Source organism: Marmota flaviventris, chromosome 11, assembly GCF_047511675.1.
Source record: "Marmota flaviventris isolate mMarFla1 chromosome 11, mMarFla1.hap1, whole genome shotgun sequence".
NCBI lineage: Eukaryota > Metazoa > Chordata > Mammalia > Rodentia > Sciuridae > Marmota > Marmota flaviventris.
Genome location: NC_092508.1, coordinates 50,239,216 through 50,527,573, shown reverse-complemented (window position 1 = coordinate 50,527,573; position 288,358 = coordinate 50,239,216). Strand labels below are relative to the sequence as shown.

At 34.5% G+C, this 288,358-nt stretch overlaps 4 protein-coding genes and 1 pseudogene across 4 annotated transcripts; 2 read left to right on the top strand and 3 right to left on the bottom strand.

Moving 5' to 3' along the window:
• Nucleotides 1-1,463: 1,463 nt before the first annotated feature.
• Nucleotides 1,464-30,253, bottom strand: Frzb (frizzled related protein). The gene is made up of 6 exons (XM_027943990.2): nucleotides 29,776-30,253; nucleotides 22,441-22,488; nucleotides 10,426-10,491; nucleotides 5,675-5,879; nucleotides 5,223-5,286; nucleotides 1,464-1,580 (listed from the first exon to the last, which is right to left on the bottom strand). Exons 1-6 carry the CDS (start codon nucleotides 30,251-30,253, stop codon nucleotides 1,464-1,466), a joined length of 978 nt encoding a protein of 325 aa, XP_027799791.1.
• A 54,904-nt stretch (nucleotides 30,254-85,157) lies between these two features.
• On the bottom strand, nucleotides 85,158-184,565 carry Nckap1 (NCK associated protein 1). Its single transcript, XM_027943958.2, has 31 exons — nucleotides 184,216-184,565; nucleotides 166,191-166,301; nucleotides 151,775-151,867; nucleotides 151,398-151,454; nucleotides 150,612-150,754; nucleotides 150,378-150,468; nucleotides 147,437-147,574; nucleotides 146,694-146,742; nucleotides 142,333-142,489; nucleotides 139,216-139,272; nucleotides 136,740-136,836; nucleotides 136,271-136,377; nucleotides 135,271-135,403; nucleotides 132,569-132,650; nucleotides 131,361-131,419; nucleotides 127,681-127,826; nucleotides 125,471-125,603; nucleotides 121,752-121,871; nucleotides 120,375-120,514; nucleotides 119,472-119,603; nucleotides 117,714-117,932; nucleotides 117,399-117,529; nucleotides 117,004-117,101; nucleotides 110,754-110,847; nucleotides 104,059-104,141; nucleotides 103,551-103,631; nucleotides 92,572-92,665; nucleotides 90,109-90,225; nucleotides 89,171-89,280; nucleotides 87,101-87,190; nucleotides 85,158-86,079 (listed from the first exon to the last, which is right to left on the bottom strand). Exons 1-31 carry the CDS (start codon nucleotides 184,321-184,323, stop codon nucleotides 85,963-85,965), a joined length of 3,387 nt encoding a protein of 1,128 aa, XP_027799759.1. The 5' UTR covers nucleotides 184,324-184,565; the 3' UTR covers nucleotides 85,158-85,962.
• A 28,646-nt stretch (nucleotides 184,566-213,211) lies between these two features.
• Dusp19 (dual specificity phosphatase 19) lies at nucleotides 213,212-229,579 on the top strand. The gene is made up of 4 exons (XM_027943989.2): nucleotides 213,212-213,618; nucleotides 218,609-218,655; nucleotides 222,118-222,270; nucleotides 229,172-229,579. The coding sequence occupies exons 1-4, from the start codon at nucleotides 213,393-213,395 to the stop codon at nucleotides 229,400-229,402; spliced, it is 657 nt and encodes a 218-aa protein (XP_027799790.1). The 5' UTR covers nucleotides 213,212-213,392; the 3' UTR covers nucleotides 229,403-229,579.
• Nucleotides 229,580-241,501: 11,922 nt separating this feature from the next.
• On the top strand, nucleotides 241,502-287,989 carry Nup35 (nucleoporin 35). The gene is made up of 9 exons (XM_027943992.2): nucleotides 241,502-241,588; nucleotides 244,935-245,105; nucleotides 248,262-248,389; nucleotides 258,661-258,721; nucleotides 281,294-281,435; nucleotides 283,929-283,998; nucleotides 284,736-284,864; nucleotides 285,892-286,056; nucleotides 287,341-287,989. Exons 1-9 carry the CDS (start codon nucleotides 241,549-241,551, stop codon nucleotides 287,416-287,418), a joined length of 984 nt encoding a protein of 327 aa, XP_027799793.1. The 5' UTR covers nucleotides 241,502-241,548; the 3' UTR covers nucleotides 287,419-287,989.
• Nucleotides 273,016-273,112, bottom strand: LOC114099638 (U6 spliceosomal RNA; annotated as a pseudogene).
• Nucleotides 287,990-288,358: the final 369 nt, after the last annotated feature.

The following is a 288,358-nucleotide window of genomic DNA, read 5'->3' as shown; positions in this document are numbered from 1 at the left end:
CTCTTTCTTTTGGGGTTAGAGAAGTTGTTGTTGGTTGGAGTCTATCAAAAATGGAAAGACAGCACCATTTGCTTCATAAGTTTTATTTTCAGCACACCATAGCTTAGAAATTTGGTTCTACTAATATCACACATGTAAACTGCAAGCAAAGAGACTTTCAAGTGATGGCACATGCTCTAAGGAACCCTGATGGAGGAAGTTAAAAACATCATTTGTTTCCCATGGTCCCTGGGGGTCTCACTGCAGCTTGGGTAATAAGAATGTAGACTTGGTTCCAATGTCAGAATAATCTTTCCTGACAACTATGATTCCTTTATTAAACATTTTCAATTGAGCATTAAACAGCACAAATCTAAATGATAATGTCAGGCCTGTACACAGTCCTATACTTTAGATCAGCTTGGGTATGTGAGTGCATAGACACACACATACACACAGATACACACACACCAAGAAAAAAAGATAAAGAAATTTTTGCACATTTCACTGCCCTGTAAACTACAGCATTTTATAGAGCAACATGCCTTTTTAAAGGAATATCCTGGTGTGCATGTGTACATACTTTCTTTTCCTGGTCAATACATTAAATCCAATTTATTATGAAAGAAGGGTGGGGACACTTCCACCAACGGGCTTATTTAGAAGGAAGCAAATTAAACAAAACTATGGTGATAACAAGCAGATGCCTAGTTATAATCCACTTCCCTAATGCTGATTAATATACTCATGAACAAATCAAATATATTGCCAAAAGAAGAATGCTACTATTAACGCCCCAATGGCTACTGGTTTCAATTGTGCTTCTTAATCAGGCAAAATGTTCTTTCCTTGGCTCCTGGCACTATTTTTTTTTTTTTTTTTTTTTGCTTCCTGCCAATCTTGGAAATAATTAATCTGTGTGTCATTTCCTCATAAATGCTTCCTGGTGCTTGATTGGTTTGCCTGTACTTGTGTGGCATTTGATTTCAAACTGCCATTTTACCTTTATAAACCTTTAGAACTTTCTAAGCATGAGGAAAATGCCCAAATGGCAGACAAAAATAAGACTATAATTAGATCAGAAGAGAATGTTTTAACCATATCTAGCTTTCTGCATATAGCAGAAATCTCTCCTTACAGCCAATTTTGTTTTTCCAATCTGGGTGCAGAACATGAAATTAACATCTGGGAACTCCAGCAAAGGGGCCCTAGTATCAACATGTTTAATTTATTGTTATTGCCCCCCAAAAAAGTTTTTTCGTGATTACTAAAATAGGAAATGTAATATATTTAAGGATCTAACCCCAAGCCATTAAAAAGGTGAGTGGGGGAGAAAAACAGAAAATAAAAGTAATACCAGTTACCACATTATTTTTGTAGTAAACAATAGAATGTGACGTGCAATAGTGCAATTTTCCTTTGCTAGCCCAGCAATGCGAGTCTCAATAGGAAGTCCACTGATGTTACTCTTCGTATTTCAGGATTTAGTTGCGAGCTTGCCGGGGGTTAGAGTTCCTGCCAGACTTCTGATTCTGAGTGGAATCACTAATGCTAGAGTCACTTTTACTCAGTCCAAGATGACGGAGCTTCATATCCCAGCGCTGTGAAATTTAAAAGCGAAAATAAGTCATATGCACCTATCACCAGGGTCACTATTTCTATGACTTTTAACAATGAGATAAGAATGCCAGGTCAGATCTCTAAAGCACTTTGCTACTTTCCCAAAAGTATAAAATCCATATCCCAGGGTAATAATGGAACTGTACTCTATGAACATAGTGCTCAGATTTTAAAAATAATAAAGTTGGGCATTGATAATATGTTTAATAATACTTTCATATCAAAGCTTAAAATTAAAATTTCCATATTTATAAATGGTGATGCAAATATCTACCAGTATCTGTGAGTATTTCTTGAGGTGACATACAAATGGAATATTTATATACAGAATTTGTAGGAGGGGTTATTTTTCATCTTCTTCTCTAAAGAAAACATAACAGTATAGACTTTTAAAACCTGTTTGAACTGGGCATGGTGGCACACATCTGTAATCCCAGTGACTCAGGAAGTTGAGACAGGAGGATCCCAAGTTCAAAGCCTGCCTCAGCAACTTAGGGATGCCCTAAATAATTTAGCAAGACCCTGCCTCAAAATAAGAAATAAAAAGGACTGGGAGTGGGGACTAGGATTGTGGCTTAGTGGTAGGGTGCTCACCTAGCAGATGCAAGGACGGGTTCGATCCTCAGCACCACATAAAAATAAATAAATAAAATAAAGGTATTGTGTCCAACTACAACTAAAAAATATATTTAAATAAAAAGGACTGGGAATGTTGTTCAGTGGTTAAGCAATCCTGGGTTTAATCCCTGGTACCAAAAATAAATAAATAAATAAAACCTGTTTGATGTGAGCAATTAAAAATATGGAGGGATGGTGTCTCTAAAATATTTTTCTAAACAATGTCTACCAACTGCAACAAATAAAACAGACAAGATCCTGCCCTTCTTTAATTTCTTTGGTCTGTTTTGTGGTTGTAGGGATTGAACTTGGTGTGCTCTATCACTGAAATACATCCCTAGCTCTTTTAATTATTTTTTATTTTGAGACAGTTGCCCAGGCTGGCCTTGAACTTGTGATCCCCTGGCTGCAGCCTCCCAAGTAACTGGGATTACTGTGAGTTATTGTGCTAGACTTCATTCTGTTTTATAAAGCAAGAATTGCAATGTTTTAATAACCACTTTCACATTTACTAACAGTGCCAAAAATGTTTACATATAATGCAAGAAATTAAATGGAAGTTATGTTTGAGAATGTAGGTGGTGAATAAGGACTACAGATATATTTCTCAAACTTTGATGAACACAGAAATCACCTCAGGATCTTGGGCTAGGGATGTAGCTCAGCAGTAGAGCTCTTGCCTAGCATGAGTGAGGACCTGAGTTCAATCCTCAGCATATACACACACACACACACACACACAAAACAAAACAAAAAAAAAGGTACATTCTTATTTAGTAGGTCTGGGATGGGGCTCAAGGTCATCATATCTAATACTCTCTGAGGTGATGCCTATGTTGCTGGTCTAAGGATCACACATTAAGTAGCAAGAAGCTAATGATCAGATGGCTCAAGTTCAAATCCTCACTCCCCCACTTACTTACAATGCAAAGTTTTTTTTTAATTTAATGAACCTCATTTCCATCATTTCTACACTGAAATTAATAATAGAACCTATTTATGATTGTTCTGAAAATTGACTAAAAATATCTAGTGATAGCACATACTAACTTAGCTATTACTATTTTTCTATTACTGAAAATAAGTCTTCTTTTCAGAATATTTTACTCCACTATCTTATAGTTTCCATATTTTAAAAAAAAAAATTCTGATCACAACTCCCCAAGGCAATCCAAATATCTTGATTTGAACAATCTGCTATAACAGAGACTTAGGTAAACCAATCATTTGGATGGAAAAAACCCTAAAAACTTCTTTTAAAAATACTTAATCCACCCACCTATAGAGAAGACATCAGCTGAAAAGGGCAACTTTGATTAAATAAAAAACTAATATCCTCCATAAGACTATTTTGTATAGTCTCAAGTTGACTGGTCAACTAAAATAGGGATCTCAACAATTCTGGTCAAAGAGACTTTCCACTCAAACACTTTGGCCCCTATTAAGTACATACAAATAAAAAATGGTTCAAGTTATTGGTTTACTTCTTCCATTAGTATGTTTAAATCCAGACTGTGAACATAAATGATCTCACAATAACTCTGTACTCACAGAGTTCCCCATGGCAAGCAAGGTAAACACATTGTCCCCTTACTAAGAGAAGGGACAGACAAGCCAGGAGTCCTATGGACAAGGGCAGCAGTGAGGCTCCTTACCCGCCCTGCAGCAGAGATGTTGAAAGCCCTTCCAACCAGTACAGGAATTTAGGACAAATTCCTGTTCTGCATTAGCAGGCAGAAAACCAAATTAAAAGGACAGGAAGAAATTCCAACATGCTGAAGAAGAGCCACTTCTTTAGTAAACACCAAACTAACTGAAGAGAGACATAAGCCTAGAATGGTGATAAGTCTGCACTTGGAGTGCACCTCTCTTTGACAAATATGTGGAGAAAAGGGAACTTAACCAGTGATAGTTTCTCCCTGCAAAAGAGTGCCCTCTACATTTTTTTGTAGGTCACTTAAATTCAAATGTGTCTGCTATGCCGAGTGCCAGATGTATAAGATCAACTGCCCAGGGGTGTTTAACTTACTCTGTAAACGTTTCCCAAGCCTTCAGACTTGCAGAAGGAAGAGGATGTATTATGTTTGGTACAATTCCCACCCCCCACCCCCACTCTAACACATATCCTTTGAGATTCTTTGACCCCCTATGTATCACCCCCCACATTCCTTTCTTTGAAACAGATCTGCTTAGTACAGTAAGAAGAAATGAAATCTTCTATAATGAAGTAATTTCCTACTTCATTTTTCTTTATACCAATACCAGAATCTAAGAATCCTTGGATTAAAAATAAAGCTACAGTACTGTTGAAAAGACCTACTTTGGTCAGGCAGGCAGATGATTCAGGCTAAACCTTGTGTATAGGAATTATTGTCTGTGCATTGGACAACTTTGGTATTTTCCTACCACCATTTATTTTCCCTTCTTACAGAACCATAATTTGTCCAAGGAAGCCTTACACCTAAAGGGGGAAAAAATCCTAGCCTCTCTTGCAGCTAGGAAATGGATATATATACTCACTTCTGACCAAAAGTCCTAAGAAAAAGTTGCTGAAGCTCTTGGAAATCCCTTTTTACCTCTCCTTTCTTTCTACCTGAAATGAAATGTGATGCTGGAGGCACAGAAACCATCTTGTAACCCCCAGATAACTGTGAGGATGAAAGCAGCACCCTAAAAACATGGCAAAGCATTAAGCAATCAGGTGCCTGGGGTCCTAATGATAATGTGGAGCCTCCCTACCAGAAATGAACTAAAGAAAGCTTGACTTACGAGTCGTTGTGGCAACTATAGTTTGATCTCTGATATACAGGGAGCTCATTCCTTAAATGAAAGAGATATTAAAGACAAGCTGGCAAACTCAGTTCTTAGAAATTATATGTACACACACACATTTTATATATTATATTTTAAAGTTTTAATATTCTCATGTGGTTGTGACAGGTGGCTGGTTTTCTACTTTTATTTTCTGTACACTGTAATACTTTGAACATGAAATATAGGCTTACCTTAACTTTTTTGCCAAGTCGATCCTTCCACTTCTCAGCTATAGAGCCTTCCACCAAAAGTAACCTGTGTTTTTTTTAAACAAGCAACCATTTTTGAAAAAGTAAAGCATGCTTTTAAAAAACATAAGGAATCTAGTGCCAAAAATGACTACATATGTTTATACTAGAATAGGAGAACCCAGTTTGAGGACAGTAATTGTTAACCTTTTGGGAGTCATGGTTAAAAACAAAACTAGGATTCCTGTCTCCAGAAGAAAAATGCCCACCCATAAATTGCATGCACAAACTTTGCTATCAAATATATGAAATTCAGGGATCCAGTTACAACCTTTCTGTAATATCCAAGAAGACAAAAAGTCCTAAGGTAAGGATGCCACAGTAAGGTCTCTAAAAAGAAACTCAGAGGGTAGGGTAAGCAAAGACATTATTCTGAACCCCAAGGTGTGAGTTACCTGGAGCGCTCCTCATCTTCATAGCCCATGATGATGTACTCCTCATTGACAGTAAGTGGAGGACACAGGCAGCCAGAGCTGGTGTGAAGGTTGATGGTGTCCCTTGGGATGTTCACCAGAGACGACTTGAGAACCTCCTTCACCTCCACCACTGCAGTCACATCATGGCACTTGGTCTTGACCTCTTTGACCTTAGCCCTGATGACTGTGATAGAGGACAACAAAGCTGATGTGCTGTTTCATAATACACAAGCGCCCTATTCAAAACAGACAATGAGGCTTCTTTCCAGCCAATTCTTATCCAATTGATGCTCAGAGTTTGGAGAGAGATTTTGCCTGAGCCTAGAGTGAGTGATAAACTAAATAACATGCCTACCCTCCAAGTGCTCAGCCCCATCCCCTTCTAATTTGTGTGTATGTGAATATTTGCATGTATTATGCATATGTGTGTGTTTCATTTTGAAAAATCCAATTAGATAATCAAAGGTTGAGTGAATAATCTGATACAATTTTCCCCAAAAGTTTAATTTTAGATATGCGTGTATACATATATGCAATCCCAAATGCTGCCAACAAGAATCTAAACTATATTAATTTCACCACATGTAAAGACCTCTATTCACCATGCTTTGCTTCTGCTGCAGGGCCTGTTAATAGGTTTCTCGTTGAGAGTCTTTTTAGTGTTATAAGCTGTCTTGTTTAATAGTGTTCCCAAATTCGTTCATCAATCTTTTCATCCTTTTATCTTAGGTCACTCTTCCTTTGTTTCAATGCATATTATCTTTTATGCTCCCCTTTAAGCATACTAAATTTTCTTCTTGAATAAAAAGTCATCATGGCTAGACCTTGTTTCCTGCATCTATCTGCTCAGAATTCAGATGCTCTAGTACTCCTCCCCATGGTGTATTGTGGGGTCCTTTCTAATATGCCAATTGCATCAATCTACCTCTCACAATAGAGGCACAGGCACTGGACCTCCACTTTCAAGAGTCAGCTTCCCTGCTCAATGTGAAGACAAATTGCCTTCAGATGTAAAATCAAAGTAGTTGACTTAGAACCTAGAAAGCACAGGAGCTGGGGATGAACCTCAGTGATAGAGCACTTGCCTAACATGTATGAGGCTCTGGATTATATCCCCAGCACCACTAAATAATAATAATAATAATAATAATAATAATAATAATAAGAAGAAGAAGAAGAAGAAGAAGAAGAAGAAGAAGAAGAAGAAGAAGAAGAAGAAGAAGAAGAAAGCACAGTTCTGCCAGTTTTCAGTAGTTCTCCTTTGAAAGAGCCAAATTCTTTAGATTCCTACTTCTGGTAAATAAGTTTTTTAACAAAAAGTTTTTTTAAAAAGGCAAGAAAAGTCAGGCACAGTGGCACATACTTATAATCCCAGCAACTCAGGAGGCTGAGGCAAGATGTTCACAAGTTCAAAGCCAGCCTCGACAACTTAGCAGGACCCTAAGTAACTTAGCAAGACCCTGTCTCAACATGAAAATAAAAAGTGGGCTGGGGATTTAGCTCAATGGTTAAGCACCTTTGGGTTCAATTCCTGGTACCAAAATAAATAAATAAAGCAAGAAATGGGTAAAAAATGTCAATTAGTAAGAGGTCAGTAGCATTTGCTCAGGGGTCCTCATTGCTCTACTTCAATGTCCACGGATGTTTTATAGTGGAGAACAGAATCTATCCAAATGAATATACATTTTGAAAGCTTCTTGGTCTGCAATCAATCTGCAAACTTCTTTCATCTGAGGACCTTCCCATGAGTTTTAAGTGCTCAAGACGATAAGGGATTGGAAAAAGTAATCCACACAGATATAAAGCCAGCTAATAAACCATTTCTCCATCAATGTTCCAACTCCATCACAAAAACTTAATATTCTACCAATATAGCCTACATCTGATAGAAATTAAGGTACTGAACAATTTCTAAAATACTTTAGAATGAAATCTTATTTCAACCTTCAGAGATTTAGTTGCCTCAGTATGAGAATTTAAAGCAAACAAAATAAAACTGCCTAACTGCCCCTGCCTGGTTTGATTTGCAAGTAACCTTTCTATTTGTGTCCTCTTGATTCTGAATTTTAACGGGAGATAAGATTGCCCTTTTTGAAATGTCGTTTGAGAGAATCAGACGATAAATTATTAACCCCAGCTCGCAGACATGTTTTTGTGTCCTGGCTTATACGAATGTGCTTCATAGCATCCATCAACCATTAGAGATTAGTGAACTGTGCAAATGTTCTCAAGCTAATGATTTATTTACCCAGTGTGTCTACTATTTTCATTAGAAATTTTTAGCACATGTACCCGCTCCAAAATAAATATCTCTCTACAAGACCTACTTTATTATTCAAGTAATTTTGTTAAAACTCAAAGAGTTTGTAACTGAATTAATCTGAATGAAGCAGCAGTTTTGTCTGAGTTACCAATTGCTCCTATGCCTATTTGGACAGAAGCAAATATACAAAATAAAAATCAACATATTTTGAAAGTAAAAATGTATTTCCTTTTCAGAGTTTTTCCTTCTATTCAATCATTGGAGCACCTGCCTTGCCCCTCAAATTTGTAAGTCTCAGACAAATGATAATCCTCACACTATGGACGGTCTGGTTATTGATTGATTCTGAAAAAAGTTATTTCCTCTTTTAAAATCACGATCCATATTCCATTTCATTTTATGACATTCATACAGCTACCTTGTCCAGAGTCTTCTCTTTCCAGGGATTTGTAACAACTAGTATTTTAACTTTTAACAAAGATAGTAGCATCAAACATTTCACACCAAGAAGTTGGATAAAGCAAAAAATTATAAGTAAAATGGAACTGACGATATTTCCCTGATATAAAATTATATTTTTATTTTTATTGTAACTATACTTAAACGTTCATATAGCATTTTTCAATTTTAAAAAGCTAGTCTAAAAATTAAGATCTCCCTTTTCCTTGAGGCTTTTCACATCGATTCACACAGGGAAGGTCTTCAGATAAGCAGTCAGGCATTCGACTTCTTAGATAAACATAACCTTCTAACCTTGGAAAGTGTCCATCACCAGCTAGGAAAAGCCATCCACTTAAGATGAGTAATAAACCAAAAAAGTAAAAATTGATTTCACTGAAGGAAACTTTCAGAAACTAAGTGCATTTATTTTAAAGAGATTTAACTAGACTGAGAATTTTCAGCTTTGTTCTTCTTAATACATAGTATTTCTGAAGATATCAAAGTTTACTTTAGAGTCTTACCCATTTCCCTCTTTCCAAGTTGCAAAAGTATAGAAGTAAATCTGCTCTATATATCCTATGTCCTTGAAAATAGAACACATAAACACAAGAAGACTCTCATTTTAAAAATAATGTTCATGTTAAGAGTCTGTTTAATTACCATGTTTACTCATTGACTTAGCATCAATAGTTGACTGCAGACAGATTAAGTAACTCGACCTTTATCAGTTTTACAGATACAGGCTGAGTGAGCATTCCTAATCCAAAAATCCCCAAAACTTTTTGAGCATCAATGCAACACTAGAAGTTCAAAAGTGCACACCTGACCTCGTGTGACAAGTCACAGTCAAAATGCAGGTACATTAAAAAATATATAAAATTACCTTTAGGCAGTGAATATAGGTATATATAAGATATAAATAAATTTTGTGTTTAGATTTGGGTCCCATTCCCAAGATATCTCATTAAACATATGCAAGTACTCTAAAATCTCAAAAAAAAAAAAAAAAAAACTATAACCTAAAATATTTCTAGTCCTAGGTATTTTGGATAAGGGATATTCTCAACCTGTTCTAAAAAAAAAAAAAAAAAAGAAAAACACAATGCCAAAGGAATTCGGTAAACATTAATTAGTCCCATATTTTATCAACTGGAAAACTCTAGTAATTTCTCCTTGTAAATATGTTGGTAATATTTATGACACCAAAGAACGTCAGTACAAAAATCACATTTAAAAATACCTTATGAGAACACAAAAATCCATTACGAATAATTGATGAAGGAAAAACTTAGGTGTACTAGTCATTGATAAAATGAGAACAGTATTATTTTTCATTTGGAGTTGAGAAAAACAAACAAGTGAGTATTTGGAAACCATCCAGCACAGTCCCTGATACAGAGACAAAAGGTTTCTTCAACCTTCAAAGTACTCAGATACATTTGTGTTGGTAGCTCTTTGATTGATATTAGTTTACCTGAATGTCACATTTTTAGGTCAAGCTAGATAACAAAACATAAAATTTACTGAATATCAACAACACCTAGTAAGTATTATTTCCAAGCGTTATTTCCACTGGTCTATCCCAGTGTTTTCCACGGGACAGACTGAAGAACCACGTTTGACCTTAACCCTTCCTGGTGCATCAAAGTGCTCTTCTGTTCACCCCTGTGGAGCACAACGGACGGCCCATGCAGCTCCAAACAGGAGCTAAGGATCCTCCTCTACTTCCCAGGTACAGAAAAACCCATCCATTTAAAAACTTCTGCAAGGTTCCAGCAACACTGCCTGATATGCTCAAAGTTGAGCATTTGTCAAGAACTTTGCCCATGTGAGACATTGGTTGAAGCAGGGAGACTATGTTCTTAAAGTTGTCCTTCTTAATTTGCTTTTAACCCTTTTTCTTTAAACCACTCTACTTATTTTCATGTGTGTAAGCATGCACACACACACCACACACACACACACACACACACACACACACAGACCTAGAAAGTAGCTTATGAGTCACCCATGAAGTTAGCCTTACCATAGTTGTAATTGTTCCGGAAATAGGTCTTCTGTGTAGCTCTAATAGGCTTACATTTGCAGCGTTCTGAAAAACACATTTTAATTATAAGCAAATGTTCCATATTAGTTTTATTTACTCATATTTTTTGGTAAGACTACATATGACTTCAGTGGTAAAAAGGTTCTTTGCAACTCTGTCTCTCTTTTTCCTGGAAATATGCACCTGTTACTTCTATCAATATAGCCTCTTATTCAATGTCTGTATATTCTTAAATTACCACTCTCTAACCAACTATCCAAATCCTGAGAAAACACTGTTCATCCCCATGCATGAGATAAGCAGGACCCAAATCCTGAAAAAGACATGTTCAATGCTTATGCAAGTAGAATGGATGCCCGCTGAGAGCAATTCTCTACATATACTCAGTTTGCTGGCCTATGCCTGTGGAATATTACCTGATGTTTATACATATTTTACAGATTACACACCACTCTTCCAAATATTACATCCCAGATCTGAAACCTACTTGGGAAGATAAGCAGGTATTGCTACAACCCAGTGAACTAAATGAGCCCTCACACAGGTAGAACAGATGCCATTACATGCAATAGTATCTTTACACTTTTTGGAGGAAATCACTATGTACATATTTTGAAAACAGAAATTCCATATTTTAAAAATATCTGGCACATAATTGCTTAAAGCATGACCCGAACACACTTTATGTTGGACAGATGAATATAAAAAAAAAGTTCTAATTATCTCAAAATGTTTTATCTTTAGATCATTTAACATCATGCAGAGTAGATTTTTATACATTTTATAGAAGAGATTACTTAGCTAAGAAATATACCCCATAAGCATGGTAAATTATTAGCAATAGCAACATAAAAATGGAAAGTAATACACAGACCTAGAAACATAAAAATGGAAAATAACACACAAAACTAGAAAGTATGAGTCACCATGAAGTTAGCCTTACCATAGCTGTAATTACCTCAGAAAATATTTGATTATATGTAGTTTTTTATAAATAGCACCACAGAGAAAGATCCATTAAAAATTAAATGCTATCAGTTTCCTCTATTTTAACACAGAAAAGGGGGAAAAAAGAACACATGAATCAGAGAAAAGTACCTAACAAAATAGTTTTGTTTAAAACGTGTTTTATGATCAGGTGTGGTGATGCACACCTATAATCCCAGTGACTCGGGAGCTGAGGCAGGAAGACTGCAAGTTCGAGGCCAACCTCAGCAATTTAGCAAGACCCTGTTTCAAAATAAAACATAAAAAGTTCTGTGGATATAGCTCAGGGGTAAAGCACCCCTGGGCTCGACCCCCAGTTCCAAAAATTAATTAATTATTTAATTCAATTTAATTTAATTTAAAAATTAAAAGTATGTATGTTAGCATGAGAACAATGAAAGGCTGACACTTTTGTTGACTGCTGGCTATTGTATTTTCTAATCCAAACAAATTTTATGTCCTTTGAATCTGTAAATAAGTGACAGCAGTCCCCAGAGGAGTAGCATGATTTCTGTCAGTTTCAAGTCCTAGAAATAAGTTTCTCCTCTAGAGACAGGTCACAGCAGCAACTAGTGTTCCTCCATAAGAGAATTGGGAATTTCTCAGTGTTACACAAGGCAACTTCCTGCCTTGTTCCATAGGGAATTTTTAATGCGAGATTTCTGTCATTAACAATCTCAGCTAAATAAACAACGGGTGATATCAGTGCTTGTTGCTATTTTGAGGAAGACTACTGCAAAAATAACTCTTATTAACAAACTGTTTATATTCCCATTTCAAAGAAAATGGAAGGCTATCTAGCTCTTAGCTTCTTATACAGTTGATTTATTTTATATAAAATGTTATGCTGTTATACATTTTTAAAGAGAGAGATCCTTAATGTTAGAATATTTCTGAAGAAATAAATGCTCTTGTCTTTGATTTATCCTCATACTGATATGAACTTTTATTTTAAAATAAATAAATAAATATCTATTAAATATAATATCTACAGGAGCTGGGGGTATAACTCAGTAACAGAGCACTTGCCTAACAAGTGCAAGGCCCTGAGTGCAATCCCCAGCACACAAAAATATGTTAATATAATAATAATAATAATAATAATACATGTAGATAAATTATCTACACATTTGTAATTCTTCAGAAATTTGCTGATATTCTAATAAAAAACATTTGAAAAAAATAGCAACTGTCACTGAATTGAATCTAATTTGATGTTACCCATATAACTTTGCTTAAAGCATAAACAAATGTATTCCATAAAACTTCCCAGGCAGATAAAGAATTTTAATTATATTATAATTAAATCTGACTTAATAAGATTTCAAGAAACTATGTATACAATTACATATACATAATTAGACTATTACCTAATAGCTGATGAGCTAAGCAATTTATTCTTGGGACCACAATTTGCTCATCTGCAAAGCACTTTTTACCCCAGCTGGTCTCTGAGGAAAAAGTGCCATAATGCATGTAGATATGCCCCAATTCCTAGCTATTGCTATAAGCAAACATCTGTCTAGTCAAAGGTAACTAATAACTCAATAAATTAACAGAGTAATGAGAAGTAGAATTTTATATTCATAAGCTTCACATGTGAAAGAACTTCCTTTCATTATTTATGCTTACTCAACACAAACATATTCATGAAAAGTGTATCTTAGTCAATGAATAGGAAACATTATCCCTCTTTTAATTTGTGTTTACAAACATCCATACTATTTACAAAAGCCTTAAAACTAGGAAATTGCAAAGTCATGGAAGGAGACATTGCATGAAATACTTATTATATTTTTTGTGCCCATCACCCTAAATCAAAGCAATGGTTTCTTTTTCTTTGCTACCAATAGATGATTTCCTGATAGTTGGACATTTTATTGGGCCCTAGCATCACTCTTGTCACTAGTTTAATTGCTTGTAGTCTTCCTCTGCCAGCTTCCCAATGGCATACAGTTTTCAAGTTTGGGTTTCTATACTGGCAAAATAAAATCTAATATTTACTGAACTTTGCACAAAACCATTAGACATGTTTTTCTTATGGTTCACTGTTGAAAAGAAACGCATATGAAGGAAATAAAGAGTCTGCCCCAGTGTTTTATCTAACAGAAAAAATATATATTTAAAAAGTTGAAGGAGCAGCTTTGATTAAAAAAAATTAGACCAAGTGAAGATAAAGATCTCCAAATTTGAGTAAAGTTTTAATATCAGCAGTTCATTTACCTGGAAGCCTTGAATTAAGCGCAATATCCTGAATCACGGGACAGTGTGCAGGGCTACATCCCAATAGCAGGCTATGATGGGCCATTGACCTGGGCAAGTGCTTCCTCACATTCCTGCACTCCTCTCATTCGATTCTTTCAGTCACTCTCCTAGAATTAATGCTCTGCTATTTCTCTATTACTGACCCTGAGGCCTGCTTATTATTCTAGTACAAACATGACTTTATTCCCCTAGTACAAACTTGAGAAGTTAACATGCCCTGCACCTCCTAGAACTTGGTTTGCAACTTGGGAAGCGCCCCCCAGCATCCTGCAGTGTGAGAGCAATGAGCAACTTCCCTCTCCAAAGTGAGTTTCTAATAATTAAATTATCAGTTCAGAGAGGAAAATGAACATATCCTTTATTTTTTAGTTTGATATATAATAGAGTTATTTATTGAAAAATGTATGAGAATAGTAGTATTTTTGACACAGTTTTATGAGCTCTAAGGAATTCCAAGTACCAGAAGAAATTATGAATTTTGATATTTCACTATTTAACACAAACTTGTTTGAGTTAGTGCTTAATTATAATATAATTTTCCAACAAGCCCTGACCTTTGTTTGGATTGAACTATTTGGGGTCTCATCCAAAGCTGTAAGACAATAATTAACTTCACCAGATTCCAAAAGTCCTATGATCTTTCATGTACCATGACTTCAGAAAACTATCTTTGAGTGAATATTTTTTTCTGATTTTTCTAAGAAATGATATGAAATCCGAACTAAAGATTTGTTTTCAAAAAGCAGGAGGTGGATACTATTCTATTTGTGTTAAATTTCCACTTTAACTCCCAAGACTAAACTTTCTAATCAGATCAGAGTTCAAGTAATATTAATTTGTGCCAAATACGCTGTATGTTTTATATCCTGACACCTGACTCCTGAGACCCACTTGTCCTCTCTCCCTCCTTTTTAAGAAACTTAGGGGCAGACAACAGAAAATTTTAAATGATACAGAAAATAATTTTTTTCATGATTTGAAGATCTATATCCTTAACTCTGACCTAGTTGAGATTCAGATTTATGGTTTTTACCTGGCTACAAGAAGTGTCTATGAGCATGTACATAGGTAATTTTAAACATCTATTAACATCATCAACCATGAAATTGTCTTTCCTCTACAGAAACATCCTCGAGCTGGGGCTGTAGCTCAGTGGCAGAGCACGTGCCTAGCATGTGTGGGGCACTGGGTTCGATCCTTGACACTGCATTTAAAAAATAATAATAATAAAGGCATGCTGTCCATCTACAACTATGAAAAAATAAAATATAAAAAGAAATGTCCTCTGACTCTGTCACCTTGAGATATTCAACATTCTGTAAATGTGAGATGGTAAAGAGAAAGAGCACTCACATTTGTTGAACCCTCTTAGTCAACTGCACATTCATTCATGCCCTCTACCAATATTGATTGGGGATCTGCTATATTCCAGACTCTATAATAGTCCTGTGGAACACCTTATGGGCAATGCAGACAATCCAGAAGAGGATACAAACATGGAACAAGTAATTACACACAAAACAACTTACTGTCATGGATGATATGTGCTATGAAGAAAAGTACAATGTATATATGTAATGAGAACAAATGACTTAACCTAAACTGGCTTCAGAGGAAATAATATTTAAGCTTAAAAAATGAGTTATATTCACCCAGGCAGGAAGTACGTCTTGATATATACATAAGATAGAGAAGGAAAAGCCAAAAAGGAGACTGAGGAGGAGCATCCAATGATGTGGGAGGAAACAAGGGAGGCTGTGGAGTCAGGAAAGCTGAAAAAAAGAGGGAGTTCTAAGGGAAAAGGAGGGCAGTCCTCCGTGTTAAATGACCCTCAAAGCTCAAATTAGTTCAGAAATAAAAGGGCCCATTGAGTTTAATTGGCAAGGAGATGACAGGATTCTCAGCAAAAGGGACAATAAAACTTTGAAAGCCAGGACACTTCATCCACTACATGAGAAAAAGGAGAGAGGGGCACCGATACTGACAGGGCTATAAATTTGTTGGTGGAGGATAAGAGAGTTTCTCCCAACAGCTCTTACCTTCTCATTGCAAGATGAAGTGAAGTCATCAGCCAGGAGGAATGTGAGACTGAGAAGCAGGAGGTGGTGATGTGAAGGGACAAAATATGAAGCAGTTATTAGGAAAGACCAGTTTTCCAGTAGATAGAATTACTGGGCAATGTTGGTTGTCAGTCACCCCAGATGAGTGATTTCCAGCAACTAGAGTTGGGAATTTGCCTGGTAAGTATAACAGAGGAAGAGAAGAAAGGGAGTTGATGGTGTTTTCAAGAGGATGATTATTACCATAGACAGTGAAATCTCAAGCAGACAGGAGGCCAGGAATTCAACAGATAATAAGTGGTTGTTGATGGATAGGTCGTCTTAATGGAGCTGGGAGAAAAATAGTAGTGATGGTATCAGAGTCAATGAGCTGGAATAAAAAGAGGTCGTAGGCAAAGAGTGGGATGCCTGAAATTAGGATTATGAAGTTAGCATAAGACTAAATGGAAAAGTTCAGGATGTTCTGCTAGACCTTAAATGGAGCATGAATTTACCAATTGGCCTCCTAGAAGGTTAGTTCCACCATCCTTCTAGAAAGAAGGAGATGAAAAACATCTCTAGATTATACCCCTAGGACCAATCACATTCTCTTGTCCCAGAATTAGAAGTCATCAATTGTACAGTTTATGGAAAACCAATAGGGGTTTGTTGCTCCTAGATATTAAAAAACAAAATACCAGAACCCTAGTGTCCTGATCACAATGAGGAAGTGGAGATGGGGAATAATACATTGCCATTTCTACAGAACAAGAAAACAAGAACTGTATTAAATCAGGAACAAGACTTAAAAGGCTAGAATTTAAAATGTCACATTGGCATTATGCTCAGAAAAGCCTGTATCATTATGCAATAAACATAATGAAGTTATGGACAGAACTAGATGGATGAATCTCAAGAACACTATAGTAAGCAAAAGAAGCCAATCAAAAAAGATGTATCATATTATTCTATTTACTTGAAGCTGAAAATCAGATAACACTAACCTATAGTAATAAAAATTAGAACTGTGCTTACCTAAAGTGGGCACAAGGAAATTTCAAAGGGCAATGTGTATGTTCTCTATCTTGTTCTGGGTCTATATATTTGTCAAAATTCATTGTAGCATACACTTGAGATTTATGCATTTTACAGTAAGTAAATTAAACCTTCATGAACACCATTAGTATAAAAATTCATATAAGATACTCCTTTCATTTTTCTATAAAATGAAGTGTGCCATGACTTAGCAGCCATTCATTACCTGTTTAAAATAATATTTATTTCCTAAACATCTACATAAGGCAAAAAATATCATATTAAATTTTATTTTGGATTAAAGCAGTATATGGAAAATGTGATGAAGTTGGCTGGCGAACCTGTTCAATATAATAAGGCTTTAAAAAGCATAAGTAACATTTGTTCAACTGAGCTATAAAAACAAACCTCAAATATTGTAATAAAGAACTCAATTCATAGTAATTTGCATTTTGTAAAAGAGAATTGCTTAAGATTGAAAGGACTACCGCTGTATTAATAAGAAAAGAAATTTTAATTTATTCCTTTAGGATTCACATTTTTTTTGGAAATTTTAAAATAAACTACCTAACATAAGGTTTCTATATCTAAGAGACATTCAGAATATTCAAAATATAGTAAGAATCAATGCAATTCTGATCGTTTTCCATTATGGCATCTAAAGTGTTGCATTTTGTGATATACTCTAAAGAGATCAATCAGCAAAAAGACAAAATGAGTTCCACAGCCTTTAGAATATCCTATGTCTAATCAAAACTAGGCACAGAAAAAGGAGGTAGAGGAAAATGAAGTGCCAGCCACCTGTCTACTCCTTCATTTCATGATCTTGGTATATAATGTGTCTGGTGCAAGCATTCATTACATTTTTGATGAATGGTAGAATAATGGACTGAAACAAAGCTATGAAACTTCAGAATCGGGGATCTATAAAATGACAGTGGCACATAATACATAAGAGAGCTGAATGAAGAAATTTTACTTATTTATTTATTTATTTATTTATTTATTTTGTACCGGGGATTGAACTCAGGGGCACTCGACCACTGAGCCACATCCCCAGCCCTATTTTGTATTTCATTTAGAGACAGGGTCTCACTGAGTTGCTTAGTGCCTCGCTTTTGCTGAGGCTGGCTTTGAACTCGAGATGCTCCTGCCTCAGTCTCCAGAGACACTGGGATTACAGGCATGCGCCACCATGCCCAGCAGGAAAAAATTTTTAATGAAAATCTTACTCTAGCTATTAAATATATTATATTTAAAGTACAAGTAGGATAGCTGGAGAGAAGTTTTTATTGGAGGAAAAATGTGGTATTCTACCTGGGAGTTTGATTCAGAACTACCTTCACAAAAGTGACAATGATCTGTGTAGCTGGATGAACTCTGATAGCAAAAAATCATCATGAGGAGAGAGGGAGAGAGGCCAAGCACAGGAGCCTCTGGATGTGCCCACAGATGTGGGGCTCTGGGAGAAGAACTGGGAAAGAGAGGACTGCTGAGGAAAGAGAATTGTTCACAAGTATCACTGGCTGCAAAGTCATGAAGAAAATCCTGCAGTTACAAGCTACTGTACTATTACAAAAATACTGTTTATCTATCCAAATTCTTTTCCAGTAAAGCACGGAAGCCACCCCAGGTTAATTTGACCTCTAGAATTAGTAAGCATTTGCAGAAGGGAACTCAGGGGTCAGTACAATCTGATTTTATGTTGGGAAACAGACTCAGAAAAATAATTTTGTCATGACTGGGTAGTTAATAAGTGTCAGAAATTAACTACATCTCCTCTAGAGAAATTTGTTCATTTTTAAATATAAACGCTCATAAATTGATTGTCATACCAAAAAATTCCTGGAGAAATTTTTTAAAAATTCTTTTAATAAGCATACCTTTTCATCAAATCATGTCAATGTCTGCCTAAATTTTCTGTGCTGCTTTGACAAAGAGACTCAAGGGGAATGAATTATTTTTTCCCCCATATTTCATGCCATACAAATAGAGAGGGTCTATTCCTTATTATGACAGCGAATTTACAACAGTAAAACCCTCACAAATTGGAAGCTGCTCACAGTCATTATCTCCAAAAGAAAAAAAAATTGTTAAGCTTTGAGGCAAAGAATAAATTAATTGGAGTGAAAGAATTTCTTTCCCAAATTCCAGACACAAACAGCTTGACACTTTGGAAAGAGGTCAGTATGTGGGTTACAGTGTTTTTGTGCCTTCTTCACTTCCTGCTTTATCATGATCCATCTCAGCTGTTACATTTCTCCAAAGTATAAAATTCTGTGTGTGAACAAATTATATTTTCTTTTCAGAAATATGTCTCTATTAGTGTTTTTTTACAAACAGAATGAGCTTTGGTTTTGCCTGTTGTTTGTTTTCCTCACCCCCATTATACCCGGGAACAGGAAAACAGTTTTAAAAACAGAACAGTAAACACTGAACCTAGGAACACTGCACTCATTCTAGGTAGTTTTACATGTTGTATTATTTTTATATATTGTTTATAGTGTTGCTAATGTCTTCTAACTTTCACAGTGTGATATAAAAAGTGGGTATTTGAAAAAATAATTCTTTAATACTTCATAAATTTGGCAAAAATTATAAATTTGTAAATTCAGAAATCTCAGTTAATCCTAAAAAAGAAAAACTCAAACAACTCAATGGCCAAGCATGTCATAATATGACTGCTAAAAACTAAAAACAAAGAAAAAATCTTTAAAGCAACTAGAGAAAACAGATGCATTACTTGCAGACGAACAATGATTCATTCATTGCCAGTTTCTCATAAGAAACATTGAAACCAGAAGTGAGCAGAATATTTTAAAGTGCGAAATGGATTGCCAGATCAGAATTCTACATCCAGTGAAAATATCCTTCAGAGGTAAAGGTGAGATGAAGTCATTTTCAGGTGAAGGAAAACAGAGAGCTTATTGCCACCAGAACGGTTCTAAAAGTACTAAGGGAAGTGCCTCAGACAGGAGAGAAAAGATACCAGAAAGAAGCCTGGAACATTGGGAAATAAGAGATAGTAAGCTCTTAAGTTGTTGAAAGTTTTTTTAATGGTCAAAAGAAAAATATAAGATATTATCTCCTGGGGATATATATTCCCATGCGATTTTATACATGAACACACTCCCAAGAGTGTGTGTGGAAGAGAAGAGGGAAATACATTGAAATAACCCCAAAGAAAGAATGAAATGGGAATGAAAAAGAAAACAAACAAATAGAAAACAAGTAAAATGATAGTCCTGAATACAAACATATTAATAATTACATTAGGTTAAGTGGTCAAATTACACCAATCAAAAGACAAAGACTAACAGAATGGACTAAAAAAAAAAAAAAAAAGAATCAACAACAAAAAAACACAATCCAACTATATGATGTCTACAAGAAATTTATTTTTAAAATAATGATAAAAATAAATTCATCAAAAAACAATGTGTAGGTATGTTAAAAGTAGAATGATAGAGAAACACATTGAAAACACTAATTAAAAGAAAGCTGGAGTATTTATATTATTATCAGACAAAAATAGGCTTTAAAGCAGAGACAATTATCAGAGGTGGGAGACACTACGTTTTAAAAATATTAATTCACCATAAGACATAAGAAATACTAAATATGTGCATACCAAATAACAGGACTTCAAAATACATGAAGCAAACCTGACAGAACTGAAAAGAAAATCAAAATGCACACAAAAATGTTTGAGATATAAATCTCTCTCAGTGATCAATAAATCTAGCAGACAGGAGACTAGCAATAAAAAAAGAATTAAACAAAGGTATTAATCAACTGAATGGAATTGACATTCAAAGAATATTTTACCAAACAGCAAAATACACTTTTTTCAAGTACACATTCACCAAGATAGATCACATCCTTATTCTTAGAATAAACTTTAAACAAATTTAGAAGAATCTAAATCATATAAAGTATGTTCTCTGACCATAATAGAATTTTAAAGTAACACAAAAAATTTTTTAAAGTAAAATGTATGTAACAGGAAGATCCCCAAATATTATTAAATTAACCAACACAATCCTAGATAATGCATGAGTCAGAGGAAGTCTCAAGGAATTATAAAACATTTTGAACTGAAGAAAAGTGAAAAAAACTATCAACATTTATAGGCTACAACTAATGCCATTCTTAGATACTTATAGCATTATACTATACTAGAAAAATAAAGAAGAAATGTGTCAAATAATATTAAATATAAGCTTCTACCTTAAAACCAAAGCAAGTAGAAGGAAAAAAATAGAAATCAATAAAACTGAAAATATAAAAACAGTAGAGAAAATGAAAAAACCAAAAGACAGTTCTTTGGATGCATAAAAATAATAACCACTCAAAATTTGATGTTTAGGGGCTGGGGATGTGGCTCAAGCGGTAACGCACTCGCCTGGCATGTGCGGGGCACTGGGTTCGATCCTCAGCACCACATAAAATAAAATAAAGATGTTGTGTCCACTGAAAACTGAAAAATAAATATTAAAATGTTCTCTCTCTCTTTAAAAAAATTTTTTTTGATGTTTAGAAAACTCAATTTAAAATGGGTAAAACAATTAAACAGACACTTCACCAGAAAAAAACAAAACAAAAAACAGATGTGGACAGAACACTAGCCCATGAAAAGATATTCAATATCATCAACCATTAGGGAATTGAAAGTTGAACACTGAGCTATATTACACACTTATTAAAATGGCTTACAATACTAAGTGCTAATGAGGATACAGAGTAACTGGAATCTTACAGTGCAAAATTTAACAGTCATTTTGGAAACAGTTGAGCAGTTTATTATTAAGTTAAACGTATACTTACCATATAACACAAATATCCTATACCTAGATATTTACCCTAAAGAAATGAAAATGTATACTCACACAAAAACCTATACAAGAATGCATATAGCAGCTCTATTAATGATTGCTAGGAGCTGGAAACATCTAAATACCCTTCAAGAAATGACTGGATAAACAAAATGGTAATACATCCAAGGTAATAAAATATTCCGCAATAAAATGGAATGGATTATTGAAACGTGGAACAAGATGAATGATTCTCAAAGGCATTAGGCTGAATGAAAAAATCCAATTTCAAAAAGTCACACAGTCTATCATACCATTTATATGACAAGCTCAAAAATACATTACCAAAATGATAGTGAATGTATCACTGATTGACAGTGGTTAGGGGAAAACCTAATTATACAGGGAGATTAAAAAAAGGAGTCTTGGACTGGGGTTGTGGCTTAGTGGAAGTGCACTTGCCTAGCATGTGTGAGGCACTGGGTTTGATTCTCAGCACTACATATAAATAAATTTAAAAAAAAAATAAAGTTCCATCAACAACTAAAAAATATTTTTTAAAAAATAAAATAAAGGAGTCTTTTAGGGAGTGATGGAGTTGTTTTGTATTCTGATTGTATTGTTGGTTCATGAATCTATACATTCATTAAAATTGCTGTATATCAAGTTCTATACCAAAAATTCAATTTTATTATATATTAATACTAAAAATAAAATTAATATAAATAATTTCTTTTTACTTTTAAAAACTGTTAAAATGTTAGGGCACAAACTTCTATAAATTTGAGTACTGAGATTACATCAAAGACTAGCTTGACCACAAATGAAACCCAGGAAGATCCTGATGTACTCACCGCTGCTTGCACCTCTACAGTTGCCATTACTAGAATCCATAGGAAAATCTGAAAGTGACAGAATAAAGAAAGAGCCATAACATATTTGTTATTACTTCAAGAATTCCTATATCAAAATCTAATTCAGTGGCAGGTTTGATTTACATAAAAGCCAGATTTTTTAAGGAAATGGAACCTTATTAGTGTTGTAAGGCTTGTTTTTTATTTGTGAATTGAATATGGATGAGATCTATTCCATGATGTGATTGAAAGGTGACACTCTTGAATCCTCAATTGTTTATAAAATTTCAGGATTCAGTGAGTAACTTGTGGTTGAACTTCACAAAGTTGTAAATGACGAGCATCCTATCACAATAAAGGCTTTGCAGACATTAGGCATTCACCAAACACTGTGATTTGATGACAAAAAGAATTGACACTATGCTGGCACACAGTGAACTCTTTAGTGCCTAAGGAAAACATTCAGAAAGTGTGCTAGGCATTTCTATTAACAGAAGACCAAATAATTATTCAGCAGAAAGGAAATCTACTGCCTAGGACCTGTTCAAAGCCAGTGCAATGTGACATTAGAAATTGCCATTAATTTTTTTATGATATCATAATCCTAAAAAATGGTAAAGATGAAGGTCTTTGAATTAAGATAAAGGTCTTCCGATTAATGATAAAGGTGTTCTAATTAAGAAAGCAGCCTCTGATGAATTCCACTGCCAGCAGAGCACCTGCTGAGAGATGTGTACCTAGCCATGGATTCTCACTGACACTGCAACTCACACCTACATACAAGAGAGTCACACCTGTGTTAACACGGTGCTACGTGAGTTCAATGCTTCTATTTATTCTAACAGAAAATAGCATTCTTTCTCTATCATTTTTCTTCATAGGTCACATCATAAATTAAACAAGGAAAGGTTTATACTATCTTTGGACAATGACAATCACAATTACAATTAATGACTTATTTTCTCAGGTTTAGTAATTATTAGCTGTTTTTTTGTTTCCTTTGATACTGGGGAGCTGGTTTTGTTTCTTTGTTTTTCTGGTGCTGGAGAATGAACCCAGGGCCTGTTATATGCTAAGCATATGCTCTACTGCTGAGCTCCATCTCCACCTCTCTGCTGGTATTTAAAAAGCTATATCCAAGAAAAGATAGAGGTCTGCAAATAAATTTAAATAGATAAACAGTCAACAAACACTAGTTCTAAAACATTTGGCTCAACTTGGGCATAAATTACTAACTTAATGACTTATTCTATTTAAACTTCATTCAGTAAATATATGCAAGTTTTAGGATAATGTGCTGATAGTTTTTCTACTCCTGAACAATAATGTGATAAAATAAATATGGTCTACATAAAAATAATCTTCATAAAAACTATTGTATAGATTAAAATGATATTGGTCCACACTTAAAATGGTTAGTGTTCAAAGATTTATATAAAAATGAAAAATAACTCTTTCCATGGAAAAAGAAAAATCTTTTGAAACAGTTGAGTCAAGGAGAATGTTTTTCTTCTTTCAGAGTCATAGTCACAATGAAATATTTCTACACTTTTAATTATACTTAGAGGGTATAATTAAAAAGTTGCCTAGCACATAAGAGGGCCTGGGTTCTAATCCCCCCCGTACCACAAATAAATAGATAGATAAATAAAAATGCTTATAAGTCAATTGTTAGAATTGTAAAGAGAAAACGAGCATTTTTCTGATCATAAATTTTAGACATTGCTTTTAGGAAGTTAAATTTAGGAAGTCTAGCATTAAAATTATCCTGAGTTAAAATAGTAGATTCTGTATCATTAGTAGATTTTATGGCCCATGGATTTCTAGTGGAGGTCACAGAGTTCTCCAGAGTGTCCTTAGGAACTGGAGAAGGTGGAGAGAGTTTTTCCAGATAAAGGATACAACTGCAAAAGTACTGAGGTAGGACACTACAGTGCTCTTCAGGAGCCCTGAACTCCTCTGGTATGGCTAAAGCAAAGAGTAGGATAAGCAGAGAGAAATGAAGCTGAAAGGGTCAGATCCTGAAGGCTATAGGTGGGCCAAAGGACTTCAAAAACACATTTTCATTTCAGAAAGATAAGTCCTGTTGGAATAGGGAGAAGGAATATGGGAGATAAGAGGGCCAATTACTATCCTATGGCCATAATCCACATGAGAAACGATGAGGTCGAAACTAAGAAAATGACATTAGAGAGGAAGGGAAGGAAATTGGACTCAGAGTAGATCCAACCACACTTAATACTCAATATATGTGGGGGATGAGGAAAAGAATAGAATCAAGGCTGATTTCCAAGCTAGACAACAAGGTGCAGTGGTACTCTCAATGATACTAGGAAAATTCTAGGAAAGAACCAATGTGGGAGGGTGAGGAAAGGATGAGTTCACTCTTCACTCTGATGCAAGCTGAGATGGAGGGACTCAGGTTTGAGGAGAGAACCTGAAATGTGTGTTCTGCTATCTCAACAAGGCAGCAAGGTGATAATCTCCTATGTGTTGACATCTGTTGTCCCCTGGGCTTTCTTCTCACAAGCCACATACAAATGGGCTTTCAAAATACAAAGAAAAAACTTTATTCCTTTAACTGCAACCTGATGGGTAAAAGCACAAGTTCTCTGTAAAGTTAGCAACTGCATTTCTTTTTTTAAAATATTTTTTAATTGTTGATGTACCTTTATTTTATTCATTTATTCATATGTAGTGCTGAAAATTGAACCCAGTGCCTCACACATGCTAGGCAAGTGCTCTACCACTAGGCTACAACTGAGAGAAAGTACAGTATAGGACATGCTCTGGCTTGAATCCTCTTTTTCTTAACAGCTAACCTAACTTGATAGGTCACTTGACTTCTCTATATACCTTGGCTTTATTTTCTGCAAAATGGGAGTAGTAGTTGTGAAAATTTAGGGAACATCGCCACTTAATTGCCACTCAATTAAGGATAGGGCCTAGAACATGTTAAGAGTTGCTGCTAATGATCCCTCTCTTGAGATGGTCCAACTTCTCCCAGTGATGATGTTGTGAAACATTTATAGTGTGCATTACCATTTACCAATCACTACACATAAATATTTCTATTCTTCTTCATAATCCCCAATCAATGATAATGCCAAGGGACTTGTTCAAAGTACAAAATGAATGGCAAATCTGAAATTCCAACTAAGTGGCTAAAACTCTAGATTGAAGAAATACAGCCAATTCTTAATTATTTAAAACTATATGTCCATATGGTTCCTCTTGCTCTCCTCTTTGTAGACACCTAGTAGAAAGAAAAATACCAAATATAATATAACATAGTCAATTTTGCTCTTTGAACAACTTTTTAAAATTTGTTGGGAAGGAGAGTGTTAAAAAGCCAATTATTAAAATATGATTTAGGAGGGCTGGGGATATAGCTCGCTCAGTTGGTAGAATGCTTGCCTCGCATGGACAAGGCCCTGGGTTCAATCCCCAGCACCACTATACACAGATACACACACACACACACACATGATTTAGGCACTATGTAACATTTCATATCACTGCTAATAGAAAGTTAACTCTAAATAAAACACATGCCGTAAAACTGAGATACTTTTCCACCCAGGGTGCCTTGGAATATTTCACATGATGAAGGATCTTTAGAATCATGATTTTTCTCTAGTCCTAATCTAAAATTTCCATTTCTCCTTTCCATTCCATTTTTCTCCTCATAGCCTTCCTTCTTGGTATTTGGTCCCTCAAATATTTGTAGACTAGAGCTAAAGAAAAGGCTGACTGTTCCTCAGAGAGTGGAGAAATGATTAAACAGCAGTTCCCGCATGCAAAAGCTGGCGCAGCTCTACCAGGCAAGAGGGACTGCAGAATGTGTTGAGCAAGAGCTAGGGGACAAATCAGCACTACACAGAATCCAGCAATAACTGAGGGCTGATTATAAAAACCTTGGCATGACCAACTGTAGGTACTGTAGAAAAAGCTGTGAAATATCATACCATAAATTTTCTTAAATACTTGATTTCTGAGATAAATTATAATTTACAGATACCCATCAGACTCATTCTTCTTTCTTGTTACTCCCAAAGGGATTTGCTCTTGAGCCTGAGGTCCATGTCCCTTTGTATAAAGTGAACTATTCACTTCATATACACAGAAGAAATAAGATCTTCTCCAGTTAGGTCCCAGTATAATGTTTGCTTGCTAGAGATAATTGTTAAAAGTCCTAGGCAATATCTGTGTTTACCAACATTAACATTTCAAAAACAATGAAAGAAAAAAATCAGTCAATTTGATATAACAGTGATAATAATAGAAAAATTGTAACAGCGGCAACAATTAGTTCTGGGCATACTATGTACCAACTACTGGCTCAATGCTTTACATGCTGTTTAAATCAATCTTCATCATTTTCTTTGGGTGTGGGCAAATTTTTTCCCCAACTATAGATAAGAAAACTAAATCAGAGAGGTCATATAATTTTCCTATAGCAACAGCAGATATGAGGCAGAGTTGATATACAATTCCTGGTTGGCCTGACTCTAAGCCCATATTCTTTACTCACTGTGCAATAGTAAAGATTTAACTAAACAGTGTACTAAACTAGCTGAATGGCTAAATTGAACTGAGTTCTCAAAGGATAAAAAGAAGTATATGCAGCCATACTCTACAACAAATATAAAATACTTAGAAAGAATAAACAATATGAATTTATTAGTAATGGCCAACATGTAATCTATTCCTTCTAAATTAAGTATGTTTGCCCTTAGTGTTTTGAAAGCAAAGAAGCATTATTTTATTTCAGTAAGGCTTTGCTTTGTAAAGTACCCTGAGATTATTTGTGGAGTCACAATATACTATGGGGGAACAGATCTCTATGACTGGCAGGATCTGAAAATCCTCAGTGTTAAAGGAATGTTAAAGGTGGTCCCACTGTATTCAGGGAGACCTCGTTTTTATATCTGACTGGATAGATTCTAGTCATAAGACACAGGGCTCTATTTATATCTGCAGGAAAAAAAATCTGCTTCTTGAACTATCATATCCCACTAAACCAAGGAGTATATTGCAATGTAGATAAAACCAGCCACATGTGGTGGTTCCTAAGTAATTCCAGGTGTCTGACAGTTTGACCCAATGTGGGGAATGTAATTTTCAACATACTGGCTCTGGAAGCTAGGGGACCCTTCAGGCTAGAATCTACCCCTCTACTCCCAGACTTTACTCCCCTTTAGCTTCCTCCTGCCACCACAGTCTTTGATTCACACTGAAGGTTGGGCAGAGAGAATATCATTACTAAAATATGATTCCAGCTATCACCTACCCCTATTTATTTTTCTAGTAAGCATGCTGACAGCAAAACTAATATTATGGAATTTTAAAGCAGCTCAGAAATCAGGTCCCCCAGACTGACAAATTGTTTCCATGCATGTCCTATTTGAGTGCTTCAATGAGGCAATTGTTCTACATTTGGTCCATGGTGATAGGTAACTCAAGGACATTTAATGAAATTGCTTCCCATCCATATTGACCATGCTTTTTGAGAGCCATTAACCTTGCCAAACCTCACTCCTTCCAGGTCCATCTCTAAGACAGCTTTTAGAGCAAGTCTTGTCCTTTAAGGAGAGGACACATGTCAATGTGAATCATTGCCACCTCATTCCTAGTCCTTGGCCTGAGGGGAGCGCCAGTATTTAACTGATTCTAAGTGCCTGGCAAACCACAGGTAGCAACTGCCCTGAGTTCTGCCAGAGTCTGTAGAGCCCCTAACTTTACTGAGTGTAAAGGCTCAAGGGTGCTCTTTTACCCCAAAGAGATTAAGAAATGTTTCTTCTGATTATTTTATACAACCAGTTCTTGGTTCTTGATTAACATTAGAATACAATATGTATATTCTAAGAGTGATAAACTAAGTAAGGTTCAATAAGTTCTTGAAATCTTTCTATTCAGTTTCAGTTTTTTACTGTTCATACAAGCATTTTCCATTCCCCTCTGACTTTATGTTAATGTGTATAGGAAGTAATTCTCTGAATCAGTTCCCTGATAACTAAGAACTACTAACCAAAAATGGACTGGGGACAATAAGCCCAAGCTGAGCAAGTTAAAAGACATAAGAAGGAAACGTTGATACCCATTGAACAAATGTGGATGGGACAACTGAGTCAACTAAAAACAAGGTTAATCTGGGGAGGATATAAAAGAGGACCATTAGTATGATAATTTTTTTTTCATTCCTAAAGCATATGAAGAGTAAAATTTGAGTTTTGGGTTAGCCAGAGGGAGTAATATTGAATTAGAATTAAATGGACCCTAATGTACGAGGCTTAGTTGGGGGACTTAGAGTTATGAAAGTCATAATTAGGCCAAAAACTAGTGAGAAACCAACTTGTGGTTATTCCATTAAATGGAGAAATACAATAAAGTTTTATGGTGGAGAAAGAGTGAAATGAATGTGTGGATGATGCACACACAAAGCATGAATAAGGTATTAAAGACAAACCATTTGCAGAGCATAAGAGCAGGATAAGAGGTGAAATTAAATAACATCACATGAGTATATGAAGATAACACTCTTAAAATATAACTCCTTTAATCCATATGCCATTTACAGAATAACTTGAAATCATGTGGGACTGTGAAAAAGAGTCCAGTAATTTCAGTCTGCCAACTCTATGGCTGGAGCAAGCCACAGAAGCTAATTAGCAGTGCATAGCAATGTTTCACAACTGTTTTAGTCTGGAATGGAATTACAATTCATCTCATTGAAGGAAGGGGAAATTTAAGGTGAAGGTAATTGCTCAAATTGGATTTTGAGCAAACACACACCACTAACATCTGCAGATTGGAGCAAGGTTACTGAAATTATCTTGTATTTTCAATGGTCAGATACAAATGAGGTTTTCTGTTTTCTCCATACAATCTTAATCAGCTAAAACACTAGACATAGAAATCTGATGACTGAGACTGCAAGAGAATCAGGCAAGAAAACTCAGTGATTATAAACAAACAAGTAAGAAAAGAGCATTAGTAAACAAAATGTGGCTGCTTCCACATGGAAAGAGTAGAAAATAAAGGGTCAGTGTGGAGCAGAAGTGTGATGAGAGTGGAATGAATAGTGCTTTAGAAAGACAAATAAAGCTATTAAAAGAGAGTGCAACAGTTTGGAAGAGTGATGAGGTGAAACTTGAAAAGAAGAATGGTGCTCACTAGGGGAGTGATTAAGGGAGAGATTAAAAGATCCAAAAAAAAAAAAAAAAAAAAAAAACCAAACAAACAACAACAACAAAAAAAAAACGGAGTTAGAAGATAAAGGGGAATAACAAGGAGTGTCAGGGCAGGGGCAGGGTGGGCATTGTCCAGACTCACCTGCTCCATCCGCTGTGACGATGGCCTCCGGAGAGATGCACACGCCCCGGTCGTACACCGGTAATTCCTCGCAGGCCAAGCTCTCCGGCCATGAGTGGCGGTACTTGATAAGGATGGGCTCACAGCCCTGCCTGGCCCTCTCGCACACAGACTTGCAGGGCTTGATGGGCTCATGCTGAAAGTCAATGGTGCAGATAGGTGCGTACATGGCGCAGAGGAAGAAGAGCAGATCTGGGCTGCAATGTGTGCCCAGCAGACCTTCGAATTGCTCGATGGCCAGTATGGCATTGGCCTGGGTGCTATGGTGCAGGTGATTGGGCATCTTGGTCATGTTCCAGGGCAGGGACTTGCACATGGGGATGCGGACGGGCTCACAGGCTGCTGCCCGAGCTCCGGGCACCTGGAGCAGACAGAATGCAGCCAGAGTGAGCAGCCCAGCTCGCAGCAGCAGCATCCTTCCTGGGCTGCCGCAGACCATGATCCCAGCAGAACGGGACAGGGAGCAGCACCACCGTGGACGCTGAGAGGTCCGCTCCGCCTTCTCCTCCTGTTGCCTGGAAGTGGACACAATGATCTGGGAGCTTCTCCTCCCCCGGCAATCTCACAGCTTCCTTGGATCAAATTCCCCCAATGGGGTCCAACGAGCTTCACCGAGCTCCGCTCCCGCCGCTTTGGCTGCTCTTTCCAAACGTCTAAGCCTTCGGGCGCAGCAGCATCTATTTATTCCTCTCCCTCTGGCAGAAGCATCAGAATTTGCACATCAATCAGATGAGAGGAACACAAGAGGAAGAAATAAAAAGTACATTCAGCTAAGGTAGTTGGAGCTTTGGGGTTTCGCGTCCGCTGGATACCAAAAAGGTGCCAGCAAGAAGCATTAAATTCTCTAAAGCGAGGATAAAAGACGGAGGACCGGGTAGGGAGGAAGGCGGAAAACAGGGGGAAACTAATGGGAGAGGAGGGTACAGTAGGAGTTTGCTACGTCCTGTAGTCTGAGAAAGATCAATTTTCGGTGTGCGCTGCGAAGAGCCTAGCCCCGAGGTCTGTGGCTGGGACCTACAGCTCTTCACTCTTCCACCTCCAAACCGGTGGGGGAGCTCCGCCCCCGGGGCAGTCCCAGCCTCCAATGCCTGCTCCTCTTCACTGGAAGGGAAAGGGTGTGCGGGGGAGAAGTCTCTGAGTTGCAGGAGATGGGGAGGGAAGTATTGCCAAGCGGTGAAGATGCAGTAACCCCAAGCAGTGCCCACTAGAGCCGGGCATCTCTTCCTCAGTCCAGCAATGGGAAGCCCCAAAGATGAGCCCCTGCCCCTGACTGAAGAGCCCACTCCAATTCCCCAGGGAGGAGTCCACTAATTTCCGCACCCCCACCGGGGTCCCTCACTCCCTGGAGTATTTCCTTTCAGCAAACTACAACGCAGCTTTTCTTCTAAGATCAGACCTGAGGAAGGAAGGCTTAAACAGTCACTGAATGTCCACATCGCAGAAAACAGCACCCCCCTCACCCACCTAGTGAGCAGCAACGAAGCTTTATCAACCCAGAGCTAAAGACCACAGAGGTCTGCGTTCCGAATAACTAAAGGAAATTGCCTTTCGTAAAGAGCAGAAATGCTGTGGGTGATGATAAGTAGATCACCAGGAGCAAAGAACCGGTGACTGTATTCTTCTTTATTTGCTCTGTAGAATTAGAACTTTAGAGTTTTGTTTTTTAGGAGTGAAAACTAACCTCTTCAAACAGTTTCTCTCTCTCTCTCTCTCTCTCTCTCTCTCTCTGTCTCTCTCTCTCTCCTTCCTTCCTTCCTTCCCTCCCTCCCTTCCTTCCCTGAAATAAAACAGCCTTTACTACCTAACTCTTACAACAATTTTGCCTAACACTTGAAAGAAATGTCTAGGAAAACTACTCCACATAGGTAATGACAGTAGTAATAACCCTTTCCATCCCATCCAGATGAGTTTTAATCCAGGAGGAGAAAATAGACAACAGATCTCTCCTGATCTGCTCCTAACACTAACAAGTCTCCTCTTTCCCTCCTTGTCCCACCACCCACTTCCTTTCAGCACATTCTACATGGAATGACCTGCGGAGACCCCGGCGCTGTGCCCTTTCAATGGGAAATCACAGAGCGAAAGGATTGCAGAATGTCAGAAAACACAGACTCCATTAAGAAAGGAAGGCAACAAAACCTAAAACAAAACAGGAAGTCACCTTTGCTCTGCATCATTGAAATATTTCTCTGCTTTAATTCATCCATTTCTGTCAATAACATGCATAGAAAATAAGTCCCCACTTCCCAGCACACAGTGAGATGTCAGTTTCCATTCCCCAGCACTGCCTTAACAGCACTGATAAAATGTCACTGCTAACTTTAGTTTATGGAATTTTTATCTCTAAAATGACCATTAACAGCAGTTTGTGACTGCAGTAAATGTGTTAAAAGGAAGTTTGTTCCACTTGAGAGGAAAACAACAACAACAGATAGTAGATAGGGAGTCATTTAGTTAATATAAAAAAGCTTTCCCTGGCCTACCATTATTGTCACATAAGAAAACAAGGTCAAATAATATAGATGAATTAGAGGGAAAAATGACTGAGCACATAAAATTTAGTGGAAAAAAACCCCAAAATTTAAAAAGTCAATATTAGAATATTTGGGAGTTAATCCAGATTTTTAAAAGTATGGCACTGATTTGTGATACATTAAAAAGAAGTAATGAGACATAAATATAATATTGCCAAATATGTTTTCCTGTTCATCTTAAAATTTACAGTGTAAGAAGAAATGAGCCCATTGTTTTAGTGGTTCTACCACTGTCTGAAATAAAGTCTGGTTTCCTTGCCCTGAGCAAAAGTCAACCCTCCCTTTTATCTAACATGTCCTTTGCAACTTTTCTTTAATCCAAGTTTGTCTTTATCAAAACCTAAAATAAACTACATTGTCTTCAGGTAGCTAAGTACCCTTTCTGAGTACTCTGAGTCTGTTCATTTTTCTCGTTGTTTCTCCTTGAATATTGTTCATGTTTACAAAAGCTTAATACCTGCCAATGTGTTACTTTGAAAAATTATCTTTCATTATTTTATCCAGATGTGCTCTGCCTTCCCTAAAGGGCATGTACAATTTTTGAAAGAAGACAATTCATCTTCTGTTTCTTTTGAAAAAGTCATTTTAAAAAATGAGGGATGATAGAATTTGAAATACAACATCATAAATATTTTTTAAATGTCTTATAGATATAATATACAATTGGGGATAATAGTTATACCTAAGTTTGAAAAGCACACTATATGATCTTGAAGGAAACACAAGTTAGATATGGCATGGAGTTTCCAGAAACAGATGACCTTCATCCCCAGAAGTGAGTGCCTTCAACAGGCCCCAATTTAGAGAAATTCAAGAGAACACTGAAACCTTGTACTTTGGAGAAATGGGTTGTAGGTAATTTGTTTCTCTTATGCTTTATTTTATATAACCAGAATTTAACTGATAGTGCACTGATCACTAAATAAAACTGCACCTGGACTACAGAAAAGACAGCCAACTGCTTTAGACTTCTCCTTATAACTACTGAAATTTTCAACTAGATAAATCTGCAGGTAATATGCAAGGGGCTAGAAAATTAGAGTTTTAAATTATATATTTCATGGGCAGAGCAATTAGTAGTCTTTTAGAACTCAGGTTTTGAAATTAAGGATGCAAATTAGACTTTTGAAAAAGATGGCAAGAGCAAATTATTGATGTACTAATACTGTGCTGCAAAAAAAAAAAAAAAAAAAATCTCCTGGATACCAGATTCCAAGACTCTGCAAAAGACTCCACAAGACATATCCATGTCTTTTCCAGGACTGAGTACTCCTAAATCTCTGAGAGCTGCAACATAAGGGCCCCTAGAACCTAGTTGGAACTATGGGTCAATTGGGGCTTTATAGAAGCTTAGGAAGTATACCCAGACCCAATCATGACCAGTCTTCTTAGACTGAGTCATGCCCATGGCCACTAGCATTTCATCTACATTCCTAACAAGGATTTCTGTGGCAATGTCTAGAAAAGATACTGCTAGGTGTTATTGAAATAGGCATACCATATTACCAAAATTTAAATTTGACTGATTTACGCTTCCCCTTCAAAATGTCAATATTTTATTTTGTGAATAATGTAAACCTTTAATGTTAAATAACTTAACATTTCTTCATCTGTTTAAGTAAACTTTAAACTTACCCTAAGATTTTGTTTTTTAAGACTGCCCACATCTTTCCTATAAGGAAATGTGCTAGACCAGAGGGTATAGCTCAGTGGTAGATCACATGTTTAGCATGCATGAGGCCTTGGGTTTGACCCTGAACATGGCGCGCGCACGCACACACACACACACACACACACACACACACACACTGTGTTTACAATATATATTTATTAGTTTTCAATTAAAAATAAAAAAATAAATGTGCTTATATTCCTATAAACTCTTCCTGTGCAGTAAAGATTCATGATTTTGATCTTCTTTTCTCTTTATCAGAAACAAAATTTCTAATAACGTAACCTAACAGCTAAACAACACTTGGGGGTGGGGAAAGGTCTAGATACCGCCATCATTTATTCAAAGTTTGTACGAATGGCCTCAATAACACTCACCATGCAATCATCTAGCCCTCTGACCTTAATGTACTTTCCTAATGGGTCACAGCCCCACTCTATCCCCATTGTAACAAAAGAATAGATCCAGCTTGAAAGAAGTTCCAGAAGGGGCCTTAATACCTTAATGATGGAATGAACCTCCACCAAATAGTTCACCCATGCCACTCCTCAGTCCCCTCTATATCTTAATTCAAAGAAAAAACTCAGAGATAAAAGAACCACTTACCCAAAGTCAGGAAGTCAGTCAATGGCAACTATATTGATTATTAAATTCAGGAGATTTTTTAAAATATTTATTTATTTTTAGTTTTAGGTGGACACAATATCTTTATTTTTATTATTTTTTTTTATGTTGTGCTGAGGATTGAACCCAGTGCCTCGTGCATTCCAGGCAAGTGCGCCACCATTTGAGCCACATCCCCAGCCCCAGGAGATTTTTTTTTAATCTAAGATTTTTTTCCTCAGTTTTGAAGAATAAAAGTTAATGGTGTTAGAAATGGATATTGAAAAATTTCTAGGATCAAAATGAGATGTTTCAAAATAAAATAGCCAATGTAAAGGGATTAAATTGTAATATGGATCTTCCCATTGCTAACAGAACCTTTTCTAGGAATAGCGTTAGTACTCTTATATCACCAATCAACTAATTGTCCCCATCTGTGAATCCTGACCAGCTGACCTTTTTGCTAACCCAAGAGTATTAATCATCCTATGCAGTGTTTTCCCCAGGGTCCTTCTAATTGAGGTCCTGATCCTCAAGGTGGCCCTCAACCATATCATTTCCCCAATCACTGGATAATAACTTCGCCTCTGAATAATACTCTTTTTCAATCTTTCTCTTCATTCTTCTATCACAAAGAACTGGATCATTATAATGAAGCTCAGGTCTGAAGAGTGGATTTCTCTCTGCGCTAACAACTTTAGTAACTGAGAATTTCCTAATCATAAGTCTCAAAAGGTGAATGCAGATATCTTGCCTCTCTCTTAAGGTATATTTAATCATATTTTACACTCATATTTTACAGATATATGACTGATGCATTATTATTATTATTATTATTATTATTATTATTACTATTATTATTATTAGGTACAGGGGACTGAAACAAGGGATGCTCTATCACTGAGCTATACCCCATAACCTTTTTATTTTTTGCATTTTTGAGATATATACATGCATGCCACACACATACATATTTTTGGCACTGGGGATTGAACCCAGAGGTGTTTTACTAAGAGCCACATCCCATCCCATTTTTAATTTATTTTATTCTGAGGTAGGATCTCACTAAGTTGCCCAGGCTGGTCTTGAACTTGTGATCCTCCTGTTTCAATCTCCTGAGTTGCTGGGATTATAGGCATTCACCACTACACTGGACATGAAATATTATTAAGTGAACACAAAAATAAATAATTTCTTGAGCCTAAAGTAAAAAGATCTAGTCAAGCCCCATAGTTACCACAACTTTATAATACACACAAATTTCTGGAATACATCAAGGGGAGAACTGTACTATTGCTTAAACCTACTTTTACTTATTTCTTTTATAAGAGATAGGTTCCAATACTCTTTAGAAAATTATAATCCATAATAAATGATATTTGCTTAGATCCCAGAGAAAGAACCAGGAAAGGGAGTCACATGGACAAATATCACTCATTCATTCTACCTGAGATGGGAAGGGAGATGGAGACAGAAAATTAGCCTGACAAATATAAAACCAGCCAAATTTTGAAAACAAACATGAGATTCATGCTAAGTACAGAATCTCTATAAATACTTATCTTCTGTCTTAACAGAGATTCACATTTTGACACTTCTTTAGTAAATGACAACAAAAATAATTAGAATCCCTTAAATATTTTGTAGGAGTAAAGAATATATTAGATTTCCTTTCTTTCCAGTTTTGAAACTAAAACATTTTTAATTTGTATGTAAAATACAATCGGCTTGTAGGAGTATAGATTTTTCTAGAAGAACTTGATGTAGAATGTCCATTAGAGTCTATTTATATGATTCTATTTTAATGTTTGTGGTTATGATGCTAACAGTAGTGACTGACGCATGACCATATAGCTATTCACGTCCAGAATGCTGTCGATAATAGGACCAAACAAACTGGACAGGATCTGGAGGAAACAATGAAATTTCTTCTGGGTAGTGGTGGAACATAATTTCTGCAGGCTTTAAAAATATTTTTATCCTGGAAAAGATAATTCATGCATTCCTTCATTCACTGAACACTGCTCACCTTCTAAAAACCAGACAATTTTAGGTTTTGGAAAAAATGCAATAAGCAAAGCAGAGTCTGGACCATCTTAAAACTTAAATTCTAATACGTTTTCTCTACAAGATGAAAAAAACTGTACAATGATTGGTCCTATGTCTTAATGGAGGGAAGACTAACTTACTAAGCTTTTATTTATATTGCAGCAAGAATATTTGAATGAATCCAAAGAATTTTCTAGTGTAGACCTTGGTAAAGCCTTAACTGAGTCCCTTAAAATTTTAGTTATAGGGGCTGGGGTTGTGGCTCAGCGGTAGAGCACTCACCTAGCATGTGCGACGTGCTGGGTTCGATCCTCAGCACCACATAACAATAAGTAAAATAAAGATATTTTAAAAATTAGTTATATAGAAAGAATAAACACCTTTTTTTTTCCTTTCCAAAGGGTTTAGATGACACGGCCCTACCCAGGCCACATACCTCCCTGTTTTCTTCAGACAGTATCTATACATAATGTGGAAAGTAAGGTTTCTAAAGAACTGGCAGGTGAAAAATGATTAACTTGGCATTCTTGATGGTGCATATAAACTGCTTTTGAAAAACTGTTTACATTTCACTGACGTATTTCAATGTTAGTGAACATTTATTTAGTGAACATTTATTTAGTCAGTCTTGGTAAGAGCCTAACTGTGTACATTTGAAGTAATGATTTGTCCTGCAGGTGACACATTTGATATTTCATTTCAACAAATTAGAGGTCCATGTTTTCATTTTATTTTTGTTTCTCCACCCACATCATCCATGGACATGCTTTTTTCAGAAAATTGCATTTCCTCCTCTAGGTATAAACAGTTTTAACTAGAAGTACGTGTAAGACCACAATTGCCAGGTTTGTGCAGGCCTCACAGAACTCTCTGTCACTCCGTGCCACATCAACAATTCAGTAGGGAGAGCCTAGTGTTAAAAATATCACGCACGGTGAAAAGATAGGCGGGGAACTTTGCAAAGCTTTACATCTGCTGTGCATTTTGTTTTCAAGCCTGTTTCTCTCTAAAGAATGTGGTCAAGCCCTAAAGTATTTAAGAAGAACCAAACAGAAAAACCATAAAATTGTAATGCTCAATTCATAGTAAGACTATGAAAAAGGCAATCAAGTAACTATAAAGAAAAGAGTTCAATCACATTTAGAGAAGAAATAATTATCCAAATAGCCCATTGATTGCTCCTAACTATTAGGACTTCTTGAGAAAACAAATTTCTAGGTTCTGTTGATAAATGAACTCATTCTGTTTTTTGTTGTTTTTGTTATTGTTGTTTAAGAAATATAATATTCCTTAGGTATTCATACATTTCAAGTTCTCAACCTAAATGCAAACATACTTTTTCTTTCCTAAATATAGAGAAATAAAATTTGTGTTGTTTCAGATCTAGATCTCAAAATATGTAAATCACATAGTTCCATTTGTAAATTATTGAAACTAATATTCCTATTATATTACTAACGTTATTAGATATGATTGCAATAAATTATTAGGAGAAAGTACAGAGAAAACTCATGACTTCCCCTGATCAATACAACATGAGGCCCCCAGGCAGGGAGAGAGAGATATAGAAAGAACAAAGAAAATAAAAGGAGGTGAAGGGTGGGGGGAAGACAGGAATTGGGGATGAACTTTATGCCAATGGGGGAATAAGAATATATTTCCATTCTTTCCTCATGACTAACAACATGGGAGGAGCCTGGGCAGAGGAGCAATTTTTCTGACCTGAGATTTTGAGTGTAGAAAGTTCTCTGGACTTTGCCTTCTCCTTTAGAATGCCAAGACTTCTCAGGTGCCTCATATGTTCATGTCTAGGAGTAGTCCAGCCTGCAGGGGAGGTCCACAGTGGTCCAGCACTCCCCTGCCTACATATTTAATTCTTATTAAGCCTGAGGTCAAAAGCTAGCAAAACCTGTTAGCCATATATCTACAGCCACAGTCTCCAATGAACTTATATTAGTAATGATATCCATCAGTTTGTCTGCTGTGACTTATTTTTCAATTAGTTTCTCATTCAGTTTGGTAGATTTGTTTATTGGGTTCTTTCAAGATTTCCGAGGAATCTAATTTTTTTTCCCATTGGCCTCAGGGACCACTGTATGACCCTAGAGTCTAGTTCCTCTATGACACAGATAGTAGTGAGACCTCTGTGCAGGGCCTCTTGCAATTTATCACCAGAAAGGATACAATTCCAAAAGGATAGGTGGATCCTAAAGTACTATTTTTTTCTCTTTCTTTCCTTCTTTCTTTTTCTCCCTCTCTCCCTCCCTGCCTCCCTCCCTCCTTCTCTTTTATTTTTTCCAGAACTGGCATTGAATCCATGAGCACTCTTCCCACTGAGCTACATTCCCAGCCTTTTCCTTTCTTTCTTTATTTTTTCTTTTTTTCTCCCTTTTCTTAAATTAAATGAAATTTAAAAATTTTTTTGACATGTGTCTTGTTAAATTGCCCAAGTTAGCCTAAAATTTGCAATTCTCCTGCCTCAACCTCTGGAGTTACTGGGATTACAGACATGTGCCACTGTGCCTGGCCCAACATGCTGTTCTTAACAATATTATTGATTATTTTTATCAATAGAATCACAAAGAATGAATAAGTCACAGAATGACAGAATATATACATTGTTTATAAGGGCTTCAACTCTCAAAATTTTTATTTTTCTCATATTTGCCATAACCCAATTTCCCCTTCAAATTGCATGTTCTTTGCCTGTCTATAAATAAAAATGCCCTGGAGATTAAACACTACATGAATATAAGATGGAACAGATGATGTGCTGGATAACCCCCTGCCCCCTAGAAAATCCAGGAAGGTGCTTTTGGAATACTGTATGTTTTTCATACAATATTGTTTTTCATAAGGCCAAAGTTGTGTTACATGCTTTATAATATGAGTATTCTTCAGGAACCTAATCTGTACTGTGGCTAATGCTATAAAATAGTATAATATTCTGCGGCAAGATCCATGGAAACTGCTAAGCTCCTGTGTGAATCTGCTTGTAATTCAATATGTGTCTTACCAGGTTATCATTTGCTGCCACCTAGACCCTCCTGCTTGCTTTATTTGCAACTCCCCACTGATAAAATTAATGAATTTGGATCATGTTCACATGGGCTTGTGAACCAGCATCAAATCAAGGCATAAATATGTTTCTCAATGACATGGTACGGTCACAAAATGGTGACACTTTCAAGAGTCAAATTTTTTATACATTTTCATTAATTAGTTTATAAAAGTTCTTTATTATATATATAATAAAGTTATATAGTTATTTGTTATATATAATAAAGTTTATTATATATATATATAATTAATTGTGTATATAATAAAGCTCTTTATTATATATATGATGAATCCTTAATTGATCTCTTGAAATTTCTTTTATTTAAAAACATATGTATTTATTAGACAAAAATAAAATAAAAATAAAAACTCCAAAGAAGATGGTCATTAGCATTAATGCATTTTAAAATCCTTTATTATTAGGAGGATTATTTGCTTGTCTAATTATTGACATTAGACTATTAGGTTAAATGTGTCCTTTAAATTTCATCTATTTTATGTTCTGTACTTATTCTTAGGTCAATGCTATATATGCATATTAAATCATTAAAAGACAGAAACAATTTACGCAATTTTATTACTGAATCAATATGCTCATAAAGACATTAGACTAATTAAGAACAAAAAGCTGAATTTTGTTGCATGGTTGTTTTGCTGGTAATGTTAGGGTTTTCCAAAACTATTTTCAATGATAATAGAAAATATTATGAAATATTTGTAGCTTAAATCACTCTATTTGATCAGAAGTATGTGTTAATTGCATCACTGATAATAATAAGTTAAAGAGGAAGGAGAAAAAAAGCAGGACATGGAGATATGTATAGAAACTACCTAAGGCAGGGAATCAGTTTGCAGTAGTAGCAGGGAGAAGAAAACAGCCTTCCCAGGCCCTTTCATCAGCTAAATATCAACTTGACCTCTATCCTTCCTCCTAGCTCTTGATGAGATGGTCCTGATTTGACAATTACATCACTATAAGATTCAAATTAGATTCCTAGTCTCATTAACATAGACTCTAGGAGAAAGAATAATGCAATCAACTCTAGCTAAGATGTGATGACCATGGCCTTCATCTATGTGGCACAGCTTGCCGAGAAGGAAGAAGGCTTTGCAACTGACTTTCGATTAAAACATGAGCAAAAGACCAATTCTTTAGTAAGGCATTCTATTCTAAGTAAAAAGGTCCAGCAACAAATTTCAAATCTAATTGACTGGTATAAAGTAAGCTAAGAAAAACTTTAAAGAATCAGGCTTTTCTTTGCAATTTGATACTTTTCTAATTTAAAATTGAAGACTATATAATAACTGATTCCCATGAAATATTGCCCAGAAACCCCAAAAATATTACATCGACTTTAAAATTCTCCTAGACTACCATTTTGTTTCAACAGGCATATGGAGCCACAAATTTAGTTTGTTTTGTGTATTTGATGATTTTTGATAAAAGTATGCTAGGCAGTGTTGTTTTTTCCCAAATATTAATATAAATATTAATCAAATGCCTAAACTCAAAACCTAATGACTACCAAAATTAAAGATTTCTTAGTGTAGGGGCTAGGGATATATCTCAGAGGCAGAGCAGTTGCCCAGCACACATAAGGCCCAGGGTTTGATTCTCCAGCACTGGAGGAAAGAGAGAGAGAGAGAGAGAGAGAGAGAGAGAGAGAGTGAGAGAGATAGATGATTCCTTAGTATGAAGTTTTGAAATGTTCTAGAAATTTCAACTTCTTCCTAAAAAAAGTGAGGGTTTTTTTTTAAACCAAATTTAATGTTGCTGTACTTACCCAACATGAAATGGATAATTTAGGGATTATATCCCTAAACATTAAGAAAACAAACAAATAAAAAATTTAGATAAATTATAGCAATAGTTTTGGAACTCATTCATTTCATTTTGGCTTTGTGGGGCAGCAAAGACATGAAGTAAACATTGAAATATGTGTAAACAGGGTTTATCTGTTTTATTAGAGCAATTATAACACTTCAGATACATTCTGATGTTCTACTTTTGCAAAGAAAATCTAATGTTTTTAACAGTGGAATAAAAAATGTCTTGACCAGAAAAGTCATAAAACTACCTATCCCAACAAATGCCTTATGCTTCTTTCCTGTCCAGTGCAAACCATCACTTGTTATTAGAATAAAATTATAAAACTAAATCACTTTAGCACTAGTCTTCTCTGTAAGCCACTTACTATCTGTGAGGATGAGCACATGGACAATTTCAGCCCCATGACTGATTGCAACCAGAACAGTTTGACCTTATTTAACAAAGTGTTTGGACATTCCTTTCTGCTCTGAGGCACACCGGTGCAAGGGAACAGCTAAATAAAGTTAAACCCACGCTTTGAGGTTATAAAGAGTGCATGTGATGAGACACACACTTAAATGACATTTTCCTGCCAGAAGGTGTTCCAATCATAGCATAACATGATGTAAGCACAAACCAAAGACCTCTGGAGAAGGCAAGAACCAAGTTCCATCCATCCTGTGTCCTCAGTATGGAATCTTTGAGTAACTACACATATTTATTGGATCCGGTGTGATATTTCTATACATGTATGCAATGTTTAACTAAATCAGAATGAGCAACATTTCCTTCTCTTTCTCATTTCTTTGTGTTTCTAGACTTTGAGGTTTTCTCTTCTAGATCTTCTTAAAATATATATTAGGTTATTGTGAACGATGGTATCCCAACTGTGCCATAGACCAGCAGAACTTGTTCCTTCTATTTAACTGCATTTTGGAATGAGGATTCCAGTTAGAATAGCTATTATCAAAAAAAACATAAAATAACAAATAGTGGGGAAGTTGTGGGGAAAAGGGAACTCTTACACACTGGTGGCAGATGTAAATTAATACACCCATTAATGGAGAACACTATGGAGGTTCCTCAAAAACTTAAAAATAAGCCAGGCAATGTGGTGCACAGCTATAATCCCAGCGATTTGGGAGGCTGAAGCAAGAGGATCACATGTCTGAGAACAGCCTGGGCAATTTAGCAAGACCCTGTCTCGAAATAAAAGGAACTGGGGTTGTAGTTCAGTGGTAGAATGCACCCACGTTCAACCCCCAGAATTGAAGAAAAAAAAAAAAGTTCTACCATATGATCCAGCTACCCCACTTCTGAGTGCACATATTCAAAGGAAATGAAATCAGCATACTGGACTGGAGATCCCTGCACTCCCAGGTTTGTTGCAGTACTATTCACAATAGCCAAGATATAGAATCAATCTAGGTGCTGACAGATGAATGGATAAAGAAAATGCGGTGAATATTCATAATGGGATATTATTCTGTCATTTAAAAATAATAAAATCCTGTCATCTGTGGTAAAGTGGATAGATGTGGAGGATATTATAAGTGAAATAAATCAGACACAGGAAGAGGGAGGCTGAGTAATGGGCAGCATGGGACCATATGTACTTGATGTTTGAAAATGTGGATTATGGGAATTAATCAATTAGTGAGTAAATGAAAAATTAAATAGAATATTTATCCTTTTTATTTTAGTGTTACAACTTTTCTTTAAGAATATTTCGAAGACTGGGGTTGTGGCTCAGTGGTAGAGCGCTTGCCAAGCACTTATGAGGCACTGGGTTTGATCCTCAGCACCGCATAAGAATAAAGAAGTTATTTTTAAAAAGACTATTTTGATATAAAATTTAAAATTTCACTTTTCCCTAGTGAGATTAAATTCAACTCCAGTGGGATGAAAGGAAAAAAGAAGTTAGACCTTGGAAGTAAGCCGCCATGCCCCTCATATCCAAAGCTTCATGGAGGTTCTGGAAGGTCAGGGGGGCTGCTCAATCATTATCTTCAGCATGAGAAGGTTCTCAGAGGTCTGGTGCCCAGCATTCTCCACACACATTTCTTGAAAGATGCACAAGAAGTGGGTTCTACCCTTTGAAGTTTTAGTAACAGCCCTTTGAGTTTAGGTCCCAGGACCACTAGACCCCTGACATTGTCCCACCACTTAGGCCATGCTTCCCTCCCTAACTACCATAGCTTCCCCTGGTCTTGGGCTGACCACTCCCCTCCACTGAGCCCACCATTCTTCTGTCCAAGGCAACAGGAGGTTGTTTCCCAATACATAGCCTCTGCTCCAACCACCTTGACACATAAGAATGAACTTCAGGACTCTTTCCTAGCCTTGGCTTCCTGCAGTGTCTATACCTCTTTAGTACTTTATCATTAATTAGATCAACCTGGGTAGATCTCTGATGCCTCACATCAAAGGAACATGTAATTTTTTTTTTTTTTTTTTTTTTGGTGTTAGAGGTTGAACCCAGGGATGCTTTGCCACTGAGCCACATTCCCAGATCTTCTTATTTTTTTAATTTCGGGACAGGGTCTCCCTAAGTTGCTTAGGACCTAAGTTGCTGAGGTTGGCCTTGAACTGAGATCCTCCTGACTCAGAGGATATTTTGTATGCCCCTCACCATTCTTCTCCCTACTCCTCCTTATTATTATTTTCCCCAGCACTGGGGATTAAACCCAGGGCATTGTACATGCCAGACAAGTGCTCTACCACCAAGCTACATTCCCAGCCTCTTTAAAATTAAAAAAAAAAACTTCTTCTTTTTTTTTTTTTAATTTAGAGACAAGTTCTCACTAAGTTGCTGAAGTCGTCCTCAAATTCACAACCCTCCTGCCTCAGGCCCCTAAGCAGCTGGGATTACAGGCACACACCTCCACATCCACCCAGCTGTCTCATTCTTTACAGTATACTGTTCTCATAGCAAATTATTAGTATTTGTAATCTAAATGAGAATTGATAATTCTCTATTCTGTAAAATCTGCTACAAGCCAGCATGCCGAGGTTGGCAGTGACTGGCATAAAATCTTTTGGGTGATGTGGCAATGCATCAGGAAACCATCCCCTTTTTATGGTAACATAAAAACAGATCTAGAAAACAAAGCTTAAAAAATTCCAAAATCTAAACACCTTCAGAAAAGAATATCCCATAACTTCCGTCAGCAAAGATTTAAGTCAGTTTCCTCAATTTACAATTTACGTATTCTGCCTTTCCTGGAATATTCTGATCATTACTAAGACTTCTGTGCATGCCCAAACCTGTGTCTTCCTTTTTTGCAACAGATCAGTGTTTCCCTGACTTATTTCTTGGTCACAAACTCAATTTCATCCACCATCTTTGAAGATAAGTATCCAAGTGATTTTCATCTAACATGTTATAAGGAGAATTTTTACAGGATAATTAAGAGAAACAACCTGGATAGCCAACATGGAGAGATTACAAAGTTGGAAAACTGCTCAGACTTGTACTCTTGAGATCTGCACCTCTGACTCACCTCTGGAATGGCCTCCTAGGATTTTAGTCTTCTGTTAGTCTGCTGTTGTCCCTCCCCATCATTAGAGAAGGCACCAATTCTCTGTGTAACCTTGAGCAAGGGTCTTACCCTTTGTCAGCCTGGATTTCCTCACCCCCAAATGTCAATAATAACAATACTTGACCTTCACGGATATTGTCAAGAATAAATAAGTTAATATGTATAAACCCTTAAAACAGTGGCTGGCACATAGTAAAGCATAACAAATGTTAGCTACTATTTTTATTTGTTCTTGAAAGCATTTCTTCCCATGCTAAAGAAAAATCCTACATTCCTTTGTCACATGGGCATGTGGCCTATCTAAGCATCCCAGGTTTCATGGTACCCAAAGCACAAGGCCTCTGCTCTACCCAGACACAACCTAAGCATTTCTCCCATATTACTTATATTTTCTCATCAAAGATATAATTGCCATCTTCCTCTGTAGAAGAGCTTCTTACCTCCTTTTGAAATCCAGAGAATCACCTACAGGTTTTCCCCATATAATAATAGTTCTGGTGGCTGTCAGTGAGGCAATTCTGACTTTGAATGAGACAGCTTGCCTGGTGGTACCCTTCTTTCCTGATAAGCCCATCATCATAGTTTCTACCTATGGTGTATAGAAGGATTTCCACATCTACATTAGAAATTTTCACCCCTGATTTTTCATTGTTTACTTCTTCTGAACTAGAAGGTGCAGGCAGATCCATGACCTATGCTCCATCTAAGTGGGGGTCAAGTTGGTTCTGGTTATCCACCTTGGCATGAGATTCTAGAAAAGCCCTGTTAACTCAGCCCTTTCAGTCACATGTTACCATTCTGGATGGAGAGAATTTTGCATCTGGTTTAAAATATGAAAAACACAAATTTATCTGTCTTTATGAAAATGATGAAAAGCAGAAGAGACGTTGAATCCATAGGTTCTAGCAATAGTGAAGATAGATCTTTGAGGGTTAAGAATTCTATAATGCCCTCTTTCATATGAAATGCCCTAAGCTGCAGTATGCTCAAGGATGGACATGTACAAGATTGTTTAGAATCCCCAATGTGCTGGGCATGGTGGTACACGCCTATAATCCCAGGGGCTGGGAAGGCTGAGACAGGACAAATTTAAGGCCAGCCTCAGTAAATTGATGAGACCCTGTCTCAAGATAAAAATTAAAAAGGGCTAGGGATGTAGCATCCCTGAGTTCAATTCCCAGCATTAATCATAATAATAATAAGCCAAATGTACCCAACCTTACAGAAAAATGGCTCAAGTAGACACAAGAAAGACAAAGAGCATGCCACCTCTGCCTCTGTGACACACAAGAACCCCTCCTGCTGTGCAGATGCACATTCCATGCACACACGCACACACACACACTGGCATGCCTTCCAGACCTCATACTCCCACAGTGGTCTCTTTGGCATTTGAATTGCTGCTTGCTGAACCTCAGTGAATCATTCCCAGAATGCCCTCCTTCCAGTGGAATAAATTGGACCAACTGGTGGTCTCCATGTAACTGTTTTCACTTCTTCCAACACACACACACACACACACACACACACACAATATATATATATATATATATATATATATATATATATATATATATATATATATATATATATATCTCTTCCTAGGAACTGAATATACTAATATTGTTCAATCTATTCAATTGTTTTTCTTCCAAACAAGTGATCTAACATAATTATTACTAGAACAACCTATTAGTGAAGAAGAATGAGAACAATTATTTTCCTGATAAAATAGATCAATTGTCCTAATAGTGGCAACTTTTTCAACTTAATAGGATAAAGTCAAGTGACCTTGATACAGCACAAATACATGTGCCATCACATGTACAATTTCTTATAACCCACCCCCCCTTCTCCATTGTCTCTTCTTGAGTTGTATCTGATTTTATTACCAGTTTTCATTTGAATCCACCAGAGTGTGGGATGTTTATTGGTCAGAACTCATTTGCTTCTGAGAGTCTCATAAGAAGAGACATGGCAAGTAAAGAACTCGACCACACAAACTACGATGGTGGAGAATGGAAGAGAATGAATCAGTTATTACTTATTGAATGCATTTACATGCAAGTATCTTTGCCAAAACAAAATGTATTACACACAGCCTTGTCACTAAGGAGTCTATGCTTTTGTAATAAAGATAAGGAGCATACTACTTGGCCAGCAAGCAAACTGGGTAGAAGCAAGCAGGGATAGAATGTCTGGGACACAGGGCTGAAAACTGAGCCCTATTCAGGATATGTGTATGCAACTTACTTTCTTAAATAAATTTACCAAATGAGCTTGAAATATATAAACAGTGGGACAACAAGATGTTTTTTCCTTAACAGCTGGCACCATAATTCTTGGAAAGGAAACTTTCTGTTTCGGAAATGTTTTTGTAAATGCCTCAGATGGATACCAGAGCTAAAGGTGTGTGGCAGAAGATAAAGAAAAGACAAGCAAGAGAGGAGGGCCAAGCCACCCAGTGACAGGCCAGAGAACAAAATGGCTAGCCGTTTCTTGCTAGGCATTGTTAAATGCTTTTCATGGTTTATCTCATTTAACCCTCACAACAACCCCATGAACTAAGTATTATTATTCAGTATCATTTTATAAAATACTTTCACCATGGCACTTTCAACATTGGAAATACAGGATATTTGATTTTTACACTGACATGTCTATGACATAAATCCTGCCATCTTCCTAAAACTCCTGTCAAATTTCCACATACAAATAAATGTCTTTTTACAAGTAAATTTTTGTATGTATGGAAATTAAACAAAAATTACTGAGTGACATGACAGGGCTGAAGTAGCACACTATCCCTTTTTGCTGATGACATGATTGTATATTTAGAAGACCCCCCCCCCAAAAAAAAAAAAAACTCCACCAGAAAACTTCTAGAACTCAGAAATGAATCAGCAAAGTAGCAAGATATAAAATTAACACCCATAAATTAATTGCATTCCTATACATCAGTGATGAATCAACTGAAAGAGAAATTAAGGAAAAGTATTCCATTCACAATAGCCTCAAAAAATAAAATATTTGGGAATTAATTTAACAAAAGAGGAGGAAGACCTCTACAATAAAAGCTAACGAACACTAAAGAAAGGAATTGAAGAAGACCTTAAAAGATGGAAAGATCTCCCACGTTCTTGGATAGGCAGGATTAATATTGTCAAAATGGCCATACTACCAAAAGTGATATACAGATTTAATGCAATTCCTATTAAGTTTCTGATGATGATCTTCATAGAAATAGAACAGCAGTCATGAAATTCATTTGGAAAAATAAGAGACTCAGAATAGCCAAAACAATCTTCAGCAAGAAAAGTGAAGCAGAAGGCATCACAATACCAGACCTTAAATTAGCTATAGTAACAAAACAGCATGATATTGGCACCAAAACAGACATGAAGATCAAAGGTACAGAATAGAAAACACAGAGACAAATCCACATACATACAGTTATCTCATACTAGACAAAAGTACTATAAACATACATTGGAGAAAAGATAGCCTCTTCAACAAATGGTACTGAGAAAACTAGAAGAAATACATGTGCAATAAAATGAAATTAGACCCCTATCTTTCACTCTGCACAAAACTCAACTTTAAGTGGATCAAAGAACTAGGCATTAGACCAGAGATCCTGCACCTGCTAGAAAGAAAAACAGGCCCAAATCTCCATCATGTTGGCTTAGGAACTGACTTCCTCAACAAAAAGTAAAATCAAGAATCAATAAATAGGATGGAACCAAACTAAAAAGCTTCTTCACAGCAAAGGAAACAATCAAGAACATAAAGAGAGAACCTGCATAATAGGATAAAATCTTTGTCACTTGTGCTTCAGATACAGCGCTAATCTCCAGGATATATAAAGAATTCAAAAAATGGGCTGGGGCTGGGACTCAGCAGTAGTGCACTTGCCTGGCATGTGTGAGGCACTGGGTTCGTTCCTCAGCACCACATATAAATAAATAAAATAAAGGTCTATCAACAACTAAAAAAAATAAAAATAAAAAAATAACTCAAAAAACTAACACAAAATAAAACAAATCAACAAATGGTAAAGGCATTGAATAGACACTTCAGAAGTAATAAAAATGGTGAACAAATATATGAAAAACTGTTCAACATCTCTAGCAATCAGAGAAATGGAAATTAAAACTACACTGAGATTTCTTCTCACTACAGTCAGATTGGCAATGATCAAGAATACAAATAACAGTAAACATTGGCACGGATGATTCACTCCTAGTAAGACTGCAAATTGGTACAACTACTCTGGAAAGTAGTATTGAGATTCCTCCAAAAACTTGGAATTGTATATACAGTTGTCCCACTCCACCGTATATACCCAAAGAACTTAAAAACAGTATACTAAAGTGATGCAGCCACATTAATGTTTAAGGCAGCTCAATTCATAATAGCTAAGCTATGGAACCAGCCCAGGTGCCCTTCAATGATGAATGCATAAAGAAAAAGTGGCATATATACACAATGGAATATTACTCAGTCATAAAGAAGAATGAAATTATGGTATTTGCCAGTAAATGGATGAAACTGGAGGCTATCATGCTAAGTGAAAAAAGCCAATCCCCAAAATCCAAAGGCCAAATGTTCTCTCTGATATATGGATTCTGATTCACAATAGGCAGGGGCAAGGAAGGAGTGGAGTTCACTAGATTGGACAGGGGAGAATGGGGGGAAGGCAGAGAGGATGAGAATGGGAAAAACAGTAGAATGAATAGGACATAACTTTCCTATATATGAATACATGACCAATGTAACTCCACATCATGTACAACCACAAGAATGGGATGTATGTATGATATGTCAAAATACATTCTACTGTTATGTATAACTAAAAAAAATTTTTAAAATCTCTTAACAAATATAATTTGGCAGATGTGAGAGACTGGAGCCATAGGTGATCCCAATCTTAAGCTCCTCAGGAATCCATAACATTGATTGGAAAGGCATTGAATTAGCACAGTTGGTAGAATGGTGTTTGACTTTTTTCTTTTTTTTTCTTTTCAGTATTAGGGATTGAACTGAAGGCCACATGCACACTATGCAAGCACTCCACCACTGAGCTATATCCCAGCCATTTTCATTTTTTTATTATGAGACAGAGTCTCACTACATTGCCAGGCTGGACTTAAACTTGCAATCTTCCTGCTTCAGCCTCCTTTGTCAGTAGCTAGGATCACAGCCTGTGCCTATGTGCCCCACCTGATACTTGACTCTTAAGGGTGAAAAGTAACCTCCAGTAACTCCTAGCAGAATCAACATACTTAATGGACTCCCAAATAATCTCCTATTACAGCATTATACTAAAAACAGCCTTTTTTCAGTATCATAAACTGTGTCAAGTGCTTAAGATATACTGTGTTATTTAATAATCACAAAAACAGTTGTAAGTCAGTAATAACAAAAAGCTGGTAAACAGTGGAGCTGCATATGAGTTCAGGGCTCTCAGACCCCTGACCCAGTTCATTCAATAGCACCCACTCTAGGGGCAGCATTCCCTTTCACCACCTAAAGCTGAAGGCCAACCTGAACTAAGGTTCCCCTCCATTATATATTTACCTGTTCATAGCAACATTTCACTGGAGATCAAGTGAGTCAATATAAGAAATCATAATTAGAAGTAGGTTCTTTCTCCCCCATTGGACCAGGATATGGAAATTTCCATGGGCCCAAACCAAAAGGAGAAGAGAAAAAAGAGCAAGTAAGTATTAAAATTTATATAAGAGAGAACATAAAAGAACATTTCACAGAGGAGAATGTTAAAGACAGTGAACAGAGAAAGTGCATATGGCAACAGGGGCAGACATAGCTTTGGGGTGAGGAGACCCTGGGAAGCTAACCACTACACAGACCAAACCTATCCTATCATAAATGCTCTCTTTACATACTGCATTTCCATATACCCTTGATATTCTACATCAGTCCAATGCATATTATTCCATTTCACAATAATTCCTGGAGCAAATCTATCTTTAAACCTGTAGCATTGGTATCACATAGTTTATATAGCAACCCCTTTTATGCTAGTGCCTCTTAGATGCAGACAGTTTGTTTTAAGAGGCTATTAAATACCACAGGTTAAGGGCTGGGGTTGTGACTCAGAGGAAAAGTGCTTGCCTAGCATGCATGAGGCACTGAGTTCAATTCCCAGCACCACATAAAAACTAAATAAAGGTGTTGTGTCCACAATTTAAAGCTATTTTTTTTCCAGTATTTTGTGTTTAGAAGAATCCATTTTGTAACTATTCTCAGAAATTTTAATCTACATTTTGATTAGTTAATTCTATTTTAAAGGATAGTTTGATGTTGAAGAATTTATTTTAGTTTCTTTGGGGGGGGGGACTACCGGGGAATGAATTCAGGGGCACTCGACGACTGAGCCGCATCCCCAGCCCTATTTTGAATTTTATTTAGAGACAGGGTCTCACTGAGTTGCTTAGTGCCTCCCTTTTGAGGAGACTGGCTTTGAACTTGCCATCCTCCTGCCTCAGCCTCCCGAGCCCCTGGGATTATAAACGTATACCACCGCACCCAGCCTTATTTCGGTTTCTTTTTACAAGTTTCTTCTAAAACCCATTTTCTCCTGGTAACAAGAAGTTGTCCTACACTAAACTCTCACATATTAGAATTTGTTTTGAAACCCTGAACTGATGAAATTCCTAAACAATGGGATAAAATTAACCATACCACCCTTAACTAAAATAACAGCTTTTTCTGATTATATAGTTAAGTGAAATGTTGGCGATATAGCTAAAGGAAAGAAACCTAATTGGGTAGTCTTCTGACCAAAGAGTCTATTCTTGTTCTTCACTCAACTAATCTTCGTTTCCTATTTCAGCCAAATATTGAGGATCCTACAATAAATCAAGCATAAACGACCCTTTTCACTCCCCTTCCTAATATAGAAGACATGGTTAAGTGCCTGTCTGTGGAGCACTTTGAACTCTTCAGATAAAAAACAGTCCATAAAAACTAAAAGCAACGTTTGGCATGAGGCGGGGAAGCAGGCCCGGTGACACCCTGCTGGAGGAGGTGGAAACAGGAACAGATTGTCTGGAGAACAAAGTGTCACTGACTGAGAAAAGCTTGCAGTCTTAACTCATGACTCCACTTCTGAGAAATTATCCTGATAAACGGCAGGGGTTTGGGATACAGTATATGGGCTACTATGCATTAAAGCATTAAAAATGACTAAACAGAGCACACAGTAGGAAAAGGAATGACATGAGAAAATGTTTGTAATTTGTTAAATTTTTTTAAAATCCATCAAGCCGTGGGTACTATATGATCTCATGTAAATACATGTGCATATAGCTACTGAGACAGATGAGAAAGGATATAGGTGTAGGAGTAGATGCAGATATAATTGTAGATATAAATGTAGATACAGACCTACATAGAACTCTATAGTATATGTATTAATACAATCACACACACATATGTATATGGTTAAATGTATAACATCCCATATAGCATGCTATCACATACAGATGTGGAAAGTAAACTTTAAAAAGACTGAATAATAAGATTTGGGATGATTTTAACATTTTTATTGTTTTGTTTTTCTGTATTTTTCCTGAATAAACATGGATTTTCCTCAATAAGATAAAATATAAAAACAAGTAATGCTTGTTTTTTTCCAATATACAAGTATTACTTTATTAGATGAAAAAAATCATTTAAGTGACTATCTCTAGGGGAGAAAAAATAACATATACAAACCAATTAGTAGACTATAGAAAAAAAGTAAATTATTATGGATATTTTTATGTGCTTATGCTTTTCAGTCCCCAATTTTACAAATGTGCCCTTTGGGTTTGTTGCAGGCAGAGCTGAATCTCCAGTGCCACAAGAGCTGATGATTACAGTCTTGGCCTGAAAATTACTTGGGGACAACTGCACTAGCCGCTTTGCTCTCCTAGGACTTCTTGAGGTGTATCTGACTTTTCACACCAATTCTAGGGCATGAAACCCCCCATCATCAGAAACATGATTGAAAAGTCACTTAAGAATGGTCACTTTAATGTATTCTTTTGGGAAACATCTTCAATTTTTCCAATTTTCAATGTAAACAGGAATCTAATTTTAGACAGTACCTTTATATGGCAAGCAAAATGGGATCCAGTGTATCAGGCCAAGGACTGGGTAGCACAGGGAACAGGAAAATTTGTTTTGGCATCCAATTGCTTCTTGCTTTATCCATCTGAGACTGTCTTCTCCGTTTAATAACAAAGAAGGAAATACGGTTGCCTCCTCTAGGGAATATCACCTTAGAGCTGAATGTTTCTGGTAAAATTGTCTCTGTAGAAAGTCAGCACTTACGTAAAATGTTTTAAAGAAATAAATATGGAAACTTTCTTTTTCAGCTCTTATGTAAAATGTTTTAAAGAAATAAATACGGAAACTTTCTTTTTCAGCTCTAGAAAAGTGGGATTCAACCAGATACATGATACAAGACATAGATGCTGTACCTGAAACATACAGACAGAAGCAATTACTGAGTCCTTGTTTTCCATTCTCACTCAAACCACATGAGTCTTTAGAAAACAGCACGTGGATTAGAAATGCATATAGCTGAGAATTTCAACATGAGGTCTCACTGAAGGAAATCCTTCTTTGTTCTTTAATTTTCTTGAATTTGGCTTATGGCCCAGAAAATAAGACTGTTTCTTCTTTCTGTTCTTTTTTAAAAGTTAGCTTTCTGGTGACTGTATTTAAAAGATAACTCTGATGACATTCTCTTGCATGGATTACAAAAGACAGAAGAGGGCATTATTTAGGGCAGTTGATGTCCCTCTCCTCTCCCTAATGTCCAACTCCATGGATTAGAGACTTCTTGAAAGACTGCTAAACTAATAAACCATATTTCTGGAAGATTTTCTAGTTTTTAGGTCACCAAACTTTTTTCTTTCCAAACTAATAAAATATAAAATGTCCTTGTTGTCTAATCTGCTCACTAGGACACCCTATTGCATATAACCTTTCACATACTCAGGGTCAGATGCCTCCTTTCTCTTCATTTCAATATCACAGTGATTAACTGCTACCTACAGTGCAGACACAAGCTACTATTACAAAGGGGGGTTAAATGCAAAAAAACAGGTTATTATTCAGCAGAGGCTATTTAGTAATACATAATTTACAATTTAATTTACTTATTTTCTCCCCAAAATTATGTGACTATTGCAAACACCATAAAACATATCCACTTACAGTAATAAAAGTGGGATTTATTGTACATTTCCTGTTTCCGCTGAATTCTTGTTATAGTTCCCACAGGTAGACAAAACACAAGAGAATTTTGATGTCCTTTAATAATTGCTTGAACTGAATTTAGACAGTAGAAAGGGAAGGGGAATAGTATTTTTCAGCTTGGGATATTTTATTGTTGCTTTACTTGTTTTTGCTCATTATTATTGTTACCCTCTGTATGTTGTGGAATCTCTGGTTTGTATTTCTGAGTTGACATTTAATTGTTTTGTCTTAAAAAAAATGACTGTGAGCTTTCTCAAGGAAAAAAATACCCAGCTCACTTGTTAAATTTTACATTATCTAAAACTATAACATCAAAGCTAGATCTCCCCCGTTAGGTTTTAGGCCATTTCCTTAGCAATGTACACTTGCTTCTTAAAAAATAACAAATAATAATAATAAAATCATTTTCCCAAGCACCTCGGCCTAAAGTTACAGCTGTATTTGGTTACACTTTGGATGGGAAATAGGCCGGTTGCTTTTCTTCTTGGCCTTCAAGCTTTGCTCCTGAATCCTTTCCACACACACAACTCTTATTTCAAAGCAAAGCCCCACCAGGAGACTGGAAGACAAGACTGTGAGAGAAGGAAGTTATGTTAATTTCCCACCCCCAAAGACATCAGTGAGTATTTTAAATACTTGGGGGGGGGGGTGTCAAAATAGAGGCTACAGCTAGATGGATTTCAAGTTTTGTTATTTTGAACAATTCTGCAGGCTCTCCCTCTTCCCCGATCACCAGTAACTTACTTAGTCAAAGAAACAGTAGAGCTGCTTAAGGAGCACATCCAGGCTCCATGTGGCAGCCTGGGCCATGCTAACTAATGATATTATCGGCTGCTGTTTCTGGCTGCAGTGCAGCTAGGATTTTATGTTTGGGGGGATCTGTGTCCCCGCAATTCACCCATGTATTTTCTCAAACTCTGGAAGAACATTGCCTCTTAAACATGAATGATTGCAGAAAAAGGAAACAGGGAACTCTAGAAAAAGAAGCAATCTTTTAAAATGTCTACACATTTGCAGATGATAAAATACAGACTCTGGCCTTTCTTAATTGGGAGTTATTAATGGAGAAAACTTTGAAGAAGAAAGGGTACACATTGAATGAAATCCAGTCCACGGCAAACATTTTTATTAAACAAACATTTTACACAGATCCTACAATTCAACAATTCTTAAGCTTTTCCACATCCCTGTTTCAAATATAATGAGCAACATGAATTTTTAAAATCTAATGAACAATATGGACTATTTCCCCCAGGAAAAATCACATGTATATAAATATAAAACTTAATCTCAAACTTGCTTAAAAGGAGATCTGACCCCTCATCCATGCCAGGTTAGCAGTCCTGGTTTCAATCCCAGGTTGAATATCAGTGGTCTGGGCTCCTTGCCACCCTGCCTCCAGCCTGTGTGTGTGAAAGGAGCACAGTCCTAAGTCAGGGACACAGGTCCTGGCAGTGCAATTACCAAGCAGCACTGTCAGAAATGTCTTGCACATCCCTTTGTGTTGACTCAAGAAAGTGTGAGAATGAAATTTTTGGAAGAAAAGAAGAAAAAAAAAAAAAAAAACATATGCTGGCTGGGAACCAAGAGTTCAGACAGATTTTAAAATTTGCTTCTCCTGTTTGTGTAACCTCTCCAGAGCCAGTTCTTGTGTAAAATGAAGGAATTGCCAGACTATGAAGGCTAAGGTTCCCTCTGGTCATAAATTATGTGAACAGATTAGCTATTCAGACCTTTGCCATGTTTCTCCAGCCTGGACCCAGTCTTTACCAATTGCCAGTTGTATTACAGGGCAAATGACTGGAACTTTCTGAACTCACTTTTTCACCTGTTTTCAGGTGGATCTAATTATAATGGATACAATTATATATAAATATATATGGATATAATTATAATGAATGGAAGGCAATTAGCAGAGTACTTGACAAAGTGTTTGAGGAATAACTATAATTTTTGTAAAAAGCCAAGTGTCTTCCCCTCCATTCTTATACCCCAAATAATAAGCAATGATTTAAAAGCAAAGAATAAAGTATCAAAGTTCTTGAAATGACATGAAAAGCTTATTAATCTTAGAAAACTGAGTACAGTTTGTCTACATAAATATTTAAAAGTTCTGTATGGCTACAACAATGTATAAAACCAGGCATGGCCAGGCGTGGTGGGGAACACCTATAATCCCAGCGACTCAGAAGGCTGAGACAGAAGGATCACAAGTTCAAAGCCAGCCTCAGCAAGTGAGGCGCTAAGCAACTCAGCGAGACCCTGTCTCTAAATAAAATATAAAATAGAGCTGGGGATGTGGCTCAGTAGTCAAGTGCTCCTGAGTTCAATACCTGGTCCCCCCCCAAAAACAAAAAAAGAGGCGTGGTGGTAAAATCCCCGTTACTCAGGTGGTTGAGGTAGAAGGAATGCAAGTTCAAGTCTGGCCTCAGCAACTTTGTTGAGAGCCACAGCCGAAGGGGCCCCAGCAAACTTCCAGCTGCCAGCAAACTTCCAGCTGCCGGCTGATGATTGGCTCACAGCGGCCCCAGCAACATCTAGCTGATTGGCTCCTCTGTGGTGATGCTCATTGGGCTGTTTCCCTGCCCTTTCAGACCACGGAGCTGCTCATTGGGGGACTTTTTTGGCTCCGCCCACGTGACCCAGCCAATCGGCCTCAAGAGCAGGAGGATTGTGGGAGGGAGAAAAGCTTGTATGGGAGAGAGAGGCTTGTGGAAAGCCGGTGGTGGCAGTTGAGGCTCTGAGGGTTTTTCCTGAGAGGCTGTTTTGTTTGGCGTGAGTGGTTCTAAAAATAAAGTTAGTTTCTTTTGACAAGTGGCTCCTGATTGTGCCCAGCCAGACTGCGGCACTTGGTGGCTCGCACGGGGAGCGACTGAGGGTAAGTGAAACTGCTCGCCCCTGAGGGCAGGGCGAGAGGATGAGTAGCCATTTTAAGATTCCTCTTTTATTTTGCTTCACTTTTGTTTTAAGTTGCCTGTCCCTGGAGATGAGTGAGACGGAAGAAAACCCGCTCACATCTGAGGAAAAACTATTTACGTCTGAGGAACAGATAGGGAGAAAGGACGGATGCACATGTCAGGAGGATAGAAAGGCTATAATGACTTTTTGTTGTTCCCTTTTTATTTCATTCTGTCTCGGTTTTGTTTGGCGTCATCTTGTTGGGTTGTATTATAGTAGAAATATGGGATCAGAAATTAGTAAAAAACAAACTGAAAGAGTGTTAAGTAAATTGTTAGAGGAAGGAGGCATCTCAGTAAAATCAAGAACAGTCAGGGCATACGTTGATACAATACAAAAATGTAGCCCATGGCTTTTTAAGGAGGAGTTGTTAAATATATCACAATGGAACCATCATGGTGAAGATTTAAAAAGAATAGAAAAGAACAGCCCAGGGACTCTGCCAGTTGGCACATTGCCATTGTGGACATTCGTATCTTGTTTGCTTAGTCCAAAGCCTTCAGTTCAGACAAAGGCAGAGGAAGGAGAAGACATATTGATTCAAGTAAAAGAGAAGGTCTCTCAAGTTAGTCAGACAGAGGAAAAGATTCAAGTAAAAGAGAAGGCCTTCAAGCTAGTCAGACAGAGAAAGAAAGTGTAAAACAGAAAAAGCGATCAGGGGGAAAGTTACAACAGGAGACTGCTACTAACACCTTTCTATCACCAGAGGGTGTAAGTGTCCAACCAACAGCACCACCTCTACAGGAGACTGCTACTAACACCTTTCTATCACCAGAGGACGTAAGTGTCCAACTAACAAGGCCACCTCCATATGCTGGGAGGTTCCCAACCCCCGCAGTTGATAGTTGGGATCCTGAGACAAGATCTCAAATATTAACATGCCCTGTATTTGAGGCAGGAGGGCAGCGATTTTACCATGTTTTAAATTTCAAAACAGTGAAGCAGCTAAAAGAGGCTGTATGGTCCTCAAGCACCCTTCACTGTAAGCATGGTCGAATCCATTAACAACTTGAACATGACGCCAGCAGATTGGGCTAATATGTGTAAAGCTATGCTAAATGAAGGACAATACCTGTTATGGAAGGTTGCCAATGAGGAATTTTGCAAGGAGACAGCTAGGCAAAATGCAGCAGCTGGTTATCCTCAGAGAAATCTAGATATGTTGTTAGGAAAGGGACCTTATGAGGATCAGCAGCAACAAATTGCATATGATCCTGGTGTATATGCACAAATTGCTGTAGATGCAATTAAGGCATGGAAGACTTTACAAGGACATGGAGGTTTACAAGGTCAATTATCTAAGGTAATACAAGGAGCTAATGAACCTTATGCTGAATTTGTAGATAGGCTTATTCAAACAGCTACCAGAGTTTTTGGGAATACAGAACAAGCAATGCCATTACTAAAACACCTGGCTTATGAGCAAGCGAATCGTTGGTGCAGAGATATCATTAGACCATGGAAACATGAAGATTTAAACACATATATTAAATTATGTAGAGACATTAATGAACAAGAGCAAGTCGTGGCAGCTGCAGTAAAACAGGCTTTAGATGCCAGAGACATTAATGAACAAGGGCAAATTGTGGCAGCTGCAGTAAAACAGGCTTTAGATGCCAGGCCAAGAACATGCTACAATTGTGAACAAACAGGACATTTTAAAAGGAATTGCCCCATTGGAGGAGGGTTTAACAAAACTAGGTATCAAAGGAGTAGAATACCAGGTATTTGCCAACGATGCCGTAGAGGGAGACATTGGGCTAATGAATGCTGCAGTCTGGCTGGGCACAATCAGGAGCCACTTGTCAAAAGAAACTAACTTTATTTTTAGAACCACTCACGCCAAACAAAACAGCCTCTCAGGAAAAACCCTCAGAGCCTCAACTGCCACCACCGGCTTTCCACAAGCCTCTCTCTCCCACACAAGCTTTTCTCCCTCCCACAATCCTCCTGCTCTTGAGGCCTATTGGCTGGGTCACGTGGGCGGAGCCAAAAAAGTCCCCCAATGAGCAGCTCCGTGGTCTGAAAGGGCAGGGAAACAGCCCAATGAGCATCACCGCAGAGGAGCCAATCAGCTAGATGTTGCTGGGGCCGCTGTGAGCCAATCATCAGCCGGCAGCTGGAAGTTTGCTGGCAGCTGGAAGTTTGCTGGGGCCCCTTCGGCTGTGGCTCTCAACACAACAAGACACTATCTCAAAAAAAAAAAAAAAATGAAAAGGCAGGGGATATAGTTCAGAGGTAGAGTACCACTAGGTTCAAACCCCAGTGCCACAAAAGTTTTAATTAAATTTTTAAAAATTAACATAAAAGTACAAAGACAAATGATAAATTAAGAAATTCCCAAATGTTTGATAGACAAAACTAATTTTGATGTAGACCTAAAATTCTTACAAATCAAATATAAAGGCGATGCTCAACCTCATTCAGTTCATCCATCAAACTGAAAGAGGTTAAAAAATTTGATAATATCCATTGCTGAGAAGTGGGGAAATAGTTTTCATACACTGTAGGTGGAGTATCAGTTGGTATATAGTATTAAATTAAAAATAATGAGTCCAAGACAGAATAAGAAAGAAAGCTGCCTACAGAACTTTGTTAACACACATATACAGACACATTTTTAATGTTCACATACATGCATATATGCACAGGGAAATGCCTGGCAAAACACACAAGAAAAATGATGGTGCTCACTTCTAGAGAGAATTTTTTATTCTGGTAAAATACATATGATATAAATTTGCCATTTAACTGTTTTTAAGTGTGCAGTTCTGTGATACTAAGTACATTTAGACTGCTAAGCAAACATTTCCACCCTCCATTTTTAGAACTTTTTCATGTTCTCCGACTGAAACTCTGTCCTCATTACTACTTCCCATTCCCTTTACAGACTCTCATGCCCCAGGTAACCACTATGAATTTGATTGCTCTAAAGACCTCATTTAAGAGAAATCATAAATATCTATCCTTTTGTGAATAGCTTATCATTATCATTTAGCATAATATCTTCCAGATTCATTTATGTTATCACATATATCAAAATTTCTTTCTTTTTTAAGATAAGTAATCATCCACTGTATGTGTATACATTTTGTTATCCATTCATCTGTTAATGGACACTTGGGTTTACTGTTTTGTTTTATTTAAGTGAACAATCACTTTTAAAGCCAAATTTTTCCTGGACACAGAGATCAGAGTGCAGAGCACCAAAATACAAATAATTTAATAGAAATAGAGAGTTTTCTGTGCTCCATTTTGAGTTTGATTTGCGGTGCTCAGAATGGAGCAAGGTATCTAACATGGGCTGAAGGTCAAAATAAGCATTGTGGGTAGTGCTAAGAAAACCTTTTCTGGAGTCCATTTCTAACAATTGATTTAACAAGCGTCAAACAGTTTTCTGGTGAAAAACCACAAATTCTGATGAATTTGGTGTTCAGACACGTGTAACCATGTCCACTCAATCAAATGGAGTGGGGGATTCAGAGAAAACCAAAACACAAAAGGAAATGACAGGATCCTATATTTGTCTACTTTGTATTAACTGTAACAAAACAGAGGTCCGAGAGCTTGGCACAAGCATCTGCTTGGCTTCTAGTGAGGGTCTCAAGGTAGATGACATTACATGGTAGCAATATATATGAGAGTAGTAAGTGGGCTCATATGGAAGACCATGTGTGCAAGAGAGACCAAGGGGAGGTGCCAGGCTCACTTGGCAATAATCCACTCTCACAATAACCAGTCACATTCCAGAGCAAGAATTCACTCCCTCAGGAAAACATTAACTGCTTAAAGGCTTCAATACTATACATTGGAGACCAATCCTCAACCTGAGCTTTGGAAGAGATAAACCATACTCAAACCAGAGTATGAACAAAAGAAAAAAATGTATTCTAAGGAGTTCAACAGCTGGACCCTAGAGTTGAAGAGAATTAGTGGTTTCTGTAAAGGTGTAGTAGCTGGTTCTTTAACCTGTCTACATTCAACTACCCCAGTGACCTGTAGGTGCTCTGAGTACAAACTCAAAGAGCTGCTTTACTAAACCATTCATTATTTGGGGACACAAATAAATCTGCTCATGAACAACCCTTTCCATTCCACCACCATCAGCTAAGTACCACCTATAGGAAGGGTGAAGTGTCCCTACCTCCCCATTACACAGGAGCCTGAGCAGCTGTCTCAGCATGGTGGTACAGGTCTGCAGCTCTGGAGGAGGGGCAAAGAGCTCAGAGCAGCCTACAGAAGATAGTTTTTAAGTAGGAAATCCAGAATGATTTGTAAGTTTGTGTTTCCAGGTCAATTCCAATTCTTTGGGAGGTAGAAGGAATATTTTTCAGAGGCTTGGAGGTCTGAGTGAGCATGGGGGAAATTCATGATTGTAACTCAGGTTTTTGGAGATCCAGTGATTCCCTTTCCACTTAAGGCAGCTTCCTCTCACTGATCCCACCATGCCAAGTACACATCTTTGATACAACACTATGATGGCATAACTTGTAAAAATGGGTCCAGTGGAGTGAACAGACTCTCATGCATTAAAAATGTGCAAGGACAGCCTATTTTACCAATATATGTGTTTATCTGTCACAATCCTCAAGGATGCAAAAACCAAAAACGGACAATTTAAGAAAAGGGAAATTTTCATGAAATAGTAACAATCATGTCACTGAATAGTCAAGAAAGTTAGCAACCCAGACTTGGACACTGGGCCACCAGAAGTAGTCAAATTAAGCCATAGAAATTGTCCAGAGAGGACTTCACTGTCACTCCCGAGAACATTATACAACACAGCTTGCCAGAGCTGGACAAGGGACCTCTGCTGCTCTTCGGAATAGGATGAGGCTACAACCTCCTCTGCCACAAACAAGGACTAGTTGTATCATTAGTCTCCAATTCACATCTCAAGTAGTGATGTGTGACTGAATTGGCCTGAGACACATGTCCTACAAAAGTGCAGGGGCAGCTTGGGAAGTGGATCCCTAGAGTAGCAGACTCTATACCTCACCAAGCTCGATGCAATGGAGAATTAAGTACATGGAGAGGGATAATTCATAGCCCAGCCTAAAATGTGTGAATAAAACAAAAATGGAAATAAACTATGGTTTTATTAACTTACATAGTTAATAGCTTTTATACACTGTTTTAGATAGACTACATGAAAAAATTGAAATATAAAATCTCAAGCCATGAAAATATGTTGATATTGTCATGTCAAACTTTAAGTATTTAGTCACTGAAGTTAGCAAATTCATCAGTTAGTTTTGCAATATCTTTTTTGTTGCCCTAAGCTATTTGAACCTTTACACTGAACAGCACCTGCTTTTTTACTTTGTGAAAAAATTCTGCAGTTGATATAACTTAAAAACAAAAAATAAAACAACAACAACAACAAAAACAAAAACAAAAAAAACAGTGTGGTGGCACACGCCTAATCCCAGCTACCTGGGAACTTGGGAGGCAGGAGGATCATACATTCAAGACTAGCCTGAGCAATTTAGAGAGACCCTGACTTGTAATAACAATTTAAAAGGAGATGAGGATATAGCTAAGAGGTAAAGTGCCTGAGTTCAATCTCCAGCATCTCAAAAACAACAACAAAAATCAATCAACCAAACAATTTTTTTAAAAAATCTACCATATTTTAGGAGAAACTGTCCTTATATTCTCTTACAACTATCTCAACAAATTTGAGATGGGTACAGTTTTTTCAGTTTTTTTCCCCAAATTCATTAGAAAGCGGTACCTGCATTGGTACCTTTTCTGATAGAACACTTGAGAATAATTTTTGCATTACTCATCCATTTTTCACAATGGACACTTCTTGTCTTTGAATAGAAACAATTCAGCAAATGGATTTAGGCTTTGAAAGTGTGTGTCCAACTAACTAGATGTGGTATTAATTACATCATTAAAAAATTCCTTTTACCTAAAAATGTTCAGAAGGTTCCTATTTCTCAGCCTATGAAAGGCTGAATAAGAAAATGCAGACCTTTTATATAACTTTGAATGTTAGCAAAAATTTGGGGAATTTTTGATAAAAGAAAAATTTGCTTTTTGCCTTTAAGGCAACATTGCCAATTATGTACTAATAAATTGGCTTCAGCAAAGACATTCTTATCCATTGCTAAAAATTGACCGAGTATAAACAGCTAGCTACTACAGTTCGACAGTTCTGTTTTTACCAGTGCCAAAAGGATTTCCAAAACCTTTCAGTTAAAAAGCCCCCAAAGATCAAAGAGGTTTCACTTGAGCCCTCTACAAGTCAATCAGATACAAGTGCCATCTTTTAGCACATAGTAATAATCCTGTTGTGCAGTTTTCTTTTCCTATAACCTGTAAAATGTAAAAATTACACATTCAGGTAAGACATTTTTCTCAACAGAAAGGAGAAAGTATGAATTAGGAAAAATACATTTATCAAGTTCAATGATCCACTGTGATAAGTTAATGTACTTTTTGTCTCATTTTGTAGAGAATTGAAATGCTTTGCTACTTATTCATAGTAAGGATAGAACTTAAATGTTAGATTGCAACTTGACAATATGATTTATTACTCTTTAGCCATTGGAATAAATATATGCTCCAACATTTATAGCTGTCACTTATTCTGTCAAGCATGCCTTGCACCAAATTAAAATTTGTGAACTAGGACAATATTGCGTGTGGAAGGCAGGGAAGAGAAAGGAAGTCCAACCATTGTTGAATTTTGGCTAAGTATAATTAATTTTGTTTGCTAATGATATCATACTAATTTTCTAATGCATTCACCTTTTAAGTGGCCATGATTACTGACACTGAAACTTTCACAAGCCCCTGTTCAATTTTGACACAAACATGTTGAATAATTGTTGTTTTACTGTCCATTATCATGCATCAAGTGATGAGTATCAACATCAGTGTCATGGTCATGATCAAATATGTAAAATAAATACTATAATAGAAGAAAGACCAATAGAATAGGGGAGGGAAGAGTGGAGGGAAAGGGGAAGTACTGGGGACTTAAATGAAGCAAATTACATTCCATGCTTGTCTAATCATGTCAAAATGAACCCCAATTCTATGTATAACTATAATGCAATAAAATTTTTTTAAAAAACAATTACACCATAACCATCTTTGAGGATGCTCCACATTTTATAAGTGCCACAATAATATGTTCTCTTCTGACTTCCTTTAGAACTTCAACCACTTAGAATGGCATAAGGGGTTTTATTATTAATTTGAAGATTCAAAAACAAGAAAATAAATCCCTTTCTAATAATCTAACTCTCTACAGAAAATATCCTGAGAGTTGAGAAAGACTAATGGCTAGACAGATGCTGTAGAATTTCATTGATTAGGGTATCTTTTGCATAATGTTGCAAGCAAGTAATGATTTTTTCTTAGTTATTATGGAGAGACACTTCTGGTGCCCAGAAGAAATTTTATGAAGGGTGTTAAAATCAAGACCAGAAGTGACCATTTAAGCTGGGAATCCAGCCAAAAGTGTGTCAAAGCACATGGTGAGCACCTCTACCTGGGAGTTCTCCCCAGAGTTAGGTACTCTCAAGGTCCTTCTCTCACCTAGGGAGACTCATTTTGAGGACTCACCTTCTGTGCACATTTTTAGAAAGCTCTTCTTCAAAAGGTAAAATAAGTTTGACATGAGGCAAAGCAGAATTTCTATAATAAGTTTTGTATAGGACGGCTTTGAGTTTTCTCAATACATATCAATTTCCCAACTATAGTTAAGATTTGTATGATCTATCCTTCAGACTGGAGGCATATTAGTTCATTTGCCAGTAGCTATTGGATCTGTGCTCTACACGACAGAAATAGCAGAACTCATTGGAGAGGTCATCAGCTGCTTCCTCTAGTCACTTCTGGGTGCTGTGACCTCCAGCAGCAGAGGCATTTGTTCTCCAAGGGTGTTCTGCTGTCTTGAAAGCCTATGAGTTTCTGTGGTCCTCACTGTGTGATCAGCTGCCAAAGGAATTGCCAGTGCAATCTTGAGAAGAGATGAGGAATTATACTGATAGGATAAAATTTCAAGGTTAACTAATCCCATGTGCCTGGAAAGATGAGATCATCAGACGAGCCTGAGTGCTGTCTGATGATTTTGCAAAGGGATTAGATTACTCTTAAGTGTCCAAAGCTCCTGCCTTTTTAAATGAAGACTTTGGTTAGAGGTGAGTCACCGGAACGAAAGGATCATTTCTTTATTTCAGGACAATAATCTAAGTAGTCGCTTTGTGATTTCTCTGTTGGTTCCCCATTCACTTATATTTCAGATTAAAAAAAATATTTCTATGCAGTGTAGAAACCTCCTTCCTCTCACTGGGGATTGAACCCAGAGGTTCAATCATTGAGAGCTATACCCCCAGTCCCTTTTATAATTTTTTTTTATACTGAGGATTAAACCCAGGGACATTTTTATCACAGTGTCACTGTGCTACATCCCCATCCATTTTTTAAAAATTTGTTTGTTTGTTTGTTTGTTTTAGTTGTAGATGGACCCAGTATCTTTTATTTATTTATTTATTTTACGTGGTGCTGAGGATTGAACCCAATGCCTCAAGCATGCAAGGCAAGCGCTCAACCACTAAGCTACAACCCCAGCCCCACATACTCATCTCTTTTTAAAAATATTTTGAGGCATGATCTTTTTAAATTGCTAAAGGTTCTATTAAATTGCTGAGGCTGGCCTAGCAAAGCTGCAGAGGCTAGCCTCAGACTTGCCTTCCTCCTGCCTCAGTCCCTCAAGTACCTGGGATTATAGGGAAATGCAACCATGCCTGGCTTGGAACACCTTTCTGGTGTATTGCTGATGCTTGCCATCATTATGCCTATTTATACAAGAGGCTCAGATTCTTCTCTCTTTCTCCCAATTCCCCAGACAATTGAATTATCTCATTGGAAGAAATCTCAGAAACAGCTTATTTGTACCATCATTAAGCTCCCTTTATTCTAGGTGCTGGAAACCTATACCTACCTTTAATTTATGATGCCCTATCCTCCACAAAAACAAAGAAATATAATCACTTGAATACTCATGTTTCCCAATTTACATATTCATTCCGTAACAATAACCCTAATCAACCTAATTTTTAATACTCTCCATGACTTTACCCCTATATCTAAAACTAATTTTACATAAAAGCATATATAAAGATATGAATATTTTTTGTATTTTGACTTATTTGTTCACTTATCAATGGGATACTTGCATACATATTAGTATGTATACATATATAATTTAACCCATTCATACCCAAATTAAAAAAGTATATTCATATGATGCACATTAAACCATTCCCTTTTTTAAAATATACATATGTAAATGTTTTCATACATATATTCATGCATACATTTGCATAAATATTCATGTTTCCTGATATACATATTCATTCCCTAATGCTAACCCTAACAACCCAAAGTTAGTACTAACCCTAACTTTACCCTATACTTAAGTCAGTTTTACATAAAGCATATGTAAAAATATGAATATTTATTTGTATTTTGATTATATATTCAAATGTCAATGAGATATTTATATATATATTAGTTTATATTTATATATATATAATTTATCCATGCATCTCCAAATTTTAAAAAAGTGTATTCATAAAACTCACATTAAATCCTCCCTATTTGAAAACATATATACTCATTTGTTTTCACACTTACTTTCACACATACATTATTTTGAGTATATGTTTACAGATATACATATGCATTCCCTTACCCTAAACTTACCCAAAATTTAATACTAACTCTGACCTTACCCCATACCTAAACCTAATTTTACATAAAAGCATATATACTAATATTAATATTCATATGTATTTGACATATATTCAATTATTGATGATATACTTCTATATATTAGTACATATTCATATATATATAATTTATCCATGCATGTCCAAAATTTTTAAAAAGTATTCATATGAATCACATTAAAACCTTCTATCCAAGGAGAGGAATAGCTGGGTCAATGGTGGTTCCATTCCCAGATTTCCAAGGAATCTCCATAGTGCTTTCCATATTGGCTGCACCAATTTGCAGTCCCACCAGCAATGTATGAGTGTACCTTTTTCCCCACATCTTCGCCTACACTTATTGTTGTTTGTCTTCATAGTAGCTGCCATTCTGACTGGAGTGAGGAATGATATCTTAGAGTAGTTTTGATTTGCATTTCTATGATTGCTAGAGATGATGAGCATTTTTTCATATATTGTTGATTGATTGTGTATCTTCTTCTGAGAAGTGTCTGTTCAGGTCCTTGACCCATTTGTTGATTGGGTTATTTGTTTTCTCAGTGCTTACCTTTTTGAGTTCTTTATATACTCTAGATATTAGTGCTCTATCTGATGTGTGAGGATTAAAGGTTTGCTTCCAGGATGTAGGCTCTTCACATATTGTTTCTTTTGCTGAGAAAAAACTTTTTAGTTTGATTCCATACCATTTATTGATTCTTGGTTTTAATTCTTGCATTATAGGAGTCTTTTTAAGGAAGTTGGGGCCTAATCCCACATGATGAAGATTAGGGCCTACTTTTTCTTCTATTAGATGCGGAGTAGGTCCTTGATCCATTTTGAGTTAAGACTTGTGCATGGGGAGAGATATAGGTTTAATTTCATTTTGTTGCATATGTATTTCCAGTTTTCCCAGCACCATTTATTGAAGATGCCATCTCTTCTCCAGTGCATGTTTTTGGCACCTTTGTCTAATATAAGATAATTGTAATTTTGTGGGTTAGTCTCTGTGTCCTTTATTCTGTACCATTGGTCTACCAGTCTGTTTTGGTGCCAATACCATGCCGTGTTTTTACTATTGCTCTGTAGTATAGTTTAAGGTCTGGTATAGCGATGCCACCTGCTTGGCTCTTCCTGCTAAGGATTTGTTTAGCTATTCTGGGTCTCTTATTTTTTCCAAATGAATTTCATGATTGCTTTCTCTATTTCTGTGAGGAATGCCATTGGGATTTTGATTGGAATTGCATTAAATCTGTATAGTGCTTGTGGTAGTTTGGTCATTTTGATAATATTAATTCTGTCTATCCAAGAGCAAGATATATCTTTCCATCTTCTAAGGTCTTCTTTGATTTCTCTCTTTAGGGTTCTGTAGTTTTCATTATACAGATCTTCACCTCTTTTGTTAAGTTGATTCCTAAGTATCTTTTTTTTTTTTTGAGGTTATTGTGAATGGGGTAATTTTCCTTATTTCCTTCTCAGAGGATTTGTCACTGATATACAGAAATGCCTTTGATTTATGGGTGTTGATTTTATATCCTGCTACTTTGCTGAATTCATTTACTAGTTCTAGAAGTTTTCTGGTAAGAGTTTTTTGAGTCTTCTAGGTATAGAATCACATAGTCAGCAAATAGTGCTAATTTAAGTTCTTCTTTTCCTATACATATCCCTTTGATTTCTTTCATCTAATTGCTCTTGCCAGTGTTTCAAGAACTATGTTGAATAGAAATGGTGAAAGAGGGCATCCCTGTTTTGTTCCAATTTTTAGAGGGAATGCCTTCAATTTTTCTCTGTTTATATTGATGTTGGCCTGAGGCTTAGCGTAGATAGCCTTTACAATGTTGAGATATGTTCCTGTTATCCCTAGTTTTTCTAGTGTTTTGAACATAAAGGAGTGCTGTATTTTGTGAAATGCTTTTTCTGTGTCTATTGAGGTGATCATATGATTCTTATCTTTAAGTCTGTTGATGTGATGAATTACATTTATTGATTTCCGTATGTTGCTTCCCTGGGATGAATTCCACTTGATCATGGTGCACAATCTTTTTGATATGTTTTTATATTCAATTTGCCAGAATTTTATTGAGAATTTTTGTATTTATGTTCATTAGGGATATTGGTCTGAAGTTTTCTTTCTTTGATGTGTCTTTGCATGATTTTGGAATCAGGGTGATATTGGCCTGATAGAATGAGTTTGGAATTACTGCCTCTTTCTCTATTTCCTGAAATAAATTGAAGAGTACTGGTATTAGTTCTTCTTTAAAGGTCTTGTAGAACTTGGCTGTGTATCCATTCAGTCCTGGGCTTTTCTAGGTTGGTAAGCTTTTGATGGCTTCTTCTATTTCCTCACTTGATATTGGTCTGTTTAAATTGTGTATATCTTCCTGACTCAATCTGGGCAAATCATATGACTTAAGAAATTTGTCGATGCCTTCAATGTCTTCTATTTTATTGGAGTATAAGATTTCAAAATAATTTCTAATTATCCTCTGTATTCTGTAGTGTCTGTTGTGATATTACCTTTTTCATCACGTATGCTGGTAATTTGAGTTCTCTCTTTCCTTCTCTTTATTAGCATGGCTAAGGGTCTGTCAATTTTATTTATTTTTCCAAAGAACCAACTTTTTGTTTTCTCAATTTTTTCAATTGTTTCGATTTCATTGATTTCAGCTCTAATTTTAATTATTTCTTGCCTTCTACTGCTTTTGCTGCTGGTTTGTTCTTCTTTTTCTAGGGCTTTGAGATGTAGTGTGAGGTCATTTATTTGTTGACTTTTTCTTCTTTTAAGGAATGAACTCCATGCAATGAATTTTCCTCTTAGTATTGCTTTTATAGTGTCCCAGAGATCTCGATATGTTGTGTCTATGTTCTCATTTATCTCTACGAATTTTTAATCTCCTCCTTGATGTCTTCTGTGACCCACTGTTCATTCAGTAGCATATTGTTTAGTCTCCAGGTGATGGAGAAATTTTTTTTATTTTGTCATTGATTTCCAGTTTCATTCCATTATGATCTGATACAATGCATGGTAGAATTTCTACTTTTTTGTATTTGCTAAGAGTTGCTTTGTGGCATAGTATATGGTCTACTTTAGAGAAGGATCCACGTGCTGTTGAGAGGAAAGTGTATCCATTTGATGCAGGTTGAAATATTCTATATATGTCAGTTAAGTCTAAGTTATTGATTATGTTATTGAGTTCTATAGTTTCTTTATTCAACTTTTGTTTGGAAGATCTATCCAGTGGTGAGAGAGGTATGTTAAAGTCACCCAAGATTATTGTGTTGTGATCAATTTGACTCTGGAACTTCAGAAGAGTTTGTTTGATGAACATAGCTGCACCATTGTTTGGGGCATATATATTTATGATTGTTATGTCTTGTTAGTGTATGGTTCCCTTGAGCAGTATGTAATGTTCATCTTTATCCCTTTTGATTAACCTTGGTTTGAAGTCTACTTTATTTGCTATGAGTATGGAAACCCCTGCTTGCTTCCACAGTCCATGTGAGTGGTGGTATGATTTTTCCCAACCTTTCACCTTCAGTCTGTGTATGTCTTTTCCTATTTGATGAGTCTCCTGAAGGCAGCATATTGTTGGATCTTTTTTTTTTTTAAAAGCCAATCTGCTAGCTTATGTCTTTTGATTGGTAAGTTTAAGCCATTACCATTTAGGGTTACTATTGAGACATGGTTTGTATTTCTATCCATATTTGTTTATTTTTGTTATTTTACTTGAATTGGTTTTCCTCTTTGATTAGTTTTTCCTTTAGTGTATTAACTCCCTCTGCTAATTTTCATTTCCTCTTCATGAAATATTTTGCCAAGGATGTTTTGTAGTGCCCGTTTTCTAGCTATAAATTCTTTTAACTTTTGTCTATCGTGGAAGATTTTTATTTCATCTTCAAATCTAAAGCTTAATTTTGCTGGATACAAGATTCTTGGTTGTACCCATTATCTTTCAGAGCTTGATATATGTTGTTCCAGGATCTTCTAGCTTTCAGGGTCTGTGTTGAAAAATCTTTCATTATCCTAATTGGTTTTCCCTTATATGTAATCTGATTCCTTTCTCTTGTGGCATTTAAAATTATCTCCTTATTCTGTATGTTGGGCATTTTCATTATAATGTGCCTTGGTGTGGGTCTGTTGTGATTTTGTACATTTGGCATCCTGTAGGCTCCTTGAATTTGGATTTCCAATTCATTCTTCATGTTTGGAAAGTTTTCTGATATTATTTCATCAAATAGATTGTTCATTCCTTTGGTTTGGACCTCTATGCCTTCCTCTATCCCAATAACTCTTAAATTTGGTCTTTTTATGCTATTCCATATTTCTTGAATATTCTGCTTGTGGTTTCTTACCATTTTTGCTCTGTGGTCTGTGTTCTTTTCAAGATCACTTATTTGATATTCATTGTCCGATGTCCTATCTTCTAAGTGGTCTACTCTGTTGGTGATGTTTTCATTTGAGTTTTTAATTTTGTTTATTATTTCTTTCATTTCAAGGATTTCTGTTTGGTCTTTTTGTAGAACCTCTATCTCCCTGTTGAGGTGATCTTTTGCTTCTTGGATTAGTTTATGGAGCTCATTGTGGAAGTGATCTTTCACTGCCTGTATTTGTTCACTTATATCTTCTTTGAGATCCCAAAGTATTTTAACCATGTATATCCTGAATTCTTTTTCTGTCATTTTTTCTGCTATAGCTGCCAATGCTTCTAATGATGTGTTGTCTTGATTTTTTTGTGGTACTTTCTTCCCTTGTCTTTTCAAATTGCTCATGTGTCTTCCTTTCTAGCTCTGTGGATCTGGTGTGTTATTGTTTTTACCCTATAGATTTTTAGTGCTCTTATAGGGTTCCAAGATCTCTCCTTTGTGGGGAAGAACAGTGTTAACAGATCCCAATATCAACAATACATGACCTATGAACAAATTGTTGTTATTAAGACATTTACAGTATAGTCTCAACGTCCAGAAATGTTGGATTCGATTATTATTTAAAATATAATCAGTAGTTTCATAAAAAGATTCATAGTTTCTTGCGGTGGACAATGAACTGGGGGTCAGGCATAGGATTAAATGTTGAGGGGAGAAGATGTGAGGGTATAGAGTTAATATATCTTAGGAAATGTGAAGGAGAAATCTAGTGAAGACGGTTAGTAGTAGGAAAATAGATAGGAGGTAATTTGGGGTAGATAATTACATGGAAAGACAGTAGAGTACATAAAACAAACAAACACATGTTTTTAGAAAAATACAGGATTTTAAAATAGTACAATTTGGAGGGTGAAGGAAGAAGAGAAGAAAAAGGGAAAGAAAAAAGAAAAAAGAGAAGAAAAAGAAAAAGGGGGGGCTTATGCAATTCCTCTATATTACATTATTCAGGTGACTCAGTCCTCAAAGTCCTATTTCATGCAAAGTTCTTGGTTTTACATATGTTGGGGATGTGAGGGCCCGAGTATAGAAGAGAAAGAGAAAAAAAGTACTCTTAGAGATTAGTTTCTTTCTCTTCTCATCCAGTAGGTGTCTCTGACCTCAGGATGGTATAGGTAACCAGACTGTGAAGACTGGACCTGATGTGGAGTGTCTGGAAGCAGGGAGTGCCACCCATCAGTCCCAGCAGGGAAATAGTGCCTCATGGGTCTTTTTTTGCCTGAAGATTTCCCAAATCCTGATCTCTATGTTATGCTCCAGACTTTAGTCCCCTTCCCTCTCTTATTTATCAGGTCCCAACTGCGGGACCTCTCACCCCCAGGCTCACACCAGGTAGGTGGCACCCTGTTCGCACTGCACTCCTGTCCAACTGAGAGTTGATCTTGCGTTGGGTGGTCACTGTGTCAAGTTAATGCCATTGGGGAGGGGAGAGGAATTGGAAATCAGGTACCTGCTCAAATGGTGATCCAATCTGATAGCCATGCCCACCACAAAATGGAGAGGAAGGTTTTCCAAGATGGAGTCGGTCTGCTTCCAGTGCCAGGGTATCTGGTGATGTGGGAGGAGCTGGGCAATGGCCTTGTGCTGTGAATAGGTAGCATCCAAGTGACCTGTGTGGGAGCAGAGTGCAGTTTGGAGTTCTGCAGAGGTGCGGATAGATGTTTCTGCTAAGCTGCATGTGAGCCGTTCCTGAGCTAGAACTGTGGGCTTTGGGTCGGGAGTCCAGAGACTTACTTGAGCCCAGAGGCTCTGATTTCTGCATGGGTGGTTGAAGTGCTGGTCGCACCAGTCGCAGCACTGGTGATTTCTGAGAAAATCCACTGGCCCCTGTAGATCCGATCTGGGAACTGCCCCCTCCTAATATGGTGAGAATGTTGAGCCAAGATAGCCATGGTCGGCTTTCAGCACCAGGGTGTCTGGTGAGGTTGGGGGAGCCGGGTGATGGCATTGTGCTGCGGGTAGATAACAGCTGAGTGACCTCCATGGGAGCAGAGCGAAGTCTTGATGGTCTGCAGATGTGTTGATAGGTGATTCTGCTAATCACCTATCAACACAGTCCACTACAAGTCTTGTGTGGACTGGAACTTTGGGCTTTGGGTGCTGCTCAAACGCCGGCATCCTACTCGAACACTGAGGCCCAGAGCCCTGCGTGGGGTCACAGTGCTGGTAATTTCTGCAGAGAGAAGCTGTATAGGGATCCTCAAAAACTCTCAGAGATGCAGTATTTCGACAAGGTGAGATCTGGATTACAGAGCAACACAGAATGCTGCTTCCCTCTGGTCTGCCATCTTGAAGTATGCTGAGAGCCACGGCTGAGTCTGTATGGCCCCTGGCATTTTGCCAACAGTATTGATTGACAGGCGAGGCATTACTATCCGCCTCTGCCGCAACTTTTGAGTTCTCGCACTATTTTGGAGTTCTCGTGGGGATTTCCGGGGATTCCCCGAGAGTTCCCATTGGTTGGGGAAGTGCAGGAGGAGGGATTTCCGGGAGAGATTTTTCTGGCTAGGGGTTCCTGGACAAGCCTCGTGGCGCGTTGGGGAGGATTCCCCGGGAGCTGTGTGAAGTGTTTTCCTGCAGTTTAAAAATAAAGTTTGTTCCTGCTTCAGTGGCTCCTGATTTGTGCCCAGCCAGACTGCGGCAGAAGTCCTTAATCTTTTCTTATGTAAATATTCATTCCCTATTTCTAACCCTAACCCTACAAACTACTTAATGCTATTCCTAAAATTACTCCTTTATTTAACTAAATATATATTTACATAAAAGTGTATTGAGTATTCATGAGTATTTTGACTTATGTGTACAATTATCAATGTTATATTTATACATATATTATTATACATTTATATACATGATTTATCCATGCATCCCCACATTAAAAAGAAGCATATTCATACAACACACTTTAAACAATTCTGTATTTCAAAACATAAATATTTATAAATGTTTTCATATAGGTTTTCAAGTGTACATTTTTATGAATATTCATGTTTCCCAATATACACATTCATTCCCGAGCACTAACGTCAACCATGCACAAAATTTAATATTAACTCTAAATTTAATAATTTAAATAACTAAATCAAATATAACATAAAAAGGATTAAAGCAATATGAATATTTATGTGTATTTGACATATTTAAATATCAGTTGTATATTTTCATATATTTGTATAGAGAATTCATACATGCATCCTCAAATTTAAAAAGTGTGCCTGCACAAGTCACTTCACACTATTCCCTATTTCAAAACATATATGTTTTCATACATACTTTCAGTCATACATTCTTATGAATATTCATGTTTCCCAATATACATATTCATTTCCTAACCATAGCCTCAACTAAAACCAAAATTTGTTACCAACCCTAAATTTAGTTTGATACTTAAAGCTAACATAACATAAAAGCATATACATTAATTTAATATTTATGTATATTTTGATTACATATTTAATTATCAATGGCATATTTGTATATGTCATTATATATTCATATGATTTACCCATACATCCCATGATTAGAAAAAAAATTATATTCATATGACTCACTTTAAACCCTTCCCTATTTCAAAACATATGTACTTATATATGTTTTCATACATATTTACAAATGTACATTCTTATGAATATTCCTGTTTCCCAATATACACATTCATTCCTTAATTCTAACCCTCTTCTAACCCAAAACTTAATATTAACCCTATCTGTACCTCTATAATTAACCTAATTAAACATAAAAGCATATATATTTATATGAATATTTATGTGTATTTTGGCTTATATATTTAATTATTAATGGTATATTTCTATATATATCATTATATATTTATATGTATCATTTATGCATGCATTTCCCCTCAAAAAATTGTGCATTCATATGACTCACTTTAAAACTTTCACTATTTCAAAACAAATATGTTTCATACATATTTGCAGGCATATATTCTTATGAATATTCATATTTGCCACTATACTTCCCAAATCCTAACCCTAACCCTAACCCAACCCAAAATTTAATAATAATCAACTCTAACCTTAATTCTAACCTAATCCTAATTTAACACAAAGCATATATATTAATATGAATATTTTTTAATATTTATTTTTTAGATGTAGTTGGACACAATATCTTTTATTTTATTTATTTATTTATTTTTATGTGGTGCTGAGGCTAGAACCCAGGGCCTCACATGTGCTAGATAAGTGCTCTACCGCTGAGCCACAATCCCAGTTCTGATTAGGGAATGACTATGTATGATGGGAAACATGAATGTTCATTAAAATGTACATCTAAATATATTATGAAAGTATGTTTTATTCATGCATTCCCAAATTAGAAGTATTGTATTCATATGTCTCACTTCACTCTTCCAGACTATGTCAAAATATATATACATGATATTTATGATTTCATACATATATTCAGATGTACATTTTTATGAACATTCATCTTTCCCATCATACATAGTCATTCCCTAATCATAACCATAATCCAACAAAAATTGTAATACTAACTCTAATATTACCCCATACCTAAACCTAATTTAACATTAAAGCATATATATTAATATGAATATTTATGTGTATCTGATACACATATTTAAATATCAATGGTATATTTTATATATTATATATTCATATATATGATTTATCCATGCATCCTCAAATTAGAAAAAATATATTTATAGGGCTCGCTTTAAATCCTTCCTTATTTCAAAACATATATATTTATATGTTTTTATACATATTTTTGCCTAAACTCTTATGAATATTTGTTTCCTGATGAACATATTATTTCCCTAAAACTATCCCTTAATTCACCTTTAATTTAATATTTAACCCTAACTCTATACCTAAACCTAATTTCACATAAAAGGATATGTCTTTATAAATATTTGTGTATTTTGACTTATGAGTTTAATTATCAGTGATATATTTGCATATATAATTATATATTTATATATATGGTTTCTCCATGCACTCCCAAATTTTAAAATGTGTATTCATATTACGTTAAACCCTTCCCAATTCAAACGATATATATGTTTTAGCATACTACAGGACACAGCCACATCAATGTTTACAGCAGCACAATTCACAATATCTAAACTGTGGAGCCAACCTAAATACCCTTCAGTGGATGAATGGATAAAAAAAGTTGTGGCATATATACACAATGGAATTTTACTCAGCATTAAAAGAGAATAAAACCATGGCATTTGCAGGTAAATGGATGGCGTTGGAAAAGATAATGCTAAGTGAAATTAGTCAATCCCCAACAAACAAATGCCAAATGTTTTCTCTGATATAAGGAGGCTGATTCATAGTGGGGTAGGGAGGGGGAGCATGGGAGGATTAGATGGATTCTAGATAGGGAAGAGAGGTAGGAGGGAAAGGGAGGAGGAAGGGGATTAGCAAGGTGGAATGTGATGGATATGATTATTCAAAATACATGTATGAAGACACGAATTGGGTGTCAATATACTTTATATATAAACAGAGATATGAAAAATTGTGGTATATATGTGTAATAAAAATTGTAATGCAAAAAAAGTACATGTATAAAGGCATGAATTGTTGTGAACATACTCTATATACAAAGATATGAAAAATTGTACTCTATATGTGTAATAAGAATTGTAATGCATTCCGCTGTCATGTATTAAAAAAATAATATCAATAAAACTAAAAAAATGTTTTTATATATATTTTGTGTATACATTCTTATGAATATTAATGTTTCTGATACACATATTCATTCCCTAACCCTAAACATAAAACTACACAAAATTTAATACTAACCCTATATTTACTCCAAGATTTAAACCCAATTTAACATAAAAGCATGTACATTAACATGAATATTTACATGTATATTGACTTAAATATTCAATTATCAGTGGTAACATTTGCATATGTATTATTATACATTCATTTATGTTTCATCCTTGCATTTCCATATTATAATAATTGTATTGATATGACTAACTTCACACCCTTCCCTATTTCAAAACATGTAATTTATGTTTTTATACATATTTTATATGTACATTCTTATGAATATTCATATTTCCCAATTACTTATTCATCCCCTAACCTTAACAGTACCCAATACAAAGTTTAATACTAACCCTAAACGTACCCCTTTAACTAAACATATTTAACATAAAAGCATGCATATTAATATGAGTATTTATGTATATTTGACATATATATTCAATTATCAATGATATGTTTGCATATATATCATTATATATTCATATGTTTATCCATGTGTCCCCAAATTACAAAAATTATATTTGTACAATTCACTTTAAACTCTTCTCTATTTCAAAACTTACATATTTATATGAATTTTCATGCCTATATTTTTATGAGTATTCATGTTTCCAAATATACACATTTATTCTCTAACCTAACCCTAACCCAACATAAAATTGAATATTAAATTTAACTTTCACTCTATACCTAAATCTAATTTAACATTAAAACACATATTAATTTGAATAGTCATGTATATTTTGACATATATTTAATTACCAATGATATTTTCATGTTATTATATACTCATGTTTGTAATTTATCCCATGCATCCCCAAATTTTCAAAGGTGTATTAACATGACTCACTTTAAACCCTTTCCTATTTCAAAACATATTTCTATAGATGTTCATATAAATTTTAATGTGTACATTCATATGAATATTAAATTTCTGATATACATTCATTCTCCAACCCTAAACCTATCCCTACACAAAATTTAATACCAATCCTAAATTTATTTCTCTACATAAACCTAATTTAACATAAGATCATATATATTAATGTAATATTTATGTGTATTTTTCCTTAAATATTCAATTCTCAATGGTATATTTGTATATATTATTACATATTCATATGTGTGATTTATCCATGCATCCACAAATTTAAAGAGTCTATTCATATGATTCACCTTAATCCCTTCTCTATTTCAAATCACATATATTTATATGTTTTTATAAGATTTTCATACATACATTCTCTTTTTTTTTTTTTTGTAGTTGTAGATGGACAGCATGCCTTTTGTATGTGTTCCTAGTCACTGATGTGATAGATGGTCACTCCGCTACCTCAGTTGTGGGAGGGAGAGATGCAGTGTCAAATCAACACCGACACTGGGAGCTGGGGTGAGAGAGCTGGCAGATGAGAAACCGGAGTCGACATTCAACAAACTCAGTGGATGTTCAGCAAGCTCAAGCTCATTTATTTTTGGAATGCATACAGCTGTTAGAGTTCAGAAAGGGCGTGCCCACCAATCACACATGAGCTCCTAACATCTATAAGCCAATCACCTTATGCTTAATGTAACCGCACTATGAGGAAGCACTAAATATTGCTGTCCTGATGGAAGGCAGCCTGGAAGGGTCTTTTAGGGTTAGGGTTTGGGAATAAATATGTATATTAGGAAACAAATATTCATAAGAATGTGTGCTAATATGTTTGAAAACGTATATGTTTTGAAATAACAAAGGGTTTATTCTGAAGTCACTTTTTTAACTTTGGGATGCATGGGTAAATTTTATATATGAATATTTAATAACATACAAATATACCTTGAATGATTGAATATCAATGTCAAAATACACATAAATATTCATATTATTATATATGCTATTATGGAAAATTATGTTTAGGTATAGGATGAGATAGGATTAGTATTAAATTTTGGGTAGGATTAGGGCTAGGGAATAATATGTATATCAAAAAATATGAATATTCATGAGAATATATACATGAAAATACGTATGAAACATGATTTGAAATAGGGAAGTGTTTAATGTAAATACAATGAAGTAACTTTTCTTAATTTGGGGATGCATTGATAAAGTATATATATGAATATATCATAATATATATACAAATATACTATTGATTATTGAATATCTGAGTCAAAATATACATATATTCATATTATTATACATGCTTTTATGTAAAATTATGTTTAGGTATAGAGGTAAGGTTAGGGTTAGTATTAAATTTGGGGTTGGGCTAGGGTTAGATTAGGGAATGAATATGTATATGGGGAAATTGCAACATAATGATTTGCCCATTCAAGGATTAGCTATTATCCTGAAATAAGCCTATCTTTTTTAACGGCAAAGTCAATCTTTCAATCAATTGCAAATAGAGAGCTCCTTACACTAATCAAATACTAGGAAAGTTATATGTTCCAAAGTGGGGTATCACTTCAGCAGCTAGATTAGCTTCACAGAATAGCCAAAATATCATTTTTGTTAACATAGAACACAATTATTTTGTGATTTTAAGACTTTTTAAGTGAGTGTTTTTCTTTTTCCCATTTTTGATACTGGGGCTTGAACCCAGGGATGCTTTATCACTGAGCTACATCCACAGTCCTTTTTATTTTTAGACAGGGTCTTGCTATGTTGCTAAGGCTGACCTCAAACTTGCGATCCTCCTGCCTTAGCCTTCTGAGTTGCTGGGATTACAGGAGTGTACCACCACACCTTGCCTAAAAGGAGTATTTTCAAAATTGTTAAATATGTAACATAACTATCTGTGGAATGAAGATTAACTAGGAAAGAATTTGAGTCAGTAGATTAAGTTGAAGAGGACCATAGAGAAAAAGAAAAGAAACAAAGAGGCAAATTACAACTAGGATGGATAGAAAGTGAGCATAGTGTCCTCACGTCCACTGTCATTTAACCAGGACATTTTCGGTGCTTAGATAAAGAGCATGCTACAGCAAGAAAAATATGGGCTAGAAATCCAACAGCCATAAATTTTAAATCTCAGCTCTGTCATTAAAAAATTTTGTGACACTGGACAATCTAATGTTTTGAGTCAGTTTCTTCATTTATGAAAACTGGGGAAAACTCCCACTGAGCAATTTGGTTGAGAAGATTAAATGAAGTAATGGGCATGCACCTGTCTAGTATTCAAAGTGGCATAACATAAACACTCGTTGCTACTTTCTACTCCCTCAGCTGTAGTTAAGTTAGTGTAAAGCAGCTTTAAATGCTATTAGACAGAAAAAAACATATGTGAGAGTTCTGAGACTATGTAGTAAGAACTCAGTTCTGGTACCAGATTTAATTCTTGGCCTCTGCAACTTCCTTGCAATGTGAGTTGTATAAAGGACTTTATCTTTTCTTAGCTTCTGTTTCCATATTAGTAGATGGGGCTACTCATCATATAGTATCAGAACTAAATGAACAATATTGAGAGGATTAAATTAGATAAAAAGCACACAGTGCAGTACACAGTGAGCTCTCAATAAATACTAGCCAGAATTTTTGGCTTAGACAAAACCCCTAGCATGATTCAAGGTCAAACTTTTCCCTCCTTACCATCACAAGTCCTGCCCACTGGACCTTGCATCAGACTGCACTCAAAAACTTGTATATTTTGGCTAAAGGTTAAGAATTAGGAATGAAGGGATGGTCAGCTTTAATGTGGGAAATTATGATTATCTGCTCCCCAGCTTCAGCCTTGGCAAAGTCTCAAACAACTACTTCACTGTACTTCCTGACATACAGCACTTGTGTGTAATCAATGACCACGTGATTAAAGGATATGGCTATACCTAATTGCTATAGTACTCTGGTTCATTATTAATAATTGATTAATAAAAACATTGTACATATAATGTGGAATGAAAATTGTTTTTATATGCTGAATTCTATCCAATCCGCTGGTGTAAATGTACCTTCAGAATGCAAGCCCTTCTTATACACTTGCTGAAGATTCTTTCTACTCAAGACAAAGACACTGAAATTGGTGTGTATACAGCTAAAGTTGATATGTAAATACAAATTCAGAAGCAATATTTTCATCTTGGGATTTGTATTTGCAACATTACTCTATTGCCACATTTCTAGAACCAAGATGTTAGTCCATTTGGGCTGCTGTAACAAATGTCTTAGACTGTTTTGCTTATAAACAAGAGTAATGTATTTCTCACAGTACTGAAATCTGAAAAGCTCAAGATCAGGTGCCAGCAAATTTGGTATTTGTCAAGGGCTTTTTGGCAAAGATGGCAACTTCTGTGTCCTCATATGGGGGAAGGGGCAAGGTAAGTCTCTGGAATCTCTTATGTAAGGTTAGCCCAGTTTATGAGAGTTACACATTCTGACATAATCACCTCCCAAAGGCCCATATCATTAATACCATCATAAGGTGATCAGGTTTCAACCTGTGAATTGAGGGTGGGGGGGAGACACAAAAATTCAGAGCATAACACATGGTTTAGGAACAATATTTTTTCCTCAACCACATGATGCAGTAAATACTAGAAAAAAAATACTAGAAATAAAAAGGGGAGATGCTTTTACTCTGGTCAATTACAAATGGAGGAAAAGCAAATTCTAATTTGGTAGCCTTCATCATGGGTCGCTCCTTACTCTCTACTCCATTCTTCAAAGTAACTATTTAATATCTTAAGTGAGTGATTTTATGAGTTTGGGGGGTAATTTAACTGCTGATAATGCTGAAAAACTAATGATTCTAAACTGTTAGATTTTTTTTTAAATGACCAATGTTCTAATAAAGTTAATTTTTTAAAAAAATCATTTATTCATGTATTCTAAAAGCTTATCCTATGATAAAGTTCTGTTTGGGCCTGGGCCAATATTAACTTCAAGACTCATGGAGTACTTGATAAATGTGTGTATTTAAGTGCACTGTGAATGTGACTCAGCCATATACCACAGGAGAGGAATGGTTATCAGCAAAGCCACACACCCTGTACAGCCCTGTCTCCAGGTCATCTGTCTGCCAGGTTCATGGACCTCATGTCAGAGGTTGACCAGGACATTACTATACCAGTAATTATGTCCATCTATCTCACTCCTCAATTAGGAGAAAGAAGATAGGGAGTGGGTTGCACATTTAGATGAAAAATAAGACATGGCCCTCTGTGGCTAGGTTCTAGACTTCAGATTTCCAATTTATCCCATTTTGTTATTTCCAGGCCAGAATAATAGGCTGAAAACTTGTCTTAAAAATGAAATATTCCAGAATTCAATATGCTTGATGTGTGGACTGTTAATAACAGTAATATGTATGGAAAGTTTGGCTCATCCAAGAATGGATAAAATATTAGGATACTTAAAGCAACTTTCCATTTTGAAAATTAACAAAGAGTCATAAATATTTAATTTTCCTTTCAGTTCAACAGCATCATAATCACCCCCCCCCAAAAAAAAGCATTTTTGTATTAAAGATTAAGACACGAAAGCTTTCAAACAAACCTTCTTCCCCAAAGACAGAGATCATGGCAAATCTTCACAAAAGAGGGGATTTTGTCTATTTAGAAATGCAGGCTAATGCCATCCAATGAATTGAGGGTTTATGCTGTCATTTCAAGTAACTATAAAGAAGTAATCAAAGAAAGATGTAAGGAGTTACTACTTTAAGGATTATTCACAAAAATCTTACAAATAGGTAGCTGAAATCTCACCTAAACAAGTCATTATAATAGAATGAACATGATTACACACTACATTAACTAGTAGGTAACAGTTCACTGGCAAAATTTCATCTTGGTTCAGAAGACCTCATAGTATACAACAGACTTTACCATTTTCAGATTAATGCCACAGCATATCAGTGATTCATACTCATTTATTTATTTTTTTATTAACCAACCAGAGTTAGACTGGATGTGAACTGATTAAACAAGCAAGGAAAGAAAGAAGGCTGACTGGGAAAGTAAAAGAGCTGGTCAGCCAAATGGGAGGCTAATAGAAAGTCCCTGACCACTCCTTGTGCCAGAGATATTAACAGGTACACTGTTCACTAACTTCTCATACATGTCAAGTTTGTGCTTGCCTTCTGGGCCTTTACCTACACTGCTCAGCCTCTGTCCAGTTCTGGTTCATGCTGATCCTTCATGTATTAGTTTAAGCATGTCCTCTTCAGGTCTTTCTGATGACACTTTCTACAGTAGTGCCCCCACAGATTCCCTTACTGCCTCCCAGCATATCATCATAGACACTTTGCTATCATCAGCAGAAGGCTGCTCCCTTTACTGTCCACCAGCACTAAAATGCAATTGGGAAAGGTGAAAAGGGAAACTATTTTGCTCACCATTATATCCAAGCATCTAAAACTATTTGCTAAATATTTATCATTTGCTTAGTGAATGAATGGAAAAGTGGTAAAAAGCAAGCAATTTGACTTCTCAGAAATTTCCTAAGGAAATAACAGGTCAAGTTCACCAAGATATAGATACAAGATACTTATAATAATGAAAAACAAGAAATTGTCTACATGTTCATCCAAATAAAAATTTTTAAATTAGTCATGGTATATATGAAGGCACTAAAAAGAATATCAAAAAATTTCTATTTTTGAGTGAAATAAGCAGATTACATACAGGTCAGTATTATGGTACGATCATATTACTGTAGAGAAAACAATGGAAAAAGTGTAAGTTTAAAGGAAAATAACAAAGGGTAAAACAAGACATGAAAAATAATAGTTACCAATTTATTTTTAACTTTTGCCTCCAAGTTGCCTTTGGGCCTCCAACCCCATGGGGGGTGGGGTAATCAAATAAAATATAAGTCATTAAGGATGTTTGTGTATATGAGAAAGAAATTTTGGAAAAGAGAAACTTCAGATGACTATGAAAGCATGATCTTTTCTTGTTATTAACAGTGGCAGAAAATGCCTATTTTGTAACCTTATTCTCTTGCAGATATTCCAAAGTACACATATTCAAATACCTATTTTACTTCTCAAGATAGCATTGCCAACAAAATTATTGCCTCTCTAATATTTTGAAGTCAACTGCATTAAATCTTAGCCTGACTACACAGTGAACAGTTGAGACTACTTTAAGTCTGAAACTATTTCTTTTTAAAATTTCTTTTCAAAAAATCCCATGGGAACTACTAACATTTTTCAACAGTGACAACCATTCCCTGCCTTAAATATAAACTGAATAAATTGTACAAAAAATCACAGTATGATAATCTTATGGCACAGTAATTTCATTCCACTCAGTTAGAAACATTCTGAGTTAACATCAGCTTTCTTTTATCTCCACACAAGCTACTAGTATATACACAGGAAGCTGTGAACAACAGCTCTTTATGATATCCAGACACAAAGATGTTGAGTAACAGCCTTTACAATGCCAATCAAAGAGCAAAACATCTGGTGAGTTTTCAAACTAAATGAGTTGCTTTGCTCTATGTGCCAACCACCAAGCAAAAGGCCCTTTATGTATTTCCCATTCATTATTCACTGATGTTACAGTTCTGAACAACATTCACACTAGTTCCATGATCATTCAATGTCCCCCTATTCTTTTAAATAACTCCATTTGTTAACAGATATAATTAGCGAGCTAATGGCACACAAATTTTCTTTTAGTTCTTCACTTTAAAATAATGTCATGTAATTTTATTTTCTAATTGAAATATTTTTTCCAATGGAATATTTTTCAAAACATTTAAACAAAGGGCTGGGTATGCAACTCAGAGGTAGAATGCTTTTCTAGCATGTGCAAGGCCCTATGTTCAATCCCTAGCAATGCAAACAAAACAAAAAAACGACTTTTAATAGCTGACTTGGTATCAAATGCTGTACTTCAGATTCTCCTAAGTTTACATTGGAACTTTCACATTGTGGGATAAATTTCCAAAGATCTTAATTAAAGAAATCATTCAAACTGTGATACAGTCTATTGTTTATTTTATGTTATGGCAGGTACACTTGAATTTCAAAAATTTAAAACATATAAAAAGTGGTTAGGGACTAACATTTGTATCAATAGTTGATAAATGTCTAAGATTGTTTATTATACAGCAGGATACAATGGTAGTGCTAATGCCAACAGGGCACCATGAAATTATTCTAAAATTATCACTAGGCTTTATACAAGCAACAACATATGCTGCTGTTCTAGAATTTTGGGACATGACCTGCTTCTAACACTAAGCAGTTCTTTAACATTTTCAATGTTATACAGTGTTAGAGTATTTAGTTTGGCAATTGTTTCAAAATAAAGTAGAAATGTATTCATAACATCACAGAAATGCACATCCAATTTTGTTTTCAATAAGAACATAGGTACAGATCAGAACTCTTCCCTATATGAAATAATTTACACACAGATGAATGCTATAATATCACTATCTAAAATAATCACTAAATACAATTTTTTTCAGAAATAAACAAGCAAAGGTTTTTTTTCCCATTATCAAATATCAAAAACATATAGATAATGTATGTCTTTCAAACAAATGATACTCTAAAATTATAGGAATAATTTCAGTGAATTCAGTAATGTGCAAACTAAATTAACCTACTGTAGTACAATTATATTAAGAAACCGATGATCAGAAAATACAACCGTATGAAAGCAGTTTATAATCCACAAAACTGTTTTTCAGGCCTTAAGGTAAAATAGTTCCACAGTTTACAGATAAAACCGAGGCAACAAAAATGCGTGCTTGTCTTGAATAAGTAGATATTTTACGCAGAAGATGTAACACTTTGTTTGTAGACAGCATGGTATGCATTTCTCAGCAACACATAAGGAAAACAAGATTCCAAAAGATCCATTGTTAGGAATGGTGATTCCTGTACAATCTGAAAAATTCCAAAAATGCAACAAAATTTAGGTTATTTGCAATAGGAACATTTACTGCTCTAATTAGAAATAAACACAAATTATTTTCCCTTTACTTTAAAATCTACAATGTAAATGTGTCATAGTGAATTCTATCAAAATGTTTTAAAATGCTAATTTCCAATGAAATCAATCAGTAGAAAAATATTGAGCATTTTCATTGTCTTCAACAGTATACTAGACATAAAAAAGAATATAAAAATATGGTCCATACCATTAAGTTTAACTAGAGACTCAAGACTAAATTAGAAATCAAAATCAAACCTAAGACCAACTATAATTAAGTGAGAAGCTATAAATATTAAGAGTTCAAAAGAGCAGAAAGATTAATGTATGCCCGAGTAAGATTACCTGGAAAGACTACCTGGAAAAAGATTTCAACTGTGGGGTATGTTAAGTCTTTAAGACAGACACAGAACTCTGCAGGTAAAGTAAATGACTCTTAAGTAAAGGAAGAGCCAGGCAGGAGAAACAAGCATAGCTGGATCAGAGACACTGCAAGGAAGGAACTGACAAGGCAGAGAGAATTATAGGAAACTATAGTAGATGGGCAAAATAGTCAGAATGGAGAAAAATCAGTAAACTGGAAGAGAACTGAAACTCATAAACTGGGAAAAAATAAGGCCCAAGTATTTCCCAACATGTTGAAAAGCCCTTCATAAAAGAATACCCTCTTAGTTAATGCTAACTTTGATTTTACTATTTTCTGATATTAGCTTAATGATAAAATGAGTGATGCCAGTCTTTTCAGCAATTTCTACAAAGTAATATGGCTTGGGTTGAGCGAATACAAGAAATGAAGACATTCAGATGGGGATTGAAATGGGGTAAATTAAATTCCATGCATACATGATTATGTAAAAATGAACCCAGCTATTACATACTATAATCCACCAATAAAAGCAAAACATAATAATTCAGCACCAAGAAAAAGACATTCAAATGACTTTCATTATTAATGAAAATTAAAATAAAACTTACCATATCTAACAGTAAATAAACAGATTCCCTGTTTCTTGTTGTAGTTTTATCTGTTTCCTGGCCAATTTTCAGTAGACTGGAGGATGCAAGCTTAAAAGTACATGTACATATTGAGTTTTTAACAAAATGTTCATCAGTTACTAATTTATTTTCAGTATGCTTCACCTTCCAACACATTTCAATCATTCAGTACTACATATAAAGTAATGATAAACTTAGATATCTTCATTCAAGCAATAATTTAGAGAGCTATTAAGGTATAAATGTAATCAAATATTCTTACTGATCTTGAAAACACACTTTTCAAAATGATTCACATTATTTTCTCTCTTACCAGTACCTGTATTAAATATTCAGTGGTTTCTCTACCACCACCACCACCACCACCCCCACTCCTGGTTTCACTTTTCAGGGTCAGAAAATACGAACTGGAAAATTACAGAAATAAATGTTTCCTAAGTTTTAGATTCCATGCCATTCTAAGCAGTGTGATTAAATCTCATACCATACCCTTCCATACAGCCAGGGAGATGAATCATCCCTTTGTCCAGCATATCCAAACTGTATATACCACCTACCCAACAGCCATTCAGTTAACTGTCTTAGTTATCAGATTGACTGTGGCACTAATATAATGTTTGTGTTCCAATAACCCTTAATTTACTGTGTAATAGCCCCAAAGCACAATAGCAGTGATGCTCGCAGTTTGGATAGGCCAAAGAAAAGCAATTAACTGCTTCCTGTAAGTAAAAAGGTCAAAGCTGTCAACTTAGAGAAAGAAAAAAGTCATATGCTAAGACTGCTAAGATTTACAGTAAGAACAAATCTTCTATCTTAAAATTATGTAGGAAGAAGAAATTTGTGCTAGTTTGCTGTCACATCTCAAAATAGTAAGGTTATAGCCACACTACATATCAAGTGCTTGCTTAAGATGAGAAAGGCATTGAATTTGGGATAGAGGACACAAACAGAAAAGGTATTCCAAATTATGGCAACATGTGCAAGAAAGAACTAAAACTATATATAAAGACTTTTCAGCAAAGGATTCCCTAAAATGAATGTCTCCACGCCATTTATTCCAAATAAGGGATGATTGCAGAGATTCACAAACAGGTTTGGTTTGAAAACTATAATAATTACTGGAGAGGCTGCATTTGCTAAACTGCTGCTACATTTTCGGTAGAGTCAAAGATATTGATGAAGGAGAAAGGATACCTTCTCCAAGTCTTCAATTGTGACGAAACCAGGCTCTTCTAGAAGAAGATGCCAAATAGAATTTAAAGGACAGATTAACTCTGATACTATGTATCAACCCTGCAGGGACTATGATACAGCCAATCACACAAGGTACAGGGTGAAGAACCTAAGAGTTCTCAAAAATAAAAATCATCTACCCATGTTCTAACAACATAATCAGAAATAGTACAGGTACCAATTGCTTGTTTATGGAATGGTTCTTCCAATGCTTCATCTCAGAAGTGAAAAAATATGTGGAAGAGGAAGAACAGTTGGAATCCTAAAGTCTATTAACAGGTCTAGCACTCCAGAATCTGTCCACTATGAAAATGAAAAAGCAGAGGCTGTATTTTTACCTCCAAATACAATCTCTACATCAGTCCCTTGTCCATGCATTGTTCAATTTGTCAAGGCCACATACACCCACTTGGTATTTGACTGCGTTCAATCAGCAATTGATACAGATCTAATCTGGACATAATACAGTGGTGGGAATCATTCACTATTGCTAATGCACTAACGTTCATCAAAGTTGCAATGGATGAAAACCAGAAACTATATGAAGAACTTATGGAGTGACTGTTCCTTGATTTTAATGCCTTGTTTTCACATGTTCCTCCCTCCAAAATAAAACACCCAATAAACACTAAAAGGAAAACGTACTTTATATACTTGAGAAAAGAATGTGAAAATATGCCATTAAAGGGTGCTCAATAAAATGTCAGAGAAAGAGAGATAGAGAGAGACAGAGACAGAGAGAGAATTTACTCTATTACATCTCACACTTATAATTTTTAGTTTTCTTTATGAGTTTTGTTTTCTGATTATACATACCGCCAGAAATTCTTTAAGACGGTCTTCAATGCTTCCTTTGTGAATTGTAAATAAAGCTGCTGCGATCTGGTTGATGGCTTTAGCCAAGCAATGTATGTTGTTGCAGTGCCCTTTTAGAAAAGTACAAATAAGGTTATGTTGATCCCAAAATATCTGTGTAACCCTCAACTATCAAGAAATAGAAGGCAAGTCTTTGATGACTTCACAATCTCTATAAATAAATAATGATTAAAAGAGCTGGGGCACAAACTGATTTGTTCTCTTTTTACTTTCATAAAGACTAGTGTTTTTAAAAGTAATATATCACTGGGTGTGGTGGTGCACGCCTGTAATTCCAGCGACTTAGGAGGCTGAGATAGGAGGATTGCGAATTCAAAACTATCCTCAGTAACTTAGCAAGGCACTTGTAAATCAGTGAGACCCTGTCTCTAAATAAAATATAAAAAAGGGATGGGGATGTGGCTCAATGGTTAAGCACCCCTGAGTTCAATTCCCAGTGCCAAAAAAAAAAAAAAGGTAATATAGCAAGGTAACAAAAAATGTTCAGGTCTGTATTATATTAAACATACATACACTTTAAAAAAATCCTTAAAAGAAATCATGCATTGGCTTTATACTACTATCACTGAAACATAAGACGATAAGATCCTTTACAATCATTTTATCATTCAATCTTTAAAATAATCCTATGATCTAGATACTCTCTCACCATACTCTAACATGCACACGTTCAGCCATGTGTGAACTCACTTACATACATTTCAGATATCAGAAACTAGGGCTTCAAAAAAGAAATACACTACCCCACGTTACATAGCTAGTTAAGTGGCAGAACTTAAGTCATATAAAGGAGCATCAATTACCTGAAGAGAAAAATAGCTACTATACCAAAACCAATGATTTTTTTCATTGCCCAAACAATTTTAAACCATGATTACCTTCTATAGCAGGGCTGTACTGAGACATTACGTTACTAGCTAGTGTTGGCAAAGAAACTGCTACAAAGACCATGAGGAGGCAGGCAATTTTATATTCTTCTTCTGGACTAATGTTTTCTATTGGAGAAAAATTAAGAATAAAATCAAGCAATTTCTTCAAGATTAGTTAAGAGTTGATAATTTAAACTTTTTAAATGTAAAAATTTATATTTATTTAGATAATTATTTTAAAATTGACTATTTTACTAAAAAAAAATAAAGTATTTTAACAGAACTCTTTAAACCTGGTCACAATTTTGTTATAAAAAATACAGAAAAAATAGAAAGAAGACCAGTAAAGTAGAGGAAGGGGATAGGGAGCGAGGAAGGAACAGAAAGAGGAAGTAGTAGGAACTAAAAAGGAACAAATTATATTCTCTGAATGTATGATTATATCAAAATGAACCCCCAATATTACACTAATAATAAAAATATTTTAAAAATATTTATTACCACTGGCTCTTATCAGCTACTCAGGCATATACATATATATATATGTATATGCCTGAGTAGCTGATATTTTTACACAATATCTTTGTTTATTTTTATGTGGTGCTGGGGATCAGACCCAGGGTCTCACGCATGCAAGGCAAGCGCTCTACCACTGAGCTAAAGCCCCAGCCCTACTCAGGCATTATTTTGGGGGACTTTTAATGAAACAGTTAAGGCAAGATTTTATTTTTAAAATTTTATTTAGTTAGAATAACTGAATCCTAAAATCTCCCAAATGAAAACTGATGATAAATTACTATAATTCTATATAATATACTACAATTTAGAAAATTTACCTCATAAATTATTATAATCACCCCCAAAATCCTTGATTTTTCCTGAAGTAAATATGACTATGATTTGAAATTTACTATTTAAAAGATATATACATGGAGCTGAGGTTTGGCTCAATGGTAGAGCACTTGCCTAGCATGTGTGAGGCATGGGTTCGATTCTCAGTACCACATAAAAAAAAATAAAAATAAGGGCTCATCCACAACTAAAAAAAAGATATATATGGAAAGTAAACTGGATTTCTAGTCTCTACTTCAGAAGACAGAAGGAACCACCATGAATGAAGATATCTGTAACTACCTCAAATCTTTTAAGATAGTAACTTTCTATAAAATATTTATTGTAACATATACTCAAATTGTTGAGTTACATAGACATTTGGCCTCTTATCAGATACCTGAGAACTTCCAGGACCCTACTATTTACCATCACATATAATAAAGAATTGAACACAAGAAAAAAGCTACAATGTTTGCAAAAACTTGATTATTTAAAAAAATAGCTATAGCAAATCAAGTAATAATTACCCACATGATTATAATTAACATACTATATGAATGAAGAAACAAAAAAAATCATTAAATGAGAAAGGAACTGATAAACCTAACAAAACACCATACTACTACTGCCTCAAAGAGTTGGGGGAAAGCATTTCAGTACCAGAAACAGAAGAAATGCTATTTAAATTGTAGACAAATCCAGAGTCATCAGAGCTTCTGGGTACTACATATCAAAAGGCTTGCCTTAAAGTTATTTGAAATGTTTAACATTATTTAATGATGCACAAATTCTTTATGGTAAATAACTCTAGTCCAATTAAAATTGCACACCATTTTCTAGACACCAATTTTTTGCTATCAAATGGACCGACCGTCTCCCACCAGCATACAAAAACTGTTACCTTTTCTATCTTAAAAAAAAAAATCCTTCTCATGGGCTGAGGATACAGCTCAGAACTAGAACACTTGCTTAACATGTGGGAGGCCCTGAGTCTGATCCCCAGCAGCACGCGCACATGCAGCCTTCCATTGATTTTTCTCCTGTCTATAGCTACTATAATTTTATTTCCCTTTACAAAAAAACTATTTGAGTTGCTTTATACTTACTATAAAACAACTTATTCTAAATTCCTTTCCTCTTATTCATCATTAAGGGCTCTCTAGTTTGTCTTTTGCCCCTAAAACTCGATTGACATTGATCTTGTCAGCATAACTCTTTAACTCTACATAGTTAATCATTCTTTCTGGAAAGATGCTCTTCTCTAGTGTTCTTCAAATTCACTGATACTTTCTTCTCTGTTGGTTTTTTGGTGGCTCTTCCTCTTTTCCTGGAGCTCTGAAGGAAAGACTCAATTCACACTTTGATCCTCTCCACTGCTGCATATATATACACTAAGCCACTTTAGTAACCTCATCCAGTCCTATAGTTAAGAGATCATCTAAGTGAAAACTATGCTACTGTATAAACTCCATATGGCAGGGATCTTTTGTCTTTTTTTCTACTGATATAGTACCAACACCAAAAATTATAAATACAGTTTGAACATAAAGCAAATATTTGAATAAATGGATAACTATCACACCTAAATATCTATGTTGCCTGGATAATTTAAACTACATGTGTACTAATGCATTTTACCTGATTTTTGTGAGGACAGAGCTACAACCAAGGCAGGATCAATCTCACAAGGTAATCCAGCAGCTGATGATAATTCATACACATTCATTGCAACCTGACAAAAATACAAGAATTACAGAATAAGAAATATGTTAAGAAATTTCTGAGAGTTCACTCTAGTAAGAAAAAAATTTACTGTTCAAATCAGAGTCTGCTTATTAAGAATACAAGAGAATTTCTGAAACTTGGCATAAGCAGAAACTATAGCTATACCGTAATTAGCCTATACTGAACAATTGCTTTATTACTTTGATTCACTGCTGGCTATCACCTCCTCTGTTAGGCCAAACAAAACTTGTATATTTTCTGTGGCAAATTTCAGCAGAGTCATTCTAAAGTTACTATTTTTCTCAGAAGCATAATTATAAAATACTAAGTCAAAAGAGATATAAGGACTGGGAATGTGGCTCAAGTAGTAGCGTGCTCGCCTGGCATGCGATCCTCATGCTGGGTTCGATCTTCAGCACCACATAAAAATAAAGATGTTGTGTCCACCAAACACTAAAAACTAAATATTAAAAAATTCTCTCTCTCTCTCTTAAAAAAAAAAAAAGATATATAAAATATCAAGTCAAAAGTAATACTAGGGGGGCTGGGGTTGTGGCTTGGCGGTAGAGTGCTTGTCTAGCATGTGCGACCCTGGGTTCAATCCTCAGCACCACAAAAAAATAAATAAATAATAATAAAAAAAGTTCTGGGGATTAAAAAAAAAATAATACTAGGGGAGAGCCTGCCTGCTTTGCCACACCGAGATCCGTATATCCAGAGAGAGGCCCAGCTCATCCGCCACACTGCTGCACATAGAGACACCTACCCCAGCACATCATATGGAGAGTCACCCTGTGCTGGGATTCCTGATTCACCAAAGCGTGGGTCCACAGCCCAACATCAGGATACATAGAGGCTTGAGGCTGCCACCACCACGAAACTGGGATATCGCTACTTCTATCAAGGGACAACAATAAGGACCTGGTAAGATCCAAGGTCCCCGTGGATCTGGCTGCACCAGAGGTTTCTCTACTAGGAGTGCTAACAGTTATTCTATTGCTAAGGTAACAGGGAGTCTTGAATGGGGTTGCCTATTTCTTGTTTCTCCTACTAACAGCCAACTTCTCATGATTACCCTCTCACTAGTCAAATCATCTAATATCTCCATATTTTCACATTCTACCTCATAAACATCTCAGCCAAGCCCCCAGGCTCCCTTCTACCATTAGAAACTGTAAACCATTACACAAACCTATTGACTCTATGGTAGAAGATAATCGATCTCATCATTTCTGATGATAGTGACAAGACTATGAATGTAAAAATAAAAGCTAACTGATATATGGCTGCACATTGGGTACACTGAGTGCTATAATATTGATCTCCCCCTTAAAAATGAGGTATTGGTAACCTATAGGGACACTTTATAAGACAATAGGGCAAAAGCTGTCATAACTTGGATCTACACTGCAAGAGAGGAAAACACACAGACATCATGAAAAAACAAGGGAGGAAAGTGCTCCAAACAAACCAAGATACTACAACAATAGAATCCATAGATAGTGCAGTAGGTGAAATGTCAGCGAAGGAGTTCAGAATATACATAACTAAAATGATTTGGGAATTAAAGAACAACCTAAGTGAGCAGATACAGGCAAAAATTGAACATTCCAACAAAGAGATAAGAGAAAAATCAGGCGACCATTGATCACACCAACAAAGAGTTGCAAGAGATTACTTCAAGAAAGAACTAGAGATAATGAGGAAAAAAAAAAAAAAACAGAAATCCTTGAAATGAAAGAAACAATAAGCCAGTTAAAAAAACTCAACAGGTAGTACCACCAACAGACTAGATCACTTGGAAGACAGGACCTCAGACAAAGACAAAAGATACAATCTTGAAAATAAAGTTGTCCTCACAGTGAAGATGTTAAGAAACCATGAACAGAAAGAATATCAAAGAATTATGGGATACCATTAAAAGACCAAATCTCTTCACAATCTCTTCAATGAAATAATACCAGAAAATTTCCCAAGCATGAAGAATGAATTGGAAAATCAAATACAAGAGGCCTATAGGACACCAAATGTACAAAATTACAAGAGACATTATAATGAAATGCCTAGCATACAGAATAATGATAGAATTTTAAAGGCTGCAAGAGAGAAAAATCAGATTACCTATAAGGGAAGACCAATTTGGATCTCAGCAAAATTTCAACCCAGATTCTCAAAGCCATGAGACTGTGGAACAACTTATACCAAGCTCTAAAAGATAATGGATGCCAACCAAGAATCCTCTATCTAGCAAATTAAGCTTCAAATTTGACAATGAAATAAAAACCTTCCATGATGAACAAAAGCCAAAAGAATTTACAGCAAGAAAGCCTTCACAACAAAATATTCTTGGCAAAATATTCCACAAAGAGGAAATGAAAAACAACAATGAAAATTTGCAAAGGGAAGAACTACAATAATGGAAAAGCCAACCAAAGGAGAAACCAAGTCAAGCTAAATATCAAAAACTAAACAAAAGAACCAGTAATACAAATCATGTCTCAATAATAACCCTAATTGTTAATGACCTAAACTCACCAATCAAAAGACACAGGCTGGTAGATTGGATTAAAAAAAAAAAAAAAAAAAAAACAATATGCTGCCTTCAAGAGAACTCATTTCATAGGAAAAGATGCCCACAGACTGAAGGCAAAAGGTTGGGATAAAATATAATATTCACATGGTCTACGTAAACAAGCAGAGGTTTCCATCCTCATATCAAATAAAGTAGTCTTTGACCAAACTAAATCAAAAGAGATAAAGATGGACATTTCATACTGCTGAAGGGAACCATACATCAATAAGACATAACAGTTATAAATATATATGCCCCAAACAATGGAGCATCTACATTCATCAATAAAACTCTTTTCAAGTTCAAGAGTCAAATAGAGCATAGCACAATAATAACAAACCTCTTTCATCACTGGATAGATCATCCAAACAAAAGCTAAAGAAAGAAACTATAGAACTAAATAATATAATCAATAACTTAGACTTAACTGACCTATATATATTATCCATCAATGAGTGAATACAGTTTCTTCTCAGTAGCACATGGATCCTTCTCTAAAATAGACCATATATTATGCCACAAAGCAAATCTTAGTAAATACAAAAAAGTAGAGATACTACCCTGTATTCTATCAGACTACAACAGAATGAAATTAGAAATCAATGATAAAATAAAAAATAAAAGATACTCTAATACCTGGAGACTAAATAATATGAGAGTGAATGAACAATGGGTTGCAAAAGACATCAAGGAGGAGATTAAAAAATTCTTAGAGGTAAATGAGAACACTGATACAACATATCGTAATCTCTGGGACACTATGAAGGCAGTTCTAACAGGAAAGTTCATTGCAGGAAGTTCATTTCTTCAAAGAAGAAAAAGTAAACAAATAAATAATCTAACATTACATATCAAAGCCCTAGAAGAACAAATCAACTGCAAAAGCAGTAGAAGATGAAACAACTGAAAAAATTGACAATACAAAAAGTTGGTTCTTTGAAAAAATAAATAAAAATGATAAACCATTAGCCATGCTAATGAAGAGAAGGAGAGAGAAAACTGAAATTACTAACATCCATAATGAAAAAGGAAATATTATGACGGACACTACAGAAACACAGAAGATAATTAGAAATTATTTTAAAAAGTATACTCCAATAAAATAGAAAATATCGAAGGCATCAACAAATTTGATATGCCCAAACTAAATCAGAATGATATAGAGGACACCATCAGAAGCCTACCAACCAAGAAAAGTCCAGGACTGGATGGATACACAGCTGAGTTTTATAAGACCTTCAAAGAAGAACTTACACCAATACTTCTCAAACTATTTCATAAAATAGAAAAAGAGGGAACACTTCCAAACACATTCTATGAGGCTAATATCACCCTGATTCCAAAACCAGACAAAGAAACTTCAAAGAAAGAAAACTTCAGACCAATATCTCTAATAAATATAGATGCAAAAATTCTCAATAAAATTCTGGCAACTCGAATACAAAAACATATCAAAAAGATAGTGCCCCATGATCATTGGAGTTCATCCCAGGGATGCAAGGATGGTTTAACATATGGGAAATCAATAAATGTAATTCATCACATCAATAGACTCACAGATAAAAATCATATGATCATCTGAATAGATGCAGAGAAAGCATTCGACAAAATACAGCACCCATTCATGTTTAAAACAGTAGAAAAACTAGGGATATCAGGAACATACTTCAACATTATACAGGCTATCTATACTAAGCCCCAGGCCAACATCATTCTAAATGGAGAAAAATTGAAAGCATTCCCTCTAAAAACTGGAATAAGACAGGAATGCCCTCTTTCACCATGTCTACTTAAAATAGTACTTGAAACTCTAGCCAGAGCAATCAGACGACTCAAACTATCACTGTTTGCATACGACATAATTTATACCTAGAAGACCCAAAACATTCCACAAGAAATCACCTAGAATTAATAAATGAATTCAGCAAATAGCTAGATATAAAATCAATACCCATAAATCAAAGGCATTTCTGTATATCAGTGACAAATCCTCTGAAAGAGAAATGAGAAAAACCACATTTACAATAGCCTCAAAAATAAATAAATAAATAAATAAAATACTTGGGAATTAACTTAACAAAAGAGGTCAAAGACCTCTATAATGAAACTACAGCACACTAAAGAAAGAAATTAAAGAAGACCTTGGATGATTGAAAAAAATCTACCTTGTTCTTGGATAGGCAGAATTAATATTGTCAAAATGATCATACTTCCAAAAGCACTATACAGATTCAGTGCAATCCCAATCAAAATTCCAATGACATTGCTCATAGTAATAGAAAAAGCAATCATAAAATTCATTTGGAAAAATAAGAGACCCAGAATAGCCAAAGTAATCCTTAGCAAGAAGAGTGACGCTGGTGGCATTACTATTCTAGACCTTAAACTATACTACAGAGCAATAGTAACAAAAAAGCATGGTATTGGCACCAAAATAGACCTGTAGACCAATAGTACAAAATAGAGGATTCAGAAAAAATAAGTAAAATTTATTTACCGAACTACAGTTATCTTATATTAGGCAAAGGCGCCAAAAACACACATTGGAGAAAAGATAGCCTCTTCAATAAATGGTGCTGAGAAAACTGGAAATCCACATGTAACAAAATGAAATTAAACCTCTATCTCTCACCATGCACAAAACTCAACTCAAAATGGATCAAGGACTTAGGAATAAAACCAGAGATCCTGTGTCTATTAGAAGAAAAAGTAGGGCCAAATATCCAACACGTTAGATTAGGCTCGAACTTCCTTAATAAGACTCTTATAGTGCAAGAATTAAAACCAAGAATCAATAAATGGAATGGTTTCAAACTAAAAAGCTTCTTCTCAGCAAAAGAAACAATCAATGAGGTGAATAGAGAGCCTACAGAATGGGAGCAAATCTTTACCACAAACATATCAGATACAGCCTGATCTCTAGAATATATAAAGCACTCAAAAACCTTAACACCAAAAAACAAATAACCCAATCAATAAATGGGCCAAGGAACTGAACAGACACTTCTCAGAAGAGAATATACGAACAATGGACAAACATAGGAAAAATGTTCGATATCTATAGCAATTAGAGAAATGCAAATCAAAACTAAGATTTCATCTTACTCCAGTCAGAATGGCAGCTGTCAAGAATACAAACAACAGTAAGGGTTGGCGAGGATGTGGGGAAAAAGACACACTCATACATTTCTGGGTGGGACTGAAAATTGGTGCAGCCAATATAGAAAGCAGTATGGAAATTCCTTGGAAAACCTGGAATAGAACCTCCATTTGACCCATCTATCCCACTCCTCAGTTTTTACTCAAAGGATTTAAAAACAGCATACCAAAGGAACAGAGCCATGCCAATGTTTGTAACAACACAATTCACAATAGCTAAATTATGAAACCAATCTAGATGCCCTTCAGTAGATGAATGGATAAGGAAACTTTGGTACGTACACACACACACACACACACACACACACACAATGGAACATTACTCAGCATTAAAAGAGAATAAAGTCATGACATTTGCAGGTAAACAGATGGAGTTGGAGAACATAATGCTAAGTGATGTAAGCCAATCCCAAAAAACCAAAGGCCGAATGTTTTCTTTGATATGAGGATGCTGACTCATAATGGCGATGGTGGGGAGGGGAGCATGGGAGGAATGGAGAAACTTTAGATAGGGCAAAGGGGAGGGAGTGGAAGGCAGGGGATACCGGGGTAGGAATGATGATGGAATGAGTTAGACATCATTACCCTAAGTACATATATGAAGACATAAATGGTGTGAAAATACTTTGTGTACAGTCAGTGACTTGAAAAATTGTGCTAAATTACAGCCAATGATAAAAGACTATATGGTGTATGATTATACGAAACATTCCAAAAATGCAAATCTATAGACAGATTGCCTAGGGCTGGGGACTTCCTGGAAAAGTGGGGATTAACAGCCACTGGGTACTGAGGTTCTTTGTGGGATAATGAAAATGTTCAAAAATTGATCATAGTGACTGTTTTGCAATTTTGTTACTGTACTAAAAATCACTGAATTGTACACTATAAATGAGTAAATTTTTTAAGACAGACTTATCGTAAGTCAATAAAACTTAAAATATCTGGTTTTTCAAAACAGAAATTCTACTGAAAGCTTGCTGGAAACTTAAGATATTTATGACATGGTATAATATAAGTGGAAAAATACAAGGCAGAATAGAATATGTTCAACTGTACAATACATAAACAAAACATCCATTCCTTGATGACACTAAGAAAAAAATTCTTTATCATTGGAAAATGGCAAATGATTCAGGCCTTAAAAGACAGGATTTTAAAAGGCAGAAAAGGGCAGTATTTTCAAATAGAATACATTAAGAGGATAAAATGGATACATGTGACATGTATACAGATATAATTAACTTTCAGTATACATATGAAGAGAAAAGTAAATAAAGAGAAGAGCATACTAAAGGAAACAATTAGAAATGTGAAGACAGAACCCAAGGAATGGGAGAAAATCTTTGCTAGCTACTCTTCTAACAGAAGATGAATATCTAGAATATACATAGGGCTCAACAAACTTTACACCAAAAAAAGAAAAAAAATCAAATAACCCAATTAATAAATGGGCAAATGAATTAAACAGACACTTCTCAAAAGAAGAAATACAAATGGCCAACAAATACATGAAAAAATATGTTCAACATCATTAGCAATTAGAGAAATGTCAATAAAAACTACACTGAGATTTCACCTCACACCAGTCAGAATGGCAGCCATCAAGAATACAATAACAAATATGGGAAAGGATGTGGAGAAAAAGTCCTACACTATTGGTAGGACTGTAAATTAGTGCAACCTCTATGGTAATTAGTGTGGAGATTGTTCAAAAGACTAGGCATAGAACTACCATATGACCCAGCTATACCCCTTCTCAGTATCTACCCTGAAGAACTGAAGTCATCTTACTATAGTGATACATGCATACCCAAGTTTACAGCAACACAATTCACTACAGCAAAACTGTGGAACCAGTAGGTGTCCATCAGTGGATGAATGGATAAAGAAAATGTGGCATATATACACATAATGGAGTTTTATTCAACCGTAAAGAAAAATGAAATGATGACATTTGCAAGAAAATAGATGGAACTAGAGACCATCAAGTTAAGTGAAATAAGTCTAACCCAGAAGGTTAAGGGTCATGTTTTCTCTCATATGCAGAAGCTAGAGAGGTTGCTGAAAACAAAAGTGGGGGTAAATCTCCTAAAAATCAAAGGGAAGTTACAGAGGTAGCTTCAAACAAAGGTGGGGGTATATCTCCCCCAAATCAAAGGGAGATCAGTGGAGGAAAGGCACCAAGGGGTGGGAGGTGCAGAGAGTAGGGGAAAGCTGAGGCGTGATATTGGCCAAATTATATTGTTATATGGTGTGCATGTGTGAGTATGTAAAGCAAATGCCATCAACATATACAATTACAATGTACTAATAAAAAGAGGGAAAAAAATAAAGGGAAGAGAATTATGAAAAGGAAGGAACAAGAGGTGAAAGCATCAGAAAGGTTAAAAAGCACCAATTTGAGACTCAAGTGTCATACAGAAGAGTTTAGACATTATTATTTTTAGCCAGTGTTCTTCAAGATATGCAAAAATAACCTCTCCAATTGCTAGAGATGGTGAGCATTTTTTTCATGTATTTGTTGATTAATTGTATATCCTTCTCTGAGAAGTGTCTGTTCAGGTCCTTGGCCCATTTGTTGATTGGGTTATTTGTTTTCTTATTTAATTTTTTGAGTTCTTTGTATACTCTGGATATTAGGGCTCTATCTGAAGTGTAAGGAGTAAAAAATTGGTTCCCAGGATGTAGGCTCCCTATTTACCTCTTATTGTTTCTCTTGCTGAGAAAAAAAATTTTTAGTTTGAGTATGTCCCATTTGTTGATTCTTGATTTTAACTCTTGTGCTATAGGTGTCCTAAAAGGAATTTGGAGCCCGACCCCACGAGATGGAGATTAGAGCCAACATTTTCTTCTATCAGACGCAGAGTTTCTGGTTTGATCCCTAGCTCCTTGATCCATTTTTGTGCATGGCGAGAGAAAGGGATTCAGTTTCATTTTGTTGCATATGGATTTCCAGTTTTCCCAACACCATTTGTTGAAGATGATATCCTTTTTCCATTGCATGCTTTTAGCACCTTTGTCTAATATAAGGTAGTTGTAATTTTGTGGATTGGTCTGTGTCCTCTATTCTGTACCACTGGTCTACCCGGCTGTTTTGGTACCAGCACCATGCTGTTTTTGTTACTATTGCTCTGTAGTATAGTTTAAAGTCTGGTATCGCTATACCGCCTGATTCACACTTCCTGCTTAGAATTGCTTTTGCTATTCTGGGTCTTTTATTTTTTCAGATGAATTTCATGATTGCTTTTTCTATTTCTACAAGAAATGCTGTTGGGATTTTGATTGGCATTGCATTAAACCTATAGAGTACTTTTGGTAATAGCGCCATTTTGATGATGTTAGTTCTATCTATCCATGAACAGGGTATATCTTTCCATCTTCTAAGATCTTCTTCTATTTCTCTCTTTGGTAGGGTTCTGCAGTTTTCACTGTATAAGTCTTTCACCTCTTTTGTTAGGTTGATTCCCAAGTATCTTATTTTTTTTGAGGATATTGTGAATGGGGTGGTTGTCCTCATTTCCATTTCAGAGGATTTGTCGCTGATATACAGGAATGCCTTTGATTTATGCGTATTGATAATTACATGAAAAAAATGCTCACCATCTCTAGCAATCAGAGAAATGCAAATTAAAACCACTCTAAGATACCATCTCACTCCAGTAAGAATGGCAGCCATTATGAAGTCAAACAACAACAAGTGCTGGCGAGGATGTGGGGAAAAGGGTACACTTGTACATTGTTGGTGGGACTGCAAATTGGTGCAGCCAATCTGGAAAGCAGTATGGAGATTCCTTGGAAAGCTGGGAATGGAACCACCATTCGACCCAGCTATTCCCTTTCTCGGACTATTCCCCAAAGACCTAAAAAGAGCATACTATAGGGATTCAGCTACATCAATGTTCATAGCAGCACAATTCACAATAGCTAGAATGTGGAACGAACCTAGATGCCCGTCAATAGATGAATGGATAAAAAAAAAATGTGGCATTTATACACAATGGAGTATTACTCAGCACTAAAAAATGACAAAATCATGGCATTTGTAGGGAAATGGATGGCATTAGAGCAGATTATGCTAAGTAAAGCTAGCCAATCCCTAAAAAACAAATGCCAAATGTCTTCTTTGATATAAGGAGGGCAACTCAAAACAGAGCAGGGAGGAAGAGCATGAGAAGATTACCATTAAACAGGGACGAGAGGTGGGAGGGATGGGAAAGAAAAGGGGAATTGCATGGAAATGGAAGGAGACCCTCATTGTTATACAAAATTACATATAAGAGGATGTGAGGGGAAAGCAAAAAAAAAAGAGAGAGAAATGAATTACAGTAGATGGGGTAGAGAGAGAAGATGGGAGGGGAGGGGAGGGGAGGAGAGATAGGAAAGGCAGCAGAATACAACAGACACTAGTATGGCAGTATGTATAAATGTGGATGTATAACCAATGTGATCCTGCAATTTGTACACGTGGTAAGAATAAGAATTCATAACCCACTTGAATCAAATGTATGACATATGATATGTCAAGAGCACTGTAATGTTTTGAGCGACCAATAAAAAAAAAAACCTCTCCAGGAAACATGAAAGCTTAGAATACACACATATGAGAAGTACTGGTAAGTCATATATTAGATGTATAACCACTGGAAAATTGCTGAGATTAGATGAGTGGTTGGATTTCATGGCTCAATAAATTTCAAAACAAAAACTGTGGGCTCACATAAGGTTGCCAACCTCCTACCTCATATTTACTAATTAAAAAGAAGAAACTAAAATAACTTTTTATTACCACCTATAATTAACATCCTTTTATAAGATTTTTTAACATGTATTTTAAAAAACTGACTGAGTCTATTTAAAACATCTCATTTTATTGGGTTTTCTCATTCCACTTGAAGACCCTACACAAATGACCATCAGGACAAAGGACAGGTTTTTAACCAATTTTACATTGCTATGGATGATCAAAGATGACTAACTTTGAAAATGCCTAGGTAGTATTTTGCTGCTGAGAAGTTGAGGATGCAACTTCAAAGGCAAGTATGCTAACTCTAAAACAGAAACTTTTCAGAAGTTTAGAATTTATTACATTTTATTTCATATACAACTTGAATATTTCAGTTTAGAAACTGTAAAATCCAAACAGAAGTTATATTACTACCTTCATATCGGTCTCCCTTGGAATGTGATCCTTAAAATCTTCAATTGAACTTACAAGAAAAGGAATGTGGTAGGACAACACCTAGTCAGAACAACAAATAAGAACATAGAATTAGTTTTAAGTGGATATCTCTAAATTTATGAAATAGTTCCATTGCATTAATTCTCGTCTTCATAAAAATTATTTTCCATGTGACTTTTCTAAAGTACCAACATATATGGAAAGGAGTATGTTCAATGTTAAACTGGATATAATCAAAATGGAAAATGTTTTAATGAATCACAAAGTTGAAAGTATCATATAATAGCCAGACAAATTATATCCTAAAATTTTTAATACTAAAACAAAAGAAATGAGTTTAAATAACTTTCTATATAATTTATTTCCATAACTATGAAAACTGGAATTTTAATCATATCATTACCAGCTGTGAATTTAAAGAGTAACTTTCCGGAAAACCAAAAGGAATTATTTGGATACAGGGTATATACTTGTAATGGATTCTTACATCTCGAAGTGCTTCTTGTGCCAATGATCGGAAGGATAAAATTACACCAATTATTGTCATCCTCTTCAAGACGCTGTCAACAGCTAAATTTTAAGGATGGGGAGAAGAGAAGAAAAAAGTATGAATTTAATTCTTTCTTAACCTTAGAGAAAACTCTTTAAAGTCATAAAATTTCTATGATAAACGGCACAATTAATGGTAATTTGATTACAATAAATGATTAATAGGAAAAAGTATTGAGAGCTAATATTTAAATTTTGCAAACTTTCAATTAATTAGTTTATTATTTCAAATATATAGAAAGCACTGTCTTTTGCTATTGGTTAGAAGGGTCACCAGAATCTTCAATCTTCTATGTAGCCATTTATATAAAAAGGGTGGAGGTAGGAGTAAAGAACCGGTGACTAGGGGCGAAAGATGATGATCAGAGTACAAAGAAGTTAAGCCTCAAAAGACTGAGGAATTTTGAAAAATTAAATTCTTAAGCTGTTGTGGTCTTGAGTCAAGAAACAAAAAATGTCTACTGAAATCATAAGTCATTTTGGCAGGACCAGGTTGTTGAAGCCCATCAATGAATTTGATCACTTATATCTTGGTTAGGAAACAATATTCAGAAATTACATATACTAATATTCAAGCTAGGTTAACAAAATCAAGGGAGATTAGAATTGGAGGTGTCAATACAATTACATTTTATAAAACTAACAGATATTTACTATGAAGAGAAACACACACACAAACCCCATGTAAGTCAGTGTAGTATGAGATTGAAAATAGAATAATAATCTAGAACCTAATTACCAAAAAATCTAAATCGACTGCTAAGATGACTAACAAAATATGATCACATTTATGTGAGAGAAGAAAGATATATACACATATGTTTATTTGTATTTACATAACAAATTTCTGGAAGTAGTATACAGAAAACTGCTATCCATAGTTACTAGTTGAAGAGCAGGAATGGAGGGAAGTGTTGTTATGACTTTCTATTTTCTGTGTAGCTTGTTTAAATTCTGATCATAAGCATGTTTTATTAAACCACATAAACAGATATAATAAAATAAAATATGATGAAAATTTAAAAAATAGCAAAATGATGTAAGGCATAATGCTTTATGCATTCCATAAACAAGCATCAATCTTAGAGATCTTTTTATCGAGCTGCAGTACTTAAAAGAGTGCCCAATAACCAGACTAGTAGACAGATATTCAATGAAATGGTGATGCAAAACTGGGCATGGTGGCACATGCCTATAATTCCAGAGTCCTTGGGAGGCTAAGGTAGGAGAACCACAAGTTGAAGGACAGCCTGGGTAACTCAGGAAGACCTTGTCTCAAAACATAAACTGAAAAGGGCTGGAGGTGCTGGGATTGTGGCTCAGTGGTAGAGCACTCGTCTAGCACGTGTGAAGTACTGGGTTCGATTCTCAGCACCACATAAAAATAAATAAATTAAAAATAAAGGTATTGTATCCATCTACGACTACGAAAAAAATTTTTTTTTAATTCTATTAGAAAAAGTGGGAGGGCGGTTTGGTGATATAAGATAAAACTAGGAAATTGTTACTAACCAGAAAAGGAAAGAAATTAGGAGAGGGGGCATCCAAGTTGGTAAAAAAGGAGGCACAGGAAGATAAAGACATTGTAGGCCAAAACACAAAACAATAACAAAACCATAAAAAGGATAAATTGAGAATAAAGTGAAGAATTAGAATAAGTGTAATAATCTCATAAATACTTTTCAGAGGATGTTCTCCAAAATTTTACCAAACAAGGTTGTGAAAACAATATCCTACAACCTCCCCTTGAGTATTTAAATGCCTACTAAAAGTTCCAATAAACTTCACAGTATGAATTTAATTTATTGCTTAATGGACTATTTGCCTCCTTTAGTCTCCAAAATTTCCATTAACTTCCCAAGGAAGTATTGCTGGAACAGCAGCTTTGAGCCCTGAGCCAGGCAAGCCATGGGTAGTAGAGGAAAGAAAAGAAAAAGAATATTAAGTGTGAGGTTAATCCAAATAATGATTTCTGAATGCCATCCTAAGGAGTTTATACTGTCCTTTAAACGAGGAGGATGTTCAGGGTTTTTGAAACAGAGTTGGAAGGTGACCAAATTATACTGCTTTATTGTGTGTATGTATGAAAATGTAACAATGGATTCCACTATTATGTATAATTATAATGCACCAATCAAAATACAAAAAAGAAATAGTTATATGAAAATTTATGTTTAGAAATATGACTCTGAATTTGATAGGTAGAATGGGGAAAAATGGGTGCATACTAGGAAGGTATGACTAGAGTTCACAAAGATTATGAAGCTATAAATAGGAACCATAGGAATACAAAGCACCAGATTTGGGGCTTTACATTTAAGAGGTAGGATGTGCAGGAGGAATTACAAGTTCAAATACCTTTAGGCAGGTAACATAAAATAGTGAAGTAAACTGAGTGAAAGAGAATAGTGGCTGCAAAAGACTGAAAGAAACATTATAAACATTCTAAAGGGAGCAATTACTAATTAGCTACAGACTCGCCATGTGGAAAAGTACTGCCTAGGTTTTAAGGGAAGAAGCCAAGAGTCTGGATTATTATATGAAATTTTCTATTTTAAAAATAAAGTCCAAAGAAAAATGTTTTTAAAAATTTAATGAAGTATAAGGCCAAAGCATGTCTTTGGGTCAAATGTGACCCACCTGTTTACATATTCTGATCTACAAAATATAGCTATTGTGCTGGGTGTGTGGTGCATGCCTATAATTCCACGAACTCTGAAGGCTGAGGCAGGAGGATTTTAAGTTCGAGGCCAGCCTCAGCAAGATCCTATCTCAAAATAAGAAAAATAAAAAGGACTGGGCATATGGGGTCAGTGGTAAAGCAACCCAGGTTTAATCCCCAACACCAAAATAAACAAACAAAATCTATAGCTATTATATGTGGAATGTGAGGAGAGGAAGACAAAGAAGGAAAAAATGGTCAATAAAAAATATCAGGCTTTTCCTCTCCACCTATTTGTACCTCCCATAAGAGGGAAATACTCCACTATTGTAGAGATGTGAACTATCTGTGGGTCATATGGCTGAATGTGTCTAACTCAACATTTCTCAAAGTGACTTGTTAAAATACAGGTTCTGGGTCCCATCCCCACAGTTTTTAATTCAGTAGGTCTGGGGTGGGGCCCAATAATTTATATTCTAAATAAGTTCCCAGGTGGTGATGCTGCTTGCTGCTAATGGCCTAAGGATCAGACTTTGAGAAGCACTGATCAAACTATCATTTGTTATTTCAATGTCTATTGCTCAACAGAAAAAGTTAAGGCTGAGGATAAATATTTAAGACCCCCTGGTAAATACAACTGAAAAAAATTTTCCCAATAGGGTTGTACAGCAAGAATGGAAGAACAGGATATCACACACTGATAAAATGTAAAAGATGAGCCAGTGAAAATGAATAAGAAAGTGCAGAGATAAACATTTTGGCAAATGAAGAAAACAGAGTTTTCCAAATTTTATAGTCCACAATGGATATAAGTCAAGTCAAGAAGAGAATGATCAAGAAAGCAGAGAGGCATTAAAGTTTCAGTGAGCTAGACAAAAGAAGTTCAATAAGAGCAAAGGAATAGAGACCTGGAAAACATGGCTATGATCTGAGAACAGTTTCAAAGTTCAACACCTGTACCAGTGAAGTATGCTTAGGCAATAACAACTTCCAAATTACTACTAAAGAAAAGGTCTCTGGAGAAACTTGTAGATTTGTAGATGGTAGGAATAGGGCAAAAGTAAACGGAATGATTTTTAAAATGAAGAATTACACCACGTATAGTGGTGCATACCTACAACCTCAGTGGCTTGGGAGGCTGAGGCAGAAGGATCCCAAGTTCAAAGCCAGCTTCAGTCACTTAGTGAGGCCCTAAGCAACTTAGACCCTGTCTCGAAAAATAAAGTTGGAGGGGAGAAACTGAGGGTTTAGCCGTGGTAAAGCACTTGCCTAGCATAGGTGAGGTCCTCGGTTTGATCCTCAATACCACATTTAAAAAATAAAATAAAGGTTAAATTATTAAATAAAGAATAAATAAATATAAATAAAACAAATAAATAAATAAGGGGTGGGCTCAGTGGTTAAGCACCCTTGAGTTCAATCCCTGGTAGAAAGAAAAGAAAGAGAAGAAAAGAAAAGAAAGAAAGAAATGCTGAAGAAAATAATGGCCTGGGATTAAGGAGCTCCAATGAAATGTGTTAGAACAGAAAGTCCAAAATAGGGACATGATGAGATTCATTTCCTAAAAATAAAAAATTCAAGAATGCTTCTTGATTCAGAGCTACTTTTGTAAATCCTAATGCTTTATCTTTGTAAAAGAATGTGTTTGTTGATTATGAAATCAAATTTCTATGAAAATAACAGACTTCTGGATATGTGATGAAGGAAGCACAAGAAGGACAGCAAAAACTAAAGAGAGTATTTTCGAAACTGTTCAACTCAAGCGTAGTCTTCTCTACATAAGCCTCTCTTAAGTGAAGCTTTTCTTTTTCCAAATAACAAAAAGGCTTAATAAATTCTACTTAAAGACAAATTTAATGAATATAGGTGATAGAAAGTCAATGGTTTAGATTTTGGTTTGGACAAATCTAAAAGTCATAGAATCGCTGCTATTTATACACAGAATCCAAGTAAACAGAGTCTAGACAAAGCACTATGAATTGTATTTTGAAAACTTGCAAAATCTCCTTGGAACTTCAATGAATTTTTGTTTAAATTTCACAAGGAGGATGGTTAAGTAAACAAAGTATTTAACATTTCAGTTCATTATGTGTTTCTAACCAGAAGGTATAGTCAAAAGACTGCTTACTATTAGGAAAGTTATGTAGAGTTAAAAGCTAATAAAGGTGTCAACTGAGTATTAAAAATGAGAGGAATGTGGAAAAGAAAACCAATATGAATAAAGAACAAATAAAAAATATAAATAGATAGTAAAACAATGAACAATAAAAAAGAACATATGTAGAATTTTTTAAATTTTTCCTATTTCCTATTCATAATTCTCTTCCCTACGATATTGTCAAAAGTCAATCATTTCCTTTTCACTTTATTTTTAAAAATATAATAAACCTGCTATTTTTCCGTTTGATACAGTTCTATAAATTTTAATATGTATAAATTTGTTACCACCATCACTGCTATTAAAAACAGTTCCATTTTCCCCCAAAAACTCCCTCATTGCTTTTCCTTTATAGTCCTGACAACTACAGATCTGTTGCATAAGATAATCTTTAGTGTATTTAAACTTTGTGCTAATTCTTTTTTTTTAAATATTTTTTAGTTGTAAATGGATATTTTATTTGTTTGTTTGTTTGTTTGTGGTGCTGAAGATCGAACCCAGGGCCTCATACATGCCAGGCAAGTGCTCTACCACTGAGCCACAACTCCAGCCCCACTTTATGCTAATTCTTATTGAACAAGTTTTTATTTTTTAAAGCAAGATAAGTGATTCTCTAAAGCATTTAAAAGAAAAATATCAAATGGGAAAGTAAGTAAAATATATGCTTAGTTTTAATTTTCTTTAGATTATCATCATCAGCAGAAACAGCAGCATTAGTGCTGGAGACTGAACCCAGGACCTAGTGCATACACTCAGTGAATAATTTCCCCCTGCCTCCAGAATTATTTTTATTTGGGAAAAAAACCTTTCTCCAGTTTTCCTTAATATAAGGATTTTATTCAGGTTTTCAGGAGATTTATAATAAAGTGTGAATTTGAAAAATTTTAATTATAACCTTAAAGGTTCAAGTACTAAAAAGCTAAATAAAATTAATTCCAGTGTACCCAAATAGTTATCCAGATAAATACTCTTCAATAACATTCATCACTCTATGTCATTTCACACTGTACCTCTGACAATCAATGTCAAGAAGACATTTAAACAAAATTTTACAGGCTCAAGTTTTCATGCAATATAATACTATTTAGCAACCAAAACGAACAAATTATTCATTCACTTAACAGAGATGGATGAATCTCAAAAACATATGCTAGTGAAAGGAGCCAGATATAAAATTTAATTTATAATGATAGAAATCAGATTACTGGTTATCTGGGTTGGGGCCAGAGATAGGACAGACTACAAAAGGACAGGAGGCAACTTCCGAGGTAATGGAACTGTTCTGTATCTTGATTCTGACAATGGTTATATAGATGTATAAACTTGTCGATATCTACCACATTATTCACTTAACTATGTGTATTTTATTACATGTAAATTATATACCAATACAGTTGATTTTTAAAAAATCACAGACTTGGAAATTAATACTTTTAATCTAAACTAATGCAGACTTACTGTATTAAACTTAATAGGTTTAAGAGCTGCTATTTATACACAGAATCCAAGTAAACGGAGTCTAGACAATATCTGTTAAATAATTGATAATGACAATATCTGTTAAATAATTGATAATGACAATATCTGTTAAATAATTGATACATATTAAAAGTATGTTTAAAAAAAGTCTGAAACAGATAAGTCATATAGTAGTAAAAAGATCCTTTCACTATAAAAGTTTTCTAGTTCAGTTCATAAATTAGGGAGTACTTTTCATAATTTACTGCTTCATGTTAGAAATTTTGGCCAAAATTTAAATACTGAGTATAAAGATTTTTTTCAATGTTTATAAAAAGTATCATGAGTTACCCACACGACAATCTTTTAAAAAGTGCAGCCATCTGGTCTGGTTTGTCAAAGCTGGTCCTCATTTGTGTTAGCACATCAACATTCTCCACTACAAGTTTCTAAAAAAATAAGAATGAAAGAGCCTAGGTCAGGCACAGACCTCTTTGTGCTAATAAGATAAAAAGCATGCTTGCAAATTATAATCCATCAAGTAGAAAACACCATTCATGAACTCCAGATGCTCTATACTACACATTTTTGTTGTTTTAATAAAATAATCTTAAATTTATTTACATAGGATTAATGTTTTACTTCAGTTTGCAAATTCAAGATGAGTTCAGGAAAAAGCAACAAAGGTAAGCAGTAGAATAAAGAATCATTTTATGCTTAGGTACAGAACAGTATCAATAATAAAAAGTAGACACTAAAGTGAATACAGCAAGCAGTAAGTTCTAACTAAAACAAAAACTTTCTGAAATCAAAGCTGGTCAAAGTACGTCTTTAGACAATGAGTACGTGGCTGGATATATATAATAAGAAGGAGAATAACTTGTTAGCATATGATACCTTTTAATGACAATTATATTACAACAATATTTCCCAGCACAAATTATATACTTAAAATGTTTTATTATATATAAAGTGGAAATGCAATCTATCTACTTTTCTTTCAGGAACCACTGAGAAAAGGGAAGAGAAAATTTTAAAAAAAAGAAGCAATGGAAGAGTATAACTCATTATAGGATGTTTTTTTCTAAAAGCACTAGAAAAGCAATTGAGTTTAAAAATTAAAACTAAAACAAGGTCTGGGATTGTAGTTCAATGGTGGAGTGCTTGCCTAGCATGTGTGAGGCACTGGGTTCGATTCTCAGCACCACATATAAATAAATAAATAAAGGCCCATCAACAACTAAAAAAATTAATTTTTAAAAAAATTATAACTACAGCAATTAAATTAATTTCATTCTTGCAGAGAAAAGCCTGTACAACAATAAGCTGAGTTTCCAAAATAATGGGGGGAAAAGAGTAAGATATTCTACTCTTTGTTGCATTGTTATGTATACCAAATGCCTTTACAACTAGGTCTGACACTATCACACTTCCTTAGTTCGTTACAATTCCAAAGAATTTGATTCTATTTCTGATCTCTGTATCTCTATGAAGTTCTCATAAGTCAAAACTATCTTTACTTTTGGCGCTCTATAGTGAGTCTCAACCTTAATTACACATTACAATCACCTGTGGAGCTCTTTCCAAATATAAATACCCAGGCTTCATGCCACGATATTTCAATTCTGTGAAGTGGGAAAGATGTAGCAAGTATGTGGTTAGAGGGCTCTGATGGTTTTGCTATAAACAAAAGGTCAATGACAAGTGATTTAAGAGGCACATGAAAAACTACAGAAGAAAAAAAAAACCTATAAAAAATCATTTTTACTAAAACAATAGTATAAATTTTCTCATCAAATTAATTGCTAGTTTCAATTGCTATAGTGTTTGAAAAGATTGCTTACTTTCTCTGGGCTACTTTGATACTGTTCCTTCCATCCTGAAACTTGATTAAATACACACGCAATGGGCTGGGGATACAGCTTAGTGATAAAGCACAGGCCTAGAATGTGCAAGGTTCCCAAGATCATCTTAGATAGTGCTCATGCACTCTGAACTTAATGTTATATATTAGCAAATCAAAAATATCAAATTTAAAATATATCTTATTTTATATATGCAAAAGACTATAAATTATATAATAATATACATAAAGTTTCAGGATATTAATAAGATAAATATGCCTTTGAATCAATAAATTACAATGTATACTTAATAGTAAGAATAATTATAATCATTTATTAAGTTCCTGTATGAGACAGTGTATAAACAATTTTTGCATTTATTCTAAACCAAATGAAAGGTGCTACTCCAATTTGACAGCTGAGGAACCTCAGAGAAGCTGGAAAACTTACCCCAAATCATCAAGATATTAAATAAGGGAATTTGGAATTTGAATTCAGGTATGTCTGTTTTAAAATCCATGTTGCTGATCTCCAAAGAAATGGCCCTAATCTTTAGTGTGTGTTATGGTTTGGATGTGAGATGTCCCCCAAAAGCTCATGTGTAAAGAGTGCAAGGTTTAGAGGAGAAATGATTGGGTTATGAGAGCCATACCAATCCGTGAATTAATCTCTTTATGGGATTAACTGAGTAGCTGAGTGGTAATTAAAGACAGATAGGGAATGGCTAGAATAAGTGGGTCACTGGGGGCGTGCCTTTGGCATATAGATTTTGTATCTGGCGAGTGGAGTCTCTCACTTTGCTTCCTGATCTTCATGTGAGCCACTTCTCTCTGCTACTCTTACACCATGATGTTCAGCCTCACCTTGAGCCACAAGGAATGGAGCCAACCTCCTATGAACTAAGACGTCTAAAATCGTGAGCTCCTAAATAAACTTTTCCTTCTCTACAATTAATCTGGTTAGATCTTTTAGTCACAGCAGCAAAAAAAAAAAAAAAAAAAAAAAACTGACTAAAACAGTGCATATCAGAATGCTCTGATAGATTTATTAAAACACACTGTTAAGTCCCAATCCCACCATTTCTGACTCAGCAGGTATGAGACAGAGTTTTAAAAATTTGCATTTTTAACAAGCTCTAAGGTGATGCTGCTGGTGGTGGTCAGGGAACCATTAATCTAAAGTATTTGTGAAAGAAAAGGAAAAAAAAGACAGACCAACAAAAACCAATCTGCAATGTTCTCTCTTGAAAGTATAGTCTATGTACTTAGTATTTGCCACTTCTTCCTCAATTGCATCCTGAAATAGGGCTCTCTATGCATTTAAATTCAGCAATTAATTCTGATAACTAATACACTGAAAGCTGGGATTTAATAACAGGAACTACAAATGAAATGGTTTGGAACAAACTGAGGGAAACCAAATAAAACAAAGAGAGTTTTTTTAATTATTTATTTTAAATTTACGTGATAGTGTGTTAAAAACAAAGTATTAATTTTTTGGCATAATTTAAATTTAAATTTCCTATCCTTTGGATCCCATGAAGAATTGAAACTAATCAGTAAAATGCCAAAATAATTCTTTTCTCAAGACTAGAAGGAGAAATTGACTTAGTAAACACTGAAAAAGACTGGTTGTTCTTCCTCTAGAAAGGAACAAACACGTTTCACCACAAATCCATCCATACGATATTGACTAAGTTTGATACACAAATTATTCACAACCATACAATGTAAAAGAAGCTCTGCTTAGTTCTTTTTTTGCCACAAATTTACTCTTTCAAACAAAAGGTTTTCATCTAAAACAGGAACTAAAATAATTAAGGTCTTCTTTAGGATAAAAAGATACAGCCACATGATATTTAGTTTATGTCAGTTTGAATCAAATATATTTTTTAAAATAGAAATAAAAGCAAAGGGGGCTGGGATTGTGGCTCAGCGGTAGAGGGATCACCTAGCACGTACGAGGCCCTGGGTTCGATCCTAAGCACCACATAAAAATAAATAAATAAAGGTATTGTGTCCAAGGACAATTAAAAAATAAATATTTTTTTTAAAAAAAGAAAGAAAAGCAAAGGTATGACAGAATAATCTTATATAATTCCCCCAAAACATTTTGTGCAATAATTTCAAAAGACTTAAGTGCTCTTAGAGGCATGATAATGCTCTGCTGGGGAGACTGTGAAATATACTCTCTTCAAGGGACTATTTGACAATATCAAAAAATTTTTTAAAAGTGGATCATATCTTTTGATCCACTTTTAGAAATTTTTCCTATAGAAATGCTCAAACAAGTATGTGCACTCACTCTGTGGAAGTGCTGGTTAATTGCAGGGAATTCTATACATATTTCTAAAATTCTGCTCCTTTCAGAAGCCCATTAAAATGAGAGGAAAGAATTTAAAAACACATAAACCTACAATAACAAGAAAATGGTAGAGAAAACAAGGTCAAATGCAGACGTCAACAAATCTGGAAGTAAAAAAAAACTGCAGCAAAGAATAAGAAGAGGTAAGAAATTTGATTAGCAAGTTCCTATAGAACCCATACACTGTAATAGTTATTTCCTCACGTTGTAGGAAGGGATCTGAAATTGAAGGAAGCAACACAGAAAGGAAGGCTTAGGAAGGCTTGAGGCCAAAAATAAGAGGATTACTACAAGTTTCTGTTGGCAGTAGTTACTCTCCAAACTCCTCACCATCTTAAAGTCAACAAGCCCAGTGGTAAAGTGTCCCTGGGTTTAATCTCCAGTACCCAAAAAAAGACCCATATTACCCAAAGCTTTTTACAGAGCAACTTCTATCAAAATATCAATGACATTCTTCACAGAACTAGAAGAAACAAGACTGAAATTTGTATGGAACCACAGAAAACAAAACAAAAAACACTCAAATAAGCAAAGCAATCTCGAGCAAAAAGAGACAGTGATAAAATCTAACTAGAAAAATGCAGTAATTGGTAAGATTGTTTCATTTTCAAAAAGACCAGATCATTCACCTAGAAAAATAAAGCATATTTCTGTTTCAGATAAGTGCGGGTCAGGTAACTGCTGTGATCCTTCTTGGTACCAGAGGGTATAAAGCATGGTACTAGCATAAATTCTGGAATTAGACTAAGACTACATGGGTTCAAATTTGATTTCTCTATTAATCATATTAGCCTGGGTAAGTTACCTAGGCTAATTTCTAAAACAGGGAAAATGTCTGTTTTAAGGATTTAAGTTAACAATACATGTAAAAAGATTAGAAAAATCGTGGAACAAAGTAAAGAATCAAGACAGCTGGCTAGTCATTGATATTTTTGTACCCAATAACTATTTATTAAATGCCTACTCTGTTTTAAATACTATTTGAGCACCTAGATAAAGAGTGTATAACTGTACAATTCCAGTCAAAGAGAATAAACACAGCATGAGAGTTCACAAGTAAAATATACATACATCTGGATAGAGAGAATAAAAAGTGATATTTGCTATTTTAGGGAGTAAGATTCAGATAAAAAATATGCATCAATACTGTGGCAAGGCAAGCCAGGACAATTTCTCAGTACAGCTAAGACATATGAAGAATTTAGGGACTGGGATTGTGACTCAGTGGTAGAGTGCTTGTCTAGCACATGTGAGGCACTAGGTTTAATCCTCAGCACCACATAAAAATAAATAAATAAAATAAAGGTATTGTGTTTATCTACAAATAAAAAAAATACTTAAAAAAGAAAAAAAATATGTAGCATTTACTTTATATATTTGCTGAGTTCTAAGTAAATAAGGTTTTGCTGAGTTCTAAGTAAATAAGGTTATCACATTTAGAACTACATTACATCTGAAATGCAAGTTAACACTACTATATACAATTGTTTTAAGGAATTAAAAATGCAAGGCACAAATAACTACCAGAAATCTTTCACAAAGAAAAAGGCATATTCTAAAACATTCTTTTCTAATCTGTTTGTAAATCCCCAAAATTTTAGCAGCCCAAGTTCAAATTCTCTGAAAAACTATAGTTATATAAAGTTTTTTTATATATATATATAATATATATATTATATATATAATATATGTATATTATATATATATAATATATATATAAATGTAGATATATAAACTTTTTCAATATAGATCATCTCAGAATTAAGATATTTCTAAAAGTTATTTAAAATGTTGATGCCCTTTATATGTTTATTTAATAAACAATAAGCATTCTAAACATTTCTATCCAAGTTTAAAGGGTTTATGAAAAGAAAATGAAGGGCTGGAGATATGGCTCAGTGGTAGAGTGCTTATCTAGCATGAGCAAGACCCTGGATTCAATACCTATCACCACACAAAAAAAAAAAACACAAAGAAGTAGAAAGAAGGAAAAGGAAAGTGATGAAGCCTAACAATGTTTATGTTTATATCTCAATTTGTGAAAAGCAGTACATCTGAATATAAATCTGAACAAACAGCTTTGGCTGGAATTTTAAACCTAATCATTCATAGAAATCACCATGATACAACAGAATGAAGGCTTGACTGAAAACAGTAAGATATCTGAGTTTCAGTCCCCTCTGGCAAGTCAATTCACCTCTTTAGACTTCCTGTTTTCTCAACTATAAAACAAATAACTACATTAGGTGCCACTGAAAGGTTCTGCCCACTCTTTAATTTCATTTACATGCTAGTATTTTCATGTCATATTAAAGGAATTAACATTCTAGGCTTATTGTTCACATTCTTCAAAAATGTTTTATAGGAAAAGGTAGAACTGATAAAAGACTGTATTACCTTAAGTTCAGCAACTTGTGATGAAATGTGCCACATGAGGCTTTCACTGAGGAACTTCATACCATATGGGCCTAGTAGTTCTGATAATGACCTCATTTCTGAAAGGAAATGTAATTAATTTTATACTTTTGACACAGCAAATACATTAAGAAAATGAACATTACACCTTGGAATATACAATATAGAAACAAATTATTAATATAATATCCTTCAAAAAAGTTTGCAATAAAAAAATAACATAAGATGCAGAAATAATTCTAAGATACAATGTACAGTTATACATAAAATTGAATGAAAATAGTTGCAACAGAATGGAAAGCCAAAACAAGAGAAACCAAGTTTTCAAGTAAAACAAATTTTCTTCATTCTCTAAACCATGTTATGGTATTATTCACCTGATATGTCAGAATATTCCTCTGCATTGAATGTTAATTCATTTTCTGTAGGTAAGTTCACAAATGCTTTCATTGCAGGGAAATAAGCTATATGGCCATTGCTGACTTGTCTCAACAAAGTTTCCAAATACCTAAAGAGAAAAGCAAATTTATAACTGATAGAAATAATTTAATTCAAATTTATTATGGTATACATCCTTCATATAATTTTAAGTCAAGTGATAATATGAATACTTATCCATAAAAATTAATTTTCCTAAGCAGTTCATTACTAAAAAACTTCTATCACTCCAAATTTCTAAATGTGTTCCTTACCAATTTGTATATAGACTTGTAATGGTTGGCTCTCCGTGACTGTCTAAATGTTGTGTTTGTTGAAGAAGAACATTATTAAATACTCTCGTAATATCAATTTGCACATAGTTTTCTATCGACTGGAGTACGGTCATGTATGCTCTTACACTTGTTAGAAGCTCTGATGGTTTTGCAATTTCCTGTGTGGCTTGATTGTACATAGTCATCCCAACAATTGATCTGGGTGGAGGGGAGAATAATAAAAGAGATATAACTTTTTAATTTATGTATATATAATCCATTCAACTTACTGATATGTAATATTAAATTAGCAATAAAATAAGTTTAAAAATAATTTTTATACAGCAATGAAATTACTACTGTCATTATCATCCCAAGGAAAAAGCTAACAAAGAATATATAAAACTATAATGAAATAGAAATATAAATGATTAATAACATTCTAAGAACATTAGTTACAAAAATGATTAAAGTATGAAGGGTTTTTGAAATTGTTTAACACATGTTGATTCTAACAAGGACCACAGGCTATAAGTCCATAGTTTGAATTCATTTACCACTGCTGCCAGGATTTTTAAAGGTTTTACATAAATTAACTACAGCCCACATATCTAGTAAATAAACATTAAAATGCAGCTATGCAGCTTTGTTTATGTCCCAAGAAACTGTATGAGGGTAAAATGAAATCCAAATTTTAAAACACTTCCCTACACCAATCTTTTACTACAAGGCTATCTTTATTTCACTTTCTTTAAAAGCTCCACTGGACATTAGATCTATAAAGATTTTAGTTTGTTTATAAAGACAGATCCTTGAAGATAACTGTCCTATTTTGTTCTTTAAGTCTTACCTTAGCTTTATACTATTTTCTTATTACTTACAGTACACATGCTTAGCTAATGGCAAATACAAATATTACTTGTTAATGACCAGAGAAACTTTTGAAAATCTTTGGTAAATTTTTTTTTTTATAAACTGCTTTAAGGATTTTAAGGGGGAGGGGGGGAACCCTGTCAAATAAATTAACATTTTCTTTAGTAAAATGTGTAACTTCACAAAAAAGATGCAGCAACATTTATGAAATCAAGGGGTGTCTGACTTACTACATGCAATGTCATTTCAAAACATATGTCTACAATTTAAAAAATTCTACTTGAAATCCAGTCCTCAAGATAGTGAACTTCAATCCATTTAACAGCATACACTTGAATTCAGAATATATTTGAATTCACCTAGTCGTGAGGTTTTCAAACATTTGACTCTTACCTACATTACTGCAAGATACATCTCCAATAGCACAACTCAGCATATACATAATTGACAAGTTTACACAATGCATTAGTGTCTCTTTTTTTTTTTTCTTTTCTTATTTCTTCTTCCTTCTTTTCCTCCCAAATCTTCTTTATTTAAATATTGACTGCAGCCTACTAAACTAATTTCAGGACCTTACTGGGTTGGCACTTCTAACCTATAATGTACTCATTTACTACGATCATATCATTTTGCTTATAAAGAAGCAAAAATACAGAGATGAAATGGATTGCCTAGTGTTACCAATTAATAACAACAGGTATGGAATAAAAATCTGGGTAATTCATGCAATTCTCAGCTCACTATTCTTTATACTTCCCAATTCATTACTCTTTATAGTATACCAGTTCTACTGACGCTTTTTATCATAAAATGAAACACTGTAGATACTGACAATTAATATAACAAACACATTAACAAGCAAAAATAGTTTATATTCTTTCTTACTTAGTAAAGCGGATTTCCAGGTGAGAAGTCAAATATTCTCGTGGTGTAAAGGTATGTTCCCATACCACCATATTTGGTACATAATTTATAGAGAAACATAACTCAGAAAGTGCAGTGTGCAATTTATCAAGGCTGAAAAAAATATTAATAAACACTAAATAAAGTGTATGACATTTCCTCATAGGTGGTACAAAACTAATTTTATAAACAGTGAGTTTGTTTCAGAATTTGATTTTTTTCTTAAAATTACAAGTTAAAAATATTTATGTGTATAACTAAATATACATAAGTTATTTATAACTTAAAAGAGCGATTTTTAAAAGACAGTATCACTCATCATTTGTTTCTATAGTCAGTTAATAATGATTATACTGAGTTAATAAATAGTAATAGCTCATTATGCATTCAAAAACAATCATTTCCAAATACTACTATATACTATATACTTTTATAAGAGAAGGAACACTGTTTAATAATCAATCAAACAAATAAACAAAGAGCCCTGAATGACCTGGTCTAATATTTGTTTCAAAAAATGACCTCAGGTATATTCTAATTACAACTACATGACAAAATAAAGTCTCAGTTACCTGACTTTAAATAAATTAAAAAATTACAGGTTGCTTATAGTATACCTCAGAAAAATTTTCGACAGATTCTTGGCCTTCAATAGTCAATATATTAAGACAAATACCAACTATTAAATATATTATCTTCTAAAATCCAAAAATCTGTATTTTAGAATGAAATAAGCACTAAGAGGTAAATCAGGCTCACAAAGATTTTTCTTTAAAGGCTGAAAAATAAAGAATAAACAATTCCTACCATTTTCTCAGCACTAATGCCACAGCAGGGAAAGGTCTCTACCAGAACAAAAAGACACAATAGAAGTAGACGGCTTACTTGGTCACTACAAGCCTGTTTTTCCTCATGCTCTCAACGCCTGGTTTTTCCCGTTCAGGTTCCCCTTTCTTACCAGTCTGTTTTTTCGACTTTTTATTCACTGCTTGACTGATGGTTTTGGCACAATGCTTAGGCAGCAACTAAATTAAATAGGAATGAAATCTTACATTACACAAATGGGAAATAATTCATTCAGTCTGACAAACAAGAAAATGAGCATAATTCATAGGCAGAAGAAAAGTTGCACTATAACTGTAGTCATGTGCCACATGTGGTTACTGTTCACTTGAAATATGCCTGGTCTAAATTTTGTTGTCCTTTAAATGTAAAATACACACCAAATTTCAAAGAATTAATAGAAAAAATGTAAAATATTTCATTAGTAATATGATAACATTCTAAAACTCTGTGTGTGTGTGTGTTACTGGGGATCAAACCCAAGGCCTTGTACATGAGAGGCAAGCACTCTACCAATTGAGCTATATCTCCAGCCCCTCCTAAAACTCTTTTTTTTTAAATTGTATACATTGAGTTAAAGCAAATATATATTTTTAAATTGGACGCTCCTATTTCTTTTTATACTTTAAACATGGCTACTAGAAATTTTAAAATTACATATATGACTCACATAATATTTCTACTGGATAGTGCCGAGCCAGAGAAATAAATTTAGTCATTCTATAGTGTCTGTGTGAAAAACGGGGAGAAACAAAAGGGAAATTGATGACACTGGGAAAAGCAAATTCCACAAGTCTATAGAATTAAGTTGAAAGGAAGTAAGTGCAAGAGGCCTACAATATGTTTTGATGAGGCTAAAACAGTTCAATCCCCATTAACTGTCAAAATGACCAGCCAGATCTCTCTTTGAGTGCCCCACACTGAGGAGAAACTCCTAGAAGTGAAATCAAAATTAGGACAAGATAAGGACAACAGAGATGAATGAAAGAGAAGATGCAGACGTGAAGTAGAAAAAAGACTTAGGAAATTTGAAATAGCAAGCAGTTATTTTTGTTAATACTTTATGGAAACCACAGGAAAAAAAGTGTTCTGGGCAGTAAGAAAAATTATTCTGAACAACTACTCCTTCCAAGACTAGGAAAACTAATGTCATATAAATCTTACAACCATCTAGTCAAAAACTGATTTGGAACAGAAAGAATTATATCATCATGAGACTCTCAAAGGAAAACTTTATAACAGAAGAAAATGAACATTTAAAATACTCAGAGAAAGGCAATGTGAAACAAGGATTATAAGTACAGCCAATAACTTTCTGTTACAAAGGGCATAAACTATCAGGAACATTCAAAAATGTAAGAAGTACTAATCCCTATGAGTCTTTCCTAAAACACTAAATGATAAATTGGCAAATTATACCTGGTCACTAAGAGTACACTGTTCTGTGCAAATATCAGTAATGAGATTTCGAGCTTGTTTGGCCATTTCATCCAGGAACATATTACATAAGGAAAGACTGCGATCTCCAATATGATGTCTCTGTTAAAATAAAATGATAACAATAATAATAGTTACAAGAAAGTAATCTGAATTAAAACACTAAGAAAACATGGAAAATTAGGCTAAAGTCTTATTCTGCAATAAGGAGTGAATGATGTTATAGATTTCTTTGACCTCTTTTTAACAATTAATCTACTATATTGTATTTGCACAGAGTTAACATGAAATAACAAGTACTTGTTGATTATACAAATGTATGATTAGGAAGAATCTTCAAAGATCAGTATTTCCTTAACATAAAAAACTATGCATTTAATTTTCATATCCACAAAGTCTTTAATCCAGTTATGTAACATTAAAATATTAAACACATATGTAAGAACAAATTTTAATAGTTTTTCAATCTTATCTCATCTTAAATTTACATGTAAACAGAAAAAGAAAAATATTTAAATAAAAGCATTAGAAATCAAGTTGTTAAACTCATAAGACATTAAAAATTTCTAAAACCAGTCATCCCTTACCAGGGGGAATAGAAGAAAGAGGGAGAGAAAAAGAAGAAAAGTCTAATAAGCAAGTATTCTTTGAACAAAACAAAAAGAAAATTTTAAGTTTTATCATACTATATATGTATATGTAAAGATACACACAATTTCTCTCTCAAATATAACATCTCTATAGGAATCTGTATTTTTATTTTTGGCAGTGCTGGGGATTAAAACCAGGGCTTGTGAATGCTAGCAAGGGCTCTACCACTAAGTCATACCCCACCCCCTGTATTTTCTCCAATTCTGGTGAGTTATAACAGTTTGATTGTTTTTTCTTTTCAACGGCAACTAGGATGTTGAAGATATAATGCCATAATTTTTTTTGCACAATACATTTGTGATGCTTTACAAAAAAAACAAATTTATTAAAAGTTTCCCTTCCTTCCATAATTATAAATGTAGAGATTACATATAGTATTCCTATTTTGCTGAAATATAAGAAAATTTTAAAATACTTGACATAAAAATTAACTTTCCTAGATTCATCATGAGACTTTACAATGTACTTTACTTAAAATGCCCTTTAAAACTAATACAACAGGAAGCCAAACCAAAAGGGATCTGCAGCCAGATACAATTAAATATTGTTTACCTGCTAGAGGGTAAAAAACAACTGTTCTCAACATGCTATACAAGTCTACTATCCTCCCTCTGCCTCTTACTGCAGTGCTGAACATAGACTTTTAGAGGACAATGGCTAAGGAGCCCACAACAATAATCCAGGTGAAAGATGGAATCCATTTACTGTATAGATAGCCCTCGATATCCACAGATTCCTCAACCACAGACTCGACCAACCATGGATTGGAAATATTTGAGGGAAATAATTGCATCAATACTGGATAAGTATAGACTTTATTCCTTGTCAATATTCTCTATATCTGTCATACTTAACTATTTAAACAGGACTTACATTGTATTAGGTATTATAAGCCATCAAGGGATGACTTAAAGTATATGAGAGGATGTGTATAGCTTACATGTGAATACTAGAGTATCCAGACTGTGGTATCTATAGGGCATGACGGTGAGGAAGAGTGAATAGCATGTCTTAAGTGTCAAGCTTGGGATGAAAAAAAAATCCATTCCATCTAAGAAAAATCTATAAATCTATTAAAATTGTTGCACAGGTATTAATTCTAAAAGTATTTCCCCAAAACCTTCCTTCAAGCTATTATGTCTCAAAGTCCTCTTTCCATGGAATATTGGCATACAATGTACAATAGATATTACCTAATGCTTAAAGATTCTGACAATGTTATTCTAGTCTCAAGTTTCTTTTCTACAAGTTTTGCAGATCTAAGTTATAGAACAAAACACTAAGTTTAAAAGAAATACATTAATTTTAATATATATTCTTATTACCACACTTAGAAAATGGTATTTCTTCTTTAAAGATTAGAAGAAACATTGAATATATTTTTTCCCTCTTTTGACAAATAGTAAGAGAGAGAGAGAGAGAGAGAGAGAGAGAGAGTAGGATATAATGTGATGAGAATCAAACCCAGGGACTTGCACGTGAGGCAAGCACTCTACTGCTGATCTATACATCCAGCGCCCTAATGTTTTGAACTATATGAGAATTGTACAAAGATCCAATCAATGCCAGGCATGGGGGTGCAAGCCTATAATCTCTGCAATTCAGGACGCTGAGGCGGGAGGATCAAGAATTCAAAGCTAGCCTCAGCAACTTATTGAGGCCCTAAGCAACTCAGTAAGACCTTGTATCAAAATAAAAAAAAAAAACTAAGGACTTGGAATGTAGCTCAGTTAGGTTAAGCTCCCTGGGTTCAATCCTGGTACAAAAAAAAAGATTCATTCAAGCTAATTAATGTATCTATCACTTCACCAACTCACTTTTTTTTGTGGTGAGAACATTTAAAAGGTAGTCCAACAATTTAAAAACACACCTTATTATTATCTATGCCACCATGAAGTACCATAGATCACTACCCCATGATACTGGGTACATTTTGGAACTTTGTGCTTGATACTTGGGCTCAATAAAACTGATTAGTTCAATTGTTCAGCAATTGTGTATGTGTGTGTGTGTGTGTGTACACCTCACAAATATCAGCAAATATGGATTTTGTTTAATGTATCTATTAACATAAGTCAGAAATGTCTTTTTGATTTTGTTTACTCAGTAATCCATTATCTAAATTTTCAAGTGCTTTCACTAATAGTTTAAGATGAAAAGCAAGCAACTATACAAACTTATCTTTACCATAAATATTACCTGACCCACCTTTTTTTTCATAAATATTTTATTTTTTTTGCATATGGCTATTAAGGAAGGCATCCACGATGAATACAGACTAAATACAAAGTGCTATTCTAGTCCAGTTTCTTCTTGTTTCCAGCAGTGCTATATCAACCCCAATGTACACTATGTACAGTGGAAGATAGAGCAGTTAAGTCTCATCCTAACACAATAGTAAGAACTATATGTAACATCTCCATATCCAGAACATTATGTAACCAAAAAGAAAACATTGTTTAATAACTGTTAAAGTTTATATAGCAAAAAATACTTTAAATAGGGCAAGTCAGGCAAAATGTACAAAGATACAATGTACACTGTGAAGTGTTAGGAAACACAAAATTTATACATTTTGGTTTCATTCTGTAAACTAAATTCAAAGTATAACTACTCCATATGACTTTTTTTGTAAAGTACGGGATGAAGGAAAATTTAGATATTATCAACTTTGCATTTTGCTTGTTTAAAGTTGCAGCAGGGACATAATATATGACACTTATATAGTGTCACAATTCCTCCAGCAGGGGTTAGATGAATACACATCACCATGCTGTGTTCAGTGGGAAACTGTCTCAACATTTATTTTAATAAAGGCAATTACAAGTGGCTTTATTAAATGTTCTAACATATACATACATATATTTATTCATCCACATATATATTTTAGCTATTACACCTTAATCAAATTATCTATGCAAGAATTTTTTTTATTCTGCATAAAAATGCTTTAAGTGTGAAGTAACCCACTTTGAAAACATTACTTGGCTACAAGTTTGATCTAGTTCACTCTGCAGACCACATAAATCACAGTACTTCACTGAAATTACCTCTTCTGGACACAATTCATGTGTGCAACTCATAAAATGAGTGCAAAGTAGCGGAAATGCAATTGAGTATCTTGACTGAGAGGGTAACTCCAAACATTGTTGAAACATCTTCTCAAAAGCTCGACTATAAAAACTATATTAAGAAACAAATTGAAAATTAGAATTGTAATTTTTATAGTTACAGACACTTATAAATAGTAATATATTAATAGTTAAAACAAAAATTTTCTAACATGATACTGCACAATTAATTCAGTTTGATTCAAGCGAATGAAAGTTGCCAACCAGTGGGATTTATTCCCTTAGGAATAGTTATTTTACAGGGAAAAAAAAGCTTCTTTTACATGCTAATAATAATTTCGGAGTAATACAGATGTTATTTGTATATCATTAAGAAATATTTAAAATAAAAAATTAAAGAGAAAATAAGCCACATGTATGGAATAAGACTATATATATTCAAGTGTTACATTATTAATTTCATCAAAGTTGAGTCATCAATTTTAAGAGACACCATTAATTTAAGTACCAATGAGAATAGAAAACACTGCTGAATATATAATCACATGCCATCAATTTTAAACTACATCCAAATTTAACATGTTAAATCTAAATGTAAAAGAGTATACGTGACTACAATGCAGTATGTCTCAGAGTAATGAGAAAAACAGAAACAGTAAACGTGTTTCTATGCTGGATATGACATGTAAGTTAGAATGCAACTGTGAAAGGATATGGATAAAATTTAATGAAGTATGACTAAAAATTACAAATTTAAACATTATTCAAAGTGCTTTTAGTTTAAGAAAATGAGAGGAATATCCAATTCTTGTACCTTTCTTTTGTCATAGAAACCTTTCTGTGGCTAAAAGTATCTGAATACCTAAAATGTCCCAATTTTTTTTCTAGGATAGCCTTTGGGTCAGAAAGTAATATAGGTCTCCAAATAACCTTTAAAATTCTTATGAATCTGACATGTGATATATCTAAAGCTAAAAAGTGTACATACTGATGTGTTCATGAGTTCCTTTAAGAAGCTGGCCTTTTCTACCTGATGAGTTAGATTTCGTTTATAATACTGCTAACACTATTTTCAACAAAGTGCACAAATGATCATGGATTAGGCTATTTTCCAAAATAAAAGAAAGGAAGAGTTTTTCACAGTGATCTCTGTTCAATAGCTAGAAATTACTACCATTATTCACTCAGGTTACCTCAACATTTTAGAAATAAAAAGACAGACTTGGTTATTATAATTCACTTCCCTAATATTAAAAAATAAAAGAAGGAAAAAAAGGCCAAATATCAGGAAATATAGTTAATATTATACAGCTGTGAGCCAGAAGACTTGAGGTTTGAATCCTAGCTCTACTATTTATTAGTCTGATCACAAACAAGTTCATTTATGCATTCAAACATTTATTAAATACCAAAAATATAACCTTTCTTCAAAGGTTTCTAGGAAGGAAGAAAAGGGGCAAAAAGTAAACTCCAGTTCTAAGTACTAATAAAGAGGCTATGACTGAAACAAAGGACAGTAAAGCACAATATAGGGAATCATCATTATAATACTAATATTTAACTTAGCACAATGGAAGTGAAATTACCAGATAACTTAATAACTTCTAATATTTATTTATTCTACTTGACCCTGATGCACAACTTTTGGCCCCTTGGTCAAACTATGCAAAGGAGGGGATGTTTTTCATGCCCTCAAACAAAACCTAAGAAACAAAATTCACATCAAAAGGATTGTTCTTATCGAGAATTAAACCTAGACATTAAACCCCAACCCCATCTTGGTACATTTTCTTGGCAAGTTTTAAAGTAATTCTACTATTTCCTTTGTTTTTTTTTTTTTTTGGGGGGGGGGTAGGGAACTGGAGAGTGAATCCAGGGGCACTTAACCACTGAGCCACATCTCCAGCCCTTTTTTGTTGTTTTGTATTAATTTAGAAACAGGGTCTCACTGAGTTACTTAGGGTCTTGTTAAGTTGCTGAGGCTAGGTTTGAACTTGCAATTCTCCTGCCTCAGTCTTCCAAGCAGCGGGGATTACAGGCACGCAAACCACACCTGGCCTCCTATTTCCTTTATTCTTAAGAGTCTTACTGAATTATCTTAAAAACCAGACTAACATAGGAACAGTCAAGAAACTTATATTTGGCTACTAAAAACTTCAAATCCAGATTTGAGGAAAATTACAACATACCAAAATATGGACAGATCTGATGTTTCCACCAACATTTCCACCAAGGAATCTACCATTTTTGTATGAAAGATTATTGTATTCATCATCTTTCCAAGCTCTCGGTGATCAGCAAGGCCAAGTGAAGCCTTAGAGACACTAGTATATGCCTGTAAAAGCACAACAAAAAACAAAAGTAGTTTATGTAGAGACCAAAGACTGACCTATCTTCTATAGGGGGGAAACATCCATTACTGAAAAATATTTAAACCATTTATTGTGATACTGTTCATCTTTTTATTTTGTCTTAGTGATCCTAACTTGAAATTCCTATCAAGAATATTTTTAAATAAATTAAGGTCCATAAAATAGAATTTAAGATATGGGTCATCTTAAATCACAAATTACAAAAGTTAATAATATTAAAAGGAAAAAGCAATTTGTTTTTATGTTAACCTTACCTAAAGAAATTTTCACTCTTAAGAAAACGATACAGTAAACATCAGATGAAACTAAGTATTGTATATGTTGACTCAGTGATATTTTAGATTATATTGAATCACTAAAAAAAACTGTATACTATACACTGCACTGATTTGAAGGATTCTATAAAAATCTGGAAGATAGTAAAAAATTAGGGTAAGCCAGCCAAAAAGTTAATAGAACTTAACTCAAATCATCAAGACAGGTTATAAGAAAAGAAATTCCATGACTAAGATACCAAATCACAAAAGAACAGACTCATGCCTGTGGATAGAGGACATTTCAGAGGACAGAGAATAATAAGGGAAGTGCCTATGGAATAAATACTGCTTACTATGCCCAGAGTTCATAAACAAAACAAGAAAAATGGTGAAAATGAGTTTTAACTAGATCATTTACAGCATTATATATCATGCTAAAGAATTTGAATTTTTGGTGAACCAGAAAGGGTTCTGTGTAATTGCCAGTTTTTGTCTCAGAAAGATTGTTCTGCATGGAGGGAGTGGAGAAATGGTCAAGTGCAGGTAGGATGAGAAAATGAGGCAGAAATCTATTTGAAAGCCATGGTGACAATAAATCAGACAAAGACTATGATGATCTGGTCTAGGATAGAAACCAATTAAAGAGCTTAATCTGGGAAATTACTAGATATGATGGGCAACAGAAGAATTACAGATGTTGGCCAGAGTTCTGGGTGTTGGGGGACGTCCTTCATGGATCTCATGCACTCCCATACATTTGGTGGGTATGCAAGAAATGCAAGGTCTGTATTACTTATTCCCCAGGATACTTCTCAGAGTTGTTTTGCAGATACCAAACTTGAGAGGTGAAGTAATGTTTTCCTTGGATCAAACAGCAAGCATACAATATGTTGATGACAGAATGCAAAGCTCCTCAAACTCAGTGTTCCTTAGCTACGACACAAATCCACTGCATGTTACACAGCTCCCCCTGGCCACCACTGCAGGACTTATTAGATATGGACAAATCAAAGCATATATGCTAATCCTCACACTGTTTCCTGTACTGTGAATAATAAAGTACTTGGTCTCTGCCCAAGGAGGCCCAGGTCTTTTGCCAAAATCCATGAAACATTAAGAACTTGCCTTCTAAGTCTATGATAAAAATCAAATTTCAAACTCTACCATGGCAAGGGCCGTTGGGTGGATGATGTTACCATTCACTAAGATAGCAACACCATAGAGAAAGCAGAGTTTTGCATTTTATTGACTTAGTCTGTCAGGAAAGGGGTGGGAATGAAGAATAATGAAGACAATACTCTGAGGTCAAAATATACTCTTGATATTTATAACAAACTAAGCCTTATTAGATTTATTTACCTTTAATCAGCTTTAGAGTGTAAAGAGGAATCAGTTGTGGCCATGAGTTCAATAAAGACTTCCACTAACTAATGTCATTTTAACGACTCAGAATTTAAATAACATTACAAAAAAAATTTAGAAGAAACTAACAAAATGAGATTACGTGATATAAAACACTCCTGTGAAAGGACTGACAACAATGGAAAGAGAAATATATGCTATTAAATGCTTTTAAATAAAAGTCTAAGATAGGACTTTGGTACCTCAGTGGCAGAGTGTTTGCTTAGCATGTGCGAGGGTTCAATCCTCAGCACCACATAAAATATATATATATAAAAATAAAAGTACTGTGTCCATCTACAATTAAAAAAAAAGTCTAAGATAAGAGCAAACCAAATAATTTAGAATACAAAAAGGAATGAGATATTTGAAAAGGAACTAAAGATGACTAAGGGACTGATGGAAAACAGGGGAATGAGACCCTTTAGAATGTAGGAGAAAAAATGACAAAGAATACATGAAGACCGAATTCTTCTTTTAAGAGCAGGAAAAAAGAGAAAACATTAAAGTGACCTATTGAAGAACATTAGGATCAAATTTGAACTTTAGGATCAAAATTGGATGGGACTCCAGTGAAGGTACAAAGCACACTACTAATATTCTCCCAAAAACTTCCATTGGCCCTGTTCTACCAAAGGAGCTACTGATATTTATCTACAGAACTCTTTCTGTCTCTTACGCCAGGTTCCTTTTCCAAGAACTCTTCTAACTGAGACCAATTATCAGTAGTCAAAGTCAAATCATTCATTTATTTTGTGAATATCTGCTCCTTCTTATATTAAAACTTCATATTAAAAGTCTCTTTATTTGCCCTTTATTCATTGTTTGCCCTTTTCCTGGACAAGCTATTTTCTAATTCAAATTCTACCCATCTTTCAATTTCCAGGTAAAATCTGGCTTTCTCTTTAAAGTTATTATTAGCAATTCCTACTTCACAAAAGCTTTCTCCCTTCTGAGAAGACTATATTTAATGAATAATTATATTCTATCCAAAATCTCCCAATCTTTTAGGTTTACAACTGCCTTTTAATTGTTTACATCTTTTATGCCTTCTTTCCATAGCTAGATTATAAAATCTGCAAAGAAGAGAATAATTCCTCTCTTCCTTTTCTTCTAAGTACTAGAATCATTTAAAGGGCAACAAAATTCTATTGTTAAATTGACAGTACATAGAAAGATGTTAGTTTCAACTTTAAAGCCCTTTAAAACCATGTGAGAGATCTATATAACTGAACACTGTTGAAATCTAAAACTATTTCTGCATTTCAGAAAATTAAAGCTTACATCACTAGATCAGTTGATGATGATAGACAATGGCCTCTGACCTAGTTATTTGTTTTTATAAATAAAGTTTTATTTGAACACAGCCATGACCCCACATTTATATATTGTTTATAGTTGCTCTCAGAACAATAACAGAGACTGGATGGTCCGCAAGCCTAAAATTTTTACTAACTGGTTCTTTATTTTAAAACAGTCAATAACTGGATTATATATATTTTTTTTAAAAAAGATTTTATGCTTTTACTTTAAATATCTGAATCAGGATAATCAAAAGAGATTGGTATTTAAGTTTTAAATTTTTATAATTTGTTTTAAATTATAAAATTATAATCTACTTTATTGAAAAGCACTGTTATATTGTCTTAAAGTAAACTTAATAACTAGTACCCTGTGTTTCTTTTATAGTTAATATGCAAAGAAAGTCTTTCTAATAAATAAAGTCTTTCCCTATATATATCTTCTATAAATACATATTATATATATCGTCTATAAAATTTTTCATGTTAACTAAAATGAAGAACAAAACAGAACAATAATAAAAATTGTTATTCATACCTGTAATCTAAACCAATCTAATCTCATTCCTCTGAAATCAAATACTTCTCCATCTTCAACTGCAAAAATGGGGAGAAAAGATTACAAAGCAAATTAATGTTTTCACAAATCTATAATTACATCATACAATTTAAGAGTTAAAACATTTTCATTTCTGAGTATATAACCAAAAGAATTAAATCCAGAGTCTGAAAGACATGTGTAAACCCATGTTTACAACCGTACTATTCATAATAGCCAACGGTGGAAGCAACTTAAACATTCTTAACAGATAAATGGATGAACAAAATGTAGCACATAATTATTAATGGAATATTATTCTGTCTTAAAAAGAAAGAAAACTCTGATACATGGTTACAATATGACTGAACCTTGGGGACACTACATTCAGTGAAATAAAATAGAGCTGAATGCAATGGCATGCACCTGAAGTCCCAGCTACATGGAAGGCTAAAGAGGACCACCTGAGTTCAAAGAGTTCAAGGCCAGCCCGGGCAACAAACTGAGACCCCATCACCACATACTCATATAAATAAAAGAAGCCTATCTCAAAGAATCAAAACTGTATAGTTTATTTATATGAGGTATATAGAGAAGTCAAACTCATAGGAATAGAGAATAGAATGGTTTTGCTAGGTGTCAATAAGAGAAGAAAATGGAATGTTGCTTAATGGCCAGAGTTTCAGTTTTTAAAGATGAAAAATTTCTGGAGCTTTGTTGTACGAGACTCTGAACATTCCTAACACCATTGAACTACATGGGCGAAAGTGGTTAAATGGTAAAATTTTCATTATGTATATAATTAAAAAACAAAAATAAAAGCTTTTAATTTAAGAACTAAGATAGTGAAACACTTCTCAAATACTATAAAGATAAAGGAGGCAGTTATGCTAGAAGAAGTAAACTTCTCTCCTAAGCTCTGACACTTCATTAGAATACTCCGTATCCTTTCTTGTTTTATTTTTGTTACAGAATATTTCTTTTTCCCCCAAATAAGAAATATCAAGACACCATTCTTATGATCACAAACCCATTTTGAAAATATTTGCTTTAGAGACAACAAAGTTTAAAAAAAAAAAAGGCCACATACGTTCAAAGATGAGATAATTCTCTAAAAATTCACTGTTAAATTTTCTCCTTAATAATCAAACTTTAAAATCAATTAAGAAGAGAAAAGAAAAAAAAATGCCTTTACTAAAAAGACTTACCTTGTTTCACGCTTAGTGAAGTCATAGTGTTAACAAAAGAAGACATGATGATTGATTCATCCTCAGGGCAAACAGAAAGATTCTATAAAATGAACAAAAAGTAATATTAAAAAAGATCTAATTAAGAAAAAACTCACAGGTCCATCAACTAGCAGATAGATAAAGTGGTACAGTCATGCTATGGAACATTTTTCAGAAATAAAAAGGAATAAATACTGATATACAACAACAAGAATCTCAAAAACATTCTGCTAGGTGAAAGAAATAAAAAAATAAGATTACAAAGTGTATGATTCCACTTATATGATAATTTTGTAACAGGCAAAATTATATTGCCAGCAAATGAGTTGTTGTTGGGGATCTGTGAGGGAATCTATCATAAAGGTGTACCAAAAAACTTTTATAGGTGTTGGAAATGTTCTACATCTTAAATGTGGTAGCAGTTAAATGGATATATACACTGCCAAAATTCAAAACATACAATAAAAATGGATAATTTTTAATAACATATAAATTATACTTCAAGAAAATTAGGATTATAAAAAAGTGCCCTTTCAAAATGGCTGAGATGATGAATATTTGGGGGCTCGGAGCATAGCTCAATGGTAAGGTGCTTTCCTACCATGCACAAGTCTCTAAGTTCAACACTCAGCACTGCAAAAAATAAATAAATAAATTATATATATATGTATATATTTTTTTAAAAAAGCAAATGCTTAGCTAACAAACATATAGACCAACACAATAATTTTAAGTGTATATTATGTCACTGAACTACACATTTAAAAATAACTAAATGATGGGGCTGGGGTTGTGGCTCAGTAGTAGAGCACTTGCCTCACAAATGTAAGGCACTGAGTTTAATCCTCAGTACCACATAAAAATAAATAAACAAAATAAAGGTATTGTGTCCATCTACAACTAAAAAATATATATTAAAAATAAATAACTAAATGGTATATTTTATTATACATGCTTTACCACAATAAAAATTTAATACTATTACAATAAAATACATTAAAAGGCTTACAATCTTGGCTATAACTTTACATCCTTACGGGTTATATCTTAATGGTAGAATGCTTGACTAGCATGCATTAATTCCCAGAACAGCAAAAAATAAAAATGAAAAACAAAATTTACATTCTAGCAAGAGGTTAAAAGAACTGTGAATGTACTTTACAACAGAAGAGAGAAGTAAAAAGCTCAGACTTTGGATTTCAGAGTTAAGTTTGAATGGCTCTATTCCTTACAATCCATGTGATATTGAGCAAGTTACATTAGGTCTTTTTCCTTCAGTCAATAATGATTACTATATGTATCCTCACAGAGTTATTATATAGATTTAATAAACTGTTACCAATAAATCTAACAACCTTTAACATCAGTATTATTCCTGCTGCTGGTATTACTACTACTGATACTATAATCCCAAAGGAAATGCTAGGAATTAAATTTTCTCACTGTTGGTAAACTCCACTTTATATAAAAGACCAAGAGATTTAAAGTAACTTAAACATTAACACTGTATCAAAAATCTATAAACAAATATTCAAATAGCCACAGCAAAGATTCAAAAATTAAAAACATTAGTACCTTAAAAAAAAAAAAAATCACATGAGGGCTGGGGATGTGGCTCAGTGGAAGAGCGATTGCCTTGCATGTGTGAGGCACTGGGTTCAATCCTCAGCACCACATAAAATAAATAAATAAATAAAGGTATTATATTCATCTACAACAACAACAAAAAAAAGCTATTAAAAAAGTCACATGAAACCAGAATTTTGGTTTCCTTTTTAGATTGCATGCTGATATGAATAAAAAATGAACAGTAACCATAACCTCTGGTTTATCTGGTTAGTAATAACTATTCACAAATAAAATTATAACAAAGCAACGATACTCTAAATTTCAGTTCTTTTCTTAATGGCCATTCTAGAAAGGAAGTATCTGAGCTCCATCTAGTGGGTGAAAGAAGAAATATATTAGTATAGGAAGACCAGTAGCTATGTAAAGAGAATTTTTACAGCTCTTTCTCTGAACTGTATTATTAGCTTACAGTAGTTTCGGATATCTATGATTCCCAAAATAAAGGAAAATAAAATACTATTTTCCTTTTGGTCACTTTTTTGGAATAAAGAAAACTTACATTAAGGTGAAAACGACTGAAGAAATAATGGAAATTATAAAAGATAAAACTAAAAACAGGGCTGGGGATGTGGCTCATGTGGTAGCACGCTCATCTGGCATGCGAGCACACGGCGCTGGGTTCGATCCTCAGCACCACATACAAATAAAGATGTTTGTCCACCGAAAACTAAAAAATAAATATTAAAAAATTCTCTCTCTCTCTCTCTCTCTCTCTCTCCCTTTAAAAAAAAAACTAAAAAAAAAATTGAGGAAAATTCAAAATGAAAATAATACTAAGACATTTTCATATCCAGAATAAATAACTGTTCTCTTATTGTGTTCATCCTGAGCTTTATACACACTTATGCATAACACCTACCATACTACACTACAACTAATTTTTCTTCGCCTTTATAAAATGTTCTTTTAACAAGATACAACCATGATTTATTTACATCTATATTTCCACTGCTGAGCACATGATTACACTTTATAAATGTTTGTGAACAAACCAATTACCAAATTATTAGGAAGGAAAGAACAAAGGGAAAATAATATGAAACAGTTTTTACCTGCACAAGTTCATTGAGGACAACAGCATCAAAGCCAGAAAGGTACTGCACATAATACCTCTGCATTACAGGTCCATATTTCCTTACATGTGCTCTAAGTTCTTCCATGTAAAATATTAATTCAGCAATGTGCCTTTTTAAAAATTCAAGAGAAATGTCAAAGAATAAATGCATTGTTATCAAAGAAAATATTAAATGCTTTTGATATTATTTCCAGAACTCTTTCTGAGAAAGGGCATTTCTTTTTTTTCTTTTTCTTTTTCTTTTATTCTGTAGTGCTGGGGATTGAACTCAGGGCCTTGTGCATGGGAGGCAAGCACTCGACCAACTGAGCTATATCCCTAGCCCAAGAAAGAGCATTTTTAATATTTAATGTCATACTTATTTTCAAAATTATTTCATATGAATAAAGAAATTATAGAAACTAAAAAGAAAAATGAAAAACTACTAATACTCAAACTGATAGAAAGGAAATGAAAATGAAATTTGGACATCTGATAAATACATCATTTTAAAATATCACAAGTGAAAGAGGATGAGTAAGAAATAAGTAATTTTTTGTATGCTCTTATTTCTCTACTTTATTTACCTAAGAAGTCATGTTGAAAGAATACAGATTAAAAACTGAAAGATATTCCAAATGACACACTGGGTTGCAATGTACTCTGTAAGGATTCTTATTTAAATATTTTGTATAATAAATGACTTAGAAAAACAAATTCATAGGAAATATTACTGGGCATAGTAAAAGAATAAACAATAACTTAAACAATAACTTTATTATTAGTACTTAATTAGAGAAAACACATAAGCCCTAATTTCAAATCAGGTGATTTTTCTAATTTATATCATTAATGATATGTTACAAATATTCCTATCTTGACAAAAATCCCTGTAATGTTTTTCAAAATAACTTTGCTTCAAATGTAAGACCTCACATTCTGTAGCCCATGAATCAAAATAAACAGAAAATAATGTTTTTCTAATGTCACTAACTTACTTATCTATAAAGTCATCTGCACTCTTCTTTGGCATGTTATCTGCATGACGAAGTAGCCAGATAATCTCATCACGGGCAAAAGATAATGCCATAAAAACAAAAAGTGCCTATTAAAAACAACAACAAAATGATTTACTCTCATTCAAAGATTAAAAACAAAATATTCATAACAGTTTTCGAAGTGAAAAGTCATTGGCAAGAAACAATATTAAACTCAAAAGGGAAGACACTAACATGAAAGGACGAAAGAAAACTTATAGGTATGTAGGACGAGCATGCATATAAGAACAGAAGAAAATGCAGGCAAGTTTGATGTATGAGTGTCAAGTCAGCAAATTCATTCTTGGCCAAATGCAAAAATCCTTTTATGGAGTCCCTGACTCATACTTTAGTAAAATTTCATACAGAAGAAACGCTTTTAAATTTTTTCATATGGTATACACATTGAAGTAAGAATTAAATCAATTACCTTGGGACCAAGCAAGCCAGGTTGATCAGAAAGAACAGTAGCCAATTCCTTCAGAGCAGACCGTAAAAACTTGCGTCTTTCCCTGTGCATTGAACCACTATAGGAAAAGATATCATTATAGTTTATCTGTTTCTATTAAAATTATCATCAGCAACTTAAAGTAACATAGCATGTCAGGGTTAACTTCCAAAGTTCTTTTAGGAAACAGAGGGCCTAATAAAAATAATCTTCTATATGTTTATCATTAAATGACTTCCTAAATTTATGTTGCCTTTCTTGTGTTATTTTTGTAGCAATGTTTATTCTGCTATTCTCCATCAATAAAAATCCTACCCATCAAAACTAATACTTCAAGAAACATTTCCCAATATCCGGCTTCTACTTCTAAACAATTTCTACAATTTTAATACTATGTAAGCTAAGCACTTCATAAACTTAACTGTGAGATTCTTGAAAGCAAACTCTATCTTGTTATATACATTTTTGTCAATTACAGATGGAAATAAACATATCTTAACAGATATCAAGTTACTGACACCCATATTTGTTGAGTATATTCCCATTAAATAGTATATTCCCATTAAACTGTCTAAACAAGTCAGTTCAAAAACAGATATGGAAAGGCATTTTTTAAAATATTATTTTAGTTGTAGATGGACACAATACCTTTATTTTATTTATTTATTTTTTTATGTAGTACTGAGTATTGAACCCGGTATCTCACAAGTGCTAGGCAAGTACTGTACCACTGAGCTACAAACAACCCCAGCAACTACACAAGGTATTTTAAAATAAAAATGCAAATTAGGTCTTATTCTCACATATTAACAGAAGTAAAAAAAAAAGTCCTACATTTTCCAACACCTCATACTATGCAAAATGTACACTGTTTCAAGAAAGTTTTAGATAGTTACATAATGGTATTTATATATATGAATGAACATACCAAAAACCCAAGTATAAATAATATCTGAGTTAAAACACAAGTATAAAGAATATCTGAATTATTTTTCTGTGACATAGTACATTAAAGTCATCTGGTGTCATTTCTGAGAAGAAAATGGACACATGTTATTTTGACTATTTCACTTCATAGGGTTGCTATGAAGAGTGTATATTAACCCTGAGAGAAAATGTTTATAAAGAACTTGGGTCTGGCACAAGGTAACAAGTTAGAGAACTTAATACTGCTTAGTATTTTATAATTATTTATATTTTGAAAAAAGCATAAAAGGAATAAAAATATATTATGTGTAAAACTGCTTATAAAAGGTAACCATGACAATATTTCTATCCATGAAGAAATGGTAATGTGTACTTCTACAGGTCGAGAAAGAAATTCTAATAATCTCCACAAAGTATGTTATTTTAACTAGAGAATCATTTTTTATTCTTTTTTGGGGGGAGAGGAGGAGGGGAGGGCTTAAACCCAGGGTGCTAAACCACCAAGCTATAGCCCTACCCCTTTTTATGTATTTATTTATTTACTTTTAATTAATTAATTTATTTATTCTAATTAGGTATATATGACAGCAGAATGCATTTTAAAATTTATTTATTTTTTGAGACAGGGTCTTGCTAAGCTCTTTGGGGTTTCGATAAGTTGCTATGGCTGGCTTCGAACTTGGAATCCTCCTGCTCAGTCTCCCAAGCCATTGGGATTATAGGCATGCAACAAAGCACCAAGCAGAGAATCATTTTTGAATTACAAAATGTGCCTCATTCAGGTGAAAACAGTAGGCACAATGAATGATAGGATAGATATAATGAATAAAGATGGTTTAAAATCCCAATATCTATCCTACAGCCTAATTTAAATTTTAAAACTTCTTATGGTTTTCTTTTTTCTTTTATGGAACGGTACTACTTGTCTTCTCTCCACCTTATAGAAATACTGATGAATCAGATAGTATTTTCTCTCCATGATCTAAAGCTCATTGACGAAAATATTCTACATATATATATCACATACATAACAATTAAGGTGAAATATCAAATTATGTAGAATTATTTCATGAGCTAACGTGAAAGTCATTCAAAGGTCTTAAGTACACTAGTTTCTAATTTAGGATATCTATGTATTTACTAATATAAGAAACAAAATTGGGAAAAGGTATGGAGTACGCATACTTTCAAACATATACACTATTGGGACAGCATGAATCAATTTTCATGAGGTAATACAAAAATGAGCACAATTTATTGGTGTGGGAACCATAGCAGCAGTAAGAGATGATATCTTAAACAAAAGTCCTTTGTATGGTACTTTGGAGAATTTTATCAATAGTCAGAAAATGTTTAAAATCTGTCTACACAAAGGGATGGAGCTTATATACTTATTATTTTTCCTTGAGTAAAATTCTCCCTCTTCTACTGCCACATCTTGCACATCACTAATCTATATTAACTTCACAAAAACAATGCTTTAAGAAATTCCTCTTGATTAAAAGTATAACAAAAAAAGAGAAATACTTACGCATGTGACACAGCTGCCTCCTTGCATTCTCTTATGTCATTAATACGTTTATTGTAACTATGTGTAAAAAGAAAAATTGAATTATGTCAATCTTAATTTGATGATTAACAGACAAAGGAGTCAGTGAAATACTAAAAGTCAATCTAAATGACTTATTATCAACTGCTCCTTAAATAAAATGAATGGAAGAAGTCTGTCCACATCTTTTCCTAGATTATTAAATGCCCCATGAAAGTCTTCCTAGAAAAATAAATCCAACAATAAGATTAAACTTTACAATGCAGATTTTTATTTATTTATTCATTTGTAACGGTACTAAGGATTGAACCCAGGGCTTCACAAATGCTTGGCAAGTGCTCTACCACTGAGCTACATCTACAGCCCTATTTATTTTGACACAAGGTCTTACTGAGTTGCCCAAATTGGGCTTCAACTTGTGATCCTCCTGCCTCAGCCTCCTGATTAGCTGTGATTATAGGCATGTCACCACACCCATAGAAGATTTTTATTTTATTAAATCTTTTTGCTTCCATAAGCCCAACAGAGATACTAAAATAAAGTCAGATTATGCCATAAACAGAAAAATTCTGAAAAGACATATATAAGGGATAAACAGTAGTAGTAACTCTCTGGGCATAGGGGTCCTGTGATGGAAAAAAATGAGGCAGAAAATCACTTGCTTACTTTTAATAGGCAGAATGATGGGTGATTTTTTTACCTACTATTAAAAACACACATACACACACACATGCCCACTTTTATTTTCCAAACCATAACAGATTCTTTTACAGAAATCTTTCTATTTACTTCAGTTTTTCATAGTCCTTTTATCTTTCAGCCTTTTGATGTGGTTTTCTTCTCATCATCCAATTTAAAAGTGTCATTGGAAAAACAAATACTGATGAATACTAACTATAAAAACTCAAAGGCCCTAAAATGTTAAAGAAAAATATATCTTCCTGACAACTGGTAAAGCCACTTACATCAAAATGAACTCCAACTTCTGCATACCTTCGTGTTCTTTGAGCAAATGTCAAAACACATTAATCCTATAATCTTCTGCCTCTATATTCATTAATAAGCTATTATACTTATGATTTAACCACCACAATTCAAATTTTAAATTGGTCACTCATAATTTAATCAACATTTAAACCTCTCAAATTTAAATATAGAGATTCTCAATGACAAATTTATCATTTTAAAAGGATAATTAAAATCACTTGGTTTTGTACTGTCATTATATTTACTTGTACCATACATAAGTTCACTCAATGAACATGGACTACTTGGTTTTAAATGTTAAACATATTTAATACGGGGGCTGGGATTGTGGCTCAGCTGTAGAGCGCTTGCCTAGCACATGCGAGGTCCGAGGCCCTGGGTTCAATCCTCAGCACCACTGCAATCTGTATACGGGGTAAAAATGGGAGTTCATAACACACTTGAATCCAATGTACGAAATATGATATGTCAAGAACTATGTAATGTTTTGAACAACTAATAATAAAAATTTTTAAAAAAAATTCATCAAGAAAAATAAATAGATTACATATATATATATATATATATATATATATATATAGAGAGAGAGAGAGAGAGAGAGAGAGAGAATGATTCCATAAAGAGGTGATCAATATGCTAAGACATAATACAAGTTTCCTGATTTTCAATTTTCATCAATTAGAAAATGACAAGGCCCATATAACACAGAATATTTAGGCTATTCCACCATCTAAAACAAGAGCTGAAAAGTACAGAGGGCCCTACTTCTCACTTTATGACTGACAGATCACTTCATAAAAAATCTTAGAATCACTTATGGTGACAGAGGCCAGAAAGTGGTCACTTGAGAATGGAGCAAGGAGAGGGAAGGCTAGGAGCTGCAGTATGGATCAGAAAGAGGCACAAAATTATGTAGGAATAACAGAAATGTTCGACATCCTGGTCTTGGTGGTGGACACACAAGAGCAATCACATGTAAAGTCATTGAGCAATGTACCTAAGATGTATTTATTTTTCTGTTTCTAGTTTTTAACCTTAATAAAGTCCTAAGGAGGAAAGGGCAAATTCCTTTAACATCTCCAAGGTACAAAGATAAAAGGTCAAATAAAATGCCCAAGGACCTAGATTTTCATTTGTTTTCCATGGTAATTCTTATGCACACTAAAATTTGAGATATACAGTGGCTTAAACTACTAATACTAAACACATCTTTACTATTCAATAATTACTAGAATCTTTATACAAGTTTTATACAATGCTAGACACATCTTTATTTTAAAATAACAGAAGTTTTATTTTATCTCAATTTCATTGAGACATTATTAAATTGGATGTGAAATAATTGCAGACAAATTTCATTTTTATCTGGAGTTAGCAGGCCAATACAATTATTCAAAATAAGTAAAGGGGATCCAGGATTTTTCAGAAGCTCCACAGTTCAAAAGATTCTATAATTATTACAAAGTATGGCTCAACTTGACTTTTTATAATACTGGCTATAGAACTCAAATGGAAAGAAATGAAGGCATTAAAAATTTTCATGACATAAACTTCAGAGGATTATTGACTTTACAGGAACTAAATGAAAATAAATCACTTGGGTTAACTTCTACTATAAGGAAACATGACTTCCTATTACAGTAGTCTAACTTTTATGATTATTATAATCTAGTGAAATCATTTTGTATTGCTTCCACTACTTTTATAAATACCTTCTATTCTCAAATAACACTTCTAAAAATTTCAAACTTTTAAAAACATATATGATGCTTTCAGTAATATGATATATGTATGATTTACAAGAAGACACCTCTTTCCTTCTCTAGAATACAAGTTTTTTAAAGGGCAGGAATGCTAGATTTCTTTTTTAAATTTTTAACCTATGGAGGTATCTGTCAAAATATGATCAATACCATATCAGCATAGTTTTTTAAAAAACAACTGGCTGGGACTACATCCTGCAGGAAGTTGTAGCCTATACCATCTTATTCTGCCCTCAGCAAGTTGTTTCTAAAAATTATGCTAACATGATACAGGCTACATCTTACTTAGGAAAGATAATCCGTTCACAACCCTTTTCCAAAAAAGACAAATTAATTGAAAGTGCCATACCCTCGGATGTTTACAAATAAATCTTCTGCAGCTTTGTGAATGTGGAAAACTTCATCCCGGAAGAGAGAGAGGCAAGAGCTACTTTGAAGAGCTAGCTTCCAAAGGTTCAGTGCTGTAGCATCAGTATTTAGGATCCCATGACACAAAATAAAGCCAACTTTAAATAAAAAGAAAAGCAAATACAAAATGTAAAACATGTTCTTTCAGTCACAGTGTAACTTTTTAAAGACCCTGAAACATAACCACAATCACCTGAGGCTTTTAAAAAAGATGACGTGTGTGTTTGTGTGTGTGTGTGTGTGTGTGTGTGTGTATGAATGAAACAATATTTTTCTTTCCCAATTATAATTTTCTGTATTTTGCAAAATCAGTTCTTCAGACCCACACTAATAAACGAGAGAAAAAAAATGTCATTTCTGGAATTATGAATGAAGTCATTTTAATAAAACATTTTTCAGGGACAAATATTCTTTCAATGTACTAAGCTACTCTCTATTATCTGAATTTCAATTATCTTTTACCTTCTATTACCTAATCCTGAAATCCTACACAAATGTATAATTCTATTATGCTCATTGATGTCCTATCTATAGTAAGACATAAGACCTCATCTTTCAATCACTCAACATTTACTTAGTACCTACTATACATGTTCAAGGTTTTATGCTGGGCCAGTTACAAACCAGTCCCATTTTCTGTGAGATTTCCTCGTGATTTTCAAGTCACTCCCATTTTATAAACTACCAAATTGCATTGTAGCTGTACAAACATTAACACACTTTAACACAAAATCTGCTGACACAAAACTTATCTTTTTTCTCCGTAGCTCAACTTTCCTAAAGGGCAATTATGCAAGCAAGTTAACATATTTAAGTAGGTATATACAGTGGTGTTATAAATATTGAAATATTTTTACCTCCATTAAATTTTTTAAAATATAAAATTTTTTTTCATACATTGGGTCCCTAAAAGCAAGCCAATTACTTGGTCTGATATGCAACTAAATAAAACAAATACGTGTATAGAAATGTAAAATATTTTTACTTTATATACTGGATTTTTACCTTAATCCCTCATACCAATATCTTATACCTGTTTCTATAGAGTCATTCCTTATTATATACAGGGGAACAGTTCCAGGATCCCTCCAGAATACCAAAATCCAAACACTCAAATGCCTTATGTAAAATGGTACAGTATTTGCATATACCTACAAACATTCTCTGTATACTTTAAATCATCTCTAGTTTACTTATAATTATCAAATGCAATGTAAATCCTAAATTAATACATTTTATTTTTTAGGGAATGATAAGAAAAAGCTCTATACATGTTCAGTACAGATGCAACTTTTTAAAAATGCTATCAATCAGTGGGTTGGTTCAATCTAAGGATATAGAATTCATGGAAGGATGCCATACTCAGATTTATAAAATATTTGCTACTGACAAAAAAAAAAAATATCACTTATATTGTAAGTAACAGGGTTCTGTTTTGGTTTTTTTTAAAAAGATATGGGTTATAAATTTAAGTATGTGCATTTATTTAAAATAAAATCAAAAAGGGCAAAAGAATCTAAATTAGACTGCCTAAAATGAGAAGGATAATTACACCAAAAACTAATCTTCTTTCCCTACCAACATCCTAATAAAGAAGATATATATATATCCATTAAAAATGTGAACAAAACAGAAGGCCAAGAGTAGACAAGAAAGTTGGAGAAAATCTTTGAACATAAAAGAGATGAAAATGGATTATCAATTAAATAAAAAGAGACAGGAATTAATAATCCCAGAGTCTACAGATTAAAAGGAAATCAATCCCAAAGAGTTTCCCAAGTCCAACCAATATAGCAAGAGTAGACTCTGTAAAGAACATTAGGATAATTTTTTTACATTTCAAATAGTTTGAGATCTTCCATAACTCTTGGCCCCAAGCTATAATCCAAAATAGTGATTCCTGAACTTCAGCTTACATTAGAATCACTTAGAGAAGTTTATTAAATCACAAGATTGTTGGTTCCTATTTAGTGAGTTTCTGATTCAGGAGGTCTTAAATGGAGATCAAGATTCTGCACATATAAGAAGTTCCTAGGTAATGTTGACACTGCCGGTTTAGGAACCACACTTTGAATTAATCTACTGCAAAGCTATAAAGAAAGTGGAGTATTAAAAGAAAATCAAACTGTGGGTATTCATACTAAGTTTGAGGTAACTCTTAAGCTCTGCAGTAGTTCCGTTCAAGGTTGAAATATATAAAAACAGCAAAACACAGAGCTGGGGTTGTGGCTCAGCGGTAGAACACTTGCCTAGCCTATGTGAGGCACTGGTTTTGATTCTCAGCACCCCATATAAATAAATAAATAATAAAGATTCATCCCCAACTAAAACTATATCTATATATCTACATATATAGATATATATAAAATATTAAAAAAAAAAAAAAAAGCAAAACACAGAGTGACTGTTCTTTGCTTTGACAACTGTGGTTACTGCGCATTTCCTGACCCACTTCCCTGTTCATTACAGTGAGCAATCACAGAGAATGAGGTGGGGAAAAAAATCCTACATAATGCCAAAGGTCAGCCATGATAGTTAACTCTACTTATCAACACCATTCTTTAGTCAGATATCCATAAACAGAAAACAACTAAGAACCACTACACATTTGAGCAAAAGAAATATTTCAAAAGCTGATTTTCAGTACCCAATTCTATAGATATTAAGTTCTGAAACCTCAGATCAAAGCAACAGATTTAGTCCAATTACCGGTAAGAAACTAGAGAAAGAACAGTAACTTAGTGTAGAAACTACTGGAAACTGACTTTTTGTCATAAAAGATATTTTCTGGCAAATAAAAACGTTCTTGTCCTCAGTACTGCATAAACAATCTCTCTGGATAGATATGTGTATAAATTAGTGACACAGTAAGAACCAGTGAGGTATCTTGCCCATCCATTTTTCTTTTCCCCTTGATTTCGGGGATTAAACTCAATGGTACTTAACCACTGTTTTATTTTTTAAGTTGAATGACAGACAAAACATGGAAATCTCAATTATATTTATAGAAGAAAATATATCATAAGCCCATAAAAAAATACAATTAACTAAAAAATGGCTAAGAACAGGTGGTATGTGTTAAATTCTTCCTTTTATATACTCAAAAATATTGCTATTCAAAGTGCCAGTCCATTATAAAAAGCATACAAATTATGAGAATTTAAATTTTTCATAAAATTTGACAATGATTTCTAAATAGAAACCCACTAATCTAATTGTCAGAGTAAACAGAATCTAATAATCAAAACTATGTCTTTTTATTTCATTTTTCTAGAAATACCACCGATTTTGTATATTATTTTATTAAAGTATCAATCCAGGCCTGGGGATGTGGCTCAAGTAGTAATGTGCTTGCCTGGCATGCGCAGGGCGCTGGGTTCGATCCTCAGCACCACATAAAAATAAAATAAAGATGTTGTGTCCACCGAAAACTGAAAAATAAATATTAAAAAATTCTCTCTCTCTCTCCTTAAAAAAAAAATTATCAATCCAAAAAGTTAAAGACAACTACAGAAAATAAAAAACTATAAAAAATATAGCAATTATAAAGAACTATAGAAAATTAAAAAGTCAACAAAATCTATCTAAAAGTTAATAAACCAAGAAACAAAGTGCTACAAGAAATAAAATAAAAACTGCTCAAAATTATTCCCCTTTGGCAGTAAGCCTGAGGAGTGGGGAGATGAAATTTAACCATATTATAACAATTCCCATTCTGTGCCACACTGTCCATTCTCCTCATAGTTTGCAAGCTTTCTATAGCAAAAATTAATAATTTTACCCCTCATTCATCAAACTGTCAAATAGATAAGCAATATTTATATTTACGAAAGTAAATGAAAACCAAAAACATTAACTGAATAGATGCCATCCAAAAAAACTCACTAAAGGCAAAGGCAAAACAAAGGGCTGGGGATATAGCTCAGTTGGTAGAATGCTTGCCTTGAATGTATAAGGCCCTGGGTTCAATCCCAGCACAAAAAAAAAAAAAAAAAAGCTAAACAAACATTTAGTGTTGAAAGTCACATTGAAAAGGCAACATAAAGTAGATCATGAGCCTTGGTGTCAGCCTGGACTCTTACTTTGTCTTTGCCACTCACCAGCTATGTAGCCTAAGATTTGGGTTCCTCACCTATAATATAGGCTATCTACATTATGACAGGATCAATATTAGGACTGAAAGAGATAAAGTACATGTAAGTGGTTTAGCATAGTGGAAAGCACAGAGGTAAGACATGTTACCTCTTTTCTCTAAAACTTAAAACCTAGTGGGTAATCCCCAAAACTAACTTTTTTACTTACAGATGATCCATTTCTCCATTGCATCCAAAGAAAGATATTCACAAGGCATCTTAAGAAGAGAATATACATTTGTGGTTAAAAGAAATTCTTCAAAAATTTTCATACTGAGTTACTCTCCTCTCTTCCTCAATTCTTGCATCAAGTACCACAACAAATTTGAAAAACTGAATAAAGCTATGTAATCTACATGTAGATTTGCAGTCAATAATAGGAGAAGTGTGCCCCTTTTATATATGCACACGCTCAACTCTCTTGTTAAAAATACTGTTCCTAAATTTTCTTCAGTCTAGTAGATAACAACTCCCCAATTTTTCAAGCCTATTTCAGAGTTTATATTATTCCAAAAGAAAATTTTAGTCAACTGAAAAGAGATTTGTGCTTGGATGCTCTCTCTATGTTCATATATACAGATAAATGATTGAAAAGAAATATAATAGAATATTGATTTTATCTACTTAGTAAAATTTGAGCTGATTTTTTTTCTATATCTTCCAATTTTTCTACCATGATATCATCAAGATATTTAAAACAAATTTCAAAAGACAAATACATAAACTATTAGTCATATTAAATTTACATCGGTTTTTGTTGAAATCTAAAATCAAAAGAGTAGGATTTAATGAGCAATTTATAATAAACTTTGCTGATAGTCTAATTCTAACTTTAAAAGTTTCAACAACATTGTTAAATATTTTTTTAAAAAACACTTATTTTCACTCAAAAAGAGAAAAATAGAACCATACAGTGTCAGACTGTGCAGGATTAAGCATTGTACTAGGTGCACTGATGAGACTTAATAATTGGGCATTTCTCCATTGATCAGCTGAAAGATTCCTTCTAGGATATACCATCTGAAGAGAAATTAGTGCATCTGAAAGAGACTAATTAAAAGAGGAAAAAGTTAGTTGAGGAATAATTCTTTTTCTTTTTCAATTAAATTTCAGCTACAACTTGCTGTGCCTTTCCAACTCTACCTTTATAAAACAACAGAACATAATTATGAAGCTTTCTGAGTTGGGTTAGGACGTCCCTCCATTACATTTTTTTTTTTTTTTAATTCTACAAAAGCTACGTAGATTTTACATTTCTGAGCAAGAGCTTCACTCAGGAAATACTGTTACTTTCTTTGAGGTTAAAATCTGTGTAAACTTTGGGATCTTTATTTCAAGAGACAGAGATCAACTGCCATTCTTTCACAAAGTGAAAGTTTCTAGTCTGATAATTCCCACTAAAAAAGAAAAAGACTTTAAAGATTATATGCCCAAGTATTAAGAAAGCTTAACATGTTCTGTATTTCTTCAAATAATGCCTTATAAAAATAATCCACTGTACTCTATCTTAATAAATTACTTAATGTCTACTTTGTTAACTATAGCTTTATCATCAAGATATTTAATGTTTATCTCATTTGTTTTTTGCTTGCTTTTCTAACTATCCTTGTTATTCATCTTTGCTTCCTAAAAATTCCGTACAGTGATTCTTTAATTTGTTCACAAATAAACTGCAAGGTGAATTTGTTCAGAGAATCCACACCTCCATCTAAAATTTAACAAACTAAATTTTAGGAGTAGAATCCCAGAATCAATCATTTTGCTAAGATCCACATAGTGATTCTGATGTAGCCAACAAAAATGTTTTTAAAATTCATTTATGTGATTTTAATTTTTTAAAATCCTAGCAGATGTATAATAGTCTATCAAAATTCTGAGTATCATGGAACATCAGGAAAATCATAGTTATGAAATAACTGATCTGATTCAAATGAACAATTCTAAGTGTTTATTGATAATATACTACATGCTGAATACAATTTACTGGCTACAGAGAATTTTAAAAGACTGCAAAATAACATTTAAGGAAATTTGAATCACCCAGCAAAAGAAATAATGAAATTTGAAATGGCCAAATAAAAACAGGCTGTGCATGATTAGGGAAAAATCAGAAATGGATGGAGAGAGAAAAAAGAGAGGTAAGGAAAAGACTTTTAGGTAAGAAAAAGTACCACCAAAATCAGAGTGGTGTGAGCTGACCATGACACGCTGAGCATTTCAATTTATCTGACACCTCAATCCATAATGCTGATGGTTTTTACTTTAAAAGTTGTGCCATTTACCAACCTCTTTCAAACTAATTAGTCAACTAACTCCTAGACATAAAACATATATAAATTTTTAAGTACAGGCTTCCTATTCTTTTTCAAAAATGCTTGGGTTTGGAAGTTTCTCAGATTTGGGACAAAGAGGTTGTAATATGTGCATGTACATAATGAGATATCTTCAGGATGGACACAAATCCAAACACAAAATTCATTTTATGTTTCACATATACCAAGTTTGAAAGTAACTTGTGATCTCATTTCTTTTGCTTACCTTGTTTTTGGTAATAGAATTATGCAAACATTAAGAAGAAGAAAGAAAGAAGGGAGGGAGGGAGGGAGGAAGGAAGGAAGGAAGGAAGGAAGGAAGGAAGGAATTAATTTTGTACAATACTGTTAGAGTGCCTGCACTTTCAATACTACCCATTATATGAGATCAGGAGTGGAATTTTTCCACTGTGGTGTAAAAGTTCCAGACCTGATGTCAGCACTCAAAAAAGTTGGATTTTGAACATTTTGGATTTTCAGATTAGGGATGTTAAACTTTATAGCATAGCTCTGCAAAAAGATTAAACTGAGAAAACATTTTCAGAATTTTTATGGGAAAAAGAAAATCCTTGGGGCTGGGGATATAGCTCAGTTGGTATAGTGCTTGCCTCGCATGCACAAGGCTCTGGCTTCAATCCCCAATACCACAAAAAGAAAAGCAAAGCCTTGGTAATAACTGTATGTCAAGGAAAAATATTTATACAAATATTATATTACTAAAAAGCTTAATTAATCCTTATCATTCAAAGAGAATAATAAACCAAGATTCTAATCATCTAGATTTCAATTCTGGTTTTGACATTATTGCTGCCAAATGGTTTTACCTTGTCATAATACTTCTCTAGCCCTCAATCCTTATTTAAAAATGATGAGGGTAGATGAGATACCTAAAAATTTCCTTGAAGCACTTAGAAACTATAGGTATATGAATTAGCTCAACTGCAGACAAGGCATAATGGCAAGATTCTTTACAAGCAAAATTATTCCAATATCAGCTATTTTTTAATACACATTTCAAATTATTTCCACAAAACTTATTTTTCTCATTAAAAAAATTATAATAAAGCTAAAATTTATCAAATACTATATATCTAAACACTATTTATGAAGTAATTCATTTTATTCTCATAACAATCATATAAGGTAATGTGTTTACCAAAATTCAATCTGTATTACCAAAAAAAAAGCTTAGGTACAGTAAGGTTGATTAAGTAACTTATCCAATATTATAGAGTCAGTAACTGGCAGAACTGAGATTACAGCCTATGGAGACTGGTATGACAGTATTCTCAAGTACAATAACATACTCTGCTAACTATCTGTACTATTCTGAACCTAAAAACTATAATGAATCAATATATTCCTGAGTCTCTAGGCAATATTGTGAACTTAACCAAATATTTCTCTGGTTCACAATTGGATAAAAATATACATAGATATTTTTCATATCCCATGGAGTTTATCCCCTTTATCTAATTCTCCATGCTTACATCATCTCTTATGACTATTACAGTGTAAAAATAAAACAAAACAGTTTTTACCTTGCTGTGGGGTACAAATTCTTCCATCATCTTTTTTAAAGGGTTTTCATAATCTACAATCATCTGACCAAGTCGTGGATATTCTCGGTCACTTAAAATAGACATATCAAATTATTGATGAGTTGTAAGCCATCAAACTGAGAATTTTAGAAAAATTTTTATAATATATTAATATATTAATTTTATAATATATAATAATATAATATTAAAATATATTCTATATTTCAGTCCTACCTTGCTCCATGGGTCATTTCATGAGCATAGTTATATAATCCAATGATTGCCTTCCTTTCTTCAATTCGAGACAGCAGTATCATTAATGTTGTATAGGTAATAATCAAATCTAAGTAGTTCTTTGTTAAATCAAAGTTCACAGTCTAGAAAAGGAATCAAGTTCATCTTTATCCTATCTGCCAAACTTAAACACACACAAAATATTCCTAGCAGCTACTGGAAGTTAGTAATTTTTTGTAGTTATTTTATCCCTATTCCTGTAATTCAATCAAATTACTTTTACTAAAAACATCTAAAATTTGACAGTTACAGGTAATAGTTTTGTATTTGTTACATAATTTTATGGCTGAAAGCAAAGAGCTTTCAGTGAATTCAAACTAGTAAAACTTTTAAAAAACATGAAAACCAGAATAAAAAACACTGTTAACAAACTCACCAAAGTAAAAGAAGTATTTTTTAACAAATTTCATCACTAACTTAACATTAAGAAAAATTCTATTGAGTATGACTTTTACAGGAAAAAATATTTCTACTTTTTATAATTGGGCATGCTAAAATTAACTAATACTAAAATTAACAACTATTTCCCAATATGTACCAGACTTAGTAATACAAAATACATTAAAAATTTTTATTTCTTAAAAAATCTAATGAACAAGCCAAATTAACAATACTAAAATTTAATAAGCTAGTTACATAAACTTTCTCTAAAGAAAAGAAATTGGTCACCTGAGTTCTGGAAACAGAAAGAAGAATTAAGAAATTTTTCTGAAAAATGATACTTACAATATCAAAGAAGACTTGGCAAACATCAATAGTATTCAGCAACTCACAAACATGATCCTGAAAAGAAAAGTTTGTTTTCATCTTATATGTGTTTAATATTGTATGTGTGTGTGTGTGTGCACGCACGCGCGTGCGTGCATGCATATGTAGTATCAGGGATTAAATTCAGTGCCTCACACGTAGTAGGCAAGCCCTCTCCCCGAGTCTTATCATCAGCCCTGTAAAAATAATGTTAAATTCTGAATAAACAAAATATATTCTAAATTTCAGTTCCAGAAGACTTCCAATCTCATTATCTATAAGTATCAAAGAAATTTATAAAATTAACAATTATAAGTCTACTTCCAAAATATTAAATTTTATATTAAAATACATACCTTAAATTCCATAACATCTACAAATGTGAAGTAATATAATGCCAGATTTTTCAGAATCTCTGATTTTTCTTTCTGTAGTTGTGCAAGCTGTTGCTGTGAAAACAAAATTAGAATGTGTTTTTACATAGAACAGAAGTATTTAATTGTACTATGAACTATCTTCTTTTATGGTTGCTACATGGAAGCACAAGCTTTTAGAATATTTCTAAATGATTAAGGCATTTTTTTAAAAAAAAACCAAAGTACTCGAGACAGCAATTGCTAATAGTGATCAGCAACTGATAGTGTGAAGCTATAAAACAAATCAAAGCAGATTAGTACCAAATTGCGTTACTATTAAGGAAAATTGGAAAATGTGTTACTATTAAGGAAAATTGGAAAATGTTAGGAAAAAACAATTATCAAATGAACTCTTTAAAAAAATTAAAAACAAATTATGAACATGACCACATTCTAGAAGTGGAAGAAAAGAAGGTGAAAAACATTATAACTTACACTACAAAAAAAACAATATGCTATATAGATTTGGAACTTACCAAAAAGAACATCCAGGCAAAGCCACGTTACGCATGCAAAATAAAATGTAGATACAAACATAAAATACAGTAACGGTTCCCTGACCAGATCCACAAAACACAATAATATATTAAACAAAAGCAAAAACCACAACAATGAAAAAGAAATGAGAAAGAAGCAAAACTAGAGTTAAGACATGGAAGAGGAAAATGTGAAAGACAAATATTATTTCATCAACTATATTATGAAATTTGCAAGACCAAATAATTCTTTTAAAACCAACTATATTGAAATAATTTAGACATATTTAAGGCCCTATACAACAGAATGGCCAAAATTTTAAAAAACCATCCAGATCCTTGATATTCTGAGCGTGGTCTATTGAATAGCAGCTTCCAACGATTTTGGACCTAGTTTAAAAAGGGCTCACTCACCTCAGACCTATTGAATAAGACTCTGCCTTCTTAACAAGATATACCCAGGTAATCTAAATACACATAAAATGCCTGAGAGTACTTACCTAAAGCATAAAAAAAAAAAAAAAAAAAAAAAACCTAGAAAATATCAAAAATTAGTTCAAAGCATTAAAGTTACTACAAAGCCCACATGGTTTTGAGGCTCTCATAGTGTAACTTATGCATACATGGGAGTATTGGGGAAGAGATGCATTCATATATAATTGTACTAGTCAGAAATGTTATGGCAGTGAACCTAACATAAGAAAAATATTCTTTAAAAAACTACACAAAAGCCAATTTAAAACAATAAGCACAGCAGTCTGGTAAACTCAATTACTACAGGGTTTAAAATATCATAATTACTATATACAGACTCTGAAGACATTTAAAGTATTAATGCCTATAAAATATCTCACTCTTCCCCATATATGCCAGAGGAATTAAGGTATATACTTGTAGTGACGTGCAACTATCTTTAGCTTCATCTATGAAAATAGCTGAGTCTATTTTGTACAACATATTTGTTTCAAAACAATTCCATCATTATTTTATGCACATCTTTAACCATTATTGCTCCAGCATTCTGAAGTGAATACTTATCTAAATGATACCATTTCCTCAGATTATATCATCTTTACCTTGTTCAGCAACATTAAACATGTGATTGATATCTTAGTCTTTTTTTCTGCTTTTCAGTCCTTTAAATTTGAGTTTCAAAATACAAAATGTAATTTGGTTCCTACTGGGTTTAATAATTCCAATTTATTTCGGTTGCCTATAGTAATTATTAATAATGTTCTCTTTCAACTTTGGTGTCCTAGTCTGAGCAATTAATGACAGTCATCATAAAATAGGTCATAGGCCTTTATGATCTTTTATACAACCTCCATTTTACATATTAAGAAAGTAATACTCAATTTGGGAGGCTGAAGCAGGAGGACTGCAAGTTTAAAGCCAGCCTCAGCAAGTTAGTAATGCTCTATCTTCTAACAAAAAATAAAAAGGGCTAGGGATTTAGTGAGACCCTGTCTCAATATAAAAAAGAGAAGGGGCTAGGGATGTAACTCAGTGGTGGAGCACCTCTGGGTTCAACTCTCAGTACCAAAAAAAAAAGAAAATATCCTAAAACATCTGTGAAAGCTAAACAACTAGTAGAAACCTCATCTCCTTTTTTAAAAAAAAAAAAAAAAGTTATCTTTCTACTCTTCTACATGCCCATCATCTCTCCTCTTTTAATAATACAATCTCAATATAGTCTAAATTTCTCATTGAATTATATTTTCCCCAAAACCACATATTACTAGGCTCTACACTGGCTACTATTGAATAATTTCTAGGTAACTAAATTCAAAACAATTAATCAAGCTTTTAAGACCATCTATATTCTGGCCCTAACTTACCTTACAATCAAAATTTCCCCTGCATCCATTCATATACTCACTATTTGCCACATACATCTCATGTTTTCTTACTCTGCTCCCCTACTGAAATGTCAAAATCCCACCACTTACACATATCCAAATCCCGCTACTGTTAAATAACTCAGTTTACAAGAAAAGAAAAAATACAGTTTAAATACTAATCCCATTTTTAAGAAGCCATGCCTGACTAAACTTCTTTCCCAAAACATGTATCAACATTTCACTCCTCTAAAAGTGTATCATTTCTAATAAATCTTATCATAGCTATCTCCAACACTATAAGATGTGTATCAGACACAAGTTTTTAATTTCCCCAGTCCATACCATCTGATAGAGTATCAAATAAGAGATTATAATGCAAACATAAAACACACTTTTGTATCAGTGTCAGATGACATGTTTGGGTAGGTAATATCAGAAAGCCTATCTCATATTATACAATCATGACTAAGTGACTTGACAACTGAAAGCCTGGTACACTCATCATCAAATGGGAGCTGATGTGGACAATTAACCAAGGTAACATACATGAAAACATCTATAAATGCCTGGCACCCAGAAATATGCATTACATGTTAGGCAAATAATAAAGAAGATGTATAGACCACTTCTTCAAAATATGCAAAAATAAAACTTTTAAATAATCCTAACACTGTGCTCAGTACTTCTAATAAGAACAGATATTTTGTGAGCATGCTTTATGTGAAAGGCACTGTTTCAAACATAATACTATCTCATACAATCCTCAACACCTTTTTGCAATTACATTCCCTATTTTAGTGAAATTAAATTCCACAAAACCCTCAATGAAAGAGGCCAATATAACAATTTTCAGACTTCAACTATAAGTAAAAAAACACCTACATTTTAGTTCTTGGGTGAAAATCAGTAGATACTAACAAAAAATACTTTTTGGTTATACTCAAGAACAAATTCATCTTAATTTAACAGCTCAAGCTTTTTTTTTTAGTAAACAAAAAGTAGAAAATGGTTTAAAAATGCAGATCAGTAACACAACAGAACATTAGAAAAGTATATTTTGGAAAGACAGATTCTATTCACTCATACTTTAAAATCATATTCATGTGATACATGCAAATATTTTGGCCAAATATCTGCATGATTCTTTCATTAAGATTCTTAGCTAATGATCATTATTCTAACATTCAAATAAAATGTTTAACGACTAGAAATAAAGAAGATAAACATCAGATATGCAAACTACAAAGATCATATCTTTGTACTGAACAATCTTGGTAATTAATCTTTGTTCAGGTAAGGAGCATTTTTCCACAGAAAAATAAGTTTCTAAAACATTGAAATTTATTACTCATCAGTTTTCATTCTTTTAAAGTAAAGGTACTGGCAAATTAACATAAGGAACTAATGAATAACAGAGCTGACTAACATATTTTGTTTTTGTTTTTCTTTTTTGTTTGGATATCAAGGATTGAACTCAGGGGCACTCAACCACTGAGCCACATCCCCAACCTTATTTTGTATTTTATTTAGAGATAGGGTCTCACTGAGTTGCTTAGCACCTCACTGTTGCTGAGGCTGGTTTTGAACTCTGGATCCTCCTGCCTCAGCCTTCCAAGCCGCAGGAATTACAGGTGTGTACTAGCACTCCTGGTCACATATTTTCAACAAAGGAATATGGCTAGAGTTTTTTTTTTATTTGCCTATTTCAATTATTACCATCCTTCATACTGAAATTGCTTTTGCCTAATAAATTATTTTCCTTGATCTAATTATGCTACTATTTTGTTCCTCTTAAAAACAAAACAAAACAACAAAAACAAAAATATACCAAAACACACAAGTTTGGCTTCAAGGAAAACTTTTGTCCATTTTCTTAGAACGCTACAACAATCCTGGCTTTTCTTAAATAAGAGATTATGGAGAGATTTAAAACTGTCCCAGTTATCACACTGTTAGCAACTCTCATCTGGACTACTATCATATCCACTTAACTGGTCTATACTACTGCTCTTGCCTCTTCAGTCTTATTCACATAGCAGCAGGAGAATGGTTTCCTAAAGACACCCACCACTCTACCATGAAAAAAGTGATTCCCATGATGGTTATGTAAGATGCTAACACCTGGTGGAGAGAATTAGGAAACACTACATTTTTTGCAAATTTTCTTTTAAGTCTGATACGATTTCAAAATAAAAGGGTTTTTGTTTGTTTTTAATTCCACTGGCTTCCTGTCACAGAATAAAATATAAAAAGTCCTGACCAGTGCCTCAGAATAGAATCTAAATAAGAACCCTTGCCTATCTCTAAGACCTCATCTCCTTTCATGATCCTCCGCCCTCACTCAGTAGTCCTTATGCTGTTTCTTCCTGCGTGTTCCCAACTCAAAACCTTTGCCATTTTCTCATTCTCATGTCTGTGATGCTGCTGCCACTGCTTAGCATACCTCACCCAGCCCCACTTCTCTTCAGTGAAGGCCATACTATTGAGCACTCTTTTATCTAAAATAATCTACTCTCCCACATTATTCTTTAACTCCTTATCTTATTTCCCATTTCTTCCTACCACTTACCTCCAAATCAAAGTATATATTTACTCACTTTAGTTGTTTGCTAACATTACAACTTAAAAATTTTAATGAGGGCAAGCAGTTTATATTATTTCCTACTGTATTTCCAGCATAACACATGGTGGATGTATTATAAACAAATAACAAATAATTCTTATGTTTCAACAAAACAATTATGAATGGAGTCCTTAATATTAAAATTTCATTGCTGATAAATGTTTTCAATATCAGATATAAACTCCTACCTCAATCGAGTTTCTGCATACTAATACATACAGAGTAGCAATTTAATCCCTTGAATAAATTTCCAAAGTTAGGCAAATTAATTTCATTGTGTCATTCCAGAATAGGAAAGGATAAAGAAAAGAAATGAGGATCAACTAAAAGTATATAACATGCATATCAAATATAAGTAAATCACCCAAGATTACCTGAAAATCCAAATCAACACAAAGATTAGTCATTTAAAAAAAAAAAGGATTATAGAATTTTATTTAAAATTCTTTGTAGGATTTTTTCTTTTATCATATACACAATGATTATGTTAGCAGTAAATATTTCAGAAGTGCATTTTTCTGAGCAAATTAGTAAATTAATTTGAGGGAAAATTATCCCAAGACTAACTTAGGTAATAAGTACTTGTTATTTAAGATGTGCTACTAAATTCGGTCCTCATAATTGCTTTTCAAGATATATTTATTTATTTTTATTGTGCTAAAATATACATGACAAAGAATTTACCATTTTAACCTACTTTTAAGTGTGCAGTTCTGGAGCATTAAGTACATTTATACTGTTGTACAACCATCACCACCATTCATCTCCACAACTCTTTTCATCTTCCCAATCAAGATACGTTTTTTTTTAAATATTTATTTTTCAGTTGTAGTTGGACACAATACATTTATTTCACTTATTTATTTTTATGTGGTGCTGAGGATAGAAACCAGGGTCTCGCATGTGTGAGGCGAGTGCTCTATCGCTGAGCCACAACCCCAGACCTCAAGATACTTTTTTTAAAATATTTTTTTGGTTACGGATGGACACAATACCTTTATTTTATTTGTTTTTTGTTCGTTTATTTGCTTTGTTTTGTTTTTTTTAAATGTGGTGCCAGAGATGGAACCCAGTGCCTCAAACATACTAGGCAAGTGCTCTACCACTGAGCCACAACCCCACCCCCAATCAAGATAACATTTTTAACCTAATTGATCAGGTATAGAAACGAACTAGCAAAAAGTAAGATGACAGTCTAAGTCTATCAGATTCAGGCTCTAAACAAATTTTCAATACAATAAGACAAAAATAATATAAGGAAAAAACTAAAGCTCTGTTTTCTTTTATTTAAAATATAAACATATTTTATATGTACATATATGTATGTATATGATTTTGTTTAGTTTTGTTTGCAGCACTGGAAATCAAACGCAGGGTCTAGTGCATGCTCTACCACAGCCCTTCTGATTTTTCCACAGCCCTTCTGATTTCTGGTTTTTTTTTTAATATTTATTTTTTAGTTGTAGTTGAACACAATATCTTTATTTTTTATTTGTTTTTATGTGGTGCTGAGGATCGAACCCAGGGCCTCACACTTGCTAGGCTGAGCCACAACCCTAGCCCCTTCTGATTTCTTTTTAGAAAATATTTGCATTTAATTAATCAATCACAACAGAGTAAGACTTCTCAGAAGTCCTCTAATTCAGTCCCTTTATTTTATATTTTAAAGTGATTTTTTTCCAAGTTTACATTGTTAGTCATTTGTTTAAATTAATTCTCAAAAATCAATTACTTATGAAAATAACTAAAAATCAAAAAAAATAAACAGAGAAACAAAAGTTATGTCTATGTCTCTTAGAAATAAAACCTATTAAGTAATCCCAGCGACTTGGGAGGCTGAGGCAGGAGGGCCATAAGTTGAAAGTGAGCCTCAACAATTTAGTGAGGCCCTAAGTAACTTAGCAAGACCTGCCTCAAAATAAAAAATTAAAAGTGCTGGGAATGTAGCTCAGAGGTAAAGTACCCAGGTTTCAATCCACATTACAAAAAAAAAAGTAAGAGTTCTACATTTTCAACTGGCCTTCTGACTAACAGAAGTGCAATGTGTTGCTTATAAAGTTGGGACTTAAATTATTAGGCCTTACACCTTCTAATTTTGCTCTTTTGAAATACTGTCCTTAAGTACTATGTATGAGGAAGCCTGAAATATCATTTCACAGAGATAGAGAGAAGTTCAGTATCTCCGCTAATCCAGCTGGGCCATTTCAGTAACACACAGGCCAAATGGATATACCTATAATCTAGAGCTGTTGAGGCCAACAAAGAAACTCCCAGGCAACCCACAGAATTAAGAAATAACAAACTGTTACTGTTTTTCAGCCAATAAGTATGGAGTGGTCTGCAAAGGTAATCATAGTAATGATTAATATCAAATTCAGTAATAAAATGATCTGTATTTCACTACCTAAGCACATCAATTTGTCTCAGCCAAAATTTTGAAAATTTAAGATTCTGGTAACAAAATGGTTAAATTAAAGCAAACTGCTAAAATTAATTTTATCATAAATACTAGAAAATCACTAATTACATGCCTCACTATAGTGGAGTTGGTTTACATGTAACATTTTTACATAAAAGACATCACACTGTATTAGAGATAACACAACTTATTTAATGGCACCATTGTCTATTACAAAGTTAATATAAATACAAATAAGCAAGTCCCTTTACATTTAATAATTTTAAAGATCTATTATGTGATTACCCTAATTTTTATAACCTGAGTACACCAGACATAAAACAAACTTTTCTAACTGACTACATGCCATCTTTGCAATCAATAAATGCATCAAGCTATTTATGTTGAGATGGCAACAGGTGCTACTGACATGTGCAAGGTAATCTGACAACTTAAACATTCCTGTCTGCTATACTTTTCAAAGTATTTATTTCTTTTTCCTGTCAATTATCATTTGCTCCTGAGGAAAGTACCCTTTAATATAGAGTGTTACAAAATATACTTGTTACAATTTTGCCTCAGTAAATTCAACAGACGTAGTCATAGGAGAACCAAAAAGCCTTTTTCTAAATAAACTTCATTTATTTTTATAGAATATCATTTCTTATTGCTCAAAATCATCTGTTTTTTAAATAATTTTTATAAAGTTATAGTTGTGAAACCATCAACCCTAACCAGCTTTAGAACTTCTCCATTAGCCCAGAAAGTTCTCTTGTACCCATTTACAAATTAATCCTATTCTCACCCTCAATCCTAGGCAAATTCTGATCTGTTTCCTGTCTCAATAACTTGCCATTCTAGACATTTCCTATAAAACAGAATCACACAATATGCAGAGCTTTTTTATATTTGGCTTCTGTCACTTAGCCTAATGTTTCTGATGTCCAATTATAGCATGTATCAGTAGTTTGTTCCTTTTAATTGCTGAATAGTATTCAGTTAAATGTATATAACAAGTTTTGTCTATTCATTCATCAGTCAATGGACATTTGAACTCCTTCCAGTTTGGGGCTATTATGAATAATGAATGCTGCTATGAACATGTTTTGGACAGATGTATTTTCGTTTCTCTTGGGAAGATTTCCCAGGAGTAGAACTGTTTCCTTTCCTAGTTCTCAGCTGTTTTCAGATATGACTCAGACAGGCAAATGAATGAAAAGAGACCTTTAAACTAAAGAGTTACTGTAATAATATATTATTCATTTATTTGTGAATACTGCAATCAATCATATTTTCAGGCTTTAGGAAGAAGTTGAGGAAAAAAGCACTAAGTCTACCCTACATAAGCTTATAATGTAGAAAGGGATACATAGATACACAGGAATTCTCACTTCTGTTTTTTAAGGTAAATATCCAGTTTTAGAAGCTGGTTCCTTACACCACAACTAACATCCAGGTACAAAGTTCAAAGATGATAGAAAAAGTACAATGATGAATTCTCACATTCAATCAAGACAAAAGACCTCATAAACTGGTAATAATAGGAATGAGGACAAAAAATCCCTGTATAGTGGTATGAAAAAGAACAATGAGAAAGATCAGAGCTTCTAAGAGCAATGAGGATGGTAAGCAAGATAGGGAAAATTAAAGAGGACCTAGAACTAGAGGGCACCCAAGGGTTATTTTTGGTACATGAGTACAAGTTGAAAGAGTGAGTGACAGATGCTACTGTTTCCTCAATTGGAAAGCCTGTAAACAGGAATAAAGATTATCTTTAAGTTGTCTTGGCTCCTCTTAGTTCTTTTTGGACATCTATTGTTCTTGGGAGATATGGGTGACAAGGTCAGGTGGCAACAGTGGGAGAATAAATCCCCACTTAAAATTTCTAATATACTGCTTCCACCAATTCTTTGAACTTAAGAGGGATCTCCTAACTATTCATCTGTCTTTTTACTGTCACTCACCATCTCATGTTCTACTTCATTTCTTATCCATTTTAATTTTAAATGATCCATCACTTTAATTATTTCCTCTTTTATTATAACTACCTTATAAGATCTACAGCAGAAGAAAGTAGATACCTACACTAACTTAATCTCAACCTGATTTCATGATCATTAACCATAACTGAATGACTAGAACACTACTTACTCCATTTTTACTGTCAATTAAGGATTACTGCACTCCTTCTTTTCTGTCTTAAAACCCTCAAGGGTTCTTCAGTTTAACTCTCACCTGAACCCTAGCCTGAGTTCTAGATTCATATATAGAATTGGCTAATCAACATCTACACTCAGATTTCTATTAGGCCTCTCAAATCTAAAACACTCAATCCTGAATTGTTGGATATTACCTACACTACACCTCCACCCCACACCTATTCTGTTTGCTTCCTCACTAGTAAATCTTAACATTTTTTCAACCTCAAAATGTTGAGGTCGTTGTCTTTAAAAAAGAATACTGACATTTCAAGTTTCCATTAGTGTCTTTTTAAATGTAGATATATTTACTCACAATGAAGTACACTGTCCCAACTCTCAGTTACATTACTGTATAGTAAGATGATTCCTTTTAAATCAAAGTCTTATTTGTCACTCTACCACCTCCCAGTCAACAGGAATTCAAAGATAATTGCATGATTCAAGAAGACAGATATGTGGGGTACCAAAGAGAAATACTATTTTTATTTTGTTCTACTTCCCCTGGTGAAAGGGTAGGAGGACAAGAACTGGAAAAACTGTGTTGAGTCCAGAATCCCTATGTAATTCTTGTGACACTCCACTCACCAATAATGTCCTTTTTTTTAAAGACATTCTTATTCTACATACATAGGATAGTAATTTATATTATTTTCTCATTAATTTGTTAATCAAACTCAAATTATATATTAAAATGCACAATAGGCAAATTCCATAATGACATTTTTATGCCAAGTAATATTTTTTTATTTAAAAAAGCATAAGCTAGCTTTTAAATGTAAATACAAACAGAGGAAGAAAGAGGAAAAAAATTTAAATCTAAAAATTTTTGGAAAAAAGTTAGCACAAAAAGTTTTAACACACACCTTAAGATTTGCTTAAAGGGGGCTGGAGATGTGGCTCAAGTGGTAGCACGCTCGCCTGGTATGCATGCGGCACTGGGTTCGATCCTCAGCACCACATACAAATAAAATAAAGATGTTGTGTTTGCCAAAAACTAAAAAATAAATATTAAAAAAAATTCTCTCTCTCTCCCTCTCTCTCTAATTAAAGAAAAAAAAAGATTTGCTTAAAGGACCTTTTAAAATTTTCCTGTGCCATTGGGTGTCAACATACTTTATATACAAACAGAGATATGAAAAATTGTGGTATATGTGTATTAAGAATTGTAATGCAAAAAAAAAGTACATATATAAAGGTATGAATTGGTATGAACATACTTTATATACAGAGATATGAAAAATTGTGCTCTATTTGTGTAATAAAAATTGAACTGCGAATGCAATTCCAGCAGTGGAATATTGCTGTTGTTTATTTAAAAAAAATAAAATCAATAAAAGATTTTTTTTTAAATTTCCTGTACAAATATTTTCTCTATGTACTAATAAGGCATAGCTAAGAAAAAAATCAGAAACCTATGAGAAACAAATTCCATCTGACAGTTATATTTTCAAAATAATAGAAGGTATCATGTTATAGATAAATAATTTCTCAGCTCAGAAATGCTTTGCTTAATCTGAAATTAAACGGAAATCTATTAAGGCCCATAGCCTGGCACATAATCACCACATAACAAGTGACGGCTATAATCATAAAACTGGTATTGCTTTTATTCATCTTGAATTTTATTTCATCAAGCTACTCTGAAGCATATGAGGCATTTAGTTGAACATCATAACCAAGGAAAAATCCTTGGTACCAAGTTTTTCCTAAATCCAGAATTAGGGATACAGAAGATTAAATGGTTACAGAGACAGTAAAAATGACTCAATAGACTCCAACATCACCACTGTTAAAGTCATGTTATATACCAATCCTGCTGCTATGTGCTCACAGCTTTTAGTAGAATTTTAAAAAATGGAGTTACTAAAGAAACAAACACCAACATTTCTTTTGGCTGCAAAAATAAGATGAACCTTTTTGTTAAGACTCTATCTTAAAAACTTAAAAAAAAAAAAAAGCACTTTTGTTGAATTCACCAAAACAATTTTTATGAGTACTTTTTTCTGAAAATAGGGATGAGTAGTTACATGAATCAGCATAGAACCAGTGCTAACTTTGATCCCTGAGAAAAAATAAGCATGTTCTATAGCATATAAAAAGACTATTGTGTACTTAGTAGCCAGAATCTACACGTTTATCAATCCCAGATGCTACTTGTCATTCCAAGTCTTGAAACCTCCAGTAACTAATTCTATGGAGTTATAAAAAACTGAACTCCTCACTTCTTATTTCCAAACCCAAGTTGGCAAGGAATCTCTCACTAATATTTCAGGAGGTCCAGATTAAAACTGAAACACTAGACTTTACAAATATCTAGCAGGTAAAAAAAATCGTATTATATGAATATTTGCAAAAATATGATATGACAAAATTCAGGCTTCACAAAAAATAAGAGTAAATTCTATATGAGTAGTCACAACATTCAGCAATACTATGTAACCAATTTTGAAAGTGAAACACAGAATTAACACATAGCCCCATAATTTTACTCCTGGTAGATATATATGTACACACACATACATATAGGGGTGTGTGTGTGTGTGTGTATGTGTGTGTGTGTTTGTGTGTATACATATGCCTAGAAATTAAAATATATAAACATATAAAAACTTTTATATAAATGTTCAAAGCACCATTATTCACAACAGCCAAAGTAGTAAAAACAACCCATGAATAAAATGATAATCCACATAATGGATTATCATTTTTCAATAAAAAGAAATGAAGTACTAATACATGCTACAATGTAGATAAACCTTGAAAACATTAAGCTAAATGACAGAAACCAGTCACAAATGATCACATATTATATAATTACATTTTTATGACGTCTCTAGAATAGAGAAGGATGGAAAATGAATCAATGTTTTCCTAGGACTGAAGTGTTGGCAAGAAATAAGGAATAAATGCTAATGTGTAAAGTCAAAATACATTCTATTGTCATGTATATCTAAAAAGGGTTACACCTAAAAAGGGGTTATAGATAAAATGTTCTATAACTGACTGGGATGTTGAACATAATAAAACCAATGAAAGTATACATCAAATGGGTAAACTGTTTTGTGATAATTTATCTCAATAAAAGATGTTATTAAAAATATTAATTTTGTGCTTTGAAAGTTCAACTACTAAAGAATGAAAAGCAACAGTATTGGTATTACAAACAGTTTGCAGAGCATATCAAGAATAGAAGAGATGCTTAATTAACAATTTAACAAGAAATTTTACTGTTTAATATTAAACAAAATATAGCAGAGGTTGTAGCTCAGTGGTAAAATGTCTACCTCACGTGTGTGAGGCACTGGGTTCAATTCTCAGCACCACATATAAATAAATAATATAAAGGTCCATGAACAACTAAAAAAATAATTAAAAAAAGAATAAGAATATATATTTAAGGAGCTCTGTAATTTTCTAAGATCTTATTTTCAGAAACTATGCTACATGAAAATTTATACTATCAATCTGAAATTAAATGAACACATTAAATTAAAAAGATTTTCTTAAAGAATTCATGTTGCAGATATGTAAAGATTTAAATAAGACATATTCATAATAAAATTTCTCTCTTAGAATGTATAATCTCAGATGGGCTAGGCAATTAATGTCAGTAACTAAAAGATTAGTTCTCCACACAAATAATCATATTTTTAAGAAGTGTATACTTTGAATTACCCATTTTATAACCAGGAATAAATTGTGATGCATAAAATACAAATTATAAAACATGATCTATAAAACCAAGATCTCTACTAGCCTGTTCTTCCAAAAACACACTTAAAATTTTTTCTTTAAAAAGCACTTTATCTTTTTTATTTAATTCTGACTAGAATTTTCTTCTATATTCAAGGGTTTTAAATAAAAGAGGTATCAACAGGTTAAATAAAAATCTTCAATGAACACATGTGATTCAATAAAACAAAAAGATAACACTATGTTTTCTAACACAATAAAGAGGGGGAAGGAAGAATAGATGTTCCTTTGATTAGACAAAGGGGAATGAAGGGAAAAGAAGGGTATGGGAATAGGAAAGATGGTAGAATGGATCAGACTTAAATTTCCTATTTCATATATGAATACATGACCAGTATAAGGCAACATCATGTACAATCACAAGAATGGGAAGTTATACTCTATGTACATACAATATGTCAAAATACACTCTATTGTCATGTATATCTAAAAATAACAAATAAAAAACAATGTATCTTTTAAACAGAAATTCTCAAAATAGGGAAGTCATATAATAGGAAATTTCTAGACTAAACTTGAACCTAAAGCAAAAGAAATAGCATGGATTATAACATGGGAAAATCAAAGAAAACATATAAAACTAAAAAAGAGATGAAGAATGATCCTAAGTCAATAAAACTTAATAAAATACTATGAGGCAAAAAGAAACTCTTAAATTTTCTAAAATTTGCTATTTTAAAATGTTGTTATAAAGAACTACCAAAAGTTGACATACCAGGAAGAGTTGATGAAGAAAAAACTTTCCCACATGATGAGGTATTATGGGAATGATAAAGATTCACCATAATTTTACTGTATTACTTTTCAGAAATGCTTTTGTCAATGATGAAAACCTTAGAAAAGCAAGTATGTATTTTAAAACTAAACACAGCTAATTACCAAAACCAACAAAGCTCTATGCAAAAGTAGTTGTCATTTTTTTGTCTTCAGAGATAAGAATATTGCCTCTAAATCAACGTATATAATCTGCATATTTAAATAAGAACAAATAAATAAATAAGAGATACTACAAGCACAACTTACAGATGGTTAAAATTATATAATAGAAATATCAAGATACTTACATTGTTGTTGCGGGTTTCTACAGCAGGAAATTTTCTGACTATGAATTTCACAGCAGATTCTAGGTTTTTGTCAATAAGGTAAGACGGTTTGGCCTTGGGATCTCCACATGCCTGTAAAACAACAGTAATAAAGAAAAGTGAAATGCATCCTCCTCTTAAAATCAAGGAAGAATAGCAAATCTGTAATCAGGAATTAGAGAGATATTTATTGTTTTGGTGAGCAGGTGATAAAATGAATAGGCAAAGTGCAGGGATTGTCATAGCTGAAATATGCAATGGGAGACAGTACAGAGATGTTCTTCTACTGAAAAAAAAATGCATGGAAAGTTTCAAAGCAGTCAGCGCAGAACAGCAGTGAAGGAAAAAGCTCAAACCTAAAGAAAAAAAAAGGAAAAGAAAAGGAAAAAAGAAAAGAAAAAGAAAAAATTTTGGTTTGAGGTAGGATTGTATTCATCTGAAGCTAATAAAATATCACAAAATTAAATATTAAGTAGAGTACTGGATATGTTTCTTTCTAGGTGTTTTAAAATAAAAGCTTATGTTTAAATGTCTTCTCCAAAATGTTTTCCTTATTCATTTTAAAAATTTTAATACAAAAGCCCTAGTTCAAAAGAACTGGAAGCTGCTAAAATTATCTTTACAGTGCTAAAGAGTGTTGCCTGTTCCTCTGAACATCTGAGTTACAACACTGTTTTCCATCATACCAGCAGCACTTCAAACAATGAATCTACATCTGGTCTATATCTACAAGTACACAACAAATGGAAATGTTTACATTTGACCACATCAGCAGTACAGCATTCTCTGTAGTGAACTATAAAGCACTATACAAATGTACGATATTATTAGAACTTTTACCTGAACTATTAGCAATACAGAATATAGTCTTGAGTACTGTTCACTGTTTCATTATGTGATATTTAATTAAATGCTTACTAGTCATACATTATTTCTTAGGGAATTAATAAAATTATAACATTCTATTTAATTTAATTTTATTCCATTTTTAAAAGGATGCATCCTATGAAAAGTTATTTCTGCCTGCCATGTGTGAGAAAATATAGTATTTTTTGACTATGGCTATGTTGTGAATTACAGAAAGAGAAGTTATGAAACATGAAACTGATCTGAAAGCGGGCAAGCAGGCAGAGGGAAGGTGAAAAGCTTTGCAAACCTTCCAAACTTGTCCTTGCTGGGGAAGCATTGTAATAAAAAGAGAGAAAATTACGGGTAAACAATGATTGCCAAACTATGACATACTTTTCAGTAGAAAACTTATGCACTGTAGACTACGAATAACAAAACAAAATTAGAACTATATTGGTGCTACAACTTTAAGGTATTATAAGTAGTAAGTTTTAGTATACAATAAATTTATAGAGTTTATATTATTCATATATATCTAAATACTACTGTGTAAGTGTATAACCATGTCAGTCAGTCTCTTGGTGTTCTTCCTAAACCAACTTAAATAATGTTAGAAAGAATGGAAAAATAAAGACTACATGCAGCTATAAAAATAGGGGTAAAATCATTAGTGAAATTTTACATACCTTAAAAAGAAACGGTAGCCAAGAATAAAAATAAATTGTTATTGGATGACTTTTGCACTTCAGCTCAAAATTGAAACTATTTTTAAAATATTACCTAACTTCCTTCTAAGCCAAAGTATAAAAAAAAAATCAATGTAAACATTCCTATACTTTATAAGCAGAAATAGGAATGCAGTTTAAAATATTCCCTTAATTCTTAAATATAATTAGATAAACCAAAACTTTTTTAAAAATTTAGAACTCCATAATCTTTAACCAGATTGACATAAGGTTAGCATATAAATTCACCCCCAACATCATAATATTAGCATGTATCAGACTTTTCCTCAGAATAAACTATCATTCCTTTAAAATATTGTTTATTGTAAATTAATCTTCCAATTTATCTTCTTCTTCCCAAGATATTATAAAATAAAATAACTAAGAATTTGCCAAAAAAAGAAATAGCTACTAATTAGCATTTCCTTACATGAATAGCATAATGAAAATCAAGGTTTAAAAACACTTAACATAGTATGGAATCCTAAAACACCCAAATAATGCTCAGTTTTCTTCTGATATGTATTACTTTCATACTCTACTCAAAATTTCATCCATCCATTCTAACAGTATTAGTGATTACCAAATAATGAAAATACGGTTGACTATAATGCCCATTTCCCAGGATCACAAATTTTACTGTATCCAATCAACTAAAGAAGGTGTATGGATAGATGCATGTGCAGCTTTCTTAAACTGAAAACAAAAAGAAAGGAATTTCATTTCTCTTTCCTTGGAAGTAGTTTACCTTTTTCCATACTGCTTAGTAATTCTATCTAAACATACTATATTGGGAAGCAGTACACCACAAAGATTAAAAACACAGATTCTAGAATAAAACTAGCAGGGTTTCAATTTTCACTACTTATCAGCCATGGGACCTTGAATATATAACATCTCCTAGCCTCAGTTTCTTCATTTGTAAAATGGGGGCAATTAATACTTACCTCATAGGGTCATTATGAGGCTTTCAAGAGGACAATTCATTTAAGGTATTTAGCAAAATGAATGGCACATAAGTGCTCTAAAAATGGCAGCTGTGGTTTATAATAATAATGATAATAATTATCCAAAAGTCTAATATAAACAGTAATACTAACAGTCTTTATCATACTTTATCAAAGAGTATAGAACTAGCAATTTAGTGTTAATTTCCTTATGACCATGATTTCCTCTCTCAATCACATATTTCCTTCATTCACCCTAAGCTTAAACATACTGTATTTGTTTGACTTATATAAATTAGTTTAGCCTTATAGGTACGAACATAGAGTTTTACTGGTTTGGTTTGGTTTGCTGGTGCCAAGGATTGAACCCAGGGCCTCATTCACATTAAGCGCATACTCCACCAATGAACTACACCTCTAGTCCCAAGAACAAGAGTTTTTAGGATAGGCTATCCTAAAATTCTGCTTTATCACTTAATAGCTATGTAACTAGCCATATGGTTCATGCCTGTAATCTCAGCAGCTCCAGAGGCTGAAACAGGAGGACCTCAAGTTCAAAGCCAGATTCAACAACTTATCAAGGCGGTAAGCAACTTAGTGAGACCCTGCCATAAAATAAAAAATAAAAAACAGATTGGCAACGTGGCTCAATGGTTGAATACCCCCAATCCTGGGAACCAAACAACAACAACAAAAAAAAAGCTGTGGAAATATGAGCAAGAGATTTTACCTCTCTGTACCAGAGACTTTATCTATTAAAGTGGAGATTATAATTCCAAACTTCTCCTAAAAAGTTTTGTACTCACCACATTAGAATGTGTGTTTGTGTGTAACTTAAAAGAGTGTTTGATAGACCATAAAACACCAATAAAAAAATACAAGGTTCATAGAAACTATATAGAAATACTGGGCTCTATTTTATTTATTTCTGAAATCAACTTACTTGATTTGTTTACAAGAGAGACATTTGTATGATTAATTCTTGGCAAAAAAGAAAAAGTACAAGGAAAAAGTAAACTATGATGTTACTAATAGTTATCATCTAGGTACATATATCCCAGCATAAAACTGCAACTATAACTCAGTTAAGCTACGCTATACTAAAGCAGTAGAGCAAAATTCTATCTAACCAGAAGTCTATTTATAAAAATTAATCTTCCTTACTCTACAAAAAATTCATTTTGAAAAGAAAGAAATTATAAGATGACAACTTGGATTTTCTAGAATATAGCCTCACTTAAAAACATATCTCATCCCACTATAGCTACAATATTATGCAAAATGAATCCTTTACTATTATCATCCTGAAGTACCAACATTTTTAAAACTATATATACCAATATATTTTAGACTAATACATATCAGAAAGACTTATAACAGAGACTGAATCAAAATCTTTAACAAATTACCAACTAAATTAATTTTGAGCACTTCTATTTCCTCCCTACACTCCAAAAGAGAAAAAAAAAATAAGATGAATACAGTACAAAATTACATCTAAATCCCCTAATTTTATAACCCTACCAAATTGTGTCATAGAACTGAATAAAAAAGGCTATTTCACTATACAGAAACTATATGTAAACTATAAATTTTTTAAAAAGAACTCCTCCAACAACCAACAAGGTATTGTGTTTTGCTTTATCTTACTTTCTGTTTTCATAATATAGGAAATATAATTTCAATTTCCAAGAGATGTCAAATGAATTTAAATATATAAATTTCTAGTTCTCAGAATTAGACCTTTATTATCAATAAGTATTCTAGTTATAACCTTCAAATTCAAAAAGGCTAGGACTACTTAATGTGGCATATTAAATTATAGTACTGTTTAAGAAAGTACTTAAATGTAATAAATAAGAACCTAGCCTCCTATGTTAAGTGGATCACAGAATAAAGGTGTTTGGCTACAAACACCAAGACTAGGCTAGGCTTGACAGAATTTTAAAATAGAATTTTGAATGAAGTATGTCTGCCACCCTACAACTTAAATCCTTTCTTGAATCCTTTTCTCAAGCTATTACACTTAAGATTACATACCCTGGCTTAACTTTACATGGTTAATGCTACATATTCTATCTATTCATAAGAGATTAAACAACAATCAAGAAACAAGAAAAGAACCAAGACTCAACTCTTGTTTGCAAAAACACCCATGCTTTAGAATTGCCTAAACTACCAATTTACAGAAGAATGGAGTTTCAGAGAAACTGATTTTGTTCAAGGTTCTACATCTACTATGTGACAAGACCTCAATACAAATTTACATTTGACTCCAAAACAATAAAAAAAGTTCAATCTGTAACTATATGCTCCCAAAAAATTATGTAAAAATTTTTTTTTACATTCTTTCCATGCCTCAGCTACTCAAAATATTCATGGAGTAATTACTATCAAAGTAAAATATCTAATTGATTTGACTAGTTTAATGCTTTAAATTCTAATCTAATTCATCAGTAAAATACATTACTTTGTAAAAATATTAAAGAACAGAATGATTTATTTTTAATTCAATAAATTAATTGAAATTTTGCAATAAATTCTTAGAGGTCAAACTAAGAATGCTCTTTGGTGAGGTCTTGGAACAGAAACCAGCCCCATCTTTGAATCATTTTCAGGAAGAGAACAAAAATATAAAATGTGACCAATTCATGCTAGAAAAAGGACTGTCATTTTTCACTCAGTAACCAAGAAACACCCTATTTTTTAAAGCAGGTTTTGCAAAATTGAAGACACAAGGAACCAAGATTCTCCCCTTAGTTTTTTGTTCGTTTTGTTTTTTAAATATTTTTTAGTTGTCAATGGACCTTTATTTTATTTATTTATATACGGTGCTGAGAATGAAACCCTAGGCCTCACACATGCTAGGCAAGCGCCACCACCCCAACCCCTCTCCTCTTAGTTTTTAACAAACTAAAACTAATACCTAGAATAGATATCACCTATATTATTGACTGCAAAAGCAATTTACTGGTCATTCTTTTGTTTTGCAGGGTATTGAGGACAGAGGACATTTTACCCCTGTACTATATCTCCAGCCTTTTTTATTTGAGAGAGTCTAAATTGCCCAGGCTGGTCTTGAACTTCTGATGATCCTCCTGCCTTAGCCTTCTGAGTTGTTGGGATTATAGGCCTATGCTATTAGGCCCAGTCTACTGGTTTGTTGTTGTTGTTTTTGGTACTGGGGATTAGACCCAGGGATGCTTAACCACTACCACATTCCCAGCCCTTTTTATTTCTTATTTTGAGACATGGTCTCTCTCAAAAAATTGTTTAGAGACTCAATAAACTGCTAAGGCTGGCCTAAAACTTGCACTCCTCCTGTTTCTATTTCCCCTAGTCAATGTGTTAAATACCACATTGGCCTCTACTGGTTATTTTTATGATAAATTTTTTAAGTAATGGAAATAATACAACAAATATGAAAATTGTACATAAGTATTTAAAAACCAATCAACAGCTAATCAAACCTGGAATTCTGGTATCAGTGGTTAGTCTCCCAATTTTTTCTCTTGTATATCACCTATATTTTGGCCAATCTGTTTTAAATTAGTGCTTCCCTTGTACTTGGAAAGGTGAAAAAAGAAAAAAGAAATCAATCCACTGGTAACAGTTGAGATTAAAAGGCCTGAAAGGACAGTATACTGAAATTACTGGAAATGTTTTCAAATTAATTTACTTTATTAATATTTATTCTTAAGTTTTAGGTGGACACAATATTTTATATTTATACGGAGCTGAGGATCGAACCCAGTGCCTTGTGCATGCTAGGTGAGCACTCTACCACTGAGCCACAACCCCAGCCCCTCAAATTAATTTAATTTTATTAATAACTACACTTCCTAATTAAAGCCAATAACAGATTCAAAGATACAGAAATTATGGTTATTGTTCTCTAGACACAAGTTTAAGGATAATCATGACTTAAGATCATGAACCACTACATCCTTCAAAATTCTTAATAAAGAATAATTTTAATGATTCAAATAAGATACTAATTACTATTCAATTCAGAAGATGTCTGTTACTATTGCCCCAAAACATTTCTCAGCTTCCAATATACAGAACATTTCAGTTTACGAAACAAAGACATTAGTTTAAGTGTTATAAACTGTCAACACTTTTGTTATTAAGAATTAGATTTTGGGCTGGGGTTGTAGCTCAGTAGTAGAGTGCTTGCCTAGCAAGCGTGAGGCACTGGATTCAATACTCAGCAACACATAAAAATAAATAAATAAAATAAAGGTATTATGTCCATCTACAACTAAAAAATATACTTTAAAAAATGTTTGTTTTTTTTTAATTTTTTATTAGTTGCTCAAAACATTACAATGATCTTAACATATCATACATTTGACTCAAATGGGGTACGTAATCTTATTTTTCCACGTGTACAGATTGCAGGATCACATTGGTTATACAGCCACATTTATACATAGGGCCATACTAGTGTCTATTGTATTGTGCTGCCCTTCCTATCCCCCCCTCCCCTCCCCTCCCCTCTTTCTACCCAATCTACTGTGACAAGTTTCTCTCTCTCTTTTCTTTCCCCTCACACCATCTTATATGTAATTTTGCATAACAATGAGGGTCTCCTACCATCTTCTGTGCAATTCCCCTTCTCTCTCCCATTCCCATGCACCTCTCCTCTCTATTTAATGGTAATCTTCTTCTCATGCTCTTCCTCCCTGCTCTGTTTTGAGTCACCCCCATTATATCAAAGAAGACATTCTGCATTTATTTTTTAGGGAGTGGCTAGCTTCACTTAGCATAATCTGCTCTAATGCCATCCATTTCCCTGCAAATGCCATGATTTTGTTGTTTTTTAGTGCTGAGTAATATTCCATTGTGTATAAATGCCACATTTTTTTTTATCTATTCATCTACTGAAGGGCATCTGGGTTGGTTCCATAGTCTAGCTATTGTGAATTGTGCTGCTATGAACATTGATGTAGCTATGTCCCTGTTGTATGCTCTTTTTAGGTCTTTTGGGTATAGTCCGAGAAGGGGAATAGCTGGGTCAAATGGTGGTTCCATTCCCAGCTTTCCAAGGAATCTCCATACTGCTTTCCAAATTGGCCGCACCAATTTGCAGCCCCACCAGCAATGTATAAGTGTACCCTTTTCCCCACATCCTCGCCAGCACTTGTTATTGACTTCATAATGGCTGCCATTCTTACTGGAGTGAGATGGTATCTTAGAGTAGTTTTAATTTGCATTTCTCTGATTGCTAGAGATGCTGAGCATTTTTTCGTGTATTTGTTGACTGATTGTATGTCCTCCTCTGAGAAGTGTCTGTTCAGATCCTTGGCCCATTTGTTGATTGAGTTATTTGTTTTCTTGTTGTTTAATTTTTTGAGTTCTTTGTATATTCTGGAGATTAGAGCTCTATCTGAAGTGTGAGGGGTAAATATTTGTTCACAGGATGTAGGCTCCCTATTTACCTCTCTTATTGTTTCTCTTGCTGAGAAAAATTTTTTTAGTTTGAGTATGTCCCATTTGTTGATTCTTGATTTTAACTCTTGTGCTATAGGTGTCCTATTAAGGAATTTGGAGCCCGACCCCACGAGATGGAGATTAGGGCCAACTTTTTCTTCTATTAGACGCAAAGTTTCTGGTTTGATTCCTAGCTCCTCGATCCATTTTGAGTTAACTTTTGTGCAAGGTGAGAGAAAGGAATTCAATTTCACTTTGTTGCATATGGATTTCCAGTTTCCCAGCACCATTTGTTGAAGATGCTATCCTTTCTCCATCACATGCTTTTGGCACCTTTGTCTAATATAAGGTAGTTGTAATTTTATGGATTGGTCTCTGTGTCCTCTATTCTGTACCATTGGTCTACCTGCCTGTTTTGGTACCAGTACCATGCTGTTTTTGTTACTATTGCTCTGTAGTATAGTTTAAAATCTGGTATTGCTATACCGCCAGTTTCACTCTTCCTGTTTAGAATTGCTTTTGCTATTCTGGGTCTTTTATTTTTCCAGATGAATTTCATGATTGCTTTTTCTATTTCTGCGAGGAATGCCGTTGGGATTTTGATTGGCATTGCATTAAACCTATAGAGTACTTTTGGTAATATGGCCATTTTAATGATATTAGTTCTGCCTATCCATGAACAAGGTATATCTTTCCACCTTCTAAGGTCTTCTTCTATTTCTCTCTGTAGGGTTCTGTAGTTTTCGTTGTATAGTTCTTTCACCTCTTTTGTTAGGTTGATTCCCAAGTATTTTATTTTATTTTATTTTATTTTTGAGGATATTGTGAATGGGGTGGTTGTTCTCATTACCATCTCAGAGGATTTGTCACTGATATACAGGAATGCCTTTGTGGCCATGAACTTTATTTAATGAGGGGAAAAAATTAACATGGAAGGCTAGGATTGTAGGTCAGTGATAGAATTTTGCCCTGCATGTGTGAGACCCTGCATTCTAGCCAGGATAGAATAACAACACCCAACATTTATCCAACATTCATTTACTTCTTACTCATAATCAGACACTGTACTAGGACTTCTGACAAATTAAGTCATTTAATTCTCAACTTATGAGGTTAATTTTTAAAAATTCCTAATTATGGGAGAATTAGAATATCTACTGGAGATTATAAGAATTAGAATCAGTAAGATTAGCATGATTTAAAAAGCCAAAAAACAGCTTGGAGCATAAAGGACCTGTAAGCATATTAAGTACTATGAAGCCAGTTTCACTACAATGAGCAGCCGTCCAGAAATTTAAGTATAACAAAACTAAATCATGATAGGGAATAATTATCAGTGAAAGAAATCACAGGTATTAATAAATTTACATTTTACTTATTTCAGTGGTTCTTAACATCAGAAGTACTTCAGGGCTTTTTGTGATTCAGTAGGTTCAGATAAGGATCCAGATATGTGAAAAATTTTAAAAACCTTCCAAGATAATTCTATTGTAGCTAAGAACCACTCATCTCCTCATTTTATAAATAACTATAGCCAAGTAGAATAAATAATTTGCCCACGTTTTAAAAACATTAGTATCAGAGCTTTATAATGTAGCTATCAACCCACAGAAATATACTACAAGTATGGAAAAAGTTCAGAAAAGGAAGTATAGAAAAGTTTATAAATGTATGCCTGTAAGAAGTGCATTACTACGGTATTTTTTAATCTTATATATTTTACATCTCTACCTATTTTTACTGAACAAATGTTCCAGAATCTGAAATAATGATGATTAGTCTTTATCAATGCAAGGCTGAAGTTCCTCATACTTCAAAACCAAGCACAAGTGTCACAACCTCTCCTTCCCATCTCTCTCAGACTGAAATCCTTAATTTCCTTCTCAAGACTCCCTTGGAATCCTATTCACACACTGGATTTTATTTAAATATCTATGCATCTCTCTCCCACTTAGATACAAATGTGTTGGCAATAGAGACTTCATCTTAATTTACCTGTTTCTCCAATGCCAGGATAGAATAAATGAATAAAAATGAATAACATTTGGGACCACCTGAAAGACCAGCTCTTATGAGTTATAAAATAGTTTTAAAGATGCAGTTTTATCATAAGCAAATATCTAAAATACTCAAATATGTAGTAAGAAACTATTTTCTAGTACAGCTTTATGAAAATAAGAGATTCCTTTGAAATCGGCACATATACAAATCTATTTACAAACTACATAAAGAACTTATAAGGTCTGGTAATGTAAATAAAATACTCCAGTACTGTGTTTTTTAAGAGATTTTCTCATCATTGTCAGATTAAGTAAACAATTTACCAAAGTCTAATAATATAAATTTTTAAATAACAGAATCAAAATTAAGATTTACTATATTTACTAATAAATGCAATGTTAAAAATAGCAGACCACACACACATTTAAGGCATATAATTAAGTACAATTAATTTTGTAAAGTCCAAACAGTGAAAGAAATAGACTTGTTATTTTTTTCTTAATTGCATTTCCTACATTTCCAGTTACAGGCTTTTTTCAATGTAAAAACATAACCATTTGACTTTAAAAATAAAACATCTTCAAGTGAGGAAATAATTGCATGTACTCCTAAAATTATGGAAGAAAAATGCTTGCTGTTTCTTTTCCTTCACACTTAACATTCTGTTTTATACATACTTTGCTTCCCCCAGTTTAAGCAAAATTTCCTATTTACTTTCTTTAGCATTACTACTCTGGTTAGTCCTCTCAGTTTGCACATTTCAAAATGCATCTGCAGCCAAGCGCAGTGGTACAGGCCTGTAATCCCAGAGGCTCAGGAGGCTGAGGCAGGAGGATCACAGGTTTGAAGCCAGTCTCAGCAACTTAGCAAGACTAAGCAACCTAGTGAGACCCTCTCTCAAAAAATAGAAAGGGCTGAGGATGTGACTGAATCTCAGAAGTAATCATAAGGGAAAAAAAAGAAAAAACATTTAACATGCAAAGTAAACACAAAATATATTTCCCAAAAAAAGTTTGAACTGAATTTTTAGGTTCATAATTCTAAATTATTTTTCATTTTAACACTTTAAAAAATCAAGTAAAAATCTCCTGTAATAAGCATCTTAGCAAGTCCCAATCTCAAACAAAAAGGACTGGGGATGTAGCTCAAAGGTAAAGTGTTCTGGGTTGAATACCTAATACCAATAATAAATAAATAAACAAAATTCACTCTGGTACACTGACATTGATAACATGATGTAAATGGTCTTTTCATACAAATTCATATAACTTTTATACAGAAGTAGTTCACAGTAAAAAAGGAAAATTTCTGTAACATAACCATTATGCATATTTTAAAGGTTACTGCATGTTCAAATACTGAATTCTATTTTTCCTCAGAAAGATTTCAGAAGAAATCTCTCCTACAAAAATTTCAGGGGCTGGGCTTGTAACTCAGTAGTAGAGCACTTGCCTTTCATGTGATGTGTGAGGCACTGAGTTCAATTCTCAGCACCACATATAAATAAATAAAGTTCCATTAACGGCTAACTTTTTTTTTTTAATTTCACTAATGACTGTAAATCTGATGGCAAAATAATTAAATTTAGGGCCCAGGATTAGGGGTCAAGGAAAGAAGGTACTAATTCAATTTTTCGGCAATCTCAATAATTCAATTTCTTTATAACATAGATCTCAATAATTCAAGTTCTTTATAACATACATCTACATCATAGATCTAAGGAGAATGAAAGAAAATGCAAAGCAGCATATTGTAAAGTCTCAATAAATGGCAGGTAGCATTACTTTTATTATGTACTATTATTATTGGACAGTTGGTCCAAGAAGTCTGAAGGACTAAAACTGCTTAGCTCTACTAACATAAAATGTCACTTGGCCCAATTACTGTTGGATTTTACTAAATACTAATAACATTGTTGGCACATGATCAAAGAAGATTGTAAATTAGACTTTCAAACATCCTAGCCAGAAAGGACAAGAACTTTCAACACTGACATACTTTTTCATCTTGATTTCCTCATTTTTAACATATTGGATATAGTTAGCCAAATGTCCAGCCTTTAATTTTCTTTAAATGTAAATATTTCATTTATATGAAAATTGTACCATGCTGCTTCTCCAATTTGATTTTTGTAAAGAATCTACCTAATTTAATCATAATATAATAAAATATGCATGCACATATGTTAGCATTTGTACAGAGAAGGGTGTGAGTATATATAGCTTATTTTTAAAAGAGATGAACAGACAGGGAATTTTTGAAGTCACACATTTCTGTTCTGTTTGAGGTTCTTATAATAAACATACACAACTTTTGTAATGATTAAAATTTGTTTTAATATTTAGGATACTTAACAATTCCACAAAGGAAACACAATATGGATAATTCATTGTTACCACTTAAAAAACTAAAAATAATAATTTTTCCTCAGTATTATCCAGTGATCCAGTGAGGTTTCTGTTGTTGTTTGCAGTACTGGGGATTGAACCCAAGACTAGGCAAGTAAGTGCTCTACCACACAGCTACACACAAGCTCAGTGATCTTTATCCTCTCAGCCTACCTCCAACATAAAAAATAAATTACCAATCCTCATTTTACATGCAGCTACCTTAAAAATAAAGCAAGATATAACAGATTTATTTAAATAAGTACAAGCAGATATAACAGGATTTATTTAAATAAATACATATCATTTAAATTCAAATTTATTATTAACCTGTTTAAGGCTCTCAATAATGAAGCCCAAAATGGAAAGAAAAAAATTCTGATATTAACAATATTTAATAGCATAGAACTGTCACAATTCCATCTTGAAACAAGACTAACCTGATTTCTCTGCCCCTGTCTGACAAACAAAAAAGGAATGCCCTAATTCTGAAAGGGAAGACTAAAGCCAATTCTCCTCTCCTCACCCTGCACTGCTCCTTTTACAAACATCTTTTTTTCCCTGCCATTAAGCACATGATCAGCTAAAGACTTTTGATTTTACTGTTGTTCTGGTAATTTTTGTCCTCAAGAATCAAAACTAGGGCTGAGGTTGTGGCTCAGTGGTAGAGCGCTTGCCTAGCATGTGTGAGGCACTGGGTTCGATCCTCAGCACCACATAAAAATAAAATAAAGGTATTGTGTCCACCCACAACTAAAAAAAATATACAAAAAAAAAAAGAATCAAAACTATCCAAAACCATGAGAAGGACTGGAGGACAGAGAATTCATCTAATTAAAAAAAAAAAACGGTGTTCGAAACCTTGAAAATACTCCATTAAAGAAACCATTTCTGATAGCTGCAAGGGGTTTTTATTTTTCTTTCTCCTTTTCTAACCTTCAGAATTGAGGCAATAATTTAACAATAGGAAAAATGAGCAAGTATTAACAGATCTTTTTTTTTTAATTTTTTTTTTTTAGTTGTAGATAGACACAATACCTTTATTTTTATTTTTATGCGATTCTCAGGATCGAACCCGGTGCCTTCCACATGTGAGGTGAGCACTCTACCACTGAGATACAACCCCAGCCCAACGGATCTTTTTTGATACAGAGATCAATCTTATGTTGGTGATAGTGTAGCAAAAGAATAAATGATTTAAAAAAAAAAGAAAGAAACATGCTTTCAACTCAACAAAATCTTTCTTTTGGGGTTTGGGCGTATGTTTGTTAAACAGCAGTAAATTTTCAGAAAAACAAATACTAAAATAAGTTCCTCAGATTTATAAATTACCAAACATTTATAAAAACCTAAACTATTTAAAAAAAGAAAAGAAAGAAAGAAATTTTAACCTATTTTCACATATTATTATCCTTTATCTTCACAATTCTATGAAGTAAATAGGAGTCATTACAATCCGTATATAATAAACCAGGAGCAGTGGTGCATGCCTGTAATCCCAGTGGCTTGGGAGGCTGAGGCAGGAGGAGCACTAGTTCAAAGCTAGCCTCATCAACTTAGTGAGGTCCTAAGCAACCCAATGAGACCCTGTCTCTAAATAAAATACAAAATAGGGCTGGGGATGTGGCTCAGTGGTCAAGTGCCCCAGAGTTCAATCCCCAGTATCCCCCCTCCATAAAAAATCCCTGTATTATAGAAAACTAAAGCAAACTGTTCATTACTATTTAAAATGAACCTTACTATTTAAAATGAACCAGTACAAGAATACTTGTACTCTACTACTTCTCAATGAACTAATAAATATAAACATAATCAAAGTTAGAATAGTGTTCCTCTTAATTTTCCCTATTTCACCCATCAAGAAAAGGGAAGTTTAGGGAAGTCAAGTAACCTCCTCATAGTTAAAGAACTCTCAGTGGGCTTGGGCTGTAACTCAGCAGCAGAGAGCTTGCCTAGCATGAGGCACTGGGTTCAATCCTCAGCACTACATAAAAATAAACAAATAAAATAAAGGCATGTGTCCACCTACAACTACAAAACAAAAAAAAAAAAAAGAACTCTCCGGGACAGAATGAAGAATGGAATGCAGATCTCCTAATCTTTGGCCCAAAGCTCTTAATTCTACCAACACACTCTCTGCCATGCTATAGCAAATGACAGAAAAGTGGCCTACAAAAACGTTGTCACTATGTGAGTGACTGAATAGCATTATTAAGTTTGGAAAAGGAAGATATGTATTTTTTTTAATAAAAATTAAAACTTTAAGGAATTAGGAATAAATTTAAACATTAAACTACCTATCACCTTCACATCTTTTACTTCCCAATTCCCCTTTGTGTTCTTACAACCCCTATTAAAGTACAAGTTTCCCCTAATTTTTGAAACTTGTAAATATTCAAATCTCAAAAAAATTTTTGACTGATGAATTTAAAAAATTTTCAGTAACCATGTTATACTTCCCTCATAAATGTTCAAGCATATTATAATAACCTATTTTATTTAGCTCACTAAAGTATATTTCTTTGCATATCTTCACTAACATCTTTTCCACTGTATACACCTCTCTTGTGAAAATCTGAAATGTGAAATACTCCAAAATCTGAAGAGTTTTTTTTTTTTTTTTTTTGGCATCTACATGATGCCATAAGTGGAAAATTCCACACCTGACATAATGTGGCATGTCACAGTCAAAATGCAGATATCCAAAAAAATATTGTATAAGATTACTTTCAGGCTATGTGTATAAGACACATATGAATCATTCATGTTGACTTGGGTCCCGCCCCAAGATATCTCATTATATATATTCCAAAATCTGAAAAAATCCAGCACACTTCTGATCCCAAGCATTCCAGATAAGGAATACTCAACCTACACTTTCAACTGAAATAGAGCAGAAAACCACATTTGGTAGACAATCTAATATGCACATGCATTAATAAAAATGTGATAATTGGCTGGCAGACACATACTATAAGGTGGAAGATTTTTTGGAGGGCTCTGAGATTGAGATTGAAAAGATGATGTAGCTTATACTGCCATAAGAATGCAGACAGCATGAACCTTATAAACACATGGTGAACAGCTCTTACTCACTTCTTTGGCAAGATATTTGAACAAATGTTTCAATCCCTTGGCCAGCTGGGAAGATATGACAGTCTTATAGACAATTCCATAGGCTAAAAATCCAAAATCTATCCAATGCTTTATATGCAAAATTATACAAGGGGAACAAAACAAAAGTCATTATCATTAAACACATATTTCTCTGTGTGTATATATATAAAATTTCAACAAGCTCTAACCACGGCCTTATGTCCAAGTAATGCCCTAATATACAAGTACTTTAAAAATACACTGCATAGAAGGAATTCATCATCAGGCAAGGTAGGCAAAATATTTCTCAAAAAACTATAAATATATGGCAAATGCTAAAATATAGTATTTCAATAACTCAAAATACTTGACACTTGGATATGACAACAATCACATTCAGCTTACTTTACATTTCAGTAGTTAATGAAATGAGAGCCTAGGGCTGAGGTTGTGGCTCAGCACCTAGTACATATAAGGCCCTGGGTTTGATCCTCAGCACCACATAAAAAAATAAATAAAATGAAGGTATTGTGTAATAAATATTTCTTTTTTAAAAAAAGGAGAGCCTTAAGTTCCTCAAAACAGGAAGTGAAAAAAAAATAGTGCTTTGAGAAAAGGCAATGAACTGGAATTATAAGAGTTTAAATACTTATCATTTAATCGTATCTATGAAAGTGTATATTAAAAGCTGACTGTATGCACACTATAAAATGTTTAATGACTACTTAAAAATAGGTATTCTGCCCAAATACCCAAATCACTTTTGATGTTACTCTCACTTCCTCTTCTAGAAACCATCAGAACCATTTCCTTTAACCACAATACCACAGGTCTAGTAACTTTCAGAAATGTTTGTCTTGTTCATGTTTGGGGCTCAGTTTTCATATAGGCACCAATTTCCAAATTTCTTAAACAGCATAAACTCACCCAAAGCTCAGGTCAGTGTAAACTAAAGTAATTCTATCTAAAATTAAATTATTTCTAAACTATATAAATTTGTAATCAAGGCTTCTCTGTAAATGCAGATGGCTTCTTTGTAATGACAGTGAGCTACAGTCACATAACATGTAACAAACTAAATAGGCATGTTGCAGTTACTCTTCCAGATTGCACTGGGTTTAGAGTCAATTAATCCTTGCAATTAAGGTGAGTAGCCCAAGAAGATAGCTATCCTTTTCCAAAGTTTTGTTTTTTGGTGCTTTGTTTGTTTGTTTTGGTGGTACTGGCAATGGAACCCAGGGCCTGAGCACACTAGGCAACCACTCTACCACTGAACTATATCCCCTGCCCCAAATGTATCATTATTACTCAGGACGGTCTTCTTTATAATTAGTGTGTAAATCATCTGCAGAAATAATCAATTTTACACTCTAACCCTTTGATGTGAAAATCTCCACAGGCCTAACTCACAACCTACAATCTACTGCTATGATTAAACTAAAGAGGTAACATTTATGATACCATAAAAAACTAATAAAAAAAATATGAAGATACGACATCAAATACACATTGAAAATTCATAAGGATCTAAACCAAAAAAAAAAAAAAAAATCCCCCTTTTTCTCTTTATCAGATTTTTTAAAACTTCTCAACCTTGTTCTAAAAGCAAAAGAATTTAGGTTGTTTTCTCCTAAAAAGAATTAACGTAACTTTTTTTTTCTATCTTTTCATCCACTTTTCTGTCTTCCTCTCAATCTTTAGACACGTACATTTTCAATGGACCTGTTTTAGTTACTCAAATTGTGAGACTATGCTATATCCCAGCGGTAGTGCCAACATATTAACTTTGTACAGACACTCACTGTACTTTTAAGAAATAGTGTTTTGGTATTATCAGATAAGAATTAGAAAAACTAAAATGAGGAGGAGTACAGAGGGAAGAGAAAAAGGTTGTTATTCCTGTTCTAGTGACTCACAGCCCAGAAGTATTTCAGAAGAAAATTGGTTCCACCCTCACTTTCCCCTCCTCTCCACCTTCAAAATGAAATAATCTTAAATCGTCAACACTCTCTCAAAGGGCTTTTATTTAGCAACCTAAAATAAAGTGAAGAGGAAAGGATGCGGGGTCCATCCGATTAGCCATTCCTGCCCACATTCCCACACTTGCACACCAGATAATTGAGAGGAGGGCCGTAAACCCTGTTCGCTGCTGCCATCTCCGCCAGAGCCCCTCGATCTCAGTCCTGGAGCCCCAAGTTTTCCCAGCCCACCTACAATACCCCCCCCCCCGCTTCCTGAGGACGCGGGCCCGGGGCGAGGGCACCCAGGGGCGAACACGGTGGACGCGGCGCCCCTCTCCCGGCGCGGGCCCGGGTTCCCATCGGCCGCCAGGAGCCGGGAAATGGCTTCTCCCTGCCTCCGGCCGCTCCGCGAGCCAGCGGGGGAGGCGCTCAGGACTCTGCATTAGGCCGCGTCGTATCCCGGCGACCTGGGGTCGGGCCTGACGCGACGAGGCCGAGATTTCTGCCCTCTGCGCTGCCCACTGCCCCCACCCTCCCGGCCTCCCCTGCCCTCCATCCCTCCAGGGCCCGCCGCCCCCGCCGCGGCCTCGCCGGCCCGTGCGCACCTTCTTGATGTTGTAGAGGCGGGTGAGCATGCCGACGCCCCGGTCGTTGAGGATGGTGAGCTTCTCCGCCAGCTTCTGCTGACTGGGCTGCAGCACGGAGCGCGACATGGTGGTGCCGGTGCCGCCGCCGGCCGCCTCGCGCCCAGTCACCGGCCCGCGGCCTCCGCAGCAACCTCTCTCAGGCCTCCTCCCCTCCCGCCCGCGACCTCCGCCTCAGGGGAGCGCGCCCATAGCCCTCGAGCCCCAAGCCCGCGCCGGTGACAGAGCAAACCGCGGCGGATGCCTCGGGGCCCCTTCCCGGGCAGCAGCCAGCGCCCCGGCAGCCTCCTGCCTTCCGCCCGCCGCCCTTCCGTCCCCTCCCCCGGCGCTCTCCACCCCAGCCCCCACCGAGCCGCCTTCCCCGGCTCCTCCACTAGGTGTGGCGGCGGCGGCGGCGGCGGCGGCGTCGGCGTCTCCGGCGGCTGAGAACGAGGCCGCTTCCCGCAGCCCCGGACAGGCGCTCGGTCACCTGATCGGTCCCGCTGGCGCCCCCGCGAGGCCAGTCCGGGGACTGCGCCCCGCCGGCCCTCGCCCTCCCTGCCCGGCCCTGGCTCGGCTGGCCCACTGCGCCGGATGCCGGGATGCGAACGTCCCGTGCTGGATGCACCAGGGGTCGCGTCTTCTGTTCGTCCCACTAATCCCCGCACCCTTCGGCTTCTAGTTCCCCAAAGTTGCTTTTCCTCACCACCCCCGTAAAGAGGCCCGCAGGAACACTGGGAAGAAGGGGTGTTTTGAGGGCGAGTTTCGCCTAAGAGTGGGCTGGTGGCTCCGAGCGCTTTTCCTCCCACTGCTTAACAGACGCTCCCCACGGAACACAGCAGCTGTTGTGCTTAGCAAGACCGGCATCGCCTCTCCCAACCTCCCTACCCACCCTAACTCCCCCGCCTCAAGCCTGTTTGCAAGGAAGGAGGTCGGAAGTGAAGACTACTCAAGTTCCTGAGATAATTCGAATCTGAAATTTGTCGACGAGGAGCACCCATCCGGAGGGGACCCTAATAGGCTGATGTGGTAGCCAAAAAATGAGGGAATGTTCCCATTTTTTTTTTTTTTTTTACCAGATTCCACTTTTTCTTGGAAACTTTCATCACAGTTTTTTCCTCCTGATCAATTTCTTCTCGTCGACACTCCAACTGTAATCCCTCTGGTCAAATACATTAGACGTTCCAAACTGAATAAATCAAGGATTTAATGCGATTGATTGGGGTGACAAATTCCAGGCAAGAGGATTCATGTCACTTTGAAATTTGGGACTTTACCTTCTTCCTATGTGTTAACCTTTTATATTACATTCTTTAAGTCAATGACAAAATGTCACCTTCAATGAGACATTCTTTTTTTTTCCCCCCCTGGAGGTGGGGCAAGGTACTGGGGGTTGAACTCGGGGGTACTCGACCACTGAGCCACATCCCCAGGCCTATTTTGTATTTAGAGACAGTGACTCACTGAGTTGCTTAGTACCTTGCCTTTGCTGAGGCTGGCTTTGAACTCCGGATCCTTCTGTCTCAGCCTCCCCAGCCCCTGGGTTTACAGGCATGCACCACCGCGCCCAGCTCAATGAGACATTCTCAAGAATAATTTAAGCCATCAATTTATTGATAAAAATACTCTATGAAAAGGAAATTGTAATGAATAGCTTTTAAAACTATTGCATCTTCTATTCGTATGGAAATCTTCATTTTACTGTCCCTAAAAGAAGGAATAGACTAAATGGATTTGATTCAAGGGATATTAAAAAGAGCCCTGTTCCTTTCAAAAAAAAAAAAAAAAAAGTCAAAAGGATAGCTGCAGTTATTCTTGAAAGTTTATACATAAGAGTTGCATTACCTTCAATAAATACTTTGTATATAGTCTCGTTTGTTTAATACAAACACATTTTTAGTTATTTACTATAGTCATTAACTGGTTGAGGAATTTAATGTATCCAGTTACTTTTCAAGCTGATAGCTAACATCTTAATTTAGAGGAGGCAAGGGTCTGGTGCCTGAGATAGTAAGAGCAGACCTGGGAATTGAAGGCACCCAGGTTTGGGGCACCCAGGTAAGAAACTTTGAAGATGCTGGACATAGAGGAAAATATGTGTTCTTTGGGGAAAACCACAAATAAGCCAGTTCTAGAGGACGAATTATAGAATCTTACCAATGAAAGCTTATCTCATTTTCTACTTTTTAGAAAATGCTGCATAGCCAGAACAAGAAAATGACACCATAGTATAAATTTGAACACAATTCTTACTGAAGAAAACCTACTATAAGTCTCCATATGAACTTGAATATTTGTGAATGCTTGTAACTGAGAGTGTTCAATAGAATGACTCCTATATGGATCCTATTTTTTTTAATTTAATTTTATTTTATTGTGGCACTGAGAATTGAATCCAGGGGCTCTCTACCACTGAGCTTTATCCCCAGCCCTTTTTATTTATTTATTTTTATTTTGAAACAGAGTTTCCACTAAGTTGCCCAGGCTGATCTCAAAGTTGCCACCCTCCTGCTTGAGGGGCCTGAATCTCTGAAATTCCAGGGGTACACCACCACTTCTGGCTGTAGATCCTAGTCTTATTATTCAATTTGTATTGTAACTAATTTTTAGACAGACTAGGCATAGTGTATTATATCTTTTTTGAATAAAAGATTAAATTTTAATGAACTATTCATAATTTTTTCATTTCTCTATATTTTGCATCAAGAAGAATTTTGATATTTAGATCAAGCGCATGTGTATGCAGTCTCTTTCCTCCTTAAAAGCAGAATAAAGACTACATCTCCAAACCTCCCTCGTAGCTTAGTGTAACCATATGACTAAATTTCTGGTCATTAGAAAACATGCTTTCAAGAACCTTCCTTAAGAGACTGCTATGGCTCACCTTTTGCCCACTTCTTTCATTTGGCCACCTGTGTCAAGGATGCAACATCCACTCTCTTAGACCATAACAGCCAGAATAGCAGAACATGGAAATGTAAGGTATGTGTGGGTGTTAGGTGGGCTTCTCAGAGCAGAACTGCCATATCAACCCTGGCCCATTTAGATCTGGATTTTAGGTGAAAGAGAATAAATTCAGTTTTCCTTTTTGGTGGGGGGTAAGAGGGACATCTATTACTTACAGCCTAACTTGATTCTAACTGATAACAGTTTCTGCTGCCAACATTATAATATCTCTATTAGGAATAAAATAAGCAATAGTAATTATATTTAATATGTATTAAATATTTTTGCACTGTGTCAGGTGCTTATATTTGAGTTTTATTTCCTCATCTACTTTTCTCAAAATTATTTCAAGATATTATCTTTCATTTTACAGATAAGGAAATGAAATGCAGAAAGGTGTCTTAAATTACCAATGGTCATACCTGTAGAAATTGGAAAAGCTGGTATTGGATCTCTTATTGGTCTGACTATAAAGGTCATGTGTGCTCTTTACTGTGATGCCATTAATGTCTAGTTAGATGGCGTTACATTTGTCATGCATCTGATGAACCTACTTCTACCCATTCCTCTAGCATTTCTTATACCTAATTAATTCTTCATAAATAGTCATTCCACTTTCTTTTGCAGCTCAAGTCTGCCATATTTTCCCTCACTGATGATTCACCAGCTCTTTCAAATGGCTTTCTTCAGCTTTGCTTTCTCTAGTAACTAGAATGAGAATTATTTCTGCAATGCTTTTTGCAAATTGTGAGAGATGTTTTAGTTTGCTTTAAAAAAAAACACTTAGCTGACAATCCCCTATGTAAGGCAAAAAAAAAAAAAAAAAAAAAAAAAAAAAAAAAAAAGATGAAGGGCCTTTCCATGAGTTTTTAGGTGAAAACCATTTTATTAGTATGTCTCTGTCAAAGGTAATATTCCTGTGTTCTTCAAGACAAATTCAACATATTTCCTCCCATCAGATTTCAAATCAGGTATTAGTAGTTAGGTGTAACTAGAAATATGTGAACAAATTTATCTTTAAAACATTCTAAGAATAGAATAGTAGACATATATTAGACACATCTATCTTCCCTCCCTCTCTTTAGAGAACTGCTACATTCTGACAAAACTGATTTCAGAGAGTAAAAGGTAGGTCAATTCCATAAATGTTGGTGAGAATGTGGGGGAAAATGTACACTCATATATTGCTGGTGGAGATGCAAATTGGTGCAACCATTATGGAAAACTGTATAGGACTCCTCAGAAAACCTGGAATGGAACCACCACTTTACCCAGCTCTCCCACTTCTCGGTGTATACACAAAAGACTTAAAATCAGTATATTAAACTGATACAGCCACATCAATGTTTATAGCAGCTCAATTCACAATAGCTAAACTATGGAACCAGCCTAGGTGCCATTCAGCAGATGAATGGATTAAAAAATGTGGTGTGTATATTTGACGGAGTATTACCCAGCCTTAAAGAAGAATGAAATCATGGTATTTGCCAGTAAATAAATGGAGCTGGAGAATATCATGTTAAACAAAATAAGCCTATCCCCAAAAAAACAAAGATCAAATGTTTTGTCTGATATGTGGATGCTAATTCACAACGAGGGGGTGGCTAGAGAAGAATAGAGTTACTTTAGGTAGAAGGGAGTGAAGGGAGGGGAAGGAGTATGGGAGTAGGAAGGATAGTAGAATAAATCAGACATTATTACCCTATGTGCATATGTAACTATATAACTGCTGGGATTCCACATCGTATATAACCAGAAAAATGATAAATTTAACTTCATTATATATAATGTATCAAAGTGCATTCTACTGTCATGTATAACTAATTTAAAAAATTTTTAAAAGGTAGGTCAAACTGTGGGAAGAGGCAGGTATCAAATAACAAATTAATGGGATTTTTCAAGGAATCATCATTCTTTTTAAGTATTTACTTTTTAGTTGTAGGTGGACACAGTATCTTTTTTTCATTTTTATGTGGTGCTGAGGATAGAACTCAATGCCTCATGTGTGCTAGGTAAGCACTCTACCACGAACCACAACCCCAGCCCCCAGGAATTGTCATTTTTAAAGTATTTTTTTTTTAAGAACAAAGTATTTTATCAAACAAGTCAGCAATCAAATATAACATTTTGCTGCTTGGCATCTAGACTCCTCTGTGCCCTCAGTGTGCGAGCAGCAACTGTAGATCATAGTCAAGGGATCTGTGAAATTTGGGCTTGTACCCTAGATGAAGAAAACCTGCCAAGTTATCCAAAAATACAATTAAATGGCTATGGGCACTGAGGTTCCAGGTATGGTATTTTTAAAATGTTTTAAAGACCGTAGTCAGAATGTTATATAAATAGAGAAACTCCCTCTGGATGAAGATCTGTGGAAAAACATGATAGATTTCACTGTAATTTAGCAGTGGTTATAGAAAAGCTAGATAATAAAGTATATGCTAGCTCAATACCTCAAGCTCTGTCCTCCTACATGGCAAAGTCCATGAGGCATGAAATTTGCTCCACTAAAAATGACTAAGAAAGAGAATAGAGAAAAGATGGAGCAACAGTATCCCAATATCTGTAGGAAATGAAGTAAGTAGTAAAGATAAGCAGAGACTGCAACTTGGTATGGCAGAAGAATAACAAATACAGGCCTAAATGAAATGTAAGAGTCCCCACTAGCCAGCAGCAAAAAAAGTACCAGAAATAGAGCTGATCCAACAAGTTCAAACATAAAACAATGAAAAATTACTGATAGGCTGGATCTTGACCATTCATATCCAATTAGATTCATCTCGTAGCCTGACAAATGTTTGGTAATACAACTTGCACATGTTTGTTTGCTTTTGCTCTACAAAACTAACAATAGATTCGGCTTTCCTTTAAAGTCTTTTTCCTTTAAAGTCATTCGAAGAACTTCAGTTTTCTCTATGGAAAAAATTGTATTGAATGAACAGTGTAAGGATATGATTGGTTTTAGTTGGCTAAAACTAAAACTGAGTGAGTTTGTATCAGTACCTAAAAAACTAAGGGAAGGGTTTTTATTTTCAACAGCAGTTTCTAGGTTATTCATCAGAGAGGGAAAACTATGTTTAAGTAGAGAATGAAATAATCAAAGGAGCAGAGGCACGGATAGAACAAGAGGGAAAGAGATGGAGAGGAAGCAAATGGTATAAAGCCAGGTTAAATTTTTTTTTTTTTTTTATGGTGGTGAAGGTAGGATAAGGGTAGAGAAAATAAGATGATATTAACTCTCATTGAGCACTTGCAATGTGTCCTGGCCTGTTCCACCTGTTTTACATGTATTAATGTGTTTCACCTTCAGAACAAACTCTTGAAGTAGCTATACTTTATCGTTCCTATTAAATAGATGAGGATGTTGTGCCTAACATCACAATTAGTAAGGGATGATGTTCCCACCCTTCACCACTTGCTGTGTGCACTGATGTTGGTCAGCAGAATTGATTTGGAGAAAATGAGAAAACTTTCTCATCTTTTCTAATTTCTCAATGAAATGGAAATATTTCATCATCCTAAAAGGGAAAACTGGTGTCCAAAAATATTAAAATGTTCACTTGAGCTTTATGTTATATATTTAGGTTAGGGAGGGACGGGAGGGGGGCGGGGTTGAGGGGATGGGGCTAAGCTCTGAGGTTGAGCTCACAGAGTTGGAATTCTGGCTTTGTTTCTTACAGCAGTGTGACCTAGGGCATGTGGCTGTAGTTCTCTAATCTTCTCCATTTTTTACCTCAAATAAAAATAACTGTACCTAAGATAATTTACTAGATTGTTGTGAGGAAGCTATGAAATCATTTATAGCACTTGTATCTTATACAGTTACATGAACTGTAAGTATTGCCTGTTGTTACTATTCTATGGTTATTATTATTGTTGTTGCCCCTGGCTACCCAGTTGTGATTTCCTACATTGGTAAGTTGCTTCAGATAAAGAAAAAAGAAGAAGAAGAAGAAGAAGAAGGTTGTGAGTTGTTTTGTTGTTGCTGCTGCTGCTGCTGTTGTTGTTGTTGTTTATTTATTTATTTATTTTAGGTGAGGGCAATGGAAGAAGAGAGCAGAAAAAGAATAGAATACTGGCTATGGAATAATAGACTCCTTTAGATAGTTAACGCATTGTGTTATAATATTCCAATTTTATAAAAATAAAACCTACCTAATTACATTAAAATGTTTTGCTTGACAAACTCCTATTTCCAAGTAATAATTTCTGAAAGTGACATTTTCAGTTTTATGTTAGGCATATACTATACCCATTATACTTCTAAGTGTGGATTATGTACAAATGTTAAGAACATTAAATTTTCCTTATTATAAGACACATACTGTGCTAAAATATTATAAACTCTTTATAAGATTATTTTTCCCATTAAAACTTCATTGAAGTCTAAATGTTTACAATAAGTCAGGTGCTCACTGGTGCTTAAATTTAACTTTTGTATTCCCACTTAAATTAAAATTCATTGTTACTTAACCACTATCTTACAAATTAAATTACTAGTATCAAATCCTGTTTTACTCTTTTAAAGCCATGAACATATACATCCCCACCTAGACTATTCGTGGATTAAAGTTTTACCATTCCTTCCATCATTTTTAATTGCTTCAATGTGGACATTTAGAATTAGAATTTAGTCACATTTTCCACAATTACTTTTTGTATTTATCCTATTCCATGATCTTCATTTGTGCTATATTTGAAATGAAAGGATGAACAATTTATTTTTAGCTTTTGAAGAAAGCAAAGTGCATTTCCTTAACTACTATTCAATTTATTTGTTTATTTCATATGGTTTATTCTAGAGTTAAAATATCAGGAACATCTTAAAGCAAACTTTAGCATACACATATGTATGTGTAAATACTTTGTGTCATATTTTAATTATAAAATTGTATGACTTGAGCAGTAAACATTTATTAAGTCTACTTAAGTGGAAAGTAGCTATGTTATTTAATATATTAGATTTCAAAAAGCTAGTAGTTTTATTATCTACTATGTTAGCTAAAAATGCAACTACTAGATTGATTGCAAACTATAGAAATTACAAACATTAGAAGAGAATTTTGACTATGCAACTGATTCTAGAAACAACAAAGTTGTCTTGTTTTAAAAGACAGTGAGATAGATTTAAAGCCTTTGATTTGAATCAGAAGAAAGGAACGAAGTGAATAGTTCATCTTTACTCATTGTCCTCAAGGAGTCAAAGCAGAAATAAAACAAAGCTGTAATCATTTTTTTTCTTTACATGATGGTACAGATTTATAGGCTAAATTAATTCTTAGTTCTAAGATTTCTAATTAGATATGGGTAATGAACCCCACCCCTGGCCCATTTTTTTTTTAAATGAAACTACTCATTTACCCAGAAAAATGGACAAGGATGGGAATGTAGTTCAAAAAAAAAGTAGAGCACTGGCCTAACCTCACGCAAGGCACTGGGTTTGATCTCCAACACTCCAACAAAAATACAATTTTTTAAAGAGTTTCTGGGTTCACTAAGTCTGTATAAAGCTCCAAAGCTAGATTCAGAACCACTCTGCATTGTAATGTTTGTCAAAGAAAACAGAATGGGAGGAATGTTGTACCCAAGTCATCATATGCCAAGTGTCCAGGTTTAAACCAACATAAAAGTTAGAAAACAAACTTTTTAAAACATCATCCAGAGCTGTAAAAAGTGCCTCTTTCCTGATAAGTTCAGTGCATTAGCCTGTGGTAACAGGGTGGTCTTCTATAATTGACATTTTTATCAGGATTAAATAACCCACTATACCTCAATTACTCGAGTTCATTCTTTATGTGCCTCCCTCTAGCATCTCCAACAGAAGGTGTGACGGACAACTGAAAACATGAAACAACTTGGGTTGTTCTGTTTTTGTTTTCAACTGAACACCTTGTCTAAACAGTTTAGTGGAAAGTAAGACAGGGAAACTGCTGTTTAGCACAAAATATTTGGATGGACTGCAAATTATCACTTTTTTCCATATCCCTTTCTCTTATTGCTATAGGTAATACAGGGTTGGCTGCTTCCTTAATGAAACTTAACAGTGTTTTAAAGAGAGCCGGTGGGTCCTACACATTACATAAGCCATAGTTAATCTGCCTCAAAAATGATTGCAGAATTATTGTAAATGTAGTCTCAGAAGCCTGCTGCTAAAGTAGAACCAGCCAGCTTTTCAACTTTCAAAGCTGCTCTGTGTAAAGCAGCACATTTGGAAATATGTTGCTGGTACACTGTCTTCATACCCTATTTCTAAGAAGTAAAATTTAACATGAGGGAGAAAGATACATAAAATAGGTGGAAAGGATTGCAAAAATAGAAGAAGCAGTTCTAAGCAAATTTATTATGTTAGGTTTTCAAATATTTAGATGTTCAGATGTTTTAGAATGTTGATGTTATTTTCTTATTAGCAAAATACCTCCTCTCTTGATTTCCATGCCAGGTGGCAAACTCCTACACCACCAGACAATCGGTTCTTTGTCTCATACTGTGATTGCTTTTTCAGGTAGGGAAAAGTAAATATCACCACCCCATCATCATTTAACATTAAATAAGTTTGACACCATAGACTTGACTACAATTATCAGAGTTAGGTAAGCTGCCTCAATTCTTATCTCTTGTAGAAAGATAAGCAAATACTAAGAATAAGGGTTTTCTTTTTCTTCTCTCTGTGGGAGACATATTAGCTTAATTCATGTGAAAGATTTATTTTTCTTCTATGTCCTTTTCATTTCAAGAGGTATTCCTACTTTCATTGGAAAGGTTGTGAATTTGGGGGTTTTCGGTTTTTGTGGGTTTTTTTCCTCAGCAAAATATTATTTATTTATTTATTTTACTTGGCTATAGTTTTGAACTTACTCATTTAACACAAGATTTTTTTCACAGATATTATTTCTTTAATGCCTTTTATTGTTATGTGTGAACACATTATTTAATCCCCATGTGCCTCAGTTTCCTCATCTGTGAAAAACTAGAACCGTGATAGAACTTTTTGAGGATTAAATGAAGTAATACATGTAGAAAATGTCAGCAGAGGCCCAGCCTGTGACAAGCATTATAGAAGTTAGTTATTATTTTCCATGCAGTTAGTACAAACCATCCTCTCAATCGTGACACAAAATTTGTATATGGCAGGAGCCACAGATTTTATTCTTCTGTTTTTTGTGATATTGAGTGGTGCTGAACTCAAGAGCAGGCTTAAAAAGTGATTTCCTTTCTGAATCTCCAAACTTTACGAACCACAACTCCCTTCCCAAGTTTCATACTGTATAGGCATACCCTTCTAATTTTTCCAGAATAAATATTCATTCTTAAGTACATGAGATGCCCAGTTCTAAGAATATTTTCTGATTTCTTCATATTTTTCATCTTCAAAGTGATTGCATAAACATCATCTCATGTAAACCTTACAGCAATTAGATGAAGAAGCAGAATCTTTATTTTCTTGAGATGTTTCCCAGACTGGTCTGGAACTCCCTAGTAGCAGGCCTGAAGATATGTGATACAGTGCCACACCTGTATCACATCATAGGTTTTCGTTGTATTAATAGAGAAACTGAGACTCTCTGAAATAAAGTAATTCTCTCAAGATCATACTAATGAATAAAAATAGTTATTACTATTAATATTTTAAAGACTTAGTATTAGGTTGAACATGTGAAATTGCTGATAATCTACCATTTTTAACCTACCAAGAAAAAGTAATTTCATATTGTTTAACCTAAATGCTAAGTACATATCATTTAATCCTCTTATCAATCAATTCATTTTATTTTTTATTTGTTTCTTCTAGATATACATAACATTAGAGTGTATTTTGACATATTATACATACATAGAATAAGTATAACTTGTTCCAATTTGGATCCCATTATTGTGGTTGTACATGATGTAGAGTTACATTGGTTGTGTATTCATATATGAGCATAGCAAGGTCATGTCTGATTCATTCTCCTGTCTTTCCTATTCCCATCCCTGTTCCTTTCCCTTATTCCGCTTTATCTAGTCTAAGGAACTTCTTTTCTTCCCCTCCCTTATTGTGGATTAGCATCCACATATCAAAGAGAACATTCTGCTTTTGGTGTTTTGGGAACTGGCTAATTTTACATTGCATGATGTTCTCTAGTTCCATCCATTTACCGGCAAATTTCATTCTTCTTTATGGTTGAGTAAGATTCCATTGTGTGTAATACCACATTTTCTTTATCCATTCATCTGTTGTAGGGCAGCTAGGTTGGTTCCTTAGCTTGGCCATTGAATTGAGCTGCTATAAACATTGAAGTGGCTGTGTCATGATTTTAAGTCCTTTGGGTATATACCCAGGAGTAGTTCCATTGCAAGTTTTCTGAGGAATCTACTTTCCAGAGTAGTTGCATCAGTTTGCAGTCCCACCAGTAATGCATAAGTGAACCTTTTCCCCCCATATCCTCACTAACATTTATTGTTACTTGTATTTTTGATAGTTGCCATTCTGACTAGAGTGAGATGGAATCTCAGTGTAGTTTTGATTTGCGTTTCTCTAACTGCTAGAGATGTTGGACATTTTTTTTTTTCATATATTGTTTGACCATTGTATTTCTTCTGTGAAGTACCTGTTCAGTTCCTTGGCCCATTTATTGACTGGCTTGTACAGAGGATTGAACCTAGGGGCACTTAACCACTAAGCCACATCTCCAGCCCTTTTTATATTTTATTTAGAGTCAGGGTCTCGCTATGTTGCTTAGGACCTCACTAAAGTGCTAAGGCTAGCTTTGAACTTGTGATCCTCCTACCTCAGTTCCAGAGGTGCTGGGATTATAGATTGGTGCCAGTGCCACTATGCTCAACTACATTGTGAGTTTTTAAAAACTATTTATTACAAATATTTTAAACATAAAAAAGTAGAAAGAAGAGCATGATAATTATCACCCAACTTTGAATCTTAATGATCTTTTCCCAAACTTGAACATAAAGGGTTTTAGCTTATCTGTAATCAAAACCAGAATTCTTTATTTATGTGATGCCAATAATATAATATAAATAATGTAATATTATTATCAGAAACTCTTGAAAGTAATCTCTGAATTATTTCTTCAAAGGCAACTATTTCTAGTTTGCTCAGAAAAACATTTGCATTATACAGTATGTTCAACATGGGCTTAATTTTATTTTCACATTTGGTAATTTTTAACATTTTTAAAAGAGGAGACTGTAAGAACAAGGGGTACAACTCATTAAGATCAGTTAAATACATATCTCTCTATCAAATGGAACCTAAGCTAACAGTGTGTGATGAGTAGCTTCCTAAATCTTTTTTTTTTTTTTTTTTTTGAGAAGCAGATGAAGAATACACCCAGTGATTTCATTGCGCTGAGTCACTGAATTGAAAGAGAGACAGATAAACCACACCCCGAATAATCACATTCTTTTTCTTCTAGGGACTCACAGGCATAAAGCCACAAAGAATTGTTCTACCTGTTTTGTCTACAATAATTCTCATGCACTGCTTGTTTCGTTTATTTTGATATTAGGCAACTACTTGGTGAGCTGGGAATTTGGTTAGGTAAAAAGTTTTTTGGCTACTATGTAGGTGTAAACAAAAACAATTTTAGAAACTCAGATAATATTCAAAATCATACGGAAGTATTTTATTGACTAAATGTTTTTTCAACATTAAATATTTGCTAGATATTTATATCAAATAACAACAAAAAAAGTTTGCAAAATCATTTTGGTTGACCCCCTCCCCTCAAGAATCATCAAACAGCATTTTTGCTGGAAATATTGACCATATCTCTTGAAACTTACTTTATCTAAAAGCTTGATTAATATACTTTTTTCTGTTTTTTTAAATTAATATACTCTTCATTTAATTTTCATTTAATAAGTTTTAAGATAAGCTTAAAAGTCGTTGTCAGAACTATAATAAAATTTTGTAGTGTTCATGAAATCATCTTACTTCTTCTCTATAACACACAAAAATATCCAAATTTTATTTTCTTTATTTGTCTACAGCATGAGAGGGAAAAAAAAAGGTGTTCAATATTCAGAACAGCAAGACTCTATAAAAGAGGAAAAATTAAATTTAACAACAAACTGCTTTTGAGTAAAAATAGTTCTCCCATACAGTGTTGTAACCCTTGGGGCATCAACTTGGACATACTTATCAACAGCATTCAAATTATTCATCACTTCTAAATAAAATTATGCACTGGTACATTTGAATAATTCCACTCCTGGAAATAGTTCTTAAGAAAAAAGCCTTAAAAATTATATTATTTAGAATAACAAACACAATCTAAATTCTCACAGTAGGGAACAGTTACAGGAGTTATAGTACACCCACACCAAGACATTTCTAAACAATTCCATGTGGATGAAAAAAACATGGATACCATGCCTTACAAAAACCTGATGTATATTTTCCTTAATAAAGGTTTTAACATCATAATCAAAGTTTCAGACCAATGATCCTTCCAAAAGGAGTGCTTATATTTGGTGGACTGACAAGGGGTCATGACCAGAAAAAAAAGAAAAAAAAAACAGTTATCTCAAGCTCCACTTAATCTATGGATAATGACTGATTGAGTTGGACTTCTAAGGTCCTACTGAATTCAGCTTGATTTCTAACAAAAGAGTTTCCAACCAAAGATCCAACAAAATCTAAAATAATTAATAGGCACCAAATGAAATTTTATACGTGGGTGACTTTATGTCCTCTGTGGCACCTTAACAGAAACCACAGTTCAATCCTAAGGGATAGATTCCATTCCTTTCGTAAGCATTCTGTGGTGCTGCTCTACCCTTTCAAGTTCCCATTATCCTTTAGCCAAAATATGTAATAGCACTGACTGCAAGGAGCTGCTTTTTAAATGTACCTGTATCTGAAAGATAGATGTGAATTCTCCAGGCCCTTCTTTAACACCAACCGGCTCCCCAATAACTCAATTAATGGGCAAATGAGTTAAAGACACTTTTCAAAAAGAAGAAATACAACTAGCCAACAAATATGTTCAATATCATTAGCAACTAGGGAAAAGCAAATCAAAACTTCATTGAGATATCATCTCACACAAGTCAGAATGGCAGTCATCAAGAATACAAACAATTGCTGGGTGCAGTGTTGCACGCCTGTAATACCAGCAGCTTGGGAGGCTGAGGTAGGAGGATTGCAAGTTCAAAGCCAGCCTCAGCAACATAAGGAGGCTCTAAGCAACTAGCAAGACCCTGTCTCTAAATAAAATATAAAAAAGGGTGGGGATGTGGCTCAGTGGTTAAGTGCCCCTGGGTTGGATCCCTGGTACCAAAAAAAAAAAAAAAAAAGAATACAAACAATAAAAGTTCCCCTCTCTCACATTGCTGAGAAACTGCATGTCTGAATTCTTGGCTTCAAGCCACTGAGCGACAAGGAAAGTGACCTTCTCTAATCCACTTCAATGTTTATAGCAGCTCAACTTACAATAACCAAGCTATGGAACCAACCTAGCTTCCCCGCAACAGATGAATTAACAACAACAACAAAAATGTGGTATATATACACAATGGAATATGACTCCGCCCTAAAGAAGAATGAATTATGACATTTCTCAACAAATGGATGGAACTGGAGAATATCAGGCTAAGTGAAATAAGCCAGTCCCCCCCCCAAAAAAAAAACAAAGGCAGAATGTTCTCTCTGATATGTGGGTGCTAATCTACAATAATCTACAATAACATTATCATTAGACTAGACAAAGGGGAACAAAGTGGAGGTGGGATGGGAATAGAAAAGACAATAGAATGAATTGGACATAGCTTTCCTCTTCTTATATATGAATACATGACCAAGGTAACTCCATATCATATACAACCACAATAATAGCATCCTAATTGGAACAAGTTATACTTATTCTATGTATGTATAATATGTCAAAATACATTCTACTATCATGTATGTCTAGAAGAACAAATAATTTTTTTAAAAAAAAGAAACTTACCATTACAAGAATATACAATTATTCTGATAAGTTCTTTATTCAAAGAACCATTCTTTCTCTACCGCTCTGCAGTTTCCTCCTTTAATCTTAACCAAGTACATTTTCTTATTGTCTGATTTTTTCCTGGGATTTCCACTGATCTATTCATATAACTTAATATTTATATCTTTCATAATCATAACACATCTGAATGTGCATATCATTCTGTGTTGTATACTGAATTTTGACATATGGGAAAATACCCTATGTTAACTTAGCTATCAGGCTAATTCATTTTCATGTGATTGATTAAAACTTGTATTATTGTTATTGTGGAAAAAAAAGAAGACAAACAATAATAAATGCTGGAGAAGATATGGAGAAAAAGGAACACTTTTCCACTGTTGTTGGGATTGTAAGTTAGTACAACCACTATTGAAATCTGTATGGAGGTTTCTGAAAAGTCTAAGAATAGAACATCATTTGACCCAGCCATACTACTCTTTGCTATTTAGCCTCCCTTTCCTTTCTTAGCACAGATGAGGTCATTTGGGAGCCTTATACTGCTCATGAAGACACAGAGGGATTAATATATTTGGGAGTAGGTCAAGAATTGGGAGAAGAAAAACAGCGATAGTCTCAGGTTGGCCAGAGTATGCTGTAAGGAGTCCCTATACCCTAAGAAGAGAAGGAGGAGGTCTTCCTCCATTGAGGAGAGGGAGAAGTTAGCAGCATTCAGAAATGCTATGAGAGACGTGACTCTCCTGGGGTTGGAAACTATTTAAAAGGAATTTACTTACAGTTGGGCCTGAAGTAAGGTCTACCCTCAAAGAAAATATGATAACATCAAAATTATGTCAAAGGCTGCTCTAAATAAAAGTTTACTTTTATATAAATAAAAGACCTATCTCCTCACTATCTCTCTAAATCTTAGAGTACAGAGAATTAATAGCACTGGACGTTGTGGCGAAAGAGGGAACAGTAGATCAAAAAAAGCAAGAAGTCAACTTTCTACTTCCTAGGAGCTGAAAGGGTTGGGCAGACTCAGCCCTGCTTCTCACCAGTCTCTCTATAGATGTTTATCAGGCCAGGGCCCCTTAAGAGTCATAGAGACTTTCCTGCACCTAGGACTTTGACATTGAAACCCCAGCAAAAGAATATGGAAGGGTATGTGTAGAATGAACATCTTTAAAACTACAGACACAGGTTCCCCCATTGTAAAAACCCTTATCAATCTGCCCTCATTTTGGATAATTAAGATATCCTGAACTTTAAGGAAATGTAACCAACCTTAATAGGAAAAAACTAAAATATAAGAACATTATCTGCTATTATAGTAGTTTAAACTCCCAATACCTAACCTAGCAAAGGGAAAACATTGACTTAAGTTTCAATTACTTTTATTTCCCCTGCTCATATTCTTAAATAATCCACTTGAATGGAGAAATCATAAGCTCATACAATTTTAGAGCTAAAAGAGGCCTGGGGGGGTCAATTCTTTCCCTTGTTTTAGGGATGAGAAAGCATAGAAAGGTTAATAGCTCAATGTAGGAAGCCAAAAAGTTGCAGAAGTATAGATAATCTATAAAATGAAAATCAGAGCCCATGAAATCTTGAGTTTATTGCAGAAAGTGTCATTACTCTTAACTATTTTCTCTGCAGGTTTGGATATGTGTTTGTTCTGCCTATTTTCATTTATTAAAGAATGGATCAATGTTTTCACAATCGTTCTTTGCTGTCACAATGGAAATCTACAAAAATGGGTACTAGACTATTTTGGGACCATTGTTCAGGAGTGCATTTATCTTAGAAATGGTTACCATGGAGATGAGCACATGTCGTGTGACTCTACAGCTGGCAAGTTAGCGTCATCTATGCTACTTAGACATAAATAGCTATATATACACAGAGATACACAAGGGCCCATGCATACATGCACACTCAAGTTTTGTTGTTCTTTTCGTATTATAACAATAATAAAATTTCATCTAGTGCTGACCTCTGGTGGTAGAAGAGCCTGCAAACTCTAGACATTTTAAAGTGTAATACTTTACAATGATATCAAAACCACTTTTTAAAAAAAACATCATCAGTCTGCATCAACTTAAAAGGATAACTTTCTTAATATGTAAAATAAATGAGAACATACTTTTTAGATATCATTTTTTAAAGTACAAATATAAAATTAAGATGGCAAATTTATGATTGCTGTATGGATATAGGTGACTTTATGACCAGTGTGATTCTGCAATCTGTACAATCAGAAAAATGAGAAATTATACCCCAATTGATTCAAATGTATGAATTGCCAAGATCATTGTAATGTCATGTGTAGCTAATAAAAAAAAATTTTTTTAAATTAAGATGGCAAAAAATAAACTCAAAATATATTACAAAAACTTCAGTTATTTTCCCCCTAGCATTCAATAATATTAAATACTTCTATTTGCTTAGTCTCTCTTTTTCCCTCCCTGAATATATTTATGTAGCTAGTTAATTTATTTCTTGGTAATTTTGTTTCCTTTCCTGTGCATTACCTTTTATTTTCCTTCAATAAATACATTTTGTAGTGTATTTTAATTATAAAAACAATGGGTCTCATTGCAGCATATTCTTATATACATATAAAATACTTAGATCATACCCACCCTTCCATTACCCTCTGTTACCTTTCTCTCTCCTCCTTTTCCCCATCCTCTTCCTTTTTTTTTTTTTTTTTTTGGTTGGGGATTGAACCCAGGGGTGCACATCCCCAGTCCTTTTTACTTTTATTTTTTTTTTTTTAATTTTGAAATAAGAGTTTTACTAAGTTGCTGAGACTGGCCTCAAACTTTCAATCCTCCGGCCTCAGCCTGCTGAGTTGCTTGGATTATAGCTGAGCACCACTACGTCCAGCTCCTTTTCCTCTTCTTTCTTTTTCTCTAGTAGCCTCCTTTCTATTTTCATGTGGTCTTCCCCCACAGATTCCACATATGAGGGAAAACATGTATCACTTATTTTTCTGAATTAATGATCTCTGTTCCATCTATTTTACTACAAATTATGCAATTTCTTTTTTTTATGGCTGAATAATATTCACACCACATTTTCTTTATCCATTCATCCATTGACATTGACAGGGACCAAAGCTTATTCTATTGTCAGGAGCAGCAACTGAATTATGGGTCTTGAACTGTCCTACTGCAGAGGCAATTCCTCTTTTGAGAACTCTCAGTTGGAAGCTTCAATTTGAGACTGCCCAATTGCTATGGTGACACCCTGTTCAATAGGAGGGTCTATGCTTAGCCACAAGCTATTCAGTTCTTGACCTTGAGGTTCAGATGCCAACTGCTGGAGGTAGAAAATTATGGGCACAAGGTGATAATCATAATTGGGCTGCTCCTACTCATGACCTTGGTTATTACTTACTTTGAAGAAACTTTCTTACAATAAATCCTTTTGATGTTTATACTTGTATAATAAACTTGCTGAGCTTGTTGTGTGTCACTACATCCCTACCCGGGTTGTAGTCAGCCACCAAGACCCAGCTTTTTCTCTATTTGTATGTCTGACTTTTCTCCCTTCCCTCACCACCAAGTCCAGGATCCTGAAATAACCTCTGTGCTGGTCACAGCATTTCATAGTTTGGCTATTGGGAATTGTTCCATGATAAATATGGGCATACAAGTATTTATATAGCACCCTGACCATAATTCCTTCAGCTATATGTTAAGGAGTGGTAACTGGATCATATGGTAATTCTATTTTTAATTTATTTGAGGAAACGCCATACTGATTTTCATAGGAACTGTACTAATTTACATTCCCACTAATAGTGTAAAATGGTTCCTTTTCTCCCAAATCGTCACCAGCATGTATTGTTTTTGTATTCTTTTTTTTTTTTTTCTTTTGATACTGGGGATTGCAGGGCACATCCACTGAGCCACATCCCCAGCCCTATTTTGTATTTTATTTAGAGACAGGGTCTCGCTGAGTTGCTTAGCACCTCGCTGTTGCTGAGGCTGGCTTTGAACTCACGATCCTGCCGCCTCAGTCTCCTGAGCTGCTGATATTACAGGCCTGGGCCACAGCACCGGCTGTTCTTTGTATTCTTTTTTTTTTTTTTTTTAAGAGAGGATTTTAATATTTATTTTTTAGTTTTTGGCGGACACAACATCTTTGTTTGTATGTGGTGCTGAGGATCAAACCCTGGGCCCTGCACGTGCTAGGCGAGCACTCTACCGCTGAGCCACAACCCCAGCCCATGTACAGAAACTTTTTAATTTGATGCTGTCCTAATTGTCAATACTTACCATTATTTCCTGAACTATTGGAGTCCTGTTCTAGAAGTTGTTGCCTGTGCCCATGTCATAAAATATTTCCCCTATGTTTGCTAGCAGTTTCAAAGTTTCAGGTCTTACATTTAGGTCTTTGATCCATTTTAAGATTATTTTTATATAGGATGAGAGATTGATATCTAGTATCAGTCTTCCACATAGGGATAACCAGATTTCTCAGAACCACTTGTTAAAGAGGCTGTTTTCTTCTACATGTTGGCCCTTTGTGAAGAATCAGATAGCTGTAGCTGCATGAGTTTGCCTCTATGCCTTCTATTATATTTCATTGATCTGTGTCTGTTTTTCTGCCTGTACCATGCTATTTTTGTTACTACAACTGTGTAATATTTTGAAATCAAGTATTGCAATATCTCTAGAATTGTTCTTTACTTAGAATTTTTTTGGCTGTCTAGGGTCTTTTTTTCTTCCATATGAATCCTAAGATTGTTTTTTCTGGTTCTGTGAAGAATGTTGTTGGTAAAATAAATCATTTTTTTTTTTTAAAAAAGCTTAAATCTCCAATAGACTAGCCCCTTTCAGGAGATCACAAAGGCATATATTCTGATAAAAGTTAATTTGCATTTATTAATTTTGACTTTTTTCTTTTCTTTTCTTTTCTTTTTACTTTTTGTAGTGGACATTTTCAAATTTTCTAACAAAAAGATAAAGTATAGTAAAAGTAACTCCCTTCCATGTATCCATCATCTAACTTGAATACTTATTGACATATGGCTAATTCTGTTTGATTTAGAAGGCTCCTTCCCATTATTTTAAATTAAATACAAAATATCATGGTAAATATTCATTTGAATAATTACACTAGCCAATAAGAAATATTTTTTCTCTATAATTTGGAGGTTTTTCTACACTCTTATAAACCTTAAAGGCTTCATTGAATATAGGGTGCAGCATGAAGTACTAAATTCAGTAAAATAATAATGACTAGAACTATAATAATAATAATAATAATAATACTTCTTGAAACATGAAACAATTTAATACACCAATGGTTTTGCAGGATTAATTTATGCATACCTATTTGAAAGTATAGTTAAAGGAAACCAAATAACTTGACATACTTTATATAATCATAAGAAAGCATATCAAATAAACATAACAATTATGTTTCTTCATATTTTTACAGATAGCTATTTTAATATGTGATTGGCATACAAACACCCTAAAATTGTTAAAAGAGTACATAAAAAGTAAAACTATGAAACAACACATCTTTCACAGTCCGTTTTACTTTTAAAAAAGTCGTTCAGTATCTTAAATGTTTGCTGCCATTTTCACACTGAAGCACCATGCAGTCTTAGAGCTGGGATAAATTCTTCATCTGCTGCAAATCAACAAAATACAAAACTATGTCAGCAAAAATCTTTATTCTCTTCCACTTCAGTACTGTTGTCACTGCTTTCTAGAATTTTAACACTGAAAATTTTGTGACATTTGCATTTTTTGCCCCAAATTGTCAATCTAATGTTTTACTCCATTTATGTTAAGTACTCATTTATTGCTAGCCATGTTTGTGTGTGCCTAGCAGCTTTGGAGGCTGAGGCAGGAGGATTGCAAGTTCAAGGCCAGCTTCAGAAATTTAGTGAAGCTCTAAACAACTTAGTGAGACCCTGCTTCAAAATAAAAAATAAAAAGGGCTGGGGATGTTGCTCAGTGATGAAGTGCCCCTGTGTTCAATCCCCAGTACCAAAAGAAAAGATAACACACTATAGCTTTCTGACTTATCAGTCAAAAATCCAGAAATATGAATAGTTTCCTAATTGAACTGAGTCAGTTAAGCATGATCCAAACATTCCCTAAGCTATTGATCATTATTATGTTGTTTGACCAGATCAGGTAAAATAACATACACAGTTAATCCTACAACCTACATGTCCTTTTAGTTCACATAAAAGTAATTTTAAATTTCAGGTTACACATTCTCTAGTAGTTTTCCTATCACAGGATTTTATTGTTAGTTTATGTTACTCATGTTATTCCTCATTCTTTTAAATAATTTGAGCATATTTATTCTCTGCTTTTTATTTTAAATGAAAATGTAACCTTTATGTTATATAAATATTTTAAAATAATTAATACAATTACAGGTGTTTAGAAAAACCCAAATTCCTGGAGGGAGATGAGGAGGTCAAAATTCTTTGAGGGCAACCCTGTGGCAATGAATTTTCTGTCATGGACAATATAGTACTTTCTGAACATAGCCTACATCTGCCTCTACTTCCAATCCATCAAATCCCTCAACCTCTCTAATTTGACAGCCATTCCTAGTACTCTACTAAGCTATTCTATAAAAAATGACCAGGTGACTTTGTTTATTTTATCAAGTTACCTTTTCTTGGTTCTCTCTTTTAGTGGCCTTTCTGTAACTTTTTTCATTTCTGGACAACTTTTTTTTCCACTCACTCTGTTTTACCTTTGATCACATGGTCCAAGTTTTTTACTGGCTTGTATAGCTTGGTATTTTTACATGTTCCTTGTTTTCAGGTCTCCAATGTTTGTCTCCCAGGGTGTTGTCCTTTGCTGGGCTTTCTCCAAACTAGCTCATTTGAGAAATACTTGTCTTCTTTTTCAACCACTGCCTCTATATGAATGACTTCAATTTATCTTAAATGTCCTGGCTTCACTCACTCAAACATCCACCCATGAAATATTTACTGGATGCTTACAATATGTCAGTCACTCAATAAATACATGGGATCCTCCCTAAAAAAAGCACAACTCATAGCTCTTGTAACACTAGTTTTCAAGTTTCCCTAAGTAGGAGCTGTCATCTTTGATGAATCTCTTTCTCAATCCCTATGATACTTGTTTCAATAAGCTTTTGTTAGTATTTTTTTTAAAATGACTTTTGAGTCATCAGTTCTTTTTATGGGCTTCAACATAATCCACTTTGCTATGCCCCTTCTAGCTGGATTACTATCTTTGCTTCTAATATGTTCTCAGACTTATTAAGCTTGTATAGTAATATTTGATCATGTCATTCCTAATGTTCATAAACTCTGTAAGTCCAAACATCTCTACCTGCTTTTTTAATTTTATTTTTATTTTTTGGTGTAGATGGACACAACACAATGCCTTTATTTTTATGTGGTGCTGAGGATCAAACCTGGGTCCCGCCAGTGCTAGGCGAGTGCTCTACCGCTGAGCCACAATCCCAGTTCCACCTGGTTTTTAAGGCTTACATAATCTAGACCTACCATACCATGTAAGTAATACTATCAACATTCACCCTTCTTGTAAGTAGGAAGTGTCCCCACAAACATATATTATTTATATTTTACTTCTATACTTTTGCTAATAGTGTTTTGTGGGTTGATTTTTACCCCTTCCACATAGAACTGTAGACTCTTGGAAATAAGAATTTATTTTTTTATTTTTAGTTCTTGAATTTTATACTTGTATCAATTGAATCATCAATTTGGAAGGAAATGCAAAAGGTTTCTACTTTTGTATTTATTGCTTCTTTTTAAAAAAATATTGAAATTGGGGCTGGGATTGTGGCTCAGCGGTAGAGCGCTCACCTAGCACATGCAAGGCCCTGGGTTCGATCCTCAGTACCACGTAACAATAAATAAAATAAAGGTACTGTATCCAACTACAACTAAAAATAAATATTTTAAAAATATTAAAATTGTAGATGGACAGAATAACTTTATTTATTTATTTTTTGTGTAGTGCTGAGAATCAAACCCAGTGCCTCACACCTGCTAGGCAAGCACTCTACCAGCGAGCCACAATCCCAGTCCTTTATTGCTTCTTTTTATGTTATCACTAGAACATTAATAAGTAAAACCAAGGATATATAATCAAAAACATGTTTGGAAACAAAATTATGCCATTAAAAAATTCATAGATGGAGCATTGTATTCATAAAAAAAATTTGCATCTAAACTTGTTCTAATTGAACTAATTTTTTGAAAATGTCTTTTAAAAGATCACATAGGGAGCAGGTGCCATAATCACAACAGGAATTTTCTCTACTGTGTTCACTTCAGGCTCTGTCTGCATGTTCCTAGGGAATTGCAGAATTGAGATTACTAACTCAAAACAAAATTATAATGCAAAGTGGTAAATGCTTTATTACCCACATCAGTCATATCTGAATTAATTAAGGTTGTATATTCCCATGGCAATATTATTATGTAATATGTGAGAGCATGCAATGTAGTAGATTGAAAAAATAGGTCTTCAAATCAAACAGACCTGAGATTGAATACAATACCTACTGTTTATTAGTTCTTTACATTTTAGTTGCTTTATTTAAAAGTGACGTTTTTATGAACTTGAGAGGCAAAACTTGGAAAATGCCTAGCATAGCACTTGGCAGACACTCTAAATCTGTTAGGAAAGAGAAATTATACAAATGGTACAAGAACATATTCTGAGGTGTATTCACATATTCCCCTTCTCAGACCCAAGCCCTTCTATCTTTGTCAGGAAGTACATCTTCTTCCAAAACAATCTCTTACCAATCACGTTCAGGCTTAGAGAATACCTCCTTTATGGGGCAGGAGATCCTCAGGCCTGGATATCATAATGTTTTGCCTCTTTTTTCTCACCTAACAGCACTCCAGGCCTGAGAGTTGTGCTTCTCCTAACATCTCTGCACTCTAGTTAGCTTTGTGAAAAGGTGTTTTGCCCTTAAAGGACTTTTTGGAAAGTCATGCAGTGCAGTAGAATTAGTATTACATATTGAATCAAGGGAACTGGAGTAGCAAGTGATGTGACATTGGGCAAATCAGTTTATTTCCCAGGAACTTGGCTCTTCTTCTGTAAAATGTCACATAGAGTTTAAAAATCAATGTAGAAACATCCACTATTACTGATGTCCTGTTAGTATCCCAGCATTATCAGTAGGGAATGTAGCTATAAAATGTAAACAATGCTACCATCCTCTGTAGAATAACATGTTGCAAAGGACATGGACTCTTGAATTGTGTTCAACCAACCTTGTTACTAGAACCTAAAACAGAAATCTGAATTTTGGCCAAAGGCTAGGCCTTAAACTTATTCGTAAACATGGAGTTGAGCTGGGCACAGTGGTGCACACCTGTAATACCAGAGATTGGGGAGGCTGAGACAGGAGGATCACAAGTTTGAAAATAGCCTCTGCAATTTAGTGAGGCCCTATGCAACTTAGTGAGAACCTGTCTCAAAATAAAAAAATTTTAAAAGGCTGGGGGTGTATCTCAGTGGTAAAGTGCCACTGGGTTCAACCCCCAGTACCAAACAAACAAAACAAGCAAACAAACAAACAAAAACATAGAGTGGATAATACTACCTCACTGGGTTGTCATATGTATGAAATCAGGTAGCGTTTGTATACTTCAGGGACATACCATCTGTTTTTATTGAGAGGGCTTTTAAATCTAGCATTAGTGTTCAATCTTCACCTTTTTCAACACTCAGTAGCGTATGACGCAGTTGATCATCCACCTACTTTGAAACACATTCTTGTACTCTTGGAACTATCTTTCTCCTTTTCTTCTACCTCCAGGACCTCTCCTTCTTTGTCTTCTTGGCTGAATCCTCCTCATTGCCTCATCTCAACCCCTGAATGAGTCATTCATGGGGTTTTGCTAGCAACCCTCAGTAGCACATCATCTCATTCAGTTCCACAGCTTCGAAGGCCTCTTTGAGCTGAGTATTCCTCCAGAGGATACTTTTCTTTTTTGGTACCAGGGATTGAACTCAGGGGCACTTAACTACTGAGCCACATCCCCAGCCCATTTTATTATTTTACTTTGAGACAGGATCTCACTAAGTTGCTGAGGGCCTAACTGAGTTGCTAAGGCTGGCTTTGAACTTGCAATTCTCCTGCTTCTGCCTCTCAAACTGCTGGGATTATAGGCATGAGTCACTGTACCTAGCTCAGAAGATGCCTTTTTTATTTGCAATTCAGATTCACAGTGTGCAACTGTCCACTTGATATCTACAATTGGCTGAATAATAGGCATGTAAAGCCTAGCAGATCTGAAACTGCTTTTCATTTCTGCATTATCTCTTTCTTGGAAAATAACAAGTTTGTTATTCAGTTTCTCAGGCCAAAAACTTTGGAATCATCCAAATCTCCTTACATTGATCTACTAACAAATCCTTATATCTAGACAGTCCTGATTATGATGGTTTGATTATGATTTTTGATTTTACAATGGTATGAAATGATACTCATCCAGTGGAAAACATATTTTGAATTTTTATCTTTTCCTAGGCTAGCAATATGAAGTATGATACTGTCTCATGATGGTGGGCAAAGACAGTGAGTGAGCTGTAAGCCTCCAGTCAGCCACACCATCACAAGGGTAAACAACTGGTGCTCTACAGGTGCTGTGTTACCAAGCTATGCTGTTCAGTAGGTAAGGTGCATTATATGTACTTCTGACACAAATATTTCAATTTATGATTAGTTTATTGGGGTGTAACTCCATCCTAAGTCAAACATCTGTATCTAGAATATACCTACTTGCTTTCTTCTTCTCTGCTGCCGTTCTAGCCTAAGCATCTGTCCTCTTCCATCTGGATCATGGCAGTAGCCTCTTAGCAAATCTCCCTGCTTCTATCTTGCCTCCTGTCCTGACAGCAGCCAGAAGAAACCCTTTACAGAAAAAGGCAATATCAAATCACTTGTCACAGATTAAATTTCCTTGGAAGCAAACTGAGTCAGAGTTTAGCAGTGGAAGAAAACAATGAAGCACAATTGGGCAGACAGAGAAGTCAAGTGGTTATGCAGACCTGATGACAGTCTTAGCTAACAATATGTTGGCTCTCAGAGCCACAGTGGTCCTTTAGAGTTGTCCCAAGTTGGGCCAAACATGGCCAGGCCTCTATGCTTCCTCGTGGATTAGTCATGGTTGGAGTCTATTCTGTGAAAAACATATCCTTAGAAAGCAGCCTTTTGTAGCTAAGGCAGGCCCCAAAGGGACTCTCACCAGTCAGTCAGTAGTTCTCCCAGCTGGGGAAACAAGGGGGATCTTGTTAGTTAGTGTAGCACATCACTGTTCTTCCTCGCTCCCTCCAGTGGCTTCCCATGTCACTCAGAATACAATCCAAAGTGATTACCATTTCTCTCTGGACCTCATCTCCTCTAAATTCACTCTCTTAAAGCCACATTAGCCACCTGGCTATTTCTTGAACCTTTACCCACTACCACAATACCTCCCACTAGGGTACTATCAAGCACATGATATAGACACTAGATGTGTTACGTTTAGACACTTCCTATTAAATTCTCCCCCAGATATCTACAGGGCTGGCTTTTGCACTTTATTCAAGTCTCTGTTCAAAATTCACTTTATTAAAGCTGAGCACATGTCTGTAATCCTAGCTACTCAGGAGCTGAGAGAGGATGATTGGCCAGCCTGTGCACCATAGTGAGATCCCATCTAAAAAAACAAAAACAAATTATCTTTTATCAGAGGTGATTTCTTTCATAAACTTTTAGCAAACAGCACACTGCCATTTCACTCTGTTCCCTTATTTGACTTGATTTTTCCTTTTAACATTTAAATGATGACACAACATGGCTTTATACACACACACTTTTGTTTTTTATCTGTTCATCCACTCCATTTGAATATAAGCTCCATAAGACAGGAAGGGCTTTAATTCACTGCTATATCCCCAGTGACCTTAACAGTCTTAGTACATGGTTGGTGTTTAATAAATATTTGTTAAGTATAATTCTTTTGGGGGAAGGGCAATATTCCATAGTAAATAAAACTAAGATACAGGACTAAAACAATATTAGGTTTTATTTACAGTCTTGAACTCATTAGCTACAGAAGGTAGAATAAATATGTGATATATGCTTTCTGCATCTAAATTTCCTCAGTTGTAAAACATAGATGATTGTAAAAGGATGTATCTAACAGGCTTGTGGTAAAATCAATCGGGATAATATGACTAAAGCATTGTTAGGTGCCTAATGTATAACATAAAAATCTAAAAATTATTTGTAAGGACAGTGCCTAGCATGTAATAAGTGCTCAATGACTGATAGTTACTTTTTTGATCATTGTTCTGACAAATATATGGATTTATTTCTGGTTAGAGTTGTTTTAGTGAGCCCAAGATTGTTTAAGTGATGCAAATAATTTCTCCATTTTGGAGTGCCCCATAGATAACCTGGGCTGATAACTTCTTTTCAAGAGGAAAGATTTTGGTTTATCTCTCAGTCAGCTCAGACTGCCATAATGAAATACCATAACCTGTGTGGCTTAAGCAACAGAAATTTATTTCTCATGATCTGGACACTAGAAGTTTAACATCAAGTTGCTGGGTTATTCAAGGTTCTTGGTGAGGACTCTGTTCCTGGTTTGCAGACAGCTGACTTCTCCCTCTGTCCTTACATGGCCTTTCCCTGCCACTCTGGAAGGAGAGAGAGGAGATCACTTCCGGTTCTCGCTAAACCACTTATATCACTCATCGTGAGGGCCCTACCCTCATGACATAATCTGACTCTAAATACCTCCCAAAGGTCCCACCTCTAAATATCATCACATCTGGAATTACAGATTAACTGTACACACTTTGAAGGGACACAAACATTCAGTTCATAGAAGTTTGCCAGAAAGTTTAAATAATAAAAAATTTTAATGTGTGGTATTGGAGCACAGATTTTCATAAGTACAATATCTTCATTTTATACATGTATTTATACATTGTGCCTGAATTCATCTAAAAATCTATCTATTCATTTATTTATTTTTGGTACCAGGAATTGAACCCAGGGTCGCTTAACCACTGAGCCACGTTCCCAGCACCCCCTCCTTTTTAAAAAAAATTTATTTTGGAGACAGGGTCTCCCTAAGTTGCTCAAGACCTCCATAAATTGCTAAGACTGGCTTTGAACTCAGGATCCTCCTACCTCAACCTCCCAACGAGCTGGGATTACAGCCATGCATCACAGCACCAGGCTTCAATCTTTATTTTTTAAGGGTCAGGAAAATTCTTGTTGAAGAAATTTTGTTGTTTCTTTAGTAAAACAAATCATCCTTTTGTCATCAGAACCATCACTCTACTGTTTATCTGTCTTGTAAATTTGGATGTTTGCACACTTAATTTTTCTCAACTATATATAGATGGGCTTGGTGCAATGCTTTTTATAAACAGAGCACATATTTACCACATTAAGCCTTCTACAGTTCTTCAGCAGGTGAAAATGTAGGCGGAAAGTCAGAAAATTCATAAATTTTAAGTTTTGTTAATTTATATAGGAATGTAATTTAAAATTTTCTCAATACCTTTTTTTAATTTTTTTTTTTTTCGGATTTCATTTAAATTGATGCCTCACAAATACAGGCAGTTTTGTTTAGTAAACATTCCAGCATAAAGAAAGGGTGAGAAGGACGCAGGAAAAGAGAAATAACTTCATCACACCTGCTGTAGCCCACCCCTGACAGATCTAACATCAGGAGGGTAAGGCGGGCCAGGCAAAGTAGGACAATCTGCATTTTGACTTCCGCGGCCTCGCTAAAGAGGAGCGACACACGGTAGCCGGCATCATTCAGTCGCTAACGTGACTAAACCAACCGAACATATCCACAAAGTCACTGCCTTTAAAGAGCTGGAAGATAGCATCCCTCTCTCCAATTCAGTCTTATACTTTAGCATTCTACGTGTATAGTGAAGATAGATTCTGACGACTCTCCAGCCGATCGCTTCTCCCTTGCAGGAAAAACGCAGGTTTCGAGCCAAACAGGAAAAAGAATCAGCACCCAATCGGCGCCCATTTCTCAGTGGCCAATCAAATGTCGCCTTACATCGCGGCTGTGGGAAAAAGACTGTTGGACTGTTCAGGTCTCCTGGGGTGTGGTGGCTACCTAACGCCTCACCTGGGGAGGCAAGCGCCCCGCGGCTGTATTTATTACCTGAGCAATAAGGGACGAGGAGTTCAGCCCTTCTCTGTGCTTGCTGGATTTGCTTGCATTTGTTCCCAGCCACTGCTCATGTAATGCACTCCCTTAGCCAGGAAATTAAAGCATTCTCCCGGAATAATCTCAGGAAGCAATGCACCAGGGTGACAACGCTAACTGGAAAGAAAATTATAGAAACATGGAAAGATGCCAGAATTCATGTTGTGGAAGAAGTACAGCCAAGCGAGGGGGTTGGTTGTGGTTATGTGCAGGACCTTAGCTTGGACCTGCAAGTTGGCGTTATTAAGCCATGGTTGCTTCTGGGTAAGTCACTGAGTTAAAACTAAATTACTTTCTCAGGAAACCTCACCTCCTTATGTGCCTGTACTGTCAGCTATGCTATCAAAACATTGAAATGTTTCCTTTTTTTTTTTTGAATATGGAACTTCCATTATACACATAGAGAAGTTTCTGTACCCACATTATGCCCATAAGAAGCATGGATTCTAGTAGCCCTTAGCACCTTGAATTTTTTAAAAAAGCTTCCCCCGCCCTATTTTTTCTAACTTATCTGGAGCAAAACAGACAGATATTGTGTTTTCTAGAATTACAAAAGGCTATCTTTTGAAAGAATAAATTTAAAAGTTTTATTAGACAAAACAAGTAAGAAGCGATAAAGGTATAGAAAAGTTGTTTCAAACCTTATGGAATGCATCCCTCTGTGGCCACATCTCTTCATGGTGTCTTGGAGTTTTTAGGAGGAGTGCTTTTATTTTATAGCTGTGAGTCTGATGGTTTTATGATTTCTTGTTATGTAGAAATACTGAACCATGCGTACTCTGAAATACAACTAGGCGCAATTTCTCAGTTATTTGGCTGACATTGTAGCAATACTAGTTTGAAATACATCTAGGCGCAATTTCTCAGTTATTTGGCTGACATTGTAGTAATACTAGTTTAAAACAGTTGTGGTTACTTTTTATTATTTGCCAATTCAGAGTCTTTATGAACTTTGCTTATTTTTTTAATGTGACTTTATCCAAATGGAGTTGATCAAGCTTCTGTTCTTAGATTGGAGTTGGAATCCTCCCCAAGATCTTGGGAGAGTTTTGGGAGGGGTTTTTGAAACCAGTCTCCTCTCTGGACTAGGAAATAGGACACTTTGATCAGGCACAACCTTCTTTCTTTTGAAAGACAGAGGGACCTTTTTGTCTAGTTATAAGTGCCTTATTCCTAAGGGATCCATGATATGTGCATATAAAGTTCTTCCACATGAATGATGCAGGGGTTGTTTCTGTCTGGACTTGGTTTCTATCAGGGAGTCTGGAGTTGTTTCCAGGTTAGTTTTAAAAGCTTCCTTCACCTCACCAAAGACCCACAGTTTCTTCTCAGCAATGCATACCATGGTGCTATGCAGAAAATGGAGAGCTGTAAAAATGTAATCTGTCTTTTTCAGTTAGTTTATAGACAGAGTCTAATGAATTACTGTATTTAAAAAAATCTCACATTGGCCCTTGAACCATCCAACAGGTGGATAAAAGATCTTAGTAAGCATTTTTGTCCTAAGTTTTGCAAATTATGGTTTTACGACAAAAACCACTGGGACTTTTGATAAATGTAACTTGATTTGAAAACAGAAATTTCCATTTCTTCTGGGTAGTTTAAAGGCACACTAATTATTTCCTATATCCATTCAGCTAAGGTGTCTAAATTGGTGACATTTTAGAGATTTTTCTCTTCCATTCCCCATAAAAAGCATGAGGTACTTTATGTGGTTTATATATCTGAGATACAGGAAACGCAGGATTCTTGGGAGGCAGATAATATTTTAAATTTGTATAAATTTGTGTAGCACTTTATTAGATAAAATCTTTCATAAATATCCTGTTATCGAATCCTCATAGTAAGTTAAGTTCCTATTTTAATTCACTAATGAATGTTTACTATTATTAATTTTTTCAAATAAAACGTTTCTTTAGAATATCATTTATTTTCTTCTGTGGTAATATAATAACTTTTGGTTTTGTTTTGTGATTATGAAAATAGTGATTTGTAAATTTAAAATATGTTATCAGAGTATATACATTGTTTGATATTTTCATTAAAATGATTTCTTTGAAAAATACAAACGGGCTCTAGAGATGTTGCATAGCCTGTGTCTTATGATTTCTACACTTTGATTGCCAAACATCTAACTTATTAGAAGCCTCAGTACCAATAGTCTATAATATATACTCTTTCTAAATTAGTATGTCATCTGTAATATTTAAATAATAATCCTTACCTATGCTAATGAATATTGGAGTGGTTGTGTCAATGTAAAATATAACTAGCTTTTTACTAGTTATATTGTTCAGTTGTATTCCCATTCATTAATTCTTTTAAAAAATTATACAATAAAATTGATTTGGTATAGTTCTACGAATCTTTTTTTGGGAGGTGCTATGGATCAAACCCAAGGCCTCACACATATGCAGGCAATCACTCTATCACTGAGTTACATCCTAGCCCAGTTTATACATCATAACACAAGTATAGATTTATGTAACCACTGTTAAAATAGAATGCTTTAATTTCATTTAAATTAATTTGCAAAAGGATGATATTTTGCTTTTCCAAAACAATGGTTTTTAAAATAACTCATTTTAGAATATATGATTTTCAGTATTTATTACTGAAATTCTAACACAAAGGTGGGTGCAGTGGTGCATGTCTGTAATCCTAACGACATGGGAGGCTAATGGAGAGGGTCGAAAGTTCATCATTAGCCTCAGCAATTTGGTGAGGCCTTGTCTCAAAATAAAAAATAAAAAGGGCTTGAGATGCGACTCAGTGATTAAGCACCCCTGGATTCAACCCCTCTTACTGTACCCTCCCCCCAAAATTTAACACAAGACTGCAACACAAAGCATCCTTTTAAAATAGGAGAAAAGCTGATGTTTGTATCTAAAATTTAGAGAGAATGAACTTGCACTGAATATTATCAAGTATCATATGAAAAACACAAATTGATTGCCTGAAGTCATTTCTGTTGGCTTCAATGGTTTCCTCATGCTACTAACAGTCATTTAATTTTCTTTTTGTTTGGAAAGACAGAACATACAAGTTACTTTTTTTTTTTTTTGCCTCAGGAATATTAGTTTATATCAATATAGCTAGCTCTGAAATATAATCTACTTGCTCTGTATTTGGTGTGTGTGTATGTTTAATTGAAAGTATTAAAGCATTCAATGTAAAAAATATGTATGATAATGACAGTATAGAGTAAAAAAGAAAGAATTTTATTTAAGTCGTGTTTCAGTTTGTGCTATTTTAAGAAATGGAGAATTATTATTTAAAAAATGACTTGCATATTAAACTGCCAAATTTAAGTTAAACTTATTTGAATCCCCCCCTCCCAAGATGATTAGGACTTCCTGCAGTGGAAAACTAAGAATTTCTTTTAAATTATGAAATATTTCAAATTTATAGAAAATTATGGAAAATAATATAACAATTAGGTATCTACTATCCAGCTTTAATAAACATTTATAGTTTGATAGGCCAACTTTTAAGTAGAATAAAGCTGAATGTTTGGCTCAGTAAAGAGCCTGTGAGTTTAATTATCATTAAGAGAATATTAGCCAAATAGTATACTTTCTGGGCCCTTGGCTACCTGAGATCATTAATAAAAGCTGGCTGATTTCCTAGGCAACTAAGGTGAGAAAAACACTGTTTATGGAAATAGAACCTAATTCAGGAAAGTAAATGTTTGAAACTCTTAAATTCAATGCCCTATTCTTTCAATATAAAATTTGCTTTATTTTAACACGTTATTCTCATGTAAGATTTGCTAATTAACTAGAGCCAGTTTCCAAGTGTGGGAGAACTGGAAAGCCCACTTGGATAGAAAGATTCTATAAAAAGAGAACAGCCCTAGTGGTAGGTGGATTGTGTGGGTGGAATCCTATAGATGTCTAAGCTACTGGGTGTTCCCAAACCAGCTGGCACTAAGTCATTTTGTGGTTGTGATTTTCATAATATCTTTTATAAATTATAAAAAAGAGGTGTTTATTGTAAAAAATTCAAATGAGGGCTGGGGTTGCGGCTCACTGGTAGAGTGTTCGCCTAGCATGCATGAGGCACTGGGTTAGATCCTTAGCACCACATAAAAATAAAATAAAGGGGGCTGGGATTGTGGCTCAGCAGTAGAGCACTCGCCTAGCACAGGCGGAACTCAGGTTCAGATCTCAGCACAACATAAAAATAAAGGCATTGTGTTGTGTCCATCTTCAAAAAAAAAAAAAAAAGATTCTCTCTGTCTTTAAAAGAAAATAATAATAAAATAAAATAAAGGTATTGTGTCTACCTACAACTAAAATAAGTATAAAAAAATAAAAAAGATATTGTGTCCACCTAAAACTAAAAAATAAATATGAAAAAAATACAAATGAATATAAAGAAAAATATCACCTATCACCACCACTATTAATATTATGTTCTATATACTTCCTATTTTCAAAGCATAAGTTTTTGGTCTTTATAAAAATCTGTGATGATATTTTGTAGGCTGCTTTTAATTACTTTAAATATTGAGAACTTGGTAAGTGTGATGGCATACACCTGTAATTCCAGCAGTTTGCAAGGCTGAGGCAGTAGGATCTCAAGTTTGAGTTCAGCCTCATCAGTTTAGCAAAACTTTGCCTGAAAATAAATAAGTAAATGTAAAGGGCTGGGGATGTAGTTCAGTGGTAGAGCACCTGGGGTTTAATAATAATAAAATAAAATGTATTGAGAACTTGTTTCCACACTGTAGATATTCTTTATTTCTTATGTATGTTTCCCTACATAATTATGCATTTTTATTTAACTGAGTCTCTTTATTGGACCTTTAGTTGTTTTTGTTTTGTTTTTTTGCATTATAAACAATACTATGATGAGCATCCTTATAGATAATTATTGCAACATGTATAACTTTTAGGACAAATTCTTAGAATTGGGAAAGTCTAAGGGTATAAACAAGTTTAATCTTTTGTGATGATATTAACAAACTGCTATTCAGAAAATTAAACTGAATTGGTGCTGGAGTTGTGGCTCAGTGGTAGAGTGCTCGCCTAGCGTGAACGAGCTGCTGGGTTCGATCCTCAGCACCACATAAAAATAAATAAAATAAAGGTATTGTGTCCAACTACAACTAAAACAATATTAAAAGAAAATTAAACTGAAGTCCTCCCAAGTTGTTGTTGTTAAAGAGTTAACTAATGGATTTGTTGTACAAGTTTATATAAAAAGTCAGGATGGTTATGTTGAAGGTGATATGATTTATTTCTTATAGGGTCACAAGATGCTGCTCATGACCTGGATGTACTGAAAAAGCACAAGGTAAAAAAATGCTTCAAGTCTGGCACCACATATAGGAAGTGTTTTAATTGTTATATTTATTTAGGAAAATTGTATTGGCCCATATTTGGTATATTTCAGTTTAATTGTTAACATTTTGGCTGTCATTTTAATAAAATTCCATATAACATAATTGCATCTAATTAAAATATGTGAATCTGTAATCTCTTTTCAATTTTATATTCTGTCTCCCTCACATATCCTCATGAACCTGATCTTGGAGACATATCTTTCTTGCCTCTGCTTAAGCAGTTCCTCTGTGTAGGATGATAGACTTGACTTCATCTCTGCTTATCAAAGACCTACTCATGCTTTGAGTCCAACTCACATGCTGCCTCTTCCAATCCCATTTTTTATCACACAAGCGATGTGATTTATTACTTATTTTCAGAATTTACTTCAAAATTTTTTTAGCCATCTACCATTGTGTCAAGCACCGTTTCAGATCATAGAATTGCTATGGTTTGAGGAATGCAGGAGATTCCTGCTCACATGAAGCTTATGCTCTGACTGGCAGAGAAGGAAAAGAAAACTGCTGTAACGTGTTGTGTGCTTTGATGTGGGTAGTGCAGGCTGTCATAGGAATGCTTAGGAGATGATGCCCTCAACCGGTGCTTGTCTTGTTTGCAGATAGGAGAGTTGACGAGGAAGTAGTATTGAAATTTTGCTTTGAATGGGGGACAGGGACAGTCAGAACAGTATCTGGATAGAAGAATTAGTACAAGTGAAGCCCCAGAAGCAGGAGGAAAGCTGATGCTTTCGGGGACAGAAAAGAACTGAAGTGGAGAGTGTGAGAAAGAAACCAGTATCCTGTCTTATTTTCCAGAATGTTCAGAAAATATCAAGCACCTTCTTTGTGCTAGTCCCCTTTCTAGCTACAGGAAATATGGAAATGAATAAGCACTAGGGTGTCTGCACTTAAAATATGATATTTTCAGATGTGAATGTGTTCTTTAAAATAAGTAAAATAAGGCAATGAGGTAGTGGCAGGGGGTAACTTGGGTTCACCTAGAACTATCTGAGGCTGGGACATTTCATTTGAGACCTTATGATAGTCAGTCATAGCCTCAATGGGAAATGGCACTTCAGGCTGAGAGAATAGCAAATGTGAAGGATCTTGGGAGCAAGTTCTGTAATCTCTTCTTCCCCTTTAACCCTGTGACAATTGATTATAGCTCTTAACACCTTCTGCCTTATTTTATTATCACTGATAAACATGTTTTCCCCTCCTCTATTAGTAAGCAGACTTGTCAAGAATAAAGACCTGGGGATGTGCTCGCACTGGATTCGATCCTCAGCACCACATAAATGTAAAATAAAGATGTTCTGTCTACCTATAACTAAAAAATAAATATTAAAAAAGAATAAAGTCCTTATATTCTATTTATCTTTGTTATCCACTGCTTGGTTAAAAAAATGAATTGAGGATTAAAAAAATGTATGTGATAAACAACTTGCAATCATTTCTCCAAGGAAAATAATTACTAATCAGTTCATTAATTAATCTAATGTTTTTATTTGTCAGCTTACTGCCTTGTGTTTAACCAGGCTCTCCTTAGTTTGTTATACTTACTACCACCCAACAAAGAGAAATAATGGCCTTCAATTACATAAGAATATGAGAATCACTGCAGTTCCTAACAGGAAATATTGTATAACAATATTTTAACAAAGGTAGAACATGTTTCAAAGTCTTACATACACTGACAGATTGTTGTTGAAATGACAAATGGAATTTGATAATTTTTGTGTTGGCAAGTGATTTTCTTCTTTCTCCTCTTATGTTGCACTAGTTCATTCATCCTAGAGATGTGAAACAAGAGGCTGTTTAAAAGATACTGCTATGTCTGTTCATAGTGACAGTGTTAATAGTGCTTGGAGAAAGCAGAGTTAAACTAAGTTGCTGAATAGAGTGTTCTAGAAAAATTTAAGGGTGCTGCCAAACAAAATTATAAAGAATGGCACATTTCAAAGTGACATCGTAGGATTTAAGTAAAATGGTATAACCAGTGGAAGTTCTCTTGTGGAGGACCACTTCAGAAATTTCTATAGGAATTTAATTTTAATGTTTAGAAATGGTAATAATGGTTGCATATATTAATGTGCTCTTTGAGTGCCCTGGTGTGTGCCTAATAAAGTACTTTGGAAGATGAAAAACTAAGTGTAACATAAAAAATGTTCCAAGTAAAATTGCAGCAGTGGTCATAATAACAAATTACTGAAAACAACCTTCCTGTCCATCAATAGGGAACTTGTTAAATAAACAATAGTACACTCATGACATAGAATATATAATAGCTATAAAACAGAAGAAAAAATAACTCTGCAAATACTGAGATGAGAGCAACTAAGAACAGAATAGGGAGGAAGAGCAGGAGAAGAAGATCACCATTAAACAGGGTCGAGAGGCGGGAGGGAAAGAGAGAGAGAAGGGAAATTGCATGGTAAAGGAAGGAGACCCTCACTGTTATACAAAATTACATATAAGAGGAAGTGAGGGGAAAGGGGAAAAAAACAAGAGAGAGAAATGAGTTACAGTAGATGGGGTAGAGAGAGAAGATGGGAGGAGAGGGGAGGGGAGGGGAGGGGAGGGGGGATAGTAGAGGATAGGAAGGGCAGCAGAATACAACAGACACTAGTATGGCAGTATGTAAAAAAGTGGACGTGGAACCGATGTGAATCTGCAATATGTATACGGGGTAAAAATGGGAGTTCATAATCTGCTTGAATCAAATGTATGAAATATGATATGTCAAGAGCTTTGTAATGTTTTGAACAACTAATAATAAAATTAAAAAAAAAAACAAATACTGAGATGAACAGGAATTACAATTCCAACAGAGAACACGTGGAATGTATGTTTTGAATCACCTCTTTAAAAGCCCTCTGTTCCTAGCTGGTTGTGGTGGCGCATGTTTATAATCCCAGCAGCTTGGAAGGCTAAGGCAGGAAGATCATGAGTTCAAAGCCAGCCTCAGCAATTTAGTGAGGCCTTAAGTAACTCAGCGAGACCCTGTCTTTAAATAAAATACGAAAAAGGGCTGGGGATGTGGCTCAGTGGTTAAGCACCCCTGGATTCACTCCCCAGTATCAAAGACAAACAAAAAACACCTGTTCCTGCTGATGGGCAGAATAACAGCCTTTGGGACAGGAGTCCCTGTGTTTTTCCTTTGCAAAGCAAAACCTTCGTTTTCCTCTTTTTTTTTTTTTCTGAAAAACATGTCCTCGTTATTGGATTGGCATCAGGGACAAGGACTAAGCTTTTGGCAACACAGCCAGCTTATTATTTTGAGAAGATGAAGCCATAGAGAATCCTCTGAGAACAGAGAAAAAGTCCCCCTTTTACAAAGGATAACATCTATAAAGGAAGTTTCAACATTTAAGGCTCTCTTTCTCTTTGTTCAAGAAAGAGAAAGTAAATTCATCTTTTTCTTTCTCTTTAAGGTGACTCATATTCTTAATGTTGCATATGGAGTTGAGAATGCTTTCTTCAGTGAGTTTACATATAAAAGCATTTCTATATTGGACCTTCCTGAAACCAATATCCTGTCTTATTTTCCAGAATGTTTTGAATTCATTGAACAAGCAAAAATGAAGGTAAGTTTTGTTTTTATCCATAGTTCTTCCAAAGCAGACATTTGAAAGTATGGGTCCATTATCCAGTCTTTATTCTTTTTTCAATTAATTTGTGAAGAACCTTTATGAAATTTTCAGTTCTCTAATGGCTCATTCCTCAATAAGACTTTTACTTCTCACATTGAGTTTCTTATTTTCTTATGCCTAACTGAGAAAATAGGAATTAGAAAATTCTACTGAATTTTCCTGAAAATATAGATCTAATTCAAACTACTAAGTAGGTAGTTAGATTTCTTTTGAGTGTTTATAACCATTTGACTTCTAAGTAATTTGCAAAATAACCATAGCTACTGGATAGAAATTAGTCTCATTAGTATATTTATAATGATTAATCTGCATTTATTTGACTGATTTTTAACAATGGAATTTTAAAGCAATCTAAGAGGACTAAATATGCATTGCTTCACTGAGATTGTATGAAAATGGCAATCAGAAGCTCTCCTTTGGTTTTGTGACTTCAGAAGATCAACAGACAATATAATATTTTAATCTTGGTATTGGATCCAAGTCAACATTCTAACAGGCTGGACTTCTAGGTTGGCTATTACCAATAATTATACCTTGAGATGATATAATTTTTAGTCAGTAAATATTTCTTACAAAATTTATGTAGAATAAGTGGATAGGAAGGTAGGCATACTTAGAGAAAGAAGAAGCACTTCTGGAGCACCCAACGATGACAGTTGGGGTTAGAATCCTGTTTAATTGAATCCGGTCTAATGGTTTTCCTGCTATTTCCTCTTCTTCCCTTTTCTCTCCATTTCTCCTTTCCTCTCTTTCACATAGTAATATTTATTGGGTGGTTTATGTGCCTAGCACTATTTTAGGTCCCCTACAACTAGATTACCCAGAAAATGTAAAGCTCAACAACTATTCATTAGCCTTATTTAATAGCAGATATTTGGATGGAAACAAAGGAATAGGCTTTCTGATTCAAAGACTAATATTTGTCATTTTGTTCTCTTGCAAAAAAATTATTTATAGACTCTAGATTGTAATATTTCAGTGTACCAGTTAATAGTGTTAAAAATCAAAATGATCCTATTGACTCAGGAGAGTGAGGCAGGAGGATCTCAAGTTCAAGGCCAGTCTCTGCAACTTAACAAGACTTTGTCTTAATATAAAAAATAGAAAGGGCTGGGGATATAGCAAAGTGGTAGAGTATCCCTGGATTCAGTCCCCAGGACCACAAAAAAAAAGATGAGTTTCTCTGTTAGCTGCATCTCAAAGGGGATATAGAATACATCTTAGATGGACAAGTGTATATATCATCCATACTCATATTAAAATTGGAAGAGATTTATGATTTGTAAGTAAATATTGGAGAAGGTAATATTATCTTTTAAAAAAGCAAGAAATTGAGTATTCTAAGTTTGGGAATTTAAAATTTTTTTAAATTTAAAAAAGTTTGCTTTAATTTTGACTGGAGTTTATTAGAATGGTTTTTAGCTTGAATTTCTTAAAAACAGAGCCTGAGGTCTGGGGTTATAGCTCAGTGGTAGAATGCTCCCCTAGCATATGCAGAGCCCTGTGTTCGCTCCTCAGCACCACATAAAAAAAATAAAATAAAGGTATTGTGTCCAACTACAACTAAAAAATAAATATTTAAAAAAAAAAACAACAACAACAGAGCCTGAGGCAAGGATTATGAGCTGATGCTTAATTTGAGTAGTATCATCCCATAGGCAGTGAGAGTGAGAGGAAAGGGAAATGATTTCAGGTAGGATTAGAAGTTGTGTAAGATGATCAAGACCTTACCGAGCATAATTTTACAATAAGCTGACAGGGAAATAGTTGGTTATTCCATAGGCATGGCTTCTCTACCACTCAAGATATCTTCAAATAGGCAATATAAAGAAACTGCATTTTACTACAGACTTTGGAAAGGAAGAGAAAGCATTTTTATCCCCTTTGCTCTGTCAGCTCATTTCCTGTTACAGTTTGCCAATAAGGAAGTAAATAACACTTCAATCCCAGGTTACAGTGTTCTACTGTTTTAGCAGCCAACTCAAAGCCAGATGCAGTACCTTCTGGTATGTCTTCTCATCCAAGGCCAGAGGTGACAAGAAAATCCAGAAATTGGAGTATGCCTATTTATCTCATGGGTACCAGTGGGGAATAGCATGGCCTTCCTTCTTAGACAAGCTAAACTTAATGGCACTAAGGGGAGGAGTCAACCATGGAGGTGGCAACCAAGGCGGATGGTCCATGAGATGACAGTGCCAAAGGAGTCTGAGAAGTTGATGTTTCTGATACAAATATGTTAGAATTCTACAATATGTTCTGATTTCTCAAGTCTGTGTTTTATACTGGGATCCTAACTTCACCCATTGTTTCCTTGCCTTGAACACTTTGTATATTTTACACTAATACATATTTAGCTTTATCAATAGAAATCTCCTCGTGGCTTTTTCTATTGTATACTGAAGTACTGTTGAATCTACTTAGCGACTTGCATATTTCAAAACTAACTTTCTAGGACCTAGTATCTTGTTTTCATCTTTTTACATACAAACCAAATATCTTCCATTTTCCCATGCTTTTCTCATTTTCCTCTGTACTAACCCTGTTTGGTTTGGTTTCTGTAGCCTTTTTCTCTCTCAACCTCATACACAATCTGTCAAGCGTATACCTTAAAGGGTATAGAACAGAAATACATGTGACAGAGAAGCAGTTATGGTAACCTCTATAACCTCAAGAGTTCTGTTAGGAAATAAATCTACTTGGCCTCTCTTTTTAAAAATTTTTGTGCAAAAGGTTTGGCTTGTTAGTATTAAAATGTGTATTTGATATTCCATATTTACTTTATTATTTATTTTATAATTATTTTTAAAACATTACATAAGCAATCTTAGAAAAATGGAAAATACAAATAAAATTTCAGATTACCTTACTCCCTTTCTTAGACATAACCACTGATAACATTTTGATATGTTTCTCTAGGCTTTTATCATTCATTCATTTCTTTATGTCATGTACAACTGTACTTTTATACAATTCATACTTTTTATAGCTTATTATTTATAATTAATATTATCAAATAAATTTTAATTTCTGCATAGTATTTTAGTGATTGGTGATTCTATAAGTTACTTACCTAATTTTCTTCTATGAGATATATGTATGAGCTGTTTTCAATTTTTTGTTCATTGTAAGAAAAGACTCATTAGAGAAGCATTACAAGTCTAAATAATTACCTAAATTCACTGAGTTTTTACATGCATTCTCTAGTTTGTTGCTCACTACTGTTTTCTGTTTTCCATGTGTGTTAATCCATTTTCCATTACTGGAACAAAATGTTTGAATATGAGTCACTTGGAAAGAAGACAGTTTTGGAGGTGGGAATGTTGTTGAAATCTGGGTTCTTGTCCCCAGTGCCAATCCAATAACAAGGACACGGTTTAGAGAAGAAAGGAAAAAGATGATTTATTGCTTTGCTAGCATAGGAAAAACATAGGAACTTCTGTCCCAAAGACTGTGATTCTGCCCATTAGCAGGAACAGGGGGCTTTAAAGAGGTGACTCAAAGGCTACATTCCACACATTCTCTGTCTGGAGTTCTAAGGGAGATAGTCATTTCTGAGATCTTCTGGTACCATCCACAAAGTCTGGATTACTTCATTCCTATGGTGAGTGTGTACTCAGGGACAGATAACTGCCTAGGTTGGAGAAGAAAGGTTATCTGTTTCCCCTGAGATTAGAGGGGAGAGATTAGGGAGGAGCAAGGAGAGGAAGAAGCATGTGGTTTTAAAAATGAGTTGCACCCTCTGGGTGCAGTGGCTCAGGAGGCTGAGACAGGAAGATCTCAAGTTCAAAGCCAGCCTCAGCAATTTAGTTAAGCAACTTAGTGAGACCCTGTCTCTAAATAAAATACAAAATAGCGCTGGGAATGTGGCTCAGTGGTCGAATGCCCCGAGTTCAATCCCCGGTACCAAAAAACAAAACAAAATTAATACTAATAATTTGCAGTGGCAGAGCAACAAGGGCTATATTCAAAGGATAAAGTGGACCACCATTACAGGAAGTCCAAACAGTGCTGGTACTGGGTCTGGCATGAACCTCGTAATGGATGGCATCATTATAGTGGGAACATTAGTTAAGAACTAATCAGGATTCCCAGGAAAACTACTTTAATCTCCTCAAGGCACATCCCAGTGACCTAAACACCTCCCACAAAGCCTCTCCTCTTTTTTTTTTTTTTTTTGTTTGTAGTGCTGGGGGTTGAACCAAGAGTTGATCTACTACTGAGCTACATCCCCCAGATCTTTTTTGTGTATTTATTTTTATTTTGAGACAGGGTTTTCCCAGGATGCTAAGGCTGGGCCTTGAACTGGTGATTCTTCTGTCTCAGCCTCCCAAGACTCTGGGATCACAGACATGCACCACCATATTCAGCTAAGGACCTACCTCTTAAAAGTTCACTGCCCCACAGCATTGCTACACTGGGGGCCAAACTTCCAACACAAAAAACCTTGTGGGACACACTCAAACCATATCGAAACCAAAGCACCATGTTTGTATTGACGAGTGTTAGCGCTCATAGTTATGAGTGCTTTCAAAGTGACTTGACCTGAGCTACTAAAAGTATGGTACAGTTCATTACTCAACTTCAGTGAGATAAGAGGGTTGCACCTGAGCTTTTCTTCATTCTTTGACACACTCTATCAAAGTGAGAGAAAGAGGGAGGGAGGGATTGAGCTACATACATACTATACACTCTAAAAAACAGTTGATTTTCATTCTACCACAGAATTTTATCTAATCATAGGCTGTTGTCAAGCACTTAAAGAACATATTATGCCCAAGTTTTATTGGAAATTATGTAAGGAAAAACTGGTTCAGTTAATCTATCAACAAATATCAATTATTTATTCTAGGAAGATGTGAGGGATCCAGCTTGTGGTTCTCATGGAGCTGAAAAGCTATTTGTGGAATTATGAGAACAAAGTATACTGGAAATAGAAAAAAAATGTAAATAGCATAGCATAATTATTATCTGTATATAGTAAAATGATGGCTTGGATTTTTGAGAGAACCAAATTTCCTTACAGAAATGCAGAATGAATCAATGTATTCACTTTGCATATATTTATGGAATATTTACTATGCACTAAAAACTGAGCATACAAGTATAGACAGAACATTCCTCCTGCCCTCATTGCACTTGGAGAAGGGCAATCTTTTTGATACAGAAGTCAGAGGTAATGGTATCAAGAAGAATAGAGGTCTTCCAGATAGAGGACAATAACAATTGCAAAGAAAAAATTGGGTTTATAAATTAGGTGTCTTTTTGTTTTTTTGAGTTCAGAAAAAAGAACATAAAGCCAATAATTTTTCTGGAAATACTTTTCCAAGACAATATGATACCTAAAGAATAATAAAAAGGTAGAAAATAGGTAAATAAAAACTGCAGGAAATCAGCTGTTATATGAAGAAAGTAGTAAGAGGGAAGATAATTATACTAACATTTCAAAACATTAACTAAAATTGGATGCACAGTTTATAACACTGAAAATAAATGTGGTTTCAAGTCTTGTGAACTTATAAAATAGAGATGACTAAGGAAATAATAAAAATGACATTGAAGGGTATCTCTTCCTTATTGAGCATATGATTATAAGCTTCTTTGTACTATCTAATTAATTTATTTTGAGCCAAATGATCATTAATAATTTTTAAGTTACTGTAATATAATTTTAAACATCAAGTCACAAAAATGAGCTATTGCTATATAGCAAGCAAACTTCCAGAGTATATAATGAATATTTTTTTTTTTGCTTTCCATGTGCAGATACAGTTAAAGTTTGAAAATGAATCATAGTTATCTATAAAACAACTTAAATTACATTTTTTGATATTAGAATTTTTAAAAAATTAACTAAGTTTTTGCTAGTCATTCTTGAAAGGAGATGCACTTGCAAATTATTGCAACAGTTATGGAAATAATTTTGCATTGGATATGTGAATGTGAGAAAACTGCCATACAAAAGTAAAATAATCCAATGAACCATAATAACAATATTATTAATGTACGCTTTTGGTAGAGGATTTTCAGTAAGTTTTTCCCCTCCCCACTTTTCCTTCTTGTACTAAATAAAGAATCAGGAATTGAAATAACTGAAATGTTGAATTCTTTAGGGTGTGCTCACAGTTCACTACATTTCATCTAGATCATTAACTTTTTAAAAGCCTGAGATAGGCCAAGCTGTATCAAAGCTATTTCATCAGATCTATCACATTCATTATTGATACAATATTGCCCCCATCAGCATTGGTCTTGCACTGTGTCCCTTTTCACCTGGAAAGTATCATTTTCAAGTTACCTGAAACGTTTTTCATTGATTGACCTCATGCTGGTGCCCGATTACCTTTTCCACTTTGCATTGGTGAAAGCTATTTGTGTCATCGTTTTATTACCTCATAAGTTTAAATATTTTAACCTACTTTCTTCCACAATAAAATAATATCCAAGAGTAGAAAAAAACTTGCTTTGGTGATCATTTTATATAAAGATTTCCAAGCCAATGACACTAGTTTTTGTATGGGAATATGATGGTTACTTGGAATGTCTCTTTCTGTTTAGTTTATGAATGTGATTTTATTTATGTTTCTATGTGTATTTTCTGTGATTTTTCTCCTTTTTATGTATATATGAGTAGTACTACTTTACTAGATTACTTAATAAAAGATATTGTTTCAATACCGGGGCAGAGAGGTGGAGTGGAGGTTGGTTGATTGATTACTTGATTGATTTTGATAAAATCAAAGTAGGGTGCTTACTTTATAATTTTATGTACATAGGAATGTAAAATCAACTTAATAGTCTTTCTCAAATGAATAACGGATATTTTATTTTATTGCAGGATGGTGTGGTTCTTGTTCATTGTAATGCAGGGGTTTCCAGGGCTGCTGCAATTGTAATAGGCTTCCTGATGAATTCTGAAGAAATTTCATTTACCAGTGCTTTTGCTTTGGTGAAAAATGCAAGACCTTCTATATGTCCAAATTCTGGCTTCGTGGAGCAACTTCGTACATATCAAGAAAGCAATAAGTATGACAAAATACCACAATTGGAAAGTGGCAACAGTTCATGAGTTGCATTCTAAATGCAGATGATAGACTAATGTAATATCTGAATTGGCCTCTGTAACTGTCCTTTCCTCTTTAGGAGAGTAGACTACTAAATTTCCTTTTATCTTACTTTTTACAAGTGGAAATGGAAATCAATTTGATTGTCCTGAGCTAGTATATGAATAAATTTTTAAATTATATTACTTTCTGTTATTATGATGTTTGGTAAAGTTAATTAGTAAGAGAAAATAACAGTGAATTATGAATCATTGATTTTTACAGAAGAAAATTTTTAAATTTAAATTCTATATTATAGCATGGAAAGAATAATGAAGCCTTTAGTATTTTTCTATTCTAACACCTGTTTTCATGAGTGAAAAAACTTGAATGCTACTTGACATACTGTTTTAGAGAAAGGTAAATTTTTTGTAAAGAATATTTTAAAGATTAAAAATGAATACCTTCAACCTCCCAAAAGAGTCCCAGAATCTAAAGGTTTATACAGCATTTATGTAATAGTAACTAGGTATGGTGGCATGTGCCTATAATTCCAGCAACTCAGGAGGCTGAGGCAGGAAGATTGCAAATTTGAGGCCAGCCTGGCCAATTTAGACCCTGTCTAACAAATAAATGAATAAATAAATAAACAAACAAATAAAACAAGGGCTGGGTTTGTAGTTTAGTGGTAAAGAAGTGTCCCTGTGTTCATTCCCAATTACCAAACAACAACAACAATTATATAGTGGTTGCAATATAGATAAAATTTTAAAATTCTTCCATGAAAATTAATAACCACTTTTTGGTTTTCAATTCTATTACCTGCATTTTTCATTTTGAATGCTTTCTCTTACATAATTATGATGTTACAATTCTTTAACTAGATAACATAGTCTCTTACATTTTGTTTTTTTATCTTAGATACCTAGCATTCTGTTTAGGGATCTTATGTCATAATTTTTTTGATCTTCTTGGATGTGTGGGAAAATGTTTTATACTAAAAGTTTACTTTTTAGGTGTGATTTGGGTAAGAGCTATTTTCTAGCTTAGTATTTTGCAGGACAAGATGTTTTAAGGAAAGAAAAGTTAGGTTTTGGTAAGAAATTTTAAATACAGTTTTAGGAGACCTAAAATCATTTACAATTTTATCTCTGGCCAGAGGCTTGAATTGGTTCTTTTTGTTTTTCTTTAATGTTTCCATATTGACAAGAGTGAACATTATAAATTTGCTTCCAGATTTTTATTTTAGGTGCTGGGGTTGTGGCTCAATGGTAGTATGCTTGCCTACCATGTGTGAGGGACTGGGTTCAATTCTCAGCACCACATATAAATAAATAAAATAAAGTTCATTGACAAACTACTGATATAGATGATATAAAAAAGGAGATTTTGAATTTATTTTCAGCATAAGTTATACTTAAAATTAGAGTTATTAGGGGCTAGAATTGTGGCTCAGAGGTGGAGTGCTCACCTGGCATGCATGAGGCACTGGGTTTGATCCTCGGCACCACCTAAAATTAAAATAAAGATATTGTGTCCACCTATAACTAAAAAATTAAAATTAGAGTAATTAAGACAATTTATTGGGTAGATTTGAAGTATTTATTTATGACTTAGAAAATGATTGCCTTATAGATTTTATTTTAAAAAGTCATGAGCTTGTCTTAAATACTGTATACCTTAGTTGGAAAGTACACATTGAACCCAAATGTGCATTTGGAAAGGCTTTCTTATACTGTCATGAGCAAAAACTAAAAGTAATAAATGCAAGCTGTGTCTTGATATTGCTTAGAGTCTGACAAGTTGCCATCATGTGTAATGCTTTGAACTCCTTTCTGTGAAGAAGCAGCTCAAATGTAATTAACTTTCCTTGAGCTGTTTGAAGCCCACCAAACCAGGGAGAATTACCCTAAATAGGAGATTGATGTATAATGCTGTCTCTGTGAACAGTATTGCTGAAAGTTCGCTGGCTGAGACTTCTTGATTGACATGAAAGCATTCATTTAAATATATTTTCTTTTGCTGAGTGCTGCTTGATTTTTAGCTATTGAATCTTGTCACATGAGGCTTGGATATACTTTGTTTGTAGTGGATAATATGTTATTTCTGTCTGTAGTTAGGCCAAACTGTTGCCTGTAGTGATCTGGTTATGGTTCAAACATGTCTGTTCTATTTTATCTACTGAAGTTCTTTGAGCATCAATTTTATTTTAATCTTAAGTGTTAGAAGCTTGTTGTATCTGAAATAGATCAGTAGATGTGTTTAGTGCTTTAAATTGGGGGTGCTGTGTCGGGCAATGATTTGTCACAGAAATGGTATGTTTACTGTACAAGGCAATAAGTCATGCTGAGATACCATACTATTCCGTAAGAAGGAATGTTATCATTATGATTCTCTATCACATATATTACAAATTAAATCAAACATTTATACCATATATAGGTCCATTTTGAGGGAAGTGAAAAAATTTCACAGAGTAATTTTTTAACTCTATTTGTTTTTAAATAGATTTTCCTACCTTTTTTTAAAAAGAAAAAAAAATGAAGGTATAATTTCTTTTTGAAAATTGAAAAGCAATAGCCTTCTTAGTAAACTGAAAAGGTTGAGTAGAACAAAGGCACTGGAACAAATAATAAAATTCTATTTACTTTAGACTAATACTTTAAAAACTGTTTTGCTAACTTCATGTTTTAATATGTTATTGATTAAATGTAATTGGAATTGAAAACCCAGGAAATATTTAGATTTTTTAAATTTTGAGGATAAAATTTAAAAATATACTGATTCAAAAATAAAGATTTCAGAGGAAATATAGTGTGTAGTATTTTTATTGAAATTATACTTTGTCTTCCCTTCTTCCCTATTCCTGATTAAAGTGTGTGAACACAGTACTTGAATTTGTGTTTGTGAGTATGTGTGTGAGTGTGTGTGTGTGTGTGTGTGTGTGTGTGTAACCATGTGCACATCCTTTAGAGTCTACCTTTATTCTGATAGGTAGTTTCAGTAGTGGTGGGAAGCCTTTTCAACTTATCAGCATAATTATTAATAATTAGAATTATTCCAGTGGGTATTAAAGGGCCTCCTCTAATGTTATTTCTGCAAATACTCTTAAATGTACTAAACATAATTCAGAGTACCACCCTATAACTTTAAACAGTATGTTAAATCATTGAATTACTACCTGTATATGCAAAAGTACAATACATTAAAAGATAACAAATGTAGCACTATCATTTATTTGTTTTTTCAAGGTGACCTAAATTGTTGATTTTCATGCCCAACGGATTCTGAATGTATTATTCGTACTGTCGTTATATAGCAATTTAAACCAGAAGATTTGAAGTTTTATTTTCTTGCACTACAAGTAAGAGCATTTAGTCAACAAATTTATGGTTTATTTCCACGGGTTTACTTTTGACAAAAAACTTATAGTTAAACTTTTGTATTATAAGTAAAGCTTTGACTTATTTTATATTCATATTTGTAATGTAATCTTTATTGTTTCAAAGAGTTAATATACTTTAATAAAAATAATAAATAATGTTTTAATTATTATTATCCCCTTGCTAATAACTTTATTTCTTTGAGGATATTTATTCAAAAAGACATCACTTATTTGTGTTCAAATTCTGGGTTAAAAATTTTGTTGGCAAGCTAAGCACAGTGGCACACACCTGTAATACCAGCTATTTGAGAGGAAGAAGGATCCAAATTTGAGGCTATACTGGGCAACTTTGTGAGACCTTGTATGGAAAAAAAAAAAGGCTGTGGTATATAGGTCAGTTGTAGAACTCTTGCTTCATGTGTGCAAGGTCTGGGTTCAACCACAGTACTACACACACACACACACACACACACACACACACACACACATACACACACACAAATGTTGGCAAGATACAAAGTATATATTGTAGAGTAAAAATTACTTTAGATGTATGGAGATTCGTTTTTCCATCCACTTTAATAAATGAAAAATAAAGTAAGGTCTTATAGGTGGTATAACTGTGGATAAATTTGCAATTAAAATTCACTAGAGCTTCTAAGCCATTTAAGTCAAAAGAAGATATGATTACTATCAGAATAAACTAATGAATATCTAACAGTTGACTATCTGAACATAATCTGGCACCCACCCCCACATTCACACACCATTACCTCTTTGACTTCATTGTGGACTGCTTTTTCCTTCATTCTCTCTGCCTCAATCACATTGGCCTCTTTGCTATTATTTGAAAACATATAATCATGACCACCCCCACTTCATCACTGCTGTTCCCTCTGCTTGGAGCACATATTCCCCCAGTGAAATCACATCTTTGTTCAAATAGTATCTAAGCTTAGTTAAATTTTCCCTGGCAATCTTATTTTAAGTTACCCATTTCTAACACTTTTATCCCCTTTTCTTGTTTTATTTGCTGCCTAGTATCCTATATGCTTCATTTTGCTGTTTTTCCCCCCCATTAAAGCTTAGACTCTCCAAGAATTTTACTATGTTGTTAGTTGTGTATAGCAGACATTAAAAAAATGCATGTATCCTGAGTAGGTATTCAAAAATTGCTTGTTGAAAAAGAAAGAGGGATTTTCCCCTCAGATTTTTGGATTTGGATAAATGTAATGAGATATCTTGGGGATGAGACCGAGTCTAAACATAAAATTCCTTTGTTTCATATACATATAAGCCTGAAGGCAATTTTATACAGTATTTTTTAGTGTTCCTGAATTTGGCTATGACATGTCACATGGGGTTGGGTATGGAATTTTCCACTTATGGCATCATGTCAGCACTTAGAAAATTTAATTTTTTTAAAAAAATATCATTTTTAGTTGTAGATGGACACAATATATTTATTTTTATGTGGTGCTGAGGATCGAACCCAGTGCCTCACACATGCAAGGCAGGTACTCTACCACTGAGCTAAAACCCCAGCCCCAGAAAATTTATATTTGAGGAATTTCAAGTTTTTAGAATTTTGTATTGGGGTACACATTTAACACATATGAAAATCTTCAAGAGCACAGGAAGAGAATAATTGATATTACTTGTGGAATAGAAATTTTGAGTAATTTCTAAAAGATAGCATGTGGGTTTAGGAATAGATGAAATGTAATAATGTAAAATTAGAATTACAGGGCTGGGTTGTGTCTCAGTGATAGAGTGCTTGCCAACATGTGTGAGGCACTTGGTTTGATCCCAGCACCACATAAAAATAAATAAATAAATAAACAAACAAACAAATAAATAAATGTATTGTGTCCATCTACAACTAAAAAAAGAATTACAGTGGAAGTGGAGTTGTTCTAGGATTGCTCAAATCTCAGAGGTTACATAGACACAGAGTGCAGGGAAGGAGCATGGCAGTGAGGGCTGAACATGCAGTACATCACAGAGTACATCACAATAACTAATGCTACTGCAAAGTTAAGTTAGCTGAGGACAGAAATCCTCCATTGGAAGTCATTTTTGAAAGATCATTTGATAGATAATGGGGAAATAAGTCAAATCAGTTTATTAAATGCTATGTAATAGGCTGAAATTAGCCTAAAATTCAGTAATAAATAGAATCTAATATTATCACTGTGTACAGATACATAAGTGTGTTCTATATAAGGTTGGTACTATTATTCCCATAATTCAAATGAAACAACTAAGTCTTAGAGTTATTAATGTCACATATATAACTATTAAGTATTTGAAGTCAAGATTTGAGCCTATCTTCAACAAAATACTGGTTCTCTAAATGACCACAATTGTGAAGAGTTTTTTTTTTGTTTTTTTTTTTGATGGCGGCAGGTAGTAGGTACCAAGGATTGAACTCAGGGGCACTTGGCCACTGAACCACATCCCAGCCCTATAATGTATTTTATTTAGAGGCAGGGTGTCACTGAGTTACTTAGTGCCTCGCTTTGCTGAGGCTGGCTTTGAACTGATCCTCCCGTGCTGCGGCCACACCCTGCATCGAGTCATTAAAAAAAAAAAAAAAAAAAAAATATATATATATATATATATATATATATATTAGTCATTGCTGGACTTTATTGTATTCATTTATTTATATACGGTGCTGAGAATTGAACCTAGAGCCTCACACACGCAAGGCAAGCACTCTATCACTAAGCCACACCCAACCAAATCATTTTTAAAGTTAATTTTTCACCCTTAGTTTTCACATAAGTTGGGACAGAATATACCACTTTTGAACAGCCTAGTATTTAGGATTACTGTTGCTTTGAAAATATTTAGACTAATCGTCAAAGATACTCAAAATTGTAGAGAATAGCATAATTACCTGGGATGTTGATTAACTCATGGCTTTTCTTGTTTAATGTACACACTGAGCCACCATCTCCCTTCTCCCCTTCTGACCTCCCTACTCAGCAATGATTTCAAGGAAAATCCCAGACATTAACTCTTTATAAAGTCCATACCATTTCTTCCACAAAGGTATCCATTTTGCCTGCTCTACACTTCAAGGTTTTTAAATATCTTATTTAACCAATCTGATAGTTCAAATAAAACACTGGGAAATAAAATTACAGTTGAAAGTTTTGAAGTTATTCTTTCACTTCCCAAAGGCGTAAGGATCAATTTTTTAATTAACTTAAAGACAACAGGTGAATCAGCTAAACATGTTTCTTTTGATGCTTGACTGCCTCTTTTCTGCCAGTTGTTTACTATAATGAAATTATGAGAAAAACCTCAGAAATATTCACTTGTAATCATTTGTTTAAAAAATTTTGAAGACATGGCTTTCTTTATTGTTTGGCGTAGTCAGATAGTGTAAATAATAGCTAATGGATTTGCATTTTTCTAGAGATGATCCCTGTACCTTAAAATCATTTGCCCTTGGACCAATGTCCTATGAAGTCATGATTCCTATGTGTGCTTTGTGTGACATCACAGTGTAGGTGAATAACACTCCATATGATGACAGCATGAGCAATAAAATGCTCCCTCCCCTTACTCTCTTTCTGAAGTCGACAAACTCCATCTTTTTTCAAAAGTCTTACTAAAGGTGCATATCATTCTTTCTTCATTTCAATTTTAAAGCTTTCTTTGCTTTTTATGGAATAGACTGAGTGTTTAAGAGCAGCAAGTTCATTTTTATATTTATATACAAAAACTGCATATTAATAGACATTTATAAATAGGTTTATGAATATTCAGGATATACGAGTGATACACAAGCAGTTTGGCTGTGAATATATCAAAGTTATTGAAAATAAATTTTGAAATATTACATTTTACTTTTTCAAAATTTGAGTTTAGGAGAAAGTTGAAATATATGTAGCTCAGAATTAATTTTCAGGTTGAGCTCTTTATAGCTTTAGGTTCTACATCTAAAAGTCAGGGGTTACCTTAATACGTGTTGGTCAGAAGACAGGTTAGGAGGCATGAATCCTGAGTTGGTGGGGTTTGTACACTTCCTATGTTCTTTTTTTTTTTAACTAGAGGAATTCTATTTGTATTTTGTAAGCATCTGCACTATATTTTTGAAGAAGTGCTTCCCTATCTACAGTTGAAAATCAATAGTCTACAAAAATATCACTCTGATGGAATCTTATGCCCTGGGGAGGGAATTACTAATCCAGACTAGAAATGGGATAGGTTCCACTTTAGGTGATATTAGGCTTGTGACCAGAATAGAAAGGACAAAAGTGAAGTATTATAATTAAGATAATATTCGTGGTGAACATGAAAATATTTTTAAGGATTGTAGCTTAACAAAAAATACAAAAAAAATGTGTTTCTCATTCAGGATAATTCAAATTTTTAAAAATCATAACTGGGTGAGGTGGTTCACACCCGTAATCCAGCAACTCAGGAGGTTCAGGCTGGAGAATTGCAAGTTGGAGGCCAGCCCACATGACTTTGCAAGACCCTCTCTCAAAATAAAAAAATAAGTAAAAGGATTGGTGATGTAGCTTAGCAGTAAAGTGCCCATTGCTTTAATCCCCAATACCAAAAAACCAAACAAAAGCCAACAAACAATCCCCCCAAACAATTCTCAACTTCTTTCAGATTGTCATTAAAGTAAATTAAATACAAAAAAAAATACAAAATTAAAATCTCATTATACAAAAAAGTAATAAAAGAAGTAGTAACAGGTCTTAATTTGTTATAATAAAGACCGCAAACATACCAAATTGTACCAGGTAAGTGATGTCAGAGAATTATCTTTTAATATTTAGAGCTTTTATGAGTTTATTCATTCATTTCCCCCCACATGTATTTATGATGAAAATGATGAAAATACAAGAAAAAAAGAGTAACAGTTCCCCTCTCAAGAAAATGGGGGATGAAATTGCTGGGTCAGGTTTCATGGCAAGGATGGACTTGAACTTGTATTTGAAGGAAAAACAGGACTTTATAGAATGGAGGGAAATGAAGGGGTGTTACGCAGAGCAAGATATCCAATGTGAAGATGCCTTAAACCCTAGATAAACCCTAACTTTATCTATTCATACCTGAATGAATAGATAAAGTTAGGGTTTTTATTGTTATTTTTTTGTTGGTGCTGGGGCTTGAACCCAAGACCTCACACATGCTAAGCATGTGTTATACCACTGAGCTATACTCCCAGCACCCAATGAGGGTTTTTGAACATCCAGGTTAACAAACAAGGAAGTTTTGATTAATGGTGTGTTAGGCTCAGTGGAAGATATTGAAAGCAGGGAACTGTGAAGTGTTGGCTGTAATTGTCTAAAAATTGAGGAGGCAGAAAGAATAGGACTTTGTATCTCAAGGTCTGACAAAAGGAAAAGTGGACAACAGTAAAAGCAAAGCAGATAAGGCACTGTGCTAAGCATAATGTATGGTTTCTGTTTTATAAAAAGTTTTATCTAGGGATTAAAATCCAAGTTATACGGGTTTTAGGTGGGATTATTATGTTCTGAATTCAGATGCATTTGACTCTCAGTTCTGCTCTCTGTCAAAAATACTATGATTTAATTTGGAGTTTCTAAGGCACTAACAGAAAAAGTGACAACTGGAATAGGGGCTGGTTTTAGGGGTAAAATGAGATTGTTTTAGGTCTGATATACTGATAGGTTTTACAACAAGTTTCTGGAAAAGTGGCATTTTGCTTTAAAGGTTGGTGCAGTATTGAAAGTTATTTGTATAGATGTGACGATTGATAAAGACTTCAAGGGATATGATTAAGAGTTGAAGAAGGAAAGAGATGACAAGGGCTTGACTAAAAATAAGATTTTCAGGTTAGAAAGAAATAGGATCAGTTATTGAAAAGTCAGGGAAGAAGTAGAAAGTCATCATTAAAAACAATGATAAAGTGAAGATAGGGAAACATCATCTGATAAGATCTATCTGAACTCTTCTGAGATCTTGAAACAAATTGATAGAAATTAGCACATGTTAGCTAGATGGAGGAAGAAAATATAGGGAAGTTTTAAAGACAGGGCAAACTGGACCTCACAGCTTGATAAAAAAAAGAGCCAGTGGAAAGGGTTAAGATTGAAATACATTAGAAGAAAGGGAAAATATTTTGTAGAGGAAAAACGTTCTTAATTTGAAAAATACTGAAAATAGTAAATAACATCCATAATTAACCACAAAAGTTATGTAAAATATGTCAAACACCCTTCTTTTAAATTCTTGAATTTACAAACCTCTTTTCCACTGTCTCTTGTTAATAGTTTGGACAAGTCTTTTCCAACTTTTTCTGTAAATCAATCTCTCTCCCTCTTTTTCATCTTTCTCTGTTTTCCCTCATCTTGCATCTGTACCCAAATATATCTTTTTATTAAATAAAAATGAAATGCCACATACATATATTTTTTTCAAATTACTTCTTCATATAGTTCATACAGCTCTTTCTAGGTCAATATACACTCCCAATTACATATCACATGTATCATTCTTTTAAACATGTATAGAGTTCTTTTCTTTGCCAAGTTCATATTTTTTAGAGAGAGAAAGAGAGAGAGAGAAGACGAGAGAGAGAGAGAGAGAGAGAGAGAGAGAGAGAGAGAGAGAATTTTTAAATATCTATTGTTCAGTTTTCGGTGGACACAACATCTTTATTTTATTTTCATGTGGTGCTGAGTATGGAACCCAGCGAGCGCCCCTCGCGATATGGCTTGAGCCATATCCCCAGCCCGAAGTTCATAATTTTTATAGAAATTCGTTCATTGAGGAATCTTTCTTGGCATCTTAATTCTAAAAATGTACTGCTTTGTTTTATGGACTTAACAATGGTCCCCAAATATGTTCACATTTTAAACTCTGGAACCTGTGAACACTGTTTTATGTGGCAAAAAGTGCTTTGCAGATCAGATTATTATTTTATTCACCTTGAATGGATACTGATATGGGATTATCCTGGATTATGTGATGAGCACATGCTCATATCCTTATAGAAGGAGGGAGAGGGAGATTTAATGATAAAGTTGGGGGAAGCAGTGTCAGAGAGACAAAAGATGGTATGCCACTTCCTAGGCAGGAAGATGACAGAAGCCTAAGGATACAGGTAGCGTTCAGAACGTAGTAAAAGCAAGGAAACAGATTCTCCCTTGTGTCTCCAGAATAAGCTAGTTCTGCTGATCCCTTGATATTAGCTATAAAAAAACTCATTTTGAATTTCTGTCCTTCAAAGTATGAAAAGATAAATCTTAGTTATTTCAGGTAACCAAGTTAGTGGTAATCTAGTAAGACCTTATCTGAATTTAATTATGCCTGCAAATAACCATTTCCAAAACCACTCACATTCACAGTTAGGACTTGAACATAACTTTCCATTTTAATTTTTTAGGGGGTACACTGGGGGATTGAACCCAGCAGCTTTACCACTGAGCTGCATCCCCAGTCCTTTTTATTTTTTATTTTGAGACAAGGTCTCACGAAGTTGATGAGACTGACCTCAAATATGTAGTCCTCTTGCTTCAGTATCCTGAGTTGTGAGGCTTATAGGCATGTGCCCCTGTGCCCAGTTGAATGTAACTTCTTTGGGGGCTATAATTCAATCCATACACTCATTAAAATGAGTCAGTTCAACCTGCAAGTTCTTTTTGAAATTTGAACCCTGAAATTGCTATTGCTTTACTCCAATGACAAAATTCTGGATTTGGGTTTTAGAAGGCCTCAAAGGAAATAGAAAAAGATGGGTGGCTATTTGAGGCTAATGAGCTTGCATCCCAGATTACATAACATGCAGCACATTACTCTTATGGAGTTTATAAAATGCAAAACTAAACAATATACTTTTACACACACACTTAGGATTTGTGTGTGCGATATCAATACATGAATATGCCTAAACAAAAGCAGCAGAGTGATGGGAGGAGTATGACAAGATTCCGCCATGTGGTGTGTTCCCAAGTGTTTTTTATTATCCACTACTTAATATTTATGTATGCGTTTGTCAGCGTTTTTGTTGTTGTTGATGTTGTTGGGGGGCGGTTTACTGAGGATTAAACTCAGAGGCACTCACCACTGAGTCTCAGCCCTATTCGTATTTTATTTAGAGACAAGGTGTCACCAAACTGCTTAGCGCCTCCCTGTTGCTGGGGCTGGTTTTGAACTAGCAATCCTCCACAATCTCAGCCTTCAGAGCCGCTGGGATTAGAGGCGTGTGCCACCGCGCCTGGCAACTGTTCTCTTGTATGTATTCTTATGCAATGAAACACAGCACCCGAGTTAGGCTTTAATGTATAATTGTGCCTACACACACAGTTTAAAATAATCAATAGAGATGATATAAAATTCGTTTCAAGAAAGGAGCGTCTTGCATTCAGCGTAGAAATTGACCCCGTCTCATCAAGCTTACTTTTCCAGGTGTTACTGAGAAAATCTGACAGATGACAGAGCATTGGGGAAACTCGCATTAATTATGAAAATTAAGTAAAGAAATCTGTACTCCTATAAGCGTCGCGCACTAACAAGCCAAGAGGCTCCCAACTTGACAAAAATCATTCCCAGATTCCCAGGTCCCACGCTGCTTCACCACCTTCCCAATGAAATCCTTTTCATGCAGACTCCCAGAACTAGCAAAAGTTACCCTATTTCAAAATGGCTGCAGTGCGCACGACATCCGTATAGCGCATGTCCGGAAGTTACGCAAACCCATAAGGTAGCGCGCTCCAGGAGGCGGGGAGGGTTTCCGCCTTTTTTGAAAATTGGGAAGGTCCCGGGATTTGAGTAATTTCCGCGGTCGCGATGGCAGCCTTTGCCGTGGAACCCCAGGCGCCCACTCTGGGTGAGTGAAAAACTGCTTTTCTTTGCTGGCAGCGCCATCCATGCTATAGGTTTGGAAGCGGGCAACATTGGACAGCAGTAATCTACAGTCTGGTATGGTTTCAATTGCGAAGGAGCAGCCTCTGGGTCTCCCCAAGTTTCTAGTTGGTACCCTATTCAAGGCGTCGCCTCCGTGAACCACTGGAAAGCAGGAGGTACCAGGAGTGTGAGGAAATAGCTGTGACTGAACTGTGAGTTTTGCCTCCGTACACCGGCTGCTTCAGACTGGCTAGTACCGGAGACTCACTCCAACCAGCGCTGGAGACTGACGGCCGGATTTCGGGTTTCCGGGATTCCCGGAAGCGTCCTGGGGAAGGGACTGAGTAGCGTACACGTGGGTGGGCGCTGTCCCTGAGTGTGCGGTTACAGTCTACTGCTAGTTTGTCGCTTGTAGTTCTGTTTTGAGTCTTTCCCTCTCTCGGGCTTTGCAAAAGGAATCCATTATTAATGGAAACGTGAATCGTGTGAAATAAAATCATTCAGGTGGTGGTAATCATTAAGTTGGCCTTCATGGCTAGGAGTTCCTAAGGTTTTTCCCGCCTTTACCTTGGGAAAGTGGCTGTTTCAGGTTTTTTCCTCTAATTAATAAATCATGATATGATTTTTAAAGATTCATTTCCATTTTTTTATTGTGAAGCCTTGTTAAAATATGTCATCTTTGAAAAAATTTATCCAGTTAATATGTTGATTCCTTTTTTTCCCTCTTGAGTTTTGTGAGTTGTGACAACCGTGGAAAATTTTAGAAGGGCGGGGGAACCTTTCTACTATCATATAAACTTACCTTAATATTAGATTATTACTTTTTGAGTTTGAAAAAGGAAAAGAGAGAAAGCAGACATGATACATATTATGTAGAATTATTATTTTTTTCTTTTGTAGATTTGAAGGTCATGGGAGGCTTCCCACGTCTTGTGTAATATAAGTTCCTTCTAAGAATAGAGTAACTTGAACTGTTTTGGCATGTCATAAACAATGCATAATGTCAATAATGCAGATACTCTGCTACATTAAAACTTGTGTTCAGACGTTGTTTTTTTTTTTTTTATATCTTAGCAGACATTTTATTTTCAGCTCAAGGTGTTCAGTTCAACAAAGAGTGTTTTTGTGATTTCTGGTGTTGGGAAATGAATCTAGACCTTGAGCTTGCTAGATTAATACTCCACCGTTGAGCTACATCTCTAGTCCTCAACAAAGACATTCTGGAGTGTATATTTGTTGGGCTTAGAAATGTGAATAAATCTATTCTTGTTTATTGCCTAGCCAGAAATCTGATATTACCTGATATTAATTGTTCAAGTCCACGTATTGCAGATATTCCAAGTATCTATTGTTATAACATTCTCAGTACTAGTGTATTAAACCAAAAGTTTACTTGAACAAATTGTGTTAATTGCAGTACTTAATATTTAGGAGCACAGACTTTAAAACGAAATTTAAGACATACAGGTTTCAGTGGTTAAGGTTCTCTCTTTAAGTGAAATTTAGCCCTGAGGGATGATTAGTGACAGAGTCCAGATTAAGAGCCTGTTGTGTCCTCTTCGCTCTGGTGCTTTCTACTGTATCAGTACATATTTACATATATCAGAATTTTTCTTGATCTAATTTATATACTTGCCATAATATTTTTTTCCTTTGGGGGATGGGTGAAGGTAGGCTGTGGTGTTACTAAAAACTTTGTATTTTGTTTTGGCTTTCTAAACATGTTCAGAATACCTTTTGTTTAGACTTTTTTTTTTTTTTTAAAGAATTTTTAATATTTATTTTTTGGTTTTCAGCGGACACAACATCTTTGTTTGTATGTGGTGCTGAGGATCCAACCCGGCCGCACGCGTGCCAGGCGAGCTTGCTACCGCTTGAGCCACATCCCCAGCCCTTGTTTAGACTTTTTGCTTGAGCTTAATGTATTTTCTTTGGAAGTATGTAGTATACCACAATAATTGCACTACAGAGTAATTACAATGTAATTATATTTCTTCATACCTTATTTTAGTGTTTATCCTTTACTTGAATTATTTTGCTGTTTTCTTCTTTCTGCACTTGTATCATTAATACTTATATCTATTATAATGAGAAATAAGAGGAAGAATAAATAATTGAAAGGTTTTGGGTAACAAGAAACAAATTTTTGAGGCTCTTTAGAAGTTCAGTAAAAGTTAATAAAAGCCATATAAGGAAGATATCAAACATTTGACCTTTCTGAGTGCTGTGAATCATAGGCTTGTTACCTAGTTGAAAGTTTTCTTTTCATAAATATAAATTATAAGTTCTTCACTTATACATTAATCACTAAGTTAATTAATATGTATACTGTAAATTGGGACAATTAATTTTGAATTGATGATTGTGAGATATTAGTTCTTTCTTTAAATTGGTTTTATATTAGGGAAACTTTTATTGATTATAGCGGTCCTAACTTTAATGATTTAAAATGATCCAAAAATGAAAATTTACAACTCTTTTCAATATATTTCTGAATTGCCATATTTCACTGCATAATCATCACAGGTTTTATGCCAAAGTTTTTTTGCAAAAAAGTGGAGTGTGACCATTATATGAAGCTTTTTTTATTTTTCTTAAAAATTACTTATTACTAAACCATCTTTGGCTGGCCATGGTGGCCACTGACTCCAAAGATTGAGGAGGGTCACAAGTTCAAGTCTAACCTCAGCAACTTAGCAAGGCCCTAAGCAACTTAATGACAGCCTGTCTTAGAAAATAAATAATAAAAAGTGTCTTTAATGCAAGAGTAGTATGCATGGAATGCTTCTGAATATCTATTAACATGGCAGTGATGATTATGGTGAAATGCTGTAGGATGCCAGTTATCACTGTTATTGTATTAGTTTTTTTTATGTGTGAAGGATTATACTTTTATTACATGATTCACTATTTTTGTGTGAGGGGAAAAATAAAAAAGCTGAATCCATTGTTCATGATTTACCAAGACTTAGTGTAAAAATGTAGTATACTTTGCTTGTTTTTAGTTGTTGAATAGTAGAAACTGACCCAGAAATTGAAGTTATTCTGTTCATATAGGGATTTTTTTTTAGATAATATATTAGTTTATAAATGTGTTGATTTTAAGATAGTGAATTAATGTAAACAGAAACATCTGTCAAAGATTAATATGTTGAACACAAGATAATTTTACATTTTTCTAAAAATTTTACTAGCTTTGAAAATAAATTCAATTATGCTCTGTAATACTTAAGAATTTTGATTAAATTCTCAAACTTGTGCTTGATTCTCATAGTTTTGTTAGGTATTGTAATGCAAAGTTCTTTAATTTTTTTTATTTTTTTGATTAGGATCTGAACCAATGATGCTGGGTTCACCCACGTCTCCAAAGCCAGGAGTTAATGCCCAGTTCTTACCTGGATTTTTAATGGGGGATTTGCCAGCTCCAGTGACTCCACAGTCTCGACCAATTAGTGGGCCCTCAGTAGGAATAATGGAAATGAGGTCACCATTACTTGCTGGTAGGTGAATTGCTTAAAATAGTTTTATAGTATATCGAAACATGGTCGAGTATTTTGAAAGAGCAGTGGTGCAGCATTCACTCTCATCAACTCATTTATCGATTTAAACAGGTTAAACAGTACTTCTGTTATAAAGCAATTCCCTTATTTTAAGACTCTTGGAATAGAGGTTTAAATATTATAAGCTATTATAATTTCAAGAACCACTCATTAAAAATATGTGTGCTGTATTTCATGTGATCTAAGATGCTGTATTACCACTAAGAAAGAAAAAACAGTAAATATGACACAATTTTAAGATGTCATTGTTTAAGAGAGAGATTTAAAATTATGTGAAGGGGTGTGGTACCTTTTAGAATTGATGAAATATATTCAGCTGAATTCAATTTAAATAAATTCATGTTAGTATATAAGAATAACACATGTCAAAGAAGTTTAATTAGAAAATTTGTAGACATGAATTCTACAAATAGTCATAATGAGTATGTTAACTTTCTATCACTGTGATAAGAATAACTGAGAAAAACAACTTGAGGAAAGATTTATTTTGGATCCTGGTTTCTGAGGTCTCAGTCTGTGATCACTTGGCTGCCTTGATCCTGATCTCCAGTGAGACAGAACATGATGGTGGGAGGGTGAGGTAGAACAGAACTGCATATCTGATGGCGGCCAGGAAGCAGAGAGGGAGAGAGAGGGTCTGGGGACAAGTCTCCAAGGGTATGCTTCCAAGGACCCACTTTCTTCAACTGGGTCCTTCCTCCTACACTTTCTACCATCTTCTAATAGTCTAGTTAGCTATTAATCAGGGATTAGTCCACAGATAAAGTTAGAGCCCTCATCCTCTAATCACTTTCCAAAAACCCCACCTCTGAATATTGCTGTGTAGGGGACCAAACCTTCTAACACACGAGCCTTTGGGGACATTCCAAATCTAAAGTACAACAGTGAGTTAAGATTCTCATTTATGTATAGTTTTGTTTTTATGCAAAATTTGCATTGTCAGCACAAAGTATTGTAACCCAAATTGAACCCGAATTTATTACAAGATTTCTTTAGTAAAGTATATTTTAAAAGAGAACTTTGAAGTGTTAGTTATGAGTAGTGAGAATTTAGTATAGAAATGGTAGAATCCCAACTGTGAGCTAATGCACTTTTAATAGTTGTTTAAATGGAAACCTTTTTTAATAGTCTTTTAAAGTATTAATTGTTATAAAGTGGTTAATTACCCTTTTTTGGGGATTGATCAAGGAGAATCATAAATTATATTTGAAGTAATTTTCTTAATTATTTTCTGGACAGACTTTTTATTTTAAACGTATTATTTTATTGTAGCTACCATCTATTGAGTGCTGTGACTCAGGCAGTATACTAATACTAATCATTTTATGAGCATGCCCTTGGAGACTTGTCCCCAGACCCTTTCTTTTCTCCTTCTTTCCGCTTACTCTCTCTGCTTCCTGGCCACCATGAGGTGAGCAGTTCCTTTCTACCACACCCTCCCACCATCATGTTCTGTCTCACTAGAGATCCAGAACAAAGGCAGCCAAGTGATCACAGACTGAAACCTCAGAAACCAGGATCCAAAATAAATCTTTCCTCAAGTTGTTTTTCTCAGTTATTCTTATCACAGCGATGGAAAGTTAACATACTCACTATGAGTATTTGTAGAATTCATGTCTACAAATTTTCTAATTAAACTTCTTTGACATGTGTTATTCTTATACTAATATTTAAATTCAGTTTATTTAAATTGAATACACAAATTTAGATGTGGTGTCTCATTTTTAAGAAGTCAACTTTAAAGGGTAGGTTGTCTTATTATTTTTTAAGAATTGGCTTTAAGGGGGGTATTAGTATCTCCCTCCCTATTTTTTTTGGGTGGGGGTACTGGGAATTGAACTTGGGGGCACTTGACCACTAAGCCACATTCCCCACCCTATTTTGTATTTTTAGAGACAGGGTCTCACTGAGTTGCTTAGCACCTCACTTGCTGAGACTAGCTTTGAACTCATGATCCTCCTGCTTCAGCCTCCTGAGCCTCTGGGATTAGAGGCGGGTGCCACCGTGCCCGGCAATATCCCTATTTTTAAAAAAAGTATCTCCATTTTCCAAAACAGGAAACTGAGGCTAAGTGTAATGAATAATTGGTTGAGGCTCACTTATTAGGGACAGAGTGGAATGTTAAAGCCCTGGTCAGTCTCATTCCATAGCTTATGCTATACTGTTCAGGCACAGATGTCAATTAGTCTTACAGAGGGCCTGGGCTGCTTCACTGTAGCATTGCTAAAGATATTTTTATGTTTAAAAAGTTTGTCCTTTTTTTATGTCTTTATTATCTACTTAAATATATTTCTACTTTGAGAAAAATAAATGAGACCCCCTTTAATTGTGGTAGTTAAATTCCATATTGGGGGATTATAGTCATTCAGGTATACATGGAATGACTTTTTTTTTTTTTTTTTTTTTTAAAGAGAGGGAGGGAGGGAGGGAGGGAGAGAGAGAGAGAAGAGAGAGAAGAGAGAGAAAGAGAATTTAATATTTATTTTTTAGTTTTCGGCGGACACAACATCTTTGTATGTGGTGCTGAGGATCGAACCCGGGCCGCACGCATGCCAGGCGAGCGCGATACCGCTTGAGCCACATCCCCAGCCCTGGAATGACTTTTAAGTGACAAATAGGAGCACATTTTGTTTTTTGAAATGGGGTCTCACTATATTGCCCAGGCTGGTCTCTAATTCAAGTGATTCTCCCACCTCGGCCTCCTGAGTAGTTGGGATCTACATGCCTATCTGTGGGCACAGTTTGTATTGATATACTAAGCATTTTGTAGACAAAGCAAAATTTACATGTTTTCTAAAACTAAAATTCCTATTAACTACTTTTTCTGAAACCTTTTATTTAAGTGGTCTGTGGAACAGCAACATTGGCATCACCTGGGAGCTTATTAGAACTGCATGACCTCAGACTCCACCCTACACTTTCTGAATCAGTCTGAGTTTTACCAAGATCCCCAGGTGACTATTATGCATATGAAAGTTTGAATAGTTCTAGGAGACAAAGAGTTTGTTAGTATTTCAAAAACACAAATTTAAAAAATCTTACTAGAAAGATGAAAAATTCCTTTGCTTTCTCACCTGTGTTTTTCATACATCTTAGGTGGGTCACCACCACAACCAGTTTTACCAGCTCATAAGGATAAAAGTGGAGCTCCACCTGTTAGAAGTATATATGATGACATTTCTAGCCCAGGACTTGGATCAACACCTTTAACTTCAAGAAAACAGGTGATGTACATATCCTCTTGGTCCAGATATTCATTTTATGTTTTTATGTGGCTATACAGTGAAGGTCAGTAATTTGAAAATTTTCTCTGTGGTTTGTTCAAGTGTAACTATGTTGCACAGAATAAGAATTAGGTACTTTTGCCATGAATTGTACTTAAAATGTAGTTTTTCTTCATGTATGTAGTTCTGTGGTTTTTATAGGTATGCACTCATGACTCCAACCTATTTAATATATATGTAGAATATGATTATGGTTTAAGTCATTCCAGTTGTTTAAGAAGATCAATATTTATACATAATTTTCTGAAAGAACAAATGAAAATCCAGGGTTTTGTCTACATATAAAGCACTTGGCAAAGAATTGAGATCTTTGTTTTGTGCATGTTTTTATTAATGTAAATCCAATACCCCCCCTTTTTTTTCTTGTTTACTTATTTTACTAAAATTGCTTCCTGTATATTTATGAGTTGATTGTTTAGTATGTTCCTGGTGTAGGTGTTTTGATGGTAGTGCTAAGTTTTGGTTGGTATAGGTGTTCTTTTCATTTTTGCATTATATTCAAAGTAGAGATTCTCAGTTTTGATGGGACTAACAACAATAAAGTGTCCTAATACTTAGATAGTACTTGCTTGCCATGTGCAGGCCTTGATCTTACAATTTCTCTCTTTTTTTGGAGGGGTTGGGGACCAGGAATTGAACTCAGGGTCATTCCACTGAGCCATATCCCCAGGCCTATTTTGTATTTTTATTAAGAGACAGGGTCTTACTGAGTTGTGAAGTGCTGAGGCTGGCTTTGGACGCGTGATCCTCTTGCCTCAGACTCCAGAGCTGCTGAGATTACAGGCGAGCACCACTGCACTTGGCTTTCTTTTTTTTTTTTTTTTTTTTTGAGAATAAGGAAAAAGAAGGTTTATTTCTTGGCTAGCAAAGGAGAAACACAGGGACTCTAGTCCTAAAGGCTGCAATTCTGCCCATCAACAGAAACAGGGAGCTTTTAAAGAGGTGAATCAAAGCTATATGTCATGTGTTTTCTGTCTGTAGTTGTAATTTACTTGTTAATACGGCAGATAGTCGTTTCTGAGATCTTCTGGTATCATCCCCTAAGTTGTTCCTATGATGGATGTGTACTCAGGGACAGATAAATCTGCTTAGGATGGGGAAGAAAGGTAATCCTGTGTTTCCCCTGAGATTAGGGAGGAGAGAGATTAGGGAGGAGCAAGGAGAGAGGAAGAGAAAGCAACAGGTCTATTTTAAAAATAAGTTGTAGTGGCAGAGCAGCAAGGGTTATATTCAGGAGTATAAAGTGAACCACTGTTACATTTCCCCACTGTCAATTTCTTTCTTTTCTTTTTTTAAATACTTTTTAAGTTTTACATGGACACAGTAACTTTATTTTGTTTATTTTTATGTAGTGCTGAGGATTGAACCCAGCATCTCACATGTGTGAGGCAAATGCTCTGCCACTGAGCCACAATGTCAATTTCATTCCATTTTTATGGAAAAATGAGTGACAACATCTCCCAACTGCTTCCTACTGAAAGGGGGTGAAGTTGGGGGAAATAACCCAAAGTCCTTGTTCTATATCAGGTGACTGTGGATATTTAAGGGCATTCAGCATTAGAGCAGTAGAAGATGGCAGGTGACTGGACAAGGCATACATAGGGCAGGGATCAAGCAAGACAACAATAAAGACAGCAAAGCATTACATTTTTTGTAAATAATTAGCACAAAAACAATTAGAAATTCATCCAGTCTCTGAAAACCATGAGGATAGTAACTCATAATCTCATCAGTTAAAAACAGATCATGTTCATAGTGCAGGAGTTTAGGAAGATTTGTAGGTCTTGGAAATGAGACTCAATTCAGGACAAATTTGTGACTCTTGTGATCATTATTACTAGGGACTCACAAGAACCTTTCCTTTATAACCTCCAGGTTACTTGTGGTAGGACTGACACAAGTGTATGTCTTAAGTTACACTAAAGAAACAGTTGTTTTCCTTTGAAATGTCCACGTAGGACTGTGCTTTTAGGCCATACTCTTCTGCCAGGTATTTAAGACCAAGCTGGTCAAAACTGACCTTATTCCTGTCTACTCTTAAGTGTCAGCTGAGATTCCTCAGAGATCATTCTTGGGGACATATGCAAAGCCTTCTGGTTCCTTTAGCTTTCTTCTACTAGTGAGGCCACTTGCCAGGAGGGGTTGGGGTCTGGCTGACCATATGGCTTCTCTTGGAAGCATCAGGGACATTTCTGTTTCTGATGACTCTTCTGTTTGCAGAATGTGCACTGATTGGCTTCCTGCTTTAGGGTTCTCTCAATGTCTCTGATTAGTGGATTGGGTGACTCACCAGAGTTGCAGGGCCCAGAGAGGTCCTGTTGTTCTCTGGGTCCTGGCTGACCGTAGAGGGCAAGGGTTAAAATGTTGGGTGCTTTTTCCTTGGTCCTTTTACTTCCTTGACTTGGTCTCCAAGTTTTTTGATTTTAAACACTCAGCAAGCCAGTTTTAAAGAGGGAGTAACAAGTTATAACTTCAATTTCTATAATTTTACAGATACCCCTTTCATTTAATTGGGTTTAGTGTTAGTATTGGAAGTCAGCATTTTATACGATGGCACTATCTCAAATTAACCCAGACTGCTATCTTTTTTTCTTTTTTCTTTTTTAAATAAGCAGTACCTCTGCAAAATACTAACAGGCAACAGTTTACAAGGAAAATATCAATTGAGATTAACAGTACAAAAACATTTGCATTTTGTGTAATAGCTATGAACCAAGAAAAATAACTTTTATAGTCTTGAACCTTTACTTAGTTATATATTATATTCTCTGAGATCACAGTAATCTTTACAACAAAAATCAATCTTTTGAACACAACTTTAAATGAGCTGAAGTCTAGCTTATTTTGGAGCCATTCTAACATGGAGTAAGGTGGCAGGCAGAGCCTTTATCTCAGGTAAGGCAGGGTTTTTCACAAATAATACAATATAGCATTACATCTGAAACATGAATCAAAGAAAGGCTAAGAGAGCTTTCAACTTTGTTTTTGTGGAAAAAGTGGAAGAATACTTCCATGTTTTACAATGTCACCTTTAAATAGGTTAGGCTCTCCTTATTATGTTCCAAAAATGCATTTAAAAACCAATTCCAGTGTGAAGAGTAACACAAAATTGTATATATAACTTATTGACAACAGGTTACTTTATCTAGCTATAAAATATCAAATGATATGAATAAATATCAACCAAATTTGTTATTTCTATACAAATCCAAGAATTTTGCTACAGATAATTTTAGTTTGTGTAACATAACTTAGCAAAGTGATCTCCTAAGCTTTACATTTAAGTTTAATTTTTTTTTAAAGGGGGGGGGGAGAGAGAGAGAGAGAGAAAATTTTTAATATTTATTTAGTTTTCGGCAGACACAACATCTTTGTTTGTATGTGGTGCTGAGGATCGAACCCGGGCCGCACGCATGCCAGGCGAGTGCGCTACCGCTTGAGCCATATCCCCAGCCCCAATTTTTTTTTTTTAACAATACCTTTTATTTTCATTTTATGTGGTGCAGAGGATTGAACCCAGTGCCTCATGCATGCGAAGCAACCGCTCTGAGCCACATCCCCAGCCCCTTATTTAGAATCCAAAGTGTATGGTGACAATAATCACAGGTCTGCATGGGTTTGAAAAAGAAAAAAAATCAAAGAATAGCCTTAACTTTCTTATACATTTAGGAAACAGTGTTAACGATCAGAAATTGACTTGGTGGAAGCAAACATATATAAGACAGATGACAGTGTGGCCCTTCTATGTCAGATACAGTGTATAAAAGAACATTTATTGCTTACCTTGCAGGTAAACTTAAAAAACTTTCATTTTATAAACTTTTACATAACACTTAGACAAGGCTCAGACAAATATAGTTCTCAAATGCAGGCATATAGCTAGTCACATATATTAGCTAGTCACATATATTTTGGGTGTCAACAATATTGTTATAACCAAAATAACAGTTGTTTTTTAACCAGTTACAAAGTAATCATTTAGGACTTTAAAACAAGTAAAACCCTAATTCCTTTTAGACTTAGTTTCCCCAAGTAATAAAACCTAACCAATACAAGAAAATTATCGATAGATAAGAGCAGATCAGTGTTGCAGACTTTGTTTCATATTAGGACTATAAGTTAAAATAACCTCAACTGACTGCTAATTATAGCCAGTTTAATCACAAACAAACTTTTTGAGATTTACCATCCACGAACCTTCTGCAACTTAGTACTTTACATTCTTAGTTTTGTCCTCTTTCATCTTGGACTTTATCCCAAGAATATTACTTTACCAGACAAAATACCTTTTCATACAGAAACATTTCTTTTACTTTCTTTTTACTAATATATATTTCCATACCTGTAACTTTCTTTTGTCTTTTCTAGTTTTAGACCCTTTATTAATATTCTGAAATAGTCTTTATGAATGTTATCTGTGCATTTAACTTATACAACATATTTCATCCCAGGAGAGGGTTGTATAATCCAGCATATAAAAACACTGTTTCTTAATCTTTTTTTCTCCCAGATTCACTCAAGGGGTTGGAGCACAGGGTATTTTTGAGCCTGACCTGTCCCCGTTATCATTATCACAATGCCATCAACTTTTTTTTTTTCCCCAAGAGAAAATGATATTTAACTGAAAATCTAATACATAGCCAAATTTTCAACAAGTATAAGAACAAAATCAAATCATTTTCAGAAATGCAAAGATGTCAAATATATATTTCCCACATTCTTTCACTCAAGAGAATATTTTTGTCAACAAAATAAGGGCAAATCCCAAGAGAAGCCACTAGTTATAACAAATAATGGTATTAACTTAGGCATCTACTAAAGTGAAACCCTAGAAAACACATCTAGTAAGCAACACAACAGAACACCACAAGAAAGTAAAAAATTCTATATAATTGTTACATTAATAGAAAAAAATACAAATATGGAAACATGACATTTTAATCAACTAATAAAGTCTAAGATATCATTTAACACCCTTGAGTAACATTTAAAGAATAAAAAATTAATTGACTGACAATGGACTGAGAAGGAAATGTATTATTTGCTTACTGCTTGGTCTTGGACTAACAAATAGGTAGACCGTTCCAAGGAATATAGTAGTAGCATTTTGTTGGATTTCACCTTTTAAAAAAACTTATAAAAATGCAAAGACTTATTTGACAGGCTTCATATATATTCAGAAAACAGAAAAAGAAAAAAGACTTCTTCTGTCCAAAGTATGCCATAGATATAGTGAACAAATAAGGCAAATCATAGATGAAGGAAAGTATCTACAGCACATATAACTAATATAGGTAATTAGAATGTGAAAAGAACAAATCAGACAAGAGAGAGTTAAAAAAAGAAAGACTCTGCAATTCACAGTAAAGGTAATTTAAATTATCATTAAATATTTCACAAGATGCTTAATCTCACTAGGGAAAACATGTATTAAAGACAATGAGATGCCATTTTGCATACAGCCAAATTAAAAGTCTCCTAACACCAAGTATTGAGGAAAATGAGAGTAACAGTTTTTCTGCTGGTTCATTAGAGAGTAAACTATATCAGTTGTTTGAACAGCAAAGTGGCAGCAACCCTTAGATTGAATGGACAAATTTATGGTCCAGCAACTCTACTTTTCGATATATTTCCTAGAGTAATTCTTATACAAGTGGAGAAAGAAATGTGTACAAAACACGTTCAGTTACATCCTCTGTAACTGAAAAATTGAAAATGACCAACATTTCCATCTTTTAGAGAGCAAATTACGATATAGTAACAAGGAAATGCCATAAAGCCATTAACTTGACTTAATTAGAACCACCCATATAAGGACATGTACGGAAATGATAAGCACCAATTCAGGAAGTGGAAGAAGAAAAATAGTACACTGGAGTTCTAACATTGGTTGGCTGATGGATATGCAAGTGTTAATATTTTTCTCCACATTTTTGATGGCTAAACTATTTAATGATGAAGAGGTTCCTCTATAACTGATGTTACACTTTCCTGTCCAAAAAGTCCAAGGATCATCCTTGAATTTATCCCTTGGAAGCTGAGATGGTAAAAACTCTACATCTTTTTTCCTTGGGACTTCCAGGCTATATTAGCTTCATCTTCTTCCAAGTTTACAGCTGTACCAATATACACTGTAGGCTTTACAGCTTCCTGGAATTTAGGTGGGAAAGACTGGGACAAACTGTCTATCCTGTCTTCCATTGGTTTAGTAGAAACGGAGGGATCTGGTGTTGGCATTTGATAACAATGTTGACTCTGAGGAGTTGAAGTTTTTATAGTCATTCTTTCATCAACCACATCACATGGGTGAGGACTAAGTGGGGCTGGTTGAGGTGAATTTGCCATTTCAGTGCCATACATCTGAGGAGCCTTTGCTACATCATTAGTTCGGATGTTTAAAAATGTCACTTGACTATCTGAAACAATGCCATCAACTTTAACTGGTTCCCACTGTCAGTTGTACTCAGAGCCTTCTTTTGGGCCTTTTTCTTACACTAGGTATATTGATATGCAGTGGAAGAGGCCCTTTCGATTCTTTAGGTTTCCTTGAGGTCCCTTTGCAGAGGCTGCCTACAAAACACAGGTTGGTCTTAGTTTCTGTCTTTTTTTTTCTGGGTTCAGTTATTTATTCTGTCATTCTCCCTAGGCATTTAGTTTGCTGAAATACTATTATAGCAAGAATTGCTTTGCCCCAGTAATGCATATTCCCTGGCCAAATGGGTTCTCCTGTCAGATTTTAAAAGACTATTCCTGTCCCCATGTCATAAACTGACAGTGCTAGAACTTATCAACTGCCACATTCTTTGTGGCCAGCAGCCTCCACCCTCCATGGGCCAAAGGGGGTGGAAGGCAGGATAGAGCCAGGTTCTCTTTGGTCATTTTTCTACAGCCTAGGCAGCTTTTCTGGGATTTTTTTCCCTTCCAGTTTAGGGCTAGTGCTTAGACAGGCTTATTCCTATAGGGGCCCATGCAGCCAAGATCTCTCTGCTGAAGAGACTACTGGTAAGATCAACACAGCATGGCCCATGTCTTAAAGGGCCAGTAACAGACCAAAAAACAGATGAGAGGATCACCAAAACCAGGGCTGATAGATGGGAATCTTTAAAATAGGTAAACATATACAAATTTCTTCCATCTACTTTACCTTTGACAGACCAACTCCAACTGCAAGATTGCACAATAATCTAGAACTCTATTTAAATAAAACATTAGAATAAAACATCATAAACATCATCTTAGACTTATAGGTGGCCCTTTCTTCAACTCATTTTACCTCTGACAGACCAACTCCAATTGCAAGATTGTATAAAAAAGAAATGTGGAGAGAGACAACCAGAGAGGAGCCCTCAAACCATGGCTGACAGATGGGAACCTATAAATTGAGCAGCTGTTTCCCAAGAGACTACCTATATAGAACCAGTGCAGTACTGGCCATCTCTTAAAAGGGACAGTAGCAGATACAAACAAAACAAGACAACCGGAGGGAATTCCTAGGCCCAAGGCCTACAAATAGATGAGCACCTAGAACAGATCAGAAGGGAGTACATATCCTTAGGTTCTTGAGTCCCATTTAACCATGACTCCTACATCAGTGGTGCCACAGATGTCCCCAGAAAGAGGGATCAGATGTTTCTACAAAGAGGAACCAGGTGTGTGGAATCAAGTGTACACACCCAGGGACTTGACAGGTGGCCCAAGCTGTCATGACTTTCCTGATTTCAGTTTGCTTTTTCTCAACGTGAACCATGATGGTGAAACCTGTACTGTTCAGAGAGAGAAGGAGTGAGTTCCCTGAAACAAAAGGAGCTTCAGCAGCTGTTGGGATGGTTCCTTAGTCCCTCCCTCTACTCACTGGAATTGCTCCTTTAATTAGACCTGAGGCAAATTCGCCCTTCTCTTAACTCTCCTGCAGTTGGCTCTCAACAAGTTTGCCAGTACCATGAATCCTCAGCATGGATGTGTGATTCCTTGGAGAGCCAGGCCTACCCAAGAAATCTGGCGCCAGGGGCTGCTCTTGGGTCTTATATGGGGTGTCAAATTTGTTTCCTAAAGCTTGGTCGCTGTCCCCAATGCCAATCCAGTAATGAGGACATGGTTTTGAGAAAAAGGAAAAAGAAGGTTTATTGTTTTGCTAGCAAAGGAGAAACAACAGGGTGCTCCATCCCAAAGGCTGTGATTCTTGATCTTACAATTTCTATTATGTTATCTTATTTATTCCTCACAGTGAATCTGTGATATGGGTGTTATGAGATTTATTTTAATCATTAATGAAACTAAGACACAGAAATATTAGGTTATTTGTTGAGGATAAGATTATAGTAGAGCCAGACTTCAAAACTCGGCCTGTCTTGTGTCTAGAGCCATTGTGTTTATTACCCATGCTGTGTTAGTGCTATTCCTGATTGTCAGTTTGAATGGTAATATGGATTCTTCTTTTATGTAGCAAGTAATCTTGTAATCACAGGGTGCTTTCCTCTCACCAAATTCTTTGTATTAAGGTATTTGTGCTGTTTGATTTAAAGACTAGTTTTATGTCTTTTCTAAATCCAAATTGGTGAAGTTGTTTGAGAATTTTGGCCATTTATAGGCTTGATATGTCTAACCACTAGGCTTCCTCCTTATTGAAAGCAAACTTATTTATTGTTCTAACCAAATTACCTTCTCTTTTCAACATTTCTAAGTCTGACTTTCAGTCTCATCCAGTAGTTGCTACTAGCCAAGTGTGGCAATTGATACTTGAATTGTGGCAAATCCTAATTCAGATATACTTTAAGTATAAAATACATATTTTTTTTGTAATGTGAAGACTTAGAAAGAATGTAAAATATCTGTTAATTTTTCATATTGGTTACACATTGAAATGATAATATTTTAGATGTATTAGGCTAACTTATACTAAATTAATTTTTCCTGTTTGTACTTTTTTATGGTGCCTATTAGAAATTTAAAATTAAGTACATGGCATGTGTTATATTCCTAATAGACGGTGGTATTCTAAATCTCCTAAATCTAGAATATCCTGATTAAGGATGATTCTCCAGAATAAGTAAATCTGATGTTTAATTTGGTCTGAGACTCACTAGCTTCTAAATTTATACTAGTTTTTTCATTACTCTTCTGATACATAAAGAAAAAGGTAGTTTACCATTATTACTATATTCAAAATATTTTAAAAACTCCTGGGTCATAATTTATAGTGAATGTTTTTATTTTTTTAACATACTTTTTTTTTTTTAGAGAGAGAGAGAGAGAGAGAGAAAGAGTTTTTTTTTTTTTTTTAATATTTATTTTTTAGTTTTTGGCGGACATAGTATCTTTATTTGTATGTGGTGCTGAGGATGGAACCCGGGCCGCACGCATGCCAGGCAAGCGCGCTACCGCTTGAGCCACATCCCCAGCCCCTATAGTGAATGTTTTTAACTTGAAAGTTGTTAAAATTATTATAGCCAGATTAGTGCCAAAATAGTGATGCCCCTGACACTTTGTTTAAACCTCCCTAGTCATGAAAGAAGATGGCATTAAGAGTTGAGCAATAAAATTTGTATCTCTCTTAAGATTCTTTTAACATTTGGTTCTGGTTGCTTGATATAGCTAGATTTCCTTAATCTAGAACCTGTTTTTAAAAATTAGGGAGACTCTATTCTCATTGCTTGATTAAACAGTGTTGTTTTATTTATAGAAAGATTTTTAATTACTCCTTAATTTTTTCATATTTCAAGGGGCTATTTAGGATAATTCTTTAGCTTTGTAATTTTTTACTATTGATAGTTGGGGTATGCTGTCTTCTGTTGTGTAGACTGATTTGAATATAGTATTCATGATTTATGTCTGTTAAAAATAAAATTCTTTAACCTTTTTTATTCTCTGATTTTGGTTATTTCAAGTATCACCATTCTCCATTATTTTAAATATTTTACCTTAGGAACTAAAATACCTACCATGTTACTTTCTATTAAAAAAATAGTGTTTTTTTAACCTAGTATAACTTTCTTATTTTAAACGAATAATATGCTAAATGATATAGCATATTTTGGGTTATTATTGGTCAACTTAAAAAGGAGGGTACTTTTGGGACTGAGAGCTAATTAGAGATAACTATAGTACCTGATAGAAATTCAGTTATCTTTTGAACTGAGCCTTCTAATAATTACTCTGTTTATATTATGGTTAGAACTTTGTGTTTTTACTTTAACATTTGTATTTTCTTGTAGATGAACATTTCAGTAATGCAGAGTCCTTTGGTTGGAGTTACTACTACTACACCTGGAACAGGTAAGTAGCTCGGGCCTTGTGTATGTGTGGTAAACACTGTACCAGCTGAGTTATATCCCCAGCGCTTAAGTAACTCCTTTTTAACAACAAAGTCTATTTTTTATTTCTTCACTAAGGATAATATAAGACCTTTTCTGATAATTTCCAAAAGTTTTTCTTTTACGTTTCAAACTTGGAGACTTTCTCAAATGTTAGTAAGTTCCTTTAGGATGGAAATACTTTGTATATATTGATTTGTATATATATTGATATAGCTAGATTTGATATAGCTATATATTTGTATATATATTGATTGTTTACTTAATGTTTTTTCATTTTTTATTGGTGCATTATAATTGTACATAATATGTTGCTCTGTACACAATATAATTTCCTAGTATTTGATATGCTAATATCATTCTCCAGTATTTCCCTCTTTTTCTCCCCCACCCCGCTACTCTACAGATCTTCCTTTAGTTTTTATTAGATGTTTTTGCTCAGCTTTCACTTTAATTTTTTTTATATATATATTTTTTAGTTGGACACAATATCATCTTTATTTTATTTATTTATTTTTATGTGGTGCTGAGGATCCAACCCAGGGCCTCGCACGTGCTAGGTGAGCACTCTACTGCTGAGCCACAACCCCAGCCCCCACTTTAATTCTTTATGATAAATACCAAAGAGTGGTATTTGGTGAGTTGTATGGTGGTTCCCTTCCTAGACTTTTTAGGAGCCTCCATACTGATTTCCATAGTGGTTGTACTTATTTACAACAGTATAAGAGTGTTCTTTTTTTTTTTCACACCCTCTTAGGCGTTTATTATTGTTTATATTCTTGTTGACAGCTGTTCTGACTGGTGTGAGATGAAATCTTAGTGTAGTTTTGATTTGCATTTCTGTAATTACTGTTGATGTTTATCATTTTTTCATATATTTATTGGCCACTTGTATTTCTTTTGAGAAGTGTGTGTTTAGTTCATTTGCCCAGTTATTATTGTTTTTTATGGTGTTAAGTCTTTTGAGTTCTTTGTATATTCTGGATATTAATCTTCTGTCAAAAGAGTAGCTAGCAAAGCTTTTCTCCCATTCTTTAGGTTCTCTCTTCACATTCTTGTTTTCTTTGCTGTGCAGAAGGTTTTTTTTTTTTTTTTTTTGGTTCTGGGGATTGAACTCAGGGGCACCCAATCACCGAGCCACATTCCCAGCCCTATTTGCTATTTAGAGACAGGGTCTCACTGAGTTGCTAAGTACCTTGTTGTTGCTGAGGCTGGCTCTGAACTTGTGATCCTCCTGCCTCAGCCTCCTGAGCTGCTGGGGTTATAGGCATGCGCCACTGTGCCAGGCCAGAAGCTTTTTAATTTGATGCCACCGCATTTATTAACACGCGGCATTATTTCCTGAGCTCTAGGGGTTCTTTTGAGAAAGTTGTTTCTTGTGCCCATCTTTTAGAATATTGACCTTACATTTTCTAGGAGTTGCAGTTTCATGCGTATTTCCTATGTCTTTGATCAATCTTGAGTTGACATTTATATAAGATGAGAGATAAGGATCTAGTTTCATTCTTCTACATATGGATGATTAGTTTTCCTAGTACCATTTGTTAGAAAGGCTGTTGTTTCTCCAGTGTATGTTTTTGGCACATTTGTGAAGTATCAGATGAATATATTTGTGTTGAGTTTGTCTCTGTGTCTTCTGTTCTGTACCATTGGTCTATGTATCTGTTTTTATGCCAGTACCATACAGTTTTTGTTACTGTAGCTCTGTAGGATAATTTGAAGTCAGGTATTGTGATGGAAGCACAGAATTGCTTTGGTTATTTGGTGTATTTTATTCCAAATGAATTTTAGGATTGTATTTCTAGTTCTATGAAGAATGACATTGGTATTTTGATGGGGATTGAATTGAACGTATATATTACTTTGGTGCTATAACCATTTTAACAGTGTCATTTCTGCATATTCATGAACATGGTTGTCTTTTCGTCTTGTGTTCTGAGTTTTCATTGTAGAGATCTTTTACCTGCTTGGTTAGATTTATTCATAGGTATTTTTTTTTTCAGTCTACTTTGAATGGAATTTCTCAGCAGATTCATTATTGGTACATAAGAAAGCTATTGAGATTTTCTTTGCATATATTGAAATAACTATGATTTTTGTTCTTAATTCTATTTATGTGAGTTACATTTATTAATTTGCATATAATTAATTATCCTTCCATCTCTGGGATAAAATAAACTTGGATATGATGTAAAAATCTTAATATGTTGTTGAATATGTTTTGCTAATACTTTAAAGGGTGTTTTCATCTGAGTTCATCAGGGATATTGGTCTGTATTTTTTATCCTTGATGTTTTGGTATGAGTGTGATACTGGCTTCATAGAATGAATTTGGAAGTCATTTCATCCCTTTCTGTTTCATGGGATAATTTCAGGAGTGTTGGCATTAGTTCTTCTTTAAAGGTCTGGTAGAATTCAGCTGAGAATCCATCTGGTCCTGGGCTATTCTTTGTTGGGAGACTTTATTTATTTTTTTAATTTTAATTTTTTATTTTTTTGGGAGACTTTATTATCGCTTCTGTTTCTTTCCTAGTTGCTGGTCTGTTTAGGTTTTCTACTTCCTCTTGATTCACTATTGACAGGTCATATGTGTCAAGAAATGTATGCATTTCTTCTAGGTTTTCCAATTTATTGGAGTATAAGTTTTCAAAGTAGTCCCTAATGATATGCTGGATTTCTGTGATATCTGTGGTGATTTCTCTATTTTATCACTAATTTTATTAATTTGAGTTTCACCATATTTCTTTTGGTTTATTTGGCTAAGGGTTTATCTGTCATTGCTTTCAGCTTTGATCTTATTTCATTCCTTTTACTGGTTTTGGAATTGGTTTATGCTTGTTTTTTTATAAGGGCTTCAAGTTGTTTATTTGGAATCTTTTGGATTTTCTTGTGTAGGCACTCATTATCTATAAATGTTCCTTTTAGAATTGCCTTCAGAATGTCCCAGGGTTCTGGTATGTTGTATCATTATTCTTGTTTGATTCTAAGAATTTTGTAATTTCTTCTATTACTCATTTATAATTCAAAAGTGATTGTTAAATCTTCACGTGTTTATATAGTTTCTGTAGGGTTTTTTTTTTTTTTTTGGTGTTAATTTTTAGTTTCATTATGACCTGACACAATGCAAGGAATTTTATTTATTTATTTATTTGTATTGCTAAGAATTGTGTTATGGTTTAGATATGAGGTGTCTCCCCAAATCTCTTTTTTGCCTCAATGCAAAAGGGTTTAGAGGTGAAATGAATGGGTTATGAGAGCCTTAACACAATCAGTGAATTAATCCCCTGATAAGGATTAACTAAGTGGTAACTAATTGTAGGCAAGTAGGGTGTGGCTGGAGGAGGTGGGCCATTTGGGGTGTGCGTTTGGGGTTTATGTTTTGTCCTTGTTGAGCAGAGCTCCCTCTCTGCCTCCTGGTGCTGTGTCCTAGTGGCTTCCTCTACCATACTCTTCTGCCATGATGTTCTACCTCTCTTCGAGCCCCAAGGAATGGAGCCGGCTATCTATGGACTGAGACTTCTGCTGCAACTGTGAGCTCCCAAATAAACTTTTTCTCCTTAAAATTGTTCTTTTCAGGTCTTTTGGTCATAGCAATGAAAAATGACTAAAACAAATTGCTTTGTGGTCTAAAATATGGTCTATTTTGGAGAAGGTTTCATGAAGCAGCTGAATTCAGCTGTTGTTGGATAAAATATTCTATAAATATTTAATACATTTGTGTTACAAACTTTTTTAGGTCTAAAGAGTCTTTACTGAATTTATGTGAAGATGAAGTATCTGTTGGTGAGAGAGGTGTGTTGAAATCACCCACTGTTTTATTGTACTGGATCTCTCTGCAGCTTTAATTTGAGTAATGTCTGTTTTATGTTATTAGGTGCACCAACATTTGAGGCATAGATATTTATAATTGTTAAATCTTCTTGTTGGATTGTTCTCTTACCAGAATGAAGTAATCTTTGTCTTTTCTGATTAATTTTGTCTTGAAGTCTGCTTTGCTGGATATCACAATAGCTACTCCAGTGTGCTTTGGGGCTCCATTTGCAAGGTGTATAAATTTCCATCCTTTTACTTTCAGCCTGTGACTTTTATTGTCTTTAAGATGAGTTTCTTGCACACAATGTATAAGTTGGGTCTTGTTTTTTTTTTTTTTTTTTTTTTTTTGCGGGGGCAGGGTGTCTTGTTTTTAATCCTTTTTGCCAGCCTAAGTCTTTTAACTGGAAAGTTGGGACCATTTATAATCAGTATAATTAGGAAGAAGTGTTTATTATTTCCTGCCATTTTGGTTTATTTTTAATGTTCAATTTGAACCAGTTTCTCATTAGCTTAGTTACTCTTCAAATTGGATCTGTCCATTTGGGATCACTAGGGTTTTTGATTTGTTTTTATGAAGTATTTCTTTAAGTATATTCTGTAGTGCTGACTTAGTAGTATGAATTCTTTTAGTTTCTGCTTATTTTGGAAGTTTTTTTTTTTTTTGAATGATAGTTTTATTGGGTGTAGCAAATTTTGGTTGACAGTCTTTTTTTTTTTCATGTCTTGGAATACATCGATCCAAAGCCAAGAAGGCTTTTAGAACTTGTGCTGAGAAATTGAAGTAATTGCCTCTGAATATGACATGATGATTTTCTCTTGTGGCTTTTTCAATTGTATCTATGTTCTTTATGTTAGGCATTTTAATTATAATGTGATGTGAAGAGGTTCTTTTCTGAACTTGTATATTTTAGGTTCTGAATGCCTCCTGTATCTTGGTGTCCATCTTATTCTCAAAGGTTGGAAATTTTTCTGTTATTTTCCTGAAATTATCTATGACATAAGCCTGTGTCTCACAGCCCTCTTCAGTCCCAATAATTCTTAACATTGGTTTCTTAATATTGTCCCAGATTTCTTGTATATTCTAGTCATGATTACTTACTTATTTTCTTTAATACTGTCTGAATGTTCAAGGCCTGACACTTTGGCTCCAGCTCTCAGATTCTGTCTTCAGCATGGTCTACTCTATCAGACTTTCAGCTGAATATTTTATTTTATTTGATTTATTGTGTCTTTCATTTCTGAGATTTTTTCTTTAATTCTTTATAAACATCTCTATCCCCTTATTAAATTTCTCATTCATATCTTATACTGACTTCTTTAATTCATCGTTGTTTTTCTGTGTTGTCTTAGAATTAATTGATCATTTTTAAATCATTCTTTTGATTTCTTTGTTTGATATTTAATCTTCTTTAGTATCTTTGGAGTCAATTCTTGGTGTTTTATCTTGTTTTTACAATTTGAGTTCCTATGTTGGGATTTTATGCATGTTGGGATAGATTTCTGCTTTTGTGTGTGAACCTTTTAAGGCATATCTTTGTCTTGATTGATAACTTTAGTAGTGCAGTATCAGTAATCGTCGTGTTAATAGTCTGTTTTTGCTGAAGGAGTGGATGTCCATGTGTGGGACCTGAGTACTCCCCCAGGTCTTCCTACTGGAGGCCCGGTCAATAGTTTGGGGATTTTTTTTTTTTTTAAATATTTTTAGTTGTAGATAGACACAATACCTTTATTTTGTTTAGTATTTTTATGAGGTGCTGGGGATCGAACCCAGTGACTCACGCATGCTAGGCAAGCACTGTACCACTGACCCACAATCCCAGCCCAGCTTGAAAGGATTTTCTCTCTTCTATTCTTTGTGTGTAGAGCAAGGTGTGCTGTCTCTTGGCTAGGTTTAGTTTGGCAGCAGAGTCTCTACTCTGTGAATTTGTAGTATCCCTGTGGATTCCCAGCACCTCACAGAAAAGAGGACACAAACAATTAGTGCTGCAAACAGTATACAGCATTAAAATAAATACCCTGTGCTTACTATGACATCTACAACGCTAATTACCACAAAATTTGGAATGGCATGGTCAACAGTTGCTAAAAGCAAAAACAATAAATTATTGTGAACTACATATGGCATTGAAGTCAGTAGCGAGAGTCAGCTGTGTCATCCACAACATGTATGATGGGGGTATAAACCAAATAATATAATTCATTAAGAGAAAAGAAAATGTGATGGTAAGGTACAAGAAAGTTCAGAATGTCCAAAATATGAAGAATGCAAATGTAGTAAGTGATGGCTATAAAGAAAGAGAAAAAAAATAGATAACAAAGGGCAAGAAGAGCAAGAGAATTTGGGTATTAGTGGGAGAACAAAGGAGAGAAGAAGAAACAAACAAAATAAAACCAAAATAAACAGAAACTCTAATCCTATGGCAAGAGAAAATAACTGTGGTAAAGAAAATGCTAAAAATAGAGAAAAGAAGAATTATGTATGTATATATCCAGGAACCAATCAGTAAGGCAAGAACACCAAAAAAAAAAAAAAAAAAAAAAAAGAAGTTTTAAATAAAAAATGAATTATCTTACACTGAGATGGTCAAAGCTGTGGATGAGGGTATGTTGTCACTATTTAGACCCAACTGTCCTTTTTATTTCTTGGGCTACGTACATAGAGAAAAAGTGCATGAGCACGCTTTTGTGAGGGGTGGGGGTTATTAAACTTTTCCTCTTTTTATGTTGCTCACCTTGTTGCTAGCTGAAGTGTCCTAAAACTGAAGCTGGTTGAAATAGCTCTCAGTTTCCCTTCTCACCAATATAAAGTAGGACAAAATGGAAAGTACTGTTATTTGCATTTTGTTTGGACAAATCAGATCAATGTACTCCCAGTGTGTTGTAGCTGCAGAGTTCTGAGTGAGGTTAAGGTGGCTGGGGCTTAAGTCTAATCAGGCCTCAGGAACTTTGTTGGACTGTTTCTGCTCTGGAGAGATTATATCAACATATCCCTACAGCCAGGCAGATTCTGATCTCTGCTGGGAGTGTGGATCTCTAAGAATTCTACTCTTGATGCAGGGGAGTCTTTGCCCACAAATACAACCTTCTTAGGCTTAGTCTCTGTATTCTTACCTGCCTGTTCAGTCTCCGCACCCTCTTCAGTTGGTCACGTGAGCCACCAGACAAAAAAGAGAGAGTGAGTTGCATTCTTCTTCATATTTCTGTCTTGAATCCCTCTGGGTATAATCTTCTCTGTCTGTTTCACCCACTTCTGCCAGGCACACCCTGGGCACTTGTAGGTGCTTGCCAGGACTCTATGGCAGTGTTTACTATGATCTCCCAGGATTCCACAGCAGCAAGCTGCAGCTTGGCTGCCTCAACATGACTCCTGACCTCAGCTTGCCACTTTGCATTTGAGAAATACAGAGCACTTTCAAACACTAATTCACTGTGCAGCTTCTGGATCAGCCAAGTTCAGGCTACTTTTCTGATCTACAGGTTTTCCATGCTAAATTTGTCAGGTATGTTTCTCTTTCTGTTTGTATTATCCCTCCCCTTCATGGTGAACCATTGCTACTTCTGCTGCTGCACCTGGCTCTAGTTTATCTTTCTTGTTCTTTTTTCAGTGCATCTGAATTTTCTGAGTCTCAAAGGGACTCTCTGATATTGAATTTCAATGAATTCCCTCTTTCACCCATCTCGCTGAGAATCCCTGCTCCTGCTGTTCGAATCCTGAGCCATAAAGCAATTGGAAATGCAGACTTCCTTTAATATGCCATTTTGAATCTCTGCATACTTAATGTTTGAAGTGTTTCCTTAGTTACTTAACATCGTGTAATCAAAAAATTGGGAAGAAAAGGAATACTCACCCTAAATAATAAAGGTGTTATGAGAGACTATTAATGCATAATAGCTATGAATCTAAATGCTGTTGAATACGAATAGCCACTGATTATATCTAGTTTTTCTTGAAGATCAGTGACATTTTTATCACCACTAGCATCATTGTTAGCACACAGTTCTTCATATATATATTCATTTGTTTATAATCCCATTGAATTTTTCCAGCAAGATTTGAACATCTAATCATGTATCAGGCTCCTGAAAATAGTGAACAGGATAATTCTTGCTTTTATGGAGCTTAAATTTATTTATAGGATTTACATGTATAAACAAAATAAGCAAATTATGAAGTTTATTAGAAGGAAATACATTTTATGAAGGAAAAAATTAAGCAGCAAAGGGGAGTGGGGACTTATAGTTTTAATTAGAGTAGCATATTAGCTTTCCATTGCTGCCTTAATAAATTGCATAAATTTAATAATGTCTTCAACAACACTGTATTATTTTAAGATTCTAGAAGTCAGAGTTTTGAAATAGGTTGTATTGGGCTAATCATGGTGTTGATAGTTCTTTGTTAATTTCTGGAGGTTCTTGGGGAACAATTTTTTTTTTTTTTTTTTTGCCTTTTCTGTTTCTACAGGCTCCTGACATTTCTTGGTTCATGATCCCTTTTCTTCATCTTCAGTCAGCAATTTCACATCTCTGGCCATTCTTTTTTTTTTTTTTAAAGAGTGGTTTTTTTTTTTTTTTTAATATTTATTTCCTTTAGTTTTCAGTGGACACAACATCTTTGTTTGTATGTGGTGCTGAGGATCGAACCCGGGCCGCACGCATGCCAGGCGGGCGCGCTACCGCTTGAGCCACATCCCCAGCCCTCTGGCCATTCTTTTGTAGTCACATCTCCCTCTTTCTCTTTTAAGGACAGCTGTGAATATTTTGGGGACTTTCTGGATGATCCAGGATAATTCCCTCTTCTAAACCAGCTAATTAATTAGCAGCCTTAAAATACCATCTGCAATTGTAATTCCCCTTTGCCTTATAATATAGCATAGTCATAGGTTCTTGGGATTAGGTTATGGACATTTTTTGAGGGGCCATTATTCTGCCTGCCACAGGCAAAGTAACATTTGCTCAAAAAAAAGTGAGGAAGGTAGGGAAAGTATTCTAGACAGAGTGAATAGCTGGTACCTGAGTGCATTTGGGGTGTTCAAGGAAAATGAGGTAGGTATGACTGAAATGGAAATAAGTAGAGGAGAGGAGTAGAAAATGAGATGAGAGAGGTAATGGGGAAAGGTGTGTTACAGGTCCTGGAAGGTCATTGAAACATCTGATTTTTTTACCCAGAAAAGTTGGACAACAATTAGAAGGAGATTGCTGCTGTGGGAAGAGTAGTTTGGGGACTGAGGGTTAAAGTCAAAACAGAGATAGTATCAGAAACTACAGCAGTAATTCAAGAGATGATGACATTAAAAAAAAAGGAGGAGAACATTATAACAAAACAGGTGGAATTTAAGAAACAGTAGTAAGACAATAGATTTAAAATCAAATCAACAGTTAACCTTGCATAAATGCTCCAGTTAAATGGCAGATTGTTAGAATTGATAACCAGAATCATTTCCCACTATAAGTTGGGTCTTTGGTTTGGTTCTCCAAGTCCAGGTTTCTTTAAATAGTCTGAGAGACCTCACTGGAAATGTCCTTAAAGACTAGATTTCTTCTAACAGTGTACTGAAAGCTTGCTAGTGTCTTTTTTTTATTTTAAACATTCCTCTATCCAGTTCCTGATACTAAAGCCACATTTACATTTTTTAGGTCCCTTTTAACAGCAGCACTTGGCTTGTGCTAAGATCTGTAGTCATTTTCTATTACTGCCGTAACAAATTACCAAGAACCTAGTGGCTTAAACCAACACAACTTTATTATTTCACAATTTCTATAGGTCAGATGTCCAGGTACTGCTTGGGTTTTGGCTTGTAGCTCAGGTGTCAGGATGGTGGTTATTTAGTTTAGAAGTTCTGGGGATGAATCTTCTTAAAAAAACTCATTGAGGGTATTGGCAGAAATCAGTTCCATATGGTGACTGTCACCTCATTCCTTAACTTGTTCTCTTCTTCATCTTCAAAGGCAGCAGTTGCAGATCGTGTCCTTTTTTATGCTTCATATTTCTCAGACTTGACTTTTCTGCCTTCTATCACTGTTAAGGGCTCATTTGATTACACTGGACCAATGGAATAATCTAGGATAATTTTTTAGTTTAAGATCCACTGATATTAATATTATTCCATCTGTAAAGTCCCATACTAGTGTTTAATTGAATTTCTTGTCAGCCAGATCCAGGGATACAAATTTGGAGCATCTTAATAAATCTGTCTACTGTGTACAGGTGGCCCTCTGTATTTGTATGTTCAGCTAACCACAGATTGAAAATACTTGGGGCAAAAATTGCATCTGTACTGAACGTGTATGGATTTTTTTGGTTATTATTCCCTATTCAATACACTGTAATAACAATTTATGTAACATTTATATTGTATTAGTTATAAGAAATTTAGAGATGATTTAGATTGTTATGGGAGATTTCGTTTAGTCTTTCTGTAAATACTACACCATTTTATATGAGGGTCTTGGCATTTTGGAATTCTTGGGAGTGTCATGGGACTAATTCTCCTCTGATACTGAAGGATTAGTATGTATTGTGATCAGAATTCTAGAATGTCATCTCAGCCTTTTCAACTACATAATTGAGGTGGAATTAGTTCCAGTCTTAGCCTTAACTTGATAAAACTCCTGTAACAAGTAGGTAGGTAACAGTGTGTTATTATATACACAGAGACTATTCAGTTGTTTAATGGATTCATAAGTAATCCTAGGGCCATTGGAAATGGAAAAGCATTGTATCAGTTCATGTTTTTTTTTTATTGCCAGTAACAATACTGCAAAGTAAATAAGTTAGCAGTTTATTTTGGCTCACAATTTTGGTCCAGTGTTATACATTTTATGTTTAAAGGCTCTGTTTACTGAAAAATAAATTTTCTTATTGTTGTCAAGTAGAAGAACACAGGATTAAAGTTAAATATCTTTTTGTTAACTTTTTTCCTAATGCTTCTGTGAGTTTTTTTTATAACTATAGAAATCATTTAGGAAAGTACACAAACTGTGCTAGGAAAAGTATACCTGTCATAAATTGGCCACTGGGAGCCACTGCTGCTTCTACTTTGAATTTAAGGGATTTGTGTATAGAAAATCTTAACAGGACATAAATGAAAAAGTATTTTTGTAAAGATCTGACAGATGTGAGACTAAAGCTAGATATAGGAAAGGGGCATTGACTTGAGAAAATTGAGGGGAAAAACCTAGTGTTCACTTAGCTTTTTTTAGTTCCTAATATTTAGTGTTAAATAAGTGAGAGTTTCTTATATAATTTATAAATTTTAGCTTTCTGAGATTGGTAGCTTTTATGAAGATATTTCCTGGGATACAATGGCATGAGTGTTACTTGTTTTTTTTTTTTTTTGTATCCAATAAGGAGTTTTTTTTTTTTCCTTTAAAATCTGTAACTCATGTTAAGATCTCTTTTAGGATCTTAATTTTGGAAAACTTTTTGGCATTTGACAAAATAAGAAATTGGAATTGAAGAATGTTGTAGATTCTTTTTACCATGGTCTTTTATTTCCCCTGGTAAAGAAGATTGAATATGTTTGCTCCATTTTCTCCATTCTCTCCCTTATTTTTCTTTTACTGCAATTAAATTTTCCTCTGCCACTGCCGTTGCCTCCTCAATTTTTTTTATAAGTTCTTTTCCTTATTTATTAGCTCTGTGAACTGTCTTCCTAAATAATACACCATTTATTAATGAACTAGAATCTTTGTCTTAGCATATTGATAACAGGTTAAATATCTTATTAACTGATATAGCACTTTCTGGCTTCTTTCTTTCTTTCTTTGCTGAATCTTGAGGTCTGATAGTGTTCCCAGAAGTGGGGAGAAAAGAGACTCTTTGATCTAGTTTAGCTGTCCTATGTTCTGGAAAGCTCTTTTTTCTTTGGTTCTTACATTTCTTCATTATTAGATTATCAATTCCTTCAGGACAGAAAATCTTTCTATATCCAGAGATGAGTATAAGGGGACTTTAATAAATGTTCATTAACTGAATATGTTGATGGATATAGCTTGTAGTGAATTGCATCGTGGCCCCCAAAACAATATGTCCATGTCATAATCCCTGGAACCTGTGACTTACTATATGCGCCCTCAAAATATGAGTAAGGATCTTGAGAGGAGGTGTGAACAAGAAGAGTTCAAGTGTTGAGATGGCTGTGGCGTGAGGGTAGGGTTGGGGTGGTGATTGTTGATTACTTTGGGTAGTCCCTAAATCCAGTCCTTTAAAGATAGAGGCAGGGAGAAATTTGACACAAAGGAAGGGAAGAAAATACAGAGAGAAAGGTGATTTGAAGGCTGAAGCAGAAATTAAAATATTGTCAAAGTATATAAGCAGTCACCAGAAACTAGACACGAGCAATGGATTTTCCTGTAGAATCTCCACAAGGTGGCCACCTTTGTATGCCCACTACTGATCTTGGACTTGTGGCTTCCAGAATTGTGAGAGGTAAATTAATGTTCTAAGCCATCCAGTTTGTGCTAACTTGTTAACAGCATCCATAGGTAACTAATACATATAGTATTTGGAGGCAATTGTGTCCTAATACCAATATCTCTTACCGAATAAGAGGATTGGGATATTTGTGTCCAGTTTGTGTCCATTTTTTTCTTTAATAATACCAAGTAAACACTGACTTTATTAGTTTTTTTATTGCTGCTAAACCATATTGTCACAAATTTGTGACTTAACTCAAATTGATTTTGTTAATGGTTGTGGAGGTCATATGCTCAAGATACATCTTGGTGGGCTAAATGAAGTCATTGGTAGGGATTTATTCTTTCCTGGGAAGGTCTAGAAGAGAATCTGTGTGTGTGGGTGTGTGTGTGCACGCATGCTTCTAGAGGCTGCCTATTTCTTCACAGCCAGCCTCAACTAGTGATCCTTTCCTCTTATATCATTCTTTCTTTTTCTTTCCCAATTAAGGACCCTTGTAATTTTATTGGGCCTACTCTGATAATCCAGGATAATCTCATTTTTAATTTATTTATTCTTATGCCATTAACTATGGTGTCATTTAGTGGTCTCCATTTATCCTGAAAGGGATTATATTTATGTTTTAGTAAAAATAATGATAGTTTTTAAAAAATCACATAGTATTTAAATACTTAAAATGAAATATAGCAGTTTTTTTTTTTTTTTTTAATTGTTGATGGTACTGTGGATTGAACTCTGGGCCTCACACATATTAAACAAGTGCTCTACCACTGAATCATGTTCCTAGTAAAATATTGCAATGTAGCAGTCTTTTGACTTATTCATCAGGAATCTAAATGAGGTGCTGTATCAGTTTTCTGTTGCCTCTGTAACAAACTACTACAAATCTATTGGCTTTAAACAACTTAAATTTATTCTCTTATAGTTCTGAAAGTTAAAAGAACAAAATCAGTATCACTGGCCTAAATTCAAGGTGTTTGTAAGATTGGTTTCTTCTGGAATAGGGAAAATTGGCTTCTGTGGATTTTATCACCTTCCAGCTGTTTTCTTCAGTTTTTGATCCACTCGTCCATTTTGAAGGTATAGCATTCCAATCTCTGTTTCCATCATGACATCACCTTCCACTATAGTAAAATCTACTTCCCTGTAGTAAAATCTACTTCTGCCTCCCTCTAATAAGGATACTTGTTAGTCTACCTGAATAATCCTGGGTAGTTTCTCTACCTCAAGATTTGTTGTCATAGCTGCAAAATTCATTTCTCCATAAAAAGTAGCATTCATAGGTTTTAGGGATTAGGACACGGTCATCTTAGAGGGCTATTGTTTAGCTAGCTACATAGGTTACATAGATAATTCTCGATCTTCACATTTGTTAAGTTTTTTTTTCAAACATAAATAATGATATTCTATTTTATGCCCCCATATGAACATAGTTATATATAACTATGTAAATAGAGTTCAGTGCTGAGCTAATTAATAAATTATGATTTGTCCTTTTTGTAAAACTTGATTTTCCAATAGTTAATTATCGACTTATTTTCTCCATTAATCTAATTTTCTGTGTGCCATTTGCTCCCTTTAAGCAAACATTCTGTTGCTATGGTACATATCTATTTATAGAAGCCTCACACAGTTTCAAGTACGTTTTTCTTTGAGAACTTCTCTCAGCCTGTCTTTTGATGGCTTCCTGTTTCAGTATGGTGTGCAACTATCATCATCCTAGGAAATGCCTCAGTTTCTAGTATTGAGCCTTTTCCGTGGTAGCATATCTTTTTCTTTTCTTACATACTTGTGAAGAACATATTTGAGCAACTTTCCCAGAAAGCTTTCATCAGAAGTAAAATTTAAGACTTCATAGTGGAAATGCATTTTTAATTTCTTCATATTTGGTTGGTTGGGTATAACATTTTAGATTGGAATTTCACAGGTGTTGTTCCATTGTTTTCTATCTCCCAGTGTTTCATGGAAGTCATTTGTGGTGACAGTTCTTGAGAATTTGTGGCCTGTTTTTAAATTTTTTTATCTTTTAAAATATGGAATGCTTCATATCATCCTTGTGCAGGGGCCATGCTAATCTTCTCTATATTGCTCCAATTTTAGTGTATGTTCTGCTGAAGCGAGAACATGTGGCCTGTTTTGGGAAAAATTTATGATCTCTCTATGGTTTGTGTTCTCAATTTCACAAATGTGTACTGGTGTGGGACTTTTTCATTTGTTTTGCTAGACACATCAAGTTCTGGGAACTTTCCTGTATTATTTGTTTGATAATTGCTTTCTCTGTTCTTTCTTTCTGGAATTCCATTTGTTTATGTGTTAGATCACTGCAGAGATTTGTAATTTTCTACTTTTTCTCCCTTATATTGTCACTTATAGCTGTATTTTACTTTCTCAGATTTTCTGAATAAGTTTTTTCTTTTGCCTGTCATTTCAATTCCAAGAATCTTATTTTTGTTGTTGTTGTTGTTTGTAGAATGCACTTAGAAATGTAGCATCCTCTTCTTCCTGTAAAATGTCTTAGCAATGAGGTTAATAGTGGTCTTTTTATTTCTGCTCTTATTATCTGTTTCTTTTTTTTCCTTGGTTTTTCTATTCTCCCTCCCCCTCAATTGTTGTTGGACAATGCAATTTATTGAATGAGGCATAAAAAGCTACTTGGAATTTTTTTTGTGTGTGTAGAGTTCAACATTGGCTGGGGTGGAGGGAAGAATTGATGGAGAGAAGCTGTTTTGCTTCTTATTTAGCTTCACTGTAAGAAAAATGGATATTAAGCTGATTTTTATTTTTAGTTGGGAGAACCTAATTCTACCCTGTATAATTATTTTTCCTCATACAATTTTCAAAAGAATCCTTTAAGAGCCTTAAAGCTGCTGTTCTTGGGGGATTGGGATGTGTGGCTCAAGTGGTAGCGCGCTCGTCTCGCATGCGTGAGGCACTGGGTTCAATCCTCAGCACCACATGAAAATAAAATAAAGATATTGTGTCCATCTGAATCTAAAAAATAAATATATATTTTAAAAAGCTGCTGTTTTGAATACATACAGGGACAAGTCTCTTATTCCAGTGTGCAGATTTTTCACTTGATCTCCTTACAGTTGTTCTGTGTTTTTGAGCTGTTTTTTTTTGGGGGGGGGTGGGGGGAGGATGACGAAATCCTTGTTCTCTTGGGGATGGAGTGGAAGAGTGACAGTTATCTGGTTACCTAAGGATTAGGAGAGGTCTGGTATCTAATCTTTTATTGTACACAATTTTCTTTGACTTTTAGCATTCTTTCACCTGTGGTCTCCAAAATTTGAGACTTCCTTGAATGATTATCATTAGTGTCTGGAGGTACGAGTGGTGAATACAGGTGTTCAATTCATCATGCTTTTTTATTTGTTTGGTATTGGGGATTGAACCCGGAGGCACTTTACTGCTGAGCTACCTCCATAGTCCTTTTTATTTTTTATTTTAAGGCAGGGTCTTACTAAGTTGTTGAGGGTCCCTGAGTTGCTGAGGCTGTTCTCAAACTTGCTATCCTCCTCCTGCCTTAGACTCCCGAGTTGCTGGGATTACAGGCATGCACTACCGCACCTGATTTCAATTCTCCGTGCTTAGTTGGATGTTGTATCCGTTCTTCAGTTTACTCTTTGGGTACAGTGAATTGTCAAATTGCAGAGTCTGAAGAAAGAGTCCCAACAAGATTATTCTTACTGCAGACATCAGTTGCAAGTTTGGGGGGAGGTCCCTAGGGCTACCCTCACTTCAGACTGACTATAAATTTGGGGGTCCCAAGACTACTGTAAAGTTTATATTTAACTATAAAGACTCAAAGAACCTATTGAAAGGTTCTGATAATCATAGTTCTATTACAACAAAAGGATACAGATTAGTACCAGCCAAAGGAACACATATAGGGCATAGTCTGGGAAGGTTCCATGTGTGAAGCTTCCCTCACATTGTCCTCAGGGAGATGTATTTTCCTATCGTTCATGTATGGTAGTGTCTAGAATATAACTAAGTAGGGAAGTTTATTGGTACTTCTGTGTCCAGAGATTCTATTAAAGTTTCATTACATGGACATGATTAAACCATTGATCAAATGGTTGAGCTCAATCTTCAGTCCCTTTCTTATTCTCAGAGGAGGAATGATATGTGACTCAAAGCTCTTTCTGGAGTGACCAACTCCTCCTACTCAGAGTCACCTGGTGAGCATAAACTATCAGGTCTAGCTTGAGAAGCTCATCATGAATTACAAAGACCCTCCTAATGCTCCGGAAATTCCCAGGGTTCAGAGGTTACTTCTAAGGAACCAGAGGAATACCAGAGCTCACACTGGGCAGAGGCCAAATTCTTCATGATGAGAAGGTAACATAATTGCCAGAAAACTTTTTGTCCAACATTTGTTTGCCATGTCTGTTTAAAATTTACCATTCTTTTTATCTTTTGTTTTCATTTATGTTAGGTCTATTTTGGAACAATTGAATCTGTTCTTTAATTGAAGACATTTTCATAAAGGGTAATAAGGTCTTTTGCCCTCTGTTTTAATCTGATTTTATGACGAATGTTTGAATAGTGATTTACCAAGGGAGACAATTACAGTCCAATCTAATGTGATTTGATAGGTGTACTTTATTTTCATCTTATAAAGCATAGCATGTGGGTACCAGAAGCCTGATTTAAAGGAAGTGAAATCAGTGAAGCAATTAAACATTAACCAGGTGGGGGGCAATTATGCTAAACTTATGTAAATAACTTTAGATTAGGTATAAGTAATTATATTTTTTAGAGTAGTTGACAGGGCAAAAATTAGATTGCTTATTCATTTGAGACTTAATTTTGATTTGTCTTCCTTTTAAAGGTCATAATGGTTGTCTCAGTTTGAGCCTTCATTTAATTTCTTGCTTGAAGGTTATTACATGATGTAGCATAACTAAATTGTACCTTCTTAATGGTAATTCAGGACATTTAAAAATTGTATTGGCTTCATATTTTATACCAAAGTGTATCTTTGATTTGTTAAAGACATATCTTTATAGTAAGAACTGAATTTAGTTAAGGGCAGCTTTTGAATAAGTATGTGCTTCTGCTTGGTTCCTAAAGAGATACTTGATTATTAATTGATAAGCACATATATTTATTTTAGAGCATTATAGTTATACTTAGTAGTCAAGTTTATTTTGACAAAATCATACATGCATAGAATTTGATTTAATCCATTTCAGTCCCTGTTCTACCTCCTTTTCCTCCCTTCCCCATTCCTCCATTCTCCTTCCTCTACTTGACTGATCTTCCTTTTGTTCATTTATTTATTTTTGATTGGTGATAAGCGGATAGTCTTAAAACATAACATTTGTCAAAGTGGGATGTTTCGTTTTAAATCAACCTATTTTAGAAATACGTTGCAACTATTAGAAACATTTGTGGTGATGAGGATGAATAATTGTTAAATATATTATTATAGCATTTATGTATTTTAGGATTTCTTCAAATTACTTGAAAAAAATTTTTTTTTTTTTAAAAAATGTATAAGCTCAGTTGTGAAAGTCAGTTAATTTTGGAAGACCTTTGTGTAATATGTTGGGATTCTGTCCTCTTTTGCATACCTTTTCTCTGGAGTTAGCATTTGTTGTATACCTTCAATTGCTTAAGTGCTCTTACAAAATATTTGAATGTTGACTTTTCGAACTTTCTGACTGATATATTTTTTTTTTACTTTGCTACTTGACTGCTGTTTGAACAAGAACATGTGGGTAGTCTTGAGTGTCCTTCCTTTTTTCTGTAGGATCTAGACAATATTCATTGTCCACCATGGTCCAAAAACTTTAAATGGAAAATTTTAGAAATAAACAATTCACAAGTTTTAAATTGCATGCCATTCTGAATAGTGTGATGAAATCTTCCACTGTCTTCCAGCATCCTTCCTGGAATCATCTCTTTGTTCAGCATATCCCATGCTAACTTTGTCACTTTTCAGATCTTCTGTTATTATATGATAGTACTTGTATTCAGATAATCCCTAGATCCTTTACTAATGACCCCCAAAATGCTGGCAATATGGGTGTCCCAAAGAGAAGGCAGAACATGCTTTCTTTAAGTGAAAAGGTCAAGTTCTTAATTTTGTAAAAAAGAAGAAGAAAAAAAAGTTGCACTGAAGTTGCTAAGATCTATTCTTAGAATGAATCCTCTATTGAATAGAAATATGAAGAATTTGTGGTTGAAAGAAGACAAAGGAAACTTTTGTTAGTTTTGCTGTTACGTGTCAAACTCCATAATTACTACCACAGTTCAGAATAAGTGTTAAGATGGAAAAGAAAATAAAATTGAGGTTTCTTACTGTTCATGGTTTCAGGTATCCCCTTCGGGGAGGTGGGTGGATGGGTCTTGGAACACATACCACAGTTTATTTTGGTAGTTTCAGTTAGAGTAGTTCTGAATTCTAAATTTGAGACCAAAGTCTAGACACTTATCATATAGCATAAAGAGTTAAGATTTTTGAAATTCTTAAAAAAAATTTTTTTGTAGTTGTAAATGGACAGCCTGCCTTTATTTTGTTTATTTTTATGTGATGCTAAGAATTGAACCCAGTGCCTCACATTTGCTAGGCAAGCACTCTGCCACTGACCCCCAGCCCCAGATTTTCAGAATTCTTAAATGACCATATATTTTCCTTTTCAGTTAGAATTACATTGTAGTTTTTGTTTGATAACTTTAAAAAAAAATTTTTGACCAGATTATGGTTTTGTTTTGACATTGTTTGGAGGCAAGTAATGGACATCATTTCTAGAAGTCTTTTATATTTGCACTTTTAAAGCAAAATAATAATTTATATTCAGGCCATCTGTTGTTAAAATAGTTAATGTTCGTGAAGTTCCTGTCTATCTACTATCCTATTTTATTCTGGGTGTAACAGGAAAGTCTTGTTATAGGTTTGTTATCGCTATAATGACTCATGGAAAGAAACAGTATATGAACCTTTTAAAAAATGTATGATATATACACCTGTGCCTTGTGTTCTGTACATGCAAAGTGGAGATGTTAAGTTCTATTTTATAGAATTTGCTGTTGTAAAGAAATATGAGTACATGTAAATCACCTGAAGTGTATCACTTTGTGTATAGCATAAGTGCTCAATACATGGTAGAATTCTTTATTGTTCATGTTTTTTATAATTGTTGTTATGTTGTAATATTTGGGAAATGAGGCCCAATAACTTGATCTACATATGACATTTAACTAATAGAATTGCAAGGTGAACTGATTACAAAATTTACTCATGTGAATCATGTTCCTGGCCCTGTAGAATTTACAGTCTTAAAAGTTGAATACCAGGCCTGGGGTTGTGACTTAGCAGTAGAGTGCTCACCTAGAATGTGTGAAGTGCTAGGTTCAATCTTTGGCACCACATAAAAATAAATAAAATAAAGGTATTGTGTCTGACTACAACTAATTTTTTTTTTTTTTTAAAGTTGGAATACCAAGAGCTTTTCTCCTTCCAAATTATAGCTATCAGTGTTTGCTGTGTTAAAAATTAAAATCACAGGGCCAGGGTACCTATGGCCACCTTGCATACAGACTGAGAGAGATCCTAGAATACTTGATAGTCTGGGAGAAATCCAGCTTCAGCCATCATTACTGTTAATGGTATTTAATGAAAATGCACTGTCAACAATTACAAGGTTTGTGCTGTGCAGTGAAGAAAGATAATATGTTGCTCTGCTACCAAATTGGTCATGAATTTTATCACTGAATAAAGATGCAAGTTAAACTTCAAGATTGTTCATCTTAGTCTTCTGGCAGAAAAATCATGAAATTAATTGTTTTCATTGATTTGCTGGATTTATCCTTTAACCTAGATTCTGAGAAGTGTAAAAGGATATTTTGTTCCATCAAAGAAAAGAAGCCATTGAATTTTTTTTTTTTTTTTTTGGCTTGTCGTCTTCTGGATTTTGTACAGTAAAAGGGCTGTGTGTTCTGAGGCATGTGTGATGATGACATTTCTCAGATCAGCACCCTTTTTAGCATTCTGCTCCGGACTTGCTGGACTTGGGGCCGACTTATGACTGCAGCTGGGCTTGTTATCCACCAAATAGCTTGCAATTGATGTCTTTTCCATCAATACCAACATATGATGTGGGTTACTATATGGTAGAGTGGGCTGGGATAGCCAGGGACATTGGGTAAGATAGGTGCACATGAATGTAACTTTTTCAGATAATAATAAAAAGAAGTCCTTGTAACATAAAAAAAGAAGACAAAAATTTAAAATGTGTTAATTCACTTAAAAATAATAAATTTGTTTCACAGAAACAAATAATTTTTTTTTTCTTTAAAAAAACCTGGGGATTGAACCCAGGGGTGCTTAACAACTGAGCCACATCCCTAGCCTTGTTAATTTTTTATTTTGAGACATGGTCTCACTAAGTTCCTTATGGCCTTGCTAAGTTGCTGAAGCTGGTTTAGAATATGTGATCCTCCTGCCTCTGCCTCCGGAGTTGCTGGGATTATAGGAGTGTGCTTCCAGGCCTTGCTCAAATAATTTTTTTTTGTAAGTGAAAACTGTTTCCTAAGAGAAAATTTTTTCATGATAACACATTGTTTCATGCTTCTAAAATCTTAATGTTTGGCTTCATAAAATATAATTGGGTTCTTGTGAATCTGCCTCTGCATTCAACCTAAATCCATGCATACACATCAGTTACCTCTGGAAAAGTCCATTGAATACTTTTGAGAGTGAGTATGAAAAGGCAAAATTAAATTATTAAGAAAATAATTTTGACTTGGCTGATCTCATGATAGGGCTTGGGGGAGTCCTGTGTATCTGTATCACACTTGTAAGTACTGCTGCTATAATAAATACAAGTATTAACTAGATTACTGCCTAAGATTAGTCTCATGCTTTAGATTGCCTAGATAGCATATATTTAATATTACCCTATTTTCTAATAGCTTAAATAGAACTCCTATTAGGACCTACTTTACAGGATTATTAGAATTAAATACAGTTTTAAAGAATGATATGATAATAAGTACTTAATAAAACACTGTTTGCTTACTTCAAAAATTTAGTCCTGTTATGTCATCCTTGTTCATAATTTTTCATTGATTTCCTTACAGTGACTTGTTAAGGGTGTGTTTTTTTTTTTTTTTTTTGTTATGCTCTGGTGTGTTGTTACATTCTGCTCTCATCTACTCACCCTGATCCTAAATACCCCTGAATCTCTGTGTGAATAGTGGCCTTCTTCCTATTTTTATCCAACGCAAGTGATGGCCTTTCTCAGGGCCTTTGCACTTGTCTATTTTCTCCACCTCATATTCACTTTTTCAGATATTGATATATTTTGTTCCCTGTCTCCTTTAACTTTTTCCTTTAGTGTCATCTCCGTGAAGTTTCTCTCTCTCTCTCTCTCTCTCTCTCTCTGTGTGTGTGTATGTGGCCCTTCCACAGAGTTAATCCCTATCTCTTTGATGATAATGTTAATGATATCTCTATAGGACTTTATGTTTTCTAACACACTAGGTATTTTCTTATCTTTCTTCCTCTAGAATTTAGGCTCCATTAGAGATGGTTTTGTTTTGTTTGTATAACTTGTTCACTGCTGTATCCTCAATACCTAGAATAAAGCTTGGTATATATTAAGTGCTAAAAAATATTGCTGCTATAAAAATGAAAGAAAATAGTCTGCTTCTTAGAAATACATAGTCCTAACTGGACAGTACCTCTGAGATAAAATAAACATATAAAGTATTTGGCATGGCATGTTGGACACATGGAAATACTCATTAAATGGTAGATGTTACTGAATAATAAGGAACATAAGATTAAATCTCTTAGGCATAGTTAATGGCTGTTGGACTAAATAAAAATGCATTTACATTTTAGGGATTGGGCAAATACTGTTGAGGGACACACTAGAAAAATAAACTTGGAAATATATTTTGGAGAGTAAGATATTTGGATTTTGTTCTGTAGGAGCTGTTGAATATTTCTAAGGCAGAAGAACTGTAGTGAAAGTGGTAGGTTTGGAGGTTAATTAAACAGAAGTTCTTGAGGTTGACTGAGTGATTTTTCTCAGTTTTAATCGGAGATTAATACAATATTTAACAAATTTTTATTAAATAATAAAGCATTTGCAAAATTATAAACTATGCTCAATTATTGTCTCGTGTGGTAATATGAAATTACCATTTGATTATAGTTGTATGTTTTGGAAAGTTTATATAATTGTTGGCTTTTAATATACTTTTTCATTTAAAATTAAGATGTTTGCTTTAAAATAAATGAAGGTGCTTAAATTGGCAACTAATTTACTAAATATACTAATGTAGGGCAAAGTATGTTTAGTCCAGCAAGTATAGGTCAACCACGGAAGACAACACTATCTCCTGCCCAGTTGGATCCTTTTTATACTCAAGGAGATTCTCTGACTTCAGAAGATCACCTCGATGACACTTGGGTGACAGTGTTTGGGTAAGCTTTTGTCTTTAAAAAAACAACAACAAAAAAAAACCCCATCCCAACATTTGACCAAGAATATCATCAAATGGCAAAAAAATAGAACTGCATAGCAAATATTCACTGCATAGCAAATATTTAGATTCTATAGTTGTTAACAGTTAGCTGTGTTTGCTTTATCTATTATCTATTTGTCAGTCATCTTTTTATGTTGATATATTTCATAGTAAGTTGCAGATATCAGGTAATATCACTCTGACACTTCAGTTTGCATATCATTAACTAGCAATTCAAGGTTTGTAGTTTTTAAAAATCATTTATCTGTGTATGTATCTCTTCCCAAATTATTTTCTCTTAGGCATAGTTAATGACTGTTGGACTAGGGTTGCCCCTTTAGATCTTAGGAGGTCTCTCTCCATTTTTTAGTGTCTCTCTCTCTGCTTCTAGTAGTCTTAGCAATTTTGAAATAATAATCGAGCTGCATTTGTGTACATTCAGTATGTCACAGAGATCATACTTTCTAGTTACAGAAGTTTGAATATTAGAGAGGATTATAGTTCTAGATGCATTTCTAATTGATTTTTATAGCCAAAAAATACTTTAAGGAACCTTAGAGATCATAATGTGTAATCCTTTATTTTAGAGTTTAGGAAACTGAGGTATAGATAGAAAAAAGTAGTTTGTTCAGAGGTTCTCATCTAGTTAATTGCAAAGCTTGGCAAAAACTCAAGGTCTTTTGATTTTTAAGTTGATACATATACTATTAGGTAAGGTTTATTTCTGAACCCATGGTTTGTCATACCTGATGTTACTAAAGATATTTTGGGAGTAAAAAAATATAAAAATAACACATGAGATCCTCAAGGAAGAACAGTGCACAGAAAGTGTTTAGTGGATTCTATGTATTTAATTTAAAATTTTAAAAATTCAAAAGGTATATAAAAATGAATGAGGAATAGCTTTCCATCCAGCTTTTATTCCCAGCTACAATTTTTTTTTAAAGTTTTTTTTTTTTGTAGTTGTGTATGGATAGAATGTCTTCATTTGTTTATTTTTATGTGGTGCTAAGGATTGAACCCAGTGCTTTGCATGTGCTAGGCAAATGCTCTGCCACTGAGCTACAGCCCCAACCCCTACAATTTGTTTTTAAGGCATTGAATGTCACCTGTTTTTTTTTTGGTGTGTCTCTGTTTGTGTGTATACACACATATCTGTCCATCTATCTGTCCTTTCAGTGTGATTCTATGTGGTACTGATTTTGTTTGGACAAAAAGCAGGGTCATTGGTTCTTCTGATAAATTATGCTTAGTTCTGTATCCATAGCATTAGGGATGGCTTCTTGATTTTTTTTTTTAATGTTTAAAATTTTATATTCTCATAAAATAGTTGCATGTTTTTGAACATGGATGTCCACTTCTAAGTTTGTTTTTTTTTTTGGACTCAATAGTAATTGTGTCACTTTAAAATTCCCAGTAATTGGATACATTTTTGAAGTGCTTATATTCATTTTTATATAAGTAAACTAAAGTAAAATCCTAGTTCTTAAAAAAGTGAATATTTTCTCACATAAATTTTAATGTGTTTAAGTTTTCATTTATTTTTGTGACCCATTTTTTTTTTTTTTTTTTAGAGTTCTAAACCAAGCTCTAGACTAACTTAAGTTAGTGGGTAAAAAATCTGATAGATGTTTCTGTAGTACTGATAGCTATTTCTGTTTTGAATAATTACAGTTTTCAAATAGAAAACAACTTTATTGTTTGGAGTATAAAAGTAATAATATTTCATTGTAGAATATTCAGACCATAAATAAAGATAAAATACTTTATAAAGACGAAAGTAAAAATCAGTTTTCCCAAAGATATGACTATTAAGATTTTTTTTCAATAAAAGTAACTTTTATTATTATGTTTTTATGCCTTTATACATGTACTTTGTTTTGCATTATTCTTAATACACATATATACTACAATTTTTCATATCTCTGTACACAAAGTATGTTGACGACTATTAAGATTTTGATTACCATCTTTTTAAATGATTCTGTATCACTGATATTAGTGCTGAATTTTATTTTTGTTTTGGGAGAACTTTTAGGTGGTACTAATTTCAGAAGATATGACTATATAAAATACTTTTGCTTCTAATAACTGTAGTATACATAAATATTTATAAAGACACAAATGCCATAAAATAAATTGAATATAGAACTGCAGTTTTGTAACAGTTTTTGAAAAGTGTGATAATGCCTTTGAGAATGGGAATGTTAGGTTTGTCAGAGAATGTGGAGATGGAGATGAGCTAAATTAAAACTAACATTAAGGTGTTTGCTTTTGGGTGACTGTTACTAGAGTTGTCCCATATAGGAGAAAACAGGCTGATTAGGGAGCTCTTGTTAATGTTGTAGACAGTTGGAAGGATAATTTGTCCTGAGACACTTGTAACTTTGTAATTTGCATTTGTATTGATAGTGGAAGTTAACTGTTCTGTCTGGACAACTGTTTTTTTCAGGTTTCCGCAAGCATCTGCTTCCTATATATTATTACAGTTTGCACAGTATGGAAATATCTTAAAACATGTGGTAAGGCTTCCATTTTTTTTTTCAATTCAAGAATTTTGGCTAAGTAAAGAGAAACCATGAATTGAGGGAAATTGCTTCTGAATTTTAATTTGTCTAAATTAAAAATATTTATTTAAAGTTTTGAAAGAATGTGTCCTTTGGATGTAGAGGGCTCAAGGTTGCATAATGTTTGATTTTTAGGAACAAAGAAAAGGTAATCCAGCCTTCCTTTCTTAACTTACAGTCTTTAAAAAAGATGGATTATGATAGATATTATATTACTTTTTCTCAATTTGAGCTTGCTTTATTGGTAATAAAAGAAGAGGAAATTCCTGAGGTACAGAGTTTTCAGAGCTCTTTATCTTGTAGAGGGCTTAAAAAAAAATTATACAAGTTATACCAATTCTTTTTTCTGTTACTATAGACTTAACTCCTACACAAAGTCATATTGATAAATACAGTTTAAAAAATTCATTGTAACTCTTGATATGAGCTTTTTGTGAGAAACAATTATCTTTTGAGAATTACTTTACTTTTAGAAAAAAATTGCCACATATTCTTTGGGAGAATTGAGAGCTGAGTAGAGATTGTTGAAAGTATTTTCGTGTGATTTTTGATAATTTAATATACAACTTTTTATAGGGCATCAAATAAAAAAATGAAAGTATACATTATTTTCAGGTTTTAGTTTTCAAATAGAGTTCATTGAGTATAGATTTTGTATTTTATAACTTAAGAGACACCTTCATTTTTTGCAGATGTCCAACACAGGAAATTGGATGCACATTCGTTATCAGTCTAAACTGCAAGCTCGGAAAGCCTTAAGCAAAGATGGGAGAATATTTGGAGAATCCATCATGATTGGTGTAAAACCATGTATAGATAAAGTAAGTTTTTGGTAATCTAAAAAAAAATAGCCTAATTTATATGAAGAGATTGACATTGATGGTTATGTCACATGACTTTACTGTGCCACTTATTCTGTAAAATGTGATATTTATAGAACTTTTTGTTGCAAGCCAAAATTATTTAATCAAAAGACTTTAGAGATAATCTGTTGTAAATCCTTCATTTTTCAGAAAAAAGAGGATATAAGTGACTTTTACAGAGACTTGATTACTAGTCCATTCTGTTTTTATGCAAAGTAACATCAGATTTTTTTAAGTACTTAAAGGTCTGATCTTATTTTAGGATGAAACCTGATAGTTTACTTTTAAATAGTTGAAGCCTTTTGTTACTCATTTATGTTTCAAAATACTTAATAATATATTCTACATATACTTATTAAACAGTAGATTATGTATAATTTAAACTTTGTGGCTTGTAAAAATCATTGTGACCACACTTTTAAACATATTCAGATTTGTACATAAACTAGGCACTGTACTTGTTGCCAGTATATACACATAAGCAAACAAAGCACACTACTTCTTGTCCTTATAATTTACTGTATCCATGCAATCATATAATTATTGTATTGTACAATTATTGTGTTGTATAATTATTGTATTGTATTATGCCATTGTATAGTAAGATGTTCACAAAGGGTAGAGAACTGTTTGTGGTTACTTGGCACTAAATAGCTTTGGACTTTGTTTCTCCCTTCCACTTCAGGTTTCTTCAAGAAACAATTCTTGAATTGTGTTCTTGCAGATTTTTCATAGTATGTGTTAGGAGATTATTATTCTTATGATTTATAGTTGTATTGAGGTTATTTGAGGTAAATGAGTTGAGATTCCTGGCTGAGCATTAGATTTCAAATGCTAGCCATGAAGTATATCATCTTATCAAGCCTAAAATTATTTGAAAGGTTAATTGGATCAAAGTATGCCTCTTTAAAAATTTTTTTCTTTGGGTGTATTATGTAATATTAGTAGGTTATGTTTATAAGCAAGGAATTATTTGTTTCTCCAGAGCGTTATGGAAAACAGCGACCGATGTGCTTTGTCATCTCCATCTCTAGCCTTTACACCACCCATCAAAACCTTAGGTACACCAACACAATCGGGAAGCACTCCTAGAATTTCTACCATGAGACCTCTTGCTACAGCATACAAAGCTTCTACTAGTGACTATCAGGTATTTTAAGGATTAGATGATTACATAAGAGATGTACTTGAAGGCTGAGGGCATAGCTTGTTGAGTTTTAATTGGGTTGATATATATGCCATTATATTGGTGCTCAGGTTTTTTTGCCTTGATAGAATCTTGAAACTTCTTAAATTTCCTATTTTAAAGTTAGAATCTTGGCAACTTACAAACTTACCTTGAATTTTTAAGAAATGTCTTTGTTGGGGTTGGGAATGTACTTAGGTGGTAGAGCACTTGCCTAGCATGTGAAAAATACTATTTTGACCCCTAGCGCTCAAAATAAACAAACAAAAACTTAAAACGTTTTGAAGGTTTTTTCAGTTTTTTTTCTAACTTATATTTGCATATGGACTAGATGTCTGCTTTGTATATCACTGCCACAGGGAACATTAAAGCTCAATTAAATTAGCCTGGTGTGGTGGCACGAGCCTGTAATCCCAGTGGAAGGCCAAGAACGGAGGATCGAAGTTCAGTCAGCCTCAGCAAAAGCAAGGTGCTAAGCAACTCAGTGAGAGACTGTCTGTGAGACCCTGTCTCTAAATAAAATACAAAAAATAGGGCTGAGGATGTGGCTCAGTGACTGAGTGCCCCTGAGTTCGATCCCCAATACCCCCTCCCTGCCCCCCCCCCCCAAAAAAAAAACCCAAACAAACAAATTGATGACTAAAATATGATGTGGTATTGCAAGTGAAAAAGTTCAAGTAGCTTTGGTTATCAAAAGCTAGCTCTTATTATTCAGAATAGAAAAATTTCTCATTCCAACGTGTTTAAACAAGTTTGCTGTATTTTTTGAATGGTGGAAGAATTGTAACTCTAATTTGGTATATTATTGGACCTTTCTAATTAGCCAAGAGTTTTGAACTTAGCCAGCTGCAGCTGCAGGTCTAAAACACAGCACATAAATTACTTGTGCTTTGTAGAGTGGGTAATAAGTTCAGTTTTTTGATTTCCCTGAAGATTTGGAGATAATTTTAGAACTGGTTTTCTTTAAGTCTATATTTTAAATCCCCCACTTCTTAAAGGTTTGTATTATTTGTTCAGTTTTCTAGTTAAGAGCAGATGGTATTTGCTTTGTCAAGACAATGAGACTTTGTCATTCTTAAAAGCATAAAGATGTTATGAGTTCATATTTTAATCTTTAAAGTATACAAGTATTATAAACACATTTTAGTGTTTCCCTCATAATTTAGCTATTGCCTGTTGCCAAAGAAAACATAACCTAACAGTTTTTTCCCCCATGTATGTGTGTGTGTTTGTATGTTTTTTTAATAGGTTATTTCTGACAGACAAACGCCTAAAAAAGATGAAAGTCTTGTATCGAAAGCAATGGAGTACATGTTCGGCTGGTAGTACAATAAGAGCTAAGAACTCAATTACCAAGGAGGTTGCTACAATGAAACAGAATTAGCAAAGTACTGCCAGTTTCCTTTGGTTAGTTGTATAACCACTCTTGGCAGTGTTGGATACCCATCTTACACTTCTTTTGGAAGCCTTTTTTCTTTAACGATATAGCCTGTTTGTAGCTCGCACTTTAAAAAATGCTTGAGATACGTTTTGAAGAAAACTGAAGATCTCTGTAGAAAGATTTTTGTGCTTTCTGTGATAGTGCATGCTTAAACATAAAATGCTCAGCATTGATTATAATTAAATAATTGAATCTGTGGCAAGGCTTTGTAGTCTTCATGACAAGGTGGGTGAATTTCTTGAAGGAGAACTACAGTTGCTTCTACCAAGACACAAAGATTATACTTAGTAATTTGAATTATGGTCTTTTAATTTAGATATTATTTAATATTTTAATTGTGTATATCTTGTCATGGATTGTCATCTTTCAGTATTCAGAAACCCAAACATTCTTTTAAAAAACCTACTACTAAAATTTCTTGATAATAAACTTTGTCAATTAAATGTATTGAATATTTTTTGAAAGGGTGATTTATTATTGATTGTTGCAAAAAGTTTTAGGTGTTCACTGAAATAGATAAATATATAATTAACTTTTATATACCTATAATTTATTACCATTAATTTTTGCCATGCTTTGTTCTTTTCTTCCTCTTTTATTTTGTTAAAAGCACATTTCAAATGCGATGTAATTTTAATCTAAATATATATCAAAACATTTCTATAATTAAGTATAATACCAATATTTCATTTAATAGAGTTCATGATTTCTAAATACCTAATATTCAGTTAATTTTAAAATTTCCCAATTGTCTGCAAAATGAAATGTTTATGGTTGTTCTTTTTCAAATTATGATCCAAACATATATACAGTATATCTTGTTAT

Bases quoted from the DNA above. Each gene is read 5' to 3' on its own strand.
- Frzb (XM_027943990.2), bottom strand. From the start codon at position 30,253: ATGGTCTGCGGCAGCCCAGGAAGGATGCTGCTGCTGCGAGCTGGGCTG. The intron at 22,489-29,775 runs GTGAGTCTGGAC...TGTCACTTTCAG, and splicing joins CGTCACAGCGGATGGAGCAG to ATTTTCCTATGGATTCTAGT. The intron at 10,492-22,440 runs GTGAGTACATCA...TGTGTTTTTCAG, and splicing joins CTGTAGAGGTGCAAGCAGCG to AACGCTGCAAATGTAAGCCT.
- Nckap1 (XM_027943958.2), bottom strand. From the start codon at position 184,323: ATGTCGCGCTCCGTGCTGCAGCCCAGTCAGCAGAAGCTGGCGGAGAAG. The intron at 150,755-151,397 runs GTAAGTATCATT...TTCCTTTTCTAG, and splicing joins GCCAAGTCTTCTTTGATATT to ACTGTGAACTTTGATTTAAC. The intron at 147,575-150,377 runs GTAAAAACTGTT...TCTTTTAATTAG, and splicing joins AATTTGTACCCCACAGCAAG to TCTCTTTCAGATGCACTAAT.
- Dusp19 (XM_027943989.2), top strand. From the start codon at position 213,393: ATGCACTCCCTTAGCCAGGAAATTAAAGCATTCTCCCGGAATAATCTC. The intron at 218,656-222,117 runs GTAAAAAAATGC...TTTCTCTTTAAG, and splicing joins ATGTACTGAAAAAGCACAAG to GTGACTCATATTCTTAATGT. The intron at 222,271-229,171 runs GTAAGTTTTGTT...ATTTTATTGCAG, and splicing joins TTGAACAAGCAAAAATGAAG to GATGGTGTGGTTCTTGTTCA.
- Nup35 (XM_027943992.2), top strand. From the start codon at position 241,549: ATGGCAGCCTTTGCCGTGGAACCCCAGGCGCCCACTCTGG. The intron at 245,106-248,261 runs GTAGGTGAATTG...CATACATCTTAG, and splicing joins GAGGTCACCATTACTTGCTG to GTGGGTCACCACCACAACCA. The intron at 283,999-284,735 runs GTAAGGCTTCCA...CATTTTTTGCAG, and splicing joins GAAATATCTTAAAACATGTG to ATGTCCAACACAGGAAATTG.